At 37.6% G+C, this 252,300-nt stretch overlaps 9 protein-coding genes across 19 annotated transcripts; 5 read left to right on the forward strand and 4 right to left on the reverse strand.

Annotated features, from left to right (window-relative positions):
* The first annotated feature begins 5,855 nt into the window (after positions 1-5,855).
* On the forward strand, positions 5,856-43,451 carry eml1 (EMAP like 1). Its single transcript, XM_058399319.1, has 23 exons — positions 5,856-6,376; positions 20,841-21,023; positions 23,189-23,315; positions 28,357-28,491; positions 28,733-28,761; positions 30,029-30,055; positions 32,362-32,491; positions 33,999-34,148; positions 34,785-34,854; positions 36,914-37,024; positions 37,248-37,343; positions 37,630-37,764; positions 37,858-37,957; positions 38,298-38,449; positions 38,626-38,751; positions 39,366-39,497; positions 39,718-39,785; positions 40,084-40,172; positions 40,297-40,394; positions 41,035-41,122; positions 41,302-41,397; positions 41,592-41,722; positions 41,836-43,451. The coding sequence occupies exons 1-23, from the start codon at positions 6,310-6,312 to the stop codon at positions 41,959-41,961; spliced, it is 2,466 nt and encodes an 821-aa protein (XP_058255302.1). The 5' UTR covers positions 5,856-6,309; the 3' UTR covers positions 41,962-43,451.
* Positions 43,452-49,750: 6,299 nt separating this feature from the next.
* evla (Enah/Vasp-like a) lies at positions 49,751-93,590 on the forward strand. 8 transcript variants are annotated; one of them, XM_058399157.1, is made up of 14 exons: positions 49,751-50,346; positions 68,852-69,020; positions 71,919-72,096; positions 81,275-81,332; positions 83,623-83,684; positions 84,152-84,880; positions 87,226-87,443; positions 90,047-90,165; positions 90,255-90,291; positions 90,390-90,426; positions 91,786-91,846; positions 92,380-92,440; positions 92,554-92,611; positions 92,698-93,590. In XM_058399157.1, the coding sequence occupies exons 1-14, from the start codon at positions 50,342-50,344 to the stop codon at positions 92,733-92,735; spliced, it is 1,830 nt and encodes a 609-aa protein (XP_058255140.1). In that variant the 5' UTR covers positions 49,751-50,341; the 3' UTR covers positions 92,736-93,590. The 8 variants fall into 8 exon arrangements, with proteins under 8 accessions (XP_058255140.1, XP_058255141.1, XP_058255139.1 ...); XM_058399158.1 differs by having other exon boundaries at positions 49,754-50,346; positions 81,272-81,332; positions 87,229-87,443; XM_058399156.1 differs by having other exon boundaries at positions 49,755-50,346; positions 81,272-81,332.
* Positions 93,591-93,767: 177 nt separating this feature from the next.
* Positions 93,768-100,601, reverse strand: degs2 (delta(4)-desaturase, sphingolipid 2). Its single transcript, XM_058399165.1, has 3 exons — positions 100,373-100,601; positions 96,392-97,134; positions 93,768-95,848 (listed from the first exon to the last, which is right to left on the reverse strand). Exons 1-3 carry the CDS (start codon positions 100,452-100,454, stop codon positions 95,705-95,707), a joined length of 969 nt encoding a protein of 322 aa, XP_058255148.1. The 5' UTR covers positions 100,455-100,601; the 3' UTR covers positions 93,768-95,704.
* Positions 100,602-108,947: 8,346 nt separating this feature from the next.
* yy1a (YY1 transcription factor a) lies at positions 108,948-115,967 on the forward strand. The gene is made up of 5 exons (XM_058399144.1): positions 108,948-109,554; positions 110,975-111,137; positions 111,492-111,552; positions 111,785-111,943; positions 112,292-115,967. The coding sequence occupies exons 1-5, from the start codon at positions 109,053-109,055 to the stop codon at positions 112,472-112,474; spliced, it is 1,068 nt and encodes a 355-aa protein (XP_058255127.1). The 5' UTR covers positions 108,948-109,052; the 3' UTR covers positions 112,475-115,967.
* Positions 114,919-122,932, reverse strand: tpp1 (tripeptidyl peptidase I). Its single transcript, XM_058399142.1, has 13 exons — positions 122,830-122,932; positions 122,568-122,639; positions 122,332-122,471; positions 122,093-122,243; positions 120,653-120,774; positions 120,310-120,488; positions 119,931-120,129; positions 118,989-119,177; positions 118,803-118,872; positions 117,247-117,367; positions 116,907-117,065; positions 116,178-116,303; positions 114,919-115,965 (listed from the first exon to the last, which is right to left on the reverse strand). Exons 1-13 carry the CDS (start codon positions 122,832-122,834, stop codon positions 115,828-115,830), a joined length of 1,671 nt encoding a protein of 556 aa, XP_058255125.1. The 5' UTR covers positions 122,835-122,932; the 3' UTR covers positions 114,919-115,827.
* Positions 122,933-127,368: 4,436 nt separating this feature from the next.
* On the forward strand, positions 127,369-135,188 carry gdf7 (growth differentiation factor 7). The gene is made up of 2 exons (XM_058399919.1): positions 127,369-127,873; positions 130,551-135,188. The coding sequence occupies exons 1-2, from the start codon at positions 127,630-127,632 to the stop codon at positions 131,513-131,515; spliced, it is 1,209 nt and encodes a 402-aa protein (XP_058255902.1). The 5' UTR covers positions 127,369-127,629; the 3' UTR covers positions 131,516-135,188.
* A 627-nt stretch (positions 135,189-135,815) lies between these two features.
* ldah (lipid droplet associated hydrolase) lies at positions 135,816-180,372 on the reverse strand. Of its 3 annotated transcripts, none has more exons than XM_058399762.1 (7): positions 178,759-179,303; positions 177,346-177,540; positions 164,479-164,613; positions 159,576-159,745; positions 151,930-152,170; positions 142,498-142,580; positions 135,817-138,381 (listed from the first exon to the last, which is right to left on the reverse strand). In XM_058399762.1, the coding sequence occupies exons 1-7, from the start codon at positions 178,760-178,762 to the stop codon at positions 138,190-138,192; spliced, it is 1,020 nt and encodes a 339-aa protein (XP_058255745.1). In that variant the 5' UTR covers positions 178,763-179,303; the 3' UTR covers positions 135,817-138,189. The 3 variants fall into 3 exon arrangements, with proteins under 3 accessions (XP_058255746.1, XP_058255745.1, XP_058255744.1); XM_058399761.1 differs by lacking the exon at positions 178,759-179,303 and adding an exon at positions 180,213-180,372 and having other exon boundaries at positions 135,819-138,381; XM_058399763.1 differs by lacking the exons at positions 164,479-164,613; positions 178,759-179,303 and adding an exon at positions 180,213-180,372 and having other exon boundaries at positions 135,816-138,381.
* Positions 180,373-195,707: 15,335 nt separating this feature from the next.
* Positions 195,708-217,700, reverse strand: apoba (apolipoprotein Ba). The gene is made up of 29 exons (XM_058399512.1): positions 217,573-217,700; positions 216,722-216,775; positions 216,131-216,243; positions 215,759-215,904; positions 215,493-215,640; positions 215,185-215,337; positions 214,967-215,091; positions 213,971-214,059; positions 212,810-213,257; positions 212,549-212,663; positions 212,225-212,368; positions 211,877-212,082; positions 211,391-211,595; positions 211,114-211,293; positions 210,811-211,026; positions 210,534-210,701; positions 210,106-210,311; positions 208,982-209,161; positions 208,001-208,131; positions 207,637-207,847; positions 207,227-207,399; positions 206,962-207,137; positions 206,403-206,524; positions 205,910-206,283; positions 198,173-205,696; positions 197,952-198,063; positions 197,647-197,676; positions 197,327-197,510; positions 195,708-197,117 (listed from the first exon to the last, which is right to left on the reverse strand). Exons 1-29 carry the CDS (start codon positions 217,625-217,627, stop codon positions 195,897-195,899), a joined length of 13,209 nt encoding a protein of 4,402 aa, XP_058255495.1. The 5' UTR covers positions 217,628-217,700; the 3' UTR covers positions 195,708-195,896.
* Positions 217,701-222,502: 4,802 nt separating this feature from the next.
* On the forward strand, positions 222,503-227,514 carry lg09h1orf115 (linkage group 09 C1orf115 homolog). 2 transcript variants are annotated; one of them, XM_058398154.1, is made up of 2 exons: positions 222,503-222,860; positions 225,640-225,776. In XM_058398154.1, the coding sequence occupies exons 1-2, from the start codon at positions 222,571-222,573 to the stop codon at positions 225,722-225,724; spliced, it is 375 nt and encodes a 124-aa protein (XP_058254137.1). In that variant the 5' UTR covers positions 222,503-222,570; the 3' UTR covers positions 225,725-225,776. The 2 variants fall into 2 exon arrangements, with proteins under 2 accessions (XP_058254137.1, XP_058254136.1); XM_058398153.1 differs by having other exon boundaries at positions 222,508-222,870; positions 225,640-227,514.
* The last annotated feature ends 24,786 nt before the right edge of the window (positions 227,515-252,300 follow it).

The following is a 252,300-nucleotide window of genomic DNA, read 5'->3' on the forward strand; positions in this document are numbered from 1 at the left end:
GTGTTCTATATGCAGTGTGTGAGTGCAGACCACACCTTCCATTTATGTCATGGAGAATGATTTTGGAACTGGAATAAAAAGGAGATCTTTTTGGGGAAGCAGTTTCGGCTTCAGGTTAGACAGACAGTCTGGCCACTGAAGTGTCTCAGGGTAGAATATTTGAATAGTAGAGAGGAGATTAGGAGGCAGTGTGTGTGAAAATTTTGTTAGAGAAAATGAGAGATGGGAATTTACAGGAAGTTATGCAGGAAGAAGGTGGAGCTTCAGGCAATGAAACAATTTCATAATTTCCATATACTATATGTGTGGACATGATGTACTGTGTGTACGCTACTATGCAGGAAATGACAGAAGGGGCTTAACATTAATCCAGAGGTCATGTCAGATGTGTAATGCCACTCCACTGAGGCCTACACACAGCAGACCTACTGATATAGAGAGCAGTGATTTAGAGAATCATAGTGTGCTGTGCCTAAAAAATGTTAATCTGTTAAGTACAGAAATACAGAAATCCTGTGATCAACTAAGCTTTTTTTTTTTTTTTTTAGATTTCTGGTGTGCTTTACATGTCTCATAGTTTGTGATGATGTGTATGTGCAGGATCCAGCTGGCACTGCAGTAATAAGTGATTTTGCATTTGTGTAAATTGCATTTGAGTTAGACCCTTGATGCACAATATCCCTTTCGCAGCTTCAGGGTCCTACAAAACTCCTACAATACCACTACAAAGTGATTAATGTAAGTGAAATGTCATGGACAGCTCATATCATTGAGCTTTTTATTATTGTTATGACAAAGCATGGAAATGGTGTCGTAACTGGTTTAGCTTGAGGAAGTTGCAGTGAGCTTACGGGCTCTAATCCAGGCTTAAATGACATCATCATGTAAGTATGAGTGAATAAAAGCAGGAGAAGGGACAGAGGGGGCTTTATGATGAGAAGTACCATCCTTCATCACCCTTTGGCACACTGAACACAGCTTCTCGGAACAACAGACGCTACAGAGGTGATATTACACAGGCTGAGAGGAGGGAAAAAAACGTCCTGGAGGAGTGTGTGAGTAGCAAAATGAGTCAGAGTTTGTCCCACACCAGCTGGATCAGAGAGAGAGGGGGAGAGAAACAGAGAGAGCGAGAGAGAGAGAGAGAGAGAGAGAGCAGGTGGTAGAAGGTAGAGAAAATACAGCTGTTTTTTGTGGGATTTTGCAATTGTTTGTTATAATGTTTTTATGTAATAAGTATTTATAAAAAGTATTTATTTAAAAGGATATTATAATAACAAAGATGCCTTATTTTTGGTGAACATAAATAGGCTTATTGTCCAACATCAGTGTTTGTCAGGGGTCATGAGGAGGTTTGCTTTTTTCCAGATGGCCAGAGAACTGTTATTAACAGTCTGTTTTGCCCCTCTAGAAGTTTCCAGTGGAAAACAGATAAATGCAATGGAATATGTAAACCTTTCATGCTGTGCACTGATTGGTGAAGTATTTATGATACATGTATTCAAGTTCTATTTACTTTTATTTCCAATGTTGTGAATCTCTACAAAGTTCACTGACGTAAACCATCATCAATTCAAGATGCAATTATATACTGCAGAAAGAAAAATACTTTGCTTTTTCATACATATGTTTTCAAGTTTATTGTCATATTCATAAAGAGTGCTTAATTATCTATATACAATTCTATATACAATGAAATTCTTATGCTACATTTGTACACTCCTACACAAACATAGTGCACAAAAAAATGTAACGAGTTTGTTCAGTCAAAAAGTGGCATTTTTGTAAGTGCTATAGTGGGAGTTATTGCACATATTCAGTACAATAATTTGTTGACATATTATGGAAGGGTATGTATGTATGGTACAAGGATAATCAAGAGTCTGATATCAGTACAGTACAGCACAATAAGTGATATGATAACTTGATCAAAGCAAGGCAATGGATAAAATGCATCTCATGTCTTCCTTTAGAATTCAAATGTGCACCACCCAGATCTTTACAGCTCTCATTTTTAGGTTAGCTTCCACATCTCTTGATATGTAAATTTGGGTGTATAAGCAGGCTTTTTTTTTTTCTTTCTGGAAAGCCTTGTGCTTCACCCAGACACTGTTTTCTGGTCTATTATCTGGTCTCTCCTTGCAGTCTTGTCTATGAAAGATATTTAGGGTAAGACCGACTTCTTCATGTACGGCTGCTATTTCTGGGTGGAGAAGCGTTCACAATAAGCATGGTTGACCTAGACTGATTTAATTTTACAGTGGTGATTTCTGAAAAACGCATTTTAGTTGAATAATACAGACAGCCAGTTATTTCTTTCACACTTTATGTGAACTGTTCTTGAACACTTTTTTTTAATCTGCTCTGAATGAGGCATTAGCACAAGATTAACACACTCTGGTATGTGCAACAATGCTCTCCATCTCCTCCTCCAACTCCTCCTCTCTCCCAACCTAAAAAAAACACACACACAAAGACGCTTGCATCTTATCAACACCTGAATGTTATTATATGAAGCAATGACTCTATGTAATTCTCATTAGTTTTCCTCAGTACAAAGCAGCAGAGCAGAGAACTCTGCAGCTGGAGTCCCAGTTTGAACCACAGGCAGTGCCATGGTCTGCTGCCCCTTGATTATCCTCATAACCTTTTGACATTTATTATAACGCACCAGGAAATCCACTGCTGAAATCTGTTTTTGGGAAATCGTAATCATGTACAGGTCTTGTAGCTGAGGAAATGAACGCTTATGAATGTCTTATGAATGTAGGTGAGCACTACAAGCAGCAGATGGTTTAATAGGTGCAGCATTAATCCTCATTGTGATGGTATTTGTTATGAAAGCTGTAAATGTCACCAAGTTGTCACTTTACAGTACCTTTAATGCTTTTATTACATTATACTGCATCAGCTGCAAGGTTCTTTAGGTGACAGCTCTTATTGTCACCCAACTCTGTGTTTGTGTGTATTTTTATCAAATGTGTGCATATGTTCATGTGGGAGAAAGAGAGAGTGCATCCAGAAGAGCAGAAGAACAATAGCAGGGCGTTGAGCTGTCCAGCTGCCAGCAGAGAATGGCTTGTTCTATCATCCCAGTCTCTCTCTCTGTCTCTCTCTTTTTCTCCCTTTTCCCTTTTCATTTTCTCCCCTTTTCTGTCCCAGAGCAGGAGGAGACACACTCTAATCTCTAAGCACCAATAAGCCCTGCTTCCCCTCTGAGCACTCTGAGACTCGATTATCATGCAGACAACTGAGGCACTAAAAATTACGAGCCCTGACACGTGATTCTTAGTCATACAATGGTGCAAAATCAGTGAGACAGAATCCTGAATAAGAAGAGACAAAAAAAAATAAAAATATGGGCAATACCAAAAATACGGGTAATACTGTACTGTAAGGTTTACAAATTAGCAAAATATTAATAATACATGTATTAACTCTTTTATAGTGCTGGATTTAGATAGATCACAGACAGATATTCACAGATAACAGCAGTGATCCAAAAAGCAGAGTGTGCAGAGTGTTCAGTATAATGAAAAATGAACATAAACATATTCATAAGAAAATTTTTTAAAATGTAATACTAGATCTAATGTGAGTATTGCCATATTGTATACACAAGCATATATCCACCCATTTTCTATACTGCTTTTCCTACACAGGGTTGCAGGAAGCCTTGAGTTCATGCCAGGGGCCTCGGGGGACTCCCTGAACAGGGTGCCAACCCATTGCAGGGCACACTCACACACACACGCATACACAGACACACAAACACACACACACACACACAGACACTGTGGACAGGTCAGTCTCATCCCTATGCGTGTCTTTGGATTAGGGGAGAAAACCAGAGTTATTGCAGGAAACCCCCCAAAGAAAGAGGAGAACATGTAAACTCCAAACATACAGGTCAGAGACAGGGAATTGAACTACCAGCCCCAGAAGTGGGGGCCAATGTGCTGGCAACTAAATAACCGTGCATATATATACTATATAATACATATGCACTATTCCTTAAGGTATCATATCAGGAAGTAATGAAGCATAGACATTACCAGCCTCTGAGCATAATTTATATTTTGCTCAGTAGAAGATTGGAAAACTGTCACCTCTGTCAACTGTCCAATTTTTGAGCCTGTGCCATCTGCCTTCCAGTCTTCATGACCCACAATTTGGGCACATGTAGACTATCCTGCTGGAACATGTTTGAGCTAGGCCCATTATTTCAATTTAAGGGAAATCTTGATGTTAATGCACACTTTTCCTTTCACTGTAAGTTGTATACTGTATATATTTGTGTACCTGGCAAAAAAAACTTGAAACTACAGCATAGAAAGACATTCTAGACCAGGTTTGTCCGATATTATCTACAAAGGGTTGGTTTAAGTGCAAGTTTTCAGGTTTTCATTCTAATCAAGCACAAGACACACATGATTCTACCTGTTTAATTAGCTGATCTTGGCATTCAAACTACTATGAGGAGTGGCTTCTGCTTAGTAGGAATGAAAACATATATTCGCACCAGCCCTTCCTATATGAAATTGGACATCTTTGTTCCCTTGTGTGACTCAAACATATGGCTGTGATAGTTAGGTGTCCACATACTTTTGGCCATATTGTATATATACATTCTGATTTCCTGATGCAATTATTAGCAAATGTATTAATTTATTATGAAAACATTAGTTACTTATTAGTGTGCTGATTATTTGTGGACTTTAATATCACAAAATATAAAGAGTTGTAAATCTCTGTGATATTTTTCTTGGCTTTTGGAAATTCATAAGCATTTGATCTTGAGTGGAACAGAAAGTGGGGTCTGTGTCAAGGCTAAAATCTGGTCTGAGATTATATGCCATGAGCAGAACTTGATTCTTGTTCATGCTCGAGAGAATGTGTTATGTAATGACAGAAGAACACAGCATTGAAGGAGGTGAAGGAGAGAGATATAGACAAAGAGAAAGAGAAAGTCGCTTGCTTTCCAAGGGGATTAGTCCTTTAGGTTTTGAGGTGACAGCCAGGACCAAATCACAAGCACACAGTCTCCCCTTCAAAATGCTTCGCATTGCTGCTGTGAGGCATGTGATAAGCTTCAAAAGGACTTTTTGTTGCTGCTGGGTATGGGTTTTGTTTAAAGTGCTGCAAAATGAAGCCACGCAATCATCTCTTAATGCTTATGCATCTGTGCTTGGCTCACTGAATGGTTTAATTTTTTGTTGGCATGTTGTCTGCTGTAAGCCACTGCCAAAGCCCCACTTCCCTTAATGTTTTTTTTTCCTCTGATGATAGTTCAATCCAAGTCATATTTTGTTCAGAATATAAAAAGATAAAGCTCGGAATGTCAGTATTTAGCTTCATGAGTGGTTGTTTGTGTTTGTTTTTATGGCACAGAAATGCATTTCATATTTTCTCTTTCTGTTGAGTCTTCTCTCGCCCTGTATTTTTTCTTCTTTAAAACCTTGGAATGTACATTCCTCATTGTTATAATACTCTTTAGTGTGTCGTGTAATTTTAGTAGAACAGGATATCTAAATTGGTTGGTGTTAGGTGTGGACGCTCATTTTCACAAATACAGTGTAAGAGCTATTTAACCTAGAGTTCAGCAGACATACGTTTAAGACTGGTATACACATATTGTTCACTTTAGGGAAAGTTCTGTTCAGTCTTGCCATAACAGCTAAGTCATTCTCCTTAGTTCCTTTCGCTGCTTCATATTCCTCTCTCTCTCTCTCTCTCTCTCTCTCTCGCAGCTACAGGGTGGGGTAACTCCAAAGAAACCCCACCCACCTCATCTCTGATTGGACATTCCAAACCAGGCTAAGGGAGAAATCCCAGGCAGCTCAGTGGTGTGTCCACGACATTACACAAACACTCTTACTGCACACACACACACACACACATACACAAATACACTCAGCAGTTCTTCCACTTAGAGCTCAAGCTGTATGAAACTGTTTCTCTTCTGGATGTTTACACAGCCCACAGCTGCTCTGGAGAAGGTCATAAGGATAAAAAGCAGAAAGAAGGAAGAAGAACGGGACATTTTAAAACATATCTATATTTCCTTTCCTGTTTTGTTTTGTTTTGGTTTTTTTTGGTGGGGGGAATTTTGCAAGCTTCTTTTGGAGAGTAAGTGAGATTGGGACCGAGTTGGCTTGACAGCCACCCTAGAGGGGACAGGTTGTCATGGTAACTGACCACGGTGGGCTGACCCTAGCATGCTGGATGGTGAATGGAACTAGAGTGACCCTATCAAGCCAGTGAAAGTGACGGTGAAGAAGAAGAGCACAGGGAGAGCACAGGGAGAGGATGGAGGACAGCTTTTCCAGCTACAGCTCTCTCTATGACACATCCTCATTGCTGCAGTTCTGTAATGGTAAACTTGATCCTGCACACTCACTCTCATAGCTTGGCATCCTGCCTTTGTGCCTCTCCCTTGTAAAAGTGTTTCAGCTAAGCTCTAAACTATAGGAGTGTTTGCAAATCCCTTACAGTAGAAAGAAAGTTTTGTCTAGTAAGCAGTAGAATTCTGTTCTATAGAGTTAAAAGGAGTTTTACTAGATCACGACTTTGATTCAAGAATTGTTTAAGCTTGTGTTTCTGTCTCATAGTGGGAATGTTTCAGGGTAGATGTCTGAGTTAACAGTAAGAATCCTATACATAAAGTATCAGTGAGATATTATTATATGTATTATGTGTTTTTAAACAATTCATACATAGGTCATGAAGCAAAACATGATAGTTGTGAAGGTATCATTTTCGTAAACTTATTAAACAAAAGAATGACTGAAACACAGCCCATACATTTTTATTGAGGTATAGATGATTATCTTCGTCTGTTTTTTCAAGGCTGTGTTCTTCCACTTTCATTTCATAAGACTGTGCTGTCAGTTGCAGTCTGTGCTTGTATGTTTGGTGTGGGTGCTTGTGGTAGCTTGGGGGAAGGGAGAAGATTAGAGGAAAGCACTGAGAGGAGAAGAGGAATAAGGGCTCTCCTCATTACCAGATAAGTAAAGGTGCATGTTGCCCTCGTCAGTACCGCATCATTAATCTTTCTTATCAAGGGACCTTATGTGACTCCTTAGGTTCAAAGATAATGCCCTGTTAAATCCTTCCTTCCTGCTAGAATATTATGAAACTGTTCTGTAGTAACATGATTGTTTTGACATTTTATTGTTGAGAGATCTTGATGAGTCACGTGTATAAAGTGTTGTGAAGGACACCTTTCTTATAAACTTGTATTACCTGTAAAACTGGTGCTGTTGCTTAAATGTGAGCTGCCATAACTTATCAAGAATGCATTTTCCTTCATGGATCATGGATGTAGGTTGACCTACATTACTACTATCCTGTTTCACATCCAGACACTTTCTTTCTCTGATTTCTCTTTCTCTAGTTTCCTTTCTCTGTATGTACAACTGTGGAGGTGTGATATATTTAGTTTATTTTGTCTTTTCTCTCATCCATTAGCACTGATTTTGGCTCACATGAATCAATCCATAGTGTAGTGTAGTGTGTGTGTGTGTGTGTGTGTGTGTTTTGTAGCCTAAATTTATAAGGCTAAGAATATATGACAGCTTTGGCTTTGTGGAGACATGTGGCTTGTTCTCACAAAAATATATATTTTTATAAACCTGTGGCTTCTATAAAATTTTAAAAACTATTAAAATAGCAGACTGTTGTTGGTTTTTGAGGTTAAAGCTATACCGCATTAATTAGTTTAGAAAATAATAATGTTAGTGCAAGGTTTGTGTGTGTATGTGTGTGTGTGTGTGTGTATGTGTGAAATGCAGTTTGCTTTTCAGTCATATGTTGACTGACTTGGAACCCAACATGATTGGAGTCTCTAAATTGTGTGTGAATGAGTGTATGAATGTGTGTTATGTGTGTGACCCACCTGGGGTGTCTCCTGCCTCATTCCTTGAGCCCCCTGGGATAGGCTCCAGCACTGGTCCCCCACGACCCTGTATAGGATGGATATGTGGTTGGATAGACATAGTTATATTGATTTGATGGAGACATTCAACCTTGCTGTCACAGGGGAAGTTGTGTTTGGATTTGGATGAAGGCACAGAGGAGGACACTGACATTTCATATAGGCCTGTGTGATAAAAAAAAATATCTTTGAACCAAGGAAATTTGTTTAATTAACACCAAGTTGTATGGATTCATCTAGGAAGGTCTAGATTCTGACTTCAGATGCTGTACAGTAGTGATTGTAGATGCAGATTAGTCCTAGATGCTTTAAGCTTATTTCTTAAAAAATACACTGCTTTAAATATAGAGTTAATATTCAATTCAATTCAGTTCAATTAAATTCAATTTATTTGTATAGCGCTTTTAACATTGTCTCAAAGCAGCTTTACTATTTAGCCCTAACATTTATCACTAATGATCAAGCCTGAGGTAATGGCCATATAAGATTTGGTACAGACAACTGAAGTGCTGTGTGCAAGTAATTAATCAAAATACATTACGATAGTAAAGTAAATTCAAGATTTACAAGGCACATTAAAACACACCCAGAAATACTGGTTGTTTTGGATACTGAAGATATGTTGTCCAAAGAGACGTCCTTTAGTCCTAGTCATAGCTAAGAGCTTATGAAACCGTTGTTTTATGCATCCTGTACATATGCTTTGTGTTGTTTTGTTTCATATAATAGTATGTATTATTTCTTATATATAATCAGAGTAGGCTTTACTTTGTATGTGTGCTGCAGTGGAAATAAAATGACTAGAAATAAAACGACTAGAGCTGAGGATTTATTTGTTAGCTACAGTATGTGGCTGAAGACTTGAGACTTGAGACAATTCACAAGAATGGACGAATTTACATAAAGTCCAGTCTCTGGCATGATATCCACAAGGTCCCTGAACTCAAAGGGATTATGTGTAAGTTGCCTGTGTGCCATTAATTTGCTCTGACCGCACCTCATTATATATTTCCAGACTGTCATGTTTTAGGTGCTGGAAGATAAAATGAGCTTTCTTTAATGACTGTACTCTAGTAGACCTACTGGAGACCAGTTGCTTGACCAGAGGTAAGAGAAACGCCATACAAGCAAATTGCTTGTATGTGCTGGTCACAGTGTGGTCCCAATTCGTTACACTGGCGTAATTACTTCTTAAACGCTTTATAAATCACTTGCAAGCTGAATGGAAAATGTAGAGCAGTTTCATCAGGTGCAATATAATAGAACATTAAGCATCATCATTAAAATATGAACACCATACTCGATATCTGATTACGCTCTGCATCAAAATGGATAGTACAAGCTTATCTGAACAGTCTGGAAATTAATTTCCATTTCAAATCCAGCTTCCCAGTGTGAATATTGGATATGTTGCATTTATTACAGTTGCCATAAATCAGAAACTGAGCACTAGGAAACACTATTACTGAGAAACTAATTACAAGGAGCTAATAACTTAGAAGTAATATTGCTTCCTCACAGCTCCTGGGTCACTAGTTCGATCCTGAACTTGGGATATGGTCTGTCAGGAGTTTCTTTGTTCTTCTCAAGTCCATGTAGGTTTCCTACACACTTTTCTTGAGTTTTTATTCAATTAGTCGTATTGATTTGAGATTTCTTTACTAGATGTAATGACAGGTAAACACAGGTAGTCTTGCTAACTAGCTTGTTCAAAGATGGTCTCTTGCTGTCATAGGCTTGTAATATTTATTATTACTCTTTTGGGGTTTAGCATTTCATATACTTCCAAAATGCTGCAGTCAAAACTTGCGTGTCTCTCAAGTTTGAACAGAACCACTGGATGATCTGCGCCTTGGCAACACATAACATACTAACCAAAAACACTCGTATTTAACTCAAAACAGAAATGTGGGATATTTACTGGGAGGAAATAGGGTTTCTTAGAACATGCATAAAAATGACATTAGGTAGAAGTAAGCAAGGGCAAGTAGACACAAATACTCTTTAAATTACACTTAAAGCACAATCCTCTTTTTAATCCAGTCTCCCAATTAAATTTCAGTGAACATTTCCTAACTTATATTATGGATATAATGTTATCTAACACTGTATTTTATAACGGAAGAAGATACTTCCGAAGAACTTCATAAGGAACTGAATCCATTCAGGTTCACTGTTGTCCTGATTTTATTTCAGGGTTTATTTAAGGAAACAGGTTTCAGGTAGATGAAAAATAGATCATATAAATGAACAAACAGGCCCACATTAAATGAAATTCATTCACTGTAAAACTGATAGCCTTATTTAGTTATGTGAACTTTCTTTTTTTTATCTTAAAATCTCAAGTTTTCAGAAAATAAATTAACTTAATGTAGTCCATCGTTGTCTTTACCTTGAGTTTACTCACATTTTTAAGGCTGGAGGTGAACTTTTATTTCTGAGTTTTACCACCTTGAAATGCCTTACAGTTTTGACATCTAAATCAGCCAGTGTTCTCAGTGTTCTTGCAAATTGGAGGAAGAATGAAAAGTGACCATAAAACAAATGTAGCTGCTCCAGACTTTTCCCTATGGCTTAAAATTTATATCTTAAAATATAGCCACCTAATCAATTATTATCCTACAGCTTGGATCATATTTTGGATGTTAATCTTCCTAATGTAATTGTGTTCCTGCCTGCCAAGTTTTTTTTTTTCCAAGATGCCAATTGTCCATATGAAAATATTTTAGATTTTATGTCATCCAAGGTCTTACAGAAAACTCTTCTTTAGACTGCAGCTGATTATTACTCTAAAATACATATTTTGATTATTTAAAAAAAAAAAAATTATAAATACATGAACACATTACGGAGTGCGATAAGAATGGTTGTTTATTTTCTTTATATTTTTTCTCGTGATCCGAGCAGTACTATTAGAACAATGTTCTTGGCTCTGGAGCTGAATCGCCCATAAATTCATTAATAACCACACATGCTGTCGGAGCAGGATTAAAGTCCTTGCTCAAATAACTGATCTAAACAGACCAACATGAGCTGGAGGTAGCACTAAAGATGTGTTCTGTTTAACCACATATCATGATTTCTAAAAGCTGTCAGCTACGTTTGCCTTCCTAGATTCATTATAAGTAGGTAAACACAATTACAGCCCACAGATCTTTTTTCATTATGCATACCATAGCCAGGTCAGAGGATTTCCAGTAAAAAATGCTATTAGGAAAATACTAACTCACGCTCTGCTTATTAGTTTCAAGTGATTTACTCGTTCCTCCTGTGCTGTCATTTATAGCCCTGTGTACCAGTAAAGATAAAATGTCGGCTTTTACTCTTTAGCTCCTCTCACTTTGTAGTCTACTGATAACAGTTTTGAACACATCTTTTATTTGAGATCACCACACACACTAATGGCTTTCTCCATCAAGCGATTTATCTCTCTCTCTCTCTCTCTCTCTCTCTCTCTCTCTCCTCTCGCTCTCTCTTTCTATCTCTCTCTCGTTCTTTCTCTCTCTCTCTCTCTCTTTCTATCTCTCTCTTGTTCTTTCTCTCTCTCTCTCTCTCTCTCTCTCTCTCTCTCTTTGTCTTGTCAAGGCTGCACTGTCCACTTGCTTTTGGTGTCCTTCATCCAGTTGTACATTACTGATAGTTGATTCAATTCTCTGACATTTATGAAGATATATAAAATGACCCATTTAAAAAATCACACACACACACACACACACACACTCACACACACACACGTACAATACCGTCAGGCTGCAGACAAAGGGCTATGTTTTTGTTACCGAGTCCTGTGTGCTATTATGAACAGTCCCAATAAAGGTCGTTTTGTTGCAGTTCTGTCGTGTTTTGGGTCTCCAGACTGTATCGCTTGCCTAAACAAAGAAGTCTTTTTCGAGATCCTCAGGCAGACAGGATAATCCAAATTGTTTCGACTGTATTTTGACCATGAAGTTCAACAAAAGGACTTGCGTCATACAGATATGATTGTAACAAATTGTATCTGATTTCTGTTCCCCCCCCCTTTGTGTTTCAGGAGAGTAAAATTAGACAGAATCTGCTTGGCTTGGTTAATTACATGGACACATATGATAGATTTACAATTTGAGTAAAACTTCCTATTAAAATGTTTTAATGTTTTAAAATAATGTTAATGTGAGAATTGTGAGGCTCTGATATATAATACAGTAGAATAAATTAAAAAAATAAATTGCTGTAAAAATGAGGGAAACCATCCTTCCCTTACCAGTCTCTCTCATTTTTATCCTCTTGAAATTAATAAGACAAAAAAAAATTACATCTTGTCAGTCCTCTGTCCTGAAAATTCTCTCATGTTGGATTCAGAAGACTCCTTTCATAAATATTAAATAAATGTCTCTCAATTCAATTCTCTGTTCATAGTAGTGCACAGTGTATAGTGACATATTACAAGCCGTCTGTAACATCCAGCATCCTAACGCTTCTTGCGCTTTGCACTTTCTTTAACTTCATTCATGTCACTCTTAGAACAATAGGATTATTTGTTAAACACCATGCACCCACCCATTGTACAGTGCAGTGTGGCCAGTTGTGTGTACTCAGTGACCTTTTGTCTGTGTGTGTGTGTGTGTGTGTATGTGTGTGTGTGTGTGTGAATCAAGACTCTCACCCCTTATGCTGAAAAGCTGAAAAGAGCTTTGTGTCTGAGGCAAGAAAGCAGAACAAGCCATTAGTTAATGCTATGATCCATGTTTCCTTTTCCGAGTACTCTGAAACTTGCTCCAGCAAACTGACCTCATTTCCTCACCTCATATGTTTGGTATTTCGTCCATTACAGCTTTTCTCCTGAAGAGTGTGAGCTAGCCTTGCTCCTCTACCCCAGCTTGTCACTGCCAGGTTTGTTTCTCCCTGTCATTTCTACAGACACAGCTCAGGTCAGGTCAGGTCAGGTCAGACTGTTGAGTGTGAACTTTTAAGAGAGATGTTGATAGATACATAGGAAGCTGTTTCTGGAAAAAGGGTTGTGACTGTTACACTGTGATGGTCAGCTGTGGTAGACTAAATAAGAGTTTTCTGGCTGTTGTTGAGTATAATGATGGAAGCAGGATGTCTGTTTCAATTGACATGTGGCACATACTATGCCTGGTGGGCTAAAGTTTCTAAAAAATGCTGTCGAAAGTGCAAATCAGTGTTGTAGGGTTAAGGTGTATAAACAAATGACTTCATATGAGACTCTTATTACAAGGTATTGCTAATATCTGCATATACATACATTGACATTACTACTGTAGACACTTGACTTGCAAACTTAGTGCACAAACAGGGCTTTAAATAAACTCAGATTTATTATTTTGCTCATCTATTATGTGAATATGGTTTAAAAAGTGGATAAAAACAGCATTATAAACAAATTATTTTCTCTCCCCAAGTTTGATATATAAAAAAAGTCTGGACACTTTTGGCTTTCTAAGTGAGACATTTTTACCTCTTTCACCTTACACAGAGTTGTGGTCAAAGATAACACATCCATTTTTAAAACCCTAAGTGTCTACTTTCACATGAGGCATTAAGCTCCACTTTGGAGTTTGACATGACAAAGAAATTCAATGCTGAACATGAGCACCCGAAAACGGCGCAAAAATCATTTTTTGTTCCATTTTTTTTTTGGAAAAATAGTTAACAAAGAAATACATAGTCGTTGATATAGTGATCCTTAATTTCTGTAAGGAGGTTTATGGAAGAGATCTCAGGTTGCATCACTTTGTAATGGTCAGTAAGGTTTAGAGTTATGAGTATGGAGCAATTTCTGGTTTTTCTTTAACATTATGAACTTTATTTTCCTTCTTATCAAACTTACTGAGGGAATGATTGTCTATAGCTCTGCTATAGTGCAAGTTATTACAGGAACCGTCTTGTTTCATGAACATTCCTCAGCAACAAAAAAGTTTGACATGTTGTTTAATTAATATAAAGTTTAATAATTGCCAAATTGATCTGGTATATGAGTTACAGAATGTGGGCCACATCACATCACCCAGCTGTTGATTATTTTTCTCTAGCAGCACACCTCTTTATGTTTTATGTATTAATTAATGCACATTTGTGGGCTGAAGCTTTTCTTTTTCTAAAATAATTGACAAAAGATTCATTAACTGGTAGCTTTAAAACAACAAACCATAGTGAGAATTTGCAGATTTTTATCTAATAAGCTTTATATGCAATGCTCTAATAAGCTTTAAATGCAATATAGCCATTTTCCTCAAGTTCTTCTTTGCAGTTACCTCAGTGAAATCATCAGTGAATTGCTGCATAGCTTCTGTAGACATCATGCTGTGTAGATGCTAAACAACCCACTCAGCCCCTGACAACAGCCCTTACATGGCTGCACATCAGAGGGAGCAAAATCAACACTTGGAGCTTAAGCATAACCAGTGAGAGGGATTGGCTCAGTGTCTCTCTAATTATCTTGCAGCTCCTCCATCTCCTGTATGGGGACAAAGAATCTTCACACAATAGTTGTGCCATTACATTTTGAGAGCAGCAGTGGGGCATGGTGATGAGTTGCTACCACCTTTTAGCGCTTAAACCATTTTTAGTTTTTAAGACTAAAAAAAACTTAAATATTAACATAGGTATAACAGGCAAAATAGATTGTGCGGCTTTAATAATCTGTCAGTTGAGGCATGTTGCTGACCTTAGGTTGTTTGAGGACATGTTCCTGTCCTTTGGGAGCCATTTGTCCCCCTTCATCAACTTTTTCTCTTTCTTCACCCCTCCTCCTCCTCCTCCTCCCTTCCTCCTCTTCTTCCTGAGAGGTCACATGTGAAGTATCTCGAATAATTCCTCAAATGCTTTTGGCTCCTAAACATGCTAGTTTCCAGTGTGTGTTGTTTTCGATCAGATCCACTGATTTGCTTGTTTTTCTTTTGTGTAGGGTTTATATTAGCTTAGGTGATTGGTTTTTCTAATGTCCTCCCTCACTGACACCACAAGACAGCAGGTTCGTTTCCGTCTGATGGCAAGGCTTCAAGACAAGGACTGACCTTGTATCTGTGACCCAGGGTTGTGAAAAACAACAAGGTGTGGGGGGAAAACAAGCTGTTGTAATCCATTTATAGAACATAGACCTTTGCTCTCTCTTCCACTCCCACTCTCTGCATGGAGGGTTCATGTGTAAGTGCCGGATTATTGATCAAAGAAAGCACGGAATCAAGCATGTTAAATTCCAAAGAATGTTGCACAAAGACAGGATTTTATGAATGCTCTCAACGACAGATTTACTTTATTGTGCATATTATTTATTATTTGTAGTGTTTACATCCACACTATACTGCATAGTAATTTTACTCCAAATTGTTTATTTACAGTTTATTCTACTTCACATATTCCTCAGATCTATAAATCTACTCTGTCTCTTTGGGTGCACTTAAACCATATTCCTGTGTATCAAACAATACATTCAACAGACAGAATTACAAAGTAGGCTATCTGTCATAAAAGACTGCTTGTTTTCCATAAACATTTAAGCTTAATCAAGCCCACACTCCTTCCTCTGACAAAATTTCTTCTTAATCTCGATTCAGTAAAAGCTACAGTTTTTTTTTATTAACCAACATGCCAGCATAATAGTGTATAAGTGCAAGACATACAACAGTGGGAAAAGGTCTGGTGTATTCTAGCATCACAGGGTTCTGTTAATTTTACGATGCAAGAGACTACTGTGTGCTAAAATCTGCCAAATACAAAGAGAGTACAAAAAACTTCTAATACAACAGACATGGCTGATATCCCCCTTCTGTGTATGTCTTTAAAACTAAATGAAAACACAAAGAAATACACCCAATTTATAACATTGAATGTTTTAACATTGTGGTTTTGCTACTATGGCTTAGGACAACAAATTGCAATTAAACGTTCAGGACTGCAATTACCTGGGCAAAAAACAATTTTGCACCCAAGACTCTATCAGTGACCAGCTGATAACTTCAACATGGTAGACTTCATGGTAAAGCTAGACTGAGTTTCCTGGTTACATACACAGATATAGAAGGGAATTATTTATAATCTCACTATAGTGTCACCCAGATAAGGATCCCTTCTGAGTCTGTTTCCTCTCAGGATTTCATCCTCATATCGTCTTAGTTTTACTTACAACCATCACCTCTGGCTTGCTCATTGAGAACAAATTTAAAGTGTATTTAGAGATATTTGTAAAGCTGTTTTGTGGCAATTTTACAAATAAAATTGAATTGAATTAATGAACTGAAAATGGAAACCAAAGGCACATATTCAAGCAATGTTTTGTTTTGCTGTATCGAAAATCTAGTGTATAGACACCACCATAGCATATCACATTTGAATTTTGCTTATTGTTACGCCACTGTTTTCTATCTGTCTGTCAGTCTGTCTGTCTTCCTGTCTGTCTGTCTTTCTTAATTGCTTGCTAAGTAAGGACCGGAGAGCTCTACACTACATCTATAATCCTACTGGCCCTGTAACATTGAACAGCCTCATAAGAGCAGAAAAAGCTTTAAGGCCCAGAATGATGAAGACACTTGCTGTTCTAATCCTTTCAAATCTCCTCATCAGGCTGCTGTTGAGTGATTTTGCATCGGGAGCTCAGAGTGTCAGGATTGAGTCCCTGCTAACAGAGACTAAGATGTTTTATTAATGAGTTCACTGCACTAACGGGAGGACTTTAAAGGGATTCATTTTCCTTTGATAATCCACTGACATTTTTGGGCACCCCATCCTTTCAACCGTCTGCACACTGAGGCTGGGTATAATAGCAATCAGTGATAATCGCATGCACAGTGCATGCTGGAAAGTCAAGACAAAGATGAAGAGCAGTCAGTTGGTGCATTCAGTGAACTCATTTCCTTGGCTGATTTCAAATGAAGGCAAAATATTCATACATTGTGTGTCAGTGCATGAGAGTTAATGTTTCGGGTTTTACCCTGACTAGACTGAAGTTAAAATTAGAGGAGATAGTAACATCAGCTTTTCTGCTATGAGTGTATCTTACTATGAATCAGGAGGCTCTAAAATGAAATCAATGAAAGGATAGAAAGAGAAATGGAACAAAAGCAATGTGTTTCCCCAGGATATGGATGTTTGCCAAGTAGGGTCTCTTTTGTAAAATTACGGGAATTGCTTTTTTTAAATTTTTTAAGCAAGCAATCATGCTAGGTTTCCCTTCATTTTACCTCTAAATGCTTTTTAATGTGGTCAAATAGGTTTCCTAATTAATTCTGGCCATCATTAGTGGTTGAGATCGTTTTATGGAAGTCATTTGTGTTTTATGAAGGATATCATTAAGTATGTTTAATTGTGCATTCCTTTCTTTTAGCAAAAAATTGAAATGTAATTGTGCCATGCTTTTAGACAAAGTGGAGAAATGAATAGTTAAAGGAGATACATTTAGCTGTTCTATGGAAACAAAAAGCACATCATCAAACATGTATATAGGGAGTAAGGGTGCAGAGAATATTGGGAGCCATTTTATATTGCATTTAATTTTTTCTGTTAAGAAAATTGTATTCTCTGGTCATTGCTTTACTTGTTGACAGTGACACGTATTCGCAATTGACGCACACGTGGGCTACTTGTATTAGAATTAACTAATTGTGAACACTTTAGAAATGTCCTTAGCATTTTCTGTGAAAATGTGTCTTGTACACAACATAACAACTGTTTAGTGTCATAGTGCTGGACATTTACTTTCCTATCACGATAATTTTATGAAACATCAGTAATAACATGTTTTAATGTTATTGTTTTTTTTTTTCTTATTGTATTTTTTTAAGGATATGAATGACTTTGCTTTTTAGCTTAATTAGAGATCGAACAAATTCGTTAAAATACAGCAAGATTTTCCGTGCAGTAGTAATTTACCTTAATAAAATAGTGCTAATATTAAGATGTCCTGGACAGATAAATGGCAGCTCCACCTTTTCGCATATTTTCTTCTTCCCTTTTATCATTTCATTATAATATCACTCTGTGTTTTCCTACTGAGAATAGACCGCACTTTTGCTACAATCATGATAATGAGGCATTTAAAGAAGGCACGAAGGCAAACTGCTCCACAAATTAACCTCGGAGATTTTCTGTCAGTTTTCTGTCTTTTTTAACACAAGGGAAACATCCAAAACAATGTACAGTAGATATTTTGACTTATCTAATATTGTCGAATATTATAGCCACCTTTGTTGAAAATGTTGTTATTCGGGTGAAGCATGTCTCTTGTAAGGAATTAATCATTAGTGCACAGTAATCACTGTAATTGTTAATGTAGAGACAGCAGCTGAATTTTTATGTGAAGTGGCTAGAGGCCATTAAATTGGATTTGTTTGTGTGTGTGTAGCAGTCTTATAAATATGCAGATGAATTGGGATAGGAAACATAATCACTAGCCACTGTTTCTATTTGTGAAATATATTTAATTTAGTTAATGAAATGAGATTTTTATTTGACATATATGGATTGGTGAATTATGAATTTAAACATTTCCATCTAGAATCATTTTTAACCTGTTTAATATTAATATTCTATTTGAATATTATACTAAAGTACATTTAATTAGTGCCAGCTTTTAAAATAACATTTATAAATATAGTTTCTGTACATATTTTTAGTGTATTCACCAGTTTTAAAATAAATTTTAAGATTATTAGGACAACAGGATTTTAAGAAAACACAATCGGACAACTAAATCACCTGTCTTTCAATATTTAGCAATATTTTCTGTTGCGATATTTTAAAACAGATGCTTATAGCAATGTAGAGCCATGCAGTGCTTTCTACAGTATTAAATAAATACTGTGTATATAGTTAACTCTATAGTTAAATCAAAATATTGATTAAATATTAAGTTTTATTATGATAATCGTTATTGTTCATTTATCTTCCTCCAATATTACTAACTCAGTTCTCTCACCATCACCATTAATCAATGTTCATAACATGGCAGTGTTAAAGCTATTATTTTTATTACCTTATTTCCTAAGCAGCTGCTTCCTCCTTTTGCATAATTAATGAAGACATTATTGTCTCACGGGGAGCTGGTGTATATCAATGTTTCATGATGCTCTTATGCTTGTGTGTGTGTGTGTGTATGTGTGTCTGTGTGTGTGTGTGTGTGTATGTGTGTGTGTGTGTGTGTGTGAGAGAGAGAGAGAGAGAGAGTGCATAGTAATATGACACAGAGAGTGTGTTGAATGAGGGAGAGCCACCTCAAATAACTGCTGTTTGCTGGTCAGCACATGGTTTCATCAAAATTATGTAATAAACAAAGAAAGCATTTAACTTGAAAAAAAAAATAGCATGTGATATTTGTTGATATATTTATTTAGTTTATTATAATAATGTGAGTAATCATGTGATCACACATGATGTCAAACCATGTGAAAGTACATTTCAAGACCATGCCCTGAAAATGCACATGTGAACTCAAGTAAACAAATCATGTGACCAAAGCATGATTTATGTGACATCTAAAAAATAAAACCACATGTGGAAAAATGAACATCTAAAAATAAATCACCCGAGATGTCACATATAAGGGGGCAAGTATAATCATAAGTCCTATATATGAAAAAATAACGTGGAAAGAAACTAAAAATATGGAAAAATAACATGGGAACATTGGGGAGCTAAGGGTGATGTCCATGTGATAAATGTGTAAAACCTAAATGTCACATATAAATGTGAAAGGGGTAGTAGGTGTGACTTTTGTCTAATGGCTGTGAAGCATTTTTGACACATCTTGAAAACACATTATATTATAGACCTGGTCTTAAGATAGCTAGCTAGCTAGCTAGCTAGCTAGCTAGCTAGCTAGCTAGATAGATAGATAGATAGATAGATAGATAGATAGATAGATAGATAGATAGATAGATAGATAGATAGATAGCAATAGACAATTTCAGACATTACAGACTAATACTAACATCAGACACTGAAGTGAGGTGTTAAACAACAACAACAACAACAACAATAATGATAACAATAATAATAATAATAATAATAATAATAATAATAATAATAATAATAATAATAATACAAACAGGGCAGTAAGTATAAATCTGACAGCTGAGGTAGGTAGTTAATGTGTTTATGAAGGCAGAAAATTATATGGAGGATGCTGCCAACAATCATAGACAGCATCTGCTGGATGAGTTTTAGAGCCTGATGGCAGCAGTTATGGTGGACCTCCTGGGAATGTTCGCTCTTTGCTGCAGCTTGGATTTATTAGTCTTACTGACTGGTCAAGGATGTGGTGGAAGCATTGTCCAGCAACATACCCATCATTATCTTCTGAACAGTCAGTTTCAGGGAGTCCAGAATGGTTCCAATGAGCTGTCTAGATTTCGGGGTGAATTGTTTTCTGTCTTACTGCCACTCGCTCAGTGCACTTAATGTGTAATAGATAGTGCTGGACACAGCTGACTGGTAGAACATGTGTAGCACTATGCTGCATATATTAAAATTCCTGAGCTTCCTCAAGAAGTAGAGTCTGTGCTGTCATTTCCTAGAGACCGCCTCTGTGTTACACACAGAGTCCAGTCTGTTGTCCAGATGTACACTCAGATTGTTTCCCAGATGCATGAAATACATTTATATAATAAACTACGTGTAAGCAAGTAATGCACAGTTTGCTAATTAAATATTGCTTGTAAATTTTAAATGTGTTGATCAAGACATTTGAAGACAAAAATTTTTAAGGGTTCCTTGTTTTTCATTATCCTTATTGTTTTGGTAACAAAAAAAGCTTGAAGTAGTTTTGAGCTTTGTTGGTCTAATAAGTTAACAATAATAGACTGAAAATAAGGACTTCATTAAATAAGAAAACGTCTATTCAATTGTTATTAATATTATTTTTAACATTTTTCTAACATTTTTGTGTGTGTGTGTGTGTGTGGGTGTGTAGATGACAGTGCCTCAGCGACAAGCAGCATGGAGGTGACAGACCGACTTGCGTCTCTGGAGCAGCGTGTTCAGATGCAGGAGGATGAGATTCAGCTACTGAAGTCAGCGCTAGCCGACGTGGTGAGGAGACTCAACATCTCAGAGGAACAACAGGCCATGCTCAGCAGGAAGGGACCAACCAAAGGTAACACACACAGACACCCTGTTTCATTAACTTTCACACAGGAGCATGAGAGTATCAACATAACTGCTTTCAGGTGTAAAATATGTGAGTATACAACCTGACTGACTTCCATATGGTGCCTGGATAAATGCTGCACACTTTGTCAGATTTTTATTATGTATATGTATATACACATTTATGAATTTGTAGCGGTCCCTAAAAACCCTTCATACAGTCACAGTTTTGACATTTTCTATTCTATGTAGTTAATGAAAATTACAGCTGTCCTGAAATAACTGGAATATGTTTCTCTGCTGCGTGCGTCTCAAACACAAAGTACAATTTCTAGTAATTTGGTCCTAAAAAAGAAGCATGTGCCTTAAAACATACAGTAAGATTCATCACTATGTGAGCTCTGTTCACTTTTACACTGATTCTGAATAATAATAATAATAATAATAAGAAGAAGAAGAAGAAGAAGAAGAAGAAGAAGAAGAAGAAGAAATAATTTTAAGCAACACCAACACCAATAATAATAATAATAATAATAATAATAATAATAATAATAATAATAATAATAGCTGATCCAGTACAATCTTTGCAGGAACTTAGCCTAGACACGATTAAAAAAATAAATAAAGCACCACAAAAAAATTCAGGAAAATTTTCTGTAAATAAAGCTGTCGTCATGATTTAATGATATATGCAGAAATTTTGGTTTCATATCATGTATTTATGTATTTGTATTATTTATTATGTATATCAAAAAAGCTGACGTTTTATCCAAAGCAACTTATAGGATATAAATGAGAAGTAGAGGGATAAGAGTCTTGCTCAAGGACCCAACAGTAGCAGAGGTGCTGGGATTTAAACTCCCCTGTCTTCAGTCTTCTAAGCAGTAGCCCAAAGTCCTTCATTTAACACACATCTTTCATATTAAAGCGAATTAGGGATTAGCAAATCTCCCAACGCAGGAAGCAGGGATGCCAAATCAAGCATTTGTCATTATTCAGCAGCTTGGCTTGTTAATGATGTGCTGACCTTGTAATTCTAATACTATAATAGAAGATAATTGCAGTAAACTTCTGATTGAAATCAAACACAAATGATATCAGAGACTTTTTAATTAGACATGCTCTAAAAGCTAGCACTGCCATCTTTCAGTCTGAGCAAAACAACTTCCCCTATCATGTACTGACAGCCACGCTGCTGTTTAAGTCATGGCTGAATGAAGCAGCCACGTTTCCTGTATTCTCTTTGTGCTTGTGCGAAGTATTCATGAAGTTAGTCGTCCCTGCCTACTGAAAGGCTGAAAGACTTTTTCTTTTTTGGGGGCCTTTCTTATTCCTCTCATTCTATTTTCCTGCCTGTCTCTTTCTCTTGGTATCTCTTTCATCTCCTTCTGTAGTGTTTCTCCCAAATGTGCAGCTTATACGTTCAGCAGCCCAGAGAGAGACATGAAAAGCTGCAGCAAATCTGCTGAGATGAATTTTTAATAGAGCTTGTTGATAGGGTAATATAAATAAAACTTTCTCCCTCTTGATCTCTGCTGTCAGCAGTTACACTGTAGGTGTGCTTGTCACAATTATGTAGAGGCAGAGGATGCAAGGGCAGATTTTATTGAAATTGTGTAGCACAAACAACCAAAACCGTGCAGCAAGGAGCATAAACATAAACAGCAGATATAAAGCAAGAACAGACAGTCTATGAGAAAAGATGTGAAACACATGATGACACATACACACGATGAAGACAGAAGCTTGAAATGAAACATACAAAATCCAGTGATGATTGGGACATGTGACATGCTGGGGCTGATGGGTAATAAAGTTGAGTGTTGATTCTGGCATAACCTTGACAGTACTCTCATGAAAACTGGAACATATAAATAATCAATCCAAAGCATTAGAACTGCACACATAGATTATGATAAATTATAAATAAATAATCATGGTAATAATTAACCGGACCCATTGTTTGAATAAAAACCTGCCCTTATTAAAGTACCATTTACATTCAGTCTGCATAGATTAAGCTGTAATTCCACTGTGTTCTACTGTGCAGGTCATATGTTCATTTATTATTCATTTTAATATCGATTTCTGGACAGCTATTTGTCATTTTTGCTTTGTGTGCTATGGGAAAATATAATGTCTTCCCTGATTTTCTGTCCTTTTGTCTCACAGCCAGGCCAATGATTGCAGCACTGCCATTGAAGCCCACAGTCCACAATGGAAACATCCTACCAAAGAAAAGCGCTATTCTGCTCTCACCCTCAGGCTCCAAGAAAGACAACACACCAGCGACCAAAAGGTGAGAGACTACAGCCTTCATCTTGGGAATGAAGGATCACAGATTTAATAAAAATAGCTCACTCTTTTGCGCTTGGCTCATAAACTTTGCTGAATTCTAATTAATAAAAAGAACCATATAAACAAAAATGTTGTAAGTTGGACCTCAGAGACGTTATTAGGGGTTTGAGGAGATATTGCGATATTGAAACAGGATTTTTAGCTAGTTAAAATCTTTGGGTTAGGACATTTATATTGGAAATACAGAGCAAAATCATAAAATCCTGGAGGGACTGATGTGTAATGGCATTTTATTGCCTTGAATACGGTGTCAAGTAAATTCATGTAAAAGTTTGTGAATTATATGGGGAAATGAATTATTCATGTGATAAAAATATCTGAATGTCCTACATATACAGTACAGTGGCACTGACAGGCAAGGCAGCTAAAAAAGTATCTTTAAAACAGAATTTTTAAATAAAAATGTGAAACATTAACATGCAAAAAGTATGTAATCAAGTATAAAAAAAATCACATTCCCCGTATGTAGAAAAATATATTTTTATTATATTTTTCATAAATGTTGTGGCCATAGGAAATGGAAAACAACATACTCTTGAATTAATTTTAAAATATTTTTAATGCAAAGAGGAGAAAGTTGCCTTATTTTTATTATTAAAAAAATATTTAGCATACAATTAAGTGTTAACAATTAACAATGCAGTAATCGAAACATTCTTCCACACTGAACAATTGAACTGACAAGTTTTCATAAATATATTTTAAAATGTCCCAGTAACTGAAAAGAGTCTAAAAACAATTGTGCATATATTATATATAATTTATTTATTATATACATAAATCATTGCATATATTGTAACTTTTGCCATATATCATAAAATATCAAAGTTACTTGAACTGTTCACACGGGACTAAACAAAAGTGCAGAAAAAAAAAATCTTCTCATGCTCCAAAATCCATTCATCCTTGTCACAGACACACGCCTTAGAATATTTGGATGAAACATTATTTCTCTGTTTTCTTATGCTGTGTTGTCCATTTATCAAGTGTCACAGCCAAACTAACACTTAAAAACAAAGTCACACACCATTGGTTTATCTTATTAACACAGCTAATTATTTGTGGGAGGTTTTCGTTAAAGTCCGATTGAAAAATCTAATTTGGCCATAGTACAGGCACAAATGTCTGTTCCTATTATCACACTCAACCCTGGAGAGAAGTTAAAACAAAATTTGCTTGACCAAGAAACTTAAAGAACCTAAGAAATAATTGTAAACAAGAAATGTAAAAAAATCCCAGAATGCAATGTTTCTGCAGTTTGATACTGTATCATGGATAAAGCAGCCTGAAAATAGAAAACTGCTAAGTTTTTACAGCCATTATGTAAAAGATACATACAAAGATAGGTTTTATGGAAATACTGTGAAATGCTGTCAGTAATTACCTGTTAAAATAGAGAGAAGGATTACAGTGTAGATTGAGCCTATAGTTGAAACCCATGCACTCATTACCCACATAGACTTGTGTAGCTTTACAGTCATGTGGTAACAATAAAAACTGCTAACTTAGCCTTATAGACCTGATTCATATCACAAGGTACAAGGAAATCAAATAAATTTCCCAGAAAGAGCTATTTTAACTCTAAATCCTTAGCTTAATTCTTGAATTATGTAGAAGCTTTGAAAAATCACTGGAATTCCCCTTTAAAACCTGTGTTATCAGAGCTTGGGTGTCAGTCAGATCATCAAGGGACTAGTTGTCACCATAAACAATAAAATTATCCTACTACTGTCATTTGAATTTGAATATTTCAGTCTCTGCGCCTCCCGTACCCATCAGAGTCATTTTCGAAATGCCAACATGTCACAGGAGCCTGATAATATAATCTCTCAGTGACACACATGTCCAGAGTGACTTAGCCTGACATTTCTCATGAGTAGCAGGGTAACAGGCACTACAGCTATTGTGGTGATGTCAGTCTCAGTGCACAATGATGCTGTGTGGGAAAGAATAACAGTGAAGAATAAGAATGAGTAGAGGTGATCCGTCTTCCTCTTGTCACACACACACACACACACAGACACAATAAATATGCACTTCCTCAGATGTTGTCTGGCTTGGAGCTCAATTATAATTTAAGGATGGATGGATGGATGACTGAGACAATAGAGACCTGAATGTGTAAAGGCCAAGGTCGATAGAGTAGCTGAGTATATGAATGAATGAATGAATGAATGATATGAATGTGCATATTAATATATATTTATGTGTATTACGTTTTTATTGATTTTCTGAGAAACCAGCCTAATATAAATTGATTGATTTGAAAAATTAGTGTGATCCGTGGTGTGATATGAATGTTAGGAACACTAGTGTCTGACCTAAAAGGATGCTAATACATATAACTGAGTAACTTTTTTGTGGATTATATTTGATCTTTTATCCCTTTAACATGACATCACACTTCATCATACATTATGATGAAGTGATTAATCTAACAGTGGATAAAAAAAATGTTTTGAACATTTTTGCATATATGTATTACATGTATTGCATACATGCTTGTTTTTATGTCTTGGTTGGAACCACAACCTCCAAAGTTGGGAAATGTGAAGAGGGCATTTCACTGTGCTGTAATGTATATGTGATAAAAAAAGGCTTCTTCATCTTCACAAAAATGCACCCTCAGCTATATGTGGTTGAAATGACAATAAAGCTTCTTGAATCTATTTTATTTTATTTTTTTATTATTTAACTGAAACCTTTTAAACCTGGGTAACTGAGATGAAGCTTATGCTTAGATTTAGATGCAGACATTGGAAATTCCTCCTAAGTATAGCATGATAAATGTGTGTGTGTGTGTGTGTATGTGTGTGTGTGTGTGTCTGTGTATGTGTGTACTACAATCCTCACCTAATAAATCTACACACTTTCCTTCTACTTCATCTCTCTCCTTCTTTTCTTGTAAAACACATCCAAGCCACCTGTCTTGCCCCTGTGTATCTTACTCTTAGATTCTTCTCTGTTCCTATGTTGCATGCTCTGTGTACAGTGTGTCCAGTCTGTCCAGCTCATCCCAGTTTCCACTCAGAACACTCTACAGGTGAGAGTATGTGTTCACTGACATTTCCTTTCCATAACTTCACAACTTTTTTCCTATGTATACGGTTGGGTTATTTGGAAGGCTTTTCATATGTACAAAATCACTTTACTTCTCCTAACATCTTTCTCACATGTACCACTGATGCCCTAATATCACCCAGGAAGTAATGAGTCCAATTTCAGGATTTGAACATTCCTTGGCCTCATCACAAAGCTCCCTAGTTTCCATCTTCATCAGTCTCTCTTAAAGCTCCCACTTCAACCCACAATTTCTTTCATGACTGAAAGCTGTGCAGTTTCTTGATTAACTGTGTGTGCTCCAATTCAGTGCCTGAAGTTTCATTCTTAACAAAAGCACCTCTTCAAGTTGAAACATCCAGTAGATCCCTTCACAGAGGATAACATCACCAGCCAGTGGCTGACCTGAAAGAGCTGGATTAGGCATGGCAACCGTTAAACTGCTGAGCCAGCCGTTTTCTTTGTTTGGGTGTTTTGAAAGGGCAGTCATTCCCTGTGCAGCCCTCTCTGTCCACCCAGAGCAAATAAAGCAAAGCAAATAAAAATATGCTGGCCTGTCGGGCTGAATTCAGATATATATCTAGCATTTTGTTTTCAGTAATTGTGAAGACTGGATATTTGATTTAATAGACTGTCAGTGGGGGATGTGTCCTGTGTTATCTCCCCAGCACCATTTCCTCTTCACAGAGTAACTGTTTATGCTCATGAACAGAGCCAGTTCCTGAGTAAAATGCAGGCGGATATGTGAAAAATAATTTCTCACAGTACAGTATTGAGATTTTAAGACCTATATTTCATTTTTCATTGTGATAATTATTTGATTTGTTGATTTAAATAACATTACAACTGTTCTTAAGTTCATAAACAGAATTTAAGCTTGTGTAGTTATTAAATATAAAGTGTAATTGAGCATATCTGCCTCCTCTTATAAATGCCTCAGTCTTCTCCTAAATTAAAGAGAGATTAAAAATCAGGTAACACAAGGATGGACAAATTGCTAGTACATGCACTTAGGACAAGCAGTTTAGCTTTCTGTGAGCATTTCATACAAGGATCACCAGGTTTCAAGCAAATTCTATGTTCTGCTGACTTCTGCTAAAGATTTTTTTTTGTTTGTTTAAATATTACATGCACCAGTTGGTTTGTGTAATCTTTACACAGTAGTGTCACAAGTACCTCAGTCCTGTGGCATAGGCTACTTTTTTCTGCCACCTGTAGACACAAGTAATTCGGCTACATATACAGAGAAAATGCAACAGTGCCGGTTCTTTTCAAAGCTTTCGATGAAGCCTAGTAAGTAGGCAGTGTTCCAATTGATCACCAAAGTCAGGGCACTGTTATGGTACCTTCTTCATCAACCATGGCAAACCATGGCAACCTGTTGCCATGTTGCCATGCTGGAACATGTTTGGGTCCCTTTATTCCAGTGGAACAAAGTATAAACCAGTTCCAAAGATGAATTATAACGCTACAGCATATAAAGACAACATTTTGGGGTAGACCCACATATGAGTGTATAAAATGCATGATATCAGGCACTGTCTTGTAGATGTTCCATAACATTAAATGTTACTATTAATGTATAAAACACCCATGTGGTTTATTAATAAATTTAAATTGTAAATCACTACTGTATAAGAGAAATAAAGCACTTTGACACATACTGTTTTAGGAAAATAATCCACCTCGGTATGGTAGCAGCCTGTTGAAGCTTTGATTTGTTTATTGTGTTAGCTAATGAATTTAAGATTTGCCCACCCTTGTAATAGTTAGAAAGCATGTTGCATGCACTCTAATTTGAATCTGTTTTATTTGTGTAGCGAGTTCATTGTTTCATTGGAGATTTTATCGTTAACCCATTACACGGCCTATAACTGATTCAAAACGGAATGAATGAGTTGCCATCCTTTGTATTTTCTCAGCACTGTGAAAAGAACAAGCTCGTCAGAGCATGTGGGTCCTAGCAGTAGGAAAGAGGGTGGAGGTGAAGTTAAGAGCAACCGCACACGCACCGCCTCAACTGGAAGCAACTCAAGCGGCAAGAGAACCAGTGAGAGGTACAGCAACATGTCAACCTTTAGTAAACACAGGTCATGTTTCTTTTTTCCATTAATGGCAAATAGTAACTATGAGAACTGCAGGATATTTACTAAGATTCTTACTTAATAAGCCTCAAGTTCTTAATATAATAAACTGATTTAATTTTACAGTGCTGATATAAATGTTACTCTTTGGTTAATGCTGCACATGCACTTTATTTGGATTCCAAATAGTTTCTTTCTCTTTCTCACCCTGCAGTAAACAGAAGGAGCCTGTGTTCAGTGCTGGTAAGTGACATATGCTGCAGTGTTTTTCACTGTCTTGCCAAGTTTTAAAATTATGAGCCATGACTGGAGACGTAATAGTTGCATATCTGGCTTTGGCAAGAAAGTGACGGTACATTAGGGCTTAAATTTAAAATAGTGACTATTAATGGGTGTGTACCTGCAGTAAATCATCTCTCCTAGGGGTTTAATGCAATGGCATTGTCTTAATCTGCATCTGTTTAACAATTCAATTAAATACACCTGTATTTGGATTTTAACCCAAAATGTGTTTGATTTTTATTTATTTATTTATTTATTTATTATTATTATTTTAAATATATACCCTCCCAAATTATTCTAAAACGAACATCACATTTGTTCATTTCAAATAAAGTATTCAGTTACAGCATATCTCTAATCACTTTAATTTTAATAAGAGGAAAACAAGTCTAAAGGAAATATCATTTTGAATGCATAGGCTTGCCTCCTCCAGTCTCAGCTCATAAAAAGCTCAGTGACAGGATGTTTTTCTGTGTGTTGGGGAATGACGCATTTCATCCAATCAGCTAATCACAACCACATCTATCATCAGTAACCCATTTCACCCATCAATTAACTACAGCATACTTTGTAATGTGATTGTGCTTTTTTTATTTTTTGTTTGTTTGCTTTTTTATACATTCTTAATTATTTGCATGTTTATTTACTTGAAGCAGAAAGTCAGCGATTATCTGCTTTTTTAAAGCAGAAACATAACTAATACACATACAGTAGGCCCTTCACATCACAGTTGCTTATCCTTTACTGCGTATCTTATTTTGCATTACTTTAGATTACTTTTGAAGACAGCACAAAAAAAAACACATAAGGCACCTAAGGAATAAGTGAGAACATCATAATCATTTGATTTAATATGCAAATACCACTCACACTTTAATCCAGTCTACTTTACATAATACTGAACTACACTATCTGGGACGTGAGACTGCACATGTCATGCATCTTATTTTGACCATGTTGGTTAATTTCTGATTAATTGCAGGCATCACACCAAGCATTGCAGATGTTAAGTGAATTAACACAGCAGCAGCAGATTACCATAAGTGATTTGTTATCTAGAACACAGGTCCAGAGAGATGTCTCCCCAAAGGGCCTTGTAGAGTAATTAAGAGCGGTCTAGAAGCCGATGAGCCAGGATCTCTCTCTCTCTCTCTCTCTCTCTCTCCCTTTCCCTTTGTAAAGAGCCTTCTCACACAGTCTTTGTCTCTGTCTGTGTACACTCACTAAGGGATGCGACGGGTGACACACTGCAAAGGTAGGTCCTGATCATCAACCCTCGCTTACCCAGATGGCTCTGTGGGCACTGTGTCATCCTTAAGCTGTAAGACATCCATTATGAACTCTGCTCTGAGTACACGCTAAGACAAAAGGGTACTAAACTGTACTTTCTAAACTTTCTGTAATGACGTTTTACATTAAAGATTTAAGGATACCTGATCTGATATACACTACTCTAGTAAAAGATGCATATACTAAGGCACAAAAGATATACTTTTAAGGGTTACTTGCTAGCTACAAGGAAAAGTGAAAAGTACAGTATAGTACCATTTTTCTGCTAGTGCATGATTGTACAATAAAGATTTTGGAGTGAGCTTCCTGGAGTGAGTAATTCTAAATGAGTAGCCTTACACTACACTGTTGAGTGTTTTTCCAGCTTTATCATATGAAATTAAACCTTTGAAAGGTTTAGTATTTTTGATAAGGTGTTTTGAAACCAGAAAACCATGAAACAGTGCAGTGCTTGGTTGCATTACATCAAGGATTAAGAAACATTACTCTAGGAAATGAGGCCCCTGGCTGGATTTTAATCAAGTGGGCCAATTTGGCAGTGCTTTTTTTATTCTACAGTACATGCTCCTCAATAGACCGTCTCAGAGCAGCCTGGCCTAGCTTAGAATGACACAGAATGCAACAGATCCACGTTTGGTGTAAAGGCATGGGTTGATCTGATGGATGTGTGTGTAACAGACCCCCAAAGTGCAATCCTTCCCAATCGACTAATGAGCACTCTCCCTAACATGCACCGAGAGTGTTGTCAGCCTGTGGTTGATTGCCTGTTAACCTGCTTGAGGCATACTGTGTGTTTGCTCACAGCCCTCAATGCCTATTTTTCACATGCACCACAGGAGCTCACATTCTCCTGCAGTTACCCAGCAGCACACTCAAAAGCTTGCTGGCAATATGAGTAGAGCTGCTTTCACTCCATGCACCTCTAATTGTTCTATCAATCCTTTAGAGGCATTACATTCTCATTACCTTATGAAATGCTTCTGAATATTCTTGGGCAATCTTCTTGTCATGTGAGTAGCAGATTTAGATGCAGTGAGAGTTTCGTCTGCGTCTGTGGATGAGTCACCATGTCACCGATGTGTCTGCTTGCCCTACATTACCCTTAACAAGAAAAATGATGCTCAGTTTAAATACTTAGTTGGCAAATACCTCTTTCCCACACTGGTTTGTGATCCAGTAGTTTTGTTAATGTCCTATCGTCCTATCGTGAATGTGGTTATGTCAGAGAATACAGAAGATTTTTTTTTTATACTCCATCCAACTTCTTTGCTATTTCCCCAATCCCATCACTTCACCTAGTGACCGTGCAGATCTTCCTGCACCATCCAGCTATAAGGACCACATCCGCTGAGCTCTGCAAATCAGATGTCCCCTTGTGCTCAACACATTCTTCCCCAGAGGCCAAGATCTCACCCAGGAAGGCAACTCATTCCAGGGGCAGAATGGTTGTACCGTTTACTCCCTCACTGAAGGAATGTCCTTCTCATTCCACCGACTCTCCATTAGACACAAGTTACAGGAACCCCAACAAATCCCCCAGCCAGTATTTTCAAATCTGCTACTGATCTCAGATATAGCACTTATTATAGAAATAGTATTACATGTTTATTAACAACAGCTTTGATTTTTTTTTGTTGTTGTTTTTAATCTTCTCTCATTCTTTTTTTTGTTTTGTTTGTTTTTGGTGATTTTCTGTTTAATTGTTTTGTCTGCCTTTCTGCATGTCATTTGCTATTTTTCACACTTTGTCTGTGAAATGTTGATCAGTTTTGTTTTCGTCTCTTTTTTCGTCTCTAAAATTTTCCCTCATTTGCTTTGCTTGCATATCTGCTTTCTTTACATTTTTATCTATTAAGATGTCGAATCAAGATAATGCACCTATTTATTTTGTTTTAGTAACTGTCCATTAAACACGCAATAAAATGCATAATAGTGAAACAATAAAATGAAATGAAAATAGTTTTCTCTTTCCATTTTTTTTAAACTGTTCCTTTTCATTCATTCATTTGTTTTAACCTTGCTTACCGCTTACATTGTTTGATAAAGCATACATACTTTAATGGTTTTGTGATTCATTTTTCATATCTCCAACATTTTTTAAAAATCTGAATCCATATCTTTACAAACATACAGCCTCCCAGTGTATTCTTAGTATTATAAGGTTCTATCTACATATGAAGAATAAATGGGAGTTAAAATATATACCATATAATACTAAGGTCATGCAATGCTATATAATTTGTTGTTCTGAAAATATTTTGCTTTTTTTAGATGAAGGGTATGTCAAAATGTATTTGAAGGGAAGACCCATCACCATGTACATGCCAAAAGAGCTGGTGGATACATACTGTCTAGAAGGAAAAGCTGATCTGCCTCCTAAAAAACTGAAGTTAGACTGGGTGTATCCTTTTGCATTACAGCAAAATTTTATTCATCTGTTGGTTCTCATTTGTAACCAAGAGAGGTTCGAAGTGAATGAGCAACATGCCAGGACATGGACTAGCTACATAAAATTGCCAAGGTATGAAGGAGTATGTGATGGTTCTTTGTGATGAACTAGATTCCCTTCAGGTTATATACACACAAGTTCTGGGTACACTGTAACCCTGACCAGGGTTAACCAGGAAAATGAATGAATGAATGAATGAATGATCAATTAGTCAACAAGACTGAAATGATAAATGGGTTAAATTCTCTGACACATTTTGCACTTTGTGAGTGCAGACTACACCCTCAGATATTGAAGGGATACTGCGGAATGAATTGATGAGAAATGTATGTATGTGTAAAACCAGCACAGAGTCTTGGTTAGGAATTGAGAAGAATTACATAAATGGTAGGGGTAGGCAGAATCTTTATCATGAACATAAAATGAAGGGGATATGAATTTATAGGAAGATTACTAGGTAAGAGGTGAATCTTTAGGTCTTTCTCCAGAACTATGGTTAGTTCATATCTCCATTGTATTACACTGAAATATACTACATATGAGCATCCTTTTGACATAATGTGAGTTTTTCCATTAGACATTTAATGAATAGTTATCTTTTGAGTGCAGCCAATGAAGTGGTATTTTGGCCAAGTGGAAATATTCATTTTTATTTTGGGAAATTACAGTGCTCTTAAGAAAAATGGCTTAGACCAGCTCTTCTTATCAAAAACCAGGAAACAGAAAATATTTCTTCAAGGATGCATTTATGCATAACTTAGCTGCATTTATAGATAGCAAAGAATGTTCAGTTACCAATATGCATCATCTTCAACAGGAGTGTTTTTTTTGTAATTTTGTACAAGTGGAAATCTATTTTCATGAGAGATATAAAACATTTCACTGCCTGGAGTTGCTCTGATTTCTAAATTAGTGATATAGTTAGGAGGCACATTATTATCTTGACACATCTATGCACAATGCAGCTCTATTTCAGCATGGAGGTCATGATATGCCTCAAAGGGAAATCAACTTGTGTTCTAAGATTACTTGTACATCTAAGGATGAGAAGCAATGATCTTTTAACATGATTTACTATTTAGTTATTTTCTTTCTTGTAGTGTCTACACAGAAGACCAAGTAATCTAGTTTTCACTGAGTCGGCTAACACTGGCTTTTAATCTTCACTGCTGCAGTCTGTCAGTGTTGCTGCAGATCTGTTCTCTTCCTGCTCATGATTCATCGGGCACGTCACTACATAACGGATTACACACTTTTAGAGAGAAGTCTCTAGAAATTCTACGACCACCTTGTGGATTTAGCGCCATGTGTTCACAGTGGGTAATATGTCAGTGCCAGAGCTATTTTTTGTGACATGTAAACTGGATGTGAGCAAATACCAAATTCTTACACTGATCTACAATAACAGCCTAATTTCACATACTGCTGAGCTTTGCTTTTGTTCTTAACCAAAACTCAGCTATGGCTACCGTGGCCGTGACTGTCGGTCCAATCTCTACCTGCTGCCCACTGGAGAGACGGTTTATTTTATTGCCTCTGTTGTGGTGTTGTACAATGTAGATGAGCAGCTGCAAAGACACTACACTGGGCATACTGATGACATCAAATGGTAAGAGCAAAACTTGTACTTATTCTGGATGTCAATCATTAGTGCAACTCCATCTACCTTTCCAAGATTTACTACATTAATAGTCTGCAAAAAAAAAAAAAGAAAAACACTAAAAGCACGGTTCAAATATGAATTACATAATGGAAAAATAATATTAACATTAACATTAACAATAATATTAAAAATAACAATAATATTGTTGAGTCTTAACCTTTTAAGAAAATGGCTCAGCAACACATTTTTTAATCGTCTGAGCAGTTTATCGTCAAAATTGTGTAGAGGAATATGGTAACACTAAGCGACACCATGTTTCATATCCTCTGCCTAAAAGGGAGCTCACTTAGACTGTGGACTAGTAATTATACACTGCATAGAACTGTGTAAAGTGATTTGTATCTTATTTATTACAGATCGTCGAAAGGTCCCAAAGCTTATGTTGCTAAACTAATTCTATAAACTAATATTTTATGTTCTATAAGATGAAATTTATTTATATATAATGCCAAAATAAATGCCGAATGAAGATATCAAATCCTATCATATCATTCCCGTTGTATCAGTCCTTGTTATGTGCTTTTCTTTCTTGTTCAGCATTGTTAACTACTGTCCTTTTGGTCTCCCTCTTGTTCCCTGAAGCCTAGCTGTCCATCCTGATAAAATCACTATAGCAACAGGACAAGTAGCTGGAACCTCCTCGGATGGCAAAGTAAGAGAGTACATACCACCACAGAGTCTGACACTGAGCTGCCTTGAAAGATGTCTACAATTAAATCTGTCATTGGAATGATTTATTTCTGCTTCAAGTGCCTTTCATGTAGAGACAAATGACATGAATAACACTTGATGTCCTTCTAAACAGAAAATTGTAAATAAGATGCTACAAAGAACATGAGAAATTCACATAATAAAAGTTATGGAATATAGTTACTTTCCCTTAATGCAGAGAGTGTAGCACTGAGCTAAAATTATACACCATACAATGGGTTTACTGAAAATATCTGTACATCTGTGTACCAGGCAGATGCAGAGTTTTCTTGAGATCTGTTTCAATATGTTTGGCTGCCCAATTTCTTATACATCAGATGCTTTTCAGCCGAGCCTTTAAAAACGCTTTTGCATGCCTGCTTGTTTCAATGCACACTTACGTCTACACTATTTTATTCATAGTGTATTTTGAACTTGAGTTCAAACTTCACTTTACTTTACACTACTTACAGGAGTGACAGTGTATTTTTATATTTTTTATTATTTACGTATTGTTTCATACATCGGCTTTGTGGAAGTCATGATCACAAAATTAACCCTTGTAAATCATTTTCAACACACTCACTTTAGCCCATTGCACCCACATGTTAGTGCTAGAGTATTTTACAATTTTAAACCTCTGTGGTGCATGTAATCCTAAAACTATCCAAGAGGGCATGAGTGGAAAACTTTTAGGGGAGACTAAGAATACTTGGTAATGCCTTTAAAGCTAGCTAATGCACCTTTCATTGTTCTGGTGATTATTACTGATTACTGTAGAAATGGCTTTGTTTACAGATGACATTTCCATCCATCCAAATAATCTGGAAGACTGTACTAATTATAATCATTTGGTTTGAGATATTTGCAAAACAACCAAGCTTAAAAATGTGAGCTTTGTAAGATTAGAAATGTCACTTCCACCAAAACAAGATTTTTGCTCTTTGCTTGGGTGTGTGTGTGAGAGATTAGCACTGGGGTGGTCAAAATCAAGAGCAAAATGGTTTCTGCTGTGGTAGCATGACCTTAATTCAAACAATAAGCTTTATCAGTTGACATTTATCACTGGTCAAACAAACAAACCAGTCTAGTAGTTGTTGCTCTCCCTCATGGCTGAAGAATGAGGTAGGCCCATGCACTAAGTACCCACATTTACTGCCATGTGGTAGGCTTGTTTCTCTGACCCAACATTAACATGAACTCCAAACCCCATTGAAAGGGATATAATAATATCTTTGTGGCATTGGATCATTCACCCAAAGTGGGAAATCTAACCAATAACTGCAATCCTGAATACATTCCAGGTTGAAGGATTTTTTTATATTAGGTTTTCTGCCATCATGGTCATTCAGATGTAATCCTCATTTCCATGTAAGCAAGTGGAAAGCTTTCCTGGAGAATCAGTAAGCCTTACCTCAAATACCATACACAATCCAAAGGCCAAGTGTAACATAACCAAGAAGGAAGTCAGGATGTATCTGAGAACTCATTGACATAGCAATTAAAAGATTGTGGATTGTTTAAACCCCAAATCTGCATTTGGTGCCTCTGTATTTGTGACACTGTTTAATAGACTATTATGTACCAGTCTAGCCTTACTCCCGAGATATTCAGTGCTAGACAGCCATATGCTAGTGTCTAGACAGTCTACCAACTGCAAACCCAAGCTATTTCTGTATCTTACCTGTTTAATGTATTTATGCACTTCTCTACTTGCCTTTTTTTTTTTTTTTTTTGCAAAGCCTTGCCTTTATTATAGTATTTCTGTGCCTCTGGGCATGATGTTCCTGACCCTTTTCCATTTCTGAACTTTAAGCCCTGAAAAAAAAAAAATTTAATTCATAATGTATCTTTTCAATCCCACTATACAGGATGTTGTGAAATACCTTGCTATGCCTAGCTGAAGAAAAAAGCGATTTTCATGTTTAGTTTCTATATTTTACTGTTTTATGTGTAGTCTCTTATATTGTGTTCTGTAGCTCAGTGATAATAATACTAACTGTCTTTTTTTTTTTTTGCAGCAGTTAGCTCCTCATGTCCGTGTTTGGGACTCTGTGAGTCTAAACACACTTCATGTTCTTGGAGCTGGCTTTTTTGACAGGGCTCTTGTGTGCCTTTCCTTCTCTAAGTCGGTAAGAGACATGTTTTGCATGTTGTATTTCAGAATGGCTTTATTATACCTGTGTCCATTTCAACAACTTATCCAATCACCATGCTGTATTTATAGTTTCTGATAGGAAAAAGGTTGTCTTGGGACTTTTTAAAGGGACTTTAGATTAAATAGCCTACTTGTATTACACATCTGTTAATGATAAAGCATTACACCGTATTTGTGTCTATATTTTAACCATTTAGAATGGAGGCAGCTGGTTGTGTGTAGTAGATGACTCCAACGATCATGTCCTTTCAGTATGGGACTGGCAGCGGGAAGAGAGACTTGCTGAAGTTAAGGTATGTCATTTTAGGACATGTCAACATTTTAATAAGCACTGTGAGCAATTTGTTGAGCTTAAAATCTGACCAATAGTGATATATAAAGCATTCGGACCAAATCGGGGTTAGAAAGTCAGTCTTCTATTACAAATATTATGTTTTATTATATTTAGTTTTAGAAAAGGAATGTTTTAAGTCTTGTATGTGATTTTAAAAAGCATGATGTTAACAGTTTATTTCTCCTATTCCAATGTTAGCTTCCAAGCCCACTGTTAATCACTGTTTTTCTGCACTCTTATTACAGTGCTCCAATGACTCCATTTTCGCTGCTGATTTCCATCCAACAGATGCAAACATAATTGTAACGTGTGGGAAGTCCCACCATTGCTTTTGGTCACTAGAAAAAGGCTCCCTTCTAAAGAAGCAGGGTTTGTTTGAGGTAAATTTACAGATCATGGTATATTTTGGGGAGTAGACTGTTTAAACAGACTGTTTTGTAAGTAATACCAAGCCATATTTATGTTTCTTGCAGAAACAAGAGAAGCCCAAGTTTGTCTTGTGTGTGACTTTTTCAGAAAATGGTGATGCTATCACTGGTGACTCCAGTGGAAATATACTTGTATGGGGCAAAGGTAAAGAATTCAGTGGTAGAACTGTGGACCTGTTTAAAAAATTGCTGATTTAAAAGATATTAGATCATGCATAATGCATACTGTAACCATTCCATACACACATGATGAATTTTTCATAAATATGTCTGTGGTAGTAGTATAATCTTAGCATTCTGCTCTGAGCTTTGCAAACTGTAATGGTGTAACAGCTGCATCCACACAATTTGATTACAGCTGGTAAGGATTTTCAATCAGTGCTGCTTTGCTGAGCAGATCCCTCATATGCTTATTGTTCCTGACCTTCCAGAGAGTGGGGTTAATGCTTGCTAATGTGGTTCACTGCTCTGTGTCTGTCTTGAAGGCTCTAATCGCATTAGTTTGGCCATTCAGGGTGCACATGAAAGCAGCGTGTTTGCTCTGTGCATGTTGAGAGATGGCACGTTGGTTTCGGGTGGGAAAGACCGTAAGCTCACTTCGTGGGATGGAAATTACCAGAAGATTCATATGGTGGAGGTGAGACACTGTTATGCCACCTGAATAAAAGATTATTGAATATTTAATATTAAAATAGCATGTAATGTGCTATGTTTATATTTGATGTTCCTGTATAAAGTGAATTACATAAAATCAACCGGTAGACTAATAACTAGTAATATTAGTTTTCTGCCACTGTATGTTATTCTTCTTAGGTTCCTGAAGTGTATGGGCCTATTCGCACAATTGCTGAAGGAAAGGGAGAAACTATTCTCATTGGAACAACCAAAAACTACATCCTGCTGGGCAATCTGAATGGGGAATTCACCCCCATTATACAGGTGAATACTGAAAGATATAGGCAACTTTGATTCCAAAAAAGGTCAGATTAGTAATCTATTTTATTTAGTTACTTTGTACAAGTGATACATCGTTAAGTACAAAGGTAATATTCTTGTTAACTAGGTGAAAATGCCTCGGTTTAGTCTAATTAAATTATGTGAAATTAACTCCTAAATAAATAGAAATTATTGCAGGCACAACTTAAACTCTATATTCTGCAATTAAACAGTTTTAGTGTATGACTAAGTTTAATATTTGGGTTCAACTCAAATAGACATTATCAGGAAACAGCTATACAGAATTCACATTATATATTTAGATCTAGATCTAGATCCCTCAGACAAAATGGGTTAGAAACCTGAGGAACTGCACTCAACACGGAAACACGTCCTATTTATTATTTAATAAAACATTTTTCTTCCATGACTGTATACTATAAAGTCAAACCATACTAATTGTGCTGAAACGATGTATAGTATGAGCAGTACTTTAGGATTACAGCAACAGTTCTACAGAATCCAGCTGTGATTATCAATTCACAAACGTGTAAAACATTGTTATTTCTCAAACCCTTTAATACTAGTTGAAACTTGTGTCTATGATTGTTTTTCAGGGACATACTGATGAGTTATGGGGCTTAGCTGTGCACCCATTAAAGCTGCAGTTCCTCACCAGTGGCCATGATAAACTGGTCTGTCTGTGGGACTCAGCATCCCATCAGCCACTCTGGACCAAGACACTGGAGGTGAGATGAAACCACAGAATGAATTGCAGAGTTTAAAATATAGCAACAGTGAGGGCATGGTGGCGATTTTGTAAACTCCTTGAGCTTTTTTAACGTGTACTTTCTTTTTTAAAACTGTATGAAGCAACCAAAATATCAATAAACATCACACATTGATACGTACATCTGGGTTGAACTTGCGGTGTATGATTGAGGCCTGTGTTTGTGTTTATGTGGATAGGATGCTGCTCAATCTGCAGGCTTCCATCCCTCTGGGGCAATTGTTGCCATAGGAACGCAGACAGGCAGGTAAGAGAGGCTGTCCCTTCATAGCATTGAGGTCTCTGACATGTCATTACTGTTCTGGCAAATTTCTAATAGTCTAATATGTGGAAGACCCCAAACACATCATTATTATGCAAATTTTATATGTAGACACAGGACTAGATCCATTGTTCAGATATATTTTAAAAATTATTAATATTCATGAGTCATCAGCATATCAAAAAGCAAGGTTAATAGCAATAGAAGTCTTTGAAAATGCTCCAAGCTTTTTAGTATGCAGAGCTTTATATGGTCTGTTCTTCTGTTGTAACTGTATGAACAGGTGGCTTGTCCTGGATACTGAAACTAAGGATCTAGTCACAGTACATACAGATGGGAATGAACAGCTCTCAGTTATGCGTTTTTCTCCAGGTCAGTGTTCTTCTGATAGCCACTATAATGATTTAAATTCTAAAGTAATAAATACAAGGACATTTACAGAGCATCAGTGCACATGACACTTACATGACACAGGATTGAATATTTTGTCTTTCAGATGGCAATTTCCTTGCCATTGGGTCACATGACAATTACATCTACATTTATGCTGTAGCTGAAAATGGCAAGAAATACAGTCGAGTGGGAAAATGCTCAGTAAGTTCTTGTAAATTTTTTTGCAAAAGCACCTCAAGATATATAAATTATATAACTTATAAATAAATTATATTACAAATTTGACCATAATTCACCATTGTTTGTTCTTGTAATCTTACAAAGCAATGTACAGAATTTGTACAAATTCTTTATGCACAAATGTCCTACAATAATAAAGCATTTCAAGATATTGCCCGCGATGAAATTCATTTAATACTGTATGTGTGTATTGTTTTTTGTATTTAGCAGCGGTGCTAATTTGTAGGTTGCTGCTCTATTTTCAGTAGTGCTGAGTAGTACTAGCTTGAAAGGTGAAGCTTTGGAAACTTCTGTTTGAGCACAGTGTATAGATGAGGAGGTGAGAGAGATGGATACACTAAAGGACTAAAGCTCTCCTCCACTGCTCTCTTTAGTTAGAGATAATTTAGCTCGCACCATTATCAGTAGTCGCTTGGTGGAATTGAAATTGACCATAAAAGTAAAAACGTTTAAACAAAAGTCAATTTGTAATTTTATTACAAAATGCATTTTCAGTATGATTGAAAATCACATTAATTTTACTACTGCAAATTGTTCAGGATGGTTTATTTCTTGGAAATAGTCATTTATTGGAGATATTTTTGCTGTGTGTCTCTTGTAGGGTCACTCCAGTTTCATTACTCATCTAGACTGGTCTATAGATTCTCAGTACCTGGTGTCCAACTCTGGAGATTATGAGATCCTTTACTGTGAGTACTGCTACATTTACTATTAACCAGTTCTCATAAACAGGTCATTATTTAGCAGTGAGTTACACATCTGCTGATATGAACTCTGTCTTTTGTACAAAAATCTGGATGACAATTTTAAGAAATGATTGAAATGAATCAAATGTCACTGTAATGTGTAATGTTGTTGTTTTGTCCAGGGATCCCCTCTGTGTGTAAACAAGTAGTGAGTGTGGAAACTACCCGAGATATCCCATGGGCCACTTTTACCTGCACACTGGGCTTTCATGTGTTTGGTGAGTTTCAGGCATTAATGTGTAATAATATGGTTGGTCAAAGATCCGTGAAATAGGTTTCATTGAAGACGCTAGTAAGTGCTTAATGTGTTCATTAAAATGCCTGCACCTTTTCAGGTTCTTTTGTATAATTGAATATGGATTCATATGGATTACTTTACTGAACGGTAGATTTTATCTGTGCTCTTCCTCAGGCTTGTGGCCAGATGGCTCTGATGGGACAGATATTAATGCCGTGTGCAGTTCCAATGAGAAGAGACTTCTCGCTACGGGGGATGATTTTGGAAAAGTGCACCTCTTCTCATTCCCCTGCTCTCAATCCAGAGTAAGCAATCAGCATGTGTTTTATTACCTTTCTGTACATTATATACAGGTGAGAAAAATACATACCTCACTGTTTTGTTTTGCTTTTATATACTTTCTTTCCCCTCTCCTCAGGCTCCTAGTCATGTCTATGGTGGTCACAGCAGTCATGTCACCAGTGTTAACTTCCTGTTTGATGACAGCCACTTGGTGTCCACTGGAGGAAAGGACATGAGTGTAATGCAGTGGCGTGTGATATAAACAACTACTGACATTGTACATGGAAACAGATTGGGACTATTCCCATTACTATTAGATTGAAATGAAAGAGTGGCAGTCATTTGAAGGCATATCACATGTAATGAGGTAAAGCAGGAAGGTTAAGCTATTGTTTGCGATGTTCTAAAACACAAAATAAGCTTACGGTCACATCGGCCATGAGTTGGACATTCTGCAAACTCAACCCTGGGAGTGATGACCATGAACAATTTTTCTCCATGTGATGCATTTTATTTGATGCCAAAGCTGACAAATTACCTTGAAACTGTTACAGCAGACATGGTGTACGGCCCCACCGTCTGGCCTCAATAAGTATTGCAGCCACTCCTGTGTGATTGAATTTCAGTGTGAATGTACAGTATGATTGTCTCAAAACTTCCTAAACTGATCTCAGCTTTCACTCTTCTTTCGAAGAGACATTGTGTATATTAAAGGACTGAAACAGCATGAATTTACCAAACACAGCAATGGCACTGTGATCAAAATAATCCCCCGATTTATACCAAAATGATGCATGAAACCCTTTTTAAAAACACTACAGCTAATAGTTCATAGTTAGGGTACTAGGCTCCTCATTTTCTAATAAGTGTGCTTTAATGAGACTTAATGAAGTGTCTTAATTTCACTGCAAGTTAAGGAAACTGCATTCCTTAAGTATTTACCCCCCCATAGCCCACCTATTCCGCATTTGGAAGTGTTATAACCTAGGAAAACAGGACTCTGGTCATTAAATAGTTGAATTAGATAAATATTCTTTAATATTATGGGCTTTGTGTAGATTTATGACATATAATCCCAATTAATCCCATATTCCCAGGTTTTATCACTACAAAATAAAAAAGTTCAGGGGGGGTCAATACTTATGCAATACAATATTTGATTCATTTCTATTGTCTCCCAGAGCAAAGTGTGGACTAGATGTGGACTAGATTAAACATTACTAATATTACTTTGTATTAAAACCAACAAATCTAGCAATGCAATGTAATTCTTTTGAACTATTCTATGCCGAACTCTCTCTCCACTGCCGAACAACTATAACCGTGCTTTATTTCTTTTGCACTGAAAGAGAAGGAGAAACTCATCAGGGTTTTTAATGACTGTAGTTGGTATATTAAAAATTGTTTTAGCATGCACATAGTTGGTTGGCTATTTTTTTAAGCCTTCATTCAGATTTCATTCATTTCATTCAGATTTTCATTTGCCAGTTGATTGGCATGTAGCACAATAGTAAAAATGTGATTTTGTTTCCGAAAATATGAGTGTTAGACTTTTTTTTTTTTAACATTGAGGAATAGGTTACAATTAAACACTACACACAAATGAATCAGTAGCCATAATGGTATTAGGCATGTAACTGGCATGTATGAACAGGTAACAGTGATTACAGAATGCATAATAAAATGTAAAAATCCGGCCTCATTCTAATCATTATCACCTTTGATCATTCATATTAAATTAATTCAAACCTATCTGGATGTGTGTGGTCTTTTATTTATACATCTCTAGGCTAAATCATCTGGAATGTTCTAAAGAGAGATGTGCATAGATATAAACAGAACTTTGTGTCACCTGATTTCAAGAGAAGGCGTACAACACGGCCCTATGTGACCTGTGTGTTAAATCCAGTAACAAGCTTAGTTTACCCTGCTGTAAACAAATAGCTAAAGACCAGCATAAGCCGCTCAGCATGAAAAGCACACAAGCATGAAATTCATAAAATGTTGTCTTTATTCTTAGCAAGACTGCTAAAATGCATTAAGTGTAGAGCACATGGTTCTTCTGTTATAAATGTATATGAATTTGCTACAACTTACTATGCTTACAACTACATGGAAATATGGATAATAATAACTCTTGTTTGCTAGCTATCCAGCACTCACATGCAACTGAACACATTATGTATAAATCTGGACACAAAGCAGATTTACAGATATTCAGAGATAGATTTTTGTTTGTCCCTATTAAGCAATCCAAAAGATTACTATAAACTGAACACTGAGACTGTATACCTGATTAACACAACAATAATAGAAAGGCTGTTCCATAATTGTGTGGCTTTGTAAGAAAAAGCTTTGCTATCATCTTGTTTATTCTAGGTACCAACAAAGAGTTTGCACCTTTTGATGCAAGCAGGCATGGCAGATCATAAAAAGTTTCACCAGGTACTGCAACAAGAGAACACACTGTGCTTTACACATCATGTATTTTATAACCAATGACAAATTTTACTGGGAGCCAATGTAGTGTGGATAAGATAGGAGTCAAATCTGACTATGAATTTAATAAGGACTGCTGCATTGTGGCCTAACTGGAGCTCATTTGTGTACCTACTGGAACATCCAGACAGCAAGGTATTAAAATAGCCCAACCTAGAGGTGACAACAGCATGAACTATTTTTTCTGCATCTTGTGACATTATATGTATTAAAGAAGGACAGCTATCCTAGTGGTATTATCTACATGAACAATGAATGCAAGACTGGAGTCAGTAACTATAAAAATGACTTTTACTGCTGCATGTGAGTTATTATGGGTAATTATGCTATTTTGTAATCACAGTAGTTGTGTCTAGCTGCTTGTGGTGCTGATAGAAGTACTTCTGTCCTATCAGAGTTAAGTAGGAGGAAGTTATTCAGGATCCACTGTCTAATGTCCTTCACACATTCTTTAGTTTTGCTAAGCTGGTGTCTGTCATCTGGCTTTGTTGAAACTTATAGCTACGCCTCATCAGCATAGCAGAGAAAGCTAATACTATGTTTACGGATAATTGTTTATTTGAGGTGGCATATTTAGAGAAAAGAGCAGTGGGACTAGAACAGAACCATGTGGAACACCACACTTTACTTTAGGGTGCATAGAGGTGTCACAATTTACAGTGCGGAGCACCTACAAACTGATCAGTTATCAGTCCTGGTCCAAGACCTGGTTTTATTAGTGAAGGCTGTTCCCTTAACTCCAACAACATTTTCTAAACTATCTAGAAGAATATTATGTACAATAATATCAAAAGCTTTACTTAGATCAAGCAACACAGGCAAGGAGACGTAGGCAGTCTTGTCTCAGAACTGTGATGAGGCACAAATCTGACAAGAGTCTAATTTCGGTTTTTTTGATCAAGAGTTTGATTACTGCTAGTTACAAGGTTTTAAGTATTTAGCCAGTGTTAAAGCAGGAATGGATCGTTTTATCATTCAAAATCTAAGAGATTTGCTTTTGGTAGTATCTGTTTGATACACAAGTTGATTTTTAGGAGGAAACAAACCAAATCTGGAAAATAGTCTAATGGCTCCACTGACATTTATTATGTATATATTGTTTTCTACAGTTATCAAATTTTCTCACTTTAAATTAATAGTCTGATTTCTTTTTGAGCAATATTTCATGTATGTACAGGTACATCTCAAAAAATTAGAATATCATGAAAAAGGTCAATATTTTTTGTCACTCAGAAAGTGAAACCCATATATTATATAGATTCATTACACATAGAGTAAACACCTGCAAAGGTTTCCTGAGCTTTTAAATGGTCTCTCAGTCTGGGTCAGTAGGCTACACAATCATGGGGAAGACTGCTGACTTGACAGTTGTCCAGAAGACAGTCATTGACACCCTTCACAAGGAGGGTAAGCCACAAAAGGTCATTGCTAAAGAAGCTGGTTGTTCAGAGAGTGCTGTATCCAAGCATATTCATAGAAAGTTGAGTGGAAGGAAAAAGTGTGGTAGGAAAAGGTGCACCAGCAAAAGGTATAACTGCAGCCTTGAGAGGATTGTCAGGCAAAATCCATTCAAGAATTTGGCGGAGCTTCACAAGAAGTGGACTGAGGCTGGAGTCAGCGCATCAAGAGCCACTACGCACAGACGAATCCTAGACATGGCCTACAAATGTCGCATTCCTCATGTCAAGCCACTCCTGAACTAGAGACAATGTCAGAAGTCAGTGGTCCAAAGTCCTCTTTTCAGATGAAAGTAAGTTTTGCATTTCATTTGGAAATCAAGGTCCCAGAGTCTGGAGGAAAAGTGGAGAGGCACAGAATCCATGTTGCTTGAAGTCCAGTGTGAAGTTTCCACAGTCGGTGATGATTTGAGAAGCCATGTCATCTGCTGGTGTTGGTCCACTGTCCACTGTCCAAAGTCCACAGTCAACGCAGCCATCTACCAGGAAAATTTAGAGCACTTCATGCTTCCTTCTGCTGACAAGCTTTATGGAAATGCTGATTTCATTTTCCAGCAGGACTTGGCACCTGCCCACACAGCCAAAGGTACCAAAAGCTGGTTCAATGACCATGGTGTTACTGTGCTTGATTGGCCAGCAAACTCGCCTGACCTGAACCCCATAGAGAATCTATGAGATACTGTCAAGAGGAAGATGAGAGACACCAGACCCAACAATGCCGATGACCTGAAGGCCGCTATCAAAGCAACCTGGGCTTCCATTACACCTGAGCAGTGCCACAGTCTGATTGCCTCCATGCCATGCCGCATTGATGCAGTAATTCATGCAGAAGGAGGCCCAACCAAGTATTGAGTGCATAGAAATGAACATACTTTTCAGAAGCCTGACATTTCTGTTTGAAATATCCTTTTTTTATTGATCTTATGTAATATTCTAATTTTCTGAGACACAGAATTTTGGGTTTTCCTTATCTGTAAACCATAATCATCACAATTTCAAGAAATAAAGGCTTGAAATATTTCACTCTATGTGTAATGAATCTATATAATATATGGGTTTCACTTTCTGAACTGAGTGACAAAAAATATTGACCTTTTTCATGATATTCTAATTTTTTGAGATGTACCTGTATTGCTACTACATACTGTTGGTTTTTTTGCTTCTTTGGTGGTCTTGTGCCTTGTTAATTTTGCTACTATATTAAATACACATCTAGGATTATTTTTGTCTTTCCATAGCTAACAAGGCTCTTCTTCCATGCTGTCACATTGCGGACATCACAAACTCCATTCCACCGTGGCCTACAAACATGGCTGCCCCATCATATTCCCTGCAGCCACCTTTACTTCCTTGTTCCCAGTCACCATGATTCTTTGTGAAGCCCAATGTCCTGGTTAAAAGAAAAGTTAAAAGAAAAAAAAGTTACTTACAAACTGTTAAGTTGTCTTTATTTGTCAAATATACATTACTGCACAGTGAAATTCATTCTTCGCATATCCCATCCTTGGGGGATGGGGTCAGAGCACAGGGTCAGCCATGATACAGTGCAGGTTGTGGGCCTTGCTGGGGCATGAACCCTGATCTTCTGGTCAATGACCCAGAGCCTTAACCACTCGAGCTAACACTATCTTTGTTACAGTGATCACTACTGTTTTCTGTCATTTTAAAATTAACTTCAAACTTCACTTTCAGTTAACGTTTCAGGGTTTGAAATGTCATTTGTGCATGCATATAAAATAAATATATTACTATTAATTTTATTTACTTTTAAGTAGACATGTTGATTAGGGGTGTGTCATACGTAACTATCATGGGGTGTTCATACGTAACTAGGTTTTAATTTAAAATGCCACTATTCATTAAGTAACAACTTAAGAGCTGTATTTAATTTGCGATATTTGGTGAAGTGTTGCCACTATAGGGAAAATTATACCTATGGTTTTAATTCTGTTATTATGTGATCAAACTTATACTATATAGACAGAGGGGATGTGGTAGCTCAATGGTTAAGGGGTTGGACTACTGACTGGTTGTGAGTTCTGGGCCCTTGAGCAAGGCCTTTATCCCACAATTGAATGAAATGAGATAAAAATGTAAGTTGCTCTGGATAAGGCCCAAATGCTGGAAATGTAAAGACATTAAATATATGTCAATAGGATGTCTAAATTTTGACCAGACTGAATTTTTTTTTATTAAAGATATAGAAATGTTGACTACTGTAATTGTACACAACATTTCAAACATACTAAGGACCAAAAAATAAATCTGTGTCTATATATTAATAGCAAGAACCTTAACTTTAACTAGGGTCAGCCTTTGCTTCCAGAATAGCTTTAATCCTTCTTGGAATACTGTCACACAAATCCTAAATAGTTCTGGTGGGATGTTAGACCGTCCTTCAAGATGGAAATATTCCAGTACTGTGAGGGATGAAGGAAGTGGATATCTGCTTTGCAGTCTGTGCTCCAGAACTTCCCATTAAAATTCAATTATGTTGAAATAAGTTTCAATTTATAACTAGGGACCCATAGAAGAAGGTTGACATCATCCTGCTGCTCATCAAGCTTGCAATATTTACAGCAGTACATCATCAGGGAAGAGTGTTTGTACCATAGGGTGCACCTGGTCATGGGAAATGGCAAGCATTCACTGACCTAATGATTTCCTAGAGACTATAATGGCTGCCCATACCATTATACATCTCCCACTGCACATAAACATTAGCAGCAGATATTGTTTGTTGAAGGCATTGTTTGGCTTTATCCAACATAAAGCCAGATGAAACGAAATATGATTAAAAAAATAGACAAATCTGACTATAGATGTTGTGATTACACCAAATTATACATCTTTGCATCTTATATATATAGTTAATCTTTATGAAGCTCATGGCATACCGTTTTGTTTCTTTAAACATGTGCTCATTCAGTTCTGTTTTTAATTTTATGGCTGTACTTTCTGGGGACTTAGCAATTCTGTAAAGTGTCTGTCTATCCTTGTCAGTGACCACTTGCACATGCACCTGCTATTCAGACACCCACTGTTTGTCCTCTTTGGAACTGTTTGCTGTCTCATTACTTTTTCTTTTTCTTTTTAAACTCAAATATCAAAACGCTAAATGTCAAACCTCTTCTATGGCTCAGCTATGTGCTGTTAGTTAGTTATCTGTTTAATATAACATATCGTCTATATAATCATTAATATCATCTTTACTGCTATATGACGTAATTTTCTATGCAATGCTACTGTTATTTAGTCCAACTATATAGTGGGCCTTCTGGATGGTTGTGGGCTATATAAAGGTGAAAGGATAATAACATCTTTTTATGGGCCAGTTTAAATCAGGCCATGGATATCTCTGCTCAGTTGGTGCCTACTGAGTATTTTTAGAGGTCTGAGTGCTAACCCTGCTAAAAATCCAGCATAGTCTGACAAGCTACCAGCTGCCTTTACTCGGGCAGAGGTGGTCAAACTGGTGCTGAAGTAAACAGATTTTAATGGAAAGCTACTAAATCTACAATATTGAAATTATAGTTTTTAAAAACCCAAAATAGACACAACATAAAAAATATTCTTTGCTACAAATAGTAAGAAATCTGAAACGTATCGCATAGTATATTCGCTTCATTCACGTAATAAGTAAACTGGAAAAATAACTTGTGTTGTGCCAGTTTGCCCAGATTGAGCTGTGTTTTGGCAGCTGGTGACTGTTCAGGCCAAGCTGAAATTATTCATCAGGGAGCACCTTTATTACTATTTAGCTTAAATATTTTTAAGGGAAAAAATATCAACAGAAGCTGCCTGTACAAACGAATTAGCTACAGATGAAGGTATTTATTGCAATTATTCATCCGTCTGTTTCTGATTGTTGTCAGAAAAGTGTCCTCAATCGAGCACGTGCTGAAATATGAATCTACATCATACAGCATACGGTCCTGCTTTAATATTGATCACCCAACAAAGAGGGCACCGCCCACCCTGCGTGACGTCCAGTCAAACTGACGCGCATGCGCAGTGCAGCAATGAGAGAAGGTCAGTTAGAATAAATTGACTGGCTTGCTTTAAAAAAAGAAAAAAAGAAAGAAAGAAAGAAAACACACAGAAAATGTATCAGATTTTGTGTAATAAAATAAATGCAATCGGCTACCATTTCTTTAAGTGAAGAAGTTAACCTAAGGGACAGGAAGAATAATCGCCACACCTTATAACACAGACGCTGCAGTACCTCGTTGTTGCCACTAGGGGCCAGTGTTTTACGGCTGATGTTCAGATTCGCACCCTTCAAACCGGCTGCCTGAATTCAAGAGGGAGTAAAAAACGGCATCTCCGGAGCGCTTTAGCCAAACGATTCATTACTGACGATGTTATGGGCGCGACCGTTGTCTGAACATGGAATTTGCTTTAGATGTATATAATGAGAAATTGCGATATAATGCAGACGCTGCTGAGTTGGCTGAGCTGTTGAGAGGGCTGAGTCGCCCATCACTGACGGAGCGCTGTTATCACCTCGACTAGAGCCATTATTCTAAAAAAAAAAATAAAAATCTCAACGTTTTCATCTTTACACGACTGAACTACTACACTCCTGGCTTTGGCTTATACGCCATCTAAATGCGCCGGTGATTCTACGGGGACAGAGATCGCCTTTTACCTCCTTATTGTCTATACGTGGAAAACGGCATTAAAATGAGGTAAGCGATCCTTCTGGCGTATTTGTTGACAACGCGTGCCGCAAATCAGAGCGACAGGGACGCTGACATTAGAAACGTGAATGAAAAAGACAGACGAGATTTCAGAAGATCTGCTTTTAAAAACTGCAGATGTCTGTGCTGTCCTAATGCACAGTAGTACCATGAGCCATGAGCATAGAGGGCCTGTGAAATCGCCAGATCACCTGTCCTCCTGTTGTGCTGACAGAAATCAGGGTGTGTTTTTATTTCATTCAGCGCCCAAAGATCATCGTCCTCTATTATAATCCATACTGCAGGCTATGCATGCAATACCCTGTCTGTGAGACACCATGTATGGTCATGTATAAACGAACCACGTCGATTTGCTTATTATGAGGGGAAAATTGTATACACTGCAAATAAACATCAGCACTTCACATAATATGCTGGCTAACAGGCCGGTGTCTGTGTACGAAATATAATAATAATAATAATAATAATAATAATAATAATAATAATAATAATGACGTAATTGTAGTGACTGTCAGACGACGCGATAAGTCTTGATGACATCACGGTGAGGATGATGAGAACAGATGCTGAATTCTTAAGAGAAGAGGCGCGCGCGCACGATCGGGGTGTTTTTTTTTCTTTTCTTCCTTCGTAATAAACGTCATAATGTCAAGCAACAAAGTAGTTTGAAAATAACACATGCGTGGATTATTGTGGCGATGGATATATATACATTTAAGCGGAACATGTCTTTTCTTTCTTTGTGGCTCATTTCTGTAGTTCAGTTCAATTCGGCTTTGAACAATAGACATTGTCACTAACAGCTTGACAGAAATCTGGACGTAGACTTAGATCCTTAACTAGCAACCCATCGGCCCTAGTGCAGACAGTGACAAGGAAATGTTGAGAGTATGAAACGTTGAGGGGAACCAAACCCGGTTGAGAATCCGGTGGGGACAGTGGTAGCTCAAGTGGTTAAGACTCTGGGTCTGCCACCGTTGGGCCCTTGAGCACGGCCCTCAACCCACCCTGCTCCAGGGGCGCTGCATTATGGCTGACCCTGCGCTATGACCCCAACCTCCAAGGATGGGATATGCAAAGAAAGAATTTCACTGTGCCATAATGAATATGTGATAAATAAAAACAACTTAACTTAGAATCCACTGACATTAAATAGTGGCATTATAACAATCAAGAATTGTATACTATGAAGTCAGACAGTACTAAGTATGTTAATAGGTTGTTTATGAATACAACAGATGTTTTGAGGTACAGGTCTATAGTATCCAAGTGAAATTTTTTACTGAAGAATGGGTGAGTCCTAGACATAAATGGTTATGGTAAGTTCAATGTGAGTGAGCAATAGTACATCACATTTAAAGTTCACCTTGGTATGTTCAGGAGGAGATAATGAAACACGTAAGGTAAGGTAGCTGTAAATCTGCAGCCTAGTCAGTGAACAGTGGGTGCAAGGTGGGAATATACCCTGCAATGGACTTCAGTCCATCTCTGATCACTTCACACACACATTCATACACTCATTTCTACCTAGTGTCAATTTAAAGTGCTGATCCACCTGCTGGCATGTTTTTTTGGGTGGAAATTGGAGGAAACCCACATGAAGCTCACACAGACACAAAAGGAACTCACTTCAGCTGAAGATCAAACTGGGAACCCTGAAGCTGTGAGTTGGCTTTTTTACCTGCTGTGAATGTAAGATCTAATTCCTCCTTCATGTATAGGCGTTTCCTATTCCTTGCATGTGAATGACCCCTCATGGCATAAATATTATGATACCTGAGTTTCATAGATTGAAAAAGTCCTAATCATTCAGCATGGCTGAAGAGAGTACAGTTTCTGTACCGAATGGCAGGTTTTGATTATTTTTCTAAATAATAAATGCATCTAATTGTTAACGCTTTCCATTTTGTTCATATTCCTTTCCGTATATCAGCAACTATTCTATGCATGTTGTACATTTTTCACATCATGAAAATACCTTGTATTTGACCAAAATTGTGATATCTTCAGGAAACTTGTTAACTGAGTAATTTGTGTTATGGTGTACAGAACTTTGTAATGAACCTAGCATCAGCTGCGTTTCATGTTTCCAACAGCAAGCATGTGAACACGACATACTTTTAATTATCACTTCAGTAGTGGGAGGCAGAACAACACCATTACTTTACAATCATTCATATGACATGTTTATGAGGCATAATTATAATTTAAGTATATATGAACCATGATGAACCATTGCAAGTGACAGGATTAATCACAATCTTCTGGTCACCACCATAGCTAAACTAGTACTGTGAACTTATTGTATTACTCTACAACAAACCCTTAAAGTTTTCTTTCGCTTCTTTATTGACTTTCTCTAGTAATTGTTGCCGAAAGGAAGTCTCATATAACTCTCCATTCCAGCTGATGTCTCTCTAGCAAGAAAACTCAACCGTTTGGCCAGAAGAATTTACGCAACCCACAGCTCTCTTATATAAGTATATCTTCCTAATGTGGGTTATTTTTAGATTTTGTCTGAAAAGTGGTGCTCCATCATGGTAAGACGAATCTGCATTCTTTCCCCTGCCTAACATATGCACATAGTGGGAACATGAAAATGTTCAGAAGAGCTATTTTTGTAGACTGACTGTGAGAGCGTTTACTCGAGTGACTCATGGAGGCCCTGTGCATGTGTCTGTGTGTAATCTGTTCATGTGTGTGTGGTGATATTTTCAGATCAGTGAGTCTGGATATCACAGGTGTAGGGAAAGTTCTTTTGACGCAGAAACATCTTTGCACATCTCTAAAGTCTTACTTGTAAAGATGTGCACAAATGATCACATTGCTCTCAGTGGCCTGTTTTTAGTTATGTTATGTTATTCTTAAATGTCTGTTAACATTACCATACATACTTAAAAGTAAAGAAGTAAATAAAAAAAAACCCAGTCAGTATTCATGACTGTTTAGGCAGATTAGCACTAAGCAGGAAAGCTTTCTCCTTAGTAAATATAGCTAATTGGGCATCCTTTTAGTTTTTTTGGCTCATCATTTTTCCTGTAAACACATCTACTTCCTGTTAGGATTGTCTTTGATGTGTCCTCATTCGCTTAAATCCTCATAAGCATTTGAGCTTACGCAGCCTGTAGTTCATTTTGCTAGATTTTAAGTATCCAGCTGGCTGTTTATACGGATTAAATGATTGGAATGGGAAACATATAAGATATAACAATAGTGTACATTGTTTGACGGCACAGTTCGCAACACAGCAATGTCACAACAACCCTGTTTGCCAATTAGGAAGTCAGCACAATGTTTTTATGATCTCCTCAGTATCCTTCAGTATACTGTGTGATTAAAATCCTATCAGGGTTGTACCCTGTGATCAGCAGATTCACCTTGTGTGTCAGTCTTGCAAGTTTCTTCCTGTGATTAAGCTACATAACCTTCTCTTAATGACTACATCCAGTAACTGAAGAAATATTCCAAGTTGTCTAAATCAGAATATTATACATTTACAGTCTAAAAGGAACATAATTGTAGCAGAAGGTCATCAGTTAAATGTGATGTTGAGGAGGTGTAGGCCCAATTTGTTGTGCTTGATGCCGGATGTGTGTGCAGATGTGTGTGTTATGTGAGATACAGTCTTTAAAAAGGCATTTTAGATCAAACGGCACGTGTAAGAATGAGTGCCACCATAAATAAAACTTTTGTTTTTCAGTTAAGTAATCTCGAATTGATTCCAGAAAACTGTGGGCATTACATTAGTCTCTCTCACTCTCTGTGTGTGTGTGTGTGTGTGTGTGCTTGCAGTAGTTAGAAGGATCATGTGGTTGTTGCACATAAGCAATATTCCAGCCTCCTCCTCCACCCTTCATTCCTGTGGATAGAAGTGATTGGCAGAAGGAGAAGGCTGTTGGTTTGTAGCTGTCACATGTTTATGTTCCTCTGTTTCTTTCTCTCCATTCCTTCTTTCTATACTATTGCTCTCCTGTGCAAGGTCTCTTGGCTGACCTCTGTATCAGCTCCTTACTTTTGCTTGTACGTCTTTGCAGCTCTGCTAAAACACACAAACACACACATTCACACACACACACTCAGCAAGCGTGGTAGCCAGGCATGTTGATTTGTCTCGCCAGCTGTTCTTCCACAAGAACGAGCTGATTAGTTTTCTCACACTGAGCCATAACACACACAACTCTCACGTTCCTTGTGAGCTTTAAAGGCATAAACATGCGGTATTTTGGAGAGCATTTTCTGCAGTGGATAGAAGCCAAGGAGCAGCTGTCAAATAATAGCTTTCATTACTGCATGTGCCTCCCACATTTTTCCTGCTGCCTCATTATATGTGAAGATTGACATATATAGAACACAAATTGTATGGTATAAACACACACTTGTAATGAGGGTCCATGCAACTAGCAAAATGTTTTGAGACTTTCACAAGAGAAGAGCTGCTGGGCAGAAAAATAGAGACAGTGCTCACTTGGGAACCTTTTCAGGAAGTGTAAGTATGTTGTTGGAAAGTCCAGATTTGGGAAAGTTTCCATGAGCATCCATGCCAGCAGCAGCTGCGAGTCAAGGCTGTCTCTACCTCTTTCTGCGTTCCTCTTTAAAGGTGCATTGGGCAGAATTTTCCCTATAGTGCTTATGATGTGAATTGTAAATACACTGTAAAAAATATTTTTTACTCTACATTCACATCAGCAAGCAAATGATTCCTTGGACCAATCCTACAGCATGCTGTAGTTTTTCATTCACAAGTTTAATTCCCACATTCAGTTAAATCCCATTTCATAAAATCTTGTTCCATATAAATGCAGTTTATTGTATCCTGTCATCTGTTACCTTTATTGTGTGTATACAGATGTTGGTCCCTCTGTTTGCTTTGCTAATCTGCCAACAAAGCTAGTATGATGCCTAATACTATATACATATTTCTGTTTTAACTGAATAACTAGTTTATAGACACACAAGTGAAACATTTAATGAGCACTTGCTAATGTGACTGTAGGGACAGTTGTTTCAGAAGACTAGTGAACTTTCACATGGTATTACAAAATTATAACTGCAAAATACTGAAATACTGACATGCATGAAACATACTGATCTGTATATGTAAGAACGGTTCAGACCACCTAGGAAGAGTGAGTATAGGGGATTACGTTTATACACACCTGGAACATACAGTATTTCAGTCAAGCACTATTGAGTGCTTATCTCATAACTGTCTCATAATGTTAGTTATGACTGACAAAGTACTGATACTGTAATCTTTTTAAAAGACTTAACTTCATCTTCAGTAGCTGCTCTAAGGTTTATGGTGAATCCAGATTCCCTCTTCTGGGAATACTGGACACAGGTGGGATACCAGGACATTGCAGGGCACAGTACAACACACATACACACACTCTCACACACACACAAAATTCACACATAGGGTGAGCCAAGCCAACTACCAGCATATTATTGGGAGTTGGGAGGAAACTGGAGAATCTAGAAAGTGAGAATAGAAATAAACAGTGAAATGGCAACACTGCCCACGTATAACCAAGTGGCCCAAGAACTTTTTCCCTCACCATTAACGGAGTTATTATGTTTAACATGTAATTGTTAATATAACTTATCTAATTATATTTGTAGCTCATTCCATCACTTAAAACCGTTCAGCTTCAAACTTACAACCAGCCATCCTAAATCAAGGCAAAAACAAATCCCATAAAATCGATCAATCCTGTAATTCTTTCAGGAGAATAAGATTTACTGTAATTTGCAATAAACAACTACAAGTTGTTTATTGTTATAAACATTTTACTGTGAGTACAATAGCAGCTGTTTGATAGTGTATTTGTAATTATGTCTTAGATAATGTACCCTATATGACCAAAAGTTTGTTGACACCTGACCCATACACATGTGGTCCTTCTTCAAACACTGCCCACTGCGTCACCGTGCCACTTTCCTAAACTGCTGATGTAATCATTTGAAACCCATAGGAAGCTAATGAGCTTGAAAGTTCTGCTAATTCTAGGCACTGCATAATCCATTATGACAAAATAATAATTATGCAAATTACTGACACTTGGTGTGGCTTCTGGTTCAAGCCATAATGTTAACTTAATGCATGTGTTACTTGACCAGGAGAAATATAACTAGGTCTAACTGCATTAGGCTTTGCCATTAATCCACATAATTTTCCTTTCTTTTTAAAAATGTTCCCAAGATAATACCAATGTATATGTAATAGTCAGTGAGGAATATTGACGAGTGCACTCCAAAGTGTGTAGAGTGATGTATTGTAATGTAACCTAGTGGTTGTGTGTGCTTTGTTTTGCGTACTGTACAAGGAATTATTTAAATACTGTTTTATTATGGCTTTCTCTGCACTTGTTTCTGGACAGTTAGTGGAAACATCTGCAGCACAGATATCAGAGTTGGTGCTCATTTCTGTTGAACCAGCATTTCCCAGAACAAGATGCATCAGTTGAACTGCTAATGATAATCTATAAGTTTCAAGGAAAAAGTGGACAAAGAACAGAATGTTTTCAAAACACGGCTGTGGTGACAGTCCCTGTCCTTGTGAAGATTTGTTGAATCTGCACTTACTTTGATTTTCTTCAATATCCCGTCAGCTTGTCTCTTATGGCTGTCCGGGTAAAATGTTTTTTGTAAAACCTTAGGCTGTATGTATGAGGATTTGTGAATGAGAGACTAGCAGCTGCTATTCTTTCAAGCCTCAGCGGGGAAGGACATTGCCATGTGTCCACTTTTATTGTCACTATGGAAACCGCTTCCTAGTTCACCTCCTGCTTTCATTACAGATTCGCTTAACACTGGGGCTTTTTTTGGGGAGGGGTGGCTAAATATTCGAGAGCAATTGTGTCTGTATTATTACTCTGGGCCTGTATGGGGAGTTAGCAAAGTTAACACCAGGAGCAATACATATGAAGATTAAGGGATAATTGCTTATATCATGACACTGGAGTGAACAGTTTGAAGTGTGCTATAATTTGTGACTTAATGATGAGATCTGAGCCTACGGCAAGAGTTGTTCATGCGCTGTTTTTGTGTGTACGAGTGAGTGTGTGTGTGTTGTACTCACATCTTGAGCAGTAGCTGATAAATTGTTCCTTTCATCATGTCGTTACAAGTCTCTGTGATTTATTTGTAAAAATGTAGATTTTACAGCAAATGACTGACAATTAAGGTGCCAGCAGGCTGCAGTAAAATTCTCAAGCGGCAGCTATAAAACTAGGTTCAGGGAAACCGCATTAATCCTGTAAACATACTGTACTTTTGTTTAAAGTAGCACCAATTCAGTTATTTTAGTAAATGCAGTATACTGAGTGTGTTGAGTCACATCAGCCTAAAGAACTACAAAGAAAACCCTCTGGAGTATAATTTCATCAGACACTTGTTAACCTATGAAATGAGCTTCTTCTCACATAAACACATCACTCTGACTTTAAATAGCATTAGCACTTACAGTGTATCCTTAGTAACCTTAAACCTCATAAACTTTGTGTACAATGTACAAAGTTCTACAAGTTCCCTCATATGAATTGATTTTGTAAAATAAATGCAGAAATTGGCTATTTATTAGATCCATATTGCTCTGATTTACTGTAACCAACTTTATGCACCTACTTGAGGTTTAGAGCTTACTTCAGTTGTTAAAGTCTGGATAAAACCATTAGAATTTAATTAAATAATCAATCCAGTTAATAACTATTGCAACTCAATGATAAATTTGGTAAATGTGAAAAAGTAACAGACCATTTGCTTCATGGTCCCTTGGGGATCTGTTTTAGGCTAATGTGAACCAGTTTAAGGGCACTGTTTTCAAGGTCAGGTCCAGGAGACCCCAGGGGTCCATGAAATATTACAAAGTCATCCACAATTGTTTCCACATCATTAACAGAGTTATTATGTTTAGCATATAATTGTTAATCTAAATTATATAATTATATTTGACTGTAGCACATTCCATCACTTCACAAACCATCCAGCTTCAAATTTAAAACCATCTACACAGGAGGCAAAAACAAATCCGAATCAATCCCATAATTCTTCAGGAGAAGCAGATTTCTTTGCTTTATAATTTGCTGTAAACATCCAAAAATACTAGGGCTGGGCAAGTTAACGCGTTATTATCATGTTAACTCATTAATTAATTAACGCTGACAATTATTTTATCGTGCATTAGTACAGTTTTTATTATTTTGTAAATTATTTTAAAAGTCTGTTGCTCACTGGCTCTGAATACACATACAGACAAACTATGGGTGACGGGAGGGGTGGGATCTTGATCCGTATTGGCTTGGGATGAACGTCCTCACGCGTCTCAACCAATGAGAGCATTTGGGATGACCATAAGACTGCTGCGGCACTCACAGGAACCGGAGAAGAAATAGAAAAGGCAGATAAACAAACATGGAGTAAGGCACCAAACTTTTACATGGACAGTTTCATTTTTAACTTCTTCCAGAAGGCAGATAGATAGATAGATAGATAGATAGATAGATAGATAGATAGATAGATAGATAGATAGATAGATAGACTACCTATTCAATTTTGCGTATAACAATGCGATTAATCGCAGAGAAATCATGCGATTAATTGCGATTAAAAATTTTAATTGTTGCCCAGCTCTAAAAAATACACAATACGAGTTTTTTAAACATTTTACTGAGTAGCATCTGTTTGATAGTATACTGTGAGAATGCCATTGATAATGTACCCCATAAGGCCAAATATTTGTGGACACCTTACCTTTCCACCCATATGTAGTCCTTCTTCAAACTGTAGCCACAAATGTAGAATGTCTCTGTATGTTGTTGCATTACAATGACCCAAACCTGCCCCAGCATGACAATGCCCCTGTGCACAAAGTTGTAGTAGAAGAATTTGAGTGGCCTACACAGAGCCCTGACCTCAGCCCCAATGAACACCTTTGGAATGAATTGAAATGCTGACTGCACTCCAGTCCTGAGATATCAGTGCCTGATATCTCTAATGCTCTTGTGGCTGAAATCCTCACAGCCACGCTCTAGTGGAAAGCCTTCCCAAAAGAGTGGGGCAGCACTCATTATAACAGCAAAGGCAGACTAAATCTGGAATGGGATGTTTAAAAAACATATATTGGTGTGATGTACCGGTGTCTACATACTTCTTTCCATGTAGTATACATACAGTTTTCAGTGGGTTTTAAGTTGTTCCTCATTTATATACATTACACGATTTCTCTTAAAATGATTCAATTCATTTTTGTACTGATTTGTCTTTGCTTATTGAGCTGCAGAAGAAAATATATTTAATTAAAAGAAATATAATAAACTGAGCTGCAGAGACCTGGGAGCAGAAAAAATGCTTGAAAACTGATGCAGAGATCACTTCTGCAAAGTAATTTTATTCCCTCGAAAGGCTCTGTTGTAATTTACTGTTCTCCCAAACATTAGCATTGTAACTAACACATCATGTACTGAACATGAGACAATGCTTAAATGAGAGCCGGTGTTCTAGCACTGAGAATCATTTTCTTGAATGTAGCTTATGAAGCCCCATCAGCTCCACCTAAAGCAGGCATTGCTGGTTTTGTCTGTCTAATAGAATTGCATTAGTTGTAGTAGACATTTTTGTGAGATCTTTAGCACAGTTAGTTTCCCTTAGTCTGTATAAATATACTTAAACTAGCTCAACATATGTTATTACAACATATTAGTTACTCCCTTTAGCCTACTGAGTCAGCAGAAATATGTGACTGGAGCTTTTGTGCTTTATGTGACTTGCTTGGTGTGCTAGCTAATAAATGTATTATATATTCACCTCTGTATAGTCAGCCTTACAGCAAATGTCATCTACAACAAATTAAAAAACAACAACAGCCTTCATATAAAACTGGTTAAGCCACCTTTCATCATTTTAATATCCAAAGATGTTTTTATCAAATTTACATTTATAGTATCGCTAAAGGACAAAATGTGTGTTGTGAGGCATTGACAATAGATTTTATGTGTGTGTGTGTGTGTGTGTGTGCTTTTAAGGTAAACAAATAAAAAGGCAAGTTGTGCACTTAAATGTGTATGAGGTGGGATAAATGTTGAAGGTCATTTTGTATACACTGATCAGCAATGACACATAAAACACATTACACAATCATTAATCCACTGACATTAAAACCACTTACAGGTAAAGTGAATTACATTGTTAATCTCATTTTAGTGGCACTTTTTAAGGGGAGGGATATATTAGGCAGCAAGTGAATAGTCATTTCTGAAGTATAAGGGTCTGAGAGACTCTGACAAGAACCAAATTGTGATGGCTAGACGACTGGGTCAGAGCGTCTGTAAAACAGCAGATATTGTAGGGTAGTCCTGGTAAATAGTGGTTACAAACCAAAGTGGTGGAAAAAAAATATCCGGTGAACTGACAACAGGGTGCCCAAGGCTCACTGATGCATGTGGGGAGTGTAGCCTAGCCTGTCTGTTCCATTCCCAGAGAAGAGTTACTGTAGTACAAATTGCTGACCAGCCAGAGTGCCCATGTTGACCCCTGTCCTCTGCCGAATGTGCTTACAGTAGGAATGTGAGCATCAGAACTGAACCATAGAGCAATGGAAGAATGTGGTTTGGTCTGATAAATCACATTTTTTTGTGTGTGTTTCCCTTACCTGGGGAAGAGATGACACTATGGTAAGAAGGCAATAGGCATTGACAATGAAGGCATTGTGTTGCTCTGGGTAATGTTCTACTGGGAATGCTTGGGTCTTGGCATTCATGGGGATGCTACTTTGACACCTACTAATAGTCATTGTTGCAGACCAAGTACACCCCTTCATATAACGGTATTCCCCAGTGGCAGTGCCCTCTTTCAGCAGGATAATGCTGCCTGCCAGACTGAACAGTTTGAGGAACACTGCAAAGTGTTTGAGGTTCTAACTTGGCCTCCAAATTCCCTATATATCAGTCCAGTCAAGCATCTGTGATATGTTCTGGACAAACAAGCCCTATCCATGGAGGCCCTATTTTGCAACTTACAGAACTTAAAGGATCTGCTGGTAAGATCTTAGTGCCAGATACCACAGCACACCTTTGAAGATCTTGTGAAGTCTTGACAGGTCAGAGCTGATTTGGTGGCACAATGACCTACCCAATATTAGGCAGGTCCATGAAGCTATAAATGTTTCATAAAACACTTTCTTGCCCAGCAGGGGGTTGGGTGAGTGATGAGGTAATCCCCCTCTGGGGTTACCTCATGGGACACGTCCACTAACAGCCCAAACCCCTCACAAGTGCAATCAAATCTCATGACACATCAGCCCAATAAAATATATCTATACTGTAGACCACTCATTCATGTCTAAGTGCTTTACCCAGTTCTTCTCCAGATTTCTCAGTACACATCATTGCTGACTTAGAAGTCATATTTACTGAGAATATACAGCCTTGTAGCTTCATACATATCTTGTTTCTGTCTAGAGTGAGCAGATTATGATGTATCTGATGAACCCTGTTCGTTGGTGATTTTCAACCCAGTTTGTAGGAAAAGATATGAAAACATTATAGAAAGAAAAACAAGCGCCTCCAAGTAACACAGAGCAGTGTTTCACAGTTGCAGTTGGGAAATGGATGTTCAATTCCAATCTTTTTCTTTCTACCTACCTGAGAGTTACGGTGCCTCTAGTCTGCACTATACTGGATAGTGCATTTTCATGTTGTTTGCATGTTGACTGTGCTGATTTATTTAGCTAGATTTGCTTAAAAGGCACTGAATTATCTTCTTCCCAATCCATTGCTTTCCATTGCTTGGCCTCTGAGAATACTTGCTGAAATAACACTGGTGTCTAGAACCTAGGTGACAACTAGGATACAGTATATCTATGTTCTTAATAGTAATACATACCACTACATCAGTGCTGTTTACTGACAGATATCCATGGAACTTTCATGGAAGTCCTTTGTGGGGTTTTTTTCTTTCCTGTAAAATCTCATGTCTAATTTATGCTGTTTCTGCAGAAGTAGCTGCTGAGGTTAATGTTCTTGAATTTGTGATCTCTTGGGAAGATAAAGGGTGAGTCCCACATTACCCAAGCAATAAAACACAAGAAACACAACTGCTACTAGAACAAAAGGACCATTTTGTAATATTATTCAGAAAAAAAATATTAAGTGACAAATGAAAAATGGTCTAATAATCTGGAATTTATAATATCACCATCAAAAATAGTAATTTTATTGGAACAATTTTATTTAATAACATATAAGCAAATACTCTCTTTTATAAAATGTTTTTATCTTATAGTCAGTGTCTAGGTAATACAAAAGCTACTAATATATCATTCATTTCAAATGTTATATAACAATCTTGAAAACTGCTTTTTCATTGTTACAAAACAACATTTGCATGAAGTATTAATCAACTTTAATTAGTGAATACATTGTTGGTGAAATTGTTCATTCCACAGCGTTGCCAATGGCAGTTAATACAACAGTAAAGACTTTGACAAACCCAGAATTACAAAAAATATCTGATCTTTTAAACGTATTTCGTTAATCACATAACCATGTTAATTACAAAGAAGTGGTATAAAGGTCAGCAGCGCTGCTGTTTGGCACCGGGGCATTAGAGGTGTATTAGTAGCATTATTGATGTCACGTAAGTAGATTAATTCAACACTAAATAATATTTAGTGCTGCAAAAGAGGCCTAGCTAGAGTATAACAGCACTGCTACAACTGTAAGGGAATATTAGCAATGTACTATATATGTTAAGATGGTACAATGGGAGGTTAACTATTTTTGGATGATTATGTCAAACAAATTGCATCACAGCCTACCAAGATCAATAGATAAGTTTAAAGCAGGAGCAATAAATAAGCTCGGTGTCTGTCCATCTCTGCACAAGTCATTTACATTTTAAACACTCATACGTAACATCACTATTTTCAAGGATATATTATATATGATGTGGGTTTTGCAAGGGCATGCAGCTCCCCTTGGTTTTAATGAGATCTGTCCGGTGTGTAATAATGCCATCCCAGTGGCGCTAAACCTCCCTTTTGGATTATTGCAGCTCTGGAAGATAATGATATAAAAAGTAGATTGGTGTAAAGCATGAGTACATCTAATGAGGTGGTTATGAGAGACCTCATAGATTCGTGATATGCTCCTGAGTGCTGACTGTAGATTACTGTTACAGGATTATCAGAGCGACTCACAGCAGCCCAAGGACATCACATTATAGATCATTTTTGTTCCTGATTTACTAGTAAACACATTGTAGCTCACTCCAGCTCAGCATAGAGTTGTTAATGACAATAGGGTCTGATTCAAATCTGTCTTCTTCATACACAGTACTAACCATTGTTGGCTACATTACAACCCCACACAAATCAAGTGTTTTATCGCTGTATAATATAGATGAATTATTATAAATATAATTTCTAATTTTGTATTGTCATTTTTAACTTTCCAGGCTTTTAAAGATGCGTACATGTATTATAACCTGTAATACTTTTACTTCATGCAATGTGATAATAGTTAGCCACCTATGAAGCAGCCTTTCTGTAGTAGTAGTCGAATACTAAATACTCCTTTACATCAATCTTCCTTGGCCAAGACGCGCTTCTCCAATCTGTGTTAATATGCTCGTATTATTTCAAAATATTCCCTTACGCCTCATATTAGAATTGGATTTCAATTAGCTTGTGTTTGTGTGTGTGTGTGTGTATGTGTGTAGTTCACTTGGATGGTGGAATGCTGCTTACGCCGCTCATTATTTAAAGTGCGAACTGGAAGGAGTTAATGATCTTTCAGGAAACACAATCCATCTTCTTACTGAGCTCTGTGTTCTTCCCTGACAGAAGACCAGAGATTTAGCTCCCCTCCCCAGATAATTACTGGCCTACAAGCTAAAAAATCACTCACATTCCCTCATATAACCCTGCCATAAACCTCCTGATTCCCTGCTGCCTAATAATAGGGAACTTACACAATTTGTCTTTGTTTTCTTTCTTTTTATCTTTCTTTTTTTTACTGACTTATTTTTCCTTACATTTTTTTAACTTTCTCATTTTCTCAGCTTCTACCAAAACCTATACTATCCCATGAGGATAAGCTTTTATTTACTCTCCGAGTAGGAACTATATTCCTTTGGGATTTCTTTGAATAAATATTTGATGTAAATGGATATTGTGGTGAATGTTTGCATTCCTCCTTGATGCAGTTCACAGGAAGTGATGACCTAAGAACTTGCCCTCCTTCATTCTGTTACTGTAACTAACATTTTAGGTCGTCTAATAATGCAGTGGCTGCAAAAGAAAGAGTAGATTGGAAAGGACGGTTTTTCATGTGCTCAAGTATTGTGGGATTATATTTTTTCCCTTTTTATCACAACGTCATGAATGTAGATCATAAGAGTAGCGTTTCTTAATGTGGTTTAATTAATGAATTAATACAGGTCTATCATGTTATGTATGCCTTTTGTCTTTTGATGTGTGAGCTCATTTACATTTATGGCATCTTGCAGCGCTTTTATCCAAAGCGATATAATTAACATTAATTCATCAAAAACTATTGTATCAGAGCAGCAGTTCCTGTGGTGTCCAGAAGTCTGAAAGTACTCATGAAAATGCTTTTATTTGCATTCTTTTCTCATCGAATACAATTTTCATGACACATTATGTTATTAACACTGTTAGTGAAAAGTTAACATCTTTAATAAATACCATGATTTTCGGAGTCTCTAAATATTCGGTTTGTCCCCTTTTCTGCTTCAGTGGTAGTGTGCACTCGAACTGGCAGAAAACCTTATGATCCATTTTAGATTAAATGCATCAGAGTGTTGTGTGAACACATGCTGCAATAGAAGTGATTAGGCTTTTTAGAGATTAAAAAAGAGTTAACCTGAGCAATATCATACGTTTGCTTACATAGAAATTTGGACCAAGAATAAGTGCAGAATCTTGAAAAATTCAAGATATTTACATTTTAATTTTTCCAAAAAAAAAGGTTTCAGGGGTTTTCAGTAGTATCAGTTTTTATTTGTGAATGTACCTTTTTCTTCTGTTTAAGGTTTTGTCTGCTTGATATATAACACATTACAATACATTTGATTACGATTTAAGTGTCAGATTGGTGTGTTATTTGGAGCACAAGCGACTCTCCTAAAGCCAATGTTGCATTTGATGCATCCATATTTATGTTCCACAGACCAGCCCCTGTGCCTGGAAACAAATAGAAACAACAGCTCTCTCCCTGACATTACCAAGCAATGCTGACTTAACCTCCATCACTAACACAAACCAGTCATTTAGGTTTAGTATCAAATTGTCTTCTACTAACCTGCAGTCCTCCCTTAACCCCTCTTGTTGATAAGAACTGGACAAGACAACTGCATACGGGCCAGACTACACCCTACACCCTACACATATGCAGCAGAGCACTCAGCTAATGCAGATATGACTAGAAGGCCTGAGTGCAGAGAGTCATGTGGATCTGTAAGACGTGAAAGCATTAATACAGTGCTGCAGGGGTTTAGGATACAGCCTTTGTAATCACAAAGCTTCCTTTCTGCTTCTCACCCATCAGGCACTTCTAACCTCCTCGTGTACTTCAGCTTTGCGTGCTTTGCAAGCGACAAACATGTTCATCAAAACTAAATAACAAAAAGTTCAAATACTTGGAATAAAAATAGTAAAGAGTTTTGGCTCTTCTTGCTCCCTGGTGGTCTAGCAGATAAGGATCCCATGTTCCCGCTGCTCACACGATTATTGGCACCTCTACATTTAGTACTTTGTGCACCCTCCCTTTGCCTTAACAGTGAGTCTGCAATAATGCTTTCTGAGACTACAGAGCAATGTACCAGGGAACAATGCAGTTTTCAGTTATCTATACATAGCTATTTCTAGACATGCTAATAACTGGTAGAGATCACTAGTGATGGCGTATCCAATAGTGAATCAATTATACAATAAACTTCATCTTTATTAATCTAAAGAAGCAGGAGGGACCTGGATTTAAATTGGCAATAGCTATGTGTTTCTAAATTGGGCAATGTTTCTGGGAGCTATAAGCTGTCAGGCCTGTGATGACTGATGGTTGTTAAAGGAGGAAGATATATATATATATATATATATATATATATATATATATATATATATATATATATATAGATATATATATATATTGGTAGCGATATTGCATTTTATAGCTGATTTAAAACTCAGAACTTACACTATAAATAGATGTCGCTGTAAGTCGAGCAGACTGAAGACTATCTGATTGAAGAACTGAAAGTGTTGATGGAAAGGTGATGTTTTGGTTATGGAAATAAGGACCAGGTTTCAGTCACATCAAATGTACTAAAGAAATACACTTTCTTATTTTTTATAAAGGTTTTAAGAGTATGGTATTTTGAAGTGGTTCTTAAATCCACACTTGGTCTAATGGGTCTGGTTTTTCTCTAATTGTGTTAGACCACATATACCAAATCAGCTTCATTTGGAACATATTATTTGAAAGGTAGCACAATGGAGCTGTGGATAGATTTGTTGCATCACTCCCTGGTTCTGTCCTGAGTTTTACTTGTTTGGACCCTATTAGTTTGAGTTTACTTCACTTCATATTGGAGGAAATCATACTGGAGATTGTGTTGACTGATCTAAACTGCCCCTTGTGTGAATGAGTGTGTGAATGTGTGAAGTATATGTATTCCCACCACCTTCCCACTATTCCCAGAATAGTCTCCAGGACTCCTGCAACCCTTCAATGCTAACTGAAGATGAATAAATAAATGAATATATATTTGGAATTCATGCTTCCTGTGATTTAATGCGTTTATTTTTGAAATTGCCATGTTAACACTTTCACATACTCAACCTGTTTTCTGTGCACTTCCATAAACTTCCTGTTTCTATACTCGGGTACTCCTTTCACAATGGTCCGGCTTCTGTTCACCCATTACGCTCCCAGTTATTATTGTTCTTGTTCTCTCCAAAGCAGTAAAATTTAGACATTAAAATCATGTCAATTAACTAGTAACTGATCTTATATTTTTCTTACATTTTTAATCAGTGCAAATATGTCTGAGGTTCATCAACCAGGTTCTGTAATAAACAAAGCACAACTTATTATTTACTGGACATATGGACATGTTTTATTATTTATTTGACACATGTAACGATGTTGCTGGAGTCACTTTAAAGGACTCTGAAGGAGATGGGTGTGGTAGTGGTGGGATTGTGATGGGAAAGGCAGGGTGGAAATTTGCCATGCTTAACTTAGAACATAACACAAACCAGCTCCAGATAATGAGAACTGCTTTCATCTTTATCCTCTTATTGGGTAGCTAAAAATATTCAGACTTCAAATGTAATGTAAATTGTGCTCGCAAATGTGGACATACAGCTATACGGAATGTAGCATATATTTACTTGTCCTGGGTGCTTTTTAAAATGAAGGTTAAGTCCAAGTTAAGTGTGTTCTGATGACTTGGTTATTGTGTCAGTTATAGTATAAGTAACTATAAGTATTCAGTATAAATAGTTATGTGAGGAAATCTTTGGTTGTGTAAGAAGATAAGACAAATCTGGAAAGGTGATTTCACCATTAAAAAGCTTTAATTCTATTCAACCCTTCGAAGTTCCTTTTCCTTTTCCTACTTTTAAAATATTCCCTAGAGATTTTAGTCTCCATGTGCTATGTCTGTAATGGATACGTCATCAATCTAGCTGCAATTCCTCATAAATTCTGATGATTTCTACAGCTTCTTAATGTGCCAAAGTCTCCTTGCAGCACTGATGGTAGATTGAAATCCTCAATTTAACCACAGCTGAAGGCCTCACTGAAGTGAAAACTCATTCAGCAGGCTTTTTTCAGCAAGTTTTGTCCATTTGTTAAACACTTACTTTCCTGTTCTTCGGTTGCTAATTGAGTGCCTTGTCAACATATGGACAAAAGAGGGCTATTTAAAGCATCTGAGAAACTCTTGGCTTTAATTTAACCGTGGCCGCTTATCAGCTCATCAACACAGCTGCTACAGTCCATGTCTGTTACACGGTTTTGCCTCTTTTACGTCCTACTGTATAATTAGCATCGATAACTGGCACGCCCCTTGCTCTGTGTCATTCACTGGTGTAATTACATTACACTTACATTGCCTTAGTCGAGGAGGGACTGTTTTTTTTTTGTTTTTTTTCAGGGCTTGTCATGCATTCATGGCTTGTATGATTGTTTATGTTACATGGTGTAACCACTCCTCCCTTACAGCAACTGTATAACATGAAACGAATATCAGGAACCCTGTTCTTGACAACTGAAAAGCACTGAGCAAACACTGTATAATGCTTATAGATTAAATAAAGTAAATATACATGCCATATTTTTAATTCCCAGGTTCTATAACTCCTCCCATTTCAGTAAGTTTATCTCCACAACTCAATATGAAAGTGGGGAATCCTGTCCTGTAATTACATAATTACCTTTAAATTCCTCAACTTTCCTCTTTCTTTCAACAGTGAACAGAGCATTTGCCAGGCCCGGGCTTCTGTGATGATCTACGATGACACCAGCAAGAAGTGGGTGCCCATCAAGCCAGGCCAGCAGGGCTTCAGCCGCATCAACATCTACCACAACACTGCTAACAACACCTTCCGCGTGGTCGGAGTCAAACTACAGGACCAGCAGGTGAGAGCAGGGGCCAGTATGAAAAGGAAATGAGATTTGTTTTTTTTAACCACAAAGAGTATCACACTGCACACTTTGGATATTTCAGTAACCATACAAATGTTGTAAATTCAGTGGTGTAGGTATCTGACCATGGTAGGCAAATTCTAAAATTATTTGGCTAGACCACTGGGCAAGTGAAAAGTCTGATGTGCTTGGAAACTTAAACAGCTAACAGCTAGGTATGCTGAAGCATTCAGAGTTCCTTTCACTGGAACTAAGGGGCCAAGCCCAGCTCCTGAAAAACAACCCCACACCATAATCCCCCCTCCACCAAACTTTACACTTGGCACAATGCAGTCAGACAAGTACCGTTCTCCTGGCAACCACCAAACCCGGACTCGTCCATCAGATTGCCAGATGGAGAAGCGTGATTCGTCACTCCAGAGAACACGTCTCCACTGCTCTAGAGTCCAGTGGCGGCGTGCTTTACACCACTGCATCCGACGTTTTGCATTGCACTTGGTGATGTATGGCTTGGATGCAGCTGCTCGGCCATGGAAACCCATTCCATGAAGCTCTCTGCGCCCTGTTCTTGAGCTAATCTGAAGGCCACATGAAGTTTGGAGGTCTGTAGCGATTGACTCTGCAGAAAGTTGGCGACCTTTTCGCACTATGCGCCTCAGCATCCGCTGACCCCGCTCCGTCAGTTTACGTGGCCTACCACTTCGTGGCTGAGTTGCTGTCGTTCCCAAACACTTCCACGTTCTTATAATACAGCTGACAGTTGACTGTGGAATATTTAGGAGCGAGGAAATTTCACGACTGGATTTGTTGCACAGGTGGCATCCTATCACAGTTCCACGCTGGAATTCACTGAGCTCCTGAGAGCGACCCATTCTTTCACAAATGTTTGTAAAAACAGTCTGCATGCCTAGGTGCTTGATTTTATACACCTGTGGCCATGGAAGTGATTGGAACACCTGATTCTGATTATTTGGATGGGTGAGCGAATACTTTTGGCAATACAGTGTATATATATATATATATATATATATATATATATATATATATATATATATATATATATAAAAACCTGGCAGTCTACAGAATCTGAAGAAAGATCCTAGATTTTGCTTTGCCAGGTTTTTATCATATATATTTTATATATATATATATATATATATATATATATATATATTTGTGTGTATTCTCTGTGATAAATATCTGGCATTCAGGCTATGAATGAATGAAGCCAGTGTGTGTGTTTCCAGCAGCTTTCGGATATTTCTGTCACACCATGGTGATATGATCATATTATACATGAATGGTAATGAAATTATTGATTTTGTGTTTGATAAAGCTTATAAAGCAGGACTGCTTATAAAGCAGGACTGTATGTGCAACCTGTAGGTGGTATATGGTTTTAATAAAAAAAGTTTAATTAGTCTGTGGGGTCTAATGTTGACATCAAGGTATTTGCCAAGCACAAGCAAGAGTATGTGATGTAGTGGGATTGGAGACAGATTCAACAAAGTGTTTTATAACGCTTATTTTATAAGTGCAAACAGACAAATCCAAAACGTGATACAAATGTAATCCAAAAACTGATCAATGCAGCAGGGACAAGAATACAAAAACCAGGATAGCAATAAAAGAAAAAAAATACTTGGCGAGTTAGTTTAAGAACAGTACACTGGGGATTACTTCACTCCAAACACAGAGCCACAGAGGTTTAAATACACAAACTAATGAAAGGACAAATTGAAAACAGGTGAGGTGACTAAAGGGGGAAACACCACCAATGACAACCAGAGACAGGACATGAGTGGAGACAAGACATTAATTAAAACGAAACAGATTTACAACAAAACAAACATTTAACACAAGGAATTGAGTGATGTGGTGCTGCAGGCTGCTTATGCAAAAAGGAAATATGTGACATTTTACTAGTAAGTTTCAGCATAACAAAGTTTTGCTACAGTTGGAATTTTATGTCCAAATAAACCAGTACCAGTGCTGCTATACTAAACTTTACTTAACCAGTATTTTGTCCAGTCAAATTAGTAGACTGGAAGTAATTGTACACCGATCAGGCATAACATTATGAGCACTGACAGGTGAAGTGATTAACACTGATGATCTCCTCATCATGGCACCTGTTAATGTGTGGGATATATTAGGAAGCAAGCGAACCTTTTGTCCTTAGAGTTGATGTGTTGGATTTGAGTGAGTTTGACAAGGGCCAAACTGTGATGGCTAGATGACTGGATCAGAGCCTCTCCAATACTGCAGCTGTTGTGGGGTGTTCCCGGTCTGCAGTGGTCAGTATCTATCAAAAGTGGTCCAAAGAATGAACAGTGGTGAACTGGCGACAGGATCATGGGTGGCCAAGGCTCATTGATGCACGCGGGGAACGAAGACTGACCCGTGTGATCCGATCCAGCAGACGAGCTACTGTTGCTCAAATTGCTGAAGAAGTTAATGCTGGTTCTGATAGAAAGGTGTCAGAATGCAGAGTGCATGACGGGTCAGGACTGTTTGGCAGCAAAAGAAGGACCAACACAATATTAGGCAGGGGGTCATAATGTTATGCCTGCTCAGTGTATAATGGTGGATAAAACAAATATTGTAAAACTATTATGTAAATGTTGCACTTTAAAATAAGTGGACAGACTGTTTAGTCACTATGTATATAGACACTGATGTGTATTAAATGATATATATATATAAAACAAACTACTCTAAAAGTACATACATCATCAGTAGTTACATTATAGTTATACACATTATAGAAGTATAGTAGCTGAGACCGTTTGCTTTTTCTGCATCATGTTAAATGGAAGTTTAGAAAGTGAGCCATTAGTGAAGTAAGACCCTGTACCTATAGCCTGATCTCATCACCTCTGTTTTTGACAGGTTGTGATAAACTACTCTATAGTGAAGGGGCTGAAATATAACCAGGCCACTCCGACGTTCCATCAGTGGCGCGATGCCAGACAAGTTTACGGACTCAACTTTGCCAGCAAGGAGGAGGCCACCACTTTCTCCACTGCCATGCTTTTTGCCCTCAATGTGCTCAGCTCACAAGATGCAGGTAGGTTCAACTGCCAGATTTTGGTTCTACTGCCAGATTTTCTTACAAATTATATAAAATAACCCAGAGTGTACTACAGTGTAGCTTGTGATTGTTCCAGCCTTTATCTGAACTAAGATACTGTCACACAGTGGTTTTATGCAGTAAAGCCAGGAGGTATGTGACTGTTTAAAGTTTATCATAGTGGTATATAACATTATAATATTTATATATTTATATCACTGTGTTTGCCTCAATTTTAGAGCTGCTGTTTACTCTAGAAGTTGTGATGCAGCAGTCTAGTATGTTAATTTTTTCCTTTACATGTAGTCACTTACTTAAGAAGAGCACATGAGCTGCTCGGGTTTCAGGTTGCTGCTACTTAAAGCGTACATGGTGGGGGGGTTAAGTAACATCGTCTTTCCATTGGTGCCTAGCTTGGCTAAAATATCCATGGAGCCAAGTTGTCGCGGAACCAATCTTATACGTTCTCATGCTTTTTTTGGGGACGGAACTGGAGATGAGTTTGCTAGAAGCACCTCACCATGCAAAGCACAGAGAAGGTTAGATATGCCTGCATACACTTACATGGGTCCATCCTAATGTATAATATCCTAACCTCTTCATACCAGGTTTAGTACATTGTTCATACTGATTTCATACAGAAGAAGTATTAGCCGGGGCATTATGCTAGGACCGCCATTTTCGCCTGAGCCAGCGCGACGGGTGAGCTCTGCTGTTATAAAGCTCAGCAGTAAGTATTCCTGACGGCTGAAGGGTGTATTAGCAGATGATGTTGCTTAGTTGATGGGAGCGAAGACGATGTTCTGCATGATGTTGACAGTATAATGCAATGACTGTGAAATGCTGTTGTGGTGTCCTCAGAGGAGGTTCTGAAAGGAGTCTGGCTTGGTGCCTGTCACGAGCGTGGATGTGTTTGTCGTGACTATTTCTAAACAGAAAGCATCAATCAGTATCTCCTTCCACCTCCATTTCAAAGCCCACGTGATGTCAACACAAAGAATGACGGAGTTTTTGGATATGAAACATTCACAACGATGGGTTTTAACAGAAATCACCACCCTGAAACACACTGAATATAATTATATTGAAATATTTGGGATTCTGATGCTGTTTTGTCGATTGGTGCTGTTTATTCGTTACTCCAGTGAAACATTAGCAGTTGTCTGCCATGCTTTATGTTACATGTTGCCACCTCGATTACAGTGATGTTTAGTAGGAAAAAAATTATATTATGTCAATGAGACAGGTTTCACTGTGAGCTTAGAAAACAGAAGAAAAAAAACAGAAGAGCAAAATTTCTTTTTTGGAACAACCTTCAATATCATTAATAAGAAATACAGCATAGAAGAAATATATCCATTTGTGGACTCCATATACTTGGGACTCCAGAATTCAGTGCAGCTCATACAGTGAGTTATGTCAGAGACACAGCCAGTTGGTGAGCTATGAGATGACAAGCACTACAGCTTTAACTGCAGTCTTGGCAACTGAAGATTTGTTAGAGTACAGATGAAGAGATGAGAGAGCCGGACTAAAGAGTAAAGCACTAACCCAATGCTAGATCACTCTTTTCTCTCTGTCAATTAGCATTTTATAAATCCAGCAATTTATTATTTAAAAATGTTTTTAAAATAAAGTTTTTGTTCATTTGCTTTCAGCGACTCGAGCTAAGCTTTCATCTATAGTTAGGGAAGTATAATTAATAATATATATATATATATATATATATATATATAATCTAATGAATGATATTCAGAAGTCAAGCTCAGATTTTCTGAACTATGAAAAGAATCTTAGTGATTTGCAGATGAGTCAGCGTTTGTATTTGCAGTTCCTCTACAGGATGTAGACTACTGCTATTTTAGAGATACCTTGGCAAATATTAAAATCACATCTGAGGTTCATCACAAGTGCAGCCCGAGTCACTGCTTCTCTTTTGTCTGGACAAAAAAACCCTCTTAGCACTTTTCCAGCACAGTGTTTGCTAATGCAATGAAAATGTAAGAATGTGAAAATGACTATGAATCTTTTTGGTGAAATGCCACAAATCCCAGAATGAGGAGGGATATTTTGTCTGGAATACAGACAAAATCTTTCTTTCTTTCTTTCTTTCTTTCTTTCTTTCTTTCTTTCTTTCTTTCTTTCTTTCTTTCTTTCTTTCTTTCTTTCTTTCTTTCTTTCTTTCTTTCTTTCTTTCTTTCTTTCTTTCTTTCTTTCTTTCTTTCTTTCTTTCTCCTCACCTTCCTGTTGTTCTCATTTTTAAGGATTTCACTTTTCAAAAAAGCACTTGCAGCTGTAAGTTTGCATCAGTGTGCGTCAGTGTTGCAAAACCAACACTTGCAATGTTGCAAAACTGAGGAAGTGAAAATACAGACTCATTAGTGACTGAGGTCACCGTCAGTGACTTTCTGACCTCATAAAGAAAGCATTAACCCAAGCTTTTTACATTTATACACTTCCATTTTTTCCCTGAATGAATATCTTTCTGTAAATGTCCATAAAAGTGAATTGAATTAAATTGAATTGATATCATCTGCATACTTTTCACAAAAAGGAATGCGTGTGTCTGTGATGAATAATACCATTTCTGTTGTAAGATATTTCGCAAAGATTGGAGGAGATCAAGGGGGTTATGGAAAGGATATATTATGGAAAGGATGTCCTTACATCAAAAATGCGCGTTTATGTGGAGACCCATGTTTTCTCTGTAATGGCTTTTTTTTGTTTGACTGGTTTCAGGTCTTTTGTGTGGTTTTTGAGATGTAGTTAGGCTGTGGATTTTGCTGAAACATGGCAACCCTGCATGTTGATGACAGGAACACACCTGCTGTCTAAAACACAGGTGAACACAGTTTTGTGGGCATTACCTTTTCATAAAGCACTTAATTCAAAATTAGTTTAAAATCCCACATTTAACCTCGGGTAGAGAAGGGTTTCACACTCATAATTCAGAAGGTTTTTACAGATTTGTACCCAGGATTAGGAAACACTGCTGTGAAGCAGGATTAGCACCACTTTTGCAGTGTTAATCTCACATCGTGGTGCCAAACGTCTACAGCGTGAGATGATGTGGTGTTAGCAAGTTATGGCACGATGATTAGTAACAGACACCCAATCAGAAACTGAACAGAGTCTCTGTGCCTTACATGTTTTGTGCATTCACAGAAACCCTGCATGTTGTGTAAATAGTAGTTGCAGAGTTTGAGTAAAACATAAAAAAGTCAAATGGAGTGAAGACTAGACAGTTTTATTTTCACAGTTATGCTCAAAAACGTCTGTTTAGGACAATCTGGATGGCACAGTCAGAAATAGGCAAGTATTTCATGAACTGATTGAAAAATTGAAGCTGGATATTAACAGACTCCTGGTCAACTACATGATGCACTAAAAAAAGGAGTTATGTTTTGACATTATTCTTTACTGATGTGAAACCGTGAAACAAGCCGTTATTTAAAGCGGTCACACTTATCCAATTACGGTTGTTGATGCAAATATGCTAATAAGGAGGTTAAACTGGGATTTAGGAATGTTCAGGGTGAATAGCCATCAGATTATGAATAGCCAGGATTAATTAACCTGGGTAAGGTGTGAGCAGTGTGAATCGTCAATCAAGATTTCCCACGATTCCCTTTACACTGGGTTTAACAACCTTTTCAAGTTTTCAGCCTTTACAAGTTGTTTTCATTTGGAAAAGCAACAACTGCCCCACCCATATATATATAAAATATATATATATTTTATATATTTTATATATTTTATATATATATATATATATATATATATATATACACATATATATGTAATATATATATATATATATGTTGTTATGTTATATATATATATATATATACACTATATTGCCAAAAGTATTCGCTCACCTGCCTTGACTTGCATATGAACTTAAGTGACATCCCATTCCTAATCCATAGGGTTCAATATGACGTCGGTCCACCCTTTGCAGCTATAACAGCTTCAACTCTCCTGGGAAGGCTGTCCACAAGGTTTAGGAGTGTGTTTATGGGAATTTTTGACCATTCTTCCAGAAGCGCATTTGTGAGGTCACACACTGATGTTGGACGAGAAGGCCTGGCTCTCAGTCTCCGCTCTAATTCATCCCAAAGGTGTTCTATCGGGTTGAGGTCAGGACTCAACCCGAGTGCAGGTGCAGGTGCAGGCCAGTCAAGTTCCTCCACACCAGACTCTGTCATCCATGTCTTTATGGACCTTGCTTTGGTCACTGGTGCACAGTCATGTTGGAAGAGGAAGGGGCCAGCTCCAAACTGTTCCCACAAAGTTGGGAGCATGGAATTGTCCAAAATGTCTTGGTATGCTGAAGCATTCAGAGTTCCTTTCACTGGAACTAAGGGGCCAAGCCCAGCTCCTGAAAAACAACCCCACACCATAATCCCCCCTCCACCAAACTTTACACTTGGCACAATGCAGTCAGACAAGTACCGTTCTCCTGGCAACCGCCAAACCCAGACTCGTCCATCAGATTGCCAGATGGAGAAGCGCGATTCGTCACTCCAGAGAACGCGTCTCCATTGCTCTAGAGTCCAGTGGCGGCGTGCTTTACACCACTGCATCTGACGCTTTGCATTGCACTTGGTGATGTATGGCTTGGATGCAGCTGCTCGGCCATGGAAACCCATTCCATGAAGCTCTCTGCGCACTGTTCTTGAGCTAATCTGAAGGCCACATGAAGTTTGGAGGTCTGTAGCGATTGACTCTGCAGAAAGTTGGCGACCTCTTCGCACTATGCGCCTCAGCATCCACTGACCCCGCTCCATCAGTTTACATGGCCTACTACTTCGTGGCTGAGTTGCTGTCGTTCCCAAACACTTCCACATTCTTATAATACAGCTGACAGTTGACTGTGGAATATTCAGGAGCGAGGAAATTTCATGACTGGATTTGTTGCACAGGCGGCATCCTATCACAGTTCCACGCTGGAATTCACTGAGCTCCTGAGAGCGACCCATTCTTTCACAAATGTTTGTAAAAACAGTCTGCATGCCTAGGTGCTTGATTTTATACACCTGTGGCCATGGAAGTGATTGGAACACCTGATTCTGATTATTTGGATGGGTGAGCGAATACTTTTGGCAATATAGTGTATGTAATATATATACATATGTTTTGTTTTTTTTTTCCACGTCCCGCTTGTTAGAATTTTTTGGGGAAGAAGATTTTCCTGGAAAATTGTACTCATTCTTTTTAATGTTGATGCACACACATGGTCATGGTGTTAGTCTTGGCAATTTGCAGAGACAGACGTTCACTATACGCAGCTTAGCCACCGATCATCTGGAAAACATTTGTTTATTTGATATAAACCTGGCATTTTTCATTTTTGACATTGTATATGCAGTTCATGTCACCATTCCTAGTGAGTCAGATAATATACGAGCAGATAATGTGGGATTTGCTTGCCGTGTCACACACACTGAGTAGAAAATGAGTCATCATCCCCCAAACCAAACACACAACCCCCGTGTCACTGTGTAATGAGTATGTTTTCTGAATTTTGAGAATTATTCAGCTGTGCAACCAAAATATTAATCATCTGTGCTGTTATTGGTGCTCATGAGAACGGTCTCTAATTCACATTTAGGAATTAAAATCAAGATATTTTTACATCATTAACATCATAGATTTAGAAATTCTAGCTGTGCAAAAAGTACATTTCATGGTGTTTCAAGCACCAGTCTGTTTATTTCCACTATAATACTAATATCAGAGCTCTGAGTATTGGCTAATACCTGATCCTGATCTGATACTGACATCTGAATAACAGAGCTGATGCAAAATATCAGATCTGCTTTAAACTCAACCAGAATTTCAGATCTGAACTGGCTTTCATACTAATACTCAGTATCAGCTGTGCATGTCATCATTGGCGATTCTAGGATTTTCATTTAAGGGGGGCTCAGCCACCAATGAGGTTATAATAGTAAAAAATAAATAAATAAAATAAAATAAAGGTTTGACTAACAGGGTAGGATGGTAAACTTATTGCAGCATTCCACTGTATTGTGTAGATGTGTATAACATTTGAGTACTGAACAAGCCAAATACAAGTCTTCCTGATCACACACACACACACACACACTTATCCTCTGATCCTCGCTCTGTGACGCTGCGGTCTGTGGATTGAAGAATGCGCAGAAAGACGGGGAAGAGCCGAAGTCCGTCGCCGTTTTCGTATGAAATTTAAAGGGGACTGAGGAGATCACCAATTTGTGTACAGTTTATGGAGAATCGCAGAATTTTTATGGGGGCTGAGTAGAAATGGCCTAGCAACGCCCATACATGTCATTATGGGAAATCTGGGACAAAATTTGTATTGAACTAGACCAAATAGAGATCCATCATGATCAGCTCCAACCGATTAAGGGATTACTGAAAGTGCTTACACTATCTTTCTGACATTGGGAAGAAAAGCAGACAAATGCAACACTCAGCAGTGGTCACCTTCCTGTCTGCTGAATAATGAGTTATACTTGTTCTTATGCAGAGGTTTCACAGCCTATCTATTGATCTGGAAGCTTTGCACTGATTTAATAAAGCAAAGACAGCGTTCTCCTGAATGTACATATAGGTATGTACAGATTTATCAGTGTAGAGCGGGAGGAAAATTTTTCAGAGGTCCACCTATATACCTCTTACGTTCCTTGCTTATGGAGGTCTGGATAAGCAATAATGTGTAGTTTATGGCTTTAAATAAGACAATCCCATTTGAAAGGATTAGGCTTTGTTTCTCACTGGCATGGCACTTGAGTTTTGAGGCAGTTGAGTTTTGATTGTATTTCTTTGTCCACTCGTCTTTAAGCTTTGTGTTTTCTTTAGTGATGATTTTTAACAAGCCATGTTTGAGGTTTATTGTCATGTGCATAAAGAGATTGGCCAGTCTAGTGTTGGTGGTTTCACGCCTATATATACGCAGCCTGGTGGCCAGTCTTCACTGATTTCACATTCCATAAGTAAGAGAAAAGTGTGAAGGTTGAATTAGCAGAGCAATAGCACAGCTGTACACAAAACATTGCAATCCACTCAACGTTATGAGAGACATGGGAGATCAAAAGAGGACAGCTTTTTAGTGTGAGTGTCATTGGCGCATCTGTCACCAGGACAGAAAGTTTTTGTGGTGTATCAAGAACCACAGTATCCAGGGTAATGTCAGCCTACCACCACAAAGGACCAATCACATGCAACAGGAGTAACTGTCAACACTGTCCAAATCGGATGTCTGGGTACTAATCCAGATTGTATCGAAAAAAAACATAAACCAACAGCTGCTCAATTTACCACAGAATTAACTGCACACTTCGACTCTCTTGTTCACACCAGAACTGCTCATTCGGACCCCACAGGGTCAATATTCATGGTCAGGGTGCTGTAGCTAAACTTTAGGCTGCAATTGGCATTCCATAGGCCCAGAACTTGTGCTAGATAGGTTCGTCACTTCCAAAAACCATTCTAGAGGACTATGTGCATCCAGTGGTTCAAACATTGTACAGTGAAGGTGTCATGTATCAGGAAGATAATGAACCAATACGCACAGCAAGACTGGTGTTCGAGTGGAACATAAAGGTGAAGTTGAACATCTCTGATAGCATAATCACCAGATCTGAATATTACTCACCCAGTTTGGTGTGTTGTGAAGGAGTGAGTTAGGAAACTTTTTCCTCCACCAGCATCACATAGTGACCTGGCCACGGTTCTGCAAGAGGAAAAGCTCAATATCCCTCTAGCCACTGTGCAGGACTTGTAGGAGGTCATACATCATACTAATAACTGATTGTGGTCTAAAACCAGGTGTTTAAGTTTCATTGTCCAACTGCTGTAAATACAAAGATATACTTATGTTGAATTAATACACTCCTATCAGGACAGTGCAAAAAAAAGACATGTGTTTGGTCATAAAGTGGCATAGTGGAAGATATTGCACATATTCCGTACTATAAATTATTAACATGATATGGAAGGTAAAGTACATATAGTACAAGGATCATCAAAAACAGAGAAAGATGTCAGTATAGTACAGTAAGGGATAAGTGATCATGATACAGTTATATGCTAAAATAATGTGTAGTGCATTGTAAATACAGTTGGTTGATCTTGTGGTGGCGTTATTGGTTACTGATAGCCATCAGACCACTTTTTAAAGAAAACTATGAAAACCTGTAAAAACACCACAGTTTCTCTGGGTGCATATCATTTACAGAAATTTATGTGAATAGCTGCAGCAAAGCCATAACATCTGCTACAGAAGCAGCGGTGGTTCTTGTTTGAAAACTAGAGTAGCTGTATTGTTTTTTGAGTATTTTTCCACTGTTTTTTTCAAACGGCTGAATGCTCTGCATCTGGACCACGGTTGATGATCCTCGATGTACAGTGTACCGTGGATTTGTTTTTAGAAGGAGAATATTGCAGTGTGGTAATAATACAGGCAATCCAGCATTCAAAACAAACTGTTGTGCTGTGATTTCCAGTCTTAATGCCTGCGGTTTGAGCATATTGTGCTAATTACAAACCGTACTGCATCAGTATTTGCTAAAATTGCACCTAGCAGCTAGCATTGCACCATTCCTCTAATGCTTGAGGAAGTCCAGTTCTTGAGGAAAAACACATTACAGACCTTTTTGAACCAAACCCACTTTCCAAGTAGCATATCCAAATAACATTCTTCGACATTTACTGTTACTTTTAAACTTTTCACTTAACTTTGACCTAAGGGGCATGTATCACTCAGTAACTGTAAATAAAGACGTAACTCTATTACGCTGTATCACATAGATAAGCAGACAGATATCAGCAACATTACTCCACACTCCAGGCACCCGGGGCATCGTCTGAGAAACCCGATAGCCATGTTTTTAGTTCTGAGCAGCTCTCTGTCTAAGTCCATCCATCAGATAACAGAGTGAAGTTGGAGATGGGATAGGAAGTAATAAGGATACACTTCCAAGAAGAGCCTAATAGGCATACTTACAGCACTGCATAACGGTTTTAGTCGTTTATCTATTTCCTTTATGCTGTCCATTTTGTCAATTATATATTCAAACATCAGTTAGGTCAAACGATGGAAATACTATTACGTTGCACTGTATATTTTTATCTGCATTATCAAACCGAGTTAACGTCCAGAATGTTCTCCTGTCTTCTCTAGCAGGTCCAGCTGGTCAGCGGCAGAACGGACCAGCAACGGATGACACAGAAGCACAGAGGAGGTGACTAGAGATTTTGTCACCACTTAGTAATCATTATCACCTTATTAAACACAGAAGAAGCTGAGAGGCAGACATGAAATCATCACCAATGTGAAAAAGAGATTCTAGATTAACAGTACAATGTGTTAAGCCTGGTTTATCTGTGAGGCTTAGATCACGTCTTATCTCCTTTTTATTACAGTAAAAAATATCAGAAAACACGATATCAGAAGTTTTAGCAGAAATTTACTGATTGTGAAGAAAGTCAAATTGATTCAAAGTCTAAACTATAAGACCAGAGATTGAGCTGATCTTAAATAAAGGTGTCAAACATACCAGGACGGGACTGGCACGAATTTGGCCCAATCAAACAAATTTAGAAATCCGTGTTGTACATTAACATTTTCTAGTAGACCACAATTGAGTTGAAAGATAAAAAAGTTGAAAAAAGAAGGAAAGAAAGATTAAAATGCTAGTCTGAGGTATTCCACTAGAGGGCTAATGAACTCAATAGCACTATAAACACATTAGCAAGCTAAAGATTTGACATATATTCCAAATATATTTCAGGTCCAAGTTTAAGACTTAAAAATAATTAGGAAATTTTGTTTTCTTGGTAATGAATTGCAGTCTGATTTACTGGTTTGTAGGTGATACACATTGTTCTATTTGCCTGTCAGGTAAATAGATAACACATTTAAGAAGAGTTGTTTAAATGTTATTAGTCACTACTTACTAAAACTTCTGATTTTTGGTTCAGGACACTTGACACTGAACTAAGTGTAACATGGTCAGTTACTTAAAATAAGTTTGAGACTCCTGTTGTAAGGCAGGAAATTCTTCAGAGCTAATCACCGTGTTTCTTCACCACTAATCACTGGGATTGTTCCCGGCGATATTGACTATATCCAGTTCATCTACTTGAATGTTTCGATCATCTTTCTATCATCAAGCCTCACAACGACAGTTATTTATTGGTCTACAAATCGTTGATCCATGAATTCGACCAATAAATTTTCTGGTTCAATTAGAATTGGTATTTAAACAGTCCTCTTCATCATGCTGTTCGCATTTTGTACAGTACAGTACCTCACCATTGCGAGGCTTCAAACAGGATGTTCTCAGAGGGAAGTGGCCACTGAGCTTAGAGTGTCACAGAGTGTCATAAGCAGGTTGCGACAGAGATACAGAGAGACTGGAAGAGTCACAGAAAGGCATAGAAGTGGACGTCCTTTGGCCACATCCCACATTGATGACCGCTTCATTGTGAACAGTGCCCTGCTGAACTGGATGATGAATGCCACTCAATTCTAGGCACATTTAAGGGAGGTGAGAGGCACCCAAGTGTCATGTCAGACCATTCAAAACCATTTACATCAGCGTGGTCTGCGTGCTAGACGACCTGCAAGGGTACCTGACCACACCACCAGGCACAAGCGTCGGGCCAGGGAGCATTTATGCTGGACGAGGGACCAGTGGGCCTCAGTGCTGTTCTCTGATGAAAGTCGATTCACGTTGAGCAGAAATGATGGCTGCCAACGATGTTGGAGACGTAAAGGAGAGCGCTATGCATCAGCCACTGTTGTGGTGGTGTTACAGTCTGGGCAGGTGTGTCTACTCAATACAGAACTGCCCTACATCTTGTGAATGGTACAGTGACAAGTCAATACTACCTGAATAACATCATTAATCCAGTCATTGTGGCCCTGAATGAACAACACAGACCTAATTTCATCTTCATGGACGACAATGCTCCGGCTCATCGAGGTCGCATCATTAGGGAACGGCTGCTGGAGGCTGGGGTACCTCAAATGGAGTGGCCTGCACTTTCTCCAGACCTGAATCCCATAGAAAACCTATGGGATCAGCTGAGTCGCCGTGTAGAGGCTCGTAACCCCGCACCCCAGAACCTCAATGACCTGAGGGCCGCCCTTCAAGAAGAGTGGAATGCCATGCCTCAGCGGACAATAAGTCGACTCGTGAACAGCATGAGACGTCGTTGTTAAGCTGTAATTGATGGTCAAAGGCACATGACAAATTATTGAGACATTGACATTTTTAGTTGTGGTATACCCACCACTGTTGTTGGCTTTTGTTTCAATAAATTGTTTGAGATGAGGAAATCACCACTGCATGCTTCTACTTAAATGCCCGACTTTCATGATATAATATCACTGTAGTGTGAACTTTTTACATTTTCCATAAATTTCGCCCAAAAGCCAAATATCCTTAACTTTTTGTGAGTAGTGTATATATATTAATGTTCTGAAGAGAGAGAATGTCGCTTCATCCTTTACGTATTTGTCTGTAGGCAGATGATGGAGCAGCATCAGATGCAAATGGAAAGGGAGCGACGGACATCTGGTTCGGCAGGTAAAGAGACTACACAAGACATCTGGCCATTTTTAAATATGTATTTATAAAAAATGCACAGTTTCTGCCAAGGCGTTTGGACGATTCTTTACATTCAGCACTGCAAACTCCTGTGGACACGATTCATCTCCCTGACAGTTTCCAGAGCATTTATCACTAAATGACTTATTCAGACTATGTTTTCTCTCTTACTCTGTCAGTTTGTACTCTCTACCCATGTTTGCTCATGTATCAGTCCAGCTCAGACCAACATATCCCATAATTCCATACACATACATCAGGTTTCTGTCAGCTGAGACATAATACATGTTTATACACAGCATGGTCCACAGCTTTGCTTTTAATTTTGCATACGCTTGGCTTGCACATTATTTCTTTTTTAAGGAGTTTCAGTTTGTCTTTTTTGATTTTCATCACTGTCACTTTTCTCTCCTTCTGTTTGTCACTTGTTTCCATTCCTGTCTCAGTTTCCACCCTGCAGTTTAAAGTGTCTGCCTCTCAGTCCAACACCTCTCCAACAGAATACAGGCAGTTTCGTGCCCACACCCTCCCCTCCCACTCCCGCCTCGCCCCCTCCCCGCCTTCCTCCTCCTGCTCCTCCTCTTCCTCACAGGAGCGAGAGAACATCTCTCACATGAAGGACTCATCTCAGAAAAAGGCTCAGCAGTTTTCACAGCTCTCCACCTCCCTGGCTTCTGCCTTCTCTCCCGTGCAGCCAGGGGGCACTCTGCCATCTCGAAATGTGCGTCAGATCCCTCTCTCTCCCCCCACAAGCCGCCAGTCTGACTCCAAAGATGCCACCTGGACTTCTGCTCACATCTATGGCCCAAATAGCTCCTCACCCCAGCCAGTCATACCTCTTAACCAATTCGTACATCCCACAACCTCCACTCAGTTTGATGCTAACAGCCAGTTAGATCACTACTACCCCTTCCAAACCCCTTTCTCCAAGTCAGCCTCTGGGCCTCCTCCTCTCCCACAGTACTGTAGTCCTGACCTCTCCTACCCTTCCCACTGTAAAGATACACCCCTTCCTGCTAACATTGGTCCATGTGTTCAAGGTCATGCCCACCAGCCACAGTTTGCTGCCTCTTTCTGCCCTCATCCCCCCAGTGAAAACACGCCTTTTCCTTGTAGCTCAGTGTCACTCGAGACCACACCCCCTGCTGTTTCTCAGACTGCCACGGCACCCAGCAGTAAGTAACTCAGATCAACATCCAGCTGGCTGTGGAGTGTGTTTGGGGACTTGGGGCATGGTTCTCACACACACTGCACACAGCTGTTGCACAAAGCAGGACTGATGATATCTTATGTACTGCTTGAAGAAACAATACAGTTGCTGTACTGGTGCCTGGTTGAAAAATACTGGTTACGTTTGCATTGCACACTATACATCAGCCTGTTGGCTCTGCGTTCTCAGAGACACACAGTCACGCTACCCGGATCATTTTAATAAACATTCTGTTTAAACTTATTTAATTGTGTAATACTTACAATGGACCTCATTTATCAAACTGGATATGAATAAATGTATTGATCAGTTGTTCAAAGGAGAAATGTGTTGTTCAGGAACATCCAGAGAGTAACTAATGTGAACCTTGAACAATATGCTTCGTGTGCATCATATTTAGCACACGTTACTGCAAATTTACATAGACAAGTTTAAATAGCTAATTTATTTCAGAGGGAAAAAAATGAGAGATTAAGTCTTTAATTTATTGAAAGGAAGCAATACAAAAAAAAGTCCATAGGTTAAGACAAATAATGCTAGCCGTTCAAGTAGAACAAAAGAAATGGAGCAACATTAAGGGAAAAATTTTATATGCATTTTCTTAGAGGGCACTCTTTCACTGTTTAGTCATCATTAGCCATTTGTCATTCACCATTCATGGAGTCTTCATGTAACTAAATAAATCAGTTGTCCCATAAATGTGCTTTGTAATTTATGCATGATTGGTGAGTACAAAGAATATCAAAGAAAAAAAAATTGGTAGATCTGGAGTAAATTTTTAGCTCTGTTTTGGCTTATAAAAACATTCACAAAAGAAGAGTAGTAAAAGATTGATAAATGAGGCCTGTTGAGAGTAAGAGATTACCTTTCCTGATCTTCTGACTGATTACATCACCATCAGAAATTATTACTTCCAAAGAACTTTTGAGGTTAAGAATAAAAGTGTTTCAGCAACTATACATACACTACCAGTCAAAAGTTTGGACACATCTTCTAATTCCATGGTCTTTCCTGATGTTTATTTCTTTCTACATTGTAAAACAATGCTGAAGGCGGCCGAAATACACAATAATCTCGCTTGAACAGTTGATATTGAGATATGTCTGCTACTGATGCTCTGTAAAGCCTTCATAACGGCTCTAATCTGAGGTGCTTTGGTGATTTCTGAGGCTGGTAACTCTAAATGAACTTCTTCTCTGCAGCAGAGGTAAGTTTTGGTCTTGTTTTACTGGGATGGTCTTCATGTGAGCCAGTTTCATCATGGTGCTTGATGGGTTTTGCAAATGCACTTGACAATACTGTTCTTGCAAGAACTATTCCAGAACACCTGACCTTCGTGTCTTAAAATAACAACTGACTGTTTTTTGTCATTAGATATGGATTACTTAAGTCCATGTGTGTTATTTCATAGTTTTGAAATCTCCAGTATTGTTCTAGAATGTAGAAAATAAATCCCTAAACAAAAAAACATTGAATTAAAAGGTGTGTCCAAACTTTTGACTGGTAGTGTACTTCTTCACTAGCTACCTGGCTGTAATATTTAACATAAATTGCTATTGTAGTGTAAAAAAAAAACTGTCCTAACATTTATTGGGCAAAAACCAGATAACAAAATGAAATGTATTCTGTTGTGTTTGATATTTCACTTGCTTCTGTTACCAATGACAGACAAAAACATCTAGTCTGTATCAAAAATATTAAGCTGATCAAAATGAACTGTACATTCTTATGAAGTTATGTGATTTTGTCACTAGTAACAATTAACAAAAAGAGTACTGGTTACTAGTTAAAAACAAAGGGAAATACTACAGGGAGATGAGGAACGACTGGAAGAAATAGATAAACTAGATGAGCAGCAATGAGGTAATGGGTCTTTAGAGAGGGTGTGTGTATTTATGGGTTCAACAGCAAAAAAAAAAAAAATATGCGCAATTGTTTGTTTGGGGCTGGCTGAATTAGTACTACTATCACTATCACTACTAGCAGTATTGTTATCTTTATTTGAAATGATGGATTAAATATATAGTAAGTAATTAAACTAAAAACAGCACCAATTCATCATCATCTCTGTTGATAGCATTTTTAGCATTATTTGCAGAAAAAAAAGATTATTTCATGCGCTTGGGGCTTGCTGTTTCATCTGAAGTGTTAATCTATAAAGTCAATATAATCTACTAAAAAATGTTTAATGAGTTTGTTAAGTTTTTACTCTTAATTCACTTGAAAATGGTTAACCAGTATCCCTATTATGAAAACTACTTATTGGATCATAACCAATGCCTGTGCATTTATCTCTCTTTTGTTCACCAGCAGGTCCTCCCATCCCTCCTGGACATCCCTCAATGCTCTCCTCCACTCCTCCTCTCCATCCACCTGCTCCTGCTCCCATGGCAGGTCCTCCAGCTCCTCCACCTCCACCTGGACCTCCTCCCCCAGCTGCTGCACCTCCTCCTCACCCGCCTCCTCTCCCAGCTCCATCAGGCTTGGCTGCGGCTCTGGCTGGAGCCAAACTGCGCAAAGTACAGCGGGTAAGTGGGCAGTGCTACAGTGGAGTGAATTTATAGGTGTTGTTTGTCTTATTAATCATACACTCACCAGCCTATTTAATGGGAACATTTATGTAGTTATACAGTCAGCCAATCATGTGATAGCAGTGCAGATAGTCAGAAGTCAGAAGCTTCAGTTAGTGTACACATCACACACCATTGTTGACTATGGCATGGTTGTTGGTGCCAGGCAGAAAGGGACAACATTTCTACTGGAATTAAAAGTTCCAGTCAGCAGCAGTTCTGTGGGTGGAATTGTATTGTTTATGAGAGAGGTCAGGGGAGAATGGCCAGACAGGTTATTCAAGCTGACAGGAGGGGGTATGGTAACTCAAATAGCCATTCTTTACAACCATGATGAGCAGAAAAGTTTCTCAGAACACATTCAGCTTTTGGTAGATGGGCTACAACAGCAAATTTTGTCCCTTTCCTGTGAACCAAGAAAATGAACCGTATGAAAATACTGGACAGCTGAAGACTGAAAAAAGACCAGAAAATGTTTAGCAGCTATCTCAACTTGACTTGTATGTGCAGGACTATTTGCATTTCAGTGCTGTCAAATGATGAAATTGGTGGGTAGCCGTTTATAGGATGTAAAGCTTGAGGGTCTTGAGAAGCTATGAAATAGTGATGAGAATTACAACTTGTTTCTTCAAATTAAATTCTTTTGCCTTGTGCATTTTAAATGAATTGAACATTGCCAGTGTAGATTCATTTGACTTACTGAGAGAATATGACCATTTTTATGGTTTAGAGAGTTTAAATGGGATATAATCGTACTAATTAATTAGGGAAGATCTTGTTTAGTCACATTGGATTAAATACAAGTTTAACTGAAACAAAAATATGTTCATACAATAATGTTTAGTAAAGTGAACACACAACATTGTGCCTTTGTTTTTCACCAATAGGTGCTTTTTGTTGACATGGTCAGAACTTTGTAAATATACCAAATCTAATTAAATCTTCACTTTTGTGAATATCTGACTATTACAGTCCTATGTTGGCCTTCCCCAAACTGTTATCCGAAAGGAGGAAGCACACAATATTAAGCTTTCCTTTCATTGGGACTAAGGGGTTCGAGCCCAGACTTGTCCCAGCGAGCTCCATGAAGACAAGTTGCCAAGGCTGGACTGGAAGAACTTGAGTGGCTTGCACAGAGCCCTGCACCCAAAGCCTCCTCACCCAACATCATTGTCACACTTCACTTATGTGTTTGTGGCTAAATGAGTACAAATCCCCACAGCCACTCTCCCTAATCTAGAAGAGTGGAGGGTATTAGAACAGAAAATAGGGGCTTAAATCTGGAATGGAAAAGCACAAATGACTATTGCCAATATTGTAGCCATGTGCTGATAATTGCATATACTTATGGAGAAAATCTGATGCAATATGCAATCATCCATGCTTCAAATATCTCCACCCATTTTATCTACTTTCCACATTTTACATGTTCCCCTCCAATGCCTCTTTTAACAGCTGGTGCATTTAATAAACTGTATCCATGACCTGATTTGTGCAGTTTGACCCTCTGTCTCAGGAAATTGCTTTTTTTTTACTGTCAAGTTATTGTGTCAGTAAATTTGGCATGTACACTCACTGAGTACTTTATTAGGAACACATGTACACCTATGCATTTATGCAATTAGTTAATCAGTCAATCATGTGGCACCAGTGCAGTGTATAAATCATGCAGATGCAGGCAAGCAGCTTCCTTCACATCAACCATCAGAATAAGGAAAAGTGTGATCTCACTGATTTTCACGGTGGCATGAGTGTTGGTGCCAGACAGACTGGTTTGAGTATTTCTATAACTCCTGATCTCCTGGGATTTTCATGTGCAACAGCCTCAAGAGTTTACTGGTGCAATAAAGATGGGACAGGAACAACTTGTTAATCGGAGAGGTTAACATAGAATGAAGAATTCTAATACTATTGTGTTCTTAAAATACACAGTATGTCAGAATTTGAGGTTCGAGGCCACAACAGTAGAAGCCCATGTCAGGTTCCACTTCTGTCATGCTGCAGTGAGCATAAACTTACCAAAACTGGACAGCTGAAAACTGGAAAAACCTAGCCTGATCTGATGAATCTTTGATTTTTCCTGAGGCACACACATTATTGGGTCAGAATTTGGTGCCAACAGCAAGAATCCAGGAACTACACCTGCTTTGTTTTAACAGTCCAGACTGGTAGAGGTGGTGTATGGTGTGAGGAATGTTTTCTTAGCACACTTCTGGCTGATCATGTGCCTTTCCAACCCTTTCCAACATCTTGTTTAATCCATGCCATAAAGAATTGAGGCTGTTTTGAGAGCTAAGGAAGGCCCTACTCAGTATTAGTACAGTATAACTAATAAAATTTAAATGTTTTGAGAAAAAATAAAATGATTTTAAAAAAAGTATTTCTTTTGAGACTGATTCTGTTTAGCAGAAACGTCCTCCTTTTGTTTGAGTGGAACATTTGAATTATATGTGATATGCCCAGTTGTTGCCTAATAAACTGGTGACACAGAGTAACCTGTTGAGCAATGTAATATTTATCTGTTCTGGCCATTGCTGATGCCCTTTGTTTGAACCTGGCAGCCTGAGGAGAGCTCCGCAGGGCCGGGCAGTGCCAAGAACGATGCCAGCCGCTCCAGTGGGGGCAGTGGAGGAGGAGGAGAGGGCCTCATGCAAGAAATGAATGCCCTTCTAGCACGAAGGTCAGTCCGAGTCAGCACTTTATCTTCATTTACAAGACTATATATTAATCACACCGATTTGACCATGCATTGCCTTGTCTTCCTTGCAGGAGGAAAGCTTCTGAAAAACCTGAAGATAGTCAAAATGTTTGTGCATTTCTCAAAAGAGCACTTTTTTTGCTGCTTTTTACACTTTGTAGTGACTCCATTCATTTTGTATGAAATGTTGTGTATGTTTCTTGCAGGAAGAGTCCAACGGCTCTCCAGCCTCACGCGGCTCAGGTTAGCAGAAATCTGCGTTCACCACCCACTTTATTAGAATGTTATTAGGAACACCTGCACATTCATGCTATTATCTAATCAGCCAAAAAATGTGGCAGGCCAAGTGCTTCAGTTAATGTTCAGTTCAAACATCAGAATAAAGAAAAAGTGTGACCTCTGTGACTCCTGGGATTTTCACATACAACAGTCTCTAGAGTTTACACAGAGAAAGGCAAATAACAAAACATTGAGTGATTGACACTTCTGTGGGTGGAAACTCCTTGTTGATTAGAGGAAAATTGGTCCAGATTGGTTCGAGATACCAAGAAAGATTCAGCATGAACACATCATCAAACACTGAGATTCCTGTTCTTGGTTGTCAGAAGTAAAACCTGATGTTGTCTTCTGCTATTTTTAACTCCATCCACCTCAAGGTTTGATGTGCTGTGTGTCCTGAGATACTGTTCTGCTCACCACAGTTGTAAAGAGTGATTACTGTATAGACTTCCTGCCAGCTCAGACCAGTCTGGTTATTCTCCTCTGATCTTATAAAAATGACATTAACTGAGATCACAGCCCCCATCAGAATCTGGCCTAACCTTATAGCTGCCAGTTCAGGATATTGCAGATATCATGACAGATCAGATACAGCTGAACTGGAGTGAGGGATTCTGTGTCTTTATGATTGTCTGGAACCACCAGCACCTAATTTTGTATCGTATTATATAATGTGTCTTTTAAGCCTTTTGTAATAAACCCAGAGAATATTTCTATCTTTTGACTAGGGCCATAAAGAAACTGGTGGATAAACTTTTTCGAAAGCATTATGGATATTTCATATAGAATGAAGGATATTTAAGAACCTCTTGAAGATGTTCACATGTAATATGTCCTGATATTTGGAAATTGGTAAGAGATCAATGATGTTTCTTGATTGAGTTTGTCACCAAACAGGATAAGGAAAAAAAAACCTCATGAGGTCAGACTAAACCAAACTTGTGAATTATTAACTGGATACAATTTGGAAACAAAGCCTCTATGTACACAGCATCATTTAAAGAGTACAAAAGTAATATCCAGCTCTTAGAAAATGGACCGGATCATTTAAAGAGTACAAAAGTAAAGGAATAGAAAACCTTGTTAGGGTATTGGAGTCATTTATTCCAATATTAAGAAATGAAGTGAAGAAGTGCTGGAAAGGAAATGAAGTGAAGGAAAAGGAAAGGGAGGGAGGGAGGGAGGGAGAGATGGATGGAGGTATGGGGGAGTTATGGATGGAGGGAGGGAGGGAGTTAGGGATGGATTGATGGATGGAGGGATGAATGGATGGAGGGAGTTGGGAATGGATGGCACAATTAACTGAATTTTCTTTATTTCCAGATGCTCTGAAGAAGCCATGGGAGCGAGCAAATTCTTCAGACAAATCCTCTGCTGGATCAAGGTTAGTTTCACATCAGTTTGATTTCATCAGGTTATTTATTCTTTTCCTTCATCACTTCTACCACATACCACTATTCCCACATCCATAGACAAGCACACATCTAATTGAACGTCTGCCCAGTGCATTAGCCTTAGGTTTATATGGGTCAGTGGGCACATGGCACGGTAAACCACATAATGGCAGAGCTAAATGCCTTGGTAACTCTTGTGGCTCTTATCAACACACAACTTTAAAAATAAAACCTATTTAACTGGATCCTGGAGTGGCTTTGTGTAAAGAGAAGCAAAACCTTATCTCTGTCTCTCTGGTAATGATTAAAGACTGAAGATTCGGTAGTATCGACAGTCAGAGCATGAATATGTTGATGAAAGCCACCAAGGTTTGTAGGGAACATGTAATAGATTAAAACTATACCAGGATGATATTACGAATTCAACTCAAACTACAGCAGCTTCATTCTAAACATTTTTAAAAGCTCTATTATAAAACCTTCTATTTATTATTAATAAGTAACCATGCCCTTAATTGTACAGGCTGAGAGCTGTCGGCAGCACCGCTGACGGAGAGTCAGGTGACTTTGACCGAATGAAACAGGTAAGTTTTATAAGCATACAGCGAATAGACATGACCATTTGACAACTTGCTACAAGTGGCTGCTCATCAGCTGTACACTAACAGGAGACTTTATTTCATTTTCATTTAAAAAGGAGATTTTGGAGGAGGTTGTACGTGAACTGCATAAAGTCAAAGATGAGATAATAGATGGTGAGAATTTGCATGTTTTCTAACTGAACATATGTGCTGTGGCATTTGTGCGAGAATTGTGATTATATTTTCCTTTATTTCTTTAGCCATTAGAAGAGAACTCGCTAGGATGGGTGCTACATAGTGTTTAGAAGCATGATAACACCACCAGAAGGCTCTTGGGAAAGTGCGGAAAGGATCCTGTGGCGCTTTGGAGGAAAGGTCTTGCAACATAGCTGCAACGGCATGGAATAAGTTGGTGTTGCAGGAATGTTGCATCAACGAGGAGCATTACAGAACGAAGCAGGAGAAAGATGCGAAGAGGAAGTGAGTGAGAGTGAGTGAGTGCTTGTATGCATGTGTGGATGGATGAATGGATGGATGTATGGATGGACCTTCACACTGAATTTTCTATATCCTCCTGTATAAACATTAAAAGACTAAGCCCACTGTGCAGTTTGCTGCTCCCAGTCTTTCAAGTCTTAACGAGAAATTCGACTAGGTGGACCTTGATGAAGATATTTTCGTTTTATACTGTTTCGTTGTTTCATTACTGTTATTGTAAAAGTAATTTTATTATCAGTGGTGTCAGGCAGAGAACTAGAAACACAAAGATGCTCACTTTTTATGTCGCCGTTTTCTATTTTCTCTTCATACTTTGGTTTTTGATAAGCACATTCAGCACACTTTTCGCTGGTCTGTCACCATCATGCATTACAGTTTTAATCTTTCTTTTTCCTCGCCAAAACAGATGTTCACTGGATCTTTTTTTTAGCTTGAATTTGAATTGGTAGTGTGAAGTTATTGATGATGGTCTTATGAGAGATGTATCTGTAGCTATAGCCCTGTGAAAAGGCAGTTTGTGGACTCTCCTCATTTGGTTTGAAAGAGAATTGGTTCATAATATTGGGTCCTAAATTATTCAAATGATTAGCCTACGCTACTGGCTTAATCCTTCTAAAAGTTAACATTAAAATGACCTTTGAATAAAACACTGAATCTATAAGTTGTGAATTTGTCTTTTTTTTTTTTTTAATGCACAAAAAGGTACTGAAGAAGAAATATTTGGTATCATTTATTTCATCACACTATAACACAACATTAAATGGAATAAGATTATTTTAAAAAATCACTTTTAATACTATATTTCATTTAATTACAAATTGAAAATATTACATATAATAAATAGCATATAGTTTTTTTAATGTAACAAATGTAGAAAGTATTTTAAAGAACTCTAAAGAAGAATTTTTGCAATTATATTTTGTGTTACTTTTTCTGTTTTTATTTTGTTTTTTCCAATGACCGGTATTCATCAAAGTTGTGTTATGGTCAAATCTGATCATAAAATAAGCCTATGTAAATTCCTTATTTATCAATTTCATCTTTGGCAAATATACTGTATGTGCTTACACTCGTGTCTGAGATGACCAGGTGTCAATTTGAGTGTAATATTTAAACAATCTGCAGTTAAATAAGTACACTTCAGTTAGCAGAGCAGTCCAGGGGTGTAACAATGAATCAGGAATCAGATTAATCTTCATTGACGTAAGGGCCAACCCAATAAACCCATATTTACATATAATATGCATAAGCCACACCCCCAATTTACCCTAATATACATCAACTGGAAACACACCCTAATTTATACAGCTGCTGTGGTACAGAGTCAATAAAAGAAAAGCAGCCTAACCACAACGTATAAAAGAAAGAGCCATTTGAAACAGAAAGGGCAAAATATTTCAGTGATGATAGAAGGGGGTTAGAAGTCATTTGGTCTGAGGCTGTTGCGAATTAAAAACAGTACTGAGGTGTGAAATGACCTGCGGCTACTTAGGTAAACTCTGTACCCAGCTAGAACCAATTATACCAAAGCTTTATTTAGAATTATTTAGTGAGCAGTTTCCATCTTGAACAAATCCTGAAAGACATCAGTCTAAATTTTGATTCATTTAAACGGTGAAAGAAATTGACGACGTATTGAAAATCAAATTAAAATTAATAAGCCTCCCTGTCTGGACGGTTTCTACAGTTTCAGCAAGACAAGCTGCCACACTACAAAAATTGGTCAAGGGTGAATTGAGAAACACAACAGAGTTCAAGGTGTTTCCTTGTCCTACGAATTCCCCAGATCTCAATCCGATGATGTATCTGTGGGATGTGCTGGATAAACAGGTCTGATCCATGGAGGCCACACCTCACAACTTACAAAGATTAAAACGATCTGCTGAGAATGTCTTGGTTCCACAGCACACCTTCAGAGGTCTTGTGGAGTTCATGCCTCACCAGCTCAGAGCTGATTTGGTGGCACAAGGGGGAGCTATACAGTATTAAGCAGGAGGTTTTAAATGTTATGGCTGATTCCAGTCCCTGTATTATAGTATGAGCACAGCATTTATTAGAACTGCTTGTTACAGATTACACTCATTTAACTGTAAATAAAGCCTTCTTTGGGTTGTGTAAATATTACACTCACATTCCTAATGTGTTTATACGGATCAAATGAAATGAGAGGAAATGTATTTATACGTGCAATACAGAATTTGAAATACTTTAATACTCTGCAATAAGATTTTAACCTAAACCAGCTTTGAAAAATACAGGCCTTTACGGACAGCATTTTTGAAAACTCAGAATCCCATATATGTTAAAAACACAAAACTTTATACATCTACATCTTTCTACCTAAGGAATGTTTGTTTTAATTCACACCGTCACTTACAACTCATGACTTAGATTATTATTCAAATTTGTGATTAATCACAGGATACAGTAGCTTTAGAATGACAGTCTCTTATTAAATATCCTGCAAATCTAAAGAACAATAAGCTTTCTCATAAATAAGACGACATTTTATTGGCTGGTTAGCACAAAAAAAAACATATTTAATCTCACCATTCATTGCCTGTAACCAACATTAGTTGAATGGAATTGACTGTCCAGGTTGTGTGTACTCTAAACCCCTGAAAATAGTACAGTTTCACCTGCTGTAGTTGTAAGTGAAAAGAAAAAAGTCTGAAACACGTGTTTCTACCGGTTCAGCAGGCCTGCCCAGCTTTTCTTCTTTTCCGTTTAAATAGCGGCTCTGTGAGAATAATGCACCGACAGTACAACTTATTCCTGTTTGGCCAGTTTGTATTCTCTTTTAATTCTTGCGTATGGGCCAATGCTGTCGTCAAACACAAAGTCCCAGAGCACCCGTATCCAGGAGGTGTGTTGCGGTAGTGAATCATAATACTCTGCTGCTATTTTCTTCACCTGGTAATGAAAGGAGAAAAGATTTCAGTAGACGCTTAGGGAACAGGACAGGAAGTAAAGATTCAGAAAAGTCTATGTTGGTGGTGCTCACCTTCATTTACATATATACGCTCTCAAATAATTCAAAGTGTACATTTCTACAGTTTGTCACACACCCCTAGAGTATGTATCCTAAAACAATCCCAAACATTATAGTTTACATAAACAAAGCTGGCAAACAGAAGAAGCTGCAGGAAGTATAGCTGGAATATAGCTGATGATGGATTTGCCTATTCATAAGCAGAAACAATATCATGAATGTTGTACCAATATATAAGCTTGTGTCAGATAAACACATCATTTAGAAAAGCCACTCGATTTAAATGCCATTTCTGTATTTCCATGTAGTTAATGTGCTGTTTATTATTGTTGCTGATGTTGATATTTAGACTTGTTCTGGAATTACAGTCTTTCCTTATTTCTAAGTCACGCCACATGGTGATTCTGAAATGTCAACCCGGCCTGTATGGGAATATTGGGAACAGTGCATATAAAGACACTCACCTCAGGTAACTTACTACCAGGGATGCTGGGGAAATCATGATGTTCCATATGGTATCCCACATTGAAAGTGATAAAGTTCAGAGAACCATAGTATGAGTAGGTCTCATGGCCCTTCAGGAACATGTAATGCTCAGCAATGAAGTGTCCAGAGATGGGATGTAGGCCCATGCACAGTATGGATCCAGAGATAAGGTACACAATCGGTTTGAGTCCCCAGATATAGTAGATAAGAATGTCTGCTACGAACTGCACGGCTGCATTCATCATCTCCAGTCTGGTCACGGGTTTTGGGTTCACCACCAAAGGTCGCAGTGCATAGAAGAAGGGCTGGAGGAAGAGCCAGAGCATCTTCCTTGCAGGTGTGCAAAAGAACCAGCCTTCTATGTCTGTAGGGATGTCCACATCCAGGCCATCCCCTCCAAGGTAGCGGTGGTGGTCGATGTGGTATTTCTTGAAGGAGGCCGAGTAAGGTAGGCCGATGGGCAGATTGGCGAACATGGCGAACCACCGGTTCCAGCGCACCTGCTTGTTCCCGAATGCGATGTTGTGCGAAATGTCATGGATTGCCAGGGTCAAAGAGTGGTTTATACACCCACCAAAGGCATATGCCCAGAAAAACACCCACTTCCAAGACAACTCATGGACAAAGTAACATGCCACTAATTGAGTGAGTACCATTCCAGACACAACCCACTTCAGCTGCGGGTCGGGACCCATCAAAGACTTGATCTGTGGATACTTTGCTGTAAAGAAAGAAGAGGAAGTCATAACCTTTTACATGCATTTGAATTTCATTTTGCTCTCATTTTTACTGCAGGTAACCTGGAAACTACATGGAAATGCAACAAGTACACAGGAAGTCATGCAGTGGTTAATGCTCTCCCCATGGGGCAGAAAAGACTCCTGTTGTTGTGCTTTTTTTAATTAGCACACTTGTTGCTCCTGTGCCTTTTGTTTAATTAGCACACTTGCTCATGTGACTGTGTGTCAAATGACACTTGTTGTAGACCCTTTACAAACACACTTAATTAATTTTGGTTATATGACATTAAATAAACATACAATCTCTCCTTCTAGAAAACCAGGCTTTACACTAACCCTTATCATTTGCATGTAGTCTGTATGCAAACCCAAGATTTCAATTTACTTTCTGTACCATAGGTCTGCTTACAGTTCACCTGAGCCCTCTCATTTTTCCATTCCCATTTGGGAAACCAAATATCCTTCTTTTTTTAAGGGAATCATTTCAATAATATTAACATAACTAGCAAAAGCTTAAAACAAGCAAACCAAAAAAAATTGCTTCCACCTGGACTGGTCCAATTTGAATAAGTTCCAAATCCTTTGGGTAGCTTTGTGGCACTATTAGTCAAACCAGTATTATTTGAATAGACTACTTTGTTAAACATGTCGAATTGTAATATTGTACATTTTTTCCCCAAGAATGAAAGTCCAATGGTGTTTTATTTTCGTATCCTACTGCAAAGGATGTCTGGATGTCCTTTCATTTTTAACACAAAAATAACACTGATACCTGAAACTTAGTTCTGGAAAAAGTTTACTGACTGCAACCAAACCTAGTTTAGAAGCATTACTTTTATTGTGTAGGCCTCAATGAACTCTAAGTCATTTAGCATGCAACGAGGTTACTGATAGGGTTCAGTAGGGTTGTTAAGAGGTCAGAGTTTCATCATTAGGTGAAGTCAATCACTGGATGGTTTCTTCACCACTGACTATCAAAATATGAGTAAAGTACTGTATCAGTAGTGTCCATCATAATTTGCCTGAGCAATTTTTAACTCATTACTCCAGTGCTTCTCATCCTTTTTAAGTCCTGGTTGTGCCAAAAATGTAGGTTGGATTTTGCAACACCCCAAATTATACTACAGCAGCTTCTATCTGGGGACATGGACTGCACTGAAAGACCTTTGTCTGTCTTACCTGCGCAATGCTGTGCCACACCACACATGTCCTCACACACTCTCAGCTTAAATTGACAATATGATAAATAGAACATAAAAAATCCTATACATTTTTACATAAATGTGTAACAATATACATGTATGTATGATATTTTTTTCCTTTCTCACCACCAGCTTGTGTATAACAAGCTATCCAGTAACAGCGTGACTGACCAAATGTATGCAAATGCAACCTGGGTCACCTTTCATTGTATGTAGCTAAGAAAATTACAGAGCACACATTTCTTAAAATTTTATAATAAAGTTATTGAAGAAAAAAAAAAATAGATAGCTTTGTTTTTAGCATTCATCCTGATATTTTTGTATCGAGCATCTGATTGATTAACACAACTATTTTGGTCACATATTAAGTCAGTACTTTTATTTCATCATAGTTCCTGAATCTGTCTCAAGTGTCTCATGAATCATATGAACAGAAACATTCTCACATTGCTTCATGAAAATAGCTACACAAGCTAAACTATTCTTTGACAGAAAAATGTTTCTCTTGAAATGACACTTCAGCCCTGTGCAGGCTCTTAATGACCTTCAAGCACCATGAATCATTAAAGTCTTCAGCCTAGGTGTAAAACGACTGTGGTGGAAACACCTTTCCACCACCTGAGATTCACTTAAAAAGAAAACACTAGTCATTCTGACTCCTCAGGTCTTATTCAGTGTACAAAGGGATGATAAAACATAGCTTTATAAATATTTGAACAGCCAAAGGTGTCGGTTCACGACAGAGGATTATTGGAAGCTGGGGAACCATTATGAATATAAAAGTGAATTTTTCATCATACACAAATGCCACTCTTTCTTGCATAATACTTACAATCACTACAATGAAGAGACTTCAAATACATTATGAACTACATGACACACTTAATCTAGCAAATTAGTGTATACAGATTTATATATCCATAGACTGAATTGCTAGTTGCTTAGGTACACCAAACCAGTAACTAAGAAACTGGCACCTCAGTATAGTGGCATTTCACCAGTCCTGAAGAGTTCTGCTCTGCTGACCTTCAGACATTAATGCCAACAGGTGTGTGTGTGTGTGTGTGTGTGTGTGGACCACCACAGTATTCGAGTGTGTTCTGTTTCCAAGCAATGCCTAACAACCACACCTGGGCCACTCAGCAATTGTTCCACTTGTCAAAGGCTTAATTTGTCTGGAGTTGGATTACAGAAAATAAAAATCAATCACACTGCATCTCTCTGTTTCGACAAGGCTGGGTAAAGTCAGTAAACTAAACGGCGAGTGAACTGAAAAGATGAGAATATTGGATGTTACTGTTTCACAATTTATGATATTTGTCCAAGAGGCACAAAATTACTAAGCAAATGTAGCTCTGTGCTTTGCAAATCCAGGTCTACAGCACTTTACTACAACGCCAGTACACCCTCACATGCTTTAGGTTATGTAATTACCCATTTCCATCTTTATATCCTCACATGATATGACATGATCATTGACTGAAGAGACTGTTTAGCAAACTCCTGTCAAAATATCATTTGAAAGAGTATATAAAACAGGAGGTTAGAATGGTCCAATAATTTCTGAGAGATCATTTCAAACAATATCCAGCATACTTTATACACGCTGATCTAAAAAAAAAAAATCAGCAAAAAGGAATTAATAGAAGGAAGTCTAGGAATCTTTCTGAGCATGTCGAGTGTGGCGCTTTCTAAACACAAGGGTTAGAACCTGATATCCATGCGCTAAAGTTTTGAGCGGAAGTAACTGTGCGTCTCTGCGGATGCGGCACCGAAACTACCAGACAGTACACATATTCAAGTACCAAATAAATAAATAAACAAACAAAAACAAACAAAACAACATGAATGAGAGGAAATAAAACAGGCGCGAGCATTTAAACCAGCCATAAGGAGGGGGGGGGGGGGGGAGTTCAATCTGAAACACCTGCTTTAAATATAATTCCCTGCTTTTTTTCTTTATAAACTTTATACAATCACAGAATCTTTAATGATTTTTTATTTTTATTTTACCTACCTAAAATCTCCTTTCTTCTCCATGTGTGCGGCTGCTCGTCGTAAACCCATTCAAAGTCCCCACGTCCACCTGCTTTACCCATTTTCCTCCTCCTGTAGTGGCGCAGTGACTTCAGGTGATTCCTGTCGGAGTGCGCTCGTTTGGGCCACGCCCTCGCTGATAAGACTGGAAAGGTGTGCCACAGAGTGACTACACAAGCTATATAATGCGTGGATCTGTCAAAAAACAGGCGAGGCTGCCTAAGGCGTTAAAACACATGTGCACAAAACAGGCTAAACTCGAGAAAGAGGTCAGGCTTAAGGCCAGACCATCCTTCCTCTTACTTCATAAGGACAGTCTCAATCCTATAGTGTTACTGAAGGGTCGTGTACTTTTTTCTGCACTTAATTATAAAATCATTTCACATTATGACCACGTGATGGCGCTATATAACATTAGGGCGAAGTCAAGAAAATTGAGCCAAATACTGTATTTGGAGCCCATGTCAACAATGAAGGACTTGCATATGAATATTTATAATAAAAAAAAACATATGATCATCGATGGCAATTTATATTTTTTTGTAATGAAATTCAGATTTTTTAAAATCTTATCCAGAGCAACTTAAACTCATTTTATACAACGGAGGGTTAAGGGCCTTGTTTAGAGGCTTGGTGGACCTGGGATTCAAATTCACAACCTTTGGATCAGTAATCCACCACCGTAACCACTAAGCTACCACATCCCTTCCACTTCCTTGATGTTAGTTGTTTCCTACTTTCGTTAATGGTTTTCTATTTTACCCACAATGTCATTTGACTATAGTAACGCTGACAGGATTTAGTCCACAGCCCATATAACGAGACCGATGCAGCAGCGCTTTAGTCCTAGTGATGTATATTCTGTTCAAACAGATAAGGTTTGTATTTTTCATCATGTTTATCATTTCTTAGGTGGCTAACAAGCCTAATCCCATATAGCAGAGATTTTGAATCCAATGTTCAATATCGACTCCGCCTAAATTTCCATCTGTTAAACTCCACTGTAACTACTCTTGTAATGATTGTTCCACTCAGCCATTAACTTCTCACTGGAATAAAGAAAATGCAGCATCTACTACCAATTTAACACTGGAATCACTAGGTGTCACTAGGAACTATTTCGATCTAAACATATTTATTTCTTTTACATTTTTATAACATTGCTGAATTTGTTGTCTTTTAGCAGCCAGATTCAGATAAATTTACAGTGATATCTGAGCCAGATAAATTAGGATGAATGGACCATAAAACATTTTAATAGCACTTATAAAGATAACAAGTAACATTATTCTAATTAATAGCTAACTTGTCTATTTAATACTGTTCTTATTAGCAAGCTAGACACCTGGCTATGACGAAATATTTTCCAGATGAAAAAAATATTAATACTATCTTACACTATCTTAAACTATAAACTAAGCATACACTATATTACACTATATTACTAACTTATGCTACACACTATGTCACACTACATTACACTATACATTTAGCTTACACTATAGTCTTACACTATACACTCAGCATACATTATAATCACAATGTCTTACACTATACCTTTAGCCTACACTATACACCGATCAGGCATAACATTATGAGCACTGATAAGTGAAGTGAATATCACTGATTATCTCCTCATCATGGCATCTGTTAGTGGGTGGGATATATTAGGAAGCAAGTGAACATTTTTTCCTCAAAGTTGATGTGATAGAAGCAGGAAAAATGGGCAAGCATAAGGATTGGAGCGAGTTTGACAAAGGCCAAATTGTGATGGATAGACGACTGGATCAGGGCATCTCCAAAACTGCAGCTCTTGTGGGGTGTTCCCAGTCTGCAGTGGTCAGTATCTATCAAAAGTTGTCCAAGGAAGGAACAGTGGTGAACCCGCAACAGGGTCATAGGCGGCCAAGGCTCACTGATGAACGTGGGGAGTAGAGGCTGGCCCGTGTGATCCGATCCAACAGACGAGCTACTGTTGCTCATATTGCTGAAGAAGTTAATGCTGGTTCTGATAGAAAGGTGTCAGAATACACAGTGCATGACGGGTCAGGACTTTGGCAGCAAAAGGGAGGCCAACACAAAATTAGTCAGGTGGTCATAATGTTATGTCTGATCTGTGTAGTCTTACACTATACATTTAGCTTACACTATATAACACTATACACTATATTCTTACACTATACCCTTAGCTTACATTATATTACACTACACACTTAGCTTACACTATATTACACTATACACTTGGCTTACACTATATTCTTACATTATACACTTAGCTTATACTATCTTACACTATATTACACTATACACTTACACAATACATTTAGCTTACACTATATAACACTATACGCTTAGCGTACATTATATTACACTATACCCTTCACTATACATTTAGTGTACACTATATTACACTATACACTTAGCTTATACTATCTTACACTAAATTACACTATACACATAGCTTACACTATATTACACTATACCCTTAGCTTACACTATATTACACTATACACTTAGCTTACACTATATTACACTATACCCTTAGCTTATACTATCTTACACTATACACTTAGCTTACACTATATTACACTATACACTTAGCTTACACTATATTACACTATACCCTTAGCTTATACTATCTTACACTATACACTTAGCTTACACTATATTACACTATACACTTAGCTTACACTATATTACACTATACACTTAGCTTACACTATATTACACTATACCCTTAGCTTATACTATCTTACACTATACACTTAGCTTACACTATATTACACTATACACTTATCTTACACTATATTACACTATACACATAGCTTACACTATATTACACTATACACTTAGCTTACACTATATTACACTATACACATAGCTTACACTATATTACACTATACACTTAGCTTACACTATATTACACTATACACTTAGCTTACACTATATTACACTATACACTTAGCTTACACTATATTACACTATACCCTTATCTTACACTATATTACACTATACACTTAGCTTACACTATATTACACTATACCCTTAGCTTATACTATCTTACACTATACACTTAGCTTACACTATATTACACTATACACTTAGCTTACACTATATTACACTATACACTTATCTTACACTAAATTACACTATACACTTAGCTTACACTATATTACACTAAATTACACTATACACTTAGCTTATACTATCTTACACTAAATTACACTATACCCTTGACTATACATTTAGCGTACACTATATTACACTATACACTTACACTATACACTTACACTATACATTTAGCTTACACTATATTACACTATACACTTATCTTACACTATATTACACTATACACTTAGCTTACACTATATTACACTATACACTTAGCTTATACTATCTTACACTAAATTACACTATACACTTAGCTTACACTATATTACACCATACCCTTGACTATACATTTAGCGTACACTATATTACACTATACCCTTAGCTTACACTATATTACACTATACACTTATCTTACACTATATTACACTATACCCTTATCTTACACTATATTACACTATACACTTATCTTACACTATATTACACTATACATTTAGCTTACACTATATTACACTGTACCCTTAGCTTACACTATATTACACTATACACTTATCTTACACTATATTACACTATACCCTTATCTTACACTATATTACACTATACACTTATCTTACACTATATTACACTACACATTTAGCTTACACTATATTACACTATACCCTTAGCTTACACTATATTACACTATACCCTTATCTTACACTATATTACACTATACCCTTATCTTACACTATATTACACTATACCCTTATCTTACACTATATTACACTATACACTTATCTTACACTATATTACACTATACACTTATCTTACACTATATTACACTATACCCTTATCTTACACTATATTACACTATACACTTATCTTACACTATATTACACTATACACTTATCTTACACTATATTACACTACACATTTAGCTTACACTATATTACACTATACACTTATCTTACACTATATTACACTATACACTTATCTTACACTATATTACACTACACATTTAGCTTACACTATATTACACTATACACTTATCTTACACTATATTACACTATACCCTTATCTTACACTATATTACACTATACACTTATCTTACACTATATTACACTACACATTTAGCTTACACTATATTACACTATACACTTATCTTACACTATATTACACTATACACTTATCTTACACTATATTACACTACACATTTAGCTTACACTATATTACACTATACACTTATCTTACACTATATTACACTATACCCTTATCTTACACTATACACTTATCTTACACTATATTACACTATACATTTAGCTTATACTATATTACACTATACCCTTATCTTACACTATATTACAGTATACCCTTAGCTTACACTATATTACACTATACCCTTAGCTTACACTATATTACACTATACACTTATCTTACACTATATTACACTATACCCTTATCTTACACTATATTACACTATACCCTTATCTTACACTATATTACACTATACCCTTATCTTACACTATATTACACTATACCCTTATCTTACACTATATTACACTATACACTTATCTTACACTATATTACACTATACACTTATCTTACACTATATTACACTATACACTTATCTTACACTATATTACACTACACATTTAGCTTACACTATATTACACTATACACTTATCTTACACTATATTACACTATACACTTATCTTACACTATATTACACTACACATTTAGCTTACACTATATTACACTATACACTTATCTTACACTATATTACACTATACCCTTGTCTTACACTATATTACACTATACCCTTATCTTACACTATATTACACTATACCCTTATCTTACACTATACACTTATCTTACACTATATTACACTATACATTTAGCTTACACTATATTACACTATACCCTTATCTTACACTATATTACACTATACCCTTAGCTTACACTATATTACACTATACACTTATCTTACACTATATTACACTATACATTTACCTTACACTATATTACACTATACCCTTATCTTACACTATATTACCCTATACACTTATCTTACACTATATTACACTATACACTTATCTTACACTATATTACACTACACATTTAGCTTACACTATATTACACTATACACTTATCTTACACTATATTACACTATACACTTATCTTACACTATATTACACTATACACTTATCTTACACTATATTACACTATACACTTATCTTACACTATATTACACTACACATTTAGCTTACACTATATTACACTATACACTTATCTTACACTATATTACACTATACACTTATCTTACACTATATTACACTATACCCTTATCTTACACTATACACTTATCTTACACTATATTACACTATACATTTAGCTTACACTATATTACACTATACCCTTATCTTACACTATATTACACTATACCCTTAGCTTACACTATATTACACTATACACTTATCTTACACTATATTACACTATACCCTTATCTTACACTATATTACCCTATACACTTATCTTACACTATATTACACTATACACTTATCTTACACTATATTACACTATACATTTAGCTTACACTATATTACACTATACCCTTATCTTACACTATATTACACTATACCCTTAGCTTACACTATATTACACTATACACTTATCTTACACTATATTACACTATACACTTATCTTACACTATATTACACTATACCCTTATCTTACACTATATTACACTATACACTTATCTTACACTATATTACACTACACATTTAGCTTACACTATATTACACTATACACTTATCTTACACTATATTACACTATACCCTTATCTTACACTATACACTTATCTTACACTATATTACACTATACATTTAGCTTACACTATATTACACTATACCCTTATCTTACACTATATTACACTATACCCTTAGCTTACACTATATTACACTATACACTTATCTTACACTATATTACACTATACACTTATCTTACACTATATTACACTATACATTTACCTTACACTATATTACACTATACCCTTATCTTACACTATATTACCCTATACACTTATCTTACACTATATTACACTATACACTTATCTTACACTATATTACACTATACACTTATCTTACACTATATTACACTATACACTTATCTTACACTATATTACACTATACCCTTATCTTACACTATATTACACTACACATTTAGCTTACACTATATTACACTATACACTTATCTTACACTATATTACACTATACCCTTATCTTACACTATATTACACTATACCCTTATCTTACACTATATTACACTATACACTTATCTTACACTATACACTTATCTTACACTATATTACACTATACCCTTATCTTACACTATATTACACTATACCCTTATCTTACACTATATTACACTATACACTTAGCTTATACTATCTTACACTAAATTACACTATACATTTAGCTTACACTATATTACACTATACCCTTAGCTTACACTATATTACACTATACCCTTATCTTACACTATATTACACTATACACTTAGCTTACACTATATTACACTATACACTTAGCTTACACTATATTACACTATACACTTAGCTTATACTATCTTACACTAAATTACACTATACACTTAGCTTACACTATATTACACTATACCCTTATCTTACACTATATTACACTATACACTTATCTTACACTATATTACACTATACACTTATCTTACACTATATTACACTACACATTTAGCTTACACTATATTACACTATACACTTATCTTACACTATATTACACTATACCCTTATCTTACACTATATTACACTATACCCTTATCTTACACTATATTACACTATACACTTATCTTACACTATACACTTATCTTACACTATATTACACTATACCCTTATCTTACACTATATTACACTATACACTTAGCTTACACTATATTACACTATACACTTAGCTTACACTATACACTTACAACTGTATTAAACTCTTATGGTAGCTCAGTGGTTAAGGCTCTGGGTAACTGGTCTGAAGGTCAGGGATTTAAGCCCAAACTGCACTTGATCAAAGCCCTTAACCCTCTCTGCTCCAGGGCTGCTGTATCATAGCTAAGCCTGTAGTCTGACCTTCTAACACACTGGGATATGTGAAGAAAATGTCCCTGTTCATAATGTTTTGCAGTGTGTATCCATATTCTCCAGCAAGTCATGAAATATTATTTATGTTAAAGTGAATTCTTTTTTTCATGAACTCTTAACATTTCAGTCATCAGTTTATCTTTAACTTATAAAGATAACTATATACATATAACTACTAGTTAGATGAATTTACCTTAACCCGTTTTCTTGAGGTAAACTGACTAACAAACACTTTGAGGAGAAACACGTAGCTGTCTTTCAGCAGTGGGATCCATGACAACAGTGAAATGGATATTTGTCTATTTCAGTTTCTTTGACTTATTCATCGTATGTTATTTTTTAGCCTCAATACTTTCTCAAACCGTCCTATAATTTCTGAAAAACAACTAAAGAATTTTTTTTTGATTACGAAAGTGTTTTATCACATGAAAAAAGTGGATCAATATGAACCACTAACTGTTGTTTGTCTTGCATGTTGCCAGATTTAATTTATTCCCCCTTTTTTTTAATAAAAAAAAATACTGCAGACCGGTTCATAACATATCCTCTAGCTGGTAGACATTTAACTTTGATTTGATTATTACATTTCTTTATTTATTGTTTATTTTGGATTGAATTTGCCACATTTAAACTATAGAAAAGCAAGTAAATAACCCATGTATTACTCGTTTAATTTATTCATTTATTAATTCAGGGTATACGTTTGCCTTTCACCTCTGGAGTTATGAGGGTATGTTTCTCACCTCTGCTCTGTTTGCACAAAGTTTGCATGTTCCCTCTGTGCTTTAAGGCTTTTTCTCCCCCAGGCCAAAGACAGACGTTGGCATTTAAATAGTGTGTGTGTGTGTGTGTGTGTGTGTGTGTGTGTTGGTAACCTGTACGCAAGGTGATATCCCCAGAATAAGCGGTAAAGAAAATAGATGGATGGATGGAATGTTTAAAATGACCTATCTAATCTCACCCTAAGAAATATTTCCATTGTTATTATTGATTTTGTATGATTTTAGATTACCTATACCAATTAAACTGCACATGAGCTTTTTTTTTATTTAAGCAAAATTATATACACAAAATCTTTACAATTATATATAACCTTCACACAAATTAAGTCCATTTTTATTACCAGTTGCAATGCCCTGGTCCATAGTTTGAATAATAGTAATCTTTGTTTATTAGTAAATTTAGTACATAATTTTCATATATTTTGCATGGCTCTACATCCCTAAATTAGAGTTAGAGCTCACATTGCTCAAGTGTCATAGGTGGGTTTATGTACAATCTGGCCACCTCGGTGTCTGTGTTGTTGGTATTGTAAGGAAGGGGGTGTTAGTAGGAGGCGACGGAGAGGCAGAGTGGAAGAGTGTAAAGCTACTCGACGGCCAGTTGGTTCCGTTTGGACGAAAATCAATCCAGAATGGCGTCTGGCGAGACATTGTACATAGAAACGGACGGCTCAGAGATGCCGGCGGAGATCGTGGAGCTGCATGAAATCGAGGTAGAGACCATCGAGACAACGGTGGTCGGGGGAGACGACGACGACGAACATCAGTCCATGATCGCGCTGCAGCCGCTGGTCTCTGACGACCCGAATCACATCCACCACCAAGAGGTGATCTTAGTCCAGACTCGGGAGGAAGTGGTGGGATGCGACGACTCGGACCTTCATGCAAACGACGGGTTTGAGGAACAAATTTTGATCCCAGTGCCTGTTCCAGTCGCGGAGGAAGAGTTCATCGAGCAGACTCTGGTGACTGTGTCTGGGAAAAACACGGGGCGCCTGAAGAAAGGAAGCGGCAAGAAAGTGGTTAAAAAAGGCTTTTTGGGCGCTACAGAGGCGAGCGGACGGAAATGGGAACAGAAGCAAGTACAGATAAAAACGCTCGAAGGGGAATTTTCTGTTACTATGTGGGCATCGGGTAAGTTTTATGTTTTGAAAGTTGCCTATTGCATTGTTCTTGGTTTGAAAACAGGGCCTCGTGTGGGCCCTGAGCTGTTCAACACACACAGCAGGCGAGCGAGTAAAACAGCTTTTCGCGTTATTCACAGCGACAAATACAGACTTTAGGGTACTGTACCGGCTTGAAATGTTTTTGTTTTGATGGGAAGCCATGTTTTAAGTGTTGATGGGCGCCGCCATATTCGTCCAGACCATTATGGCCGCCCGAAAATGGCGTTTCTGCAGCCGGGGAAAGATGGCGGCGAACGGCGACAGGCGCCCTGCTGCAGGCTGGAAGAAGGCCTCAGTGGCGCACTTCAGCTCAACGGATTCTCTTCACAGTTCACCTGATCGGTTTTTCCCCTACCCGTATTCACACCAATCCCACCTCGCGCTACGTGATTGGCTCGTCATATGTTCCAGCGAGCTGCTTATTGGATGGCTTGAAATCCTCGCGCACATAGCCTAAAGCTCTAACCAGTCACAGACAAGAAAGCAAATATTTGGCGGAATACGGGTGAAGCTACCACAAAACCACCGTCCTCCTGAAGAAAGGGAGTGACTTTAAAAATAAATGTTGAAGGACGAATTTGTTTTTAATTTCGCCTAATAATGATAAGGATAAGTATCCTAATAATTAAAGCGTTAATTATTGCTGTTAATTATGAGTTTAGTGTCTATAGCTAGTTATGAACCTCGTACATGGTTATAATGTATAATGTGAGAAAATGTAACCTGCAAATTATTATTATTATTATTATTATTATTATTATTATTAATAATAACAACAAAAATAACAACTATTATTATTATTAATAATAATAATAATAATTATTATTATTATAATAGTTGAGGTTTAGGACTAGGACCTAGACTAATGAGGCTGTATTTAACTGCTTGGTAACTGTGAACCCTAGCATTAATATACTAAATTAAATGTCTTTGCAGCCTTGTTTGTATAAATGTCTTCTTTTTTTGTTAAGTTTTGGAAAAAGAGATTTAATTTAAAGATTTTATTTTGGCTTCTTGGTTAAGTATCACTGTTATTTGAAGGCTGAAAATCCACTTTAATCACGTTTACTACTAATTAGTACTAAAAACGGGTCCTTCCTGAGTAAATTTGCTAATCCAAAAGCTGTTTGTTGCTGTGTGTGTATATCAATATAACATGTACACACTAGTTTCAGTCACCTTTTTTAGTGATGTGATTGTAGCATTGACAGCGTCATGTTAAATCCATGTCTCTTCATAGCCTGATGAAACCAGGACTGCCTGATCTCTGAGTTTGTCCCGACTTTTGCCCTCATTCAAAGCGTTAACGATCAGTTTACAGTGTTTATACCTGACCTTTTGTTTGCTATGTTTGCTCCTTCTCATGCTGTTCTTTGGCTTTGTTGCAGATGATAAGAAGGATATTGATCACGAGACAGTAGTGGAGGAGCAGATCATCGGGGAGAACTCCCCTCCGGACTACTCCGAGTACATGACGGGCAAGAAGCTGCCACCTGGTGGAATCCCGGGCATTGACTTATCCGACCCTAAACAGCTGGCAGAGTTTGCTAGGTGTGCATTTAAAGTCTACATTGAGACAATTTTATAGTAGAATCACTGAAAGAAATGTACAGAGAAAAATAAAGTGTAGTACATTTTGTGTTGGACTTTTTACTACAATATTTGGACACTGAATAATTCAGAAAGTGAGCATTATTCACCATTATACCACAGTACAGTTGAATTTGTAAATGCGATTGGTTACAAATTATACTCTGACCACATTTCTGACAATTATTCACATATCAAGTTTATATGAACTATAAGGATATTACAGAGAGTTTTATTCTTCTTATACTTGAGGAACTGCACAGTTTATTTCATAGTGTAGCATTTTAAATATTGTATATTAATTTCATGTAACAGGATGAAACCACGAAAAGTCAAGGAAGATGATTCACCAAGAACAATAGCCTGCCCCCACAAAGTAAGTCATTTGGCACAAACTGTAAATTTTAACGTGTTTGTTTGATTATTTTTTTCCTCTTCAATTTTATCCGAAGCGCCAGTGTTGTACTTGTCCTAAATAATGTTCACATTTCAGTGAACAGTTGTCCCTATAGGGGAATTTAACATCATCTTTAGGCCATTGATTCGTAGTTTGATTAATTCGGTTGGTTGTTTGTTTTTTGTTTTTTTTTTTTTGCACTGATTTCCAGGGTTGCTCAAAAATGTTTCGAGACAACTCTGCAATGAGGAAGCATTTGCACACACATGGACCACGTGTCCACGTGTGCGCTGAATGCGGGAAAGCATTTGTCGAAAGTTCCAAGCTCAAACGGCATCAGTTGGTTCATACTGGCGAAAAGCCTTTCCAGGTGAGTTTTTGGGGTTTGCGATATATATATTCAAGTAAACGTCAAATTTGTATATGTATGTTAATTGAAACAAGCATGTTTAAATGCAAAACAAACAGCAAATTCTAATAAAATTTTCTCAGGACATTTTCTTGTATTCAATAAATAGGTTTTCCTGCTCATATTCTGATTATTGGAGCCTGGTCAGCTGATTTAAATATGACGTGTTACAAGTAACACTAATAAAATAAAATAAAAAAACATAAATCGTGCATTGCAGGAAATATCAGTAGGATTGGACAGCACATCTTTAGGACACTCATATTCTTTTTAAGAAAGTTTTCAAAGTCTCTTCTTTTTTTCTTTCAGTGCACATTTGAGGGCTGTGGAAAGCGTTTCTCTCTGGACTTCAACTTGCGCACACATGTGCGTATTCACACTGGAGACAGACCCTACGTGTGCCCGTTTGACGGCTGCAATAAGAAATTTGCTCAGTCTACCAATCTAAAGTCTCACATTTTGACACACGCTAAAGCTAAGAACAACCAGTGAGCGGACTATCTGAAGAGACATTTCAATAAGGACAGCAGCATTCAACGCTTTAAAACACCCTTTGTGTGTTGTTTGTAGACGATTTTTTTGTAAGACAGAGTATCTACTGATGTTTTATCAGAATTGAGTATTTAACTGATGAACTGACACCCAACTAGCCCTTAGGACAATTCTTATGGTACAAACTGGACTGAAAATATCTTTACTACCAGAAAGTGTCTTCTTTTGAAGACGTGCGTTTCTGGACCTTCATCCATAACCCTGAGATATTCTTTCTCCAGAGCCCAAAGAGTCTAATCTTTCCCTCTGTGTATGTTACCTGTCCACAAAGAGACACAACTGCTTTTTAGTTGTCTTCTAAGTGTGCATATTGTACACTTTGTAGACGTTAGTTTTGTCTTGAAATGTTTTTTTTTTCCACCCCCTAAAATTTGATATATGTGAATGCTCTTCTTCAAAAAGAAGGAGATACTATTAAATTTTTTTTTTCCAGTCATGAGGTATCCTCCAGTGGTATCTCATTTTGTATAACTGTTCTGTAAAAATATTTTGAGAATTATGTAGATAATAGAGATGTTAGATTTCTGTTTATCCTATTAAAGGAATTTTATTCAATTTAAAACAGTGCTGATAAAATAGTGCTACAGAACTACATTTCTTTACGTTGAACAAATTAGTGTGAATCCTCCATTACTGTTATTAGGATGTACTATTACTAAAATGGTAAAATCCTTTAGATGTTAAAATGGTTTGTGTTTGTATAGACTTTCTGTCCATTTTCTTAGGAACACTCAAACCTTTATACAGTTTATTTAATTATCCAGTTATGTGGCAGCAGCACAGTTCATAAAATCATGCAGAAAAAGTCCAAGAGCCTCAGTTATTTATTTATTTTTTTTTTACATTAAACATCAGAATAAAAAAAAAAGTGACTTATGGTTGCTGGTTCTAGACGGCCTGGTTTGATTATTTAGTTAACTGATAATTTTCACGTACAACAGTCTCTAGAGTTTACAGAGTGAGTGACAGTTCTGTGAGTGGAGATGCCTTGTTGATAAGAGAGGTCAGAGGAAAATGCCCAGCTTGGTTCATGCTGCCAGGAAGGACTTGGTAACTCTTTACAGTCACTCTTTACAGCGGTGGTGAGCAGAAAAGCACCTCAGCATGTTTAACCATACTGGACAGTTTTCTTTTTCCAGTCTTCAGTTATCTAGTGTGGGTGAGCTTGTGCTATTGAGAGCATTGTGCTCGGCTAACAGGAGTGAAACTTCATGTGGTCTTCAGCTGTTGTAGCTCTTCCACCACGAAGTTGTTTTGTGTGTGCTGAGAAGCTTTTCCGCTCACCATGTTTGCAAAGAGTGATTAATCGAGTTACTATAGACTTCCTGTCAGCTCATATTCTCCTTAGATCAAAATGTTTGTTTCAGCCTGCAGACCTTCTACACACAGGAAGTCTTTCTGTTTTTACACTATTCTATATAAAATCTAGACTGTTCTGACTCTTAGATCAGCAGTTTCTGATATACTCATCTGGCTCCAACGACCATGCCATGATCAAAGTCAGTGGGATCACATCTTATCACCATTGTGATGTTTGAACTGAAAATTAACTGAAGCTCTTGACCAGTATCTGCATGCTTTTATGTATTGCACGGCTGCCACATGATTGGCTGATTAAATAACGGCATGAATATATGTCTGTTCCTAATCAAGTCGATGTACATGCGCACACACACACGCAAGCCAAACATTATAACCAATCTCAGCTGATAACACCTGCTGATAACAGCTCATGTCAAGGTCTGGGATATTTTAGAAGGTAAGCAAGCAGTCAGTTCACATGTCAACATGTTTGATGTGGGAGAAATGGGGAGGCGTGAAGACTTGAGCGACATTTACAAAGGCCAGATTGGGTTGGAGCATCTCCACAACGGCAAGACTTGTGGCATGCTCATGGTCAGCAGTGGTGAGTACACAGTGGTTATGCATATTTTCTTCATTAATGCACATAATTCGGATTATTGCAGCTTGGTAAATGGTTGAGTTAAATCTTGTTGGAGAATGGAAATCAATTACTTAACTGATAAATTAGGATGAAAGCTTAATTTCTGCTTATTAGAGAACGCCATTGTGAATTAATTTCTTCAAAATTCCCAGACCCTATCCATGGCTTGTATGGACTAGAGTAATGCAAAAAAAATAATTTACCAGATTTTCAGATCTTGTATTAAGGTGATAGCTCAGTGGATAATTGGAATACTGATTGAAAGATCATGAGTTCACATCACGCCACTGCTGGGGCCTTAAGCAAGGCTCTTAACCCTCAAATGCGCATTTGAATGAATTGAATAAATATAAGTAGCTCTAGATATGGGCTTCTGACAAATTATATAAACGTATAATGAAATAAATGTATTACACCAAAATATAGGAAGCATATGAGGAACGGTTTCAAAAATTTTATTGAATTTCCATCAATCATTAAACATTGCTCATTAAATGACACAATCATGTTTCCTGCATTAACAGACCTGGCTTAACAACAACATCTGTATTTCTAAAACAAAATTCATGACCACAAACAAATTTCAGCAATAATACATATATTTAAAAAAAAAAAACCAATACACACAAATGTGGTGCTCTAGGCTGTATGCTGTCATTAATGATGGGTTTATATTGCATTTGACCTTGATTAATGCCAAAGTGTTTCTGTATAAGAGTCAGTTATACATCCAGTTCTTATCTTTGTAGCACAACTTATAGCAAAAAAAAAAAAAAGGTGTTTTTTTCCCCACCAGTATCAAATACTTTTACCGATACCAAGAACCCGGCTCTCAGTTTCACTGTATAAATTGTTTAGTGCAATCTGCCTGAAAATTGTATTATACGAGTCAAAGGGCCTGAGAGGTTTTAAGGCCACATTTAAAAAAAAAAAAAAAAAAAACCCACTATATACAGACCTCCAGTGTGGTATATTTCTATGAATATAACAGCAGGGAACAGTGGATTTTGTGGCTTAGTCATCTGTAAATCATAAGTAAAGCAAGTCTTTAAACATTAGTGCTTGTGTTTCTAAGCATTAGTCCTGAGCTTTTTACTGCTAACACTACCTTTAAAAAAAGCTACTGCAAGAGGGGAAGGTATGTGGTGTTTTTCTATTTTAACAATCAAAAGATATACACCATGACAAGATGCATTGGCTTAGTAATAAAATGTCAATAAACTGTAGTTAGAACATTATGCCTTACAAAAATCATACTGTGACATTCAGCTTTTGTATAGATTATCCTCAAGGTCATGGCAAACTGAAGGGAAGTTTTTCTTTCAAACCTTTTTGCTTTTCTGAGGCTTTAGTCCATCAGGGCAGCAAGTAAAGCAGGGTAGTTTGGGGTTCCCCATCCAGTCACTGGATCCCATGAAGAAGCAGCACAGAAACCTTGACCTTCTACCTTATCATCCAAACAACCCAAGTGACATCCCTCTGTTACCTGAGGACATAAGGAAGTTGAAACAGAAAACTATTCACTTGAGGAACAAAGAGCCAAAATTCCATTCATTTAAAATGCATGTGGCCTTAATGAAACTACATGGGTTTTCAGAGAATCTCACTATAGCTTAAAGTTAGCAATAGAGATAAAGATAAAAAAAAAAAAGGAAGGGAAATGCTTTTTTTGAAACCATCGGTTTAAGAGTTTCTTACATCAAAAAGACCAGTGCCTTTGAGTTTATACAGTCGTGGATTGAGGAAGCCAAGAGAAGGAAGGCCTTTCTGGAAGCGATGGTCATTAATGAGTGAGAGGATTCCACCTACCACTGGAGTTGAGGCCTAGAACAAAACAGACATGCTTGAATTATAAACTGATTCCTCAGGCTGTTGAATGTATCTTAACCATAAACTAGATTAATAGAGTTTGATCATGTGTCATGTGGGAAAGGCATGAGGACTCGACTAAATTCATAATACACCCATACATGTGCCTGTGCTCTTCCTCATTCATGCAAATTATCTAAATCATCTAATCAGCCATACAGAACATGTGCTTCAGTTAATGTTCAGCACCAGATGGGTTGCTTTGAATATTTCAGAACCCCTTGGGATTTTCTTGTACAACAGTCTGTAGCGTCTAAAGCAATCATGGACAACTGTCTAAACCATCCAGTGAGCAGCAGTTCTGTGTAGAAATGCCTTGATGAGAGATCTGAAACCAGAAGGCTATGTTTATTCTAAATACTGCTGTCTGACCATTGAACAGAAAAGGATCTCAGAACATCACAGTCAAAGTCAATAAGATCTAATTGTTCTCCATTCTGATGTTTGTTTAAACATTTAATGAAGCTTTTGACCTGTATTTGCATATCTATTGACCTGGTAGATTAGACAATTGCATGAATATTCCAGTGACAGTACAAGTTTCCATTCTTTACTAACCGATGTTCCAGATACCCATGGGATGGGCACAAGGTTTGTCACGACCCAGTAATTGTCAGACAGTGCAGCCATGTCAGGATAGGCTCTTCCACTGCGGTTGAAATACGACTCTGGAGGAAGCTTTTGTCCGGCTTTCAAATATGCGTTCACTGCGTTAACCTTCAGACATCAGATATAAAACATCTTTTTTATTTTCATGCATACTAGCAAACTGTTGAAATGTACTTTGCATGTTTTTGATGTGTGCTTATTGGTACTGATCAGTTGTATTGGCTTTCACACCAGAGAACCAGAGACTTACAATCGTTGACTGAGCAAATTAATTAAGGCGAAAGTGTACCTGATAGTCTGGCATTGGGAATACATTACTGAAGCCACCCCCACTAATGTAATCTGTGACCTCATAGGTGACTTTGAAAGGATTCTTGAAGGATGTCCCGCCCACTGTGGTCACATATGGACTACAAACATGGAATAAGAAAAGACGACCTCCATTAAGCATTCTCATTAAAATATATAACAGATCACTTAGGAATGGCAATATGCACTTGCCAATATTATCAGTCATACAGCAAAAGCACAACACACACTTTACTTCAAACAAGGGCTGTTAAATTTGTATGTTTAACTTCACATAGACACTATTCCAGTCACGGTAATACTTGTAAAGTCGGTGTCTTGCCTGTACCAGTTACACTTGTATTTATAGCACAGCATGATTTGGTTGTCTTGTACTGGTTGTAATGGCACAGCTTGAATTATTATCTTATGAAAATATTGTCCATTTGTACTGTAATATCCTACTATGCACTACATGTTGATTGGTTATCATCTTTTGTATATCATATTTTGTATGTCTAGCAACTTTAAGAAATAACGAGATTTAAGTACTTTTGTATTTGCTTTCCCCTAATGTCAGATATGTACAAATGTACACAACAAATGTGTTTCTTCTGATATGAAAATAAGACACGTTCCAGCCAACTAGAATTGAGTATATTATGGCTGCGAGATATAATGTGTACCTTTTAGTCCACTGCTGCAGCAGAATAAAGAGTAACATGTTTCAGTCTCATGAAGGGGCTAGAACACTAACACTTCATCTACATCTTACAGCTTTAGTAGACTTTAACAGTCTACTAAACCCTGCTTTAAAACCCAAGTTAGGGGAACGTTTCACACGTGTAATTTAGAAACAGGGTTATGAACCTCTTATCCAAAGCTGGGTTAGTGCTGTTTTAGTGGTGGTAGACGTGTAAAGTATGAAACAATGTGGTGTAAGAATGTTACAGCTAGATGCTTAACAGACACCCAAGCAGAAACTTAACAGCGTGAGCCTCCTCATGTGAAAACCAGGACGTAGCAACACCCAATAGAAATTGCTTAGTAGAGTCAAGGGACAAAACACTGAACATCACGTAAGCATGCAACTTAAGTAAGGGCGAAATGTGAGACAGTGAAATATTTGCAGACTTTGGATATTAACAAACTCCTGGACAACTATACAACAAACTTCACAGCCAAAAACTATTAAAAAGCTGTTAAAAGGTAATATCTGCTCAAACAGACCCCCACCCCCCATTGATGTGAAAGTATGAAACAAGCAAGCTGCCACACGCTGTATTTATCTAATCATGGTTGTTGATGGTGCAAATAAGAACATTCAGTCAGGGTTTAGGAATGTACAGTGTAAAAACTCAGTTTATGAATAGCCAGGATTAATTGTTAACCCCGGGAAAGGTATGAGCAGTGTAAAAATGTCAAACAAGATGTCCCAGGATTCTGTCTTCCCGGGGTTTACAATCACAATCACTAAGACTTAACTATTTCATGTGTGAAAAGCCAGTGTATCTACAAAGCTATATGTTTGATACAAAAAATAAAAAAAAAGAGCACCTTGAAGCAGGAAAGCTCGGCCTGAACACATTTTCCTTGGTCAAGTGCCGACAGCCAGCCCCACTGTCCCCTGTAACCAAACACCACACATTGACAGAATAATAAACGTTGACAAGAGCCATACTGATTTGCTAAACATGCCTTGGCCGTTTTAGTAATCGCAGCATTCCGGAAAAACATAATTACCAGATGCAAAGAGCATAGAGATTCCTCGAAGGCCGGCCTTCATGAATTCGTTGTTGATGCGATTCATATAGGCAGTGGACAGACTGTCCTCATCGTCCCCGTAGCTGATTGTGTGCACCCAAGGCACGACAGACATGTTGCTAAGGAGCAGCATCCACTGAAGGAACGGCTCCTGGGTCTCATGTCGACCTGGAACAAAACGAATAGAGAATGAGTTTTGTAACATCAGTTGGACTGAAAAATTATTTAACCCAAGACATTTTTGTCACATAGTTATATACAGTTAGAAAGCTTGAGGTGTTCAGGTAAAGACTTCATGGAAGTGCTGACCCTTTGTTTACATAAATAATTGCATTTCTTTTAGCTACACTGACCAGCCATAACATTATGACCACCTGCCTTATGTTGCGTTGGTCCTCCTTTTGCTGCCAAGACAGTCCTGACCCATCATGCACTGTGTATTCTGAGACCTTTCTTTCAGACCCAGCATTAACTTCTTCAGCAATTTGAGTAACAGTAGCTCGTCTGTTGGATCAGATCACACGGGCCAGCCTTCACTCCCCACGTGCATCAATGAGCCTGTAACCAGTTCACCATTGTTCCTTCCTTGGACCACTTTTAATAGATACTGACCACTGCAGACCGGGAACACCCCACAAGAGCTGCAGTTTTGGAGATGCTCTGATCCAGTCGTCTAGCCATCACAATTTGGCCCTTGTCACACTGACAAATTCTTACGCTTGCCCATTTTTCCTGCTTCTAATACATCAACTTTGAGGACAAACTGTTCACTTGCTGCCTAATATATCCCACCCACTAACAGGTGCCATGATACCAGTCAGTGCTCATAACGTCATGCCTGATCAGTGTAAATTATATTACTCCCAAAAACTATTACAAAAACAAAAAGCGGGTAATTACATAACCCATATACATCCTTACCTGGGTTGGTGAAAACCCATGTGGAGATGTTGGCCCCAGTGCTCATGATGTATTCTATATCTAAACTGGCTTCAAGTCCTGCTTTTCCTCCTCCCTGTGTTCCCACCACTCGCTCAACTTCAGTCAAGTGCTTGAAACCTCTCGCAAATAAACTCATGAACTCAGCCAGGTCTGCTGGGTGGTAATACTGCTCAAGGAACTATGAAAGATATACAGAAAAGAAATATTAATTTAAAAAAAGTAATACATTGCAATCCATATGACTGATGAATTAAATGAATTGTGCTTTATATATTAAACATTGTGTGGGCAATTTCTAAGCAAATCATGATTTCTTCTTAGCTGGCAAAGGAGACTGGAAGAGAGCTGACTAGAGTACCTGCGCCACTGCTTGGCTGTTGTTAGCAGCGCTGCCAATATCAGCTGCAGTCAGGTTGTAGCGAGTTCTTAGTATTGAAGGAGTCACACCCAAATGAAAAGCCTTTCCAGATTGCTTCGGCCCTTCCCAGGCCTTACTGATTTCTTTACCACTCAGCGGAAAACGTAGTACACCACCCACTGGAGAAAAGGAAGAAGATCTACTTTTTCCAAAGATGGGGATAATACCCTCAAAAACTTACATTATTAATATCTATGAATACTATATTAAAATTGCATGTTAGAACTTTACGAATCTTCACGCCAATATTATTATTCAGCTAAAAGTGTAAATATTCACTCACCGAAATCCAGATGCTCAGACACGTCTTCATGAACCGAGTACTGAGAAGATGACCTCATTACTGTCTGATCACCTCTCTTGTAGCGGTGAAATTCAGCTCCAGGAAGCAACGTTTCTGCCACCCTGAATGAGACATAGACAGACAGACATAATGTGGCATAAACCATTTTAAAGAAACACCATTTTTTACACTTAATCTCTCAACCACATCAGCGTCATAGGTCCATGAACATGTTATCAAATATCATGGACAAGAATTTCAACATTTTTCTACATACTGAGAAAAATAGAAAACATGTTCAGTCCTAACTTATTTAGAACAAAAGAAAAGGGCAGTTGTGAGGTGAAGGAATAAAACATGATAGGGCATGCTGTTCTAGACAAACAGCTACCCCAAAACTGAACACACCATAAAGCATGTGAATATTTTCTCCTCTCTTATACTACAGCAATTTCCAAGTTTTTTCCATTTATTTATGTCACATTACTGAATAGACCAAAAACAATATTGTCATGTTCACCTCTTAACCGCCCTCTTAAACTATTAAAGCCCTCTGTCCTGAATACTTCAGTTTCTGTAAAGGAAAAGCCTTATCTTTGAGCACTAAATAAACCACACCACCATAATTACAGCATAGAAATAATAAAATATTAAACCAAGTAATTAATATAAAACTGGGATTTGCCTTGCAGCCTGTCAGAGCCGTGATAAAAGCCTTATGACAAGACAGACTTATGGGGTTTAAATCCAGCTGTGATGAAGAGGAAAAGAAGAAGTTTCAGTTTTCAGTTACTTGCTCTACACCTTTGTGGCAATCAGTCTACATTAACCACAATTTCCTGCCTCTGATTTTATACAAATGACAGAATTTGTCATTAATAAGCAAAGTTTAATTAATAAGTGTCTTATTGAGATATTCATGAAGGCGTTATAAAATATCTGTTTTGCTCCAACAGGTGCCCTTCGACTCGTGTTAAAAAGGCGTTTCAAGTAAAAGCGTTTTCATATTCTTCATATCTAAGGTCATGTCCATGGTAGATTAGGTTTAAGAACTGTATTCCTTTACAATACATGAGCCGCCCAAGCTGAAATAAGATATTTAGTTTTACAAACATTCTCAACTTTAGACTTTCTTCTTCTAAAGAAAAAGATATGGAGAGAGAGAGAGAGCACGAGAGAGCACAAGAGAGAGAGCCAAAGACAGCAAAAGAGAGCAAGCAAGAGAGAGAGAGAGAGAGAGAGAGAGAGGGCAAGAGAAAGAAAGCAACAGCGAGAGAGAGAGAGAGAGAGGGAGAGAGAGCGAGCGCAAGAGAGAGCAAGAGAAAGAGTGCACAAGAGAGAGAGAGAGAGACAGAGTTTACACTTCAACATTTCTATTGTACAGCTGATGTGTGTACATCCATGACCAAACTGGAAACAAAGTTCAGTGAAAAAGCTTACTGAGCGCTCATAGTGCACTGTAAGAAGTCTCGTGTTAGCACTGTGTTGCAGTTTCGGATCCCATGACGTTGCAACCACATCCACACGGCTTTCTCGGTCAGCTGAGATGGCCTGACCAGGGACGCCACTTCCTCTAAGGTCAAAAACTTCCCTATGCAGGACAAAGCATGAAAGGGTTCATCAGACAGGATGCAGTGCGATTTAAGGTTTAAATCTAAGACTTAGATAAATGATCTTACCATAATGCTGTGAATCAGGGTCTGAGACAAGCTGCAGCAGCTGCTGAAGTCTGTCCACATTCTGCTGCCTGAGAGCAAAAGTGAGCTCCACTTCCTCATGAGGAGATACTCGGCCTGTATGGAGCCAATCTTCTGGCACACTAATGCAGAAAAACACGCACTTATAATCATGCAAATCAACCAAAATGCATGCAGAATTATGAAGAATAAAGACCCTTGCAGAAGATACAACTTACAATACAACTTGATCGAGCTCTAGATGCTCCCCTTTAACAAGCCATACACACAGCAAGAGGAAAGCCAGCACCCTGTAATGAAACATGGACATTTTATTCCTTTTTCTTTAATAAATTTCATCTCCACTATTGATAACTGAAGGTCGATCTGTATGTCTGGGTGACTGTAACTGCTATTTAAACCAGTTTCAATATCTAGAAAGTTTCTACACTGCAAGAGTAAATGTAAACATATACCAGATATCTATGTAGAAATCCCTACCTCATTGTTCCGGCATAAAGAAGCACTACACACTACAAACACAGCCACAGCTATGTGCACAAAACACTCCTGTCCTTTATGTATGATTGTGGCAACACTAAGCCACAACACAAATATATTTCTGTCAAAATAAAAGTCCAGGCCTCCTCCCAGAAAAAATATCAGATTTGAACTAGGACACTGTGTTTTCTGGTTTTCTTCCTAAAACACACCAGTAGGTGGTCTGCCTATGTTATATTACCACTATGTATGAATAAGTGTGTAAATGTGCATGCGTAGTCCTCACAGAGTGTGGGATTGTGTATGTATGGTATGCATCTTAGTGTCCGGTTCACTAGGGCACCTCTAAAGCTCTTCGAAATTTTATTTTGCAGTTACTCTCATGCATTTGGAATCTTGCAAAATAAATTGCTTTTATTTGTGTGCGTATGAATGAAAGCTCAAAATTACATCAGTCACAGGTTTTATTTATTTTTTTTTTTGAGCAACTGGATTTCCTACTCTTAGACGCTCCATGAATGTGGGCCCTGATTTGACTCAAATAATGACCAAAGTCTTTAGAATTTGACATTTCTTTATGAGGAGAGGTGTAGAATATTGCTACATACAGTCCGTCTGTATGTACATATCTCTGCCTTTTTTGTTCTTTTATGGAAATAATCAATTGGACTTTTAGCAATTTATTATTCCTTATAGAAATATATATCTGGGTTGCTTGGTTGGTCAATCATCTGTTTAGCTACCAGTTTCCAATTGCTCAGTTTGTAGGATCCTTTCAGAAGCCCATCACTAACTAACTGTGATTATAAGCACTAATGAATTCAATGCAATTTTTATTTGTGTAGCGCTTTTAACAATGTGCATTGTCTCAAAGCAGCTTTACAGAACATAAGAAACATAGTGCAGTTAGTTAATGTAATTACAATTAGTTGGCACTGCTTTTTGCAAGCATATAGAATACCACTTGCATGAATTTTATGTACTACTTATCCTGGAACTTGGGAACTTGGGAATCTAGGGGACACCCTGGACAGGGTGCCAGTCCATGACAGGGCATCTCTCTCTCTCTCTCTCTCTCTCTCTCTCTCTCTCACACACACACACACACACATGCACACACACACATTTAGAGATGCCAATCAGCCTATGTCTGAACTGGGAGAGGAAACTGGAGTACCCAGATGAGAACAGGGAGCATGGGGAGAACATGTAAAAAATTGTGTAAAGGCAGGAAAGTTGTGGGAGTCAAAACCCAACCCTGGAAGAATGAGTTAAACGTGCCAAACGCTACCAATGTGCAGCCTCACCACCTCACATATTAAAACATTTGCATTGAGAGCATAAGGCATAAGTTTCAGAGAATAAGTTAGCAAACTTGTCCATTGAAGCAAATTTTAAAGTTATAAAAGTGCTGCAAAGGGTATCCTGCTGGCTTTGGCTCCAACTTTAATATTAATGAGAAAAAAAAGGAGATAATTAAGCGCTCCACTCTTAAGTAACCGTATGTTTATATTATTACATATACTCAAATCAGTAGTCTCTTGAAATAGCAGTTCAACGCATAAAAGCTTTTATTTTGACAAAAAAAAATGTCATATGACTTTGTCACTATTGCTCAATTCACGAACATTCAAATCCCTGCCTGATCATATGACACCCTGAAGTCAGCTGATCTGCACTTTAAACGGAAATCTTGACCAGCGCCACTTCTTCCTTATTTATAGAGGATGGGATAAGCTGGGAAAAGGGACAAAATATGGCAGATGCAGAATACTTTAGTCAAGGATATGCGTTGGATTAATAAAGGGAGTTCAAAATAAGGCTAAACTTGTATATGGACACAGGAAGGAGGCAGGAAGCCTTTTACCCAGGGTTGAACATAACCTAGATTGAAGTCTAGATGAAATTGCAGTAAAAATAAAATGATTTAAAAAGCATGAAACATTATACTAGATTCCAGTTGCAAGGACATAAAACCTAAACTTTCTGATGAGATGCAATCTGGATAATCAGTGGGAGTTTATGAGGAGTAATAGGAAAAGAGATATACATGAATATGCCAGAGAAATAATACTGGATTCTGCAAGAGGTTGAGATGAGACATGATCATGAAAAGATACCCTGCTTTGTATCGCTGATACATTCACGAACCTTTTTTACAGTATACTTAAAAATCAACCAAATCTGGGAGAAATTTAGCCAGGTGCAGGTAGACATCTTTGCTGAGGAGTCAACTCATTGTTGAATGTAGTCTTAATAGTAGAGAAAAATGGCCCTCTGTAATAAGACATGTCTGACCTTCTGGTCTGCTGTATGCATTCACACCTCCCTTGCTGTTTCTGCCAATGGTACCCAAATTTCAGCAATTAATCCCTGGAGTTCTCAGGGCCCTAGAATGGCCAGTGAAACTCTGGAACACCCTGGGAATTCCCTTCCCATGCAGAACTTTTGTCTCAGATGAACAAGCAGCAGCCAGACTATCTGTACCTCTATGGTTGGCCACTTATTCTGCTTGGCAACTCGATGAGTGCACCATAGCTGTCAAGGTAAATATCCTGTATGCTCTCAGTGATGCTAGTTACACACGTGACACTGGTTCTATAAACCCCGGATAACGGCCAGTGTTCATTGGCATTCGGAAGCACAGCCAAGTTTACTCGTTGTGTAGGCTCCAAGATGAGAAATGGTGTAAAGGTAACTAGCATTTATTACTGAGATTTTGTCACACAAAGGAATAAAAATGGAAAGAGATGGCCTGTCATTCTGTGGAATGATTCACTGGCCCACCATGCAGAACAGCCTGATAGGGCTAAGGCAGCCAAGTCTGAGGGAGCATTCACTTGACAGTTTAACAAAATGGAGAGTATGAGTGTGATAAAATCATAGACTAAGTAACAGTGACAAATAATTCAGAAGGGGAAAATAAAGGCAGAAATAAAATATCCATTAACCGTAGTAGAAGATTTTGTTAGGATAGAGCTTGTTGTCAAATTGTTAAACCAAACCAAGAAAAATGGCAATGGTCAACTAATTTAAAATCTATTTATCATATTCATTATTGTTATAGTGGTATACATAACACTAATCTGCATATAAGAACAACATTGTAAATCTTCATTGTTAAAGTCTATGTATGTTCACATGACTTCTAAAACAGAATGCCACTAATTTTGCTTGTTTATTTGCTGGAATGTATGAGTCTCAGAGCTGGATTGGCATTTTATGTCTTAATATATTGTCTTAATTCTCTAACATCCTTTTATTAAACATTTAAACACACTAACAATAAAAATAGAAATAATTCCTCTTGTGTGAATTTATTTAAACAAGAGATTATGCCCTAACATGTCCAGGGTGTCACCCATCGCAGGGTACACACACACAAACACACACAAACACACAAACACACACACACTAAAGACAGCTTAGTGATGCCAGTCAGCCTATGGTGCATGTATTTGGACTGGGGTAGGAAACAGAAAACCCAAGAAGAACAACAAGCACGTTCATACTCCACACACACACACACACACACACACTAAAGACAGCTTATTGATGCCAGTCAGCCTATGGTGCATGTATTTGGACTGGGGGAAGAAACAGAAAATCCAAGAACAGCGAGAATATTTATACTCCACACACACACACACACACACACACAGGGCAGGAGGGAGGAATCAAATCACATCTAACCCCAGAGATGAGAGGCAAAAACTACTAAGTTACCGTGTCCCCTAATAAAACTACATTGTTTTAATGTGTACAGTAACTTTTTAGCTAATTATTAAAGCCTGAGAGCTTTTTTTAATCTCTGAACATTTCTGCACAGCACCCTAATACCCCAGTGCTATTAAAATGACATAATTATTTAAAAACTATAAACTGCGATACAGCATTTCTAACAGTAGAGGGTGATGCACGCGCACAAAAACAATGAATATTGCCCGAACTGGGTGATCGTTCTCAGTGATCACATAAACGTGATGTGACAGAAATGATAGATCATGGTTCAAGGCCATACGTGGGATGAAAGCTACTTCCGTATTTATTTAAAAGGAGTGACTAATCCCCAACCAAAGCCATTCTTTTTCTTGTATATTTCCAAAGAAGCAGATTGTCAGTACGTGGTGGTTTACATTTATTCAAATCATTGCACTGTAATGGTTAATAAAAGCATTTAGTGGTTTTAACTGTGATGATTTATTTATCCTACAGGATTCCTTCTTTCCACTATCTCGGAACAAAAGGTACTAAACTGTACTTTTCCTTGTGTCGAGGGTGATTCGCTTGAACGAGTAAACCATCTGTACCTTTAGTGTGTATCTTTTACCTTTAAAAGTACACCTAGTCTTAAAGCGTTACTCTAAAACTAATTACGGTCTAATTATGAACCGTACATCAGTTGAAAGGAAAACTTTAACCACACAGCCAAGTGAAAACTACATTTAAACTGCAAAAGACATTTAGGCACAAGAAAAACTACTTTTTCTGAGTGCACCATTCTGTAGGAGTGATGAAGCCTCTCACATGAATGGTGAGCTCGTCCGCTTTGTACAGGACAATCATTGACCAATCCGAACCACAAAGTTTCTGTGCAAGTCCGTTTTATTTCTCGATTGAGGCAGTTTGCTCGGTTTGCCTGTGGGGGGCGCTGGCAGTGTTCAGCGCAACAGGCGTTACCTTATACACCACATTCAGCCCGAATCGAGCTATTAAGTCAATTTAAAGAGCAAAAGGGGGAGTTCCTCAAGTCACCACTATCCGTCAGGTTCCCCCGCTGTGGGCCAGAGAGTGCTGAAAATGAGCGGCAGGAAGAGTGGCGCTCCCTTGTTGTGGCTCGCCGTGTGCTTCGGGAGCGCGCTCGAGGCCGTGGCGTTGGGCTCGCGCGCGGTGTGGCGAAACGGCTCGGCGGTGCTCGTGCCGGACTACATGCTCAATCTGTACAGGACGCAGTCACAGCTCGAGCGCACAAGCAACTACGGGAGCGCGACGCGCGCGAGGAGACGCGCCAACACAGTCACCAGCTTCGTGGACCAGAGCAAAGGTGGGAGACGCTACATCACTTAGTCCTATTAAATTCCATGTGTGTGGCTTAAATAACCAGGTCCGTTATTTATTCTTCTGAGTGATAAATGACTTGAAGTTAATTATAATCATATGTACATCCACTAACAGAAACGGATGCATTCTCCGGACTTTCTTCCCTCTTTCAAGATGTACTTGCATTCCAGATGTTATCCCACTGACATTCCTTGCACCCTTGCTACACCCTTATATGCTGATGCGTTAGATGGTTTTGCATGCAATTGTCATAAATCTACTGTGCGTCTTTGTATTATACAAAGTACTTGTGCTATTCTGTAGTCGGTGTCAAGTGTATTTAATGTATTTTGGTGCACTTGTCACTTTGTTCTAAAACTGTTGTTCTATCCTACAATATTTATGTGGTCCCGTGGTATTGTTATATTGACTTGTATTTATTTGTTTGTTTTTAATTTTGCCCATCTGCAGTTGGTCTAACGCGCAAATTCGCCTCAGTGAATTATAATAAACAGATATTACGCACATAATCCTGAAAATAAGGGTGCAGTTTGATATATAAATATATCTCTATCTTTAAGTTCACTTCAGTTTGAGTTTTTATTATTTATTTATTTTTTTTACTTAAAGACATATATCAGCAGCATATTATGCACATGGTTCCTAGGAATTTTATTAATTTCCTAAGTATTTTATATCCAAACATTTTTTTAAAACAAAATTTTTTGACAGGTTTAGATTTTCCTCATGTTTACGCTTACGAAATAAATGATTTCAAATAACACCTAAAATCATGGACTTTAATGTGTCTAACCTCTACCATCTGTGATAAATAAAGTACACTGGCGTGTTGAGCCGAATGCTCGGAAAGAGCGTGCGATCCGTGGCCAGGTGTTGCTGATAAAGACAGAAACTCTTAATTCAAAACTCATGCTCAAATACACATTATCGCGTACAATAGTGACTTTACAAAATACCGCCTGGTCATTTCCCTGCTTAAGAAAACAAAGTGCACGATATGGGCTAGAACACCATCCTTGGTGTAAATGAAGGGATACTGGAGTGATGCGGAGGTCAAAACAAAGTGCAATACAGAGACCATCCTGTCAAATGTTACCTAATTGATATAATACTTAACAATATAAACATTATAACAACATATAATACAACACCAATCAGAAAGCTTGGAATTTTCCTAAAAGATACTGCTGCTGGTTTAATCAGCAGTCATTTTTGTTTAGAAATAATTGGAAATCTTTTGGAAATTCAATTATCAAATCACGTTGCATACATCATCGACTGACATAATCCAACTCTTTGACCGCTCTGGTCTCTGAGGCCCAGAAAATTCTTAAGGGCAAATTAGACTGCGTGTTGTAGACCACAATAAAAATGGGGGAGTTGGAATGAAACCCCATTTCCAGACTGCCTCTTCATGACATTTTTTAGATTATGTCATTGTTTTGCCTGGCAAGCAGATATTACCTCTAGAGGAGGATGCTTTGCCCTAGGACCCTGCTCTTTGAGTTCAGCTTTCATTCTGATAGCGGTCCTTTTTCAGAGTGTGAGAAACTGAGAGTCTGAGAGGCAGCTTGCACTGGATGCCTCTGTCCTTTTTGCTCCACTTGAGGACCACAGGCCAAGCCCAGGTTGTGTGGCTGCTCACAGCAGATGCTTAACTGTTTGCAATTACTTGCTTTTCTTAGTTCTGTCCCGTGATATGCAGTCAACACGATATAGCCAGATCTGGCCTTGGGTTCTCGTGCTACCCACTCATATTAGAAGAATCCCCTTCATGTTTTAACCATGAAACTGTGGTCTGCGTCTCAGGTTGCACAGTGTTCTGGCTTCTACGGTTGAGTTAGATGTCAAGACGTCAACATTGAAACTTGTTTTACTTGCTGGATCTGGTCCCTCTTAGCAAAGCTCTTGTCTGCATTGCTTCAGTCACGGATGGCATAGTGCGACATGGGCTTACGATAGATCTCTTTGGAAAACATCTTAATAAGAAAAATAGCACAGCACAAAGATCATCATGAGATGTTCGAACGAGAATCATAGTTAGGCTCTCTCCAGAGGTTAAATGAGCCCAACACTTAAACACTTTCAGGAAACTAGGTCCAGGTGATTTCTAGCAGTTATAATGGTGGTCCGAGGTGTTCAACCCAAACGGCGGACATCTAATTGTGTCCCCAGGCCACCTACCACTCTTAAATTTACAGCCTCCTCTTGAGGAGCATAGAAGAAGGGGAGAGAAGGGCTTTGCTGGAGACCGTGAGCTTTTAGTATGTCCCAGCCAGCACTTTTCACATTCACTCTGCACAACTAGGAGATGCTGCCAAGGACCAAGGCAGTCCAGCAGGTCAACCGAACACTCTCCACCTGGTCTTGGCTGGTGTTGTGTGCCTTGCATTTGGAGAATCCATTCAAGGCCCACAAATGTTATTCTCATTGAAGAGAAGAGCTGACAGTGTCACTATGGCATTTTCGGCTATTTGGTAGACTGCTCACAACGGGCCAAGGAATGTGAGATTTCTACCCCAGACAGATGGCTCCTGTAAGCACTGCTGAAGTTAAATTAACACTGACCCATTATTGAAATTCCTTCCAGGCAGTACATATTTGAATGTCTAAGACTGAACTGCTCATCTTCTTGTTCTTGATTTTTTGTGTACTTACAGATGAGCCATCAGCTGAGTCCCACCAGCAGTACATATTTGACCTTTCGGGTCTCTCAAGGACTGAAGAACTAGTGGAGGCTGAGCTGCGGGTGTTGCGGAAGCTGCCGTCTGACTTGGAGAAATTACGGTCCTCTGCAGGAAACCTGTACCACCTACGCCTTTACAGCTGCTTCTCTCGGGGCTCATCAGGCAAGCCTCGACTACTCGCTTCTAGGACCATCAACATTCTGGATACCATCTTGAGCACTTGGGATGTCTTTAACATTGGGACTACTCTAAAAGCCCACCACAGGGTGAACAGGACAACTCAAGACAACAGTTATGTATGTTTCAGAATAGCTGTTGTTTCAGACTTAACAAAAGAGCTGATTTCCCCTTCTTTAGTTGGTTTGGGTTTGGAGGGACAGCAGAAGAATGAAAGGGCTTTGCTTGTAGCCTTTTCCCGCACTCGCAGGAAAGAGAATCTCTTCAGAGAGATCCGTGAGAAGATGAAAGCCATGCACATGTTTGAGGGTCGTGGACCCAGGCGCCGCCAAAAGAGGAGAACTGCCTTAGCAGGCCGTGCTGGTGGAGCAGGGACAGCAGGTGGGGGTGGAGCCATTGGGGGAGGTGGAACAGGCGGAGGGGGCAAAGGAGGTGGCAGACGGAGGACTCGCTGCAGCCGCAAACCTCTCCATGTGAACTTTAAAGAGCTGGGATGGGATGACTGGATCATTGCACCACTGGACTACGATGCGTACCACTGCGAAGGTGCATGTGACTTCCCACTCCGCTCGCACCTTGAACCCACCAACCACGCCATCATCCAGACGCTCATGAACTCAATGGATCCAGAGTCAACACCGCCGAGTTGCTGTGTGCCTTCCAAGCTCAGCCCTATAAGCATCCTATATATTGACGCTGGGAATAACGTGGTGTATAAGCAGTATGAGGACATGGTGGTAGAGAGCTGTGGCTGCAGGTAGCAGCATGAAAATGGGCTGGACTACAGCCCTTGATTCCAAACCTACAAAAGAGCCCCAATGCAGCACTGCCAGCCTCACAGAAATGAATGAGCCTTAGTGCCAAAAATATTTTAGCAATCACTACCATGGATAAGCATGTGTGCACATGCATGTGGTGGAGTGGACATAGGAGGTTATGCTCATAGGCATTTTGAACAGTGTCTGTCAAATGGGTAGAAAAACCAATGGGTACAACATACTAAACAGCCCTTTTTTTGCAAGATACTAAATTCTCCAACAAACACCTCCTTGATCAGGAAAAAAGTAAGAGCAGAAATTCCAGAAATAACACTGTATCCTGATAATGTAAACGGAATGATAGAGCACTCAAGTATACTTCCAGTGACTGAGAAAATGTTGAACTGTTCTGAATTCCCAAGACTGTCAGAGATTCCATGAAAGTCTAAGAGCAGAAGTGCTTTGCTTGACAGTCAGCTTAAACTGAAAAGAACATTCATAAGAATTTTATAGAAGATTTAAAAATATAAATATGAGAAAGAAAAAGTGACCTTAATCAGTGGCAGCAATGCTTGCCTGAATGTTGGAGGTTTGGACTTTTTCTGTAAAGCGCAATGTGTTATTCCAGTTGGAGCTCGAGTTGTTTTTATAATCAAGAGACTCATAGGGTGATTTATTGTGTATGACAGTTCTGAATTTTATATCAAGGTAACCCACACACAGCTGATGCTCCCAAGAGGTGACATCTCGCTTCCTTTTCTCAGCATAATAGACAGTGTTTGACTGGCCCACAAAAGGAAACTCACAAACCATACATTGCTAAGAACCTCAGTCATTATTTGTTTCAATCAAACGGCTAATCATGCCAAGTTTTTTAAGAATTGTGTTTAACTAAGCTCATTACAAAAGAAATAAGCATTGTGGACAGCCTACTTGGCATCTGCAGGACTAGATACAATAACTGTGTTATTCATGATGTCTACATGTGTAAGAGGTAAATGACTTCACTGAACCTCAGAACCTGGGAAAGAGGTTAGAAAGCCAAAGTCAAACTGATTCTTGGCATAGTGCACTTGTGTGTGACAACCCTCTTGTCAGGTCAAACTGCATGTGTAGGTTGGTTTGCTTTTCCTTGTCTCTGCTGTCCTTATGTTCATTTCATTTTAGAATAAACATTCCCATCAAGCACATTCTCCTGAATTCAGCCTCACATTGTACACCTGTTAAGGGACATAAGACAATGAGTGTAAACTCTGGGGAAGGAAAAGACAACCTGGAATCACGCCAGGAGAACTAGCCTGTTTAAACTCGATTCACATCATTCAAGAATAAATATCGTAAGCCATATATAACTTTAAACCATTTTTTTTTCATTATCCAAAAATATACACACTGGAATGTAGCGAAACATAAATAAAACATTATAAAAAAATGGTGCCATTATATAAACTGCAGTATTTTTGCAAAATAGACAGACAGAAAAGCTGCAACCATCAAACCACCGCTGTGCCTTATACGAATAGCAGGACTGAGTGAGCTCAGCTCTGCACGTCAAGTCTGCCGGGTTCGGTAACATGCTTGTCTTATCCCAATTTATTTCAGTAAAGACAATCCATTTTGTCGGAAAAAATCAGAGCATTGTGAGCTGTAAATATACCTGCATGAGCATATATGTATAATATGAATCATCTTTTGGCCAGTTCATAAAAAAGGTGACATCCTAAATCTAGACTGACAATAATAATAATAATAATAATAATAATAATAATAATAATAATAATAATAATAATAATAACTCCCATTTACATATTGTTACATATTATTAAATATTTACATTTTATTAAAAACATTTTCAACAAGGTAATTAAATAAAAAAAGACTATAATACCGGTTAAAAAAAACAACAACAATAAATAATATATATTTTACATTTTAAAATAAAAATAAGTATTAGAGCAAAAATAAAAGAAACAAAATAATGCAAAAATAATGAAAAATCTACAACAAAATATTTTGAGCTGTTAACTAATTATGCCTTTTTTTTTTTTTTTTTTTTTTTTTTTTTACAATCACTGTAAGTGATACAGCCTTGTCTGTCAAACATCATTATAAAAGTTTCTTTTACCACAAAATAGCAGTTTATATCATTAAAATGAACATTGTTCTCTGTAATATCTGAAAGTTATAAGATAAAGGAGAAGATTTACTCATAATTGCCTTTGGACTTGTGCTTTGCTTTTGTCATGTCAACAGCGTTAAGCACCAAGCTGTCCCAAATTTGCAGTACAATGTGAATGCTGACTTATTTCAGGAGCATGGTGGAAGTCAAACTTAAAGCTGCAAGAATTATGTTTTTGTGCCTTGGCATTTTAACTTAAAAGCCTTTAGAGACATTTCGAGGAGTAGGTATTTCAGCCGGCCAAGTGCTTTCAGACACTGAATGTAAATCCTACAGCATTGCTATGCTTCGACTGAGGGCTTTGGCAACCTTGCTATATACATCAATGCTAGACTATGTTCACGTCGTAAGAATCGGACATCTGTTTTACTTTACCGTCCCCGGTTTATAGCGTGTTGGTTTTAAATATGAGATGGAAGAGTAAAACGGTGTTTATACTAATTTGAAAGTACTAGCCTTAATTTTAGTGCATTTATTATGTTCTCTCGAGTCCCGGCATATTTGTGAGCTGTAAAAATATAACGAGAAAGTATAATGAAATCGATCATTATACAAAACAGAACAGAAATGCAGTATATGTCCTTTGACTGTCTACAGATGTCTTAAATGCAGAAACCATATTGGAGTATTGTCATTGCACTATGTGCGAGTTTTTGTGTAACATACATGGGATTGTATATAATTAAACTATAAATTATCTGTAAACAGCTATGCATTTTTTCATCATTTGGAAATATTGTTTAGTGGTATATATAAAATATATAATATACATATAAATACCTGTATGTTTCAAACCCAAAATTAAGCACACATTGTAGCCTTTTCTTTTCTTTTCTTTTACCCCCCTTTTTTTGTACTATGCCATTTCTGTACAGATGACTTTATTAAAGCAAAGAGTTTATTAATAAGGAAGATAAAATGGACTCTCAGCAATTCTTTGCCAGACATTCAAATAAAAGTAAACTCTTACTAAAAGTGTGTCCCACCCTTGGTTTCAGACGTATTATTGCGTTTGTGTTTTGCTCTGGTTTTTGCCTGAAAAATACTACGAATATTTCAGGTGATTTAGATTTTAAAACGGCAGAAAGAAAGGGAGGAGAGACTGTTGCCCAGTGCAGGCAGAGAAGTCATAATATATAACGTGAGTACTTTAATGCCTGTGTGTGTATGTGGGTGTGTATGTGGTGCACATTAAAAGTTTTATTAAATTTGTTGACTTCATGGCTTTACACAGAGTTCAGGGCCTCAGAAGTGATGACGTAATAGCACATTTGTCTTGTGATGTTTTCTCAAAAATAGTGAAAGAGACATCTTTAGTTTACTCCAGCTGTTGATTATATATATTTTTTCAACTCAGTGTGTCTCAACAATAAATTTGATGTGCTGCATTTATGCATTTATTTTTAAATCTATGTCCACACAATTTAGTTGTGATCATACAAATGTAACTTTTTATATAAAGTACACATTTGTAACGATTATTTGGGAATTATTGTGTATTGTTATAAATGATTGAGGTTACTAAGGCATTATTTAAATTTTTATACATTAAACCTTTATACGTTGATGTGATCATTTTTATTAGATCATTTGTGAGATTATATGGAATTAATGGAACAGAACATAAAAATTGCGAACCTTTATATAGCAGTGCTAAAGAAAAACATTAAGAGCAGGAAGAAAAGAGAATTGATGAGAATGTGCAATTTAATATATAGATAGAGGAGGCATGTCTGTAGCTTACTTTAAAATATATATGTATATATATATATATATATATATATATACATATACATACATATATACATATATATATATACATATATACATATACATATATATATATATATATATATATATATATATATATATATATATATATATATATATATGTATACCTAATCACCTAATCACAATAAATAACACCATTTAAAATATATATATATATATATATGTATATATATATATATATATGTATATATATATATATATATATATATATGTGTGTATGTATATATATATATACACACATATATATATACATACACACATATATATATATATATATATATATATATATATATATATATATATATACATATATATTTTAAATGGTGTTATTTATTGTGATTAGGTGTAACAAAATGGCACCGATTTTCTACATAATTACCCTTTCGTTTAATGCAAGTGTTGCAGTATTTGTATCCAGACTCCTGTTGGAAAAAAAAAAAAGATTCAATTCTAATTTACGTCACACTTTTAAAGATTTGACGCAGCCACTTATTACCAGAAAACACATCTCGGAAAACATGAGAATAATTTCCTAGAAGAGCCGGCCTACTATTACAGTGCAAACACTTATAGATCAAGGTTTATTAGATAAAACTATACTGGTACAAAAACTGAAAGGAGGGACAAAGAGTAACTACTACTATGTCAAAACAAGACCTAACAAAGACCAGTGGAACAAACTTGATCCGTTACAGATGATATTTGGCAGGAAAAAGCATGTATATATCTGGGCCGATTCTTCATTGCCACAAAAAGCCCAAACCACTTTGAAAATGTAAAACAGTAAAGCTTGTTTGCTTTGCCACAATTCAATCCACCCGGACGGGATTACTCCATTTCCTTCTATGAACTAGCCCTGCCTCCTGGTTTAAATCAAGGATAAGCAAATTAAGGGGCTTTGTCATTCTTTTCTGAACAGGCAGAAGAGGGAGATTAAAGAGGCCTGGGTTTACATGTCGAGGGTTTACATTTCCTTTGGGATGTCCAACAGACCAGATCAGCTGGGGATGTTTTACTCGACATTTGTTCAGCTTTTCACCAACGCGAGATAATGTTCACTAGTGTGATGCCTATGGGACATCTGTGAAGGTGAAGTTTAATTATGAATCATGAATACTTACTTACACTATATTTGGTGTCAAAATGACATGTGGTATATTAGCAGCATCTGGTTCAGGGGGTTGATGATGTTGAAATGATAATGCTGGAATCCAAAGGACATTATCTGTTGCTATAGACAGGAATGTAGTCATACCAATCATAAAGCAAAAGAAGGTGTGACGTTTGTTACGACTCACTGGTTTATGGAGCTTCCTACTGTTCTGGCTTATTTTGGGAGGCAACTCATGCAACATGACCAATATACATTTCTATAAGGTTTTTTTCTTCTTAAAACTATACAGAGCCCTGTTTTGTCTGCATGGTTATCAGTAAAGGAGATCAACACTATGGCTATTCAGGTACATCACTGTTATAGCACTTACAGTGTCAGATACTGTCCCCAGATACTGTGTGGGGAAAATATTCCCAAAACAGAATGACAGCACTAATATCGTTTAGCATCGTCCATATGATGACTGATGAGTACACTGAATGGGAATTCAGTACACAGAAAAGCCCATGGAACCCATGGAAATCCATTACTCTCTGTTCCGAAAAGCTCTAGCCTGCAGTCGTAGCGCTTGTAGTATTTGACTCCTGCCAATATGCACTTGCTTTCTTGCCATCATGCCAAAATGCTATTTCTATTTTTGACCAAAAAAACCCAAATCAAATCCCATTTAAGGTCTTCTTATGATCTACGTTTTTACTGGAAATGGAAAACACATGCGCGCAACATATTTATAGTTGAATAAATCACTGTAATAGTCAGCGTTACTTAAAAAAAAAAAAAAAAAACTTTCCGCGTCACTTTTTTAAGACAGGTGTTTTATACTCATCCTTCACAAAATCTATCTATCCAGGTCACTGGGAGCCTGGAGTCTATCCCAGAGGACATGCTTCAGAAGCAGAGTATCTAAACAGTATTTATAAACAGAATATCATGACAAATATTGTACAAAGTTTTGGATATTTTACAATAATTTATTACAGATTAATGGTAAACCATGAGTCCAACCATCGTAAATTAGATTTCTATTAAACAACAGTCATGCATCTTTGCTGCAATGGCAGATCGTGTTTTTTTCCCCCTGTTGTCATCTGATTTGTAATCAGTTTTGGACAATATAGGAAAACTTTGGTCTCAGAACACTGAATATGTGCTTATTGACTTTACTTGTGCTAAAACCTGCTATTATAGTGGACACAGAAACATCTTTTAAATATTAAAGACAAACTCCAATCAATGATTTAAAAACAAAACAAAAAACAAATGGGGTTGGGGAAAAAAATCCATTGGAAATCTTAACAGAACAAACAGTGAGTGATGTAGGAATCACTTTTTTTTTTTTTTTTAAATTTTCTATTCATGCTTGTGGTCTTATTAAAAATAGAGTACTCATATGTTAAGAGTGGAGTAGCCATTTAATTAAAAATTCTTATTTTAAGAAGCAAATTTGAGAATCTGTGTTATCACTGAGAAGCACTGGGTTTCAGCACCATAATAATAAAGGCCTTTAAAAGGTCTTGTAATGCAAGTCATCGTTGGCCTGGAATACGGGGCCTGTGTAGGTCAGTGGTCAGGTTTGCTTTGATACTCGTAGTACTATAATCCTCTTAGGTCATCACGGATCCACTCTGTGATCATGTTAGCCATCTCTTCACCCGCATCCAGGACAAAAGCATGGCGTAACCCACGCTCACACAGACGAATGTCTCCGTCGGGAAAGTCTCTTCGGATATCCTGGAAGTACTGCACAGGGCACCAGTGGTCTGTGGCTCCGTAGTAGAAAATAAGCTGAGGAAGTGGAAAAAAAAGTGCTTTAGTCCTACATGCAAAATGTTAGAGTGTTTGACCCTATAAAACTCTCTTATACCACAGCTTTCTCAGTTCTGATTAGTGTTGATTTATTTTGCATAACAGCATGTAATTCTGGCTACAAAGCAAATGAGAGGCTTATATTAATGTGCTTGTTCTAATACATCATGACAGAGACTTGTATGGTGGACGCTCCATTTAAATAAATTTAAAAAACGTGTGTAGTTGTTGATATGGTGATGTTTGTCTTCGAGGAGACGTTTATTCAGCATTTTCAGAAGGAGGCTCCAGTGTCTGTGCTTTGTAACAGTCAAGAGGTAAAGCTGTTCCTTTATTTTCTCTGACATGGGAAAGTGTTTTCTCAGAAACATTAGAAGCTGCATTCTTTTTGTCTGGGAGAGTACTTCAAGTGAGACAAAAAACGAGAGGCTGGTGACTGTTTAGAGCTGTTATAATGCAAGAAATAACAGGAACTAACTTATTTTGCAGATGCTCAACTACTTTAAACATGGCTATAAATGGATAAAATGTACAAAATGTCGTTTTTTAATAAAGAAAAAAACAAAAAAAGCTGTGGTATAAGGGGAATAAATCACTTTGGGATGTGCTGTTACTGCTAACTCACTGTCACTGATTATTTGCCTATAACAGCATGTGTATTTAAACACATCTTATAAAGCATTTATAGAAACGAAATATCTAATCTCAAATCATTCACATTTATATCTTTTTAAATGAAAGAGTGTGCTGCTGCACAGCTATTTAATATATTGGGTGGGGGAAAAAAAAACCTTTGCACAAATGAAAAGCAAGATGTGGTGACTACGATGGGATTCAAGATGCTCGACTTTTTACGCTATAAAATATTCGTCTTTGTTGCCCTCCCCTTCCCCCACACCACATTAAACCCACATAAAAAAGGGGGAAAAAAAATCATGCATTATGTTTCATATTTTAAAAATGCACATAAACATTTTTTGTGTTTATTCTCCACTACATCCCTGATAAAGATCTCAAAAACAAACACACCATAGAAAAGGACTTCACAAGCCACAGACGACAGTCTCAGTGACCGTATAGTCTGCTCAAGATTTGAACCAGGTCAGGGATGATTGGCAATAAAACGATGCCTGCTTTCTCATGGTTAGAAATGATTCCTCAGTGAAGCCTATAACAATTCATGGGAAGGGAAAAAAAAAATTCCCATTAAATCTATTGAAAGGTATTTATTGTTAAGCGTCCTCATGAATTTGCACAATAGAATGATCGCGTTTGCTTGTCAACTGTTCTACATCACTCTCCAGACGAATTGCATAACGCTAGGCCTTCGCTGCCTGTACTAGTTAATCATGATGGCTTCTACATCTGTCTGCCTGATTGATTTCTCCACAGCCTATAAATCTAATAAAGGAGTCACATGCATGTGGTTTAAGACTGAAGAGGGGTTCAAACATACGACCTCCTGTCTTCACCTACAGCTCTTTCGAAAAGAATTACTCTGGCAAGGTTGCTGGCAAGCAATGAGCCAGCAAGACTTGATAGTTTCAACAATGCAGGATACAACAATGCGTATCAAAGCAAAATGGGAATACAAACGTACATACGGAGCCAGAGCTGCAGAACAAAGGAGGGTTTCCCTTTGTCATGCAATCCATGTCAAACTTTGGAGGAGACACAAAGTTCTGACATTCACCACCACAAAAAAAAAGAGGGGAAAAAAAGCACCCTATTTAGCGAAGCAGTGCCTTAAGTGTGTCTCTGCTGTGACTATAACAGTGCCATCTTTGAGCTCTGTCTTTTCAGCAGGAACATAACAGGAAGGTGCTGTATGTCTTGTGACACTTAGGGTTAAAGTATGTGGTGTGTACGAGAAGCAGAGTGAGAGCAGCAATGATATCACCTTTTTAACTGATGACAGATAAAGTGCACCAGTCATTGACATCCCAGCCAGTCATGTCCCACCTCTCTGCATGCATGAGGCCTCTGGTTAGCATCAGAGCAAATGCATCGAAAACACACACATGCTCGATACGTTCTTCATGCCTCCGGGCCAGAGCGAGACAGCATGAGCGCTCACTCTGATCTTGCATTCTTTGAACTTTTTCACAATAAACTGTGGATGATTATAAGATACTGTGCATTCAGAAAGTATTCAGACTCTGTCTTCTTCTTTTTCCTAACATTTTATTATGTTGCAACCTTAGGCTAAAATACTTAAAAATATCACATCAGTCTACCCTCCATGCCATGACAAAGCAAAAAAAAACGGATTTGTGGTAACTTTGTAAATACAAACTGTAAAATCTGAAATATCACATCAAAGTATTGAGATGCTTTGCTATGACACTTGAAATTCAGCTCAGATGCATCCCATTTCTCTGGATCATCTTTGAGAGGTTTCACAACTTTGATTGGAGTCCACATGTGGCAAATTCAATTTGAGATAATTCTTTTGTAAATGATTTGGAAAAGCACACACCTGTCTATCTAAATCTGAGTCCTGTCTAACAGCTGAAAATGCATATCGGTACAAAAACCAAGCCAAGAAGGACCTGCCTGCAGAGCCCAGATACAGGATAGTGTCGAGGCACAGATCTGGGGAGAGCTACAAGAAGAACTGCTGCACTGCAGGTTCCCAAGAGCACAACTGGCCTTATAGTCGTCAAATGGAACAAGTTTGGAACAACCACATCTGGCAGGCTAGCCAAACTGAGCAATCAGGGGAGCAGGGCCTTGGTTAAAGAGGTAACCAAGAGCACAGTAGTCACCCTAGTTGAGCTCCAGAGATCTTGTGTGGACACTTGCAGAGCATCAACCATCATAACAACACTCTGTAATTCCAATCTGGTCTTATGGCAGAATGGCCAGCCAGAAGCCTATCCTCAGTGCAAGACACATGAAAGCCCACTTGGAATTTGCAAAAAAACACCTAAAGGACTCTCAGACAATAAGAAATGATATTTTCTGGTCTGTTTGGCCTCAATTCCAAGCAACATGTCTGGAGAAAACCAGGCACCACACATCATCTACACAATACTGTCCCAACCGTGAAGTATGGTGGTGGTAGCATCATACTATAGGGGGTGTTTTTCAGGGGCTGTGTGGAGATGGGAGAAACTTGCAGAAGATCAACCATCACTGCAACACAAATCTGGTCATTATGGCAGATTGGCCAGAAGGAAGGCTCTACACAGTGAAAGACACTGTGGAATTTGCAAACAAACAAACAAAACACCTTAAGGATTCTCAGATTGTGGGAAACAAGATTCTGTGGTCTGTTTGGCCTCAAATCCAATTGTCATGTCTGGAGGAAACCAGGCATCACTCTTCACCTGCACAGTACCGTCTTCACTGTGAAGTGTGGTGTTGGCAGCATGGGGGTATTTTTCCTTTGGCAGGGACTATGGCACTGGTCAGGATAGAACAAAACCTGATCCCAGCAAAATAAAGAGATATCCTTTATGAAAATCTGTTCCAGTGGACCTGCTCAGGACTTCAGACTGGGCCAAAGGTTCACCTTCCAGTGGGACAATGACCCGAAGCATACAGCCAAGACAATGCAAGAGTAGGTTAAGGACTGCTATGTGAATGTCCTTGAGTGACCTAGCCAGAGCCTGGACTTGAACCCAGTCAAACATCTGTGGAGAGACCTGAAAATGGCTGTCCACTGACAGTCTCCATCCAACATGACAGAGCTTGAGAGGATCTGCAAAACATTGGAAGAAAATCCTCAAATCCAGGTGTGCTAAGCTTGTCACGTCAAAGCCAAAAACACTTGAGGCTGTAATTGCTGCCAATGGTGCAATTAATGGTTAGGGGTCTGAGTCCTTATGTCAATGTAATATTCTAGTTTTTTTGTCTTTGAAAAATATGCAATGCTATCACAAATCTGGTTTTTGCTTTGTCATTATATGGAGTATGGAGTGTAGGTTGATCTGAATACTTTCTGAATGCACTGTAATTGAGCCCTTAGCCCAATTGGGAATGTCAGAAATCTGTATTACTTTAGAGGAAAACATCACTATCACGCTAATATTCCTAACTGTAACATGCAGTCATTAATCTGTGGTAATATATCAACTGTTGGTTAAGTACCTTGTCAAGATGTTGCTGTATGGTCAAGTTATCTCGATCTAGCACCATCCTCATTTCTTGACTCCCCATATACATAGCATTAGCTGTGAAGGAAAAGAAAAAAGTTAGAAAGCATAGAAACAGTCTCAGAAAAAAATGTAAATATACAAGCACTCTAACTGAATCCTTGAATCCTCCTAACATAAAACACCTCACTGATTCACAAGTGAAACAAATCTTTCTTAAGCTGATCTGCACCGTAAAGTCAGACGAATAAATCAGATGATTAAACACTCTCCCATCTGCCTTTGCAAAAATATTTCATTGTTGATGTGGAATTTTATTGTGAGAGACATTTTTGGAAGCATTTTCGGAAGGAGTCTCCAGTGTCAGTATGGGAAAGTCTTATTAGCTATACAAGGAAGTAAAAAGCAGAAAGGTCAGTGAATGTTTATACCTATATATTGTGCCTCTGCATGTAATGCAGTACATTTTTAATACAATGTGTGGTTTTATACTATGTGCAATATATATACAAATTTCAGTTTGCAGTATACGCTTCAATAATCAAAACACATTTGCATACTCTACATTACGTTAGCTAACCATGTTAGCTACATCACCTTTGATATTCCCCAACGTAGCTGTGAAATCAAAGAAATATACAGTGGGAAAGGACCAAAACAGCTCCAATATGGAGAATATAGCACTGGATTCTCCTCACACAGAAACAACTCAACATTCATAACCTGCTGCTCTAGAACCATTTGTTATGTTGTGAGTCTTCTCTTCAATGAATAACCTGCAACTTAACCACTGAGGAATAAACATGCGTCCATTTTTTATTATTTTTTTTAAAGGCCTGCTGGCTATTTAAAGGTATTTTTCCCCCTGAGCAGCACATCTGAGCAACCCAACTTATTTAATTGTGCCTTCCATTAGCAGAGTCCATAAGTGAGACACTGTTAAAAGCATTAATTCATAACTACAGTGTTTTTTTGGGGGGGCCAAAATATAAACACACTCTTGCTGATATTTTGTTCAACCTCTTTCGAACATATTGTAGAAGACTTTCAAACACACCCAAACACACGATATATGAACTAATATGCATCGCCTGACATGATGACCTGGCAAGTGATCAGCAAGAGTGATTCTATTGCCTGTGTGTGTGTCCAAATGTATAGGAGACAGTGTTCATATTTTGCGTCATTGGGACTTTCCTTTCAGCATGGGCTGTGGCTTGAAAACTTTCCAGGAAAAGGGTGTACACGTATATTTTTGTCAATGGGCACAAATCTGTTTGTGGATGAATGTAGGTATGTTCAGCCAGAAGGACTAAGGGTTTGATCAGCCATCTATACAACAGCTCTCCAAATAATAATAATAATAATAATAATAATAATAATAATAATAATAATAATAATACGCTGTTGACCTGTCAAGAAAGCAAGAAAAACAGATCTGCTCAAAACCACAAACAGTACATATATAGATCAACATAAACTGCAATATTTCAGTACAAAGTTAATGTCTGAGAGTCAAGTTAAGCATCGACACTACTAGGGTGTAGTTGACGGGGTCTTATGCAACTGTACAATAGATGATTTATGGAACAAGGAAAGAGGTGAATATAAACCTTGAGTAAACATTCAGTGTTGGATGGGCATGCAGGAAAAAAATCCTATATTGTAGTTTAGCAGCTTCAGTGTATTATTGCTTGGAAGCACATGGAATATTCAGCCTGAGATTTCATCTTTTACAAACAAACATTATAAAATACCAGATGTCATTATTATTCCTCTAGTCCAGCGATCCAAAACACAACATTTCCATATGGCGCCACTGAAAATGTAAGATATAGTGACACTTAATAAGCCATTGCTACCACACGAAGGACGTGCAAAATCATACAAACCAGGACATCTCTTCTCTCAACTATATCTGCACAATATGGGCAAGATCCTACAATGTCACTATGTACCGCATTTGTGATATGTCTCGATATGTATTAAAAACACATTGGTAGAGCCCTTGACGTGCAATGGTGGAAGACTGGGTCACATTATTCTGATCAGTATTATTTATGTTTGTCGGATCATGTAAATGTGATTCATCAAAACAGCCACAGGAACACTCATCTGCAACATCTGAGATCATTCAGGATGCTCACAGCAAAAAAAACCCTTCAAAAACCCATTTAATGATTTGTTAGAGAGCTCAAGTTCAGTGTTCTGAGATACCAAAGGCCAATATTGCAGTACTGCCTTACAAACAATATATTGCAATGCACTAGTGTAAACTTCACTAAAGATTTTCTACTGAATATTATAAATAAATAAATAAATAAATAAATAAATAAATAAATAAATAAATAAATAAATCCTAAAAATAAAACCAGTCCTGTAGACGCAGGCTGATTGCTGTCTGTGGAATAAAAAGCAGTTCATTTCTTTTTATTCAGCATAAGCAAACCATCTTTCTCTTGATTTGGAGCTATGTACTATGACCTGGAACATTTAATTGCATTACATTAAAAAGGGTAAGCTTGGATGTAGATCAGTGTAAATAAATGGGATGGCCAGACACTAGCGTTATAAGATCTCTCTGACCTTGTTTCTTATTAAGTTTTTTTTTTTTTTTTTTTAGAAATCGGTCTGGTTCTCAAGTTGAAAATTAACGACAAGTTCAGACATGGGTTAGAAAGAATAATCTTTCAACATCTACAGAAGTCAGTAGCAATCCTGTCCGATTAGTGACCGGCATTTATGACTATTTAGAGCTGCTTAAAAAATATGACCAACTTGTTGATATTATTTAACGCCTGTAATGCTGCACATCAGTTTTCAGAATGCAAAAGCAATAGACGAAATGGGACTCAGATCCAGAACTAAAAATAAAAGAGGAAAAAATGAGTGCGACTGAGACAGACAGAGAGAAAAGGAGATTTAGTTAGAGAGATGTGTGTGCCAGTCTTGGGGCAGTGATGAGCGAGACATCCCCTGGTCTATCTCACTTATCTCTAGGGGGGTGTCTGGACTCGGGGGTTTGGCAGGACATAGCATTCCAGCCCAATTTACACATCCTCACACATGCACCCAGTTAACATCAGAAAGAAGACGTAAAGGAAACACAAATGCATGTGCACTGACTCATCTACAGGAATCAGCCAGGATACACCACTATAGTGACAAAATGAAATTTACATACTTTGCTATATCTAAAGCTAAAAAAAAATCATTAGTAGAGTCTAAATATGGAAAACAATTACCATTTAATCATACTTATTAGATAGATTTATTTTAACATTAAGCTTAAAAATTGAGTCTATTCAAAAAAGTCTGTGTGCTGGCCAATGATGTCATACATTAAGTGGTACATTTTCTGGAAATCCTGAAAACACACACACACACGCGCGCACGTCTTACCATCTTTGTGAGATAATTCCATTGACAATTATTAATGTTAATAATTAATCAATCTATCTAACCAAATAAACCATAACTTGAACTTCAGAAAGCAAATGAAAAATAAATACTGTACATTAAAACAGTAAATAAATAAACAAAAAAAAAAACAAAGTGGGGACAAGTGAGCTGTCCCCACAAAGTCAAAAATTTCAGATATTCCTATCCTTATGGGGACATCTGATTCCCCCTAAGACAAAGCGACAGCAATCACAACAACAACAACAATAATAGTAGAGTAGTACTATTAGTAGTAGTATTAATGGTAATGGTAGTAAGGGAAGTAAGTAAGGGAAATCCAGCCAGCTGCCTGTCTGATGTTTTGAACCACACTGACTGTTTTATGTCACTGTTCATCCTCATTTTGCTTTGATAAAATAAAAATGAACTTGATGAACCAGACAGTTTTACCCTCCTCTTTTCAGTTCAATAACACATGTCTTGAAAGAAAACCACAAACCGGTGCAACACAGTGCAGATTTTTCTTCCACCAAACAGAACCCAAGGTGGGTGGGCAAACTCTGCAGTACCTCATACAGAATTATACTGCCGTTTAGAGAAAAGCAATTGCATGAAATAACAGAAATAAACATGTCTTTCATCACTTCGATTTGAAGGGATTTATCCATCATCGCTTTTTAATTGTGGATTAAAGCTGATTTGGAAGTGCTGGGGGAAAGGTCTGTGGCTTTTTCCTGCATGAGGAATAACACCTGTGGTCAAGAACCCAGAGTGACCAGATTGCACAACATGGTAACCACATCCTTTCGTTTAGTAAGAATATACCTAGCCTCTGATCAAGACTGTTTCCTTTATCAAGCATGTTAGGAAATTCATTTGTTGTTTACTTAAAAACACACACACACACACACATACATTTAAAGATATTACAAAAAAGGAAACCATACTACCACAAATAACACAACAAATAAAAAGCAACACGGGAGGAATGTTGGAACATCTCTTCACAGTGGATATTTCTTAGATTTCAACATGAATGTCTTGACTACGGATTGAAGCAAAACCTCAATATCATTCAATAAAACCGTTCATAAACCAATCCACAGCATGGAAAATCAGGAATCTGGTCAGCTACGATAAGATGTTCTAGAGTTACTTCAAAACAGCTAACATATTTCAGCCTCTGTATGACTTTCATTTTGATCATTTTATTGCCCTCGGGTTTCTATCCAATGTTCTTTGACCGAGAGGTTTCATCTTTAAACACTTACATGCTTGAACTCTTGCTAAGGTGACTAGCTTATATTCAGTAATGTGCCAACACTCTTTCTTTACAAACTAGGCCACTATTATCAGGTGAAGTTCACATATGAAGTTAATATAACGTGCACAGTGGTGTGTAAAGTAATTGTGCCTCGTCTCCTAAGAATGAAAGCCTAGCTTACATAAGGACATATTTGCTTCCATGTTCCATTGCGGTTTGATCAAATCCTGTGAAGCAATGGATTTATGCTTCACAAAACACGACTTAGTTTCCTGTTGTGCAACTGCTACTGGATGAAATGACTTTTTTATTTTATTTTTAGAATACCTTCATTTAAGAAGGAATAGTATTATGGCCCTGATAAAGGTGTCAAGTAAGCCATAAATTAGCACAGGACAGAATTTATTCACAGTTTAAACCAATTAAGTAAAAAACAAAAAATCCTATCTATCTATATCTACCTATTTTACACACAGTGCCCTCCACTAATATTGGCACTCTTGGAAAAAATGAGCAAAGAGGCAGTGAATAATTGCCTTTGTAGTTACAGTGGGCTGTGGTTGGATCTTGGTAGTTGAATCTTGGTGGCAGGACAATGATCTAAAACACACATCAATATCAATACAAAAATGCTTCACGGACCACAAAATCAAGGCCCTGTCATGACCATCCCAGTCCCCTGTCTTAAACATCATAGAAAACCCATGAGGTGAACTGAAGAAGAGAATCCACCAGTGTGGACCTCGAAATTTGATGGATCTGGAGAGATCAGTATGGAGGGATCTGTTTGGAGGAATGGTCTCAGATTCCCTGCCATGTATTTTTTTAACCTCATCAGGCATTATAGAAGAAGACTCAAAGCTGTTATCTTGGCAAAGGGAGGTAGCACAAAGCAATGACTAAAAGGGTGGCAATAATTGTGCACTATATACATATCTTATTTTTAATAATTTATTTATATATATATATATATTATATATTTATATATCTTATTTTTTCCAGGGCAGTATATATATATATATATATATATATATATATATATATATATATATATATATATATATATATACCGCCCTGGAAAAAATAAATATATATATATATATATATATATATATATATATATAAATAAATAAACTTATATATCTAAGTTTGGGATTACTCAAAAATTTTATTGTTTTCCAAGGAAACACACAGGAAATTAGTCTGAATAGAAAATATAGTAAAAGAACAGGACATGCTGACATGTCAGAGTTACAAATAATGAGTTTGATGGAAATTTTCTTCAAACTTTGCCTTCATCAAAAAAAAAACACCTTTTGCAGCAATATATATATAATAAAACTTTATTCTCTTTTGTTCTCAATTTTCACTCTAATGATATCCATAAGAGTATTTTTTTGTGGTTTTCTTTTTAACAAAAGATCAAATGTATGGTGTTATATGTAATAAAATAGATGGAATTCTCTCTAACAACAAATTTTACTGCATTCGAACAGGTAATTTGTCTAAATAATAGCGGAAATTACGAAAAATATTTTAGAAGAGCAAAAATCCAAAAGGTTAATAATCATAACCATCTTTCAATGGAAGGATAATGTGTGTTTCATTCAACATACTGTCATAGCTCTATGTTCTTTCCCTGCTTTCCAGGTGTCTGGAAAAGGAAAGGGAAAAGATATGCAAGCAGTCTGGTGAAAATGCCAGATAGGAAGTGTACAACCTTCGTCACTGGACTGCAGGTCAGGCCAGTGTTAACTATGTTTCTCTCTGGTGAAGTGAAATGAGTGTTAAGCAATCCTTCTCAGATTTCACACTCTCGCATTCCCAAAAAATGCAAGGCCGAAAGGTGATAGAAAATGTTAAGAATTTGTATTCCCCACATAATTTGACGTTGTGAAAAAAATAAAGGAAAAAAAGCCTGAGTGGGGTAGTAGTATAAGCTGAAGTACTTGATGATAGAACATATTAGAGTCATTTTAATATCTCTTTTCTTTAGGGAGGCTGGCCTCATTAATTTATGTCAGACACTGATGTCTGCCTGGCATGTACTATGTGCATGTTTCACATGCAGTTAACATGAGAGCATCAACAATCCCGATTTCAAGGAAAGGGATTTCCGAACAAATAAATCCTTAAAAGTACCCAGGAAGTTCCATCTAATCGCAACATGCTTTCTTAATTAAGTCTGTCAACGTGCCATTAATTATGTGCGTAATGCAAGACAGAGTGAGAGCAGCTTTTCATTTACAAATGAAGTCCAGCACTTAGCTACGATGTGCACACGTGCACACACACGCACACGCACACGCAAACACACACAGTTTGTTTTTTTTTAAAAAAAAGAAAAAACGTAAAATGTATCTTTGGAAGAGTAACTTGTCACTTTTAAGCTAAAATGGAACATAAGAAATTTGAGTGCACTGGGGGAAAAAACACTCACTGGCCACTTTAATAGGAACACCTGCCCACTTTTTTTAATGCAATTATCCAATCAGATTGATCATGAGGCAATAGAGCAATGCATAAAATCATGCAGTTACAGAAAAAGGGCTTTAGTTAATGTTCAAATACCAGAATGAGAGAAAAGAATGTAATATTAGAGCTTTTGGTGGTGGAATGTTAAGAACTCTGAAATACTGCTGGTCTCCTTAGATTTTCATGCAAACTGCCCCCAGGGTTTACACAGAATGGTGCCAAAAACAAAAAGCATCCTGTGAGTGGACACTCTGCAGGCTGAAACACCTTGTTGATGAGAGAGATCAGAGGAGAATGACCAGACTTGTTCGAGCTGACAGGAAGCCTATGGTAACTCAAACAGACACTTTTTACAACTGTGGTGAACAAAAAAAGCATCTCACAACCTACATGTCGAAACTTTACAACAGAAAAGAGCACAGTGGGTTCCACTCTGACTCTTAGTGGAAGAACCTTAGGTTCCTGTTCTTGAGTGACAGCAGTAGAACTCGATGGGTTGGGCATTCAGAAATACGTTTCTGTTCACCATAGTTGTATTAGGTTATTTAGGCTACGGAAGACCTCTTAGCTCAAACAGGTCTGGCAATTTCTTTTGTCATCTCTCATCAACCAAGATATTTCCACCTGCAGATTTGATGCTCACTGGATGTTTTTTCCCCTGACCATTGTGTGGGAGTTTACAGACTGTTGTGTGTGAAAATCCCTGCAGTTTCCGAAATACTCAAAGCAGCCTATCTGGCACCAACAACCATGTGATGACCAAATTTCCCCCAATTCTTGACATATTTTCAGAAACACACACAGAATAAATTCATATTATGTGGAGGATGTGGTAGCTTATTGGTTAAAGTGGTGGACTACGGATCGGAAGATTGTGAGTTCGAATCCCAGCTCCACCAAGCTGCTACTGCTGGGCCCCTGAGCAAGGCCCTTAGTGTCTAAAAAAAATAATAAATTAAGTAAAAAAAAAAAAAAGTCGCTCTGGATAAGGGCGCCTGCCAAGTGCTAGAAATGTATATTGATTTTCATTCTAAATGAATATATACACTGTCTCTATGTAGACAGCCAGAGATCACAGTTTTTAATTCATTCTGATATTTATTGAGTATATTAACCAAACCTTTTGCTCTGCACTGTTGCCACATGATTGGCTGCTTAGATAACTGCATAAATGTGCAGGTGTAGAGGTGTTCCTAATAAAGTGGAATGTGTGTGAAAGTATATCATATACATATATATATTTATATATATTCACAAGAGGCTAAAAGTGCCAATGATTAAAAGCATGCGTCTTAGTGCAGTTGGTTGTAAAGTCTCAGTTGGAACATAGAAACGAGTACAGGGAGAGAGAGAGAGAGAGAGAGAGAGAGAGAGAGAGAGAGAAAAGAAAGAGAGAGACGCTTATAGGGTCCACTGAGGCCTCTCTTTGGCAGAGCCTCTCTATCCATCACGGCATCAATCATCCACCTCCCAGGACAGACAGGGAAAAAACACTCTGCCTTTCACACAGACTGAAAGAAAGAGACATGCAGGTCTGCTTCCCTCAGAAGAGAAGGTTCATAATTACCTCTCCTCACAACACTTCATCTGCACCATTACTGAGCAAATGGAAAGCCCTGGAGATTAGATAAGTCTTCTAATAAATAAAACTTTATTCCGTACACTGGGGAAAAAACTGCTCAGTTGGCTGCCACTCATATCCTGATTTCATTTATGCAGGCCATCACAAGTATCAGCAGGTATTGGATTCTTATCAGGGATTACACAGAACTAGTGATGTATGCATTTGTAAAGTCAATAGATAAATTATCAATAAAAAAAATTGATTGATATTCTTTCAGACAACAGTCCTGAGCTTTTTTTTTTGTAAAGCCAAAATGAAGAAACTGGTTTATCATTGAAAGCAAAGCTAAAATGTGGTTTTTCACTTCACTGGGGTCTATTCATGGGTGAATGTCAAGCTTTCTTTAATACTATTATTCCTGAATAATCATGATAGATGAGCTACTGTATTCGAATACAGATACTACATTTCACCAACGTAAAACTTGCAGTATCACTGCAGATGGTTTGGAGAATGTCCATCTAACATTTGCTAATAAATAAAACAGGGTCAACATATAATGGATATCGATGTCAGGAACAATTTTAAAGAATTTAAAAAACAGATTTTCTCAAGCTCTCTTACTTGGCAAGACTTCTTGTTGAGTGATGCTGCAATGACAACTGAAACATCCATCATTCAGTGAGTGAACAAGTGGTAAGAAGTGGATAAGACACACTCACCAGCACAGTCCACATTGATCAAGCTGAGGGTTGCTGGGACGCAGGATGTGTCTAGTAAACGCATGTTCCTCAGTACCAGCTGCACCATGCCAGCCTTCAGCCTCTCGGGTAGGAGAGAGAGAAGGAAAATGGGCAAGTAGACAATGTAGCGCAAGTGGCACAGCACAGGAGTCATGACCTTGCCCTGCGGACTTGAGGCCATGCGTTCGATAGTGGGGAAAAGCAGCACGGACTTCACCACCTGAGCATGGGAGGAGTTGGAGCAGAGGGTAAGCTCATGTTAGGAATACTGCAGATAAGACATTAACATTAAATAATTCTAGAGTGTCTTATTGTAGTCTACAATATTATTATTATTGCAATATTGAGTTTTAAAAAACTTCTTTTAGTAGTTTACTGTTTCTGTTTGGCAGAAGTTTAAGAACTTATATCTCACAAACACATAAACGCTACCCTACAAAGCAATTTAATAAAAAGGCTTTATCAACCTATGCCAAGATCAGATTTGTCCAAAAACCATAGCCCATGTTTCTTGCTTTCAGTCCAAAAGGTTTTTTTTTAGCACTGCAACTGCCTTTAGAAAGGCAAGATAGATTAGCTGAATTTTAAAAAAATCAGTGGCTCTACAAGACCAGGAGAGTGAAGAGCACTGTTCTATATTGAATCACAAAAACAGACTATAAAAACAGGTCTTGGGCCTAAAAAGGTCTCTCTGTAGCAATAATATCAGTTTACATTCCTGGGATTCATTTGCTCTTGCTCTGCACATTAACTGAACCACATGTACTTCAGGAAAAAAAAAAAAAAAAGGAGAGCACTGGAATGACATGTAGTGTAAAAGATGCTACAGGTGGTTTCTTACACTTCCCTCTTTCACACAAATATGATGCACCTGACATGTAATGCAATTTCAAAGCTGCCTCTGGGTGAGCAAAATACGAGAAATGACATGGAACGTTTGGGATTTGTTTTTTATGAAAGCGATACGAGACAGAACCATAGAGAATGAGAGTGTGAGAGAAAGGAAGAGAGAGAGAGAGAGAGAGAGAGAGACTTCCAGAAACAGGAAGCACCTGTCTCTGTTTGGCCACTGACTAGAAAGCGGCTCAACTCATTCAGTAAGACAAAGTGAACGTGCTTCGTCTGCCTTTGCAAAGCTTTGCAGTTGGGGCCAAGTATTTTTTTTCAATGAAACTATACAGTGCAATATCCATTCCCTTGTGCGAAATATGAAATAGCCAGCCGCATGTAATGCCAGATGTAATTTATTCATTGTCAAACCAATTTCAAGCACTGATACTGCTGCTAGTCAGAAAAGACATCAGATTTGACTTATAGCACAACATCTGTTAACTCTCTGGTACAAACAATAGAAAGCACAGGCCCCAATGTATGTCCCAGTAAAATTGTTGATTTAGGATCTGTTTCTACTGATCCATATAACTATATCTTTCCTCTGTGGGGAGATGAGAAAACCTGGTGAAATCAGAGTGATTAAATACATCCTTTTTTGGGGACATTTACTGGCAAGGGTTTTACTGGTCTAAGGCAAATAAACTATAAGAAAATATATTGAGCAATTACCAACAAAAGTATTTATGGTAATAAATCCACCTATTATTAAAATCAAGCATCTGCTAAACGAATGTATGTTCTATAACATACTGTTCGAACACCTCAGACTAAACCTGAGATGGCTTTACTTTCTTAAGTCTTTCTTTCTCTAGCTACTTGTGTGTCTTATGTTTGAGCAGTAAGTGAATATTCAAACCTGCATCCAGATCACTGCACTTCTTAGTAGAGGTGTGAGCGGGGCTGTTTTTTAACTCTCACTCGCTCTCACTCATGACTCATGACCAATCCTGCCTGCTGCCAGGTTTTTTCGTTGTTGTTGTTTATTTGTTTGTACCCGTGTGTAATAGTTTCTAACAAACCAACCTGTTCTATTCTCCACAATATAAACAAATTAGTCATTTAAACTACTGTGACCCTCACATGATAAATCAGTTACTGAGGAGGAATAAATGAATGCACAAGTGCTCAGTTAATTGAACTCTGATGTTAATGAATGTGGCCTTTTTTTGTGTCTCTGAAGTTTCACATCTGACTGCCTGCTACAGAGTGTATAAACTAAAAAGAAAAGAAAACTGCTTTCATGACCTTTTGTTGGGTGATTTTTGAGAGAGAGAGAGGGAGAGAGAGAGAGGGGGGGGAGAGAGAGAGAAAGTAAGAGACAGAGAGAGAGAGAGAGAGACAGAGAGAGAGAGAGAGAGAGAGAGAGAGAGAGAGAGAGAGCTCAAACGAGTGTGTGAACAGGTGACCTTTGAAGTGTAAAGTACTGCGTTTGATGAGAAGCAGCTCCTCTTCATGCAGGTCACAGGAATGGAACTCTGGGAGGGGTTCTCTAATCAGCAAAACAGACAGCCAGTCACTCGCCCCCTCTCTCTTTTCTCCCTCATACACATACACACAGCCTCAGTCTAACCTGATGCAGGATTTCGAAAGTACACGCTTACTCTCACACACACTCAACCTTTGGCACACGTAAACAAACACTTGGTCTATTTGTGGGTACAGGTCCTCCTAAACTTCCTGTATTTTGGGGGAAGAGATAGAGAGAGAGAGAAAAAAAGTTCACTGAATTTTGTGTACCAACATCTGGAGTAGACGAGCTGAAAAATGTTTAGATGTCACAGGCTCATTTTAACCCAGCACTGACAACAAGGCTATGCAGCGGTTTCTCTTCTGGATCTTAGACCATTACCTTTGAGAAAGTGTGCAAGAATAAGGTTCCTAAACATGTATGATAAAGACAAAACGATAATGTAACGTAAGTAATAAGCATAGTATAATATAGTATAATAAATGGTGTCTGACTGCTGTTACAGTGTTAGGGCATTATTTAACTATTTATGACTATTTCCTGCAAACTTTTTTCTTAGCCACATCCAAGGTATACCAAATCTGCTACAATGTTCTACCCAATCTGGTACAATCTGTTCGACTCACCAATGATTTGGAAAACCTTTAAATAATTTTCTGCCCAATTTATCTACATGTACTTGAAAAGCGAGGTACATACTTGCAAAAAACTAGGTCTACAAGAGCAGCTTGGAAGTAATCATGAAATGTGCCAGACTGTGCGAGTGGTCAATGGAATAGTTGAATGTGCTGAAGGTCTGACCAATCTGCAGCGTGTTAAGCAAATTTAACTATTTGGGGTTTTTTTAAACCTGGGGCTGTAACTGGAGCCAGCTATATAATGTAATGTTTATGCTTTTACTTGGCACACACAGTGACTGTAATGATGTTTTATTTAAGTGAATTATGAAGTAATGCCAACACTTTTGGACCTCACCCCTGTCTGCCCTAACCTTTACTCCATGAATGGAGGCCCACCCAAAGTGCTGTGATACAGATGCACACACTCGCAGGAAGCGGCAGACGCATTTTTTTGTCCGAGGAATTTTGGGGACGTGCCATTGTTCCACTAAGGCTAATGACACAACTTGTTGAGTTCTTTCCTTTAAACATCTGTAAGATTTCCATTACCTTTCCCAGATAACGACTCCGTTTAAACATTTAAAATACTATTATCTTTTATTTAACAGACTTTCGTGCACCAATTGTCCAAGATCTTTTTAAAAACATTTCGCGTTCCAAGACAATATCAACATTTCCTAGTTTAGCGTTTTATCCGAGTCAAATTGCTGTCAAAATAATGATCTCCGGTTTCAAAATTATGTCTGGCTAAATACCCGAGCAGATAAAGATACTTTAACATAGGAACTAAACAATCTATGGTGCTTTTTCCTGTGCGTTAGCATGCGAACAAAATAACAGATCCGACATACTATATAAACAAAACCCGACTGCAAAACAAATTTGGCTTCTCAAAGTACCAGTTTTACTTGAGTGAATTGTTTGTATATTTTGATTAAGGAGTCGAAAGTGTAAGGAAGAGTTCATGTGGTGATGTGAGCAGGAGTTCAGTGTGTGCATCACCAAAAAATGGTTTGAATTAGCTTGATGAAAACCAACGACACACCATATTTTCCCATCCTTACTCACAGTACACAAGGTCCGCAGAAGATACGCATTTTGATCATGCGGATAAATAAAGTAAGAAACAAAACAATTGGAGATGGTTGTACACATCTGTTTAGATTTATCCATGAAGATCAAGGTGGGCAATTAGCTTGCAATGTGTAGGTGAATAAACCTAAATCTTATACAAGAAACATGAAAAATCCTCCAGTAATTTCTGGATCGTAAAAGTAATGACAAACGATTAAAAAGAAAGGGGAAAAAAAAAAGTTACTTGTTGATAGAACATCAACAGAAGGAACAATAAACTGAAAATAAACATCTAAAGAAACTTAAACATTACTTCAGGCTCTTAAATCAAATAATCTGTCGTTCCCGATGTAAATAATGGAATGATTTCTCAGCTTGTGCCCTGGCCCCCTGCAAAATAGCCTATTTCTTGTAGGGCTTTCTTCTCATAGCACTCAGTCTAACTGAGAAATGTCTGCTGTGCTCTCAGTTGTTCATTAGACCAGCTGGAGTCTAAACATTCACCTCAGAGTCTTAGAATGGGCAGAAATCCCAACAATGCTGAGTAGGCTGGAGTTACACAATTTCAGCACACACATGTGCAGCAGACCAGAGAGGATATTCATTCAGTCGCGTAACCCTGATCTTTCTAAGACAAACATGTCCATAATAATGTCTAGTAGCAGTCAGTCAAAGTGGCTGGACATGTAGTGATGAGTATTCAAGCCGCAAGCCCATTTTAAATTACCAGAATGACAATAATCTTTCATAAATTCAAGTCTATATAGACAAGAGCCAAACAACATTGAAATGATCTGTTGTATTTGTCCCTCAGAACAATCTCAGCGGTGATATTGTTAAAGGAATTGTTTTAAGAGTCTGGCTGGAAGCCATACATGCTACTCCCAGTTACAAGCAGAAAAATTATGCCACCTGTCCACTTCAGAGGAAAAGCGGAGCAAGACCTGCTATTGTCTCCTCAGACCTCAGCAGGGCCCTTGACTCTAACCCACATAGCTAGAGCCTAACAGAACAGGAGTTTCTGATTATCACATATCATACATAATCACCATGTTGCATTTTTGGCAGTCTACAATCTGCAGCAGTGAGGGAAATATTTTTCTTTTTTATACTCTTTTTTTTCTATGTAGACATGGCATGCCACGACTTCATAATGGTTTAGGTATAACCTGGTCCAAAAAAAAGGAAATAAAAGACAATAGTGCACACTATAAAGAATATAAAGTTAACAAGACTGGAGGAAGATATTTGTAGCACTAGATGGACTATATAGTCCTTTTTCAAAACTATTGGAATGGCAAGGCCAATTCATTCATTTTGCTGAAAAATGAAGACGTTTGAGTTTGAGATCAAAAGACGAACATGGGAAGAGATATACAATTTCAGCTTCTGTTTCCTGGTATTTATATGTAGATGTGTTAAACAAAAAAACAGCATAATTTGTACCAGAACCGACAATTTCTAGGTGAAAAAAATTGGAACATGCGACCGATGTGTGCTTCTTATATTCACATGTGACCTGATAGACTGATTGTTTCACCTGTGAAGACTGCAGTTGTTTAAATGCCAACATGAAGGACCAGAGAGCTGTCTATGGCAAAAAAGGAAGCTATTTTGGAGCTGAGAAAAGAGAAGAAATCAGTCAAATGCATTGTACAAATACTGGGCATAGCCAATATCCGGAATGTCCGGCCAAGCAAAACAACGACAGATGACGATAGAAACTTTGTGAGAACTGTGCAGAAAAACCCCAAACCAACATTCAGTGACATCACCAACATACTCTACAGCACAGGGGTGAAGGTTTCACAATCCACTATTCGAAGAAGCCTGATAAATAACATACAAAAAGATGCAAACCACTCATCAGCATTAACAATATGGAGGTCAGTTTGGAAATCCACAAAAAATACAGAGAGGAGCCACAAAAGTTCTGGAACCAAGAAAAACCTCTACCAAAGTAAAGGAAAGTGTGGAAAAAGTTAGGATCTGCTCATGATCCGAAACATACAGGCTCGTCTGTGAGGTAGTGCATCTGGAGCAACCTCATTAATCAAGCAACCTAATTTTGAGGAACTTCATCATGCAACAAGACAACAACACAAAAAAGTATGCCATTAGGGGGCAAAAGTGGAAAATTTTAGATTGGCCAAGTCAATCACCAGACTTTAACCTAATTGAGCAGTATTTCACCTCCTGAAGAAGAGACTGATGTGAGAAATCCCCCAAACTAAACATTAACTGAAAGGTGCTGCAGAACAAGCCTGGAAAAACATCACAAAAAAAAAAAGAGAAGAAACCAACAATTTAGTGATGCCTGTGAATCGCAAGCTTTGTACAGTTAATGCAATTAAGGGCTCTGCAACCAAATATTAAGTTTTATTTACTTATTTATTTATTTAAGACTTACGTGTAACTATACTTAAATTGGGTGGTCTGATAAAAAATTCATGTTGTTTAACACATGTTAAACAACATGTAAATACCATGAAATCAAATCTAAACTCTCTTCTCATATCCATCTCTAGATCTCAAAAGCAAACAAATGAAGCCTTGCCATTCCAATAGTTTCAGAGGGGACTGTATATCAATATGGATATATATGTATATTTCCTTATATCCAGTTCTTAAAGAATAAAAGTGTACACATTTCCAGGACATGCTGTAAAAGTTATTATATGACTGAATCAGTAAGGTCTTTAAGCACTTGAACTTTATGTGAAGAATTATGATGTAGCTCTTGTCTGTTATTATGAGTTATATGCACATCTGTATAAGGCCCTTGAGTGGAACTAAATATTTCTAAAGAAGAAAACAAGGGACTGAAACAGGCAGGAAGTTAGTGAAAAGAGGTGAGGGATAGGGAGAGGGAGAAAAAAAACACTAGAAGCAAAGCCTGAAAATAAAAATGACAAAGTACACATCTTAGTAGCAGAAAAACCCCAGAGGGAGAAAGAAAATCAAAGTTCTTTTCCACCTTATTTAATCTCCTGACCTTTTGCACAGCAGGCACATGGGAGCAGAACTGTCTTATTATCCTGTTCAGCAGTGGCATCTCAGGCCACTTCTAAACTGTACATAGTCCTGCTCATGTTTTGCTGAACATTTAAACCATGCCAGACACACACATTAGCAAAGCAGAGTACAGAGACCGAGCAGACAGGGCCAAGAAACTCATGCAGAGCTAGTCATTATTTACATGCTTTAATAAAGAGAAGCAGGCTGAATGAGCAAACAATAGCCTCTAGAGACAGCTGTGAGTCACTAAGTGAAATTCATTCTTCCAGCTTAGACTTTATGCTGGCTCATTGTTCTTACGCTCTAAAACAGCGGAGAAAAAAAAGAAGAATCCATTTAATCATGGTAAAAGCAGGCTGTCTTCTGTGGCTTATACTATCATGTCTTTAATGGTCAGATTAATAATTTATGGCCAAAGTTAGTAAATAAAGGTTGAAATTAAAGCTAAAATTGAACAGAAAAACCACAGTTCATAACAAAACATTAACATTAACTGTGAATATGAACTAACTAAGTAACCAACTAAAATGTTTCTCGGATTAACTTTTTACCTTTAACTCTGGGTCTCTCTTCATCATCTCCAGAATGATGTAGCAGCCGATTGAGTGACCAATCAGGATGAGGTGTGTGTCTCGCGGCACGTGTTCTAAGAGAAAGCCCAGTTTGTGCTCGATCTGCCCATTCAAGCCGAACACATCCTCCGCCTCGGTCACCGAAGCACCTTAAAAGTACAAAACAGGATAATAGAACAAGCCTGCTTTATAAAGAGGGTTGCACATAGCTATATTCATGCTCACCAATAACTTATCAAACGCACGACTGTTTCCCGATTGTAGGAGTCTCATTACAGTTGTCAGAAACACTTAATAACATAAGGGGCACTTTAAATTGCTAAGTTGTTCATGTGTGGCGTTTTCTTTCAACAACTTGATCTTGTTCTTCATTATGTCTTTGGACAGGTAAAATAACCCCCTATCAACAATTCCAGTAACTTGAGGTCCTGAACAATGTTTGGCAGGCGTCGATATTAATGTCATCCAAGCAGCACTAAATGAAGTAGTGTTAACTCGAGAAAGGGTCTGAATCACTGTGACACAGTGGATGGGTGTTGGACAAGAGAAAAGAAGGAAACTGCTATGACAATATTAAGATGCATGTAGGAAAATTTCCCCTCATTCTGCTTGTAAATTACCAGGTCCTGTCGGTTATAGAAAATAAGGACCATGTATTTTATGTGAATTAAGTTGGAATGAAACAAAAATTGGAAATTTTGAAACAAAAACAAAGAATTAAGTTGGAATGCAACAAAAAACAGCCCAAAAAAAATGAGTAATAAATAAGAAAGAGAGACTTATACATCTGAACAATGCACTCTGCATAATTTAGTAGCCTATTCATTATAAAATATATCTAGTTGCATGTTAGGTGTGATAAACATTTAAACATAATCAACTTCACACTCCCTCCTTTGAAAATAAATCATTTTCTAATCACAAATCAGGAGCGAGAATAAAACAAAACAAACCAACAACAACAACAACAACAAAACACTCATTCAAACTCAAATGCTTCTCTCTCTCTCCCTCTCTCTCTGTTGTTGTAAGAAAGCATTTGCCAGGTGATTTAATTAATTTAGAAATCACATCACAACTCTCTAACTCTTCTAAATGCATGCAAAATAAATTGCTTCATGCTTTAAACCCCCCTTGTAAGTCACACCAGGAGGGTTCTGGTTTTACGCCTAAACTGGGCTTGTGTTAAATCAAATCTGCATGTGCAACATGGTGAACTCATTTCAAAAGCAAAGAAAGAAGAAAAAATGCAACAAATTTTCCCTGCAATTTTTTGGGGGCTAGTTTCTGGTGTTTCCTTACAATTTTTGAGATGTAGCTGAGATTTTGCTGAATTGTGCCAGTCCTGCACACCGGTGCATATTAACTCTTAATACTGTAATTAATTACATAAGCTTTTGTTTCATTACATGCTACTAAGAGTAGCATGTAATAAGAATGGATCTCTCTGAATGGAGAATGGATCTCTCTCTCACACACACACACACACACACTTTTTTAAGTTTTAATTATTATCATTCATACTTTCAGAATGTTGACTATATTAATCAAACGAAACCCAAATCCTCATTTTTGCAGTGTCATTAAACATTAAACTGAATTCTATGTATCAATACACTTCTTTTTGAAAATCTGAAAAATATTTGGACAGAAACTCCTGTCATCAAACCAGCCTCTATACTGATAAGGAGTAGTCCTGACTGTCCGTTATGCATACGAGAGCTTTTACCATGTCATGCAAGCTACGCATAAAAATGGAGTCCAGAAAAAGATAAAGAGGCTGATTGACCTGGAAGACATGAAGAAATGTGAGAGAGAAAAAGAATCTGCTGATAGGAGGAACCATTGCAAACTATACAAAGAGTTCACGACATTAAATCATTTTTATAGCATAAAATACCAGTACTGTATATAGGAAAGACTGATAAAGCAGAGAATACGTTACAGAAGGAACAAGTCAGAGGGGTTACTTAAGTGAAGCTCTGCTCCCTGAATGCCTTGTAATGCTAGCACTAGCACTGTGGTACTTTCTACACATGATCAGTATTAGGATGCAGTAGGAAGTGTAGAGCAAGGTACTTAACAACCTCAAGCAAGGGAATAAAAATGGTTTCTCTCAAGGTTTCTTCCTCATATCATCTCAGGGAGTTTTTCCTTGCCACCATCTCCTCTAGCTTGATCATTAGGGACTGAAATAAATTGACATTTTAAATTTTATCTTTTTTTATTCTTAATTTTTATATTCCTGTAAAACTGCTTAGCAACAACGTCCATTGTTAAAAGCGCTATACAAATAAAATTGCATTGAATTGAATTCATTAAATATTTAGTATTTTGCAAGAACAACTAGATGTGCAAAATATATATAAGGTCATATTAATTTTTTTAAGCCTACTCATTCATAAAAATTTTGTGAATAATACCGAGATCATTTTGCATGATACAGACTGCATCACTTACAAAATTTCAAAGCAAGAAACCTAAATTTTAATAAATGATTTAGAATCATCTTCAGAATCTTATTAAATTGAAGACAACAAACATATGTACTTGTTTTATTCTCTTAAACAAAATGAATTAAAGGCTAGTTTGAATAATGAGTCGTCCTGAAAGAAAATTCATAAATATCCTCAAATGTACTTTCATGGCGATCCTTGTGAAAATTTTTTATCTCCAGCTGAGGTACTCTTCACTATATGCACAAAACCAAGATCTTGCAATACTGAAAAAATTATGGTCTTCCAGGTCTTCAAACTTGGGAGTGAAGCTGTTAATATATGATAGTATATCGTTAGAGTTATGTAAATCTTACGTTTGATACAGTAATAATTATACGCATAGTGCTTTTCTGACCTTAATGCCAAATACTGACAAAAAAAACATAATAATATAAAGGAAGATCAATTCTGATTTATATGCTGCACTCATAGTATTTAAAGATTCATTAGAAATCAAATATCAATTTTGATGTAAAAAAACAACAAAAAAAAAAACACTAGTTGCGCATCTGTGTCCCTGCCGTCTTCTTGTGCAAATGTTCAAGATGGAGAAAACTGTATCGGTCACAATGTAGTCCAAGGGGATTAGAATGTGATCATCTCAGAACTGGTAAAGAGATGGACCGGTCTCAATTACAGATGGTTGATATGACCAGGTGCCCACATGCCCCCTACACCACCAAACTGTCCCAAATAATGAGGGAGGCATTTAGCTTAGACTAATAAATCTGGCACTATATCTGCAAAAGGATCAGTGATATTATGTACACATTTTTCCTCAATTCTCACCATATGGAGAAGGAGAAAATGTGATCAGGATAAGATAGCTCAAGAGTCATATGATCTCCTTAAACATCTCAGCTGGCTGCAGTCCGATAATCTATAACTTCAGCAATGGGTTGTAACATAAGCAGCTATTTCAATGGACAAGGGCATCTGTGAACCAAATGGCAGAATATAATGAAAGATGAATCACTGAACATAGACAATGCTCCGGGGGGGAAAAAGTGGCCTATATACATGATACCGCTGTGCTTAAACCTCTTGTTGATGATAATCAGGGGTGTCACTCAAACAGAGCTTTTGGAGAAGAAATATAACTTTTAATTAGATGTTCACTTTTATCTGTGCTGCCTTTGCAAATGTTTGCCCCTTGGTGTCATGATCTGGCACACTGGATTTCATTGCAGAGCTCAGATTTATTCAACACACTGCCAGTAACTCTGTGTCATGATAGAAGGAGCAATGGGTGTCACCGGTTTTTGTTTGGCTATCAACCCATACTGCATGTGTGTCTGTGATTAACAGTGTTATTATAGTTGTTGTTAGGTAAATGTTCACCATTTGTTCCTAATTAAAAGAAAAACAAGTCAATAATCTTGGGGTTCAGGACTGTTCGAGGATGACATCCTTTAAGTCTGCACATAGTTTAAAATCTACCACCTTCCTGCCCTACCTTTCATTTTATCACAATATATTTGTTACACTAAATTCGTAAAAATATCTGCATAGATTTGAATAAGACCTGAATAGTCTCTGAGGCATTTTTTGTCCTGTCTACAGACCTGATATGGCCAGCTTCCACATCTACTGTCCAATCCATCAAGCTAGCCAGTGGAAGTGCTGTTTTAGGTGATCCAAGCCATCTGTATGTGGTTTGGCTTATTACAGGTGGGCTTGGCTAATGTCTTTCCCACGTAGCAGGCTCAATAAAAACGTCCGCACTGGTTCGTGATTGAACATACTGGACGCATTCATACACTGGCATGAGGAAGCAGAGCAAGAAGCTGCCTGGTTCGGCTCGCCAGCGTTGTACACGTTCAACATTCCTCCCTACTGTGTGGTGAGGAGAATCCCTTTTCCCTGAGATTTGTCTGGCAGTTACGCAGTGTGACACAACTACAGCTCAGCAAGATGGCCATAAATTCTTAGTGTTAGACATAAAACTTCTACAGCTACATTAAATTAAGTGCAACGGGCAAATTAAACGAACAATGAAAATATTCATTACAATCTAGGTTACACAATTTAGCAATAATAACATTATATTATTGTCTTGCATATGTTCTGACAGCCTTTACTTGATGCCTCACATATTTTGTGGGACAACGGCAGTCTTTAAACCTGTTTAATTGTCTGCTGCCACCTACTGTCTTAATGAGAATATTGAACTTGTCACATTGTAAATTTTATGGTGATATGATGTACAGCATTTGGTAGATGCCCTTAACTAGAGTAGAGTGACTTACAAAAATGCTTTGCAGTCTCTATCAAAAACATAAACTAATGCTAGTACAGACAGGTCAGGGCCTATCAGGATACTATCAATTTAAACCTGCATGAGCATGGTGCAAGGCTTAAGCAAGCCAGTCTTTGTGTCTTACCTTCAATCATATCCATTGTGTCTGGAGGTGCACAGTGTCCAGCATGACTCACAGCCCAGACTGGGTATAGCTTGTTAAATGCTTGATACAATGTCCACATGAAGGTCTTATAAAATCCCACTACACCAGGGTTGCCTGTTGAGGGGAGAGAAAAATCACACCAAACACTCTATCTGCTTTACTCCAATAATGCTGAAAGAAGAAGGTGAAAGGAAGGAAAGCAAAAAATGTGACCATTTCATGCATCATCTCTGTGGTAAAATAATAGCTGATGTGAAATAAACCATCGTAGAATGGTGTGAGAAAATCTCCTTACGTCTCAATACATCTTGAAATTAAACATGGCAAGACATGAGAATTGGAAAGAAGTGCCGTGATTTGTAATGTGAGCTCACAACAATATATTCACTAGCACACAACACTGACAAGAGAGTTGTCACGATTATCATTACACAATAAAAAAAAAAACAAGTAAAAATTTTTCCCCTCTGTTTATATGATTTATAGTAGCATCACATGTAGCTGTTTTTGGTATTTACTCAAGGGTTTGGTGCAGACAGACCCTCAGGACATCAGGTAGATATTGGAGCTTTAATGGGATAAATCTTACACAGCCCTTCAGAATGACCTGATGATATGGTGCAGAAGAAGATACAAAACATAAATGATATCTGATAGCCATTGCTGCTGCCAATGTTTCCTCTGCTTATATAGTCAAGGCCAACTTGCTTTTGCGCTCTGCATACATCAGCGTACGGAAATGTGTGTGTGAGAGAGTGAGAAAGAACAAGTGTGATTGATTGTGTGTATGTAAAACCACTGTTTTATGCAGCATTTCTGAGAAAAAATATGTCGCCCATTCTAACTTGGAGAAAGAATCATCTCGGAAATATTGTCACTAAGTAACTAAAGGCGTTGAGTACGATGTTGGAGGTGTAAATTCCATCTCTGGTGTCCACTTAGGCAGTAGATAAATCTCAGTACAGTGAGTCATTTGGCCTGTTAAGAATGCAGTGAGGCTGCGCAATGAGCAAAACTGTCCCAGATGCAGCTCCTTCTTCACACACGGAAACACACATGCCACATCTTTCGGAAAACAAATTGGATATCAGTCTACGTCTAGTCTCTGTAGTCTTGTATTACAAAAATCACCATTGAAATATCTACAGTGTAATTTAAACCAAGACAAAAGGGTGAATCAGGGTCTAAAAAACCCAGCGTAGTCACAGGATAAATAAAGTAGCAATGCACATGCAGACATTTTCCTTTGAAGTAGTCGAGCAGCTGGCTTTAGTAATCAAGCCTTATCCAACCGATGCCTTAGAGCAAACTGAAACACTTTACAAGCCACTTAACACCATTAATGACTAAATACAAAACCTCTAAACAAGAGCATGTGAGGGCTGAAGAAACTGGTGAGGCTTTAAAAACAGCTGTGGTGTATGAGCGGTAGTCTGCACATTGACCTAAACTTTTAGATCTTTATCGCTAGTAAACTTCTGTTTATTTTCATGTTTTTATTCATTTTTCATAAATCATTTATTAGAAAAGAATGATATTCTGGTGAGGTTCTTTTTCTATGCATGTGAGATTTCCCTATACAACATTTTATTTATTTATTTATTTATTTATTTATTTATTTATTTATTTAATTATTTATATCCAGTGTTTAAATATGTACGGAACAAGTGTCATGTTTCCAAACCAATTTTCCTCTGCCCTAATATTTAATTGATTCACTAGCTACAGCTTGCTTACAGCTGGCAATATTTTATCATATACTAACATATGTATGCAGTTATTAGGAGTATCACGTGTCTAAAATTTGTATATAGCAAGTATTAGTGAGCAGCCTCACAAGGCGTTGCAAAGCAGCTAATATACAGTATCTCTCAAAAGTGAGTACACCCCTCACATTTTTGTAAATATTTTATTAGATCTTTTTATGTGACAAAACTGAAGAAATGACACTCTGCTACAATGTAAAGTAGTGAGTGTATAGTCTGTATAATAGTGTAAATTTACTGTTCCCTCAAAATAACTCAACACACAGCCATTAATGTCTAAACCGTTGGCAACAAAAGTGAGCACACCCCTAAATGGAAATGTACAAATTGGGCCCAATTAGCCATTTACCCTCCCCGGTGTCATGTGACTCGTTAGTGTTACAAGGTCTCAGGTGTGAATGGGGAGCAGGTGTGTTAAATTTGGTGTTATCGCTCTCACACTCTCTCATACTGGTCACTGGAAGTTCAACATGGCACCTCATGGCCTCTCTGAGGATATGAAAAAAAGAATTGTTGCTCTACATAAAGATGGCCTAGGCTATAAGAAGATTGCCAAGACCCTGAAACTGAGCTGCAGCACGGTGGGCAAGACCATACAGCGGTTTTACAGGACAGGTTCCACTCAGAACAGGCCTCGCCATGGTCCACCAAAGAAGTTGAGTGCACGTGCTCAGCGTCATATCCGGAGGTCGTCTTTGGGAAATAGACGTATGAGTGCTGCCAGCATTGCTGCAGAGGTTGAAGGGGTGGGGGGGTCAGCCTGTCAGTGCTCAGACCATACACCGCACACTGCATCAAATTGGTCTGTGTGGCTGTTGTCCCAGAAGGAAGCCTCTACTAAGGATGATGCATAAGAAAGCCCGCATACAGTTTGCTGAAGATAAGCAGACTAAGGACATGGCCAGAACCATGTCCTGTGGTCCGATGAGACCAAGATAAACTTATTTGGTTCAGATGGTGTTAAGCATGTGTGGTGGCAACCAGGTGAGGAGTACAAAGACAAGTGTGCCTTGCCTACAGTCAAGCATGGTGGTGGGAGTGTCATGGTCTGGGCCTGCATGAGTGCTGCCGGCACTGGGGAGCTATAGTTTATTGAGGGGACCATGAATGCCAACATGTACTGTGAAATACTGAAGCAGAGCATGATCCCCTCCCTTCGGAGACTGGGCCGCAGGGCAGTATTCCAACATAACAACCCTAAACACACCTCCAAGACGACCACTGCCTTGCTAAAGAAGCTGAGGGTAAAGGTGATGGACTGGCCAAGCATGTCTCCAGACCTAAACCCTAAGGTGGGGGAGCGCAAGGTCTCTAACATCCACCAGCTCTGTGATGTCATCATGGAGGAGTGGAAGAGGACTCCAGTGGCAACCTGTGAAGCTCTGGTGAACTACATGCCCAAGAGTGTTAAGGAAGTGCTGGAAAATAATGGTGGCCACACAAAATATTGACACTTTGGGCCCATTTTGGACATTTCCTCTTAGGGGTGTACTCACTTTTGTTGCCAACAGTTTAGACATTAATGGCTGTGTGTTGAGTTATGTAGAGGAGACAGCAAATTTACACTGTTATACAGACTATACACTCACTACTTTACACTGTAGCAGAGTGTCATTTCTTCAGTGTTGTCACATGAAAAGATAATAATAAAATATTTACAAAAATGTGAAGGGTGTACTCACTTTTGTGAGATACTGTAAATATATGTTCTATTTTATTTATTGTATTGTTTGTGTCTATTTTTATACTTTTACCTTATTGTTAATCGGCCCTATATATATATATTTTTTTTATCAAGGACAGTCGTAAAAAGAATTTCACTACATGTCGTACTGCGTATGATTGTGTATGTGATCAATTAAATTTGAGTCTGAAATCATAGCCATTGTGGTCAATAACAATGTATTGCCTTTATTTTTCATTGTATCACTTTTAAGGAAATTGAAGCAAAGTGAACTATAAAGCAGAGAACAATACAAGTAGTGAATATAAATATATATATTGTATATACAAGATTTTTCATTGAGTGCTAGAGGAGTAAAGTGCACAGAGTAGAGGTCTAAATTCTAGTGAAGATTATTGTTATTATAATCATTTAAGGGGTTAGTTAAGGGTTGATGAAGGATCTTTATCTGTTTATCTATTTATTGACGATAATGACAGATTCTGCTGTCTGGACTGAGGTTGGAAAGTTCTGGGAAAGGAGCCCATGCCTTGTTGAGTAGGCATCAGTTAGCAGGAAATGGTCATGGTTTATCTATACTTTACACACCATTCATTGTCTTACCTTTTCCTCTCTCCCTATTATTTTTTCTGCAAATCTTTGAGTGACAAGTCTTACTAGCATATTGGCTTTGTTAATGGACAAATGCTAGTCTGACAACTTTTTTTTTTATTTCAGAATAATATTGCTTTTGATTTATGCATTGTTCTAATCTGTACTAAAATTTTCATACTGAACTGGCATAGAGTGCTTTCAGGCAAATCTCCTGATCAGTGCTTGTTGTTTCTGCTCATCAGTCTCTGGAGCTGAAACTGACCACATTTGGAGAACACTGTCAGTACTGATGTCTGGACAGGAAGCAGACATGCAGCGAAGGCCAACAGCAGTCCTTCCAAGCCATTTTCACCCATATTCAACATGAGTAACGATTGCTTCAATTCACTACAATAAAGTCATTGTCACTCTCTATCAGGACCTAGACAGAATAACAAGCCTTCCCTAAACCCTGGACTGTTGAAACCCTCAGCTGTAAGGGCAAAGTGTGAGGGAGCTGGTGAGGAAGTGAAGCACTGCTCCACCCTGGATTACACCATGTAAGCAGCAGGTTATATAACCAGGAGGAACTCTATGTGAGGAATTCATGACTATAAAATGCGGTGTTTATTTGTGTGTTTATTAGAACAGTGCAGTCAGGAAGTTGGAGTTCTTTTCGTTTCTTTCCCATCGTATATGTGTGCTAGGTGGGAATCAAAAGGAAAGATCTTTCTTTAGAAGTGTGTCATTAAAAAGACAACCCTGTTCTGTTTCTGTGAAGAGAAAGAATGTAAAGGAGGCATTCCTATATATATATATATATATATATATATATATATATATATATATATATTTTTTTTTTTTTAAAGGGCACAGAAGCATGAGCTATCTTCTCTTCTCACTCATGTTATCATTTCCTTCTTTCCACAGGGTTCATAAATTCAGCACTGTTCGCTGGAACATTAAACAGATACCTTGCCTGCCGTCTCTGACCCCGAGGCTGCATGGACTACCACGCCACTGACGTAGCCTTGCAGGTGCAGAGCCCACTCGCTCCGACAACCTTTCCTTCTCTCTCTCTCTCACACACACACACATACACACAGAGAGAGAGAGAGAGAGAGAGAGAAACAGACACACACACGCCCCTAAATCTCGGTTAGGCTAGCCAAACAGTGATGTGCGACCCTTGAGGTTTTTGCAGGATGAAATATGTTGTCAAGTTTGGCACAAGTAAAAAAAAATTGCACAGCATACTGGGGATAAGACACATTTTAGTCTGGGACACAATCCCAAAACCAGCTGAACATAAACTGTCCACTTTGATTGATATCTTCAATACTGAATCACAGTCACAGATTTGGGTCACAAAAGAAAGCCGTATTTTAGACGACATCATCCCCGAAGGTGCTGGAATTCTTTAGCACAAGACACTGTGTGGAGTATCCGTTAATGGATTGGCTCTTAACATGCCAAAATGTCTATCCATCTTACGAAAGAGGAAGAAGTGAAAATGATTTATTGACCCTGGCAAACATACAGACAAGGGTCACTATGGCCAGATCTTCTGATAGACAACTTTATCTCTGAGGGCTCTTCTTAAAGTTCATGATTCTCTGTGTTTCCAGATGAGAGCAAGGCTGCAGGAGATTAGTTCTGAGGTGCCTGATGTGTCTTTTGCACGATGGCTTTTGTCCAAAAAGTCGACCCAAATCAATAAACCATTCCCATATAAAATCTAATATAATTACATTTTTGGTAAAATATCATTTTATAATCCACAGGGTTTCCTCAAAATGCAAAAAAAGGTGTGTAAACAATGGTTTATTATACATATTGCATTACCCAGAAACAGGAAACTCTATGTTTAAAGACTCACTTGTAAAGACTAACATCATCAACTTGTTCTTCATTTTCCAAGGTGTTCCTTATTGCTATGTTTACTGCAGCACCTCGTGTGCAGGAACAGATGGATCGTAAGGTTAAAAAAAAAAGCAACAGAAAAGTGTAAGGCTTAAGCTGAGAAAGAAAGGAAAAATTGGGGAAGGAGGAACTGTGAGGAGTGACAAGGGCACGCCATATAGTTTCCATATTCTGGGAAAATGAAAAATGAAGTAAAGCCTGGGGAAAAAAGTAGAGAAGAAAGAAAAAAACTGCAAGCTTCAATCATTATTAAAAGTCATTATTTTAGGTTGATTGACTGAGTAAGCCCTCAGTCCAGGTTTGCAGAGACTGCAGAGAAAAGAGTAAGGAGAGCTCATAGCAACACCCTTATAGATAGTATATGGGGAGCTGAGGAAAGACTAGAAGGAATCTTTGTAAGATCATTATGAATTATCAAACAATGTGATACTGAAGGTTATTGGAAGCAGCTGCTTGGAGAGTGCTGTGCACATCAGGTTCTTCTAAATGTAAACCATCTGTAGAGGCCATTCCAAACTCTCTGAACATCTTTATGGCTTTAATATGAGCTATAACAAGTTACTCTTCTCTCACCCACCCCCCTCCCCACAGCAAATTATGAATAGCTCAACAACACATAAAAAATTTTAAACTGCTTCATTCTCGAGTGATGGAAAACCTATTTCGCTAAACAACAACAACACACCACATTAGTCAAATAAGAGTCATCAATCATCTATGCACAGCATTTGCTGGCAGCTTTTATTCACACTGGCAAAAGCTAAATACTTTTAATGTAAAAAAATTTTTTTTTTCCAAAACACCCACTTGAAGCACATTTTACATTTCAGTTCTATGCTAGAATACCTATTACAAAGAGCAGCTGTGTCTCAATGGTAAAACAATCTGCATTGGTTATCTCCCAGTAGTGGTCATGCAGAGCTAAAGATATCTCAAGACAATTAGGATAAGCTGTGGCTATTCAGCGATCCGACAGATCGACATGGGTGTTATGCATCTAAAGTTAACTGCAACCAAAAGGAATGTCAATTCATCTGGGCACAGATCCTATCGCTGCTTTCAGGCTCTCCTGATTAACTGGAATTTGATCCCATCGGGGAAATACCTGACATCTTAAAAAGGTTGAAATAACCCGTGTTTGGTCTGATAAGGCTAGAGATAAGCAAAGATACTCTGCACGAAACACAGAATTCTGTAAAAACAAGTCATTAAACTTATCATTCTGGCAGAGGGGTAAAACCCTGCATGCTGTCTATAAACAGATCATTAATATGAAACATCTTAACACTTACAGGAAGCCATTACACTACAATTTAACACGGATAGAGTTCATGTCATTCTATATATTATTAACATTTTGTGACCTTAGTATTACTAAGGTTCTCTCTGGGTGAAGAGCTGTTTTGAAATATGGGACAAACCGAACCCTTAAGTACCCTTAGTCATTTACATTTACAGCTTAACAAAGACCTACAATTTACGGTTACTTCAAACTTACTTTATCAAAATCGACAGCCAATAAGGAAGTACGATTTTTAAACAGTGCCCAAAAACCGGACCTCAGTGTTATTCACATCTCTTAATCTCTTAATCACATTAAGTCACTGATAAACATGATACACTCAGGAGGAAGATATTTAAAGCCCACATGATCATATAGGTTTTGCAATAAGATCTTCCTTACTGTATTTTCAATGATCTGAAGTACTTCACTTATTTACCATTTAATAATTCACTCAATAATATTCATATTCTGAACAATATTTATATGTTTAGCATCCATTTTATTTTATTTGGAACACCCATATACATATATATTCACACAATTATCTACACACCCTGCATGTGGCAGCAGCACAAAGCATAAAATTAAGCGGATACAGGTCAAGAGTGCCAGTAAATGTTCACATAAAACATTGGAATAAGAAGAAAATTGTGATTTAAGTGACTTTGATCGTGGCATGGTTGTTGGTACCAGATGGTCTAGTTTAAGTATTTCAGAATCTACTGATCTACTGGAATGTTCACAGGAGTTTACACAGATTGTCACCAACAAAAAAAAATAAAAAATACTGTGTGCAGCAGCACTGCAGGTGGAAACACCTGTTGAGAGAAAGGTCAGAGCATCAGAGAAGAATGACCAGACTGGTTTGAGCTGACAGCAAGGCAACTCACCAGTCTTTACTACCGTGGAGCTGAAAATTAGAAAAACGTTCCCTGCTCTGATGAATTTCAATTTCAATAGAATGGACACAACCTGTCTTGCATCACAGAACACCATGTTAAAATGCAGAAATCATCTGAAAATACACCCCAGTCACCAGATTTGAATCCATTTGAGTAACTTTGAGATGTGATTGAAGGTATATCATGTCACATCGACATTAAATTTACATTTCTGTATTTACATTTTCTCATTTACATTTGGCAGATGCCCTTATCCAGAGCAACTCATATTTATTTCATTTATACAACCGAGCAATTGAGGGTTAAGGGCCTTGCTCAAGGGCCCAGTAGTGGCATCTTGGTGGTCCTGGGATTTGAACTGATAAACTTCCGATTAATAGTCCAACACCTTAACCACTGAACTACCACTTACCACTTCACTACATTACAGCACAGAGAAATTCTTTTCTTTATATAACCCAGCTTGTTAGAAAGGAGGCCAGAGCACAAAATCAGTCATGATATACCGCTTCTGGAGAAAAGAGGGTTAAGAGCCCAATCGGGGCAGCTTGGTGGAGCTAGGGCTTGACCCTCAAACCTTTTGATCAGTAACCAGAGCCTTAGCCATTAATCTACCACTGCCCTAGAACAAGAGATTCGCAGCATGAATGTGAAGCTGACAAAACTGTGATGCAGTCACATCAACATGAACCAGAATCTCAAACAAAATCTTCCAATACCTTGTGGAATCCATGCCACACACACACACACATACACACACACATACACACACACATACACATACACACACACACACACACACACACACAAACACTGTTGAGAAAAAACAACGTTGTTTTGAAATCACAAGTTGACCAGTAACCAAAATTAGCTCCGTTTTCCTAATAAAGTGGCTGGTGAGTGTAGAATTTTTTTGCACAACCACACAAATACTTCCAAATGCATTTTGTCTACTAGTCTACTGGCTGACCTTCAGTTCCTGGTTAGACTGGAAACATCTGTTTATGAGGCACTCAGCATCTGCACCTATCAGTAATACTTAATGCTAATGTTATCCACAATACTAGCTTTCTGCTGTGCTGAAGAGTTTCTAATTTCGAAGAGCATTTACATTTACTATCTAAAACCAGCAAGTTTTATACATCAGTAGTGTACAGGTTGTATACTTATTTGTATTATCATTACTCTAATGGAGTATATGCAGTATATGTCTAGCTAAAAAGAACTTTCTCCTCACCATACTGCTTTAAGGTTGTACTTTTCTGTCAGAGTGTTATTAAGCATGGGTGTTATTGGGCCTTAATATTGTGCTTATCCAATATTCACCCTGAAGGATGACTGGTTGGCCTTATTGCATAAAGTTATTTGTAAACTTTAATATTACACATTAAAAAAACACCACAGGACGAATAAAATCTCCCTCCGATGAAGTGTATTCATAGATGTGGTTAATAAAGCAAGACAGAACCTTATAATACTGAGGTCAAAGATTTGATTAGATAAACTGAATATTTTTCATGAACTTTACAGCATCACAGATATATAGTAACGACGACTCAGATACAAGAAAAGAAAATTGAAAGGTTTACTCATGCAGTGAATGTAGTTTTTACACATGTAACCCTGACCATTGTTCAATGTCACTAGAAAATCAGTCCCTGATAAGTAAGAATGTCCCTGGCATAAACGGACAAAACAGGACTTTTTGCAGGACAAAGTATTTTTAGAGCTTAAGCTATGACTTTAAATGACCGGTTACACCCTTCTCTCAGAGTTTTATACAATTTTTTTTTAACACATTAAAACCTCAGCACCTGCACTCCTGCCATGATGGATATGAACACTGGAAGAGAAAGAGGGTTGATTCTGGTGAGACGGTGGTGATTATTGTTGTTATCTCTAGGGAAAAGGGCACAGGCTCTATAATAACAGCCCTTCACACGAGCTCTCTGAAGGCCATAAAGAGTCCATTGAGCACAATGCTCAGTGACATTCAGAGCTGAAGAAAAGCTGCCGTGCAACGCAGCCATCGTTAAGGTCATCGGCCTGAGCGGGCTTTACACCTGTAGCTGGAGGCTCGGTGCTTAACAAGTTAGGAGCAAGAAATTCGACGTGTTAAATGCGTGTGATCCGGGTTATATAAAGAACAAAGTGGAATTAGGGAGAAATTACATCACTGCACTTACATCACTATTTTTAGTTATAGAGACAGACAATGAAGCTCTTTGAAAAGGAAAAGGTCTGACCGCAAGGCAAGACACAATCCACATCCCTGTCATTTGATTAATTTAGCAAAAGGTAGACTAAAGGATGAATTATATATATTGTATAAAAGTAAGATAGCTATAAAATCTGAAATATTTGATCATCATTTGCAAGGCATCATGTGATCACTTTTTCCTGTAGTGTCACAGACCATGGGGACTCCTTTTATAAATACTTTTGCTCAGCATTTACAATAGAAATCACCTTCACAACCAAATTCATTCTGTAGACCATGACATGAGGCTCAATGTTAAATCATAAGAGATACAACTAACAGTATATCTAATATATATACGAGTAATTCATATCTGTCTCTAAAACGTTCCTGGAGTACAAACAGGTCTGAAAACACTTTAGTAACTTGTGCCAAAAATACATTTTCTGCCTAATAAAAATGAACACAGAGTATACACCGATCAGCCATAACATTATGACCACATGGCTGGTCTGCGGCTATGCAGACCCATACGGAACAAACTGTGATGCACTGTGTATTCTGACAGTTTTCTATCCAAACCAGCATTAACTTCTTCAGCAATTTGAGCAACAGTAGCTCGTCTGTTGGATTGGATTACATGGGTCAGCTTTCGCACCCCACATGCATCAATGAGCCTTGGCCACCCATGACCCTGTCGCCGGTTCACCACTGTTCCTTCCTTGGACCACTTTTGATAGATACTGACCACTACAGACCAGGAACACCCCACAAGAGCTGCAGTTTTGGAGATACTCTGATACAGTTATCTAGCCATCACAATTTGGCCCTTGTCAAACTCGCTCAAATCCTTACGCTTGCCCATTTTTCCTTATTCTAACACATCGAAATTGAGGACAAAATGTTCACTTGCTGCCTAATATATCCCACCCACTAACAGGTGCCATGATGAGGAGATGAACAGTCTTATTCACTTCAGCACTCGGTGGTCATAATGTTATACCTGATCGGTGTATATGGTGGTGTAAATTCATCTGTGTTTTTCCCATAAGCTCTTATTTTCCCATAAGCTCTTGTGGTTTTCTGAAAAGCAATTAAAAGACTTACATGTATAGCTATGGGAGTTTAAAAAGCTTGAATAATCACCATAAACAGGTTCTCACATACAATAAGCCACTCTCTTTGCTTTTAACAATCATCACTGTAATTTCACACATGCCTTTGTTGCCACTAACTTTACTTGCATCTTTACTATGCAGTGATCATACTTATGCTAAGAAACACTGTCACGTCCACTAACGTCATAGTTACCCACAATGCACCATGGTCGAACTGGACATACCTTCTCAGAAACCGTCTGGACTCCCACGCTCACAGTCATCGTCCTTTTAATTATATTCAGCTGAAGTCTTTGCCTCTGTTTATAAGCACCTTTTGTTTCCCTGTTATCTGTGACGTTACTAATAATGCATTTATTTAGAACCTCTGAGTCTCTTTTCCTGACAAATACGCACTACAGTACACTTTGCATACTCTACATTTCACTTTAAACAATGTGCAATATGCCTTTAATGGCTTATGTGTAATATACATCTCAATATACATTTCACTGATCCAGACATTACACTTATCTGCAATATTGAACATATTTTTTAGTGTACTCTTTTTGTTTATTGATTCTTAATTCCTTTATTCTTTACTTTGTAATTTAAATTCCTTTCCGTGTTATATTTAAATGTCCTTTCTGAAAGTTGCCACACAAAATTTTGTTGTATTGTATACAAAGAACAGGATAGCATCTCTTCTTATCCTATCTCTTTAACTTATTCTCCATACAGAAAAATACAGCAGCATCCAGAAAACAATTTGCATCTCTTAAATAGCACAAAGGAGAGACATGAGCATTCTCAATAACTGAAATGTCAAATAAGATCACATTTGCATGTACACATTACATAAAGCTATAAAGATTATGCAGGTTATGTAACCGTGCTTCTGTGACAGAGTGGATTTTTCCTTTGGAACTAGTTAACTTTTCTCATTTACTTGTCAGATACTAATAATGTAGTGATTCTGTCACCACAAGACCTTTCTTTTATTGTTATGGGTCAGACAGTGACAACGCTGTGGCCTGCACTGTATGCTGCTGGACTCCATCCATAATACGACAAACAGTACAATAGCTACATGTTTAATTGTTTGTTTTTTTTGAACAAGTTACTAAGGAAAAAAAAAATGGTATTCACCAATGTCATGTTCATTTGGTCCAAGCCTGAGATTTCCAATTTTTAGTATGTGCAATAGGCTTGTCAAGAAAAAATAAGATGTTTAATTCTTTAGAAACTAATACTTGAGTTTTTCATGTTAGCATGTTATTTTGTGCCTATTTAATTTCTCTGTGTTATTGAAACAATTAATAACCAATTTTTGTCTTTTGGTTTGTCTTTTGTCTTTTTGGTTTGCTGAGCCACATTGGTGTACCTACAGTTTAGAAATTGGACCATTTTGCATACCTGGGATAACAAGGATGAGTACTTGAGGTGATTTGCAGTTTTTAGCAGCTGTGTGAAGGTCTCTGTGTCCGTATTTAAGCAGCTCAGTGACTGCACCTCTGCAGTAGACATGCTCCACAGCTGCATCATCTTTCTGGCATTCAGACTTCAGGCTGCTCATTGCATTAGCTGGACCAGAACAGCCAGGCGGTCTGCCTACACACACATACACACACACACACAGTGTTTAGGGATTATGTCTATAATCTTTTCATGTACTAATGTTTGTAATGCTACATCCATGAACCCTACTGCATCAGCATATACATAATGTAAAAAAAAAAAAAAAAAAGCCAATTGTTGAGAAAAAAAGCCAATCGATCTAATTGATTATTGATCTAATATTCTTATTGCTGTTTATTAGGGTGTGTTATTATAAGCATAAACTGTAAGAGAATAAACAGTGGAAGTACAGAGCTATTTGGGATTCAGGCTCGCCGTCTCCTCCAGTTTCACACTTGTGATGTTGTGTGAGGTACGGACATGAACATCGAATACACTCCTAAATGAATGAACACGGCCTTTCTTGGTCCTGTAAGCTTTATATCTGACCACCCGCTAATGACCTAATTCTCAACCACAGTCTATTTGATATCATTTGATATAGAGCAACTGCCTAGGCTGGAAGTAGTTGATTGAGTCATGCCATATCATTTAGATTTGCCGGTCTGATCTAGTTCAACTCGTTCTTCATGGATGTCTGTAATAACACGTGGTGTCTACGATGACAAATGTGTCCGAAATGCTCAGTTTTTACACACTGAGTCACCGCTATTAAGACACACATTTCTGGAAAAGGATTTGAATGCAGGGATTTTGGGCTCATTTGGTACGGGGATTGTTTTCCTCTGCTGTTGGCTTCGCGATCAGATAACTTCTGCAACATATGCAGTGTATTATATGTCAAACATGAAGCAGTTTGGGATTCAGCTTTGGTTCAAAGACCTTGAGAAGCAACAATTGCAGAAATATTTCCGCTGGTGTTACAATAAATCAATCAATCAATCAATCAATCAATCAATAAATAAATAAATAAAGCTTGTTATATAATGAGTCTTGCTAATTTTCTGTTATATAAATCTAGAGAGATGAATCTTCATATAATCATTATCCGGGATAACCTTACCTGTGTGTGATTTATTCACTTATGTATTCTTGGTACACATATATTCTTGTATTATATTTAATATACAATAGAATTCTTTTGCTTTTCATTCTTATCTGTATTTTTAATACAGATAATATCCAGTGCATTTTATTACTCTGGTTTTATCATCTACAATTTGTAGAATAAACATAAACAATATATACATATATGTATATGTATGTATGTATGTATGTATATACACTGTATTGCCAAAAGTATTCGCTCACCCATCCAAATAATCAGAATCAGGTGTTCCAATCACTTCCATGGCCACAGGTGTATAAAATCAAGCACCTAGGCATGCAGACTGTTTTTACAAACATTTGTGAAAGAATGGGTCGCTCTCAGGAGCTCAGTGAATTCCAGCGTGGAACTGTGATAGGATGCCACCTGTGCAACAAATCCAGTCGTGAAATTTCCTCGCTCCTAAATATTCCACAGTCAACTGTCAGCTGTATTATAAGAACGGGGAAGTGTTTGGGAATGACAGCAACTCAGCCACGAAGTGGTAGGCCACGTAAACTGACGGAGCGGGGTCAGCGGATGCTGCGGCGCATAGTGCGAAGAGGTCGCCAACTTTCTGCAGAGTCAATCGCTACAGACCTCCAAACTTCATGTGGCCTTCAGATTAGCTCAAGAACAGTGCGCAGAGAGCTTCATGGAATGGGTTTCCATGGCCAAGCAGCTGCATCCAAGCCATACATCACCAAGTGCAATGCAAAGCGTCGGATGCAGTGGTGTAAAGCACGCCGCCACTGGACTCTAGAGCAGTGGAGACGCGTTCTCTGGAGTGACGAATCGCGCTTCTCCATCTGGCAATCTGATGGACGAGTCTGGGTTTGGCGGTTGCCAGGAGAACGGTACTTGTCTGACTGCATTGTGCCAAGTGTAAAGTTTGGTGGAGGGGGGATTATGGTGTGGGGTTGTTTTTCAGGAGCTGGGCTTGGCCCCTTAGTTCCAGTGAAAGGAACTCTGAATGCTTCAGCATACCAAGACATTTTGGACAATTCCATGCTCCCAACTTTGGTGGAACCTTCCTCTTCCAACATGACTGTGCACCAGTGCACAAAGCAAGGTCCGTAAAGACATGGATGACAGAGTCTGGTGTGGATGAACTTGACTGGCCTGCACAGAGTCCTGACCTCAACCCGATAGAACACCTTTGGGATGAATTAGAGCGGAGACTGAGAGCCAGGCCTTCTCGTCCAACATCAGTGTGTGACCTCACAAATGCGCTTCTGGAAGAATGGTCAAAAATTCCCATAAACACACTCCTAAACCTTGTGGACAGCCTTCCCAGAAGAGTTGAAGCTGTTATAGCTGCAAAGGGTGGACCGACGTCATATTGAACCCTATGGATTAGGAATGGGATGTCACTTAAGTTCATATGCGAGTCAAGGCAGGTGAGCGAATACTTTTGGCAATATAGTGTATATATTTTTTTCTTTTTTTTTTTTTTGAAGAAAAACACATTCATTAATGAAACCAGACACACATTTCACATTAATTCAAAGTATTGTGCATTCACAAAAATATGATTTTTACTCAGGATTTCTTTTCTCTTACATTCATTTTCCCCATTTGCACATCATTCATTTCATTTAAGCATCAGATCTGATCACACTGATTATTTTTAGAGACCGGACTTTCTGGGATTGATATAAATCACGACTCTCCTTACCGACAAAGAATTTTGCGTCGTTTTGGATGCCACAAAAATGTCTAAAATTGATTTTTATAAAAGCTTCCAGTCTCCTCCTCAACATAAAAACCATAGCAAGTCATGATGAATCGGTTGACCACAAGCTTCCGTGTTTGTCTTCTTCTGGTCCTTTCATTTGCTGCTTTCTGAACGGGGTTGTATGTTTTTACTGTCACCTACTGTTTGGATGTAGTAAATGTAAATTCACCCATTTTTTTTTTTAAAAAAAAAAGGCATAAAGGCTTTTTAACCACATCTGTTCAAATAACATCTGTTCAATGGTGCTTATTTTCCATTAGTGCACCTTATATCTGTGTACACAGGGGTGTAGGAATTCTCTAAACTCTGAGAGAGATCCCTGAGATCTCAAGATTTCTTTTGAAAAGATATTGGCATTAACATAACTTATAGACCAGGGGCTCTTTCGTGCCATCAGATTCTACGAGACACAATGCAACGGTACCCTTCTGATCCACTGACTGAGTCGCACACTATTTCTTGATGTATATGCTTTTCTTAGATTCTCCTACTCGCACTGCTGTGTTAACTTAAATTTCCATTACACGTGGTTAATACAGGTACAGCTCATCTCTCATCTCATTCTGATTTGCCATATTTTCCGAACCGATCCGTTGAGATGTTACATTGTGTGTGATGTTGACTGGCACACATGATTTAAAAGACACCACCATGAACTAAAGCAGAGGCTTGCAAAGAGTAGACTCTGAACTTCAGAAGGAAAGTGAACTGTTATCAGACCTGTTGATAGCAGTGTGCTGGCAAGGTCTTAATAGTTTATCCTTGATCCTTGATCATGCAGTGTTTCCCATTTATCATAACTTCTACTGCTACTACTAATACAACTAAGGCTCGTACTATTACTATGACTATTACTATTATTACTACTACAATTACTATAACTTCTATTACTACAAAAAAAAGGTCTTGTCTTAAAATGTAGCTGTTGACATTGTATTGAAGTTCCATATTGATAACTCATGGCATGACTGTGTGATTTACTCAAAGATATAATAAGGTTTACTGCTAAAGCATTAGTTCATGCAATTTAAACATGTGCATTATACTGAGTATGCAGTGTTGTATGAGATATAATCACAAAATTAAGCATTTACATTAACCAAGAAAATCATCAAAGGAAACAAGAAAGATGGGTACACTGATCAGGCATAACATTATGACTACCAGCTTAATATTGTGTTGGTTCCCCTTTTGCTGCCAAAACAGCCCTGACCCATCATGCACTGTGTATTCTGACACCCTTATATCGGAACCAGCATTAAATTATTCAACAATTTGATCAACAGTAGCTCGTCTGTTGGATCGGATCACACGGGCCAGCCTTCACTCCCCATGTGCTTCAGTAAGCCTTGGCTGCCCATGACCCTGTCGCCGTTTCACTATTGTTCCTTCCTTGGACCACTTTTGATAGATACTGACCACTGCAGACACCCCACAAGAGCTGCAGTTGCAGCGGTGGCTCAAGTCGTTAAGACTCTGTCATTGCCTGCAAGATTGGGGTTCAAGCCCCAGCACTGCCAAGCTGCCACCATTGGGCCCTTGAGCAAGACCCCCACACTGCTCCAGGGGTGCTTTGTCATGGCTAACCCTGTGCTCTGACCCCAACCCCCAAGGAAGGGATATCTGAAGAAAGACTTTCACTGTGCAGTAATGTATGTGTGACAAATATAGACAACCTAACTTAGTTTTGGAGATGCTCTGATCCATTCTTCTAGCCATCACAATTTGGCCCTTGTCAAACTCGCTCAAATCCTTACACTTGCCCATTTCTCCTGCGTCTAACACATCAACTTTGAGTGCACATCAACAAAATTTTCACTTGCTGCCTAATATATCCCACCCACTAACAGGTGCCATGATGAGGAGGTAATCAGTCTTATTCACTTCACCTGTCAGTGGTCATAATGTTATGCCTGATCAGTGTACATTTTTTAAAACAAAGACACAGTATATTGTGTGACATTTTATGCTATTCATAATAACTATCCCTAAATTTATTATTTCACTCATAACATGTCTGTACACCTATTTCTTTAAAAAGAAGAGCTTAGAACCTTACAGCCTAACAGGAACCTGGTGTATGCCCTTATTATAAACTAAAAAGTTAATCTGGAAAACAGCTTACATAGTTAGGATAACTGCAAAATACATTCAGACTGAACCTTGATCATAAAGACAACTGCTTCAAAATCATTCATTCATTCAATCAATCAATCAATCAAGCAAGCAAGCAAGCAAGCAAGCAAGCAATTAACCACAAAATTTCTTGTCATTTTGACTTTTCAGGCATTTTGTCACTTCTATTGCAGGTTTTTGTTGATCAAAACCTACAAATCAAGCAACACAAGCTATTGTAAACTGATCAAAACAATTAGAAAATCTTAAATGTCTAAATAATGAATGAGTGTACAATCTTCTAGAACATACTGCAGTCAAATACTGCTGCAATTCAATTCAATTAATTTGTATAGCGCCGTTTACAATGGACAGTAGAGAAACAGAGAAAGGAGAAAAAAATATATATTAATAAAATAAAATTAAATTATAAACTATTTTATCCCTAATGAGCAAGCCTGCAGTAACGGTGGCAAGGAAAAACTCCCTGTGATAATATGAGGAAAAAAACTTGAGAGGAACCAGCCTCAGAAGGGAAACCATCCTCATTTGGGTGACATTAAACAGAAAATAATGTAAATGTAACTAAATAATGTCCTTTTTACAACAGCAGTCAAGGGCCCATGAGGAACTATCAGGTCAATGTAGTTTCAGAGTTCATTATAGACACTAATTCTTTGCTGTCAGAAGCTGACAGATGGCAGATCTGTGACGGTGTTATAGTCCCTAAGTGGCTCTGTCCACAGCTGTCTCCTGGGTCAAAGGCTGTCCACACAGATCCATCCACAGCATCATCTGCTCAACCTCACAACAAAAATTATTCTCAGACCACTGATCTTATGGCAAGTCAAATATGCAGTTTAATGAGCATAATATAAAACTAGCAACACAATACTAATACTAATTATGTAAATTATTCTTCTGTATAGTCCCATGATTTTTATAGTCTCAACTCTATGTTGTGATTTGCTTTGCTCATCTGTGACTATTAAAATACTTAAGATGCCAGAAAACATATTTTGTAGGGCTTAATTTAGAAACAGAAAGTATTTCTCCAAAGCTTTTTAGGATCTTATTCTGCACTTTTGATAAATTCTTGAAAAAATGCACAGCAGCTGCCTTTTTTGACCATATTCATGATGGGAAAGCACATATGAGCACCTGTTCATCATGGAAGTGAGACGACTATATGTTAAAAATGATAATTCATTAATTTTTTTTTTGGAAATATCATTATGGTATCATTTTTATTCAGCCACAGGTACTTGAGGGGTCTAGATTCTGAAACGTCTACATTCTAAGATCATGTTTTGACACAAATGAATTGCTGTTAAATTGATTCTTTGTGGAGAGTTCAACTAAAATGTTGAAATCTTAAACTGAAATTGTAATGATTCACATAAAATTCCATAACATTCCTTGTTAGAAATGCATGGATAAACAACCCACATGCCTGCAAGGGTGACAACACTTCCCTTTAATGAATGTTTATGTTACTGTAAATGATTAGTTTCTAGAGTAAATAAGAAAATTAATTTTAGACTTTGTTTCACAGTGGTGCTTTGTGATCTGAATAGAAAGTAAGGGAGAATAAACCCCTAATAAATGGAATAAATTGATTTTTACCCAATCATCTTGCACATCTCCAATTATCTAATCCTGATTATCCTGTTTTCAAAAAAAAAAAAAAAAGCCATGATGTAATTTACCTACTGAAACTAGAGAACAATCTGTGTAGACTACCTGTGATGACTGTAGTCCTACATTCTTTCATACATTTATTGGCTCTATTAGTACAACTACTTTCAACTACTCCTTGTTTTCTGACCTGTCTTCTTGTTTCTGCCACGCGTAACATGATGCTACCATCACCATGCTTCACAGTAGGATGGTATAAGCCAGTTAATGGGTTATTCCTTCATTTTGGCCAGATGAGTTAAGCCGAAGATTTAAATACTTTGCTGGGTCTCCATCTGGACCATGGTTCACTAATTGACAAGCCTTGGTATAGACAAAGGCAGATAGTAAGCGTTCTGATGCTTTTTATATGACTCAGTCACAATCCCAGTTTATGTTTCCTTTATGCTTGATTGCTGTGCATCAGGCTGAGCAGCTTGTCAGATGATAATTACAGCAGTCAAGTCAAACTCAAACAGGTATAGTCTCACTGGTTTATCATTATGTGGTCACTGAGGGCTACCAAATCATCTACTGCTGCCCTAATGTTCCTGCTGGATCTAGATGAGCAATATGTTAAATTTTGAGGCACTTTTTCAAGCTGCTCTCATGGGTTTCCTTCTGTCAGAGATTCCAACCATGCAGAACAGTCTAAAATATCACATACTTTACTGTAATATGTTTTAGCAGCTAATGCAATGGGGACAAGGATCAGTGCCTAATAGCAAACGTGACAAAATACAAATAGACTTGTGCAATTAAAATCAGAAAAAAATGTAGATGTAGGCTTCTTTTTGGATTTACTTTGGAGGCCTCGATTAAGTATTTCAAGAATTCCATGCACTCAGCCTGACATCCAGGAGTCCCTGTCTCATCAATAATACTGAAGTTTTACTGGAAACATGCATGAAGCCCAACCACATTCAGTCAAACTCATTTTGGCACATCTGTTTAAAATACTGGAGAACATTTAGGGCACCTGTGAAAACACGATATTAAAATATTGAGAGCAAATTTTTTTTGGAGAGTTCAACATTCAAACGCGAAAAAAGGCAGATCAGGCAAAGTATTTCCTGCATACGTGTTGATGGTTGACAGAATGAATTTTTTTTACTCATTAATAAACAGATGGAATACTTAGATGTTCTTTCCTGTTTGTAGTCACTTTGAATATGATAAAAATTCATATGCTTCATATGTCAAATGCACATTTACATTTGGTTTCAGTTATTTCAAGGAATTTGCTGTGCAATTGTGTTCATTTGCACCTAAGCAGGAGCTATAGCAAAAAAAACTTGCTCTATCCATCAGAATCCAGCAAAAACAAATGCAAATACAACACTTTCAGAATGTTTATAAACCAGCTCTGTGGATTTGAATGGTTTATGAATGGTAATATCTTTCAATGACTAGCATAAAAGTTCAAATAACTGAAAACTGATTTTTTTTTTTATTTGCAGTCTGGCAAGTAGTGGTCTACTAACAACCACTTAAAAGTAATCAACCACTTAAATGTGTCAGGCAGTGGAAGATGACACTTGCAAGTGCAGGAAGACTTTATTGCGGCAAGATAACAAATCAAAAAGCAGGGCCAGAAAACAGGCATTTAACAAACAGGGTCCAGCAATCAACAAACAGACTTTCAGAGACACAAATAGAATAAAAAAAAAAAGATAAAGACAGTGTGCGTCATTGTGAGTGAACTTAGAGCAAGACTTTGTTTGTTGGTCCTGCTATTTGTGTGTGTGTGTGTGTGTGGATTAAGTCCAGCTGGAAGTGATCAGTAAACAGATCATCATGGACTACAGAGAACGATCACATGCTACGGTGAGTGCCGGCCACTCCCTCTTTAACAAACATAAACATTTCTACGCACACTTTGATATTAGCATCCTAGCTGTGTACAACATTGTGTGTGAAGGATTCTAAAGTGAGTAAGTGGCAGGAAGGAATTGGGCTAAGAAGGAATTCCTGGAAGGGTTCCGAAAACCTGTGCTAACCATGTAGACCCACTGCTTATCATTATTTCCACACTGTCCCTGAAACTGTCCATTCGAGCCACCATCATCCCCATGCCCAAGTTATCTTTTCAGAACAGTCCAGTGGTCTTGTCGATCACCCCCATGGGATTTCTCCAAACATTTTTCCCACAATTTTAAAGGTAGCTGATTGCCTACAATGTCATTGTATGCTGTAACATTATGATTTCCCTTCAACTAAGGAGCCTAGTCTAAACTTGAGCTCAATGCAATGTCCATGGTTTGCAAGGTTGGTTTGAAAGCCCTTGAGTGCCCTGTACAGAGCCTTCACCTTAAACCCACTAAACACCTTTTGAATAAATTAAAACACTAGCTGCATGCCTGGTCTCCTTGCCTGTCATCAGTGCCCAACCTCACCACTGTTCTTGTTGATGAATCCCCACAACATTCCAAAATCTATTGGAAATTTACATGTTATACACCTGAGAGTTAAGAGCCTTGCTCAGGGGCCCAGCAGTGGCAGCTTGGTGGATTCAAGCTCACAACCTTCTGAGAAGTAGTCCAACACAATAACCATTGAGCACATCCCCTAGTCTGAGAGAAGATTGGACAGGCAACTGTCATAACAGGGGGTGGTTTTTTCTTATCACCCCAGATGCTTTTCAAAATTTGTCTTTCAAAGAAAAAACATTTGAAGTCTACACCATAGGATTTTTAGGTTTCCTAAGACACTGCTATACAAGAATAACCAGTCTGGACACAATCCCCCCCCTCCTTGCTCACAACAATCTCACAGTAAACACAAACAAACACTTCCTTATACCTTGGAAGCTATATTTACTGAGATTACTATCCACCCTGTCACTCCAGTGTGTAGCTGATCATCCAGGCCAATGTTTGGTACTGGTTCCTACTGAAGATGTTGGGAATGCTAACATTCAGAAGGATCTCTCTTGTGCTGGCTTGAATTAAGAGATTTTCAGGGATGTAAGATGGACTGAATGGGAGTGGGTAGCCTCATTGAGAGTGACTAACCTACTGAGACTTTACAAAGAAGCTGTGGATGCAACCAGATTTGGTGTACCTGTCAACTCATTGCTACCTGTGGTGTCAGACAGACTGCTGAGACAGGATACACTAGCCAGAATCTGGCCCAGCCATCTACTATACATGTCTCTAACTTTAATGCTCGTTCTTCCCACACGTCTGTAGAGTTCTACCCTTAGGCCTGAGATGCACTGTTACTTTCACTAGTAGCCAGAATATCCTTCCCCCCCTTTAGCAGATCTGTTCTCTCAAATGAATGAAAAGATGTGGCAGCCCAACCACATCATCTGTGCTTATGAATTTTGCTGCCAAGATATTGTGTGCCCTTAAGTGGAAACTATTCCATAAGTGGTGGAAACTTCATCAAGTAAACCCATTGCACTGCCAGGATTCTAAAAATACTGTTACACGATTGTGAATATCATATCTTTGGGTGTTCACAAACTTTTTATGACCTTTCTTTCGATTTAATCCTTTCTAAATTAAATCTATAATACAATAAAGTCTGCAAAAAAGAATGGGGGCTGAAAACTTTATGAGCCCATTACAACTGGGAGGCATTCAATGTTTTACTCAATTTAGAACCTGGCTACTAAGTGTGGAATATTTAGTGGGCTCATAAAATCTCCAGTGGGCACATTTAGTTTTTACACACTTTATTTTATTATAGATTTAATTTAGAATGAATTAAATGGACTTTTTGGGCCATCAGTCTACCCTCAATAACATGTAATGACAAAGCAAATGTAAGTTTTGAGAATTTTTTTTGCAATTTACTGAAAAACAAAAGCTGAAATCTTTGATGCAGTCCCTTTATTCGGTACTATGTAAAGCACATCTGAAGAAATTACAGATTTGAGTCTTCTTGGGTTAGTTTCTAACCATCACATTGGATGGAAAAAGTCTGTGAAGTCCATCTGTCAGGTCTTTCTACAGGTGTACAATTATGATCAAATCTTTAGATTTATTTATTCATTCAAGGACATAAGAAACTTGCCCTGAAGCCACTTCAGCAGTGTTTTGACTGTATACTTTGGGTTGTTGTGTTGTAAGGTGAACTTTGGTCCCAGTCAGAGAACGTGTGCACTCTGGTGCTGGTTTTACTTCGAGGACCTTGTTTTATTTTGCTACATACAGTCTTCCTATTTCTGCCCTAGCATTGTAACACAATGCTACCACCATCATGCTTCACCATAGAAAGAGTATTAGCCAGTTAATAAGCTGTTCCTAATTTTGGCCAAATGTAGTGCTTGAGTTCAATTTCTTTCTCTTATTAGTTTAAAGAATCTTTTCCCCTCATATTTCCAGAGTATTTCATTTGTGTGTTATATGGCCTGATTAATGGAGTTCTTCTGAAATGTTTGTTCCTCTGGCAGGTTCCCCCATATATAGATCGATTTTGGGTTCTTAGTCAGCTCATTTAGCCCATTGTGAATTACTGTGTGTAGATTTATGGTAGTAAATGTAATCCATTTTAAATTAAAATCTATAACACAATAAAGTATATAAATAAATGTGTATAATGATAAAAAGATACAATAAAGCGTGATAAAAGTGGATAATAAAGTGTGCATAAAGAAGTCTGAATACTTTCCAAACTCAGTTAAACTAAAAACAGGGGATGGTGACCTGGGATGTTAATGTTCAAGCCTTGCTTGGGTGTGTGGAGTGTCACCATTTCTACATTTTAGATTAGCATGAGGTGTGTGCACCTATGTATTACATGTATGTATACCTATGTATGTATACAGGTATGTATTATTTCAAGGAAGTAAAACACAAAGACACAGTATGACCATGGTTGAAAAGAGCAGCAAAAGCTCTGGTGTCCTCTAGTGCTTGATTGCAGTACACACACTGAGGACCCATACTAACATAAGAGAATGGAACACCAACATTTAATATTACATATATGGACACATGCATGAATCTAACAGTGTTCATAAAATCACTTCTAAACAAGCAGAGATCATGACCTATTTCTCACACACATTTAATTACTAGCATCATTCATAAGCATTCTTAACTTTTTTAACTTTAATACTCAGCTGATGTCAACATTCTTTGTCAAATATTGTCCTGACTTGTTTATGATGTGCAAAAATGTGAGTCTGGGTCATAGGTAGTGGAATTGAGAAATAGCTGCTTATGCCCTTCAATATAGTAATAATAATATGTTGACAACACAGCATGTAGACCAAAGCTACTGCCAAGTATCAGATTGCTAAATCTTTCTCCACGGCAGCTTCCCTGATTTGTCATGATTTTACAAACATAACAGAAGAGTTTGATTTATGTGCTTGCAATTTCAGTCCCCAAAGTTCAGAGAAAATGTTGCCACAGCAGCAGAAGGGATGGTAAGTGTGCCAGGGCAATAATAAGGCCAGCTGTTGTTTTATGGCCCAGTACAGTTGTAAATCAGCCCACAGTGCATGGAGAGACTGCTGGAGTGTTTTAAGAGTGCTTCAGATTGAGCAATATTATTATCTGTTCTCCCAAGTGTCAGAATACTGTCTATCAGAATCACTAAACATCTTCATGTGAACAATATGCAAGTACAAATTAATCTGCAATCATTTCTCCTGAAAACAAATCACATGCAGTAAAAGACATCTTCATCTGCAAATATGTGTGCTTCAGTGATGTGATTTACACACCTTGTCTTGGGCAGCAGGATTTACAACATTTCATAAAGCAGCTGGATTCTCGTCATAGAAGTTTCAGCAGTCTACCAGCAATCATCATAATGATCTTTTAAAACACAGATGGCTAAATCATGTAACTTTGTTTAATCTATAAAAATCTTTTGAATTTATTTCAACTTATTGACAACATATTGCTTTTGTCAATTTCTAATAGATATGATGATCATTAAGAATTGTAATTATTATGGATTAATTAGTATTCCTACTCTTTCATGTACTTCTTAAAAATTCTTTGGCTGATCTCCTTCCACCACATGATCATTTATCCACATATTTTGATTTGGCATAGGTTTCACACCAGATGCCCTTTCTGACACAACATTCCGGTTTTATCCAGGCCTGGGACCAGAGAGTGGCTTGAGCAAGTGACTGTGTTGGGTACTTGCCCAGAAATTAAACCCAGGCCATGGCAGTGAGAGTATGGGCTCCCAGCCGCTAGACCACCATGGAACACTCTTTCATGTACAGTAATAATGTTTAAACACAACACACATAAAGCAAGGACACTGTTCCACAATAAATTGGAATCCCATCCATGGTGTATTCATGCCTTATGCCCAGTGTTCACTGTGACCATGACCAGGAGTTTACTGAAAATGAGTAAGTGAAGGATATTGCTATTTAATGAATATAAATAGCAATATATATATATATATATATATATATATATATATATATATATATATATATATATATATATATGTGTGTGTGTGTGTGTGTGTGTGTGTGTGTGTGTGTGTGTGTCAGAAAATACAGTGCAACAGAGTTTGTTGGGTATTATAACAAACTCACTTATATATTATATTTTAATATATTAAAATGCAAGTCAGTGATTCAGATCACTGAGAAGGCATACATACAGTATATCATGTGACCAAGGTGACACCTAACAATTGATCAACAGTACCTCGCCATTGAGAGGCTTCAAACAGGATGTTCTCAGAGGGAAGTGGCCACTGAGCTTAGAGTGTCACAGAGTGTCATCAGCAGGTTGCGACAGAGATACGGAGAGACTGGAAGAGTCACAGAAAGGCGTAGAAGTGGACATCCTTCAGCCACATCCCACGTTGATGACCCCTTCATTGTGAACAGTGCCCTGCGGAACCAGATGATGAATGCTACTCAACTCCAGGCACATTTAAGGGAGGTGAGAGGCACCCAAGTGTCACGTCAGACCATTCGAATCCGTTTACATCAGCGTGGTCTGCGTGCTAGACGACCTGCAAGGGTACCTGACCACACCACCAGGTACAGGTGCCATCGTCTTGCATGGGCCAGGGAGCATTTACGCTGGACGAGGGACCTCAGTGCTGTTCTCTGATGAAAGTCGATTCACGTTGAGCAGAAATGATGGCCACCAACGATGTTGGAGACGTCAAGGAGAGCGCTATGAATCAGCCACTGTTGTGGTGGTGTTACAGTCTGGGCAGGTGTGTCTACTCAATACAGAACTGCCCTACATCTTGTGAATGGTACAGTGACAAGCCAGTACTACCTGAATAACATCATTAATCCAGTCATTGTGCCCCTGGCCTAATTTCATCTTCATGGACAACAATGCTCCAGCTCATTGAGGTCGCATCATTAGGGAACGGCTGCTGGAGGCTGGGGTACCTCAAATGGAGTGGCCTGCACTTTCTCCAGACCTGAATCCCATCGAAAACCTATGGGATCAGCTGAGTCGCCGTGTAGAGGCTCATAACCCTGCACCCCAGAACCTCAATGACCTGAGGGCCGCCCTTCAAGAAGAGTGGTCAAGAAGTCGACTCGTGAATAGCATGAGACATCATTGTCAAACTGTAACTGATGGTCAAGGGCACATGACAAATTATTGAGACATTGACATTTTTAGTTGTGGTATACCCACAACTGTTGTTGGCTTTTGTTTCAATAAATTGTTTGAGATGAGGAAATCACCACTGCATGCTTCTACTTAAATGCCTGACTTTCATGATATAATATCACTGTAGTGTGAACTTTTTACATTTTCCATACATTTCACCCAAAAGCCAAATATCCTTAACTTTTTGTGAGTAGTATATATACACTGAACAACATTATAAACGCAACACTTTTGTTTTTGCCCCCATTTTTCATGAGCTGAACTCAAAGATCTAAGACTTTTTGTATGTACACAAAAATACGCCTGCCCATACCATAACCCCACCGCCACCATAGGCCACTCGATCCACAACGTTGACATCAGCAAACCGCTCATACACCATACACGCTGCCTGCCATCTGCCCTGTACAGTGAAAACCGGGATTCATCCGTGAGGAGAACACCTCTCCAAAGTGCCAGACGCCATCGACTGTGAGCATTTGCCCACTCAAGTCGGTTACGACGACGAACTGCAGTCAGGTTGAGACCCCGATGAGATGCCTTTGGAGACAGCTTATGGTAGAGAAATGAACATTCAATTCACGGGTAACAGCTCTGGTGGACATTCCTGCAGTCATCATGCCAATTGCACGCTCCCTCAAAACTTGCGACATCTGTGGCATTGTGCTGTGTGATAAAACTGCACAGTTTAGAGTGGCCTTTTATTGTGGCCAGCCTAAGGCACACCTGTGCAATAATCATGCTGATATGCCACACCTGTGAGGTGGATGGATTATCTCAGCAAAGGAGAAGTGCTCACTAACAGATTTAGACAGATTTGTGAACAATATTTGAGAGAAATAGGCCTTTTGTGTACATAGAAAAAGTCTTAGATCTTTGAGTTCAGGTCATGAGCTCATGGGGGCAAAAACAAAAGTGTTGCATTTATAATTTTGTTCAGTATAGTGTGTATATATATATATATATATATACACACACAAGTAGTGTATATATATATACGGCCCACCACTGTACATATATATATATATATATATATATATATATATATATATGGTGGGCCGTCAGCACTTCATTTTTCCATGAATGTGTATTAAATTATTCCCAGTAGTCTATTCTTTACATTTCATACTTTTTCTCTCAGCTGCACTGCTTCCAGTAGTGTGTATTTATGATAAGAGTATTTATCCAATCATATTTCAGCCAGTGGCTGACATCATGTGTTGCCAGGGTGAAAGAAATCTGCCTTAAGGCCTTCAGAATCAATAGTGCAGGCGTCTGTAGCTTAAAATAAGTGGCAATGAAATTGTTACCTTAACCAATCAGATTTCGAGTTGGCATCACTGGGGCCATCTCAGGCATGCAATTACGTCAGCAATTTTCCATCCTTTGATTGGATAATTAGAGTAGTCAGAGTCAGCAAACCGCACATATACATTGTTTCTATATTCACTGCGTCTCATTTAGGATGCTGCGTCCTCCAGAGATTGCAGTTTGCTGCATACGTCATCAAGAATGTCTTTTTTGAGAAAAGTAATCGTAATAAAATTGACTATTCCTTGTGAGAAATACTGTAGCCTAATTTCTTTTTTACTTTATTTAACGATTGATTAGTATCTATTGCTGTGGAATCATAATGATGGTATAGAGGTGGATTAATTCAGGAAGTTAAATCTAAATCAAATTAATATTAATATATATGTCCTTTGGCTTCAAACCAGGATCAATTCTTACATCTGAACACTTACACAAAATCAGGGATTTTGTAGAATCAGAGTCAAGTGTATGATTAACCAATTATACCAAGCAAGTGCCAATGAACATCAATTTCACATGTAGGTTGATACACAGGCATTAAGTGAAAGAGAAACAGCTGTGTATTAGGCTTAGAACTGGGTGAGGAACAAACAAACTCTGCTACTAGAGTGAGGTCGTGGAAGACAGTTTTGTGTCACAAGTCATACAGCAGGGCAAGACTGAGCACAGCAACAAGACACAAGGTAGTTATACAGCATCAGCAAGGTCTCACCCAGGCAAAGATTTTAAAGCAGACTGGGCTTTAAAGATGTGCTGTTCAAGCTTTTTTGATGAAATAGGCAATGCGAGGACCATAGACGCAGTGATTGGCCAAGGAAACTTAATTCACCAGATGAAAGACACATCATGCTTACGTTTCAACATCGGAAGATGACCAGCAGTGCCATCAGGAAAGAACTGGTGGAAACCAGTAGGACCCATATACTGTACTCTCTGGAGAAGTGTGGCCAGAAGTGGTCTACATGGAAGAATTACATCCAAAAAGCCACATTTTCGACGTTGAAACAAAGCTAAACTATGCACAACAACATAAGAACTGGGATGCAGAAAAATGGCAGCAGGTTCTCTGGACTGAGGAGTCAAAATGTGAAATATTTGGCTGTAGCAGGAGGTAGGTCAGTTTGCAGAAAGGCTGGAGAGCAGTCTGCAGGCAACAGTGAAGCATGCTGAAGGTTCCTTAAAATTTGAGCCAGCATTTCTGCAAATGGAGTTGGAGATTTGGTCAGGATTAATGACACAGTGCTGAGAAATGATCCATTAGGCAATAGCCATCATGGGAGGTGTCTGATTGGCCCGAAATTTATTCTGCAGCAGGACTATAATCCTAAACATACAGCCAGTGTCATTAAGAACTATCTTCAGTGTAGAGAAAAACCAAGAGTCCTGAAAGTGATGGTTTGGCCAACACAGAGCCCAGAATATCATCAAGTCTGTCTGGGATTACATAAAGTGAGAGAAGGATCTGAGGCAATCTACTGTACACTTGATTGATACAAATAAAGCATTTTTTTTCACACTGCCCAAAACTTTTGCACAACATTCTGTTAGGAGGTGGTAATAGAGAGAGTTATGATCAGTTCTGATGAGTTACAGCTGTAAACATTAATGTAAGACACCTTTGCAACAACATCAAGCTGTGTTGGCACTCCACTTCCAGACAAACATGTTTTGGAAGTGGTTGAATGAACCAGCTGGGCCAATGCACTTAGTGCCCTCTACAGACCAAAAATTAAACATTGAATATATATGCCATATAAACAAATAAAACATTCCCTACTTTGTGAATATATACATTTATTTATATCTTTTCAAAATGTTTGATATGTAGGCATTTAAGATTCATTGAAGGAAATATGTTAATGTAACTTACAGAAACCAACAAAGGAAGGGGAGGTACCCAATGAATTCACTTGAACACTTGTTCTTAGACATAAGTGAATCTTGATGTTCACTGCTAAGGATTTGCCATGATGAAACCAGGAGGACACCAATGTGCATATTATACAGCTTAAAAAAACCCTAAGCCCCCTATACCTTAAAGTTCTAGAAACCTCTCTGACTGACACATTTAGCTGAGTATCTCTAAACCATTTTAGAGCCATACAATATTAATTAGCTTGAGAATGAGTGTTAAAATAGAATTTCCTTACTTTTGCACTCTTGATGTTTGTGTAGAATGTCATTATTTCGTTGTTATTAAGGTAAATGCTTCATACATTGTTTTTATATGTTTATATGTCTTGACTCTTTCTCTTGATTTCTTGTAACTCATCCATCTTCCTAGCTTGTGTTTAGTCCTATGCAAAAAGTTTAATATTTCAATAATACCTAACATACGCTTACATGGGCCGGTGTTTCCTGTGGTGTAGTAGTACTTGTCACTTTTAATTTCTTTTCCAACAGATGATAAAAGAAGAAGAAAAAAGCCTTGGCTTAAAAGTACAGTGCCACTCCTCTTATGGCTTATGTTCTTCCAAAGGAACTTGAGTGCTGATATTGAAACAATTCCTATTTAATTGAACTATATTATTTTCTTCTTCCAACAAGTATATATAGATAGAAACTATGTTATGGCACTCGAATCAGTTCAATGGCTCCTTAAAAATTATTATTATTATTATTTAAAATAAAATTGGATTCTAATTTAGCTGTGAGATTAATTTTAATACAATATTTACAAACTGCACACTAGTTGTTTTAGAGTGCTTACTGTAATAAAAATGATATTCAAACAACAAAGAAACAAAAGTCACCCTTATGCAAAGAAGACTTTAATCGTTATCTTTTGTTTGAACGTAATACAACATATTAACAAATTATACACAAACACACAAACATAATTTTCTATAACCGTAACACACATGGAGGATTTTTTAAAACCCATTTAAACTTTTACAAAAAATGAAAAAAAGAAAAAATGAAAAAGAATTCCAAATCTGAACATTCAAGTCATGCTTGGCCATTCACTGAAAGAATTCCAGTAGAAAGGCAGAGGAATATCCACATCTGCCTTTTTGCTGGTTATCTTTATGTATGGCTGTGTGTACTGTGAAGCATTCTTTGAATATTCAATAATATTTTCAATGTTAGCTCTAAGGTGCTTCTCTAACACTGAAATTGATTCACTAATCTCTGAGTTAAAATTCTCTATGGAAATCTTATTGTAGACTTCCTGGAACTTCAACTGTGCTTTGTCTTTGTACTCTGCTGCGTTTGCTTTTGCCCCTTGAATCTGCCTTGCAAGTTCCTGCATTGCTGGTGTATTGCTGGCCTCAGTGTAGATTCCCTTGAGATTATTAGAAAGCTCATCTAGTTTCTCTGCCTGTAAAGAGGTAATAAAATCGCCTGTTTTCTGAATGCAAAGTTTTACAAAGTCACTTATGTTCTGCAGCAGGTTCTCTAGCTTCAGACCTTCCCATTTCTTCATTGCTTTAATAATCAGATCCTGTGTGGACTTCGCAGCAGACTTTAGGTTTCTCAAAATCTCTTTACCATTAACAACTACATTTGTAGAAGGAAGACTGAAGTTAATTTCATTAACAAAGCTTGCAATGGTATCAGCTATAGTCTCCATAAGGCTGTTAAATCTACTTGCAGCTCTCTTGACTGCCTGTGAAACAGACCGTCTCATCTTGTAGTACAACTCTTGACCAGTGAACTTCTCTTCCAAACCTGGCAAGTGAAACTTGGTCTCACTCAGGAACTTCATTACGGCATCCAGTATGATCCTGACATTGGACTCATAATGCTGAAGTAGTTTTTTGATGTTATTAGAAGCCTGGGAGATCAAATCCTGGAAGCTGATCTCTGGCATGCTCTTCATTGTTCTCTTTAGCATTTCTTGACTCTGCTGGCTCAGGTACTCCACTGAATTCTGAAGTGCATCAAATGCCTTGGGGATGTTACTGTAAGCTTTGTCAATATTGTTAGCTATGGCATTCTTAAGCCTTGTAGAAGCACGATTAAGGTCAATGCCAAAATGAGCTTTATGATATTTGTTGACAAATTCATAAAGAGCTGCTGTCATATCAGGCAGCTTGGCTTTAATGTCATTCACCATGTCAAAGAACCCATTAAGCTGCCAGCTAGTTTGAAGATTCAGCCTTTCAGAGTTCTTAAGAGTAGCCTTGAAACTCAGCAGGTCAGTGTCCTTGTCAGGAGATGACTGCATGAACAAAGAAAGAAGATATTTTTATTACAACAATCTTATCACTAAGCTTCCCTGATTTCATCTTTTAGATTAAGGTTTTTATATTGTAGAAATTTTGTTACTTCAACCCTTGATGTAATTAGGGTCTCTGTCATCTAACCAAATCAAAATGATAGGCCAATCCTAAACAACAACATATTACGCAAATGAAACAACTTTCTTACCAAGGATCTGGTGAAGAGTTTTACATTGTATTGAGATGGTGTCTTCCTTGTTAACTGAAATCCAACAAAGCCAGCTGGATGGGATACTGAAGACGTGATACCATTATTGTAGGAGGCATAGCGGAATTTCACATCAGCAAAGGTTTGGCTTGTTACATCAATGTCCAGTGTATGTTTTGGGGGCCTGTGAAATACAGTCAGCATTGAGTGATTTGAACTATTTTCTGATACTGATTCTGACAATTGTTTTCAGAAGTAAGCCATAACACAGAATTAACCATAAAGTTCAGTGGGATATAATAATAATTATGCACAGTTACCTTGAGGCAGAAGGCTCCTCACGTTTAATTCTGCAAGGGACAAAAATTAGCATCAAAATGAGAAATGATGTAGTTTTAGTAAATGACTCACTTAGTTTTCACCAATATTGAAGACCATATTCATAGCAAGTAGTAATCACTTTACAATGTTTATGTAATGTTTTCAAAAAGTTTAAAGAAATTCAAGAACGTCCCCTTTCAAATCTCTTCCAGTTATTAAGTGGTCTTGAAAGAGAATGCCTAGAAGTTTCTAGAAGAGTTGACAATTTAAAATGATAAGCATGCAGCATTTCCCACATACACACCTCAGATTCTGATGGAGATCATGCTTCAAGTTCACTTTTAAATCATTGTGGGAGAAGGTGCATTTTCCATCCATACTCAGAGCTCCATTATCCAATGAAACACTGGCAACAGCTGAATAAAGAATGTGGAGGATAGTATTTAATATCACTGGCATAATACTTATTTCAAAATTGTTCACTGCATAAGTCAAAGCATGTTGCTTAAATCGAACAATCATTACCTTCCAGGTCATATCCTAAGAAGGTCATGGTGGATGTGCATGAGGACTTCAGTGTGTAAAGAAAGCCTGGTTCCTTGTTCTCTAGTTTTTCAGTCCATGTATTGTTGTAAATTGGAGAGGAAACTTTCACCGAAGTGGAGAGGGCACCAAATGATGGAATAAATACACTAACAGGTAAGTTGAGTGATATCTCTGGGATCTCAATCTTCTGTTCTGGGATTGTTATAGCTGGCATCTCAAAATTACATATAGCTTTAATAGGGTCATCCAGGCTGATTGTGTATTCACCAATTGTGATAGATTTAGGGAGGGTAAATGATGAGATTGTGACTTCATATTGAGGTAACTTTAAAAGCAGGAAAGCCATTTTGTCCTTCATGTATTTTGTGTCAATTTCAAAGCTGGGAACTTTGACCTTTGGTAGTCCTGGCAAAGTTATATCAAAAGTATCCGTGCTTATAGAATCTGGAATTTTCAGGTTTTGTAGATCTAAGGTAAAGGATGGCACCTGAAGAGTCGTGAGAGGCATGCTGAAAGTTGGAACAGTGATTACAGGTGGGATAGAAACAGAATCAATCATGTCAACATTTTCAATTCGCTGATCTATTTCTCTTATCATTTGTGAAATTTGCTTCATCCAGTTGGGTAGCATTAGTGTGGTTTTTGGAATATTAAAAATGACTCCATTTTCCAATACTTTTGCAGGCAGTGAAAACAGTACTCCATCCATACTCTTGGTATATACCACATGAGTAGCAACATTAAGGAACTGCAGTTTTTCTGGGCTGGTGGTCTCATCAAATTTCATCACATCCCATATAGTTTTCTGATAAATAGGCAGTTTGATAGACTTCAAAAATGCAAGATGACCTTCAACAGATTCGGCAATTTCCATACGTATCTCAGATTCATCGTTTGATAGCAGGAAATCACTGGAATGTTTCAGTGATGCTAGCTGTTCCTTGCTGCTCCAAATGAACTTCTGTTTAGCTGAGGTGACAGATATTTCCACATTCTCCATTAAATTTGCAAGACCAAGATTAGACGGCTGTGATATATCAGCATTTAGACTAGCAGACAGGGTTGTCAGTGGAACAAACTCGAAAGTTCCCTTTGCAGAGTGCTTTCCATTGGTTGAAAAAGAAGCAACATTCACCTCATTATTATTTGTATAATTCAATGTGGCATAAATGCGTCTAAGAGAAGCTTCAAGTTCTAGGTTCTCAGTCATGTCCACATTCCAGATTTTAGCCTTCTTGTAATCAGCATCAGAGGTTAAACCTGTTTTTAAAGTGAAACGTAGACCATTGGAATTTAGGTATATTATTGCGTCATTGTGAAAAGATTCTGAAAAATGTCCCTTTTCCATTATCGTTCCATCTGTCTTTCCCCTCAAAGAATTCTCCACAGAGAAATAGGATGAGAACGCATCAAGCAAAACATCATGCTGTATGTCTCCTTTCCCTTCACTTTTGAATGCTGGGAGAGTGTAAGTGTATTCAACCTTCATGTTTGAGGCAAGATTAGGCTTGGTCTTGGTATTCCCACGAAGTTGCTGATTTAATTCCATTGTAAAAACAGGCAAGTCGATTTTGAGAACATTTGCTAGGGAAGACTCGATACTCCTCTTGGTGAGACTGACACTGCTGTCATGACTGTATGCTGCATTTTTGTGCTCAAGTGTCAGAGTTGTAGCTACTTTCAGACACCTCTTCCTAGTGATGCTGGTTGTGGCATCAAGTTTGCCCTTCAGGAACTCAAACACAGAGGTGGAAGTTGCTCCCAATTTGACCACAATGTCAGACTGGTTGTAGAAGCCGCCATTAGAATTCACAGTAATCACTGGTGACTTGAATGAGAAGTCATAGGTCAGATTTCCTAGAGCGGGTATCATGATGTTCTGAATATCTGGTAATGTGAATGTTGGTAGTGTCAGCTCTCTTAGGGTCTCAGGAACATGCAAGACTGGCAATTCTAGAGATGGAAGTACAAGGGTATAGGAGGGCACTGAAAAACCCATCATAGGAACTTTGAAACTAGGTGTGCTAAGCTCTTTGGGGATGAAATAACTGACTGCAGGTAGCTCAGCTCTAAAGGCTGATACTTCAATATTTAACAGAGGTACAGTGTATCCAGGGACAGTAAAATGCCTTGGGGGCTGTATGGATGTATCAATATTGAATTTTTCAAACTGGGTCCTGGCTTGGTTATAAGAATTTGTTAAGGCTTCAAAGATTTTGTCCCGTCCAAGTTCAAAGTGCACATCTAAGATTTGAGCATTTTCTTTAATGAATTCATAGATGGGTTTAAGATTTAAATTAAAATTGTGTTTGTCCATGTTTTTTTGATACTGGAGCTTAAAATCAAGATTAAATGATTGACGAGGTATGGTTAGTAGATTTTTCAGGCCAAAATCCTCCCACAAAGAAAAGTCTTTGATCATAGGTGTTTTAGCCTCAAAGAATGGCAATGCCATCTCTGGAATAGTTAGTGGGACAGTCAAAAAGTCAAGATTAGCTTCACCATCCATTGATACGTAAAGTCCTGCATCATTATCGCCATTTTCTAAAATGAATTTGTGGTTGTATTTGTACTGGTTAAATCTAGCTAGACCCACCCAACTTACATGCTGTTTTCCAGAATTCAAAATCATCTTATAATCTTGCTGGAGATCAATCTTTCCATTGAGTTTAAGGGGCAAGACTATTTTAGAGTTTCCTTTATTTTTGCAGTCAAGAGTGATCTCAAATGGTTGGGCCAAAAATTCACAAGAATTTGATAGGGTTCCACTTACTTTTCCAGTCAGTTCTGCATTGTGTGAGGTGGTAAGTTCAATTCTGAGACCCTCCATTTGTACTTTCCCTGTCAGTTTCATCACACTTGTCTTCATGAAGGGAGTCTCTGTCTCTGCACTGACATCAATGATGATATGACTCAGGATGACAGATTCAGCATTGACTGATTGCTTTGCTTTCAGTATTTTGCTGTTGGTCTCACCATCAAAGGTTAGCTTTGCAGTACCTGCATTGACCTTAAATTCCAGATTGCTCTTGTGGATACCTTCGTCAGAATAGTCCTCGATTGACCATTTTCCATTTCCTACATTTTTGCAAGTCACAGAGATGGTTCCAGATTCAAATTGAGCCTCAGCATTTTTGCTAACTGTGGCCTGACTTGAGATTTTCATAGAGGGGATGCTTAGGTCATGGTTGTAGCTTGTGTTCATATTCACAGATATTCCATTCTTTAGGAAGACTCCTACATTGTTTGTAATATCCGCTTTGTATATTTGGGTTGTAACCTTAACATTTGTCTTTGCTGCTGCCTCAGCTGAAGGGCTGCTGAAAATAAGTGAACCTTCATGACTGACAGTAAAAGCCATGTGGCTGGCTTTTATGGTCTCACTAATCACCAGTTTCTTCATGTTAGGGGCTTCAATTTGAAGCATTGCCTCCAAAGAGTAACCAAGAATATTCAGAGTTGAATCTACCTTTGAAGTTAGAGTAGCTTGGAACTGCGGTCCTAAGCTTGTAGTTGTTGTATTTTGAATTGCTGCCTCTGTCATTACTGTGTAGTGTGGGGATTTGAATTGGAATGCTCCATACAGTTTTCCAAAAGCAGGTACACATGGTTCTAGTGAGATAAGAGGCAGCTTGACTTCAGGAATAGGCAACATGGTGATCTCAAAATTCTCCAGATTTAATTTTGCTATGTGTACTTCTGGGAACTTCAACTCTACAAGTTGGATCTCTGAGAAAGTAAAATCAGGCAGGTAATACCAATAAAGTGCCCTTAATTCACCAAATGTGGCCTCAGGATCCAGTTCTGGAATTTCAAGCTCTCTGATTTGGTCAATGAAGTCAATTATCATCTGTTTAATTTTCTCAAAGTTAATGGAGATAGGTGCAACATACACATAATCCATAACCATGAATCCAGGTATTGTTATCTCAGATGGAATGTTAATATCTTGAAGGCTGTGCAGATTTATGGTGAAAGCAGGAACTTCAAATGTAGTGAATGGAATTGTAAAATCCAGTATTTCAATTTTTGCTGTTTTGAGAAAACTGAGAGCTTCTTCCCCAGCTTGTTGAATCTGAGTAAGAACTTCTTGCTCGCCAGATACCTTGCGTATAACCTCAATCAAGTTGTGCAGTTGTGATGAGATATAGGCAAGCATGTTTTTGTAGGACTCACTTGCTCTTTCCAAGTAAACACTGATTTCATGTTTTACGTCCATGTCATGGATTCTATTTCTCATATCTTCAATGGTATCCTGGATCTTCAGTTTAATATCTTTGTAAGTGGTTTTGTCTATTACACCCTTAATCATCCTATAAAGCTCAGCTATCTTAGTGGTTTTCAATTGCTCCAAATACCTGACAGTAGAGGCATGCATCTCTCTTAGAAAGTCCCTGGATGCCTCTATTTTCTGTGGAATTTCATAGAGTATTATTTGTTCATTGATATAATTTATGGCTTTGCTGATATTCTCATTGGCTTCATTGACAAATTCATTGTAATCAAAAGTCTTGAGATTCCTAATAAGAATTTGGATATAGCTATTTAATTCATCGATGTTTTTCTTGATGTCAACTAATTTCAGTTCACTCACAATGGCATTAAGGAGCTCCATTATCTTGTCTGAAAAGTATTCAAATGGAATAGACTTTAAAGTCTCTACCATTGCCTCAATGGTCTTGTGGATTTTGTACTGCTGGATAAGAAGAGTTGCTTGGTCTATGAAGATTTCCATCTTCTTTTCAATTTCATATCTCTGAAACAGCTCACCTATTTTTGAGTAAACATAATTGATTTTTTCCAAGAGTTCATATTCCTCAATCCAGTTGACAATGATGTCCTTTATGGACTCAATCACATTTTCAATGTCTTCAGTTGGGATATGATCAGACAGCTGACTCACATACTGCTCCAAATCAGATGAGCTGATATAGTTTATCGCATCCTGAACAAACTTCATAATGTCAAAGGCCTCTATTGCATGCTTCAGCTTGCTCAGTGTAGTTTGAAGACCTGCTCTAATATCATATTTAGCATCCAGGTTTTTTAACCAAATCATGCTGTTGTCCTGCAACTTTTGGAGATCAATCTGGCTAATTACATCTTCGAAGGCATTAATGACATTTAGGATTGTACTAGTAATGCTGTATCTTTCGTCGAAGGTTTTGAGTTCTTTGCCAATCGTTTCCAGAATTTTTGTCCATGATCTGCTTTCTATAATCTCTTTTATCTGGGCCTTAATGTCTCTTATTTTGGTAGCAAAATCAATTATGGCTTTTTCTGAAGCAATCCTAAGCTTCTCCATTGATGCTTCTAACCCATCCAATGTAATAGCATAGTCTTGTGCTAAAGAAATGACCTTATCTTTAGCCATATTTAATTTGTTCTCTAGATCAAGTTCCTCCATGAAGTAGCGAACATTTTGTGGAACTTTTTCCAAGTTCTCTCTAAATTGTCTGACCAAATCATTGATATCCAAACCATTGAGGTACTGCTGAAGGGATTCAAGAATATTCACCATATTGGTTTTCATTCTCTCCAAGGCAACAGGAAGGCTCTCAATAAAGGGCAAATCAATTATGTGACAGTCGCTGTTTTTGTCATATTTAAGGAAGCCAGAGATGCTGAATTCCTGGGTGTCCAATGAATTGTCACTTGATTCTCCAGACAAAAGATTTGTGTGAAGCACACTGGAGAGCTCAACTCCCATATCTGCTTCTTTGTTGTAAATACTGACGTCTTGATTGTATGCATGATTATTTAACTTAGACTTGAATTTCCATAAAATAGACTGCTCATTGGGTATTAACAAACCATCGAATTTGTTTTCAATGTGAGTTTCTGCTGAATTCCCATTTGGTAACACATGTGTGGATGAGGCTCTCCAGTCATGGGACTTAGCAATGGCAAGAGGTTCTGCTTTTAAGAGGAACTTACTATAGAGTTGCCCAGTGTGCTTACCATACCAATTCACTGAACCATCCATATTCAAAATGCCATCAACAGTCAAGCTAAATGGCAGTGCCATTGTACGGATGACATTCTCAAGGCGCAAAGCTTTGGAATTTAAGTTGGTCTCACTTTTAAACACAGAGGACAATCCAGCAAATTCCAGTTCAACATTCTGGCTAATTTTGGATTCCAGAATGTCTCCAGTTGAGTCACATTTTACTGAACCACTCAAGTCTGAATAATTGATTGCACAAGTGGTCTTAATAGTATCCTCTTTATATTTGCCAGTAATGCTTCCAGTTGCCTCTAACTTAAATGGCTCCAACTTTAGAAAGCCGTCATTGCTGAAGGAGATGTCAAAAATCTCAACTTTACCACTTGATTGCAGAGATGTAATAAAAGGTCTCATGTCAACCTTGATGTCATGGTTGTATGATGCTCCATCACAGATTAAACTGTTTGTTATGGAGCGGAATGCCAGGGTCCATAGAGTTACAGTCAGGGTATGAGTGCTTTCAGTCTTCATATTCTGTAGGGTGCCTGTCATAGTGTTGGAGACAGTCAGCCCCTGCTCATTCAGAGCCAAATTCATTGTGTTTCTCGCATCCCCCTCAAACACATTGCCTTTAAAAATGCTGTTAAACTTTACTTCAGTCTTAGAGATCTTGCCCATTGCATTGAACTCAACTGTATTGTCCAGACCTAATGCTTTAGTCATAAGTGACATGGAAGCACCATTGGTTCCATCAATTCCAGCATTTAAGACATTCTCAAATGTCATTGAGCTACACTGAAGGGTTGTTGTACAACTTGTGGCCAAGCCATTTACTCCAAATGTAAGTGTACCTTTGTGTGTTCCATGGGTATTTTCAAAGTTTACAGACCCATCCAAGTTCACTTCAAGACCTCTGTCATTGAGAGATCCCATGAGCATGGAGTATGCTCGATTTGCTGCATCATTAGCATTAGTCTCAAATTTGAAGCTGGTTTCTTCGTTTGACATATGTAGGTCAGTCTGAATGCGAAGTGTTTTGTCCAGCGCTGTAACACGACCATCTGATTTCAATGACAACTGGCCATCTTTGTACTTCACTTCAGCTATATGCTTCCAATTGTCCTGATGTGTGCTTGTTGTGGACAAAATGGATAACTCATTATTGCGATATGCTCCCTTGGTCACAGTTTGACCCTGGATGACCGAGGTGTCAAATCTCAAGACAGACTCTCCTATTCCTTCACCTTTGATGAGATCTATGGTGAAGGATTGGGTATATGTGGTGTTGGCATACAGGGGTCCCATTTTGAAGACTCCATCAATGTTTCCATTTGCACTTAACTCTTGATCATTTGCAGCTGACTGAGCAGAATAATACAGGGAGGTTTCTAGTCCACATGGGCTTGTTGCTTGAAGCTTGTAGATTGCCTTGGCTTTTCCCACATCATATATGCCTTCAAAGACACTAAAGCTGGCATCAAGGAATCTGTGGTTTAGTGAGCCATTTACAAGGTACTTAAAGTTGTCATCAAAAGTGCCAGAAACCAGAGCTGTACCTTTATAAAGAAAAGGAAAAAGAAGGAAGATTTTAATTGATATTCTAATTATTTAAGATATACACAGCAAATTAACACATTGTTTGTCTGGGAATTGCTGATAATATTTGTTCTTATATATATAATATAAGGAAAAGACACCAATCTATTATAAACTCTACTAAACGAGTATTATAAAATATATAAATCTGGCAGATTTTTAATTAAGTCTACCTTCAACTTTATATGAAAGCAGTGTCACAGGACTGGTGGCCATAACTTTGTATTTAGCGATGTAGCTGGGAACATCGTCAGTATAATTTCCTCCTTGGAATGAGCCTTCCCAGTCATAGAAGTTGCTGTTTATTTTAGCAGAAACCTCTCCTATGCCAATAAAGGGCACTGAGAAGTCCAGACTCAGAGGGATTGTGAAGGAGGGGAGTCTGTAATTATTTTTAGGCACATTTATCCCAAGGAATGGCACATCAATAGCGGGGAGTGGTAACACAGAGGGGATGTATAACTCTGCAGAGGTTCTCCCACCAAGAGGTAGTGGCACAGAGATGAATACTTTGTCCTTGTTGAACTGATACCGGAAGAGTGCATCACTATAAAAACAGAAATACTTCAAGTTAGAAGGTTGAAAAGAGTTCATGTTATATTCAATTACCAAATATTTGGGATCTGTCTGAATTTTTGTGGCATAATAAAATAATAAAAGACTCACGAATTGAAATATAATTTTTCTGGTATAGAGGGCAGACTGAGTTCTGGGATATATCTCTTGCTTCTTAGATTGTTCACATATGGAATGTCTCCTCCAAATTTGTCAAGCCAAATGGTTCCTGCCTAAAGATAGAGAAAAATAATATATATAACAGTACAATATATATATAACAGTACAATATATATATATATATATATATATATATATATATATATATATATATATATATATATATACATATATATATAGATTAATTATAAAAAGAAATAAGAAGAAAATGGAAAATATTTTTTAAGTCCAAATATATAATACTTAACAATACATAATAGTAAATAATAATAAATAAATATAAATACATAACAGTAATATATCAATAATATATATTTTTCTAATAATTAAGATGAACATTTCAACTGTCAAAAGTATTCAAGAAAGAGAATCACACATTCCTTGGTTCTAAAATGGCTGAGTTCCTAATTTCAAATATCTAATCAGGTCACCACATCTTAAGTTAGAAATATAGTTTTAAAGTTTATATTTTTAGTTTTAAACCACTTACTTCTATCATTTTGGAAACAATATGTCGAAGTTTCATATCAGTTTTGGCCACCTTTTGATCAAGGATTTCATCAACTAGAATCTGTAGCTTGTTTTGGTAGTTTTCAATGTCTGGGATGAGTTTTGTAACATCAGAATTGACGTCTGACTTCATCTCCAGCTCAATCTTGTTCTCATCTGCAAAACACAGCGCATCATACACAATGCATCAAAAATATGTCCTACACTTGTTACAGGTTAGAAACAGAAAAAGGTATTAGTGGTACCGTATCTAAGAATGGCCTTCTGCAGCGATGAAGCTTCCAGGACGTTAAAAGCCGTTTCAAGTTGTAAAACAAGGCCATTCACTTTTTTTAGACTGGCACTGGCTGAGGCATCCAATTTTAGAGCAGGAACAGCCATCTCTAGTTCTAGCATACCATCTTTCATAGACTCCAGTCTGCTCATAGACACACAAATTCACATCCATTAATGTGTCACCCTGACTCATAGTAACAATTTTATCAAATAGAACTATTAATGGAATTATTATTATTATTATGTAGTGATCATATTTAATTTAAAAATCAGCTGATCATATTATACTCAGAGCTAAAGCAACATAATTCTTTATAAGTACAAAAGTATCCTTTAGATATATTAGTGCAATTTGGAATGATAGTAGCCAACACTGTACCTGGCACGTCCCACCAAGGACAGCAGGAGATTCTTTCTGTTGCTTACATCAAATGTAATACCATGCATCTTTTTCCCTTTTCCAGTGTTATCCGTGACTGCCAGTTTAATACCAGCATCAACATCAAAGTCTGGTATTTGAAGCTCGCTGGTGAAGATTTTCTTGTTATGGTTATATTTGAAAGTGGCTGTAGCTACTGTAGGTGTGGTGCCTAAAAGAGAAATTGAATTTAGGTGTTATTTTAGTATACAAACAATATGGTTTATTAATTGCTCTCATGATGAATCCCAAATCATGAAGTGTTTAATCATTAGCTGATGATCACTTGCAAAAACTAGCAAAAATAGCATCTTAGATGACTTACCCTCTGCCTTAAGAGAAATAACGAGTGAGTTAACTTTATGGCGACCTTCCTTGCCCTCCTTCAGGACTTCATAAGAGACAGTTGCAGTGTATTCTGTTACATCCCCAGTGGGCTGAAGCTCCATTGCAAACCTAGGAGAAAAGGGTTAATTCACAGAAACTTATTAGCAAGCCAGTGTTTTCTCCACATAGGTGATACTTGGTGAAATCAAAATAAATCCAAGCATATTTTGTTACGATTCTTTTGTCCTGTTTCTAATTTGGCAATGATATTAACAAAAACTCATTTAAAAATAGAATCAGTGATATTAATCAGAGACAAAGCATATGTTGCTGAGCTTTTCTATTACACTTAAACCCACATATATAGACATGATCAGATAGTCAGAATGCAACCAGTAAATAAATAGTGGTCATTTTAATCAACATTTAATTGCCAAATTAATGTAATTGAAATTCTCTTTCAGCTGCAATGGATAACTGTATAGCACTGAAACTGTACAGAAAAGCAAATTGCTAACAAGTATTACTGATAAATCTTGTACTTGTACACCATTGTTATGAAGCCTGTATGATTTCACTTTGCACCAAAAGACATTGGGGTAGATTTACTTTATTAAAAATGCTAAGAGAGGTAATATTTATTTATTTGAGGACAAGTTTATTGATATAGATTTATTGAAACAATCATTAATTTGAAACCATAGATTAATAGAAATGCTGAGCAATTCTAAGCAACAGCCAAAGTTTTATAAGCCTTAATGAACCAAGGACACTTGTGTGTGATGCAAAGAATGGAAAAATAAGTGTCCTGATAAAAACAATGCAGAAATAGTAACCCCAGTAATTACGTCAGTATTATATTTGATGTGAAATTATAATTGCAGTGTGTGTGTGTGTGTGTTAGATCGGAGACACTGTGAAGGCACAACACAAACACAAACTGCAGGTACAAGGTATGTGATGCTGACAGCCGACTTACCTACTTTCTCCAGTTAGGGGGTAGTAGGGAGAATGGGCAGAGTTGGCATTGTAGTAGTTAAGTATGGTACAGTACTTCATTCCAGGGAAGATGGAGCTGCATTGTGTGGAGGCAGTTTTGTCTTCCTCATTAGGAGACACTTTCTTGACCATTGTGGAAGTGATTGAGAAGAGCTCATTGCTGTTTTTAACGGACACAATGTGAACATAATAAATTCAACACAAAATGTTCAAGTGAAAAATTATTAACGTTATTTAATCTGATGCACTGTAAACAACATCTTCGTGTTATTATTCATAATTTATGCTAATCATATGTCGTAACTGTACAGCACAGATAGAACAAGGACGTTCACATTCTTTAGACTGGCCGTGGCAGAAGCATTCAGCTGTAAAGCAGTAACAGCCATCTCTATTTCTAGCATACCATCTTCCAAAGGCTTTACAGATGGATTTGCTAACCTAGTAGTAATCTTAAATATTTGAGCTTGACACTATTTTAACAGTAGTTCATTTTCAAAAGCCACCCAGTATGATTTTAGCAACATTATTGCTGGGATAGTACTGTTGCATATACGGTATGATTCCGCTAAATATCATATACATTCATCTACAGAAATACAGGCCCCCAAATAAAAGGTTAAGAAAAACAATCTGTGGTCAGTTATCTTAATCTTACCCTGAATTTTTTTTTTTTGTGAGACTAAATCAACGACATTAACCACAAAGGCATTTTTTCATTACCTTCCTTACTCAAGGGTGCCAATAATTCTGGAGCCTATAATTGTAGTTGATGTACTATAACAAGCCTGGCTGTGTTTTCCCTAGACTTTTGCACTGTGGTTATCATTAAGTTGTTAGTAATTTTGAGTGTAATTTAATGTTTTTTTTAGCTTCCTAAAGGTGTTCCCTCTTTATTCAAGAAACGACCATCTGGGTTTGAAAATTTATCTGCTAACACTATCTGGTGTTAAGGTACAGTATTTTTGAGTAGTAAATCTGCATCACTGAATTCATGTGTATGTGCCTTCTTCATATTGCACCATGAATCATCAAAAGAAAGCATGTTGTTGGGAAAGCAAATGCCACTATTGAAAATATTTCATATTTTTGTTTTTATCCTACCTGATGCTTAGCAGTTGGGTATTCTCCTTTGCCACAGGGATGGAAAGCTTGACTTGGTTGGCACCCATTGTAATTTTAGAGTCCAGAGCACTCTCATGGTATATATTTGTGTGCATTCTAATACCAGCATCTACAAATTCTGGGAAATAGATGCCCATCTGGGTAACAAACTCCACTCCCATTGATGGCTTGAACACGAGTTGTTGCTGTCAATAATGAGGTAAAATGTTGCAATTAATAGTTTGCTCCATTTTGTGTACACCCATATTTTCCCAAATACCAAATGAAGTAATACTCAACTATATAATTTGCCTTTGTCTAGTGTCATCATTATATACACAGTAGAATTAATCAAAGGAAGTACATTAACTGCTTAACAGCCAACTACTAAGAAATGTAGTCTTTAAATTAAATGTTGAAAAGGTTACCATGCCACGTTTAAATTTCAGGCCTCCATTTGCACCAGGGGCAAAAATTCCAGCCAAAGAGAACTTCAGAGGGAATCCAGAACCCGTGGGTAGGGTAAATGCTTCATCCAGGAACATATAATGGCCATAAACCTCATTGTCTGTTGCAGATAACAGTCTCTGCAGAGCCTGCAGATATTATACAGGTTTAAAGTTAGATTTTGGATGATATTTGGAAAAACTTAGTGTATCATGTGGTGTAGTGGTATGGGATTTTCAGTAATCTAAGTGTACATACTTGTGACAAAATATCGCTGAAGAAAATATTTGTGTATTTCATCATATTTTCAAGAATGCCACTCAGTTCACTTGTCTTCATGTATCCCAGTTCTGTTCCCATAAACTGGAGATAGGCCATGGCTTTAGGTGCATCTTTGTTCTCTTTAAGGGATTTGAGGCCTTCTCTGAAATTTTTGAAGTTGTCCTGAATTTGCTCCAAAATGTTCCGGGAGATCTGTGGAGACACTGGTCTGTAAAATCTATTTTAAAATGTTCATATAACAAATTCCACTATAAAATATGTTTCTTATTCCTAGTATACCTCTCTCTTCATTCTGTTGCCTTTTAAAGGAGCAACGTATTTCTCCAGAACCTTGCTGACTTGGGGTGGAACCTGGTCATTTGCCCAGTACATAGCCTTGGAGATTGTATCAGGAAAGAATCCATTTTCACCAAACAGGGCCTCAATGGTTGGCTCTAAACCTTCACCCTCCAGACCAATCTGGAAAAAAACAAAATCAAAACAAAACAGGAAGGTGTTTAATTAAGGGCATTAAGCTTGTTCAATAATATTTGACATCAACTGTTTAATAAAATACCTCTAGTAACTCCAAGTTGAAAGTATCAAGGGTGGTTGCCAGTGTGACTTCTCTGGGCATATAACTAGCAGAGTTAAAGATGACATTGCTCTCTACAGAGCCAGTCCATGGAACATTAATCTTGTAATTCTGAGAAAACTTTGTGAAATCCATAGGAGATAAGTCCTTATCATTCTCCAAGGCTTTTTCAATGGAATCCTTTGCTCTGTATCACATGAAGAGATTACAGTGTGAATACAGACCAGCGTTTTGTGGACACTTATTTAACATAATTGCCTAAATATACAAACATTAAAATGTCAACATTTAACCTGAAGAATACAAGAACAAGAAAGAATTTTTAGCAACACCTCATACCAACCTACCAACCTGGAATATTAAAATATACTAGAAAATATATTACTGTAATTGTAGTAATGTAAAACCTGACTGTGTAAAATATGAGATTATATATTATGATAAGATATATCAGCTTGTCAAACATACCTCTGGAGATTTGGATCTTCAGTGTCCAAAAGGTTGGTGATGTGAGACACAACAAAGCTCTTGACCTGCAGATCCTTCTCATCTTTTAGTGTCTTCAACACCTCCTCTACTACATCTGTGTTCCTCATCAACATTAAATATGCAGCTATACGTTTCTGGGAAGGTGCTTCATTGTCCTGGTACTGCTGCAATAGGGCGCTAGTCACCTGGAAGTGCCGATGTAAAAAATAAACAATAAAACAAAGACACTTAAAAAATGATGGAATACGAATATTATGGAAATGAAACAACAATGTAAAAGTTAATGAAACAGTTGAATTACTGTTTCTGTTTACAGATTTGACTTACATCAGGGTCGAGTTCCATCAGTCTAAAAGCATGGATGGCTGATTTTTGTACTGACAAAGAAGCATCCTGCTGACGCATACAACCTAAGAGAGTGGATTTTACAGATGGAAAGTCTTCCATGTATTTTCCCATGACACCAATGACCTGCAAAACAATCCCTGTTTATTCTCAGTAATCCTCAATGACAATATATGTTAGAAAATGTATTTAATAATCAATTTCAAACTTATCTATGATTATCTAAAATCTAATTATGCTAAGATATGAATCTTATTGGTAAGATATTCATTTAAAGAGAAGACAAAAGAGAGAAATTTTTTGTACCCTCAGTGTGAGAAAGGTTTTGTCCTCATCTCCTGTGCAGTCACCCAGCATAAACTCCATGAAATCTGCTACCTCTTTCACTTCAGGAACATTAGTTGCCTCATTTTTAGAGAATCTATAAAAGACACACACATTTAAAACATATTCATTAAGAAAGTAATAGAATTTTACATAGTACTTTAAATTACAGGTATGTATGTTAAATAAGCCTGAGGAAAATGGAAGATAAAAAAAGAAATAAGAGGGAAAAAAACCACTTACTTTTTCACTGTGTTTGCAAGGGCATACATGATGGGCTTGCTCTGGCGGTGTTGGGCCATGCTAAGCATGTCTCTAAGATGCTGTGGACTGGCTTGTGGCAGAAGACTCAAAGCGTACATTATGGCATCTACTTCCCAAGCTGGTTCATTGATATGTCTGAGGACCTGCAGAATGGCACTGGTGCATTCACTGGTTCCACACTGGAGCAGAGCCTGCCAGGTCAGCCATTTGGAAATCTCAACCATCTCCTCAACAGCCAAAGACAAGGTCTCGTTCTTCATTCCACGGATCTGTGAAACAAGTTTATGGAATAGACGTGCCCTCTCCTGGTTTCTTCCTGAGTGAGGCAAGTCATTGAGGGTTTTCATCAAGGAAACAATGTCCTCTTTGGTCTGGATAAAAGATGTGTCTTCTACGTCTTCTTGGAAAAGTGCTTTCTCAGGAGTGCCTGGTCAAAAAAGAAAAGAGAGGAACCCTGCTCTTTTAAAAAAGAAGTTGTTGTTTTACTTAATACATACTTTACAATCTACCAGAAAGACAATATAGTCTAATAGTATAGATATACAGACGTGTGACAAATTACTAAGATGGACACCACCAGTCTATGGAACTATACTTGGATATACTTTGGGATAGAGCACCATTCCACCAAAACATAATCCCTTAAAAATTCATAATAGTGTTGGAGAGTGCTGTCTAGCATGCTAATCAAAAATATCCCACTGGTGTTCAGTTTGGTTGAGATGTGGTGACTGTGAGGGTCACTTATTACAGTTATTTAGTGTGTCATTCTGTGACATCCCGCCTTTCGAGGTAGAAATGTTTTAATAGCAGATAGAGGTGTTTCGTTAAATTAACTTTGTTCTGATTTGCTGATTTTCTTCCCTCTAAAGCAGAAGTACTCAAACTGCAGGTGGGGTGTGAATAAATATGGCGAATTTAACAATGGAATGCAAAGATATGCCAAAAAATGCATAAATACTCGAAAAACTATGGTCTGGGTCTCAGAGGGGAAAGTTTGAGGGGGACACCTGGACACAAAACCATAACCTGAAAAGGTTATTTCTTTAAACTAAGGTGTTTTTTCCCTTTAAACTGTCCCCCATCTGTAGCGGAGTAATTATGTGATATACTGAGACTTGTTGCATTGAAGTTACATACCATCTGTGTTGAAATATCTGTTGTTAATCTTCACTGACTCTTGCAGAACCAGGCTCTGTTTCACCTCAGAAGAAATACCGTACTGATCCCTGAAGAAACAACTAGAATTAGCCTGAAGTTTTCTTAAATTAAATATGATGCTTTTCTTATTCAGTGATTGAATAAAGTTTAATGTGTGATAAGAAACATAAAAATAAAATATAGTATAAATACACTAAGAAAATATTATTGAAATACAAGAAAGAGTAAGTAAAAAGGAACATATACATTAAATAAAAAAAAGGTAAGGAGTAAATTTTAAAATGAGCTTAAATAAATCTAAGTTGCTCAGAGAGAATACAGAGTTTGACCAGAGACATGTCTCAGTTAGGCTTTCTCTGTCTTTAATTTAAACTTTAAAGTTTAAGTTTAATTTTTAAATTGCACATATTTTAATGTTAGAAGCTACATCTGCATAATAATAGAGTGGAATTAGTTCAACCTTTGGTTTATTTTGTGTAGGTTCATGACATAAAATGACAATTAATTCTATTTTAGTTACATGGGGTGAAGCAGAATTTAGACCAGTATTTAGTCCATTTATAGTAACCACAATATTTTCTAACTGACAGACACATACAGTACTGCATTGTTTGTATTACTCCTATACTCTTCAACTGAAGTGGTTCCAAGGCAGGTGACTGCATGTTTTAGTTAAAATGTCCGAAAATGTAGGCACAACCAGTTGTGCCTAGCTTAGATGTAGTAACTTAGTGGTTAAGGCATTGGTCTACAACTCAGAAGGTTCTGAGTTCAATCCCTGGTCTACCAGCCTGCCATTTCTGGGCCCCTGAGCAAGGTCCCTAACCCTTAATTGTTTAGTTGTATAAATGTAAATTGCTCTGGATAAGGTAATTTGCCAAATACTGTAAATATAAACTAGAGAATATAACTAGAGATATAAAAATAGTACAGTCTTAAATTGTTTGTGAGGATGTACTAGCATGTATTACTCACTCTTGAGAGAATGGAATGAAAAGGTGTTTCTCAGTGCATTGGGCCTCTGTCATGTGCTTTTTCCTGTTGTCAAACTGATAGTTGCAGGTTTGAGTGCTAGTGATGAACTTGCTGAAAAGTCCATTCTGTAACAAAAATGTCGTTGAGCAACATATACATTAATAAAACCTACAACTCTGATTAGAAATGTTTAAACCATCATTAAATTTCTATCTTACCAGGTCACGTAGAAGGGACAGAGGACTGGTGGGGAGGTTGTGAGGATAAAAGTGACTGCATGTTGATAAATCCCTGACCACAGTGACATCAGTGTCTATATCGTTCCTTTTGTTGACAGCGAGGTCAGTAGGGCACCTACCATGTATGGTAGCCTTTAAAACAAAAGAATAGTGAGACATTCACGACGTAATGGCACACTAATGACCACACGCTAACATAAGCATTACAGCACTGACCATCATCATCTCCCTCAGATGAGCATGATAAATAAATACAGAGCTCCAAATAAACTCTAAAACAATCTTACCATTATGTTGTTGTGCTCCTGCTCCATGACAGGCACTAAGAGAGCAGAGATGATTCCTTTCTTTATGTTCACTATCTTCTCAGGTTCATCCTTTGCAGGATAGATGGAAACTTTGACCACCTGCTCCACCACAAAACTTAAGGGGCTCCTAAATACACCAGACTCTAATTAGTAATCAGTTCACATTAGTAAGAATACATGCTTCTTAACTCTATTTGGTCATTATTTTTCAGTGTTGTTTGAAGCCTTATACTGATTGCATTCACCTCTCCATGGCTGCCTTGAAGGCCTCGGATCCTGGAGCTGATGTGTAGACTGGCTGGCCCTGAGCATCGATGACAGTCACTTCACTCAAGGCACACTCAGTGGTTCGAAGGACAAATTTGCATGTCTGAGGAACCTCAAGTTCTACCTAGATGAGGAAACAGGAGAAAAATGGAGAATTGCCAGTCCAATGAAGAGATCAGATGCTAACAATACCAACTCCATGATACATTACAATGCCATGATACATAATTGTTTCTAAAATTAAAGGTTTATCTACTATAAATTCTATCTTTTTTTCAGTGTTTGCAATGTTTGTACAAAATGTTTGTAAAATTATAGGTTCCATACTGTATATTATATCGTTTTCATACCTTACAAGATATTCTGGGCCCGTTCTTGGTGTCAGTTGTTCCAGGCACTCCATTTGTGCTCTCAGCTGTGTACTGGTAAACATATTTTCTGAAGTTCCTAAATCGTGTTGCCACTAGACATCAAAAATAATGGCAAATAAATAAAGTCAAGTAAATTGTTTGTACATTATTACTATTCTTATTATTTTTATTATTCTTATTATTCTTCTTATTAGCTGTTGATCAAGAAGATACAGTAGCACAATGTAAGTTTTATGTACAGAGATCATGTTTCATCTTCTAAAGTCAGTCATTTTATTCATTTGAATCATTTCCCATGATGTGTTTAGTGGTTGTTTTGAACTTTTTCATCGACAGTTCCATATCGGCAGTTTGACCCAAGAACTTTGAACTGTTCCCTGACAGAGTGGCACATCTGTGAGTCAACATGTTCATCAATACGCTACACTCATAAACAACAGAGTACAAAGGTTTAGAGTCGATATCTTTTCCGTGTAACAAATCAGTCCAAACTGAAAAGCCAAACCCTGAGTGGTTAAATGTAGGACAGCATTTGAGCACACATTAACATAATATTAGTGGATAACTTACATGGGCATATTGATTCTTCTCTTGCCGCTTCATCAATCACTTGAGAGCTTGACTCTGGACAAGGATATATATAATAATTAAATGGGAATAGTCCATTCAAAAATAGTTTAGATGGTGAATTAAATTCTTCTTACTGTCATCCAGTTAGACTACATTTATAATTTGATTAGCTAAAAGTACAACACAGCTCTAAACTCCTACTAAGGGAAAAGAGCAAATATGGAGCAGGGATGTGAGTAAGGAAATCACAAATAATTCTGAAATAATGTTATATAGGTATGCAATCATTAGAAATTCAAGGTATCTAAATATTTATAAGCATACATGGAAAACAATTACATTTATACCATTTATAAATGTATAGATTACACTAACATACATACTTTATGTACATATGATATTTAACAGATGAAGGTTAAAAGCAATGATAAATAAAATCAGAACAATTTGAAACTTAAAATCAAAACAGTGCGAAGTTGTAAGCATGTATTGTCATATACAAAAAACTATTGGGTTTTTTTTTTCAATAAAACTAATTTTCTTTACTGTTCCACCCATGAGATTGTTAAATAAATGAATGAATGAATGAATAAATAAATAAATAAATCTAAATATTACTTCAAAAAGCTGCATTACTTTTCAACAATATATTATCCAATAATAAATGTAGTTAACCATATATAAAATTAATTAACAAGATAACACATTTTTAAATAATACATTTTCTAACATTAAGTCACCTTCATCCAGTCACATCATTTAATATTACATATTATGTAAATATTACATAAATATTACATAAAGCTAAATTCGATTCACTAAAAAAAAATAAAAATTAATGTGAATCTTACCAGCCAAGACATAAGTGCTGAGAAGAAGAAACAGACAGAGCTTAGTGTCTCCCATGATGGACACCAAAAAGCTCACGTCGTTGCTCTTCTTTTTTTCTTGTCCAACGCTCACCTAACTGTGTCTGACTCCCAAACAAACAGTGAGTTTTTATATGCCTGTCCTACCCTTCACCCTCCCCTCCAATCAGATCACAAACATTACACTGGTATCTATATAGAGCCAAAGTCTTCTATCATCCCAGGTTATGAGAATGAACAATTAATGTTTTTGATAAAAAAAAATTTAAGTTACAATTTATAGTCTTAGAGCAGAGATGTGTATACATTTGAGTCCAAGAATAAAAAAGAATATTAAAATTTTAGCCATTTATAATTAGCTATTGTAGTTCATCTTTCAACTACTAGATATGGGATGTGATATTAAAAGAAACAAACCAATAATTAATCAACATGAGTGGGAGAAAAGAGTGTGTGTTTACAAAGGAATAGCAAACATAAACAGGATGTTTTATCTAAATATCATATACCCTGCATATTGTTTATGCAAAGCAAAATTATATAATTGGTATATCTATTATGGCAGGCCATTGTCAGGAAAATGTGATGGAAACAGGAAAAAGGTTAATGCGTAGTGGATGATTTAATATAATAAGGCATAATGAAATGATGAAACAATCCAATAAGCATCAAGGTTTACAGCACAGAGGCCTAACAGATGCATACATTCTGCATTTATGAACAGGAAAATCCAGCAGAAAATGTGTATGGGTCTAGCTGTTTTTATTGGTTGACATTTTAAAACTATGTGATAGTTAAAGAAAAATAAAACACACTACAATAACAGCTAATATACTATATCTTAATGAGCTAGGCTGGTAATTTCTGGTTAGTTCTCCATTGTAAGACTCATAGTTTCACCTTTGTCACAAACTAAACTCATGTCTCATACATAATATGGAACATATCTGTACAATGTCCTGAACTTTGCCCAGATTACCTCTGACTAAATCCAAACTTTGGTCTGTTGTAAAAGGTGATAAAACATGCTAACATGCACATTTGCATGCTAGAATACAGAATTGACCTGCTGAAATATCAATGCCCTGACAGTTATCTGTTCTACAGAGAGCAATCTCAGAGATACAAATTACAATAGTTTATCTTAATATTATGTTTAACTTCCTTAACAATAAGTAAATCATACATACTGTAATGATTTTCTGGACAAATATTTTCTATTTTATGCAATATATTATATCTTTGTTTTCAGTGTGTGATCGAACAATTTTACTGTAACCCCAAGTGTCTTCTTTAGATAGCTGTCAGGGAAATATGTGCCATTTTTTTTTTCTTTCTGTGTGCTTGTTTTCTTGCACAGTACAAACAGCAAATCATCACACTGTGACCATTACCCTGAGCTAACCATGGCAGCCTGGTGGCCCGGATAACCTGGTGGTCTTTAATCGCAGAAACACGATTACATATATAAGCTTCTGTTCTATTTCCTTATATTCTGGACCATCAGAGCTGTTTCCTTCTAAGCTATTGGAGTGCTCATCAGTGTCATTTTGAACATTCATAATTGTTTCCTACCAGACAACAGAACGCACTCAAAAATGTTTTACTGAGGATACAAATCACTCAAATTCTGATCCTGCTCTCTACTGAGAATGAGAACTACTAAGTTCAGATAATCAGGGTGAGAATCAATCTTATCACAGAGCTTAGAGGGTGTGATCAAGCAACAATAAATCTAAAATCTGACACTCCTCTCATGCTATGTTCACACTTACAGCAGTTGTTTTGTTGCAAGTTGCCAGCTGCTATATATAAAATGCCCTGTAGGTGTTCCCAATACTGGTTGCTATAGTAATAACGTTTATCAGTGGGTAGAGCAGCTAGCATTGGAAATCAGTTGCTATCAGTTCCCACTGATAGAAAGTTCAGGAGTGTATATATGCCAGATGAAGAAGAAGCAGTGTGTGCCACCAATCACCTGGGTTCTGCTGTCTTCACTCCCATTGGTAGTTGCTGCACCAAGTCATTGTTGCTCATATCAATAGAAGTTGTCATCTCTTATTGAAAATAAATGGTAACAGTGATGGACCAATTTCTGAGAGCTCTGCTGTCTGAAGAGTGCAATGCCTTTGGCCTACGGGGAAACCAGAGCACCTGAGAAATGCTCAACACCACTGAATGTACACTGGCAACCCTGGAAATTGTCAGGGGAGAAAGGTGGGACCATGAGGCCTGGCCCATGCTGGCCCCGAAGAATCCACTTCCCGGATGCCTCAGGACCCGTCGACGAGCCCATGCCCACCGAACCAGACCCACCCACACCGGCTCGGGCCAACAAACCCTAGCTAACTGACTGCAGCCTCCACACTCCCACCTTACACAAAGGCTTGCATGTGGATGTGGCCTGTAGCTACTCCCTGTGGGCACAGCACTAGGTAAAAGTAGGTTCGGAGCTAAGGGGGGGCCCTGTGAGGGCAGCGTGCGCACCTAGCAGCATAATATCGCTCAACATTGCATTGGTGCTGAAAGGACAGCAGCGTTTCAGCACCGCCGCGTGGAAAGCAAGGAAAGCAAGAGCGTGTGTGGCTGTGAGACAGTGGCCAAAGTGTGGCAAAGCTCTTGGGTCTGCCTTGTCGTGTCCTAGCACCACCTGAAAAACACTTAAAATCGGTCAGCTTAAGTGTTTTTGTCAGATAATTTTACCTGAATAAGATTTTCACCAAATTCACGTGTGTTAGGGATTGAGATGTACTGTAGATCATAATAGAAAGAAATGAATTGAACCACAGTGTTAGTCTTGAACCCCCAACACACAGCACAAATTTGGTCAAGATCAGACATGAATTTTTTGGCCAAAAAAAGGTTTTTGGCTGGAAAATTCACCCTAATTGCATCATATACACACATGTACATGTACACACACATAAATATATATATATATATATATATATATATATATATATATACTGACCAGGTAAGAAAGGCTCAGAAGGGACTGTAAAGTAAATAATGTAACTGTTGATGTCCTTTCTGCAACAGCAACCAAGAGGTCTTGAGGAACTAGTAGGTCAGTGTAGTTTCTGAGTTCATTATTGACTTAGCACTAATTCCTTCCTGCTGAAAGCTGACAGATGAAACGGCAGTTCAGAAATGGCGTGATAGTCTCCAAGTGGTTTGAAAAAATCTTATATATTGAGGAAAAGTATAAAAGCCACTGTTGTCATCACCATACAACACCTGGCCTTCTAACAGTTAGACAGAAGAGGCCTACAAGCTAATTGTGAAATTTGGTGGAGGATTGGTGAGGTGCTTCAGCAAGGCTGAAATTGAGCACACGTTGGTCTTTGTGAAGAGAGCATGAATCGAGCCACATGCAAGATTGTCCTGGAAGAAAACTTGCTTCCCCAACTCTGAGGATTGTTTTTTTTGCAGAACAATGCTCCATGGCACACAGCCAGGTCAACCAACGTGTGCATGCAGGACCACCACATCATGACTCTGTCATAGCCGGCCCAATCTCCAGACCTGAAAACCTCATCAAGAGGAAGACGCATGGTCACAGTTTAGCCAGGAATGGCATAATGCCAAGATGCATGAAAGCTATAATTGAAAATCAGGGTTATTCTACCGAATATTGATTTTGAAACTTTTTCAAAGTTAAAATATTAGTATTGTGTTGTTTAGAAATGAATATGAGCTTGTTTTCTTTGCATTATTCGAGGACAAAAAAACGACACATTTTTTGTTATTTTGACCAGTTGTCCCTTTATGCTTTTATGCTAGTTATGAAACTAGAGAAACCGATAATTTGGTCTCTTCAGTTTCCAGATAAATATCATCATGAGGGCATGAGGGCATTGTACACCTATTAAGAAGGAGATTATGCAGAAATACATAAAACTACAAAAATACATACACTGCTAAAGCAGTGAAATGTTTAACAGTGCAGCCTGCTGTAACTGGCAAAGGCCAGGTTTCTATTTGGAAATCATGTAAAAACAAACAAACAAACACCTTTTAGCTATCTTTTAATTATGTCTAACAGATGTTTAACATGCGTGACAGATTAATTATGTCATTATTATTATAATGAAGGCCAAAATAAAAAATTAAGGTTTACTAGATATTGCCCCAATGTCAAAATTCCCCATGTTTATTTCTGTATCACCTTTTGTCTGTTTATAAGCTGCACTGCATTGTGCACTCTTAATCCTTCACCATACCAAGACATTTTGGACAATTTCATGCTCCCAACTTTGTAGGAACAGTTTGGGGATAACCCCTTCCTCTTCCAAGCCATGGATGAGCGAGGAACTTCACAGAGTCCTGACCTCAACTAGATAGAACACCTTTGGGATGAATTACAGCGGAGACTGTGAGCCAGGTCTTCTCATCCGCCATCAGTGCCTGACCTCACAAATGCACTTCTAGTGGAATGGTCAGTTCCCATAAACACACTCCAAAACCTTGTGAAAGGCCATCCTAGGGAGTTTTGCCTTGCCATCGTCGCCACAGGCTTGCTCATTAAGGATAAAATAGGGATAAAATAGTTTAATAATTAAATTTAATAACTTATTCTTATTTCTAGATATTTAGTTATTTTTTTATATTTTATTTTCATTTTTTCCCCCTCCCCTTTCTCTGTTTCTTTCTTTTGTAAAGCTGCTTTGAGACAATGTTCATTGTAAAAGGCGCTATACAAAATAAATTGAATTGAATTGAATTGAACTGAATTGTTATAACTGCACAGGGCGGGCCAACTCCATATTAAATTCATGGGCATGTAAAGGCAGACATCCCAGTTTGGGAATGGCTCAGAGTCTATGCTCTTATTCATCCCAAATACCAAAATTCCCCATGTTTATTTCTGTATCGTCTTTTTGTGTTTATAAGCTGCGCTGCATTGCGCATGCGCGTAAGTTTAGTTAATTACGTCAGTAAAGTGACAGGCTTCTGGGGTTGTTTTAGCTGGCTGTGAGCATGCCGCGGAGGAAACTTCGCAAATCCAAACAAAAATGGAAGAACAGAGAGGAGGACAAAGCGAAAATCATCATCATCAGCGTCGAGGAAGAGTCTGTCAGGGCGACGTGTGAGGAGGCGTGTGTGTGTGAGCGCGAGACACAGAAACAGAAGTCCTCTGGCCGTAAACAGAAGACATCGAAACAAGTGCATTTCACCGTGCTGCCGGACAGATACGAGCCTCTAGAGGAGGACAGAGCCTCGGACACAGCTATAGACGAGAACAAGGACAATCAGGAGAAATATAAAAGGTTCAGAAAAGTATGTGCACTTTTGTTAAAGTTTAGATGTGCTACAGTACTTTGTGAATAGTATAGTGTTTGGTCTTAAAGTTACATGAAGGAATTTTCTGCACTGGGAGAGGTCAGTAATTTATAAAAAATAGGTCAGTGATAAGCTTATATTTCTGGCTCTGTTCTGGTTTAATAATAATAATAATAATAATAATTTATTTCTTTTAATTCTTTATTTCTATTAATAAACATGTTAATAAATAATGTATTAAAATTAATAAATTAATGATTACAAAATAAATGTTAAGGGGTTACATTTATTTTGTAATCATTAATTTATTAATTTTATTTAACGGCAACAAAACCTATAGATGACTTCCTCCATTATGTTCCTTATGTTTCCTGCTCCTGTGTCAGCTGCAAAACCACTGACATGATATAAACCATTATAAATCATAATTAAGAACTGCAGACAGGAGAAATAATAATAATTTAGCTTTTGTTAACAATTTGATTTGACATATATGTAAGTATAAGTGCCAGCACAATTTCTAAATGAGATTGGTTTATTAGGGGTTAAATATAAGATAATAATAATAAAAAGATATAAAGGTTTCAAAACTACGTTGGACCATAAAATTGTGCAAACAGTACCAAATGTTATTAAAAAAAACACAGCAAATAACCAAAACAAAATAACAGAAACTCCACACAGACTGTTATCATGAGTACAAGGTTGAACTTGGGACCTTGGAACTGCACCAATGTTCCCTGCTAATCTTATAAAATTTTCTATGTGCACTATATTGCCAAACGTTTTGGGACACCCCTACAAATCATTGAATTGAGGTGTTGTATTGCAGGGGTTGGGCTTGGCCCCTTAGTTCCCGTGAAAGGAACTCTTAATGCTTCAGCATACCTTTTGGACAATTTCATGCTGCCAACTTTGTGGGAACAGTTTGGGGATGACTGCTTCCTGTTCCAACATGACTGCACACCAGTGCACAAAGCAAGGTTCATAATGCAATGTCCATAAACATACACTACCAGTTAAAAGTTTGGACACATCTTCTAATTCCATGGTCTTTCCTGATGTTTATTTCTTTCTACATTGTAAAACAATGCTGAAGGCGGCCGAAATACACAATAATCTCGTTTGAACAGTTGATATTGAGATATGTCTGATACTGATGCTCTGTAAAGCCTTCATAATGGCTCTAATCTGAGGTGCTGTTACAGTAATTTGTGATTTCTGATGCTGGTAACTCTAAATGAACTTCTCCTCTGCAGCAGAGGTAAGTTTTGGTCTTGCTTTCCTGGGATGGTCTTCATGTGAGCCAGTTTCATCATGGTGCTTGATGGGTTTTGCAAATGCACTTGACAATACTGTTCTTGCAAGAACTATTCCAGAACACCTGACCTTCGTGTCTTAAAATAACAATGTGTGTTAAAAGTCCATGTGTGTTATTTCATAGTTTTGAAATCTCCAGTATTGTTGTAGAATGTAGAAAATAAGTCACTAAACAAAAAACAGTGAATTAGAAGGTGTGCCCAAACTTTTGACTGGTAGTGTACATGGATGAGTGAGTTTGGTGTGGAGGAACTTCACCTTCACCTGACCTGAGTCCTGACCTCAACCTGATAGAACACCTTTGGGATGAATTAGAGCAGAGACAGCAAGCCAGGCCTTCTTGTCTAACATCAGTGCCTGACCTCACAAATGTGCTTCTAGAGGAATGGTCAGAAATTCCCATAAACACACTCCTAAACCATGTGGAAAGCCTACCCAGAAGAGTTCAAGCTGTTATAACTGCAAAGGGCAGGCCAACTCCATATTACATTCATGTGCATTTAAGTCTCCTCTCTAATTCATAGCATTAAGAGTTCCTTTCAACTAAGGGGCCAGGCCCAACCTCTGAAAAACAACACCTGAATTCAATGATTTGGAGGGGTGTCCCAAACAGTGTAATATATATGCAGTATAGTGTATTTCCATTCCATTTTATAGTACGTCTATATAAAATGAATTGGCAGTGGTATTATAAGCTCACTTTGCATCTTAAGAGTGATTCGCTTTGGACCTTACAAAGCCTGCATGCAAGACCATGTATTTTAAACTAGCTATGTTAGATAATGCAACAAACCATTGGTTGTTATTGTATATTTGATACATGGGACAAATGTATTGGTTCAAAATACACTATATGAACTGTTGCCACAAATTTGGAGGCACCAAGTTGCTTAGAATGTCATTATTTGTAGCATTACAGCTAGCCATCACAAAGGAGCTCGAACATGTAGCAAGCTCCATGAAGATGTGGTTTGTCAAAGGTGAACTCAAAACCCTGACTAAATCCCACTGAACACATTTGGGATGAACTGGAATGTGTACTGCGCATCAGTAATTCATGATATAACATCATTAATGTTCTTTGACCAATCTACGCATCTGTGTTCCACAATCTAATGGAACGCCCTGTGAATAGGATGAATACATACGAGTATGGTTGTAAGTTTGGTCAGATAGTGTATGATTATATAAAATGAGTCTTCCCTTGATAAAATACATAGGATACATATCCTATGGATGAGATATTTGCATGTTCATGCTGATTCTTACATTCCTGGAATCTGGAATTCCTGGATTCCTGAAAGTCTGGAGATCTGTCTCTAAGCCTTTATTTTTTTAAACAGACAGATATATTTTATGAATTATTAAATGATGATTTTCGTTGTTCTTTTGCAGGAATTAATTCGACATTTAACACATCTCTCTCTCTCCCTCTCTGTTGCTCAGAACTTTGGAAAAGCTCTTCGCTACACCTGGAAGTGTCTGGTCGTTGGACTGCAGAGTTTCAGCACGTCATACTCCGGGCCACTGAGTGCAGCTTCCACCCTGGTGCCTGATATCCAGAGGACAAAGCCTAAAGCATGATGGGACAAAATATGATAATCATTTAACAATGAACCAGCCCCCTCTCAGTATTTTATAACATTTTAAGGTATGATGCTTGACAAAATGTAGGGAATTTCTGTATCTCTTTTTATGTGATTGGTTCGTAAACAGTCCTGATACAATGTGGGTGTCACTCAGTGTTTCAGATTGCTCTTGTTCATCTTAACCACCTACAGGTCTGAACATAATGTGAACCGGATTAGAATTTTGTTTGCTTTTAAAAGGAGAAGTAGTCCTGTTTTCCAACAAACAGCGATAATAAGGAGTTATTTTTCATTCTTTTATTTTTTTGTGGTGGCTCATCTCCATGACAGTCTTAAAGACTGGTTCTTCTATGTTGTGAACGAGATAGGGCTGGACACAAGGCAGACTTTTCACAACTGATATTCCACCTAAGAGCCGTCCTAGAAGCATTCAGGCTTGGTAGCTTTTTCTTTGATCATGATTTTAGCAGTCTAAAGATAAAGAATCATGATGAGTCAAGAATGACTTTTGACCTAGTGACACTAAACTAACCTGTACATGTGATTTCATCTCACATTTCAGTAATAGATGTTGAAGTCTACTGTAGCTTAGTTGGGAATTTCCTGCACCAGGGTATACGTTTTGTTTGTTTTTCATAATTATAAAGTGTATGGTAACTTTTAGAAATACTAATGTGGCTGTGAAGTTTATAACGATAAAAAATATGGCTGTTTTTCCAGAGCTGGAAATTTTTACTATGGACCTTTTGCTGCACTCTTTTAAGAAATGAAAAATCCCACGGGGAAATGTGCAAATGTTACCGTGTCATAAAACGTTCGAGAAAAAAAGGGATGGGACCGGGGATTATTCAATTTGCATATTCATTGTTTCTGAATTTTAAAAGAAAATGGTCTTAAAAGAAAAGTTTTGGATGATTTTAAAAACTGAAATCATTGATTGCCTACAAGGAACATAGGTATATGTGCTGCTGTACATCAACTACAGTTAATAGTGGTTTTTATTTTTTAAATATTTTATACTGATATACGAAATGAATTATACTCATACGAAATGAAGTACATAATCACTTAATACAATCAGTAAAAAGTTTGTTGAAAACCTGTTAATGTTGTGTACTTGCATCACATGACAATCTAGTGTTTACAGACTTGGTGAACATTTACACCATGTCATGTAATGTATTTTTAATAGAGCTTTAAAAAAAAAAAAAAATCTGGTTATTATTTACGATTAAAACACAACTCAAAATTCTAAATCTCCAGTATTTTCTCTTGATAATAGCAATGTCTTACACAGTATAATATTTAACAAAATAATAACAAAAAATTCAAAGCTAGGTGACTTTTAGTTAATTTGTGCAAAGTATAGTGCCAAGTTGTGGGATGATATAAATTAAGAAACAAATCCTGTATTGCTGGAGATTATTATTCACCATTGTGTGGCAGTATTGTGTCAGAAATAACATAAAATAGACTTTTAAAATATTTTCTGTTTCAGAATATGAATTGTTTTTGTGATGTAGTATCATTTCACTAACAGGAAGGTTTTAGGGCAATGAACTGAAATATACTGGAGTGTCTTACAGTATTAATAAAGTAACTAGAAGGTTACTGTCATGTCTTACAACAGCTGTTCCATTTCAGTGCGGTCTGACATTGGTGGTGTTTGTGGTCCATTTTAAAAGTGGCTGTAAAACATTGTCATGCTTGAAATAAACCACAAGTAAAAGACTTTCTTCATGTAGTCTTGCTTTATGTTGCTGTTGTCTTTTCCCATAGTTCTGATTGAGGACTGCCATATCTCATCTTATTTACATTATAATTGGAGTAGTTTATTTAAATTTACTGAAAGACTAACCAATAATGTAAGTAATATAAAGTGTAAACTAGCTTCTATGGAACAAAGATGTCATGAATTTCTGCAACAGGATAACGACACCCACCACTACATTACTATTTTTTAAGACATGACATTCATTTTAAAATCTTACAGGACGCTTGTTTTGATAATGGGATTGTTGTAGCCAGTACAATTTGGTTCATTTTCATTTGTGTAACACTTTTAGCAAAGGACCCTTTTAGAAAGTGGCTTTATAGGAATCAATAAATTCAGATTCAGGATAAATTTTACTTTATTATTGTCCATTGGGAGCAAGCCAGAGGTCACAGTTGCAATATAGATGATAAACCTTAAGAGGAACCAGACTTAAAACGGAACCCATCCTCATATGGGTGACACCGGATAGTGTTATTATAAATAATTAAATAATAAATAAATAATTTCCGTCTGTAACTTCGCACTATATGGTCAAAAAGTGCAACTGTGTAACCAGGAAATTCATGCTAGTTAACACGGAAATATCAAACTGTTCACTGGCAGAGACGTAGCCCAATGCCATAAACACTAAGCTACCACATCCCTATGATGGCAGACCTGAAGCTTTTATAGCAAATCTGTTCACATCAATTGCAGCCCAAACCCTTTCTTCATGGTTTCTAAGTTCCCGTAATCTTGTATATCTCTAGGCTGTTCATGTGACTCCATCGCTAGCTGCAGCGAGTGATGAAAACTCCAACCAGAATTAGGGCATCAGGATGGATCAGGCAGGCCCAGAGAGCAGAAGGGGCCAGGATCACAGGGGAACATGTAGTGCTAGAGAGAGAGAGAGAAACACAGATTATCATGTGCTTATTGTTGTGCAATGTTTAAGGACAATGCACATTGTGTGCAGAGTGCAAGCAGGGTCTCCGGTAAGACTAGCTATAGCATGTGTTAGCTTAGTGGTTAAGGAGTTGGACTACTGATTAGAAGGTTGTTCGTTTGAATCCCAGGTCCACCAAGCTGCCACTGCTGGGCCCCTGAGCAAGGCCCTTAACCATAAAATGAAAAATAAATTCTAAGTCACTCTGGATAAGAAATGTAAGTGACAGCATAAGTAAAAAGAAGAGGCTTTAGCTGCTTCACTGTCAACAAACCTAAGGAACAAAAGCATCCAAACATCCCAGTTCACCAAAATCCTGAGCATTAATTGGAAGGCTATAACTATGGGGATTTGTAAGACTCCTGCTGTAGCCTTTACTATTCAAGGTCCCAACAACAGCCTATATATTTTAATCGAAGTAGGTGTGTCATAATGAACCAGTGTCATCTACCTATAAAAAAGAATCGAAATGTCTGGCTATTAAAATACAATATTTTAGTACGTTAGAGTGACATCCCTGACACCCATCGGTTTCTCACATGCAGCTCTCTTTTGTTTTTGATGTTTTCTGTAAGGCTGTAAGCGTTCACTTATTTATCCGTTTCTTTATCACATATCACAACCATATCAATCCATCTGACATATCTGCTAAGTTTTTTCCTTTTAGTACAAGTTTCAATAATAACATCATGCATCTGGGCCAACTTTTTGGGAAAATTATGTAGATGGAAGCTATTTAGAAGAGTTTCTAATTTACCTCATTTTTGTAGATTATTACAAGCTATTTTGAATGAACAGTTTTATGGTGCATGTTCAGGGGCATGACTAGAGCGTGATCTTTGACCTAAATGAGATATCACTTTATGACCATATTCACTCCCTTTCAGGGTGCACGATTGTGCTGGATGGCTGGTGTTGACTACTTAATTATAAGATAAGGACATGCTTTGGTTATGAGTGGATTAGTGAGTCAGGGTTGTATAACATATGAGAAAGAAAACAGTGTTCAACCACAGTGCAGTTTTTTTCCTTAGCTCCACACAAAACTGTGTTAATAACAGGGTGGATTGAAAAGGACCTCATTCTCTAACCTCATGTGTTCAGAAAACAATATCCTAACAGTTTTTAGTAAACATATTTTCCTTCCTTCCTCCCTCCCTCCCTCCCTCCCTCCCTTCCTCCCTCCCTCCCTCAGAGATTCCCATGATTGGCTACTGTTGCTGTAATTGACAGTGGCGAAAGTATGCTGTCCCTCCCTCCTACTAAGAGAATGAGGACTATTTTGCTTTCTGAGACGCCCAGTCGCAGACGGCTGTGGCAACGTCTGATCCATTGACATAATTATTAATGCAGCTAAATTATGCCATAATATACACTATATTGCCAAAAGTATTCGCTCACCTGCCTTGACTCGCATATGAACTTAAGTGACATCCCATTCCTAATCCATAGGGTTCAATATGATGTCGGTCCACCCTTTGCAGCTATAACAGCTTCAACTCTTCTGGGAAGGCTGTCCACAAGGTTTAGGAGTGTGTTTATGGGAATTTTTGACCATTCTTCCAGAAGCGCATTTGTGAGGTCACACACTGATGTTGGACGAGAAGGCCTGGCTCTCAGTCTCCGCTCTAATTCATCCCAAAGGTGTTCTATCGGGTTGAGGTCAGGACTCTGTGCAGGCCAGTCAAGTTCATCCACACCAGACTCTGTCATCCATGTCTTTATGGACCTTGCTTTGTGCACTGGTGCACAGTCATGTTGGAAGAGGAAGGGGCCAGCTCCAAACTGTTCCCATAAAGTTGGGAGCATGGAATTGTCCAAAATGTCTTGGTATGCTGAAGCATTCAGAGTTCCTTTCACTGGAACTAAGAGGCCAAGCCCAGCTCCTGAAAAACAACCCCACACCATAATCCCCCCTCCACCAAACTTTACACTTGGCACAATGCAGTCAGACAAGTACCGTTCTCCTGGCAACCGCCAAACCCAGACTCGTCCATCAGATTGCCAGATGGAGAAGCGCGATTCGTCACTCCAGAGAACGCGTCTCCACTGCTCTAGAGTCCAGTGGCGGCGTGCTTTACACCACTGCATCCGACGCTTTGCATTGCACTTGGTGATGTATGGCTTGGATGCAGATGCTCGGCCATGGAAACCCATTCCATGAAGCTCTCTGCGCACTGTTCTTAAGCTAATCTGAAGGCCACATGAAGTTTGGAGGTCTGTAGCGATTGACTCTGCAGAAAGTTGGCAACCTCTTCGCACTATGCGCCTCAGCATCCGCTGACCCCGCTCCGTCAGTTTACGTGGCCTACCACTTCGTGGCTGAGTTGCTGTCGTTCCCAAACACTTCCACGTTCTTATAATACAGCTGACAGTTGACTGTGGAATATTTAGGAGCGAGGAAATTTCACGACTGGATTTGTTGCACAGGTGGCATCCTATCACAGTTCCACGCTGGAATTCACTGAGCTCCTGAGAGTGACCCATTCTTTCACAAATGTTTGTATAAACAGTCTGCATGCCTAGGTGCTTGATTTTATACACCTGTGGCCATGGAAGTGATTGGAACACCTGATTCTGATTATTTGGATGGGTGAGCGAATACTTTTGGCAATATAGTGTATTTTGTTTACATTTCCCCATTGCCACTATTGAGCCTGTAGCTGTTCCATAAGTAATCATATGCTATCCTCCCATTAGAGGAGTTTAGTTTGAGTGTCATAGCAGTTTTAAACATTTTAAACAATTTCATCGGCTGATTTTGGTTGTATTAGCATTAAATGGGCTGGCAGAGAGCATGTCACATTATACAAGTCTAAAGATCTCAACTAATGACCAAAGATCATCGTTTGAGATGTCAGAGTCTGAGTGTGTAGAGGGTCCAGAGTCTGTCCTCTACATTACACTTTGTGTGTGGCATGAATGCATCCTAGATGGGCCATCATTACACACACATACACACACACACACACACGTTTACATTTTAGGCTGAGTTAGAGTAGCCAGTCCACCTCCTGGCAATTCAGATTATTCCCATTTAGACCCATTAGACTTAAGATTTGAACTATCACCATGACAATATTCTCCTGAGCTCATGTGCTGTATTAAAATCACCATATCCACTAACTGTAGGCTTCGCAAGTAGACACAAGCAGAGACTAGGCAAATTTCAATCTACAAATGAAGAATGTCTTCTAAATTTTCAGTACTTCTGGACTCTCACATTCCAGCCTATTTATTTATTTATTTATTTATTTATTTATTTATTTATTTATTTATTTATTTATTTATGTTGAATGTCAATATCAGTTGATCAAACGTGCCCCAAATGGAAATAATGTAAGGCATTTCTTTCCATTTCTTAAAAGTGGCCTCAGCGGTGTTTTCCATGTTATGTGTTGACGTGGTGACACATGAGAAAGCGCTTGTGCTTCAAGCAGAACTGAATGATCGGAACTAATCAGAACTGAATGGACAGATTTTGTGGGTCTCTTACTGGTTGAGTCACTGACTGAACATGTCATTAGTCATACTGTGATGGGTGAGGAGATGATGTTACATCCACACCCCTCTAATTTGATAGATCACACTCAATATTTGACATTATTATTTGACAATATTTGCCCCTGTGACCAGTTTTGGGTGTTCATGCTTTATTGAAATTAATCTCAGACACCTGGTCATTACTATTCAACCAGCCATAGAACACAGCTGTTAGTCATGGACCTACATAGGTGAATAAAAAAATAAATCAATGTAAATTTAGAGATTTTTTATGATGTTATGGCCTAAATTAACCAACATACATTCACTGTGTTTTTTTGTTTATTTGTTTGTTTGTTTGTTTTGAATGAAGTAAGTATTGAGTGTCAAACTTAATTAATTATTTTAATCACGGATTACATTTGCTCTCTGGACAAAAAATTCAAGGCTCATGAAATTTTTATGAAGTCTTCTGTGCATCCATCACTGTTTAATTTGCTCAGTCACCCAACAGGACAAATTCAGGTTACAGAGAATAGTCTGCAGAGAGGATCACTGGCACAGACCAACCCTCCCTCCTGGACGACACTGGAAAAGACAATGAATATTCCCAGAGGTCTCACTGGGTCTTACAAAAGTTCTTAATCTTCAATACAGTACCACTGTATTCACTAACACACCTGAAGCAACACACACACACACACACACACTTTAACATGAACACCTGTGCACCTGCTTATTTATGCAGTTAGCCATGTTTTCATCAGTCATACATGCAGTCATCATGTGGCAGCAGCACAATCCATACAATCAGATACAGGTCAAGAACTTAAGGTAATGTTCAAATCAGACTTCTGAATGGGGAAAAAATCTGATCTGATCTCACAGCAGTCTCTAGATTTCACACAGTTGTAAAGAGTGATCATATAGGGACAGTGTTATTATATCTTTCCTTTAAGCTCAAATCAATCTGGCCATTTTCCTCTGAACCTGAAGTCACAAAACTGTTGCTCACTTGCTTTTTTGCACCATTCTGTATAAACTCTAGAGATTGTTGCGTGTGAAAATTCCAGTTGATCAGCAGTTTCTTTAATATTCGCAGTTTCTTTAATACTATTAAAACCAGCTCATGTGGCACCAACAATCATTCCACGGTCAAAATCACTGATCACTTTTTCTTGCTTCTGATGTTTGATATGAACATTACCAAAAGCTGCTGGCCTGCATCTGTATGATATAAAAGACTGCACTGCTGCATGATTGGCTGATCAGATAATTACATGAATGAATACGTGTACAGGTCTTCCTAATAAAGTGCCCAGTAGGTGTATATTTTACAAGAGACAAAGACAGCTTGAAATGATCTTAAATAACGATATCATGCTAATTTAGTACAAACTGTTATTTATTGAATCATATTGAAGCCTTTCATCAAGCAGGAACAATTTACTGCCTTGCCACCAGAGGGCAACTTTCATTGAATTCCGGTCCATTTCTTCTCCAGTTGTCACAGCGACTTCCTTGTTGTAAAGTATATTTCGAAAGCACATGAAAACTTTGCCAAGCGTGAAGCTTTGCTGATAACCTAGTCCAGGGCTGAACAGGGCCGGTGTGGGTGCAGGTTTTCATTCAAACCAAGCAGAAGCCACACCTAATTCTATTGAAAGCCAAAGTCAACTGATTAAACAGGTGGAATCAGGTGCTTGATTGGTATGAATACATACACCCACACTGGCCCATTGTGGATAAGATTGGACATCCCTGACCTAGTCATTTGTGTGATTTTTCTGCCTTTATTTCTGACTTTTTTGGTTTCCTTGATTCTTCGATTCATCCTCTGGATAAAGTAAAAATGCATCTGTACTGTGCTCTGACTTCAGCCTGTCGTTTATTGATTAACATCTGGGTCTAGAAGTGTTTTTTTTGTGCATGACTTTGAACTGGATATTGGTTATTGTTTTTGCTTTTTAGACTGTGGTTGTCTTCTTTAATAAAACTCTTGTGAATGGCTCCTAACTACCTGTCTGAGTTCTGTACCTTACACTTAGGAACCGATATACACCTAACTACTGAAAAATACTTTATTGTTTAGTGAAAACAGTCAGCTATTCGTATGTGAAGGAAATCAGAACACACACACACACACACCACTGACTAAATTACTTATGACAGGAATGACTGGTTTTTCTCATGTGTTTATGTTTTAAGTACACTTTTAATTCAGGATTTATTAAGATACTTTTATTATTTATGTCCTGAAAGTGACAATTAAGCTATAGTTACACTAGACATTATGTTTGGAAAATAATGTTTTATATATATATATATATATACACACACACACACACACACAGGGGTTGGACAATGAAACTGAAACGCCTGGTTTTAGACCACAATAATTCATTAGTATGGTGTAGGGCCTCCTTTTGCGGCCAATACAGCATCAGTTCATCTTGGGAATGACAGATACAAGTCCTGCGCAGTGGCCAGAGGGATTTTGAGCCATTTTTCTTGCAGAATAGTGGCCAGGTCACTACGTGATGCTGGTGGAGGAAAACGTTTCCTGACTCGCTCCTCCAAAACACCCCAAAGTGGCACAATAATATTTAGATCTAGTGACTGTGCAGGCCATGGGAGATGTTCAACTTCACTTTCATGTTCATCAAACCACTCTGTCGCCAGTCTTGCTGTGTGTATTGGTGCATTATCATCCTGATACACGGCACCGCCTTCAGGATACAATGTTTGAACCATTGGGTGCACATGGTCCTCCAGAATGGTTCGGTAGTCCTTGGCAGTGACGCGCCCATCTAGCACAAGTATTGGGCCTAGGGAATGCCATGATATTGCAGCCCAAACCATCACTGATCCACCCCCATGCTTCACTCTGGGCATGCAACAGTCTGGGTGGTACACTTCTTTGGGGCTTCTCCACACCGTAACTCTCCCGGATGTGGGAAAGACAGTGAAGGTGGACTCATCAGAGAACAATACATGTTTCACATTGTCCACAGCCCAAGATTTTCGCTGCTGGCACTATTGAAACCGACGTTTGGCATTGGCACTAGTGACCAAAGGTTTGGCTATAGCAGCTCGGCCATGTACATTGACCCTGTGGAGCTCCCGATGGACAGTTTTGGTGGAAACAGGAGAGTTGAGGTGCACATTTAATTCTGCAGTGAGTTGGGCAGCTGTGGTTTTATGTTTTTTGGATACAATCCGGGTTAGCACCCGGACATCCCTTTCAGACAGCTTCCTCTTGCGTCCACAGTTACTCCTGTTGGATGTGGTTCTTCCTTCTTGGTGGTATGGTGACATTACCCTGGATACCGTGGCTCTTGATACATCACAAAGACTTGCTGTCTTTGTCACAGATGCGCCATCGAGACGTGCACCAACAATTTGTCCTCTTTTGAACTCTGATGTCACCCATAATGTTGTGTGCATTGCAATATTTTAAGCAAAACTGTGCTATTACTCTGCTAATTAAACCTTCACACTCTGCTCTTACTGGTGGAATGTGCAATCAATGAAGATTGGCCACCAAATTTAGCCATGAAACCTCCAACACTAAATTGGCCAGTGTTTCAGTTTCATTGTCCAACCCCTGTATATGTATGTATATATATATATATATATATATATATATATATTTATATATAAATATATATAAATATATATATATATATATATATATATATATATATATATATATATATATATATATATATTTATATATATTTATTTTTTTACTGTAATAAAAAGTTTTTTATTTTATTTTTTTTAAATAAAATATATGTTATTTATTTTATTAATCATGGTCATAAATAATCATTATTTAGAGTCATTATGAACCACTTTTTGGAAAGTTATATTAACCCAAAAATGTTTAATTATGAAAAGTGTTATTATGAAAGTGTTTTTTTTATGTATTAAATCAACACTTAGTCACAGAAATAACTGAAAATTGTGTTACATTTAACCCAACATTTTATATTAAAACATGTTTAACTGCTGGAGGTGATGTCTTCCCTATTGTGGACACACTTGGTTCAGCTGAGTTGCTAAATATTAGTTAAGTTCAAAAATTTTTTGGGAAAAAAAATTAATTCCTATGATTAACTTTTTTATTATTATTATTCTTTTTGTTTGCCTGGCATTTTTTTATATTGTTTGCTGTGCTCATTTTTTGTGACTTTTCAGATGCTTTCCTATTGTTCCCTTTTTCTATTTTTGTGACTTTTTGTTATTAATAAACAAAAAAATTAATACAAAATAATAAAAAGTCTAACTCGTGACGCTCTGGGACAATTTGTTACTTAATTAGATTCCTGAAGGCAAACAGTACATTAGCAATAAACTGTAACAGAACAACCTTCATTACAATTTACATTAGCAGATGTTGTCTAAACGTATGAAAACATTTTGACACATAAGGAAACAAATAAAATAAAATATGATATGATATGATAACAGGAATGTTTTTCTATTTCACGTTAGGGCAAGACCAGGGAAAGAACACAGGCAAGTATGCATAAAATACCAGCAACCTCCATGCTCAGGTGCTTTATAAATATATACAGTACTGACCTGTCAAAAACTTATCTGACAAGACTTTATTATTAAGAGGGCTACATAAACAAAACTGCACATGCACCGTATCAAAGGCCAAGCTTTGTTTTGGCCCGCTGTCTGTGCTGCAGGTTAGGTGATGATATGGGATGTAAGGAGCACTTGGAATCTGCCCAGGTCTGGAGCAGTGCCACAGATATGGGTCTGTATCTTTCATCATAGTTAAGAGCCTTCTCCAACTGTCTCAGAGGCTAATTCAGGTTGCTGAATTGCACTGAAGTGAAGTGAAAGGTAAGAGATCTTCGGTGACTCAGTAAATGGAAAGATATCATTATCTTAGCTTGAAAATCAAAGTGTGAATGCTATTTCAGAAACCTTTTCTGATTAGATCACGGGCACACTTTATTTACTGAGTTACCAATTACATCATATTTGCAAACATATTCAATCCTTGGAATTCTTCAGATTTGTTTTCATCAGGTTCTTTCATCAGATTCATCAGGTTTTTTTTATGAGCACAAAAGCCATAAGTGCAATCTGGTGCATCTGCATCACAAGCATCTGGTGAAGTGAGACCAAGATAAAGATTGTGGTCCAAACTTACCTCTGTACCCTAACCTGAGGATGCTTTCCAACTAAAGTTTGGACAATGGTCCTAATCAGAAGGCCAAAACTCCTTACTCTTTTTCCTACATCTGTGCATATAAGCAACCTAGCAGTAAACACCACAACAGCTTGAAAAAGAACATCATTGCATTTGTATGTTTCCATACAAATGCAAGCATAACCTGCTGCTTCACACTGTTGCACTGCATATTTGGTTGGGTGAAAGCCAGTGTGTTCAGTTGCTATTTTTGTGGTCAGAAATGAAACTCTGTGCCTGTGTGGGTGGACTGGCACAACTCAGGGTGTAACACTTGAAATCTGCCAGGTATTTTCAACCAACTTTGATTAAAAATTCCTAAAATAACTATAGTCATCCTCAAACAAGATTATTTTTAGCCATGAAGGCTGGCATGAGATGTACATTTAAAAAATGTTCTCAGCACTCAATAAAGCACTCATACCACACAGGTGAGTTAGTTGCAGTGGTCCAGTTTTATGGAAGTCTGGTTTAATATATCAATAAGTCATTCCATCTCCTCTGCTGACACTAAGAACCATTTCCTTATATTCAACAGAAAGCAACACATCTACTTGAACAGTCATGTTTCTCATTCTTAGCCATATTTTAAGTTACATACTCATACTTGTGAACACTTTATACAAACACTGATCAGGCATAACATTATGATCACCTGCCTAATATTGTGTTGGTCCCCCTTTTGCTGCCAAAACAGCCCTGACTTGTCGAGGCATAAACTCCACTATCCCTGAAGGTGTGCTGTGGTATCTGGCATCAAGAGGTTAGCAGCAGATCCTTTAAGTCCTGTAAGTTACAGGACTTAAAGGATGCTTACAGGACATAAAGGATACTTCTGATCGATACTTACTACTGCAGACCGGGAACACCCCACAAGAGCTGCAGTTTTGGAGATGCTCTGATCCAGTCATCTAACCATCACAATTTGGCCCTTGTCAAACTCGCTCAAATCCTTACGCTTGCCCATTTTTCCTGCTTCTAACACATCAACATTGAGAACAAAATGTTCACTTGCTGCCTAATATATCCCACCCACTAACAGATGCCATCAGTGTTATTCACGTCACCTGATGGTGTATATTATTATTCAGGAAATATTGTATATTATTTTGGAACAATTCATGAGAATGTAAATTAATTTGTAATTAAGCTATGTTTAAATACATACCTGCTGCAGTTAATGCTTTTTAAACAGCCTAACTTGCCCTCAAGTAGATGTAAGAAATAAACCAAATTTGTATAATAAATGCCACATATTAATAGCTTACAAATTACACCAGACACTTTGCTTATTAAAGAGATGAAATTTTAAACATTTTATCTTGAAATCAGTTTTTGAAAAAAAAAGAAAAGAAAATCAAGTGAAGCCTCTGGGGGCTGATCTATACCTTAAAGCCAGACACATCCCTGGGCCACACCTCATTTACTGGGATTGACATGTGTGTAAGCCACACCCTCTCCTGTGCTTTGAATCAATGACACTTTACAGTTAGCAACCATGCAGATAACTGTTCTGCTTAATTAAAGAGGAAATTATGAGAACAATCATTCAAAATTCATTGTAAAACATTCAATTAATTTAATTAAAAATTTATTTTAACTTTTTCTTTTAAATGCTATCTTTATTTATTTATTTATTTATTTATTTATTTATTTATTTATTTATTTATTTATTTATTTATTAAAATCTTATATGTTTATTAGTAGTAGTTATTGCAGCTCACATTAGGTCCCTACTTGATTCTTCTCATCTCTTTTATTGTCTTTTTAATTTCCTGGTGAAGCAAATCTGAACAAACTGAAGAAATTAAAAGATTTAATTTAAGTTATACAAATGTGGCTATGAGATAGTCAAAGTCAAGGTCACGATATTACACACAATGTACTCTTCTGTGGTGTTTATAATCATAAAATTATTTAAAATTACGTTTTTTTTCGTAAGGAAATGGCTTGTGTCTAGCCACCCTATCTTAGAAATATGAAGAATAAAAGAGAGATTATTCTGACATGCAGAACCACAGATCAGTACAGATTCGATTCGATTTGATTCGATTACATTAGATTAGATTCAACTTTATGGTCATTGTGTAAAGTATACACCGATCAGGCATAACAATATGACCACCTGCCTAATATTGTGTTGGTCCCCCTTTTGCTGCCAAAACAGCCCTGACCTGTCGAGGCATGGACTCCACTAGATCCCTGAAGGTGTGGTGTGGTATCTGGCACCAAGAAGTTAGCAGTAGATCCTTAAAGTCCTGTAAGTTACAGGACTTAAAGGATGCTTACAGGACTTCACCTGTCAGTGCTCATAATGTTATGCCTGATCAAAGCCAGTGAAATTACCATGCAGCTAACCAGAATTGCATAAGTGCCACATTTACAATAAATTATGAATAAAGAGATACAGCTATGGGGGTGATATATACAGGGAAGTGGATGTCTTATGTACAGGAGATGCTGTAGACATTATAAATAGGGATAAATGTGGTCTATAGATGTATGTACAAACAATGTGCATTAGTGAAGACATTAAAAGTGTAACATGCTGAACAGGAAACACATATATTTCTTCAGCTACTTTAATATTGCTATAGGTCTCTCAGAAAGATCCCTGAAGTTTTCGTCTTGTCCTTGTCAATTTTGGCAGCACATCAGCTTTTTTGATAATGCCACTGTGGTGCCTCATTTTCTCTGCTTGTTGATGTCTAGATTATTGTACTTTTTATTGCATCATAAAAGCCTGCTAGTTCAACAGGGGTGTGTAGACTTTTCAATGTTGTTATTTACATGTTCTTTTTATACTTTGGCAGATATAGCTCATTCAAAAAAGACTATGATTGTCAGCAGATTGCCAGATAAAATTTTTGTATGCATCCCACTCTGTAATAGTAAAGGAGCAAACCATTTCTGATTTAGATGGTTCAGTGAAGCCTACATGAACATGTTGACAACTGGAAAACTGATATCTGATAGTGTTATAAGACCTAGGTTCTCAGAAAAAACCCCAGAAAGTATGTGTAGTCAGAGCTGATGACAGCATGATTTCATTTTACAGCAAAAAATCCTAGCAAGTTAAATGATCTTGAACCAAGTCAAAAGTATCTACGATTTCTATTTTCTAATATAAGATATAAGATCGTTAAGCTTATTTCTAGACATATTTTACTATTTTTAAGCTTTGAATATTCTTGTTCTAATAGCAGATTATTTTGCTAATTTTAATTTTGAAAAAAAAAAAGAAAATGTGAAAATAAAAATAGCAAAATATGCCTAGAAATAGGCTTAATAATCTTATATTTAGTTTAATGTCATTTTTCAAATCTAAAAATAGCAGATAAATTAGACCTAATTCAAGATCCCTTGCTAAATTTTGGCTTTTCGTCTTTTAGTAAATTTACAGTAAGGTTTTAAACAAAATGTTTATGGATAAAAATACTTAGCCAGCTATTCTATAAAAATAAAAGCCGGGGCTATATTTATGCATATAATATAAATACCTGACTTTCTTACGTAACCCCATTGTTTATGTGAAGTTACTATGCAGCAAAAACAAAATCTCACCATGGTAACAGCACATTGGGATGCACACCATGACAACAACACATTCCCCAAAACTACCCAGACTTAAACAGCACAATGAGCTGGAGTTCCAGCATGCATCTGAATAACGCTGGAACAGGCACAGATCGCTCCTAATCAACCACATGCTGCCTGGACACTTAGGAAAGCATTGGGAATTTACTGACACATCAGGGCTTGTTGCACATGTTGCCTTAGTGGCTTACTTGTCTACAGAATATGGGTGGAGACGTGATAAAAACTTTTATCCTGAGCGGAGAAAGATGGTATTTGAGTTCTCTGATATGATGTGCCACAAACAGCTGCAGTCACTGACACTATGTTGACTTTGGCTCAGTTTTCTTTAATTGCGTGCGAATGAGTATGTTCAAAGCTACTTCTACACAAAGCTGTTCACCATGTTGTCTGCCTTAATGATTGACTTGATCACCAGATGTCCAAGAACACCATTTTTTCATAATGCTTTATAATTCTTTGTATAGCATGCACAAAGAACAAGCAAAAATGACTATATATCAACCACGCAGTTTTCTTCAAAGTTTTTTAAGTGGTGCAAAGTTCTCGAAAATACTACTCTAACATTTTTGGCAACTGTACAGTTAATAATTTGTGATGCTGCCATGGTGAAGGTGGAGAAGACTCTAGGCTCAGTGGACTTCCCTTATAAAATCAGATCACAGCATGTTTCAAGAAAATATGCTTAAAAAACGAAATTGCATGTATATTTGGCTCATAGTCATATCAAAAGCTCTATCTCTGAACAAGTTTGAACCTCCTGGCAGTGGCAACCAGGTTTTGGTCTGAAATATTCTAATATATAGCAGAACTCATGATGCTATCAACCTTTACAAATGCCCCCAAAGCACCAGTCACAAAACAGCCCAAAGGATGAACAATCCACTATCACATTTTACAGGGATAGAACACCCTTTTGCTACAATGACTGGTACAAAAGGGCTGGTATATATAGGACAAACCATTAGGGTAAATGGGGAACAGGTGAGACCGCGGGAAAGCGTTCCACAATAGGAAGGGCGTGGCACAACACGTGTAGAATACAAAAACAAAAAGCAGACTAGTGAAACGTCTGCCAGCACTCCCTGGTGGTCTGGCAGGGAACTGTCCCAGTAGCTCTTGCTGTTTGGTTGCGTCTAACCACAACACACAGTGCTAGTTTGTACTTGGTGAGTTTCAGGTGCTGCTTTTGTTGAGATGCTTTCAGGAAGGGCTTCTTCCTTGCAACACTTCAGAATAGCTTGTTATGAGAGAGTCATTTAAAAGTTTGTTTCAAAACTCGACACACACAAGTATAATCTTTTACCACTTTTCCCCCTATTTCACGTTCCTCCTCCTATGTGGTGAGTATTCTTATGGGTCCAATTTTAGACAAACTGCAGGCAGATATCTTCAGCTTTTTTTCCAGCTGTAATTCTGCTAAATAATATGTTGAATTAGTTGTGTATTAGCAAACACTTGTCTTTTTTTGATGGTTATTGTGCTCTTCAGGACAAAAAAACATATCATATACTTTCAGAAAAAAATGCAAAAAGCCTTAGGTTTTTCTACAAACATTATTAACTGCACTGAATATTAAAATCACAGTCTCACTGACTTGTGTGTACTGACAGTGTCAGAATAGCGCTTCATGACTACACCTGAACAAAACTTCAAGATGAAGTGAATCTATCACCTTTAAAAATTCATCAACAGAAATTCTCCTCTTTCAGTTATAACATATCACAAAGAAATGTTAACAGATAACAAAGCACACATCCAGACTTCGACTGAATCACAGCAAATAAGATAATATTTATTGATAATAAGATTCATGTTAAGATTTATAGTGAAAATGTGGCTTTTAGTATGAAAATTTTAGATCTAATGTTAGCTATATGCTAGTGTGTTCTAAATTGATGGCAAAATTCACATTTGGAGGACCTGCATTTAAAATTTACTGTCTCTCTCTACCACCAGTATGGATTGACAATTTTGATGACATCATTCTTAACCTTCTTAACCATTTTTATGTCCATTCAAATGCTCTTTAGAATCTGAAGTGTCCCGCCCCAAACTAACTGTCAAGTACGACTTAGCGCAGGTGAAAAACACTATTGGTTATCTAAAAAGGGGAGGAGCCACTCTACTCCTATGTCCCGCCTTGACTTTAATTGACTTAATGGCACATCACTGGAACTTTAAGAGTGCATATATGCATAGACATTGTATGTATGTATGTATTAATATACTTTGTATGTATGAATTTGGCACGATAATTGTAAAATGTATTCCAAAATGTATTTTGTAGTAGCTAATGAAAAAACTTAACTTTGTAAAATCACAGCCACTAAGTGTCTAGTTAGAAGATTCTAAACAAGAAATGAGGTATGAGACCAAGGTGAAGGGTTTTAATAATTTGATAATTGATATTATAGTAGAAATACCGCTCCCCTATATTTTTAAATATAGTTACTATTAAAGCGTACTTGTGTAAGCAGTAAAAAGCTATTTTAAAAAGGGCTTTTAAAGAACATAGAGTGGATCATAATTATCATAAAAGTGTCACGAAAACATCTGCAATATCTGAAGACCATAAACTATCCAAACAAAGTTAAGTAAGCCAAATTCATGTTTCTCTTTGTCTGATTAGTAAGATGTGATTGAGGGCTTTTACCCGGCTACCACTCCTGTCATCAGGTTTACACCTCACAGACTTTAGAAAGTGACTAAGTGTGATTAAGTGATTTGTGTATTGTGTTTCTCTGTTTAAGCATGTGTATGTCATTCTGTCAGTCTGTGTGTGTGTGTGTGTGTGTGTGTGTGTGTGTGTGTCTACCTACACATAAGACTTATTTATCCAGTATCTCTTTTTAAGAGCTCAGTGAGAATTTCTCACCTTACAACTTATGTGAGAGATGTGTTTGGAAACATCCTTATACTTCTTCCCTTTGTAGCTCCCTAATCAGAGACTTTCTTCATCTTTTATTATCACTGATTTTTTTTCCCTTCACATGCATTATGTACATTTTCACGAATATTTTGTTAGTATTTGTGTGTTCAGTATATTCCATGTTAGAAAAACATAGCAGATGTGTTTGGCAAGTCTTAATGAGTCAACATGACATGCCTTTATCCTCAAATGATGCATTATAGAACCTATAGTCTACCATGCCTCTGAGACTGTCAGTGTCATGCACCGTGAAGGAACGATGTTTGTTTAAGGTTTATAATTTCAGTTCTTTTTACAATAAAAGATAAACCTTGCATATTAAACAAAACTACACAGACAGACTTGTTGATATAGGCAATTTCTTGTACCTGAAAAGAAATTCACTTTACCATAAAGTGTTATGTCAGCTTTCCACAGCACCTGGACATTTACTATTGTATTCTGTATAGGAAATTAATTGAGAATATATATTATTATATATTATATTATATATATTATTATTTTCAATCAGAAACTTTCTATTTATTAAAATCTGCAAATGTTCAAACACACACACACACACAGATCTTACTATTTAATACTGCAGTTAGCTTCACAGAATCAAATAGCATCAAAACACTGTTCTTTTCCCTTCTAGTATGTTGTTCCTTATTTAGCTGCACTGTTGCAAACTAAGCTTTTTTTTAACATGGCCTTCAATTTATGGGAGGAGTTGGAGGTTGAATAAAGTTAAATTTGTTTTGTTAATATAGCACCCCAATTATTATTGCTTCCACAACCTACTAATTAAATTGCATTTGAATCTTTATCATGCTTTTTTTTCACTGAACACTCCTGCTTATAATCTCTTATGCAACTGTCCTGTGTGCAGAAATACCAGGCCAGGGAAAATGTCTTTACTGCTTTGTAAAAGACGGAACATGTTTACATGACTAATAATTATCTAAGACAAAGACAGTTGACACCAGTTCATACATATACATGTACATTTATGGCATTTGGAAAACAACCTTATACAGAGCAGCTTATTTTTTTTTTATCATACAACTGAGCAAATGAGGTTTAAGGGCTTTTAAGGGCTCCCAGCAGTGGCAGCTTGGTGGACCTGGAATTCAAACTCACAATCTTCTGATCTTTATTCCTTAACCACTAAACAACCACTTCCCTAATAGAAATATATTGACAAAGTCAATGGAGTACATATGGTCCAGTGCTACTAAGTATTCAAAGTCAGTTCAAGTTCTGCTCTTGCTCTCAGTAGTATATATTGAATATATCATGCAGCACTATGAAATTGTATACTTCAGAGTGAAAAGCCTTGAAATTGGGAAAAGCCTTGAATCACACAAACATTTGCTCAGTGAATGATGTTCACAAAAAATACATTAACACTGTAAAGCCACTGTAAAAGGTTCACGATGTGGCTGAATGTGGTTTAGAAAGTGTGAGGGCAAAACAAGTCAGCCTGTAGAAATGAATGCGACAGTTGTAGCAGACTGAAAAGAAAGAAAGAAAAAAACATTTCACTACTGGCAGTATTGTTATGCTGTTCCAAAGCATACTTAATATCTTTCTTTCTCTTTCTGTCTCTCTCTATGCGTCCCACTCCTGAGCTCCCAGTGTTCTGAGTTCCCAGTGTAACCACTTCTTCTTTCTGGACCTGCCTGATCCATCCAGACACTCTGCTCCTGGTGGGAGTCTTGTTGCTTGGTGTTGCTCACTGATGCTATGGATGGATCTGTGTGGACAGTCTGTGACCAGGAGATAGCTGTGGACAGAGCCACTTGGGGACTATAACACTGTCACAGATCTGCTGTTACATCTGTCAGCTTGCGACAGCAAGGAATTAGAGCCTATAATGAACTCAGAAACTACACTGATCTAATAGTTTCTCATGAGCCCTTGGCTGCTGTTGTAGAAAGGACATTATTTACATTTACATTATTTACTGTTCAGTGTCATCCAAATGAGGATGGGTTCCCTTCTGAGCCTGGTTCCTGTCAAGGTTTATTCCTCATATTATCTCAGGGAGTTTTTCCTTTACCCTGTCATGGCATGCTTGCTCATTAGGTATAAAATAAATATTAGTATTAAATTGAGTAACAATAACACAATTAGCTTTCATTCTTGCAATATGATTTGGTCAAATATATTCAGAGTGCTGAATAAAATTAAACACAGAGCTCACACCTGCGCTGAGAACTGAACCCACATCAGACAGACTGTACAAAAAAATCCCCAGAGATCAGTTGTTTCTGAAATGCTCAAACCAGCCCATGTGGCAGCAACAACGTGTCACTGTTAGTTTTTTTCTGCAAATGATAACATCACTTGGAGGTCACTTGGTGCTAGGGATGGCCCAACATAGAGATACTTTGGATTGCTGTGGATAGAGTTCACTTGGAGACCGTTTTGGAGGCTTTGTACTACTGAACACGGTCAGTTTTGAGCTTGGGTCTCAAGCATCAATAAACATTTGATGGCTTCGGCAGGAAGCAATTTATGTTAAAGCTAAATTAATAAATTCAGAAACTACTCTGATGCTCATACTATATAGTGCACAGTTATAGAAGGGAAATTACTCGCACTTTCCAGTGTCACCCAGATGAGCATGAGTTCCATTCTGCTTCCATTCTGCTTCCTTTCAAAATTCCCTCCTCAAATCATCTCAAAGACTTTTTCCTTGCCATTGTTTCCTGTGACTTACTCATTGGGATAAATATAAATTAAAGTTTTAAACTTTAGAATTTTTATTTAGAATTTTTATATTCCTGTAAAATGACAATGGCCATGGTTAAAAGCACTATACAAATAAAGTTGAAAAGAATTGAATTAACTGAAATTCGATCTGCATGGTTTTAAGCATTTTATGTATTAGCAGGTGATAAGTTCCTTGAAATGGCTCATGGGTATGCAAATCAGCACTCAGAAGTACAGCAAAGCTACAATACAACCCTCCTTTACTGTAGATCAATCAAATCTTCCAAAAATGCTTTAAATGTTTTTAGATACTGGAGAACACAGATGCATTGTTTAACATTTGAATTAAAATACATTACCTTTGTATTTGGACAGAATGTTTTTGTTGTTTACTGTATGCACATAACTTGAGAAGCATGAATGGTGTTGTGAGGTGGTGCTATAATTAATTTATGAATTATGTAACTGATTATGACATACAGTGAGGGAAAAAATTATTTGATCCCCTGCTGATTTTGTACGTTTGCCCACTGACACAGAAATGATCAGTCTGTAATTTTAATGGTAGGTTTATCTGAACAGAGACAGAATAACAACAAAAAAATCCAGAAAAACACATTTCAGAAAAGTTCTACATTGATTTGCATTTTATCGAGTGAAATAAGTATTTGACCCCTTCGCAAAACATGACTTAGTACTTGGTGGCAAACCCTTGATGGCAATCACAGGCGTCAGACATTTCTTGTAGTTGGCCACCAGGTTTGCACACATCTCACATCTCAAGGAATTTGGGCCCACTCCTCTTTGCATCCACTACCAATTTTCAATGCCCTGGCTGAGGGAAGGAGGTCTCACTCAAGATTTGATGGTACGTGGCTCCGTCCATCGTCCCTTTGATGCGGTGCAGTTGTCCTGTCCCCTTAGCATAAAAACACCCCCAAAGCATAATGTTTCCACCTCCATGTTTGATGGTGGGGATGGTCTTCTTGGAGTCATAGGCAGCATTCCTCCTCCTCCAAACACGGCGAGTTGAGTTGATGCCAAAGAGCTGGATTTTGGTCTCATTTGACCACATGACCTTTGAATCATTCAGATGTTCACTGGCAAACTTCAGATGATCCTGTACATGTGCTTTCTTTAGCAGGACCTTGCGGGCGCTACTGGATTTCAGTCTTTCACGGCGTAGTGTATTACCAGTTGTTTTCTTGGTGACTATGGTCCCAGCTGCCTTGAGATCATTGACAAAATCCTCCAGTGTAATTCTGGGCTGATTCCTCGCCAATCTTATGATCATTGAAACTCCATGAGGTGAGATCTTGCATGGAGCCCCGGACCGAGGAAGATTGACAGTCCTTTTGTGTTTCTTCCATTTGGGAATAATCGCACCAACTATTGTCACCTTCTCACCAAGCTGCTTGGCGATGGTCTTGTAGCTCATTCCAGCCTTGTGTAGGTCTACAATCTTGTCCCTGACATCCACGGACAGCTCTTTGGTCTTGGCCATGATGGAGAGTTTGGAATCTGATTGATTGCTTCCTTCTGTGGACAGGTGTCTTTCATACAGTTAACGAGCTGAGATCTCCCCGAGAGTGCTCCTCGATCTCCCCGAGAGTGCTCCTACTGTAATCTCAGCTCCTTACCTGTATAAAAGACACCTGGGAGCCAGAAATCTTTCTGATTGATAGGGGATCAAATACTTATTTCACTCATTAAAATGCAAATCAATGTAGAACTTTTCTGAAATGTGTTTTTCTGGATTTTTTTTGTTGTTATTCTGCCTCTCACTGTTCAAATACACCTACCATTAAAATTACAGACTGATCATTTCTTTGTCAGTGGGCAAACGTACAAAATCAGCAGGGGATCAAATAAATTTTTCCCTCACTGTAGGTCTAAATGACAATAGCAATAGCCTAGTACAACCAGGACACTGTAGAGACACAATCATAAATATAAACTACTTGGGTTCATTGATCCTGCATGATATAGTATGGTTGTGAAGGAATGTTCCAGCACAGACTTGCTCAAAAGTTCTGGAAAAAACTGAAATCTACAAGTATGGCCATGTAAGGCTTGCTGGCTTGGCTTATGCAAGATGAGGTGTCAACTGACAAGCTGATGAATTTCCATCAATATCCGATAAGATAAACTAATGAAAAACTGTTGTGAAAGCAACAGCAACGAGTTCAGCAGAGATTAAAGTTGTGGACAAGGGGCTGGCACAAACTAAGGTTAACAAGTTAATGACTAAAATACGATCAGTGGATTTTGGAACCTGAAGGCTCTGGCTTGAACTAAAGAGCTGCATGGCAAACCTGGCCTAGCAAATGAAAAAGGACCTTGGAGAAGGCGACATCTCTATGAAGACTACAGTAGGTGAGTGAAGGAAGGATGCGGACATGCACTTAATGCTTTACTACATGGATATCACATTTAGGAGTAGAAATCTGTGCATCTACAAGAGATTGGATGTTGCCGTATGTTTTTTTCTAATGGTAATTGGTAACATTTTAGGGAAAAATCCATTCAGATACACCACAACATCAATGAAAGCCAAAATAACCACACCACTGAGCATCAAATAAACCACAACACCAGCAAACACCCAAAGAACTACAACACTACTGAACATCAAAAGAGCCACGACACCACTGAGCATAAAACAAACTACACTGCTAAGCATCACCAAAACTTCACCACCACTGAACACCTAAAGAACCACAATATCAGCAAACACCCAAAAAACTACACAACAACACCAAAAGAACCACAACACAACTGAGCACCAAAAGAGTCACAACACAACACCTAAAGAACCACAGCACCACTGAACACATAAAGAACCACAACACCAGCAAACACCTAAAGAACTACAACACCACTGAGCATCGAAAGAACTACAACACAACTGAACACCAAAAGAACCACAACACCACATTTGATTATTGGGTTATATTTACCCCAGTACTGTGTAACTGCTGAGCTGATAGTCCACTATTAAATAGTAATATCTGGTTGTCAATGGTCCTATACTCTTCTGATGGGTAGGGTGACGAAAAAGGGATATCAATGAATGGTGTACCTTATAAAATGGCCAGGGTGTGTTGATTGAAGGTTTGTTTAAGCTTAATCAAGTAGCCATGAACTGTATGTCTTATAGTAACTGATACACGAGTGCGTATTAAAGATCAAGTCACAAACACACTTATAATTATATAAATATATGACATGATCATATCTCTTCAGAGCCCAAATCTTCAGACCGATAAAAAAAATGCCTTCATGTGAGCAAATGTCTATGAAGAAGTTAATAAAGAAGTGTAAAGATACATCAACATCTTGTGTTGTTTCATACAAGGCTCTCAATTTGAGCCATAATACATTCAACAGACATAATTCTTCTTGAAATAGACTTGAATTAGATGAGGTGTAATAAACTCTGTCAAATTGCAAGTGCAGGCACACAAAAGCTTTTTTTTTTAAGAATGCTTGCAGCAATTTCAATACCTTGAGCAAAAATCAGGAACAGGAATAGACAATGGTCAGGCAATCAGCAAACAGATACAGAGTGTATACTATACGGCGGACAAAGAAACAGGGACTTGAATACAAATAAAATCAAGAGGTGGATTAAAAAACGATGACGGTAAACTTGACATACCTGGGAAAAAATCAGTGCCAAGACAGTGGCAGAGACATAAACAGGAAATTAAATGCACATGGCAACATAAATAAACATGATAGGTGTTGTAGTGCTGACAGATGCAGTGCACTCTGAAAGCAACCGAGTACACCAAAAGGGGGAATACATGATATAATTTTAGTCTGAATTCAGGAAAGGATACAAGGATTTTAATAAACATACTCATAACTGGGAAGTTCATATTCAGTGCTGGAGAATACAGGACTCAAAAATACATCTGGAGCTCCATGCTTCAGACACGCCTGCTTGTGAGTCACACAAATTTAATTTTGCTCCAGTCTAATGCACAGCATTTGTTTCAGAGTCTAAATGGGTCATGCAAATTCAAGTTTCAAATATTGTACTTTCATAATGAAAGTACTATATTTTTATAGTGTATATTTATAAATAGTATATTTATAAATATACTATTTTTTACTTACTAACAAAATTTGAAATTAGACATAGTCATGCAATGCTTATAGGATATGTATCATATCAAGACACATCATACTGTATCAAAATTACATTTTGTGTACTGTTACACCACTAGGAAGACCCATCACCTCCAGGGTTGTGGGTTCAATTCCTGTCCCCAACCCTTTGTGTGCACATTCTCCCTTGTGTTTCAGGGGTTTCCTCCTCCAGTTCAAACACATGTGCTGTTGTCTCATTGGTATCTCTAAATTGTTGTGAGTGTGTATGTGATTCTGCCCTTGATAGGTTGGCACCCTATCCAGAGAGTCCCTCACCTTGTGCCAGAGTCCTCTGGTTCCTGTGTAGGATCATGGGTACAGAAAATGGATAGCTAAATGGGTTATGCCCCTGTTACACAAGAAACAAATGTAGTGAAAACACACAAAGCAGGTCAAAGTTTAGTGCACAAAGTTAAGTAATTTAAAGCATGATTCTACTTGTGCTATCTGATGTTCTCTCACTCTTGTGGTTTGTCATGCCTGCTTTAATAAATACTTTACATTACACAAGCCAGTTTCAAGAGCTTCAAGCTTATAAAGCATCACCCCCATAAAAGCACAGGTGAAAAAATAAGGGTGGCAGGAAGACTTTATTTCAGAAGAAACACTAGCTCTATCAATACACAGTGAAAGTATTTTAGCATCATTGAAAAATAAGGGAAAGTAGAGGTGGTCAAATGGAAGTGAAAACTAAGTGCAGAGCAAGAATGAGACGAAAGTAATTCAGGGAGCATTAATGAGGGGGGGTTGAATAATAAACTTCAAAACTTATAATCAGTTTCACCTCTGTTGCTATTAAAACTCAGCAACACAACCTGGGCCCTTTGATTATATGAATTAATAGCTTTTTAGCATCATACATAAGGGGAAATGCAAGGCAGGGGAATGAAAAATATAATATTACTGTTAATAATATTTCATAAATTATTATTATATACTAATAATATGTATATATAATTATAAATGGAGGTGGTGGTAGCTCAAGTGGTTAAGGCTCTTGGTCGCTGACTGGAAGACTGGGGCTCAAGCCCCAGCATCGCCAAGGTGCCACCGTTGTGCCCTTGAACAAGGCCCCCAACCCACCCAGCTCCAGGGGTGCTGCATCATGGCTGACCCTGCATTCTTACCCCAACCCCCAAGGGTAGGATATGCAAAGAAAGAATTTCACTGTGCAGTAATGTATATGTGACGGATAAAGACAACTTAATAATATAATGTCTAATCTGTAACCAACAGCAAATGGTTAGTCAGCAAGTCAACTAACCTGCAAATCATAACATCAACTTTTTGCATATTTGCTCAAGTCTATAGCCCAGGGGTGGGCAAACTTTTTGGCTTAACAGGCCAGGCCAATAGCAGATGGGAGGATGAACTAATATAAATTATATGGGTATATTATACCCATTACTTAAAAAGGAAAGAATGCCATTTGAATAATTTGATTTGAATGCCAACAAATAACTTGCCTTGGTGCTTGCCTCCTGAATAGTAGTTTGTTGGAAAAAATAAATTTGCTGAGCCTCTGAGCAGTAGTCACTGTTTTGTACATTGACTAGTTGCTACCAATACATCTTTTGATCAAACTTTGGTGAAAAAATATTTAACTGCTCCTTATTAAAAACTCGGCACTCACTGTTGAATTTTCTTTTCTTTGGTCCATTTCCTGTGAAAATAGGGCTCAATGCAATAGCAAACAAATGAATGAATATCTGTGTGTAGAGAGGACAGACT

The sequence above is a fragment of the Hemibagrus wyckioides genome, linkage group LG09 (genome assembly GCF_019097595.1).
Source record: "Hemibagrus wyckioides isolate EC202008001 linkage group LG09, SWU_Hwy_1.0, whole genome shotgun sequence".
Taxonomy (NCBI): Eukaryota; Metazoa; Chordata; class Actinopteri; order Siluriformes; family Bagridae; genus Hemibagrus; species Hemibagrus wyckioides.

Bases quoted from the DNA above. Each gene is read 5' to 3' on its own strand.
- eml1 (XM_058399319.1), top strand. From the start codon at position 6,310: ATGGAGGACAGCTTTTCCAGCTACAGCTCTCTCTATGACACATCCTCA. The intron at 37,025-37,247 runs GTAAGAGACATG...TTAACCATTTAG, and splicing joins GCCTTTCCTTCTCTAAGTCG to AATGGAGGCAGCTGGTTGTG. The intron at 39,786-40,083 runs GTAAGAGAGGCT...CTGTATGAACAG, and splicing joins ATAGGAACGCAGACAGGCAG to GTGGCTTGTCCTGGATACTG.
- evla (XM_058399156.1), top strand. The intron at 72,097-81,271 runs GTAGGTTCAACT...TGTCTTCTCTAG, and splicing joins GCTCAGCTCACAAGATGCAG to CAGGTCCAGCTGGTCAGCGG. The intron at 91,847-92,379 runs GTTAGTTTCACA...TTAATTGTACAG, and splicing joins AAATCCTCTGCTGGATCAAG to GCTGAGAGCTGTCGGCAGCA.
- degs2 (XM_058399165.1), bottom strand. From the start codon at position 100,454: ATGGGTAAAGCAGGTGGACGTGGGGACTTTGAATGGGTTTACGACGAG. The intron at 97,135-100,372 runs GTAGGTAAAATA...CTTTCTTTACAG, and splicing joins GAGAAGAAAGGAGATTTTAG to CAAAGTATCCACAGATCAAG. The intron at 95,849-96,391 runs GTGAGTGTCTTT...TTTCATTACCAG, and splicing joins CTGGTAGTAAGTTACCTGAG to GTGAAGAAAATAGCAGCAGA.
- yy1a (XM_058399144.1), top strand. From the start codon at position 109,053: ATGGCGTCTGGCGAGACATTGTACATAGAAACGGACGGCTCAGAGATG. The intron at 111,553-111,784 runs GTAAGTCATTTG...ACTGATTTCCAG, and splicing joins CAATAGCCTGCCCCCACAAA to GGTTGCTCAAAAATGTTTCG. The intron at 111,944-112,291 runs GTGAGTTTTTGG...TTTTTCTTTCAG, and splicing joins CTGGCGAAAAGCCTTTCCAG to TGCACATTTGAGGGCTGTGG.
- tpp1 (XM_058399142.1), bottom strand. The intron at 117,066-117,246 runs GTACACTTTCGC...TGATGTCTGAAG, and splicing joins TCCCAATGCCAGACTATCAG to GTTAACGCAGTGAACGCATA. The intron at 115,966-116,177 runs GTAAGAAACTCT...TTATGTCCTCAG, and splicing joins AAGGCACTGGTCTTTTTGAT to GTAACAGAGGGATGTCACTT.
- gdf7 (XM_058399919.1), top strand. From the start codon at position 127,630: ATGAGCGGCAGGAAGAGTGGCGCTCCCTTGTTGTGGCTCGCCGTGTGC. The intron at 127,874-130,550 runs GTGGGAGACGCT...GTGTACTTACAG, and splicing joins CTTCGTGGACCAGAGCAAAG to ATGAGCCATCAGCTGAGTCC.
- ldah (XM_058399761.1), bottom strand. From the start codon at position 180,306: ATGGTTTTTATGTTGAGGAGGAGACTGGAAGCTTTTATAAAAATCAAT. The intron at 142,581-151,929 runs GTGAGTGTGTCT...TTTCCTTCACAG, and splicing joins GATCAATGTGGACTGTGCTG to CTAATGCTATGTATATGGGG. The intron at 138,382-142,497 runs GTACTTAACCAA...CCACTTCCTCAG, and splicing joins TACAGCAACATCTTGACAAG to CTTATTTTCTACTACGGAGC.
- apoba (XM_058399512.1), bottom strand. From the start codon at position 217,627: ATGGGAGACACTAAGCTCTGTCTGTTTCTTCTTCTCAGCACTTATGTC. The intron at 207,400-207,636 runs GTACAGTGTTGG...GTCTATGAGCAG, and splicing joins TCCTTGGTGGGACGTGCCAG to ACTGGAGTCTATGAAAGATG. The intron at 197,677-197,951 runs GTGTGTATGTGG...TGTCCCTTGCAG, and splicing joins GATCTCCATCAGAATCTGAG to AATTAAACGTGAGGAGCCTT.
- lg09h1orf115 (XM_058398153.1), top strand. From the start codon at position 222,571: ATGCCGCGGAGGAAACTTCGCAAATCCAAACAAAAATGGAAGAACAGA. The intron at 222,871-225,639 runs GTATGTGCACTT...TCTGTTGCTCAG, and splicing joins AATATAAAAGGTTCAGAAAA to AACTTTGGAAAAGCTCTTCG.